The 228,042-nt window shown below is 40.9% G+C and overlaps 3 protein-coding genes across 5 annotated transcripts; all 3 read left to right on the forward strand.

Moving 5' to 3' along the window:
- The first annotated feature begins 33,211 nt into the window (after nucleotides 1-33,211).
- On the forward strand, nucleotides 33,212-199,996 carry LOC310957627 (receptor-type tyrosine-protein phosphatase F). 3 transcript variants are annotated; one of them, XM_083928273.1, is made up of 33 exons: nucleotides 33,212-33,341; nucleotides 91,183-91,357; nucleotides 103,238-103,383; nucleotides 104,269-104,410; nucleotides 127,520-127,708; nucleotides 132,028-132,138; nucleotides 139,232-139,501; nucleotides 140,379-140,960; nucleotides 142,224-142,357; nucleotides 142,842-142,986; nucleotides 147,326-147,631; nucleotides 148,473-148,666; nucleotides 153,696-153,722; nucleotides 156,873-156,990; nucleotides 157,349-157,921; nucleotides 158,695-158,795; nucleotides 159,348-159,595; nucleotides 161,213-161,291; nucleotides 162,503-162,727; nucleotides 168,977-169,131; nucleotides 172,717-172,829; nucleotides 176,703-176,800; nucleotides 180,169-180,292; nucleotides 180,596-180,771; nucleotides 185,247-185,366; nucleotides 186,973-187,127; nucleotides 188,316-188,601; nucleotides 189,720-189,898; nucleotides 193,549-193,675; nucleotides 195,192-195,317; nucleotides 196,388-196,542; nucleotides 197,053-197,188; nucleotides 198,016-199,996. In XM_083928273.1, exons 2-33 carry the CDS (start codon nucleotides 91,258-91,260, stop codon nucleotides 198,082-198,084), a joined length of 5,709 nt encoding a protein of 1,902 aa, XP_083784399.1. In that variant the 5' UTR covers nucleotides 33,212-33,341; nucleotides 91,183-91,257; the 3' UTR covers nucleotides 198,085-199,996. The 3 variants fall into 3 exon arrangements, with proteins under 3 accessions (XP_083784399.1, XP_083784398.1, XP_083784400.1); XM_083928272.1 differs by lacking the exon at nucleotides 33,212-33,341 and adding an exon at nucleotides 72,717-73,001; XM_083928274.1 differs by lacking the exons at nucleotides 33,212-33,341; nucleotides 153,696-153,722 and adding an exon at nucleotides 72,717-73,001.
- Nucleotides 199,997-202,211: 2,215 nt separating this feature from the next.
- Nucleotides 202,212-203,599, forward strand: LOC310957852 (la-related protein 6-like; the record flags this gene model as incomplete). The annotated part of the gene is made up of 3 exons (XM_083928586.1): nucleotides 202,212-202,228; nucleotides 202,310-202,496; nucleotides 202,640-203,599. The coding sequence occupies 3 exons, from the start codon at nucleotides 202,212-202,214 to the stop codon at nucleotides 203,597-203,599; spliced, it is 1,164 nt and encodes a 387-aa protein (XP_083784712.1).
- Nucleotides 203,600-206,692: 3,093 nt separating this feature from the next.
- On the forward strand, nucleotides 206,693-214,551 carry LOC310957637 (uncharacterized protein). Its single transcript, XM_083928291.1, has 3 exons — nucleotides 206,693-206,812; nucleotides 212,567-212,876; nucleotides 214,009-214,551. Exons 2-3 carry the CDS (start codon nucleotides 212,594-212,596, stop codon nucleotides 214,443-214,445), a joined length of 720 nt encoding a protein of 239 aa, XP_083784417.1. The 5' UTR covers nucleotides 206,693-206,812; nucleotides 212,567-212,593; the 3' UTR covers nucleotides 214,446-214,551.
- Nucleotides 214,552-228,042: the final 13,491 nt, after the last annotated feature.

Consider the following 228,042-nt stretch of genomic DNA (forward strand, 5'->3'; position numbering starts at 1 on the left):
TGATATATACTAAAACTGAGATCATGCAAAGTTTATCAACCTTAAGAGGTGAGTGCGGTTTGTTCAATGCATAAAAGGTCGGTCAAGAGAGTTGAGGTGGGTTTACATGTACACCCCTACAACAACAACCCTGCTCTACACATGTGTCAAAGTGTGTATTGGAGGAGACACCAGAGAGCTGGTCAGGTTGTAAGTGCTTTGGTCTGTAGCGTGTGCCATGACCCCTGGCAGGGCCTATTAGAGGAAATGTCTCTGTGGTCTACATGCCTCCAACCTCTCTGGCAGCCACCAAGCAACATCAATTACACCCACAGCAGCTCCAGCCTATAGCTACACTAGTATATTGCCATCACCACAGGGGTAATTGGTCCACTATATACTTCCAATTCCGAGCAAGTCTCAGCCTATTTTTTTCAGTCAGTCACCATTGGTCCATGTTAAAATTGCTATTATAGCCCGCAGCTTCAGGATGAGGTCCTGATATTAAACAAGAAGGGGGGGGGGACGGGGCACGGTTATTGTACCTAGGCTATTGTACCAGTAGTGATCAAAGTGATCATCTGTGAGATATTGATATTTTGGCACATGAACACCTTTTACCACCAGTGAATCTGCACATATAGCAAAGTGAGGTTGAGTAATGAAGAGGTTTTTTTTTTTGATTGCATATTCCTCTGAGATGGATGTACATACATGATGCGCCCCGTGCCCTGCGGCGAGTACGACTTAAATGTCCTCTTCTGCAGTGATGCACACATAAACTGTTGTTGGGATTGGACCTGTGACCTTTTTATTTACAGGACAGTTTGCCTACCCACCAGGCCAACGACGCCGCTTAAAGTGACTGGACAGTTCTGAAACAGACAGGGTGACAACAATAATGAACTCCATTTATTACACAGTCCAGGATAATGTAAATGTCTCATGTCATTTCTGTTTATGAATCCTTAACTTGATTGATATTAGTCATGACAGCAAGAGTGCACATGCACACTCACCACAGACACACACTTGAATGCTTAATGCCAATACACACATGTAGTGAAATTATGCACACTTGGATACACTCTCTTTTTAATTCAATTCATTCAATGACCCTTTATTGGTATGTGAGTTTAATTTAAAAAAAAGATGTTGCCACTGCTTATACATAAAGTAAAACTGCAATGCAATACTGAATATTTTTTCAAGCATAAAAGAACCGATCACACATATACGATAATGCTTCAATGCAAAATTAAAAAACCACCATGTGTCCTCTGCGGATATGTGCGCGTGAATGCTCATTGCGGATTCTGCAGCACATGAAAGGTCAGTGGAAGTACAGCCCGGCCCTAAGCGCTTTATGTGGTATACATTCAAAAAGACAGGGAATGCAAGAGACACACACACACACACACACACACTCACCTTTACACAACCATTCTCACACTTACAAAATAACTCCAGAATGCAGATGTGTACCACACACAAACAGGTGCATACAGAAGGCAAATATAAACACAGAGATGTACCCTACCCCACAGAAAAGACAAAGACAGACACATGCACAAACACACATGGGTGCACGCATACAGAAACACCAGACTCCCTGGCTGAGGCACTGGGGCCAATTAGGATGCCAAGGCCAATGCATCATCTGAGGGAGCCAGCTGTCTGTGGGCTGCCCTGATGTGGCTGTCCTCGCTGTGCTCTGTAAGCCCTCTGTTCCTGGGGGCCTGGACCAGATCTGACACACACAGCCAATCTCTCCCCTCGCTCTTGCTCAAGAAACAGGAGGCATGTAACAGGCAACAGGTAAACCGGTTGGCTCATGCAACCATTTCAATTCCATTCTTCCCATTTGAATCTTCAATTTTGCTGCACTTTGAAACATTAAACTAAACCGCGGTCAACATGACTATCTTATTACTCACTGCAGTAGTGTTGTTTTTCCAAAACTGAGACCTCATTTCTCATGAATAATGTTACTGCTACTTTGAGTAAAACCTCTTTCTTTGTCAGGACTGAACAGGATAAACGTGTCAGAAGTTTCTTGTTCTTGTTTTGCTATCTTTTTTCTCTGACTTTGCTTCATTTCACCATCTGTTGTTGTGAAATCTTGAAATCTTTAGCTCAGTTTCTGCTGGATAAACAGCAACGACCCAGTGACAGCTTCCTTTGGTTTTCGTAATTATATTACCCTAAAGCGTGTCTCAAAGTATATTCATATTCATATTCCCAGCATTACACATACTATATTTAAAACAACAGTGACAAAAAACAATGCTATCATAAAGTACTGTCTTAATTATCCAGTTTTACTCCCAGGAGTGGCATTCATCAGAGAACGACTGTGATTACGTTTTATACTGACTTAATTTTCAAGAGACACAGTTTGATGTTAAGCGGAGTGTAGTTAAGTCCTCGACATTGACCATCTGCTGGGTGGGAGAAGTGCTGAAGTCTCCCAGAGGACAGGCAGAGGTGCTGCTGAGGTTGAAGTTGAAAGCAAAACCAAATGGACAAGACCGAAGGGAAAATGCAATTTGATATTAATGGAGAATTTCCATATTTTTCAACCTGGATCCTATTTTCCCATCTTTTTGTGTCTGACTGACTAATGGGAACAACATTTTTTTTAATTGGTCCAGTATTGAGTGAGAGAGCCCTGCAGTGGGGCAGCCATGAAATGAGCTGCAATGTAATCGCATGGGGCAATTGTCACTGTCAATGTACATCCTTGCCTGATATCAGACAGAGTTGTCGACTAGTTACGCTCCATTTCTATCATCGGTCTAACATTGCCAGAACTCTATCTGTTTTTCATGGGGGAGTGGGATTTGATTTTGCCGAACCAGTCACAAGAGACTTTTGATCTGAGCAGGCTAACTTCTGCAACTCTTATGCAAACTTGAATAGGGGTAAATTAATTCAATCGTACAGCTCTTCTAGACTTTCCAATATGTTTCGGATTCATATTATGAGCTTATCTACCGTTTTACAGCCACAAGAGTAGCAACCATGGACTGTAGAGGGAGCAACTTAGTAGGCAATAGAGTAGACAATCATGGAGCACAACGGAGCCTATGATGTAAGCATGCTTAATTAATGTGTTTGTGATTAGTCCCACCCATGGCTGTGATTGGCTAATTATTAGTGCCCGTACGAGCTCATTTGCTCGTCTGTGTTTTTAACCGAGAGACCGCAGTTTCATGTCATGATGCCAGAGTATGTCCATTAAAAGTGCTTGTTTTTGCCACTAACAGATTTATTTTGTGATTATACGAGTATGACTACATTATGGTGAAGTTTCGTTTTAAAGACAGTGATGTAGTACAGCAAAGACTTCTTATGCATGTTCGATACAGAAGCTCCTGATCAGGAATTAAGACACCGCCATACTTGAAAAATATTGCAGCAATTTAATGTAAAGCTAGCAGATCTCAGTCAATTTGTATTTGAAAAGATCTCTGCCTGATATCTAGGACTCCTTAAAAAGTGCTAGCAAGTTGAGACAGTCACAGTTACATTATTTGAAACCAATTTGATGTTTGATGCTGTGTCTTCATCCTAGTTCTCCCTACATGGCAAATCCCAGCTGTCAGCTACTCCAAGCAGGTTAAAACAAGCACTGAAAACTGTTTGCAAATACTTATTCACCTGGATCCTGAATGAATGATTACTAGAAATGCAATACTGGAGAAAAGCAGAGTTCAATGGCTTAATGAAATCCACTTCTGAAATAATTAGGTTTTTTTTTCTTCGGCCTTGGATAATCGTTCCACATTTGTGAGTTCCTTTCTGGAAACATAAAAACTCTCTTTGTTATGTGCCAACGAGAGAAAAATCCTTGGACATCTGACAATGAATATAGAGTTGCAATGATGCCACCCAGGGTAGCCATGAGTGGATATGAGCACTTTTTTCCTGTTACAGTGAAATGATTTGGGCGTAAAAGCTCAGACAAGCATCATGTGAGCCAAGAAAGTGCAGACAGCAATTAACTGTGAATGGAGAAGCTCCAGGTTGTTATTACAGATCACAATGTTACTTGTCCAGCTTCTTGATTTGTTAGACATTTGTTCATTTTAATTAAGGATTTAACTCCCACACCATGCGACTAGTAAACATGCAATTTTTTTTATAGGTTTTTAAGCAGCAAGAAATCGTTTGAAGGCTTGTTGTTAGGCGACACAATCCCTCAGAGGGTCTGATATATAACAGGTTGTTTATCTGAATCAAATGGCTGTGTGCTTGGACAGAAATGGATTTTAGTCGTGGTACAGCAAAGAGCAGCACGGACAGAACACGCTAGCTACTGTGAGTGCAACACGGGTTTCTCTTGAGGGCAAACACCGCAGAGGCCTGTTGTAGGGGATGATAATTGAATGAAATAGAGATTGGATTGGAAGCTCCTGTCACTGCCAGACATATCGGCAGGTTGATGACTCGTCGCCTCGGGTCTCCAGGGTCTGACTGGTGAGAAAGAAACGGCCTGTTTGGGTGGCTCTGTGCTTTACTTTTGCCTTTCAGCTGTCCCTCACTGAGCAAGCGGGCTATAACTACACATGGACATTCATATTTTCATTCAGCACAAAAACCTGTTAGCAATCCTTTTTCATCACAATTGCAGATACATAGGCTTTCAGTTAAATACAAGTATAAACACACACACTCAAACTCACACACTGAGCAAAAACAAAGGAGGGAATGGGAACCCTTTCAGTTTTAATTAGTCGTTGCTGCTGCGTTTTGGAGGCGGTGCATGGGTCAACAGTAATTGGGTTGTTTTCATATTGAGGCATTCAGAGCAGAACGGAGGGATATGGGTCACAGCGAAGTGATCCCACAATCCAACTTCCTGCTTTCCACCCTCTCTTCATGTCCTCCTCCTCTTCTCCAGCCCCCACCCTACCCACCCTTCCGCCCTGGCACCAGCACCTTAACTGGAAAGACTTGTGGATCCTGGCATGCCTTGCAACTGGAGAAGGGCCACGGCACCACCCTCTCAACACAGCTCCATCAGTTCTCACCAAGACCAAATGGAGGAATCTGAAGAGCTCTGCTGTGCCATGAAAGAACAGGCTTCTGGGAACATGTCTAGGAAAATTGAAGGATGCAAAGACTCAGAATGAGGCGGAGGAATCTAAGTCCCTGGAAGTGATGCCAATATTTTTCTACACCAGCAGAACCAGGAGCGCCAAAGTGTGGAGTGCCAAGCCAAAGCAAGAGAAGCCAGCTTAGGAATAGAGAGAGGGAGACGATACAAATGGTATGAAGAAGGAAATTATTCAGTGGAAGCACTGCTGTGGATAGACACTATCCAGATGGTCAGCTCAGCGGCTTTCAATAAATAATTTATGGACTTCTTTCATTTATGACGCCTGAAGCCTAAAACCTTATCGTTACTTAGTATTCATGGATCAAACGTTCAGAATGACTATACGTATGAACACATATTTGTGGCAATATCATTAAATTAATATGGAGAGTTAGCATAAATTACACACAACTACATAATGATTGTGTATAGGCTCTCCAAGCAGTGAAGTGCCTTTAAGGGGGTAACACAATACAGAAGGGCAGTGGCGTTTTTCCAAGCTGATGACACTAAGCAGGTTGGAGTGTTATCAAAATGATGTGGAAGAACCACTTTTTGACAGACACACAAAAACATGAAATGGCATTGAAGGACTGTAATTGTAAGGCTGGTTATGATAAGTTATAAAACCAAGATGTACAGCAGGGTATTGCATAGGCTTGTCTATTCAAAAAGAGCAGATTGGTAAAAACTGATATCTACCAGGTTTGTATTTCATTATATATAAACAGTGTTGGGTAACCCCGTGTATGGCTCCCTCTGTGACCAGAGCAGATGGAGCCTTAGCAGGTTGGGAGTCCGCCAGCGCCCCGCATCTCACATGTTCTTCCATGGACATGAAAGCAGACTAAATAGAAAACCTTGAGGGTACCTTACCTGACATACTCAGCCATTTCACTGTGTGAAGTAAGTAACGGGTTACTTATTTGAAAATGTAACTAAATAACTGATTACTTGAATTGCAAAACTAACGCATTATGTTACTTGTTACAACAAATAAGTAATCTGAGTACTGTAATTTGTTACTTTGTAACGTGTTATCCCCAACACTATATAATTTAACTGACTCCTACAGTACAAGTTTCTGACCTGTAGCTTTAGCCTCAGTCTACATTGCACGGCGCTGAGTTACCATGATACATAGCCATCTGTTCATAAAATCAATTTTTCAGGTTTCTCATTTTAATACCAGCCAGCTGGAAACAGAGTTTCTAACCAACTCACTGTTGTTGTTCATCAGTCGCTAACTATGTACTAGCTACAGTTGTCTTTGACAGCCAGCAAAGTCGATGGCCACCTGTAAGAAATGTGAAACTGCATATATTTGAGGTCAAGGACCCTTTGTAAATCTGCCATTGTAAATGTAAAAAAAACATATAGTATGTGCAGTGGTGAGTGAAAAGCTTCAGGTGTAGCAACAGTAACTAAGGGGGATGGGTCTGAAAGAAGGGTCAGTTAGCAGCGTAAGTCCTTCAGTGTAAGTTAGAGAAATAAATCTAAACTGCAGAAAGGCCGTGTTGCCGTGGTCTTTATAAAAATCGGATTTTCACGTAATTTTGCGAAATTCTGATGGTTTTCAATCAGAATGACTGATGAATGATTTTCAACCGTCCCTCAATATTCGATATGCTCCATCACACAATGCAATCCTGGATCGGAAAAATGAAAAGATCAAAATGACCAGTTTTCAGAGATTTACTTTTACAACATTTAATGCATGCTGCATCCAATTCCAAGACAGAAAACAGGGTTTGCCATAGCACATCAGTCCTCCTTGCCATCTTGCAGCTGGGAAAACACGCATCGGTCCATGCCAGGGATTTTACATCTTAACATCTTTCTAATTACTGGTCCTTCTCTCTAATTCAAAGCCACTACCACCGCAATATCCTCACATCTCTTAACAGTATTGGCAGTCCCTCTCCTGTCTGCTTTATTTCACTTCCAGCATCCACATCAAATTATTTGAAATAGTATGTCTGCAGAAAGCCAACCAAAGGAAGCCCGTGTTGCAGCATGCCACATTTCAGTTTCAGAGGGGACGGAAAAACTAGAGGAAGAGAAGCGATTTTTGCAGCTCACGCTTTGAATCATCATTAGTGTGATTAATTTTCCCTCCAGTCCTACAATCCTCATTGGTGATTCCCCTCCAACACTTTGGCCACGCTCCACAGAAGTGACAAAGGTGTTCCCATGGAAACAGACCTGTCATGCCATTGTCACCACTGGCCTGTCAAATGAAACCCAGCTTTGCCAGAGAGGAACCAGCTGGTGACCTGACTGATCTCACGTCAGTACAGCAGTGTGACTTTTGACAACCACGTTGCTTTTAAACTGCGTATGAGCTATCGCTGTCATTGTTAGACACATGCACACAACAGTGTCTTTTGCTCTCTCTGTCTCTCAGCCTGCCTTTTCCAGGTTTGTCTCTCGTCATACATCTCTCTTTTCTTTCCCTCCTATGGTTTGTTTTCTACAAAGGCTCAGCACATCCCAGTTTGATGACACCGATCGGTTGAAATACAGCTACCTTAAGGGGAGAAAAAAGTTTTTCTATCCTATTCGGTCAGGAAATTACTTTGCTCACATTGCTCAAAAAAGCTCAGAAAGTCACCCAATGACCAGAGAGAAGTGTAGCAAGGTTATGACACACAGATAAATCTTTCACTTTGCTGGAATTGTCTGACCCCTCTGGGAAAAAAAAGTCATTCCCTTACAAGTGAGTCACTGTGGCAGCCACAGGTATTAATTATAGAGTAGGTGTAATTCATAAAAGCATATACTGTAGTCCACATCTTTTCTTCAGCACATTGTTATGGTTTGTTTTATAGTCACAGCTCTTATCAACCTTGTTTCCTGCAGCGGCAGGCAGCTGTTTCCAGATAAACTTAATGAACATAATGGAGAGATTTAGCAGCTATAGGAAGTTTTTTTTTCCTAGGAGGTGGTGGAGACTAACGCAGAGCTAGAAGACAGTGTAAAGGTGACCAGAAACACGACTCCAAGTAAATGTTTATGGTGATTCTGCTGGATGTGTAAAGATTTAGTTAGCAATGCTGGTATTAGCTTCTTGCACTGCCAAAGAAAATGTGTAGATGCATTTAAGTTTAATGAAAAGTGTTTGGACAACATTTATTCAATGAGTAGAAACGTGACATTCGCATTCTAGAGATACATATCCTTCAAAATAGACTTGACATCAAAATTCTAAAGTTGTCTTCAACATACCACCGGAACAAAAACTTTGCATGAATCTGATACATTCTGAAATTTGCAAATGTATTATTTAAAGTAGATAATCTCAGATCCATCACACTAAATTGGCTGCTTAAAGCAAATACGTACAGACAGAACAAACAAATGAATGTGAGTAAAACAAAGTAAACTCGACCAGCCCATTCACATTCCCAGGGCTTCAATTACAGCTGGTTTGCCCTGAGCTTTCAACTGTCAACCCATCCGCGGTGATGTTACCAGCTCGGGGCAAGTGCTCCAGGATTAAGCGCACAGAACTCCACAGAAGGAGAAAAATGCGGTGGTGGATGGGTAAAACTAACACTTAAAATTTCACTCAGGAGACCGCGGTTCGTGTCGCTTTAGTTATGTTACAAATGCACTTATTTTAACCCCAACTACAATCTTTTCCTAACCATAAGAAAGTGGATTTGTTGCCTAAACCCAACCCCATAGTTTTTTGTGAGTTCACAACATAAACAATGTATTTCCTTTGTGTAAACCCGGGGCATTGACGTGACGTGAAAGGGGCTGATAAAATGGCAGTATGTGATGAGTTGGGATGAGAGTGAATCCAGCCTTAGTGTGTATTAAATGATTCAGACAAGGTTGTTTATACACTCATTCTTGGTAATAATTATGGTGTAATGAAAGCAGCGGTATTAGCGTGGTTTCTGGACAGTTCTATTGTGCAGGTATCAAATTTTGATTTGCCTCAGGTAATGTATTTCCTGACTTTCCCCGAAAACTGAAGAATGCCAGTCGTGATATAAACACCTTTTTCCATATGCTACTGTTTTAATCAGTCTCATTGTGCAGCGTCTGTAGGCTGTTTATCTGCAGCCAACTGAGTCTACCCACAGCTCAGCTCAATGAAGCGCATCCAACATGTCGACCTCACCCCCCTCTCATCTTTATCTAACTCTCAGTGAACATTCCCCTGATTAGACACGGCTCTCAACATACGTGTCTTATGCTTTCACAAGGTGGGAGGAGGCAAATCAATAGTCTCACAAAAAATGTCTCTGGATTTTTAGAAATAAATGCTCCTGTGAGTTGTGTGTGTGTGTGTGTGTGTGTGTGTGTGTGTGTGTGTGTGTGTGTGTGTGTGTGTGTGTGTGTGTGTGTGTGTGTGTGTGTGTGTGTGTGTGTGTGTGTGTGTGTGTGTGTGTGTGTGTGTGTGTGTGTGTGTGTGTGTGTGTGTGTGTGTGTGTGTGTGTGTGTGGGTCAAGTGGCCTTCGTTGTGAAATTCCTTTCCCTCAAAATAAAGTAAGAGCTTGAGAATGCATAAAACAGCTTCACTTTCCATCTTAGCATCTTTCAAAGAGACAAATATTGATGATAGAATTACATAACACTTTTTCTATCCTTTCTTATCTTTTACTCTTTTCCCACAACAGTTCATTAAAAAGTACAAAAGAGGAAGATAGCAATTTCTTCGGCTAAACCGAGGGCTACTGACATTGTTGAAGTCCCACTTTATTTTAATGCCTGAGCTGTATGCACTGGCTTACATCTGCTAGACTTCTGCTCTGCTACGTGATGAATTGATTAGGAATATCTACAATGAATTATTAATGAGACATATTTCGAGGACTGTTCATATCCGAGGTCATAAAGCTCAAGAAGTTGTTTGACAAATAATCATGTGACAAATTCAAATATAACTCCTACATTCAGCTGCAGTATGCAGAGGAAATTCCGGCTGCTGAAATCTTTATACGATCCATAAAATGAGAATAAAAGATATTGCTAGTTATACAGCATAAAGGAATATCTTTCTGGTCTATATTGCCACACGATGATGACCGGTTGAAGGTCGTACTGTAGTTACACTCCATTTTACAACTCCCGCACAACCTGGAAAAGATAGATGCAGAATGAGGGCCAGTGGCTATCAGATCTCTGCCTGTGAACTGCTGTGGACTTGGCTTCAGAGATAGGACTCCGGACATATTGCTTTGGTTAATGACTGGTGACACTTGCAAGATTTGTGATCTTTGAAGGTCGTGCCCCTGCTGAAGTCACACAAGGAGAGGGAATAAGTCGTGGGTTGATCTCTGCTGAAAGCTGCAGGAATGAACCTCGTCGTGATTCATCTCTGTCTCATCGCCCCTGCTGCTGGGAGCTTCCATGGACGGCCACTCTCTGTGACATTTTTTTTCACTGACCGGCTCTCAGCCAGTGACAGGAGCCATGTGCTAAAATGTGTGTAGCTAGTGAGGCACTCTGTCTTTCTCTGTAAAGCTCAGACAAGGGGGCTTTTTTGTAGTTTTGGCCATCATTCCTGTTGGTAATAATAAAAAAATAGTTGTCCTTAATCAAAATCAAATAAAAACATTTGCCTTTCAAACCAAAGCCTGATTTACCCTCTGTGCCATGGATCCCCATCCATGCTGTCTCCAAAGCTGTTCTCTCATTACCATAAAGATGTGTATTGTTGTTTATTTTGACCAAATTGCACATACACAATCTGTAAAAAGTCACCAGAGCAATGTGTACTAATCTGCCACTGAACATATTCCCCTACAGTTGGCCGGTGGCTGAGTGGTTAGAGCCGTCGCCCCACGTAAAGAGGCTGAAGGTCCTTGAACGGCCGCGGGTTTGACTCCGACCTGCGGCCCTTCGCTGCATGTCTCCCCCTCTCTTTATCAACCCATTTCATATCTGTCCTATCTAATAAAAGGCTTGAAAAACTGCCAAAAAAATCTTTAAAAAAAAGATATATACCCCTAACAAATGCATCATTCCAGTTTGCTATAGTTTGCCGAAGTGAAACTAAACAGTATATTTGTGACCAGTTTTCCACAGCTTTAATAGGAACAAATAGGCTTTGTGGAAGCATTGAGAAATAGACAAACACATTGTTATTGGATTTGATCATTTTGATCATTTCATGGGATTTGTTGACAATGAGAAAAGCCTTCTCCTGTGAACAATTAAATCTGGGAGCCTCAGACATCACTAAAAAGAAGTGTGATGCATTACATCCCAAACAAATAAAAAAATGTGCAAAGTTTTAAGGCCTGATTCAATTTTGACATACTTATCGTAGTTGTGTGTGCAACCAGTTTACCTATGCAAAGAGGGATTATTACCAACATTTCAGGTGCACTCGTTCTTGATTCCAAATAAAGTGGTTTAGTTAAATCTAGCTGTATCAGCCTTTTCTGGCTTATTTTACAACGCCTCTGATTGTCCTATTGGCTTGTGTTTCTTGCCCCATCTGGCTTGTTGCAATCTCACCATGTTCCCAGATCACCAGCAATCACTTCGGTCATGAGTACAGTATTATGACTGATATAACATAAGGCTAAAACTATGACAATGAGACCACATTGTAATAAACAGGAATCATCCTTTAATCCTACTTGAGATACAGCATAGAGTAGAAGTCATAATCAATAAGTGACAGCCAGTTCTCCTCTGGAATGTTCCCCCACAGACAAAAAGGACTTTACAGTACTTACTCATACTATGCACGGCGAAAAGATTCACATTCATGCTAGGATTTGGAGGAATTAACAATGGTGGATTTAAACACCCTATCTCATGTGTGCTTTGTCTTCATTAACCCACAGATCAATATGGCTCAATTACAGCAGACATTGATGACATTGAGCCTGTCATTCTATTTGTTCCGAGTCACCTCCTCCCACCCTCAACCCTGCGGTAGGCCGTTCAAATTCTAACTCCAACTTCTGCGTCTCCCACTATCTTGTGTATTAGCGGCTGCAAGACAATTTTCATAATAGTGTTTGTGCAGTAAACAGAGCTTGTTATTATTGTGTTTGCAAGGCTCATGCACATGCCCAGTGGGAGAGGGGTTAGCTAAGAAAGCTTAAAATATGGCAAAAGGAATACCAAAACATCATAACAGTTACCGTGCAAGCCAACACTGCTACAGCTGGACAGATGAGGTCCAGCTATCATGATAACTTAAGCTGATAAATGGGAGCGGTTAGTATTTTCCACAGTCCAACAAATGCTTCTACTAGCACCTTAGTGTAGCATTGCACTGCACAAGTTAACTTTCTACTCGCTTCTGTTTGTACATCCGGTAAGCTGGAATACCCGCACATTGACGTCGTTCTAATTCAAAGCCGTTATGCAAGCAATTTACAGTGTGCACAGAAAAAAAGAGGGTCCTTCAAGGTTAAGTCAGGAAAGTTGGTCATTATAGAACTGGACTCAAAGAAGAAGACTTCTTTAGAAAATAGAGCAAAAGACGAATCACAACAAAGGTCCCACTCAAGGTCCCACATTTTTTAATTTGCTGCTTATTATTATTTTTATTTTTATTTTTCAATGTGGCAGCCCAGCTCTTTAAAGAACCATTTCTTTTTCAATTTCCTCACACAGAATCAGACAGAAAGGCTCTGGTGTACTGTAGAATCACAAAAGTGCAGATTAGTGCTACTTATGAAATACTAGCTTTAGCTCTTCTGTGCTCTTCTGTGCTTGTCTAGTGCGTTCTTTCAATACTCTCCATCTGGGGGGATGACAATACGAGCAAAAATGATTCAGGCTCGTGTGACGGAGATACGGGTCAGCAGAGCCAGTCGTTTCCTGGTCAGAGCCGAGAGGAGCAGGTGTCATGAAGCCGTGTTTAATAGGATCTCCCCAAGCCTCTTAGACATATTCCATGACTCCAGAGCTGTGTCCCAATTTCCGGATTATATTACTCCTCATATCTATAGCCTGTTGGATTTGTTGCTACTGTATGTGATGAACCAGCTAGTCGTTTGCTTTAAACTGTTATATCTGCTACTTCTAACTGCACTGTGATTTTTCATTACCTCTGGGTAGTGCATGTTAGGAAATATTTGACTGTAATGTTATACAGCAATAAAAAAAACAGCCTGTTTATACAATTATTTGGCTCCATTTAAAAAGGAATTTATTCAGTAACCACTTAATGTTTGAAATACATTTAATTTAAGGTCTAGCACTCAAGGCAAACACCTCCCACTCACGCCTGCCGACCTGTTTTTTTCATCTTTCATTTCAAAAATACAAGCAGGGAAAAAGACTGTACCTGACTGACCAGAGCAGGAGCTTAAGAGACTCACAAACATACACAAAGACGCATATGCTTGCCCAGCTCATGACCTGCTCAGACAGCCTGGCACACCGAATCGTCTGTCGATTGTATGGTCAGCTGCTCTTTACAAAGCCTCTTGACAGCTTTTGTCTTTTTTTAGTTCTGTCACCTAGCTGGCTGTGGGTCAGCTCTGGCTTGCAAGAGGGCTTACTTCCTTACTTAGGTTGGCACAGCTTACATCCCTGGAGAGACAAAGGGCCATCATAGGCTTTCTGTCTTCATCACTCACCCGGCTGCATGCTGTTTCTGTGTCTGACTGCTTTGTTGGTGGTTGTGGTGGTGAGACGAAGATCAAGGTTTGGCTGTGGTTAGATTTAGATTTAAAAAGGTGCTGTGTATTTTTCAAAGCACTTCAGAAGGCCAGAGTGGACACTACAAAACATATAAAACATCTCTGGAATGCATTAGCATGAGTTCTGGTTCAGTAGAATTGTATAATAGATTTTAAAGGGATCGCTTGACACTTTGGGACATACACTCATTGGCTTTATTGACAAGTGTTGGATGAGAACATTTATACCACCCTTGTGGCTGTGCATTAAGTAAAGAGTTGGAACCCAGAAGTGAAGCAGGGGGAAACTGCTAGCCTGGCTCTGTCGAAAGTTAAAGAATATGCCTAGTACCACCTCTAGAATTCAGGAATTAAAATGTTGTATGTCTTTTGCTTAATCCGTTCAGCACAGCACAAAGACAATTTGTAGTTAAGGCATGCTAGCTATTTATCCTTGCTTCAAAACCTTAGGCTAAGCTAAGCTAATACTGGCGACCATTAACACACAGACAGGAGAGTGGTGTCAAACTTCTCACCTAGTTATGCTGATGATACACAATTATATTTATCGATCAAACCAGAAGACACTCATCAGTTAGATAAACTTCAAATGTGCATTAAGGAAATTAAGAGCTGGGTGACCTGCAATTTTCTGATGTCAAACTCAGACAAAACTGAAGTCATCGTACTTGGCCCCGAAGGCCAAAAATATTGTTACTCTGGATGATGTTGTGTTGTCCTCCAGCACCACAGTAAGGAATCCAGGATATGTCCTTCGATTCTATCATAAAATTAACAACAAGGACTGCATATTTTCACCTGCGTAATATTGCGAAAATTAGGAACATTGTGTCCCAGAAAGATGCAGAAAAACTAGTCCATGCATTTGTTACTTCTAGGCTGGACTACTGCAACTCCTTATTATCAGGCTGCTCCAATAAGTCAGTTAAGAGTCTCCAGTTGGTCGAAAATGCTGCAACTCGTGTACTAACTAAAACAAACCGAAGAGAACATATTTCTCCTGTACTAGCTTCTTTGCACTGGCTACCTGTAAAGTCAAGAAGATAATTTGAAATCCTTCTCCTTACCTATAAAGCTCTTATTGGTCAGGCTCCGTCGTATCTTAAAGAGCTCGTAGTACCGTATTACCCAACTAGGTCGCTGCGGTCTGAGAATGAAGGGCTACCTGTCGTTCCTAGAGTCTCCAAAAATAAAAGGGGAGGCAGAGCCTTCAGCTACCAAGCTCCCCTCCTGTGGAACCGACTCCCAAGTGTTATTCGGGAGGCAGACACTGTCCCCATATTTAAGAGTAAACTTATAACTTTCCTTTTTTATAAAGCTTACAGCTAGGGCTTACGAGCCCTCAGCTATGTTGTTATTCTTAAAACCGAGTTTGTTTAGCTTAATGGTGCTGCTATAAGCCTAGTCTGCCGGGGGATAATACTTTTCCTAATACGCTGACCTTCTCTCCTCTCTGTCTGTGTCATTCATGTCTCATCAATGCATGTTATTAATTCAACTTCTTCCCCGGAGTTGTTTGTGCTTTGTCGTCTCGCAGGTATCTGCTGATGGTGGTGATGCCTACTGCCGTGGTCCTATGTGTAGGTCTCTGCTGATGGTGGTGGTGCCTGCTACCGTGGTCCTGCATGACGCTTCCTGCTACTTCTATAACTATTAGTCATTTATTCTGTCACTAGTCTTAGAAATTATAAAGTTTCAGTAGTATGTCTTGCTGTATCATAGCTGCTATTGCCCCTACTCATCATTGATCATGTTTGTCATAATTATTATCATTTTAATGTTCTGTCACCTTGGATGTGCGTGTTCCTGCTGTTCTGCTATGCAGACTGCCATAACATGTGGGTCATGTTCACATTACTATAGATATTGTTATAGTTACTGTTACTCGTTGACTGTTTGCATCTCTGGAAGTGTGTCAGTCTCTCTGTCTTTTGTCCGTCTTTGTCTTTCTCTCTTTCTCTCTCCTTTTCTTCCTCCCCAACCGGTTAAGACAGATGGCCGTCCTCCACAGAGCTGGGTCTGTCCGACGTTCCTGCCTGTTATAGGGAAGGTTTTCGTTGCCACCGTACTCTACGGGGGAATTGTTGGGTCTATGCCTATTATGTAAAGTGTCCTGAGATAACTTTTGTTATGATTTGGCACTATAAATAAAATTGAATTGAATTGAATTGAATTAGTTTTTGGGCAGAAAGTGACATTCTCCAAATGTTAAAGTAGTTCTTTAAAATCTATAGAACTGATTAAACAATAATAAAACTACTCTACCCTACTCTCTGACACGTAAATATAATAGTTGTGGTATGCAGTAATGAAATCAGAACGGACATATGGGATACCTATACAGTAGGTATGTAATGTAATAGCTCCATACAGCACTTAGCATAGAAGTGCCTGACCCCTGCATTAACCCCTTGCTCTGCCACCACTGATGCAGGCAATATAGACATTTTCAAGGCAAACACAATTAAATATGTGGGTTGAAATACATCACCAGAGGCGATGTGAGGGAGATGCAAGCATCTGTATCATGACATGTAGTGCAGCTTTCTGCCTCCTCTCAGATAATGCAGCACATTTGTCACCCCCGTTCCCGCCTACACGCTCTGCCGCTGATGTGCAGGAGAGTTCATGCTCTTTGGAGTGGCACCTCACTTTTATAGCAACAAGGTGATGCGGGGCAGACCTGCTCACTGGCAGACGTATTCATTATTCAATAAAAATTTTACATATTTGCAGTTACGAAAGCACATCTATGTCTTGGTGTGATTATCCTTTGTGGCTGTGCGCTTCAGGGGATACACCTCGGCATACCAATGATCAATGGTTCCCGGTAAGGGCAACAATAACGTATTAAGTAGGATTTCACAGAGGGGGGTTTTGAATATTCTGTCAATTCTTTAGAAGTCAGAAAGTTTAGGCAGTTTCTAAATCAATGTATGTTTGACTAAATTAAGTTGATTCGACTAGCTTTGCCTTTGTTTTTGACTTCTTTTTTTACTTTTAAAAATCTTGTTATTGTATACGGCATGTATATAAACGAGGAATGCTAAGAGCATTACATTTTCAAATGTAATATACTTTAGATCAATGCCACTATAATTGCTTGAAAAGGCTCACATGCTGCACAGTGCTGTGGTTGGAATCACAATTAGCGTAGGGGTTGAGGTAAAGGTTAAGGTTAGGCATGTAATGTTGAAGGTTAGGGGTTAAGGAATGGATATACACCCGTAGACAGGTATACCTCACACAGGCTGGCTGTGTGTGTGTGTGTGTGTGTGTGTGTGTGTGTGTGTGTGTGTGTGTGTGTGTGTGTGTGTGTGTGTGTGTGTGTGTGTGTGTGTGTGTGTGTGTGTGTGTGTGTGTGTGTGTGTGTGTGTGTGTGTGTGTGTGTGTGTGTGTGTGTGTGTGTGTGTGTGTGTTTGTGAGCTCACGTTGGTGTTTGTTTTTGTACGTGCGCATCTGTGTCTTTTTCTCCAACGGTGAGCTATATAGAAAAGATAATCTGTGTTTTTGTGCCATTCCTGCCAAAAACAGCAGACTGATAACCTGATTTGTCGGTAACCTTACACTTGGGGGACACTGATGACAAATACCTTCCTGGGAGGCCTTGGCAGCCGCAGCCCATATATTACTGAAGGGTCACCTTGGCCTGGTCCCCATCTCATCACAAAAAAGCGTACAGTACCTTCTCACTGTGGACAAGGCCATACTTCATGCTGCCATATATCTTACCTGCCAGAGCATCTCTAGGTGTATCAGTATAAATAGTAGAAAACTGATAAAGTCGGTGTGGATCCTTGCAGTGTTCTGCAAAAACAATAATATTTGTTACAGCGGTCCAGAGATAAAAACTGCCTGCTCTCTGTTTCACATGAAAGATTGGACTCTGTCTCTGTCACACACACACACACACACACACACACACACACACACACACACACACATGCACACGCAAATATGCATGGAGCCAGGCTTACAAACCAGGACAAAAACAGTCATGCAGAGTATCATCTTAGACAAGTATAATGAAAAATTAAGTATTGATGTGTCACAGCACCATAGCCCGAGGAACTGTATGAAACGGCATCTGTTCTGCGCTAAAGTGACTACAAAAGACATGATTCCAAATGTGGGACAGGCCTTGAAGCAACTGTAAGATGCAGCAACTTAAGACATGCATTAAAAGTAAAAAGCACAATCTAAAAAAAAAAGTAGAGGGACTTGATAAATGCCGGTTACCTAGCAACAAGCAGCTTGGAGAGAACTCAAACAATAGCTCTAAAACGTGTTCTGCGGGCAAGAGTCATATCATTTGTCATGATTAAGCATAGGGTGGCAAGTCAAATTCAGAGTCAAACAATCATGGCGCTGTTAATGGCTCGGCTGTTTCTGCCAAACCATTAGCGGAAGCTAAAACTCTGAGCTATTGTTTTGTGGAACCATTTTCCAAATAGACAGTAATCCAAACTTGCTGCAAATGGGTACAGGTTTGTGGGGTTTGTAAAAATGTAGCCTGTGGCAAAAGATGTCAGCTCCAGAGTGTGGATCTAATGAATAGATATTTTGTCTGATTAGTTTAACACTGATGAATATCGTTGTCTAGCTCTGGTGCTAGTGTGTGTGTGTGTGTGTGTGTGTGTGTGTGTGTGTGTGTGTGTGTGTGTGTGTGTGTGTGTGTGTGTGTGTGTGTGTGTGTGTGTGTGTGTGTGTGTGTGTGTGTGTGTGTGTGTGTGTGTGTGTGTGTGTGTGTGTGTGTGTGTGTGTGTGCATTTGAGAGAGTGTGGTACTGAGTAGGAGGAAAAGTTTGTGGACTTGAATGCCAATAAGAATTTGAGCGTAAACAGTTTTTATGAGAAAACCTGGATTTGTGTGTGTGTGGGAAGAATCTGATAGGTGCTCCCTTACTCCAGTGTTTCACCTCCGATCAATGCCCTGCCACAGGAGACCTCATGACTTCACTCACAAAGAGATTCTGTTACCATTTCCCCCTTGTCTGGGAAACAAGACCCTCCTCAAACAAAAGAGCTTTTTTTTTAAAGCTTTCTCTTTTTGGAGAGCCTCCATGTCATTATCTAGTCTTTTGTATTGCATGCTTATCTGGTTGGATGGCCATACTAATATGTACATACACACAGAAGAAGAGAAAACAAAACCACAGGGAACTGTCTGCTGTTAGATTGTGGGTTAACCTAAATTTCATATTGAAATATGCAGTGTGTTGTCACGTATAAACGCAGTATTCTGGCTGGGGATGCTACCTGTATGCTATTGCGAAATGTTAATTACATTTGTTGCAGTTGAATTGCCATACAATTTCATCACTTCACTAAATTAAATATTCACTTTAGCATTACCTTTCACTGCATACCAACTGCAACAAGGTGATGCTCCATGAAACTGGGCATCTTGTGACGATTAACGTAGGTCCAGACTCATCAAGGAATCATATTTCTCCCCATCTTCATCTTTGATAGCCACCTCAACATTGAGCAGCATGCTAATTCTGTTGTCCAGTCATGTTTCTTCTTTGAAACGTGGAAAGGGTAATTCATGCATTCATTTTATCCTGGTTAGATTACCAATGCACTCTTCTCATAACCTGACGCGCCAGATGGTTTGTTACACGGAACCATCTAAGAAGCCGTCATTGGAAACTGTTTGGAAAAGGGCAGGCGCTTTCAAAACCTACGTAGAAAGTGATAAGATGAGCCATCTGTCTGTCACCGTCTATCATGGCTGCCGAAGTCAGCAAAAACATCTTTTCCATCAACAAAAACCTCCAGTGCCGTTCTTTGCTCTTCTTTCATATACTCTCTAATTCTGATATAACCAATGCTATTGCAATATCTACGCCAAACTCTCTGAGAGCCGTCATTACTTGAAGCCTGGCAAGATGTTTTTCTTTTTGTGTGTGTGTGTGACCCTGTGATTTTTGCGTGGTATTGTGAGAAACCAGCTGCTATGCAAAGTAAGTCTTCTCTTGCCGCAGACAGACTCAGAACCAGGTCTGACAGGAGAGAAAACATCCCAGGGGTTTTAAAATCACCTCCCTGGCTCCCAGTCCACCTTAGAGTTGATTTTAACATTGTAAGGCTTGTAGAGGGTTAGCTCCAGAATATGTATAAAGTTGACCTCCTGACTCTCTACAAGGCTGAATGCAATCATTCCTCAATCAAACCTTAAAACTAAAGGGGACCAGGGGTTTTCTGTCCAGGCAACTCACTTGTGCATTGACCTGTCGGATATGTTCAAGAAGCTAACACATTGTCTTCTTGTAAGTCACTTATAAAAACTCACAATTTTAGACTTGGCTTTATCTATTTTCATTGTGTTTTTAAGTTATTTGTAAATATTTCAACACAATAATCATCGTTATTTCCTGATATGGTCTAAAATCTGTTTCCATTTCTAGGCTCCCAAACAATGTGCATGGTTTGTATGTGCAAGTAAAGAGCAATACAATGCAGTACACAATATTTAAAAATTTAATCTGTATGCTTTACTATAAAAAAATAATATCAGCCTGTAATAGTGTTAGCTGTCAACCCACTGTGAAATAGAAAAACAAACGTGTGTCTTTACAGTTCCAAGGAGCATTAAAGGATAATTACAGTATATTAAAACACTGTCTGTGTCCTTGTAGCTTCTGCTATCACTGTTATCACTTATGGGACACACTGGTTTCACCAAAGTAATTGTAACTGAGATCTGTGAAGACTGCAATATCGCTACAACATTATCTGATGTGACAAGAAACAGAAAGACAATCCGTCAGCCATAACACAATCAGACAAGTTAAACATACCAACAATTTAACCAGATTATCTACAACACTTTGTATGGAGATAAAACTGAAAGTGGGTGCCGTCAAAATGTCAGTTACAATCCATCATAACACAGGAAAAACGGGATTATCCTTTAAATGTTCTGAAACGATCTTTAAAGCCAGTTTGGTTACGGGGACTCAACCAGCTACTCTGTCTTTTTACAAAGTTAAGTCTCATGTTCTTTTCTTTATTTCCATTTCCATGTTAAAACTGTGACTATGGTATAGCAGTCAATAGTTCCAAAACAGTATGCAAAGGGAAAATAAAAAATGAAAGTGACAACATGGTAGAATACCTTGGGAGATTATTTTGGAGAAGGAATGGATTTGCAGGTTGCAGGCCTATGTTTCACCCCTTCAGAGAAGTTTTCAAGCAGGCTCCGAAAACCTAGGGTTGAACAAACTTGCGCTTACGATTGCACTTTCAGAGAAGTCTTGAAGTATCTGCCGAATCATGCAGAAGGAGCAGTTTGACAGAATGATGATTCTCAGCCTCTCAGTGCTAAGTAAATACAGATGGTACAGTATGTCAATTGAGGCTTAAGGATGGAGATACATGAAAAGAGACGGGGAGAGATGCAATGAAACGTGTTCACCCAAATTAAGACACTGAGCGGAGCCGAATGAAAAGAGAGTGTGTCGGAATAAAAGGGGAAGATAATGGCACCGAAAAAAGGGAGAGAGATGAAGAGCAGCAATCGAGGTGGAGTGAGAGAACACAAGGAAGATACAGTGAATGGGCAGAGAGTGGGTTAAGCTGAGAGAAAGAGCGGCTCACCAGAGAGAGGAAGGCAGCGAACGAGAAAGAGACTGGAATAGAAGAGAGATAGATAATCGACGTGGGTGAGAGGGAATGAGAGAGGGGGCAGTCGAGAGTGAAACAGACAGTGACAGAGTGCACAACGGGTAGAGAATAAGATAAAGGTAAACGGGGGGCGGAGGTTGTGAGGGAGAGATTTCAAACAAATGGGCGACAGTTGTAAGGGGGTAAAAAAAAATGTTCCTCCCGGACGCAGTCCTTGAGCCAACCGCAGGGCAGCCAGGACGGATGCGACCCTGGCTGGGGCTGCGGAGGGCATCGGGCAGGGACGAGCACTTTCAATGGGGACATTAACAAAGCGTGAAATTAAAGCTGCCATGCTGTGGGGACCCTGGGCCCTGCCTTAACCGGCCATCATCATCACCCCTCCGAGGCCTGTTCAGAGACTGGAGGGAGGCTGCGGCGGCTGTGGGGCATTGACAGGGTGCTGAGGGGTAATAGAGCCTGCTGTATTACCGTAATGATGTGTGGAGAAAGGACAGAGGAGGGAGATTATAAAAGGAGGCTCTAATCATTCCTGCGTGACAGCACGGCTCTATCTGGTACCACAGGCGATAACGCTGCCTCACACAGGTGCTCATGGAGTGCCAACACTTCTGTGTGTGTGCGAGAGAGAGAGAGAGAAAGAGAGAGAGAATTAAAGAATGCTGATGAGGCATGAGTGTATGTGCACGCATGCTTCCTAATTTGAACAACTGTGCGCCTTGTCACTCACTGTATTACACCTGCATGTCTGTTTCCCGAGTGGAGCTCAGGTGACAAGATGAGGTGACATGGCGGTAAACACACTATTCAGCATTTCGATTTATAGCTGACACCCTGACGTGAAGTGGCAGTGGACATAACCACAGGTTTCCGCTGCAGTTGTCACTTAAGTTTCTATTTATTTTTTTCTTTTGGTGTCTTGGGTAAGCCTGATATGAATAAGATTCACCCTCCTGCAGTATCCCTGCAGGTTACAGCTTTTCCTCTACACTGCATTTTGCACCTGTTGTTGCACATCACAGCAACATCTGTTCAAGAGTGATCGAATTAGGATATTAGCGCTGAAACCATATGAAACTGTAAACAATTTGGTCAATCAAGAAGGGTAATTGCTTAAAGGACCATACCAGTGTTTTTTTTAATGTTTTAGTCACCTCAAATCACATCTACTTCACATTGGAGCTATTTGAGAACCATATAACTTACCATTAGCACTAGCATCCATTAGAAATTCACTGAGGTCCCTGGGCTTTGAGACCGGCATTTTTCACAATTGTCTTGTGTTTTAAACAACAGATGAACCAAAATGTTGTCAAGCTTTTTGAATCACTAAATACAATAGTGTAGAAATGTGGGGCCCCTTTAAAAAACTAAAGCCATTTAGTGCATTTCGGTACAATATTAAAGCATTATATAAGTGCCATATACAAATCCATCATATTGGACTTTTGGTTGCCATATTATCTGCTTTGCTCTCTGGCTGCAGTGAGGCAGAGCAGGGTGAAAGTTGCCAATTTGTCCTTACCTTGTAATGACGTTAAGTGCCTTGTGTCGGGTCCTCTCCATGGAGACTGAATGCTTTCTGCTGAGATGTTGAAGCATTGACGTCAGGCCATTGTGGCAAGATAGACACCGTACTGAGTTTTTCATTTAGTTTCAAATGTTTCCAAACTTTGGACACGTTATATCCTTTTCTCAGGCCCTTGCTTTTTTCTCTCCTTCCTCCATTTTGCCTTCTGCGCCGTGTGTCTTCTTCATGGCATGTGTCCGCCATTGATGCGGTGTCAACAGCGAGCCTGTGCCCGCTGTGCAACTGTTATAATCATCCATGTGGAAACAGTGCGCTGTATATTTACATTAAATCAATTACCGGTAATGAAACAAAGCTTGCATTGCTGATACTCAAGGAATTATTTCATCCTTAGTGTGAATGCGTTGTTGTAATGAGTCTCTTGTCCTTGTGTTCATTTAGATCTTTAAACCTCCTTTGAATCTAAAACTCCATCATCCAGATCCTCCGTCCTATTTTCAACCCATGCTCTCTTCGGAGAAGGGAAGGACTGGAGGACACCGTTTTTATTTTTCCATGTATGTGTCACTGTCAGGGGAGTGCTGGTGCTCTGCAGCAGTGGCAGCCGGTTAATAACCCTGGTGTGAGGTCTGGTGACGGGGCATCATCATCCGACTCTGTGCTGCTGTCAGGAGCCATTTACCCCAAGCAGCTTCTCGCCTAATGGAACATCTGAGTCAATAAAAACAATCATCACTGCCAATCCTACTGAAAGCAAGGAAATTATTTTAGGTGGTCAAGGGAAACATTGCTGAGGTGTTTGAGTCTATCTGTCAAAGCATATGATGATAATGATGATGTGCACAGCCAGTCAATCTATAACAGTCTTCTGTCTGTGTCTTGTGTGAATACATTGATGATCGTAGCAGGGGTTTCTTCAGCAATGTAAAAGCGACCACAGGAGTGCAAGGAACTGGCCATTGTTTGAGCATGCTGTTCCTGTATTTTGATCTCTCTTGGAGGGCTTGGGCGGTTGTTTGATGGGAAACAGAAATCCATGTTTGGCTGTGTTGGAATCGGCCGAAGACCTTATCAACAACTGTGTTTTTCCTCCCACCATGGCTTAATGAACCACTGTCAGTATTCACTCGATATCTTCTCAGTGAGGACCTCCATTGTGCCTCTGAAAGGTCAATAGCTGGACAGTGTGTCTTTGAGAGGCTTTCTGCCTTACTCTAAGACTCTTAATGGTGTTCAATGGAGAGACGCACACAACATTCCCATGGGGTCGTTCCCAGATATCCGCCCGTGATACCTAATCCGGGCCCATTAGCTCTCCTTCCAGCCATGAAAGAGCATGGCTCCCTTGCATCTAAGGAATTAAAAATTAACCAGCTAATATCCATTTGTCTGATGGGATGCTCTGTGTGGTTGAAACAGCAGATTCCCCCAGCGATGGTCTGTGAGGGATGACTTGTGGAACCCAATCTGCTGGAGGGAAAACGCTGACAGAGACGGCAGAAAGTCCATCACATATCACCAATGACTCACGTCTGTAACAGCAGGATACCGCAAGATGACCCCCTTCATAAAACTAAAGTCTATTCCTGAGCTGTCATATGGCAAACATTACCCTGTGCTTTACCCTGTGCAGCACCACATCATGACCTTGCTGTTACTGTCTTTACATGTGCAATAAAACCAGTTAGATAGAGTCGGGGCCGTGCATGACACACCAGGCATGCAACACATCGCATGTTCTGTCATGTCCTGCGGTATATATTTAACATCTCATGAATAATTAGTACGTCGTCACACAAGATGGCATGTCTGTTGCGCTCGGAAGTGTTGCATTGCAAAAGGGAAATACTGTAAATTGTGTCACTGTTTCTCTTTCCTGCAAAAGCGGCTCTGGACACTCCACATCGCAGAATATAAAACAATTTGTGCTGTGTCGCCTTCTATTCCTTCTTAGATCCTTGTGCTCAAGGGCTTCACCAACCTGCTGGCTACCATGCATTTCTCTCCCCTCTATTGCTAAGTGGCTAACTACTCTAACCACATTGGGGGGAAAAGAAAAGAGAAAACACAAAGAAGAGGAGGACAGGCTTGTTTCTCTGCCCCCATCCCTCTGCAGGAATTTTCTGCCTTTGATTTCTTCTTTTTTCAATAACCAAGAGCTCTTTTCACTGTTGCCAACTCAATGAGAGCTTATGTGTCCTTCATCCAAATCCAACCCACTACTCGCTTTCTTTCTTTCTCTCTCTCTCTCTCCCTCTATCTCTATCTCTCTGTGTCTCTCTCCTGCCACTGCTGTCTCTTCCTCTTGTGTATTGTGTGGAAAGGCTGCTGTGTGTTTCTTGTGGCTCTGGTCTTTGAAGGAGCATTTCAGATAATTCATGTCTTTCTCTCTCTCATTGAGAGGTGTACTTGCTGTAAAATGCTGCTTGGTTGATCACACCATATTATCTACAATTAGACTCTTAAAGGGAATTTTCTTAAATCTTTGCATGATGAATCAGTACATAGATATCGGACATGAATAGCTGGTTAGGCTACAGAGAAGAAACTCTAATCTGCATTGTCAATTTAGAGACAAAAACCTTATCTCCTCAAATGATAATGAAGAACAGATTGATTCTTTTTATTCTTTTTTTTGTGATTGTCATGGCTAACATATTAAACATCCCTTATTATTGGTATTAATCTATTATCTATATTATTGGCAACTGCACTGAGGAATATAAATGGTCCTACCATCTGTTACTGTCTCTCTGCTTCACTGGCAATGAAGAGGGTCCAGGATTGCATCAGTTTTCAACACTTTCTTCGTGTCTGGCACTAAGATGGGACTGTTTGTAGCTTGAGCTAATCAAAGATGAAGGACATGAGTGACAAAATAGAGTAAATTGAAACCTTTAATCTGCTAAACAACATAACCATTCAACAGTATTCAGATCACAGAATGTTTGTGCTAGATTTCCATGTTCAGAGTTTTAAGTAAGCACTTTAGGAGTCCTTTTTGCTCATTCATGTGGTATCTCTCTCTCATTTTATGCCTGAAATTGAGACTGGAACCACATTATCATGAACATTTATGACACTGCTGAATGCTGAGAGTGACATTTCCTCTCAAGAAATGCAGCAAGGTGCAGCAGTACCTCAGCGAGGACTTACTTAAAACCAGGTCTTCGTTCTGTCCAGCAGCTAAGATAGAAACCGCAATCATTAACATGTTTGACTGCATGTTGGTTAATGATACAAAGAGCTCTGTGTGTTCTCATCATTAACTTCCATTAACTGTTTTCCTGCCTCATTGAATCCCGCGTTAATTGTGCAACAGTAATACACGAGTCTGTATAAGGTCCCTTGATTATTATGTATCAACCCTATTTTATTTATTTGTGGTTAGCCTTTTGGGCAAAACGCACTTCTGTCAGCTATAATTAATAATAATAATAATAATAATAGATTATGTTCAGTAAAATAACATAGCACTTAAATGTCACAGCGATCCATATTACACATTTTGATTTTGAAAGGGAGCTTCATAGTTATAAAAAGTGCCAGGTACTTGTTGGTAATTCATTTTCTCCGTAAATTAAATCAATTAATAGTACAATTTATCATGAAATTTTGATTTGTAATCTAATTGCAAGTGAGCTGACAAGAACAGGTTGATATTTTTACAGCATACTACATGCTGTGTCTGAGAATGAATTGAGCAGAATAAAATGGGAACATCTCGTGTTTTTCTGATGACATGATGAGCTGTAACACAGTAGCAACTGCAGTCTCATGACAACACAATGTTCTGATAAAAAAAAAAAAATCAGAAAAACGTAATCAAGGAATGAGCAGAATATAACTCGCTTCAATGACGAAAACTAAACGTTGGATTCCAAAATTTGAAGGAGGCAAAAGGGACTTAAGCTATTCTGGGAAAATATCAAACATCTCACTACAAATAATGTGGACAAGGGGGAGAATAACTCAGGGCAACCATTGTTTTCTCCGGGTTCTCCGGCTTCCTCCCACAGTCCAAAGACATGCACATGTCAGGTTAATTGATGACGCTAAATTGCCCCAAGGTGTGAATGTAAGTGTGAGTGATTGTCTGTCTCTGTTTGTCTCTATGTGCCCTGTGATAGACTGGCATCCTGTCCAGGGTGTAGCCCGCTTCACGCCTGATGTCAGCTGGGATCGGCTCCAGCCCTCCGATAAGCACAAGCGGTTGAAGATGGATGGGCGGATGGATAGAACTATTGTACATCCTTTGTTTTAAGAGTTTCTCTCTAGAGTCTGTTCAGGAAGGAATCTAAAATTAACATTGAATGCTAATATCAGTCATTTCCCCCCTGTCTGGTGAAGGACAAGCAAACCAAATTCATTCCTTATTAGCAATTTTTTTTTTTTTAAACGTTGCTTTCTCTATGCCTTTTAGGTGACTGAACACGGACCTTTTGAAAACCTTTTGAAAGGGCGAAGATGTTCAGAAACTCAGTTTTCAGTGTTAACTTGTAGACGGGAAAAACAGAGTTTGGGACTTCTTCGTCCTCTTCTTTGTGTGATTGGTGAGCGTGATTTTAGGGTCACGGTTATATCATGGTTTGGAATGCTCTTGACAACACTTCAGTTGTGATTTAGCATTTTGTGTGGATGGAGATTAATTAAAACAGTTCTTGTGTGAACAGGATTTTTAGAGAACGAAGGAGGAAAACCCCCCTTATTTAAATACCTATGTCCATGTGGACTAGGCATTATTGTGTTTAATAATTGTTGCATAATTATCACTGAACGACTGACAAAAGAGGTGTTGTTTGAGATGAAGGTCCTAGATTTATGTAAACCATTACCCTGTGTCTAGACCACAGGTGTCTCAGAAGTGTTTTTCATCACATGTTATAGAGACACTGTCATTTTAATCAATCCAGGTGTTTGCACCAGCGTGTAACTACGCTTCAGGTCTGTATTTTCGACAATACGCATGTAAATGCAAGGTTGATGCACAATAAAAAGGCTGAATAATTAATTTACATTTTGCAACGTGGGCGGAGCAGAGCATGCTGTGGCTGGAGCCAGAGCCAGAACACTCTGCTCCGATTTAATCCCACAGACTCATCCTTCACTTTTGCCCAGCAGCTGGAAGGCAAGACTCAGGAACACTGAGTAGCTCAGTGTTCACAGGCAAACTCTCCAACGTACACTCTTATTTACTGATAATTTCACCCTCTGTCATTGTCGGCGCGGCTGCTGGACGCTTTGAAATTTGTGGACCAATCGGAACTGGAAACCCGCTTCAGTGTCGGATAAACACTGTAAGGGTGACGCTGATGTGACGTCTGTGGTCAAGACACGCAGTTAGACTGCAATCTCAAGCGGCATAATGCATACAATGTGCCACAGGCTTCAGCTCAGAGGAGTTTCAATTGTATCTCCCATAACACTGTCATGGAGTGGAATAATAAATGTATGCTGATGACATTGCACATTTATGCTAAATCTGGTCATTTTCAAAAGCTGTGAACTTCCTTCTCGAAAAACACATAACACTTGTGTTCAGGGGGGCAAATTTTGACAGTCTGACTACAAATATCATGGTAGAGCTTTAAACACAGAAATTATAAAAAACATCTGGTTCAATATCGCTAATTTTTTGGAAGTGTAAGAGCTGAGTGTCTAAAAATGCAACTAAAGGCTTGATTATACTCTCAAATGGACGCATACACAGATAGCTGCAGACACCACGCAACATACTTCTGTTTATACTATCTACTCAGAGGACTCAGAGTTCCACACATATGCAGTAGGTCATTATGCTAAAACTTGCAGTGCAGTGGTCACAACAACACTGAAATCTGCACAGAGCCAACGCGCACACCCTCTAATGACATTTACGTCATGCAGACCCTCGCACACATGCCAGAATGACTTGGGATCAACCTTTTGAAATGATAATTTAACCGTAAATGCTGAATAAACAAGTCACTATCCATAATCCACAGGTACACAACAGGTTTTTCCTTATGACTAGAATTTAAAGCACAGAACTGGAATCTGTTAAGACCTCCATGGATTGACATAGTGATTGACATGATTGCTGCTTTTTGGCAATGCTGTGAAAGATTTGTTTAGATCGGCAGTTTTTATCATATCTGGAGTTAATACCAATATATTTAGATTTTTTTTTTAAAAATGCACAAAATGCTCTCTGTGCTTAACTGTCTATATGTAATATATTGTTTAGATAATAAGGCCACACATCATCATCACTGCACTAAACACCAGAGTTAATAAGTAGTAAAATAAGCAGTTAGCTCTGGCTGCTGTTTGGTTGTGTATATGTTTCAGTTTTATAGGTGTTTTGGCTCAGAGGGTGGTACTGTATCTTGTATATGCTGTTTATTTTAAACCACCAGGAGGAATAAAATCTTATTAAATTCAGAAAATGGCAACAATTGTTGTTGACAAATCATCAAAACACCCTCAGTCATTTTGGAAATCCATATGTTGTTTTCTTTTTTAAATACACAGTTGTGTATTTGTGTATGTGTTATGTGCTGGTAAAATGTGCTCATGGTCTATTTGTAAAGATTCCTTGCATTATGGATCACGGAAGGAACAGTAACTGTACTAGTATTAAATCAGCCGTCAAACCGTCACTGAGGGGCTCCTTGATATAAATGAATCTCTTTACAAGTAATTTTTCCCAACTAATTTCCCCATAGAGTTCAATTAAAAAAAAGAATAAGGAGGAACAGCTGATAAAGGGATCCATGTATCGGGCCTCCTTCCATTGTTACGGTTAGGGGCTATTTTGGGACGTCAGATACCTTTTGATTTGCAACAATTTAGCCAAGCATTTATTCCAAATTGCCACAATAATTAAGAGCAGGAAGTAGTTTAGAGTGGGAGTTTTGTTCTAATACTGTGATGGATTTAAGTTGATTAATTGACTGAAAAATTGGGTTTAAGATCTTAAATAGCAAGCCTTACTTAATGTAACATTCATGTGTAATACCCTGCAGATTTTCTACATTATATTCAGTAAAAATAGTTTTGTGAAACCTGATTGGATGGAAATAATTTTCTGTATGATTCATAAGGAAACCCCAAGAGGACCGGGAACACGGCATACAAAAATGTGTTGCTCAGCAAGTGTTTGGTGCTGTGGTTACCAAAATATTATTTGGTAATGCTTTTATTCAATATCTGGCAAAGGCAATCATGGATGCCCTTGTAGGACTCTTTAGCACAATAGCTGCAAAAAAATCAAAACCAAAAAAACCCAGCAAAAGACACCTTCTTTGACCTTCACAGGTTGTTTCTAGGTCTGCTCCACTGTTCACATGAGATGTCGAAAGCTGAACACGGGCCTGGTTTTGGCCACCAGAGATACGAAACAACAGCATTATTGAGCACATGCCCCAATTTCTGTGTCTGGCACCTACATATTGATGGTTGTTGTATCAAAACAATGAGTGTGATAGCACTGGCTGGTACTCTTATTTGTCTGACAGGATCCTATTCCTGGATCATTGTACACTGTCCAAGGTAATCATTTGTAATATAGCTATCTGAATGTATTGCAACCGGTTCACTTGTTGTCAGACAATTGAATGGGCCACTGGCAGTTGAGAGGGGAGCATGGGAGCGGGAGGGTGATGATGAGACATGAGCCGACTGCTTGTTCAAAACAACAATGGCGTCTTCTAAAGAGGTTAGCTTAGATGCTGCAATAGCATAAGTTTCAATGAATGTCAAAATCAGGAATGCATTTCTTCATTAAGAGAATAGCATTGAAGGTTTTCCTCAATGGAAAAGATGTTTTTCTCTCTTCTCCTGATTGACTTCGGTGAGAGTTTGGTAGACTGATGGTTCATTCACTCACCTGCCAGGTACGCTTTGAAAGCACCTGCCCTTTCCCAATCAGTTCCCAATGACGCCTTCTCAGACGGTTCTGTGAAACAAGCCATCTGACGAGTCAGGTTACACACATCTACCGTGCGCTGAACCCAGTTCAAACCATTGTGGCATGGCCCAAGCCATGGAAAAAAGGGGTTTCAAAGGGCAGCATCTATCTATCTATCTATCTATCTATCTATCTATCTATCTATCTATCTATCTATCCATCTATCCATCTATCCATCTATCTATCTATCTATCTTTCTATCCGTCTATCTGTCTAAATATCTAAATGTTTATAGACCTTTTCAAAGATGTAAACATAAACATGTAAATGTGCCCAAGTTTATTTCCTGTTGCACTTCATGTGAATGACATAAACTGACAGGAAGTTCACAAGGGCCATGGCTGTTGCCTAGCGATGTAATTCTGTTGAAAAGGTCTGTACGTCTATCTGTCTGTCTGTTACTTTGAAGCTCATTTTGTTAGATGAAGTCAATGTGTATGAGTGCCTGTTGCTCTGTGTGGGGTGAATGGAGCACCCACCTGATTGCCCAATTTCAAGAGACATTAATGGCAAGGTAAAAACTTGTGTAAATGTAATTTGCACCAGTCATTAGGAAGGTGTGGTGGGTAGCTGGGCGGCAGTTCAGCAGGAGTTCTGCCAAGCTAACGATTGATCATGGTAAGGTTAGAAGGCGGAGTAGATAGGATGTCAGAATCCTAAAGATATTCAGGTCCTCATTACTGGGGGTCACAGCATCCATGCCCTGCACGTTCAACCGAGTCGCTTGAGTGCTCATGCACTAACAGCCAAGCTGCACTGTAAGCAGAGCCCTGTCTTAATAACCATTACATTGCTTCACTTATTAATTTTGTAGCTCCCCAAATCTGTTCATAAATGCCAGTTGGTTGTATTGAAATGGACATCCAAATCTAGATTTTAAGTATATTAATACCATCTTAAAATACGGCAATTTCAGTTTAACTGAAAGGACTGTAGATCTTCGATTCCTCTTACAGTTTTTCAGTGACTTTGGCACATTTTTAAAGTTCTCAGCACTTCTCCCAAAACAGCTCATATGTGCAGCAAAATACTGTAGGTAACCTTCAAAAGGCCAAAGGTCTAAATGAAGTTGTTATAATTGTAAACAACAACAATGCTTAGTCATTTGACAAAATACACTAAAATATTAGCAAATGGGAACAAAAAATGACTGTTCCTCTTTCTGTTCTGCACAATTAACAAAATGTTTTGAAGTATTTCACACGTTGTTTTGACAATTTAAACTGCCGTTAGAGAACCGAGCCAAACTAACTGAGAAAAATTATAATATTTTTTCCTAATATTCAAGTGTGAACAAGTTGCAAACTCATTAAAGTATTCCTATTTCTGTCAAAGACAGCTTGTTAACATGCCTGTGTGTCACTGAACCGTGGGGAATGTTTTCTGTAACCCTCTCCAAGGCTGTGTTGAAAAACAGTTTCAAGTGGCGATAGAACCAGAAAGTTGGCCTGCACGTATAAATTATGAATTTCAGACTTGTCCTGAGCCTTCACAAGGTGAGATCAAGGGTGAGGATGGGGAGTGGGGCTGTAGATGCTTTATATTTGCTCTAGAAAATTGGGATAATAGGGCATTATTTATACATTTTCTATTCTCAGTGATGATTCATTACTTAGGTTATTGTGCAGGCTCCCACAATGGGGCCCGGGGACCACCTGGATTAGCTGGAGGGGCTCCCCAGGAAAACGAGGAGTAGTTTATAATGTTATAATGAGTGAATGTACTCTAAGAAGTTTGTATTGCCATGGGTTGTCTCTCCAACCTCCTGTCGTATCTCCTGAATCATAATTTACTTGCAAAACCACCTTAGGCAGAGTTTCCTAGTAGCAAATATAGGTTCATTGTCTCTTTTTAGCAGATGCTTAGTATACAGAGAGAAATAAAATGACAGGTTTGAGATCCCCTTGTGTCTACTGCATGTTTTTGTGAGGCTGCGGGACGTGAGGGGCAGTAATGAATGGACACAGTAGCGAGTGTAGCCGAGTGAATCCGAAAATCCTGCTGACCGACCTGTATGTGTTTTCCCCACAGAGGCAGAGAGAAGCGTGACTGTGAAGGGAGAGACGTAACAACTCCCCACCTTCCGCGGCTCCTTCTGGGGGGGAGACTGTGTACAGACTTGTGCTTACGAATTTACTTGCAAAAATAAGAAATTGACTTGCAAGAGAAGAAATAACATTTGTTTTCGCCTCCTCGGACGCAGGCAGCGACACTCAACACTTAAGCAAAGCTGACGTTAACCCGTTAGCAGCGAGACACGGGAGCTGCCACGAATAGATTCAGTATCCACGACCCCGGTCGGCCGACCGGGATAGGACCTCGTGTTCCTCAGGCAGTGGACTCGTATCTTATCCCTCTCTTATTTTACTCTCCGGGCTGGCTCTGACTCTTGTGTTTTTCGGCTGTTCATTACATGAAGTGGATTTGTGCGTTTGCTACTAACTGAAGACGGGACTAAACGCAGTGGTTGAGAGAAGGAGAGAAATGCCAACGGCGGTGACAAAGAGGAGATTCAGTAAGTGCACCGTTATCTTTTTTTCCAATGTCCCCCATTGAACTTGAGGCGCATCTTTTAGCCTTGTCGTTTGCTCACTTGCTGAAATGCTGGCAATATTATTCAGTCGTCAGTTTGTTTTGCGTGTTTCATAAAGTGGAATTACTTTGGGAATGCTTTTTAAAGGTGCAGCGTTAACGGCACTATACTGGAAGTCGGCTCCGTCTGGCAAAACCGATCTTCGGCTAACCTCAGACAGCCACGCACGCAGTTTGTTGCTGTTTTATTTATGCTAACCCCGAATGTATAGGCTAGCAAACAACTTTTGTTTCGACACCGAATGAGGGGAAATAATAACTAACGCCAGTGTGCTTGAATGAGTCTCAGAAATATTCGAGCTTCATTTTAATCAAATATCCACATGAATTGAGGTGAATGGGGTAAAGAAGCAGCACACTTTTCGTCTCAGTCACTTATCACACAAGTGATTTTCGATACACAACCCTGCGCAGAGTTGGCACTAAACTGAGCGCGAGCACTCTCCGGTGATCAAACTGACGTCGGGATGAACGCTTCAATCAAGCAGAGATTCTGTCAAGAACCGCTAATGAAATGATAAATAGAAGCAGTGGTGGTGGTCTCTGAAGCGTGAGCCTGTCGTCACCCTATTTGTGTCTAACTGCAATGTAACCCTATATTAGAAATGCTTATGGTGCCATGGCTGTCTCCAAACCTGCCTATTCCCTTCATGTGTGCGCGTGCCCGAGTGCGTGACCATGTCAGCAGAGCCTCAGTGCCTCCCAGATGAAATCTTTGCTTTCATTCTTTCTTTCTTTTTCATTGCCAAAGACAGGTATTTGAGTTCTTGTTTGTTTGTTGCAGCAAAATCACTGTTGCTGCAACAACGGCTGGAGAGACAGGTTTAGTTTTAATTAATCTTCTTTTTGCAATTGAGGCAAAAAAAAAAAAACAACATAAATTTAAATCATCCTCCATTCGATAATTGAATTGTAAAGCATTCTTTGTTACAGCTGGTGCGCTACTTCATCCGATAACCAGGTCTTGAATAGATCTGAAATAGGGTGCTTTTTACTCGGTAGATATACAGAAAGATCCTCAGCATTGTGTTCAGCCCCGCAGCCCTGTTTGATTTATTTAAGAAAGGATTGGGAGCAAGAGTGGCATGCTGAAGTCGCCTCATGGCCATCCTTTATCAATACATGAATCCGATTATAGCTGTCACAGACACAATGAAGGGACCTAACCATGAGCCAAACTGTAACAGGATAATAAAGGGTGGGTTAGTTTCTTGAAATTGCATCAGAGGCTTTCTGCAACTAAAGCCTAGACCTTGCTGCATGTTTGGGGTTTTTAACCTTCAGCTCCTGCTCACTGAAAAGAAAGTGACAGTGTATTTTTCTACTCTAGATTCGGTAGAATTTGATAATAAATCGTGTGATGTGCTATTGTGCAGCAGAGGCCTCAGTGGGCCAGCCTAAAATATCATGGCTTTTACATGTGGGCTGGAGAACACTGGAGAATACTTGCAATACAAATAATACCTTTCTTTCATAATGCACTCTTTGTGTTGCTGTTTGGATCTAGGATTCAGAATGACCTGTTTTATCATTTAAACCTGTCTTGACAGTGCAGTTAGGTGCCATGCTGCTGAAGCATTAAGGTTTTCTTCGATCATGTTGGATCGATGTAGTAGGGAAGCTGCAGGGTTTCTTTACTGTGCTTATCCTGATTTCTTTTCCTGTTTATTCTCTCCTTTTGTTGGCTCCGAAAGCCATTATACAATCAATGAACTTTTGGCATTTTCCGTAAATTATGTTAATATGTTCTACCATGGTTTGAGCACTGGTGTGCATTAGTTGAATACTGACACATTACTGCAAGCTATTAGGCCTACTTAATACTCCAACTGCTTCAAACCAAAAATGATTCAAGAGAAGATATATGACCTTTTTGACCCAATCCTCGTGACTCCAGGGAAGGATTACAAGGTGGTCCACAATGGATCACCCCAGTGGTTTTTTCTTTTGTTTCTTGCCAGAAGAGTCGACAGTTCATTTGGTGTCTGTTGGGATTTTTTGAAAGAAGAAAATATCCTAGGCCTTTAGCTAGTGACGTCATATGCTAGGCATACATATTGTCAGAAGCTAGGCTACATAGTAGGGCTGCTCAATATCGTAAAAAACTGACATTGCAATATCTTTTTTTTCGCTCACCATGAAAAAATAGCATACAGGAATTTTCACCCTCTATGGGGGTCCAGGGGCATGCTCTCCCAGAAGAAAATGTTGTACTTTTTAAAGTTATATGCATCAATCTGGCTTGCTTTGAGGGGATAATTAAGAACCTAGACCAAAACCTTGTGCTCTAGTAAACAATTTAATCATAAACACATAGGTATTATCCTGTCCAAGTGCAACTATCCTTCATAGGCATATCTGTAAAGGCTAAGTGAAAGGTATAGTGTAAATGTACTGTATTTTATTTTCTCTTATTCTTCTTCTCTTGTTTAATTTTTACACTCAATTACCTTTTCCTTTGCTTCTTTGACTCTTTTGAGCTGCTGTAACAAGTGAATTTCCCCTGTGTGGGATCATTAAAGTTCCAATCTTATGTTATGTTGGTGATGAAACAGCAAAAACGTCAAACCCACAAGACAGAGTCTGTATTTCAAGGCAGGACAGGTGACATTGCAGCGGCCCCCTGATTCACTTGACAATCTGCCCCTTGGACAGTCGCTTCCCACAGGGAGAGGACACGTCATGGCCCTGGAAAGCACCCTGAGTCTTTACAAGCCAACCTAGAACCGCACTGTCATGGAGGAAATGTGCCCAACGATGCAGAGCCAGGGAGACGAAGGGATCCTCCCCTTGGCCGTGAGCCATGTTGAATCCCCTGTGCAGACTGCACGGAACCCACCCTTTGAAAAAGTGTAAAAGTATTTTTGGTTCATTATGAAACTGTGGTGGGTCGAGCTACACTGTGGGTAATTAATAAGAAACACTCAGTCACACAGTCATGGAAAATGAGTGTTTCCCTTTTCTATAAAACAGCAAAAAAGTTGCAGCATGAAGAGTTTGCATTCATTAGACATTGCACATCCTTCGATGTGACTATTGTGCATGGGCACATCACAATGTGGAAACTGAAACAATATATTGTGCAGCTCTACTACGTAAAACCATTAGCAAACATCAGCTTGCTACCCCTTTTTTCAGATCTTGAATGACAAATTATGTCTTCACATGAATTTACTCACATTTTTATCCTGTATCTGTTGTGTTTGTTGTCATGCGTAAATCTCTGGCCTGCGTGGGCACATAGTTGTATTGGGTATTTCCTAGCAGTCCTGGTCTGGGGCTAGTAGCCAGAGCATCTGCCTCAGCTTCCTCACATGCCGGTGCCCCTTGGCAGGGGCTGCGCTGAATGGCACTGTTAAAGAAAACCAGCTCCTCTGTGGCCACACACTGAAAAACCACTCGGCACAACCCTCTCCCAACTGATGCTTTCTCATGCTTTCCATATGGGTAAAATCCTGGTAATTTCAGGGCCCTGGAGTTATAATGAGAGGTTTTGCCCAGAGTGTGTTGGTCTGTGGTGGGTGGGATCAGCATTTCTCAGGTTTATAGAGGATTATAAGTGCTCTGAGATGCCTCACTGGCCTACTGTCAGGGCGTTGGCACAGAGAAACCAAGAACTCTTATAGGCAAACTGGTTCAAACTGGTTGTAATGGGGCTCTTTGGCACTGGGGTTACAGGAGCCAGACTACTATATAACCTAAAGTTTAAGGCTGTAAATCATGCCAGTTATTACAGGTTTCAAGATTCAGATTCAGCTACAGATACTAAGTGTGCTGCTTTTCTGCTTAGACATCAGGATGTTTTACTCTTGCGTCTATAGGGACACTGCAAGCAACCACCATTGTCCTGTTTAGCATCCCATCCCCACATAAAGAGAGGCTGCTCTTAGTAGCACGCTTGGTGGATTTTTAACAATGCTTGTTCCTTAACGTCAGCAGCATAAAGGCAAAGAGTGATTTACTGCTCTGTCTGCAAGGGTAATGTAGGAGCAATTTGACTGCTGATTGAAACCAGGTCTCCTATTTCAGAGTCCACTGGTGGCATTATAAACCATTTACACTGATGTTTTACAGGGCACCCCTGCAATGAGGAAAGTGGAAACAGACACATAGCCTAAAAATGGCTCGTGCTACCATGAGAGGCCTATTTTTATCCATTCCTTGTGTGATGTGTTGTCTTTACTTCAAAGTATGTTAGTGCAGCTGAGTCAAGTAGTGAATGTGGATGACATTGAAAGGTCAAATGTTAATCAGTCCTGTTTTTCATTTAGGCAGGACCTCCTAGATATAGGGGGTCCATCTGCTTTGTATTACGCAGCCTTTTCTGTAAGCGGTAGAGCTTTTTTTCTCCAGCCATTAAGTGTGAATCGGAACTACAGTCCAGATTCTGTGAAAATTGGCTCAGGCAATTTGCTGTGTCAAAAGACCTGCTGTGTCAAGACCTTATGACTTCTTTGTACTTGTTCTGGAACAACATTTGCTAGTAAGGTAGCCATTACTTAAATGGACCAAGCAGACTTAATTACATTTTTACCACCTAAGCATTAAAAAACACACAACTCATTACAGAGTCAAAGTGCTGCTGAAAAGCAAGAGGAGGAGGAAGTGCAAAGACTAACGATGAAGGATGTTGAAATTTGATTGCTGAATCTTTAGGATGTCAGTATTCTGTTAATGGCTAAAGCTCGACATTAGCTGCAGCTGCTTCACAGTAAAAGCTTTCCAGCAAAGTCAATTGAATATGGCTTTACTGTGAAGCATCTACAGTCTGTGTTCTGATCATTAATGGTGCCATACCTTCATTTTTATCAAAAATAGGTTAAAGGTGATTTAAATCTGCGTTTGTATGTTGTTTGTATGCATGTATGCATGTATGTATCATCATTAAAAATTAAGTGAAGATAATACCATTATCACAACCACAGTCACGGCATAAAGCTGCATTCACAACAAACGTGATAGACATGAATACGCTTTTATCACGCCGCTTGATCGCATTTGTCACATTTTTGATCATCACTGCATTGCTTCAATCACAGGTAGCAGCTAAGGAGGCTCGCTCAGTAAAGCTAACCCTCGGCTCAGCCTTCTTTGCTGTTGTGCTAAATGTGAAGTCATGCTAGTGCTAACCAGGGATCTGAATGCTTTTAAAAGAACAGAAATTAGCTCTCAGATGATGTGTGTGGCTCTTAAAAGAGCCGTTTTTTTGTAGTGAGATCAGTCCGTCAGTGATTTAGCCTCTGAAGCCGTACCGTGTGCTGCCCAGTCTCCGGTAGATCGGACCGGGATACGCTTCACTTTGCACTGACGGCTTTCTTCTTCTTCTGGATTTCCAGCAGACTAGATGCCTAAAGGCACCTCGCTGCCATCCACAGGTCATAGTTATCCATAGGAATAGTCTGATTTCCCCCAAAGACTGCAATAGCGGCTTCGGTGAGCCCCTGGATGTGTCACAGCAAACTTTGATGACACTTACTGCAATCTCAAAGCTGATTTTATGTTGCGGCGCGATGCCGCCTGAAAAGTTCAAAATTTTCAACTTTATTCACATCGCTTCAGACGCACCATTCGCACCACCTCTGTCTGAATTGCGTGTCATCGCACCATTTACACTGATTTTCAATGTAGTGTTGCCGCTCAATTCGTGTCTATCACGTTTTTTGTGAACGCAGCTTTAGAGTTTCCTGTTCATTCCATATTTTCCAGGGAAGAGGTTGTAAAGTAACTTAAAAATGAGAACTTCCCGACATCCTTGGTTGCCTATAACAGCCCTTTGGACTGTGGAAAATTTACCCACGCACCTCAACAAAGTTCCGTAGAAAACACTTAGCGTAAGGATGATCCCAGACAGCCATAAATCCGACTCTCTTCCAGATCAGTAAACTACTTGCTGCTGTTACCCAGGACAGCCGCCAACCTTAAGTCCATCTCCTGGCTGCTGCTGCTAAATGTATGATGGAAACACAGCATGTGTGGACTCTGTTGAGGTTGCCACTTGCTGACGTTAGCGGACTCTGTTTCTAAGATAACCTTAGCTAATGTTTCACACTACTGGCTGTAGGAGAGCTGAAAAGGCAAGGGACTTGGGGGTGTGCAAAATATCACATACTTTGGATTTTCCCAGAAAATTTGTCTCGCATTCTTTACATAGAGGTCAGTCCACAGGCTCTCATAGGCAACCGAGAAAGTTGGAGACGGTCTCATTATTTAAGGTATGCTACAAATCTTAAAATGCATGTTAAAAGTTACACACAGGTCATTGATTGGAACAAACAAACCAGAGATCACAGATCAAAGATCACAAACATTTACAATTTACATGTCAAAGATAAGAAGAAGGTTAGTGCTTGCTGAGATCTCAAAAATATCATTGCTCTTTTTGTAGATTAACTGGTGTGACAAATGGTACTTTCAGAAAATTGTGGAATATCATAATCACAGTGTGCAGTTGGCATGCATAACAATGTCTGTAGTGAGGCGTAGAAACTGTTGCTATTCATCTGCTGTCCCTGTGATCTCAGATGGTCCCAGATGGCTTTGCATTCTCACCACACAGGCCATCCAATTAAAACTTTTAACCATCATAATAGTGGATTGTGTACAGGTGTTGTAATTCTTTTGTTATTCATCATTGTTTCTCATATTAGGATAGTAGTTGCTTACTTTTCTTCTCTCCACTGACATTTAAGAGTAATAATTGTGTGAAGCAGCTGTAAGTGGTTGAGATGTTGATAAGATACAAACAGATCATTTTTTAAGTTTATGTAACAGTGTGTTATATACTGTATAACAAACTTGTCTTAATGTCAATGGCATTACTAGTCCAATCACATGAAAATACATGGTTGTTTTCGTCCAAACAACATACTGTATATACAGGGTTTTTTGTGCCTAATGAGTTGAGTGCTTTCTCATGACATGTCTGCTGGTAGTGTGGGAAAACGTTTTGTTCAGTATTCGTGCAGTATCTGCAGTGCAAGACCTTACTGTTTTTGTAATAAAAAACAAACATTCTAGATCTGAAATAATTACCCTTTCATTAATTGATCTTTAAGCTAAAATGCCAAATGTTTGCTGTTTCCCACTTCTTGAATGTGAGCATTTGTTGCTTATCTAAATTATACTGTATATAATTTTGAATATATCTGGGTACAGCTGGGCAATATGAGAATATATATGTTAAAACAATTAACAAAACTTGTTATATATATATATATATGTTTATATTTCAAGGCTGAAAAATCAGCAGACTGCTTTACAACAATTCCATGACACTTCACATTCTGATCCTTTCATGTTAGGTTCATTTTGCATTTAAGTTCTTAATAAAATAAGAAAATACTCAGAACGTTACTTTTTTAGTATTACAGAAATATGCTTTCCATATGGTTATTACATATAGGAAATGTATTTCTTGAATTTCCAGAAAACATGCTATATCTTGATACATATTGATAGGAAATGACCTATGTCGGAATAGAATATTTTGGCCATATCGTCCAACCCTATTTCTGGATTTTGGAGTTCCCCTTGCGCTTGCAGCACTTGTTTACCAAAGCCTCATATATTAATCTAGTGGTCATGCCATACAGTAAGTTTCATGAGTAATAAATAGTATTGATGCTCTGTGTAGTGTTTTGACAGCATAAGTTTTTGGGGGTATAACAACACTTTGTATCATTTAGTATTACTCAATGCAGTGTGCTTCATCCGATGCATGGGATGAATCAAACAATTGACCATGTAATTTACTCTATTTGTCAAACAATACAGTGATGTGGTTGTTCAGCTCAAGTGATGTCTTCTGTTTTGATACCACATGCTGTTTTTGTTGCATTGTAAAGCACTGGTTTTGTTTTGCATCATCCTGCTGATGAACCACACAAAATGGGACAAAACTCTATTGTTTAATTTTGCTCTCTGAAAGATTGTACTTTCATAAAGTTGAGTGTCATAGTAATTTGAAATATGAGACTCATTCTCAGATTGTGCTTATTCCTGCAGTGTTGAGAATATATACTGTGACATATATTGTGATGCCACTGTCATGCGTCACATCCAACTGTGAATTTTTTGGATCATTTCAGCCCGAATAGATCCGTGTTCTACAGTTGCCAGTTTCGGGTTATTACATCTTTTGTTTTAGATCTTAACATAGATTCTGTATGGAGTCTCATCCCGTGTTATGGCACAGTAGACTGTTTTATCACATCTTTTGTAATAGTTTATGTACCAGGGAGTTGACAGGAACATGCGACAGGCGCAGTGCCTTGGCTTTAGCCAGTCAGCAGAAGTGCACAGATGACGCACTGTTTCATTTCAGACAAGCGCTCGATGCAGACAAATGGAGCAACGGCTCACCAACTGGTGTCATTCTTTTTGCTTGTCATTGCCAACCTATTCTTTTCAGGTTCACATCTAATTAGAACTCTCTCTCTCTCTCTCTCTCAATCTCTCTCTCTCTCTCTCTCTCTCTAACTCACTCACACACACACACACACACACACACACACACACACACACACACACACACACACACACACACACACACACACACACACAGGCTGTACCAGAATTGATGCAGAACATTACATGAAGGTCAAACATTCAGCTGTCTTATCAGGCTGGACTTAAATGGCACATAACTCGATGCTTCAAAAATAGAAGAAATGTGACAAATTCACGTAGCTTATGTAGATTAAATATTGAATGCAAATGAACAATGAGCCAGTTCTCACACTGGGCTTAGCCTGGATTCAGAAACAGTACTTTATATCAGCAGTGCAGGCAAGAAAACCTATCCTTTAGGAGATAGAAAACATTTCCTTCCAGTCGTGCATTTACTTGGATATTCACTATTTACACTTAACATGCTGTAGCACTGTTGCAGACTGTGATTGGTGATGGGATGGAAATATGTGTCATTTGACAGTTGTAAAGCTCTTCTTTATTTATGTTTTTAGAGAACCAATTGTGACTTTGCGTGTTTTAGCTTGCACTTTTTCTTTCACGGGAAGGTTGTCAGCACATCATAGCATATTCCCTGTGTTTTTTTTCCCCTAAAAGCTTCTTCCCTCAAGGGAATCTCAGTCCAAGCCATTACCAGTATAGTGAGAATACAGTTATGAAAGCACATGGACAGTCAGAGATGTTGTGTGCACTTTCAGGTGCAAAAATCATGCTGACTGTTAGAAAGGATTAGAAATCACAATCAAGTCACTTTGTCAGGCCACTCCAGCAGGTTGTTTTTACCTTATGAAAGGGGTATAGACAGTTAACAACTGGCAGTTGGAACCATAACATTTTTTTAAGGCTGACTTTATGGCAGTTGTGTCAAGGCCATTTTTTGCTTCCAGAAACAAAAATTCAGAAGCTGACCATGTGTTGATTGTAGCAGTGAAGACTCTAACACAGGAACCCTTATTGCCAATAGCTGGGCGTGTTAAAGCACAACAGTGAATGGTGGAAAAGTGCATGCCTTGCATTTCGTCTGCCCTGCTGATATGGCAGATGGATAGGATTTTAGGGAGTGGGGGTGGGGTACTTTGGACAGTGAGGGACAGATATGACAGCTCTTCGTCTGTGGAGGGCTACCAAGGGCCTTGGCTATGAGCACCTAGTGTGTCCTCCTGACAGAGCCTTGATGCCATCATAGACTATTAACGTTGACAGAATGTCATCATGTCACACTGGAGATCATGGTCAAACAATGAATAAGTAAGAACAGAATATAAAGATGGCACACATCTAACAAATAAACAGGATTTATATAATACCAGACTGAAGATTTCTTCCCTCTTATTTACATCACTTTTACATAAAATTTCTTCTGAGTTTAAATATAGGCTATACAGATGATTCGACATTTGCAATAATTCCCCTGCTGTCCTGTCTTGTTCTCTGGCTTTTGCTTTGTGTTGTCTAGAGAGCCTTAACCGCTAATGTTGGAGATATTTTTCAGGGGGCTGTTATTTGATTAAACTTGAATGTATGACACAAGTGAAGACAAGTGACTCTAATAAAGCCCTTTAATGCAATAATTCAGTGACTGAATTAAGGAGGCAAGGCTTAAAAGAGTGCTGTTCTCACAACTAGAAAACATTTAAAGACTTAAGTATGAGCCTACTTACTATAAATTATTTACTCTCAGGGCTCTAGCTTGTGCTTGTGAAATTCTGAAATACGGGGACAATGTTTCATATGGTCAGACTGTACAGAAACCATCATATATGTTTAAGGTCTGTGCTGTTAGCAAGTGAGATGTTTAGTCAACGAAATCCAAATTTCTACAAGCATGCGAGTGTTTATTCTCTACTACGATATGAATCAAGCTTTTGAAAATTTCAAGGATTTTATTAAAGTAAAACATAAAAAGATGTAGCGCTTTATTAATACTAAAAGCTGATATTGAAATAATATTGCAATCTGTATTACTATTTTTTCAATTTATCATTATTAGTCGTGTACCGTAAAAACACTCTTGACATTTTCCAATATACCTTTTTCAATATTAAACACATAATCATATTTGCTTACCATGCTTGTTATATAAGTCAAAATATATACTATTGAAGAAAACTCCCAATAGATGAGGCTGAAATTTTTAATATTTTCCATGACAGGCATGGCTTTACTCTCTCTCTCTCTCATATCTGTGAACAAGTAAATGAAGTAACAGGGAATGAAGGATGACTGGGCCTTTTGAACTTGCTTTTAATGGAATGTCCGCGCAGTGACCGAAATGATAAGTTGTTTCCTGTATCCTGTATATAAATATGGGCTATGATAATATAAATGACCCAATATGTAGTTGCACATTACCAGCATTCATCAGACTCACACTAAGTATGTTTCAAGGTTACACACTGTAGTGCAGAGCTGTCAAATTTTCCTAACTGTAGTCAGAAAGTAATGGGATATCAAAGCATGAGGATACAGAATGGTTTAGGTGGTGGAGGGAGGGGAACTCATTCGGTCAATCTGTAATACATGGAATTTATTGTATATTTAATGTTTATGAACACCAGATAAAAAGGCTGCTTTCCATTTCAACAAGGTATACAGGTTATTTTCCACTGCAGCACATCAATGGGTGTGGTAGATCCTTTATATCAATAAATATTTTTATGTTTTATATTTATAAGGACAGCTATACAAGCAAAGAACAAGCCTCAAACACTACATATCATAACATTTACAGCCTGAGCTAATTTGCAATATTTATCGCTAGATGGGGTTCTATTAGAAGAAAAACAGTACCACATATGCCATTACACAAGACACAAACATAAATATTAAGTACACGTTGATATAAATGTGCTATAAATTGACATAAAATCCTAAAGGATGGCACCTGATCTCCAATAACTACATGCCTGATCAGATTCAGATACTTGGATTTAAAGTGATCCTAGTTTTGATCCATTGTAAGTTATGTGGATAAGGCGAAGGTAGAAAGCGGCCTGTCCAAAGGAGATTTTATGAAAGAACATTTTACAATTGCCCATAGATCAACCCAGAATACGTGAGCCAGAGATGTTTAACTGTGTCGCTGAGCACCTTAGGAAATCCTTGCATATATATGTTTGCATTTATAAATTTAAAGATGTTAAACCTTGCATAAAAATCTTTTTCTTTTTAGATCATGGCAATAGTGAGATATCTCCAACTCCCAATCCCAATTTTTTATTGCATGGTTATGTATCTCATCTTAATAAGCTATGTACAGCTTTTTTTGGGCAAAAAAATCTTACAATCCTATAGTCTAACATAAAAGCTCTGCCGCCCAAACATAAGGGTGATGGCTCCAAGCAAAACCATACAAATAATAATTATTTCCAAGATTTAGGTAAGGGAAGATTTGAATACGGGCATTGTTTGACCGGAGAAGGTACTGCGTTATTTTGGTCAATAGCTTTCCCAGCCCTACCAACCAACACTTGATTTTTGAAGCCCATAGCAATATCAATATATCAAAAAATGATATGCCAGTGTTTCTTCCCTTCAGCATCATACCAGCACCAGCGCAGGCCACAGCGCCTACCTCTACCTTTCCGTGAAGGCTATCTTGCTGAACTGCTATGTCTCACACGTTTGATGTCCACACAAACAGCATTGCCGCTGTCGCACTGCCTGCCAGCCCTATCTTTCTATATTGACTTTGCCTTTGATAATGACCATCAATAATAAAATGTTTCATTCAATGCATATGCCATTTATATTTATTTTACACAGAAAGAGGTTAAGAAATGTGTGCAAGTGTTTCACAATAAAAGTGGTAACAAATGAAATGATTCCATCCACAGAAATGCTAGAGGCCTTTTATTTTGAAACATAAACTGTTGAGTTAAATAAATACATATAAATAAATAATGACATTCTAGAGATAAAGATTTTGAAACTGCAGTTGTAGAGAGTGAAATATTGACAATTGACAATGTTGACGATTCATTATACTTTCTCATCTCTTAATTTTAATACATACACTTTACAATGTTGTTAAATAACGCTACACGAAAAAAGCTTAAAAAAGACATTGTGATCGGTGATTGGTATGAGCTGATACTGCTTATAGTGATCAACCCCAAAACCGTAATCGGACCACGCTTACTGTTTGCAATATTGTTACACAAAGTATTAGGGCAGGGAAAGATGGAAAAACTACAGCAGTAGTTGATTTATTGTTTTATTTTTATAACTTCCATTACTGTGTTCTGTCTGTAAAGTGGGATTTGGTAATGGCATTAATTCATCAATTCAAGGAATGATCATTGTACTCTCTTAATAAAATCCCCTCATTCTCTGGCACTTAATGAACCTGGCACACTAATTCAAACTCCTTACGTACTATGGATGCAGTTGTTTAGTGCTTTGAATTACACAACTCATGTTTTAGGTTTTTGGCAATATTGTATTCCTAGGGATCAAACTAACAGTCTACTGTAGAGGTGTCACTGCCATGTTCATCTCCTAAATCCGGTTGTTGTCAGCGCTAAGTCATAACTTTCTGCTTTTAGAACTCCTTGGTCATAGTTGAAACATTTTCCTTCACTGCCACCCTTTGTTTCTGCCTACCAGGAAGAGTCAAGAGAACCCTATGGGCATAGCAAGGTGAGATTCATGCTGTAGCTCCTCTAAAAGGGCAATGATTCATGAGGCTGGCGCTCCTGTCCCTGGGGCTGGAAGGAATAGCTGGCATTATCTTGTGCAAATGGGTTTGAAAATGCTCTTGGCTAGGTTGACCAGGGCACTGATTTATAGCTCAAGATGCGCTGAGCAGTTAGGCAGTCTTTTCCAGCATAGGTATGAGCCCATACCACCACTGCATGCAGGAACACGCACACCTCACACCTCCTCACTTCAGTGTTCACAATCTGTGCATCTTCAGTGTATGTTAACTCTGGCCATGTATTGAGAAGAGAAAAAGAAAGAGAAAACAGAATTGTGGAGTGAAAGAAATAGGCAATTGTTCTTAATACGTCAACCACAAAGATAAGCAGTTTTTCCACCTATATCTTTCTTTGTCAAGACCTATATATAGATATGAACCTTATCAATGACATAAAGTAGAAACCACTGTCACAGAAATAGAAATTGCCTCCTGAAAATCGTTACTTTTAAACTTGAATCTAAAGATAAAATTCTTCTCTCTCATAGTGTGAAATACTGTTGTTAGGCCCTTCTGGATTTTTGAGTCTTAAAGGCTGCTGATTGCTTTATGTGTCTTCCTACCTAATAAGCTATATATCCATTACTGAGCATTGGAGCCTCCCAGCAGTTTGTAATTTCTACTTTCAGCCAAGTAATGTTGCCTTCAATATTTGAGATTAATAACTGAGAGGGTTAAAATTGTGCAGATTTATTTAAAGCCTTCAATTGTCACAAAGCAATTAACGTGGCAAACAACTTCACTGAGCCCCTCAGAAGAGTTATGAATTTTGTAGTCCTTTATAAGTCTGACAAACTCCTGTCTGATTCCCACGCTGGTTCCTCATTACACATAGGTGGCTTAACACGCAAGCAGGTATCAGTCTGTTTTCACATCAAGCATGCCCTTTCCTGTGATTGTGTTTAGCCTTTTCTCATCAGGATAGCAAGGCCTGGTGGAACCAGGGGGCGGGAAAGTCAGACTGCAAACAAGGGTTGCACAAACCGGATTTGACTTGCTTTGTGAAGCGTTTGAAATGCAAACTGACAGGGAATGTTTTAGCCAACATCACCTGCTTCTAGTGTTACAGTCCGCCCCATTAGAAAATTCCCAGTCCTGTCTCCCCATAGTTACATAAGATCTACACAAAGTCAGGGAGGGAGCTCAAGTCTCTTCTCTCCAAAGAGTCACTGGAACTCCCAGAGGATCTGTAACAGTTGCATTGGGTTTTTAATGAGTGACATCTAAAGTCTGTATGTCTCGGAGGTCTCCACATGGTGTCTGTCCAAGCCACCATCCATCTTCTAAACTTCCTTCTCCCTCACCCTCTCCATCAGAAAATCACCTTTTCCAAGCTGTATGCTAATGTTTCTAAATGGTGTACTTACGAGTGGATTATTTAAAAGGCTACGTGTCAGACAGATCTTTATCTTGCGGCCTGGCAGCTTGACTCGGACTCACTCGGCTTCCTGTCTCTGCATGTTGATTAGCTTGTTTTTCTTTCCCTTCCTTGCTTTGCTGTGTAGCCTTCTGTGCTAACTAACCTCATGTGATTTGGGCCAAGTTAGAGAACTTCCAGGGCATGGTTAGTTATTGTTCTCTTCTTGTCTTTTACAGGAGTGAATGGAACATACAAAATACTACTTATATGTTTTGTGCACAAAATAGACAATATGATGGTCGTGTAGGTAGGATGAGGATTTGGATTACTTTTAGGCTGACGATATACCATGCACTACATACTCAATATGTATACTGTTGTTCATCAGACTTTTATGTGAATAAACAGTAGTATGTATCTTTGGAAGCACTGAGCTGTAGTTACCACCTCACTTCCTGAGAGCCTCGTTGCGGGTTGGAGACTTGTAACCATGGTTACCCGTACCAACCTCAGCTCTACCGGCATCCCCAGATAATGCTTAAATTACTGGAAAAGGTAAGCACCTAGTCCAGTAAAATCCGTCTGATCCTAATTTGCATTGAGGGGATTTGTGCTTGCATATTGTCCAGTGTTTGCATACTGCACTAGTTCACCAGAAATAGTATGCAATTCACATACTATTGGTATCATACTAAGGTCTCACACATACTAAAAAATCTAAAATACTGTTTTAGCCTACTACATAGCATGTCACTATGGCATTTCGAACACAAACTCAACCTTTTGATCAGCTTACTGTTCATGGCAAAATATTGCTGGTACATAACTTTTCCCTTGATTATGGTGCTTTGGATATGAGGCAAAGCAAGGTAATAATTATTGAAGTGAATTTATTCAGGTATTAAAATTTAGAAGAAATATCACATCAAGGTGAAAATGGAAATGTGAATTATCCATAATTACTTTTCAAATATCAAACTCGAAATTACAGAAGATGTGAAGACATGCCCACCTAAACAAAGCTTATGAGATACTGCATGCATTATTACAGCAGCCATTACGACTCTTTTCTAGGATTTTAGTGATTTTCAGGACATTATGCCTTGTTTTATATTTAGCTCTTTGTTCTAAAAACTGATAAAAAAACAAGGCTAATGCAAGTACAATTAACAAGAATATGCAGCAGCATGGTTAAATAAAGGTATTTCTCACTTTTCCTTTGCAACAACTGGTATCTATGCTTTTGTACCTGCAGGAAGCAGTCAGGCACTTTGATCCGATCTGAAAGTAATGTGCAGACATGCTTTATCTGCCAAAGGAAGCATTGCAAACAAACAAACAAACAAACATCAAAGTAAAGTCCAGCAAGTTGAGAAATGAGTAAGATTATTGTAATTAAAAAAATAATTACATTTCTAATAGAAGTAAACCATTGGATGATATCTCTTAGGAAGCAGGGAACACTGTAAGACACTAAGGAGGCATACTAAAAGTGTAAAGACTGTTAACTTAATTTGTTGTTTTTTTAAATGGATGTAATACAACAACCTACCGAACGAAGTCCCCAGAAAAGTAGTTCATGAGTGGGGTTGGAAGTTTTGATGACAGATGATCGAAGGCTATGCTTCAGATCTACTACCAATAGGCTACCTTTTATTTGTATCAGTCCACTAGTCCTTTGATGTTGGGTTGAGTCCGGTTTGATATATAGCATGTCTCAGACGATACAGCTCCAGAGTGCACACATTCAACTTAAAGTGAGTCTTATGTAAGATCAGTAAAACATGTTAAATATAATTGACAGCTGCATAGCTCTGCAATAACAGCCATCATTACTGCTTTCCTTTGATGGTTTCATATTCTATTTCATATACAGCATATGGTTATATATACTGTGAAGTTCAATAAGTAAAGAGCATCAGTTTCCTGTGGCATCACTTCCTAACTGCTGTGGTAGAAGGTTTTGGACAGGATTTGACTGTCTTCTTAGCTAGCATTACCAAAATTAAGTTTATGTTACAGAAAGGACAAAATCAAAGTAGAACAAAGAAACCCCCTCCACCCCCATACCCCAACTCTGCTAACCAATGAATGCCAATAATTATTAGTAGTTGATTGTAACCGTGGGCTTCTCACTTACATTGGGTAATGGTTCCAGTGTTTTAATGGACATTCTTGACTAGAGCTGCAAGGATTAAAAAACAACAACTAATTCACTAAATAAATTAATAATCCTACACATCAGAATTTGGCTAAAGTGGTTACAACTATGTTTGTAGCTGTTCACTTTTAATAAGATCACCCAAGCAAATAGGGGACAAGGTTATAAACGCAGGGACTTTCCATGCCTTGGGGTTAAAGGTGTTAAGGTCCCTGGTTTTGATTGAGGAACAACAATCTTGAGTCCTCCAAAGAAATGTGAGTGCGAACAAACAAAAAATGATTTAGGTGACGGGCAAAAATAATTTGTGGTTGTCTGCATATTCATTGCTGTTTTTTTCCTATTATGCAGAGGTTAATTTACATTTTAAGCAGCATATCATGGTCAAGGACTCTGTGTACTTCCTCCCATGAGCCTCTGGAGCATTCCAATGAGGAAAGAGATGAGGCTATTGATTAGAGACTGACCTGTGGAGGTAGCAGATGAGCAGTCACTCAGTTCTAAAGCTTCAAAGGGAGGCACAGCAGTGATTGACCTTGTTCAAACTAAATTAATACAACAAAAAACGTTTATTTTGTAATAATCAATTAATAACTTAATTGGGTTTGTCAGATCAATGGAATTATTTTACTGTGAAGTTGTTAAGGAAAGGCATGCCTTTCAACTTCCAATTTGCCATGATGTCTTGCCAATTAGCTCACTCCCTCAGGCTTTCATCTGCAGGATTTCTTTTATCAAATATGTTAAGTTCAAGTAAATACTTGTCAAAATACGTCAGTCCATCTGGGTTAATAAATAGCATGTGTTTCTTTGGATATGTGACAATCTAAATCAGCAACAAGTGTTACTGTTACTGTCATACATGTGAAATGTTTTAATAATTGGTTGTGAGATTCACACCTTCATTGGTTCTTAGATAAGTAAAAATTGTGTAGATGTAGTGACTTACTAAAATCCTTTTATCTCTAAAAAGCCACATTTTCAAGTCTACAGAACTGATGTGTTAGAGATGTGTTGGACATCTATATGTTATGACAAGGAGGGCACAAGAGTGATAAATTATCCACTGGTAAATTGGAAAATGTAATTACCAGCCTATTATTTTTCCAATAATGGAATTTCAGCAGGTAATTACAACCAATATTAGATACTGGAGTGTTCAGTAGGATATTGTGTTTTTCCACATATGTTGAGCAATTTCCGTGAATGAGAAAACACTTATTGTAATTTCACTGGGATGTGCAGAAGTGAATATATAATTTTTCTGTGAGTGCATCCCACTCTGGTGCTGCTAGGCACCCTAGGCTACAGAATGATGAATTCATTGTTGCTCCTTATTCATCGGTGCATCTTTTTTTTAAAAGATTGTTTTATGGCCGTTTTTTGCCCTTATTATAGAACAGGGGAGATAGGAAATGGGTGCGAGAGGGAGTGTTCGACATGCAGCAAAGGTCCGCTGCGTCAAGGACTTTTAGCCTGTGTATATTGGCCCCATTGGTGCGTCTTTTTATTATGTTTAAAGACCACACCGGTGTTTTTGCATGTTGAGCCCATTCTGGAAAGTGCTTGTGCTGTGCTATGTAGCAGCTCCAAAGCAGCTGGACTCAGTTTCATTCAACACTCTGCAGGTGCTGGCACTTAAGGCATGGTATGTGGTGCGTTGGTGTACTCATGGGAAAAAGGAACACATGACACTTTGGAAAACTTTTGTTGCTGTCAAAATCAACCAAATTCAACAATCAACAAGCAAAGTATTTGGTATTGGTTAGCCTACTGCATGTTTTTGCCCTTTTGGGCTTTCTGTTTAATGCACTTTGTGGAAAAATTATGAACATGAGGTAGACAGTCTGGAAAATAGACATCAGCTGATATTTAAAGTAATTTTCATTTCAGTCTCAACTGAATGTTATATTTGAGGAATTCATCTTTACAATCTTTTGGGGCCTCATTGCAAGTGAAGTGTGGATTATAGTCCAATTAGCATAGTGTCAAACGGTACAGTTAATTTGTATTAGCTGTAGCATTGCATCACTAGTTTTGAATCAAAAAGCCTCACCACAGAGAGTTAAGCTCACCATTATATTGCATGCTTTGCTCAAAAGTAAAAATTGCAAAGTTGGCTATAGACAACACATTTTCAGCAGTAAAACATAATCATTAAAGTATATTCGTACAATCATAGAGTGCAGCATTAACAATAAGCTATTTACCAAATCACAACACCCTGTGCAATGGCTGTATCAATGTGGGGTGTAATTCAGAAGTTATAATAGTCAAGAAAATTGTAGTGCAGGCTGCAATTCATCATAATATATTCAAATATGAACTGAATACAAATCTTGTAAAGCCTGACAAATTGCCCATATCTAAATCAGAGATGGAAAGCTGTGAAATTAAACAGTTCTTCTGTGTGATACATTTCAAGGTTATCTCCGTCATTAAACGATGGGAGAGACTGACACTTCAGGGTTTATGCTGGATCTTAAAGAGTGCTGCGGCAGCCACAGGACCACATCTCAGTAGGTGTCGGTCCTGAGGCTCTTCTCCCCTCTGGTGCACTGCTCTAATGTGAGCATGTGCTGCTTCACATTAGCAGGAGCAACAGTGCAGCTGCCATTTGACTAAGCTGTTTAACAGGCCAACGCAATGTTTGTGTGTGATGCTGACACAAGACGAGCAGTGAGAGCCTGTGCAGAAGACTGGATACTCTAGCACATGTCAATAAACAACCAGGAAGATGAGGATTATATTGCTCTTGTCAATCTAGACAGTCAGTAAATGGCAGGTTTGCCTCAGGACTACTCTAAATAATGCAGTATATTGGCTGTTGTTGTATAGGTTATTAATCTTCATAATAAGGATTAGACCCACTAGCAGGGTTTGATAATAACAATTGCCCTGTCGCTCAGGGCTAGTTGCTCTAAAAAAGATTTTAGTCTAATATTTCCCATTGATTGAGTCTGTTATCGTTGTCTCTCTGCTCTGTCCACTCCACTTGTTTTGTCCCCTTTTGTACCAGTGAGATTGCACATAAGATCCATTTGTAGCATATTGTCTGTAAAATGGGAATTTACTATGAATTGAATTGAATGTATTAGGTTAAAGTGCTTTCTCATATATTTGAAAATGAAGTGGTGCTGATGTCATCTGTCCATTGTTGCTCTCTGGAATAATTGTGAATCCATTTTGTTTTCATTCATTCATTCATCTTCAACCGCTTGTCCCTGTCGGGGTCTCGGGGGGCTGGAGCCGATCATTTAAATCAATTATTGACTATTGATAAGAGTTTGCAAAGCTTTTCCACACCGGCCTACCCTTAAACAAATAAAACAATTATTTTTCCCCTAGGTTTATTAAATAATTACTCTAAATGGATAGATATGCAATTCAGTATACTGTTGAGTTTTTTGACATGATCAAAATGTTTGAAGATCTACTGGCTTATTTCATCAAATAAATGAAAATATAATATCTATCTTGATGAAATAAAATTATAGAGGTTTTTCATTTTGTGGATGAACCCACGCAAGCTGCTTTGGACATGTGCCACTTAATTAGTGATTCATTAAGTCAAGAAACAATGAATGTTTACCATGTTATAAATAGTAGAGTTCATTCTATACACTCTGCCTCTCATTGTTCATTCATCTTGAAAGGTTTGAGTTGATATTTGCGTTTCACAAGGGAATCAAACTCTTTGATAGGAACAGGCTGTAAGATTGTGAGAGAGAATAGGAGCCCATTTGAATATTAAAATTTGTTCTGACAGCCTTTCTGGTGGATGCCACCTCAGAGTTAGTCAGAGTGGCACTTGGACCAAATATGACATCGTGTCATTTAGTAACTCTGACAAACAAAGAAATGTTGCATGTTGTTTGTTTCATTGTGTAACCACTACCAAGGTTGAAAATTATGGACATCATACCATGTATAGGCAGACGATTACTGTGTATAGCAGATGTATCTGGCTGACTTTAGAAAATGACTGCAAACAGACTAAATGGCCATGCTGTAAGCAAAGGCGGCAGCATCTAGTATATGTTGGCTCACTCCCACATCAGGTCCCATTAACATGAGCAGCCATTCTCTGTGATTTTGAATGTAAGTGCTGATTACAGTTGCAGAAATGATGATCCTATCTGTTAGGTAATAGGGCTAACTTGTGAATACAAAATGTGCAGCAAGGCCCAATTAATATTATGGAGTTGTTAAAAATAATATATTTTAAATTATTCAGAGTCAGTTAAAGGAACACTAAGGGATTTCCCAAGGATTTCCCCTACAGGCTCTGACTTGCCTTGTAAAACAGCCAGTATAACAGCATAATAATTCATGGAAAGATTAATCTAGTTCTTGAAAAATGATTAATTCAGTTTGTTGCCTGTCTAACTAAAAATATCAGCCTCAATTAAAACTCCTTTGTCTGTTTTATGCGCTCTCCATCTTGAAAAAGCCACATAGTTCTTTTTTCTGTTTTTGCAAGTCTTTCTGTTATTGTTCCTTTAGGCCTAACTTTCTCAGACTCACCTATTCTGTCAACCAGCAATGGTCTTTGAGTGCAGACGCAGTAGTCAGCTAACACACTGAAAATAGTTTAATCCCCCACTTGACAATCAAAAAGTTTTCCTTTTTTCTAACTTAAAATCCTTGTTTGTTGCTAGATTGTGCACTCATCTCAAGGTGTTTCTGCATTTCTATAAGAGAATGAGAATGCTTTGCAGCATTAAACAGTAGAAAATGCGGGTTAACCCCTGGGGACAAATGCAACTGAAACCTAATGGGCTTCTTATGGTTGAATGGCAAAAATACCCTCTTAGCTAAATGTATTTTTTGACAACATAAATGCAGAGCAACAAACATTAAGGTTAAAGGCCTTTTTTCAAGTGCTTTATGACATCAAAGATTTTTTATTGTATGTTCGTCTCGATATGGGATGCCTCGTGAACCACCCCAAGATACGTCTCATCAATCTACTACGAGAGAGTGGGCTTCTTCACCGGCTGTCTGACATTCTTTTATTCTGGCCCTGTTGGGAATGGTGATTGGATCCCAGTCAACCAGCAATAGATGGATTGGCCCTCAACCAGGATGATTGAGTGGCGCTGCTGTCTATGCACGTGTATATAGCTCTGTGTGTAGTGGTGTGTGGTTGTGCATGCTTACCCTGTATGCACTCTGCTCCCTCCGAACAACGGCACATCTGTGTCACTCCATCTCCTCTCCCTCATTTGAATTTGGAGTTCTCTTAATCATCCTCAGCAGTGCTGTGCTCTTTCGCAGGCTTGTGGGCTGCAGAGTGGGAAAATATTCTTGTGAATGAGTATTCTTGATTTAGCCATCAAATTATTACCAAGACACAGCTGAATGTAATCCCAGTGGAAATGAGCAAACAAGATGACTCTTTAAGAGCGTCTGTAGTGTAAGATGAGGAAGTACGAGATGTGAAAAAACGGGAAAACGTTATTTAACATTCATGAAACAACTGATATCAATTCATCTAAACTACATCCATGCTAGATTACTCAAAAATATAATCTTATGAGTTCCACAGAACACACAACAATTTTTATTTTTTAGAAATCACACAGGCTGATCTCAAGGCATGTCACTCATTCTTGTGTGCTGCATGCTGTATTAGTCTATTCCTTTTTCTAATGACTTGGTAATTGCTTTGTCCCTGGTTATTGAGATGACTGCCATGCACTATTACACCAGTTTAATGGTGTGTAACTATTCCCCTTAACAAAGCCATCAATCACAGGTGTTACTATGGTAACAGCATTAGCAATTATGCAGATGTTGTAATCAAATGTATGCCACACCTTGTGAGGTAGTGCAAGTACCACATTCAACTTCCAGAACATGAAGAAGTAGACTTTTTGAGTTTTATGAAGAAAAAAGGGCAACTTTACAAAGGCTGTGAATGTTCTCCTTTTTCAGAGATTATTTTATTGGCTTTTTGCCTTTATTTTAGTACAGCTGAAGATTGATACAAAATGGGGAGAGAGAGAGGATAACATGCAGCAAAGGGCTGCAGGTCGGAGTCAAACCCACGGCCGCTGCACTGAGGACTTTCAGCCTCTGTATATGACGCCTGCTCCAATCACTGAGTCACCGGGCGCCCCGATGTTATCCTTTTTATGGATGCTATTCATAGTTTAATTGAAATGAGGCCTCAAAATTGTCATCCAGGTTTTTTTTTTTCCTCCGTGCTTGAGCTGCGCTTTATGAAAATTTGCATGGTCTGCAGAGCAATCAGCAGGAATTCAATAATCTGTTTTTGTGTAGAAGATTAGAAAATAGTTTGTCAACTTTTGTGAAGTAAAAAGGTGGTAATTTGTCTTTGGCTTGCATGTTGAGAATCTGCAATTAAAAATGGCACATTAAAACACACAGTATTGCATCCGGACAGTTGTTTTATAGTTGGTAGAAAGGAGTACCTTGTAAAAAGGGTTACAGTGCTTGTGAACAATAGCTGGTGTAACCCCGTGCACACAACAGTTAAAAAAGCATCTCTCACCCTAATATAACAACTGTTAGCCATGAATCTCCATCCATGTTATTTGCCAAGGGAGTTGTCATGTGCCATCTTTGTTTATGTTTATATCCCACCATCAGCTGCCGCGAGAGAAACTACAGACTCAACACAACAATGCTTTAAGTGAAATTTCGCTTGGATTGAGTCTTTGCATCAGTCTGTTGATCCATCTACTGATCCTCAATCTTTAGTGTAATGTGAAATCCATTTTTAAGTTCATCTACATCGGTATTCTTTAGTGTTCTTGAAGTGTTCTTGTAGTGTAGTTTTTGTGTACAGTTTTTGTAGCATATTTTTCCCCACATTTTTTCTGTGGGAGTGCAACTTTTAAAGTGCTGTCTACAACTACTTCACTGTTTCTCCACCTTATTAGCAGAATGCCTCTGTGAAATGTTATTGCAAAGCAAACATCCTGGCTTTAAAATATGTTTATGGTTATTTATGTGTGTTCAGACGGCCTTCAGGTCTGAAACTGTGGTTGGGAATGTGTTGGCAAAGTTAAACAATCAAAATTCAAGATAATTTGGGAATTCGTTACCCGATAAATGTCTTTAGCAGGACTTTAGCAATGTTCCTTCATATTTTACCATTGTGGCTGCCCTTTACAAATGAGCAATCTGGCTCTCGGCTCTCCCCCACCAATGGATGGACCTTCAGGGCCATTTATCTGTCTGAAACATGGGAATGAAGGGAGTCTTGACTGAGTATGAGCATAAACGGTTGAACTGAATGTGAAAAGCTTAAATTGCACCGCTGGCTCAAATGCACATTTAAGGAGCAGTACTCGAAATACTGAAAAAAAGTAGACTGGGATTGCCTCCACACGGTTCTCACAGACCGTTCGCCAATACTTGAATTACCAACATTTTTTCACGGCTACATGTACTATAATGCACGCAAACCCGGACCGGCTATCAAAACAAAGGAGAGAGAAACTCGGATTACGACACACAAAGGGAGAGTGACTTAATTATCTGCGCAGTACACCACTACTATATATCTTTACATAGCAAATATTTATTTGCTTCTTTATTAATGCTCTGAGTGTCGAGTTCAGCTCCATTAAATATAAATACCCAGCACTGTCACTTACAAGTACACTTCTATGGCCAATGAGCCACTGTTTAATACCTATTGGGACATGCACATGTATTCCACTTATTTATTATTGTGCCATGCCATTGGTATTCTGGCTACTTTGTAATAAAGTCTTTAGGTATGACATTGTGACAGTCTTTGCTTTGCCCCACTTACTACCCAGCCCCCACCCCTTGACCTCTTCATTAGATAAATAGGGCAGTCTATTCTCTGGCTTTCACTTGTGACGGACAGCATCTGGCCGTTTCCGATACCCACCGTGAGAAATGTGGAAACAAAAGCCTCCCTTTCCTTCACTTTCTCACAGTTTCTTCCCTTTTCTCGCTCCCTTGTTTACGTCTCTCAAAAACTGGGCATTGTATGATATCATATGTTTTTCAATGATCCGCAGATATAACAGGGTGGGACATCGCAGGTGCTGATTTTCCCCACTTGTGGTGTTGTTTTTCAGGAAGAAATGTAATTGATTGGTCACACTTTGCACAAAGACTGTGGTAATACATCCTCCTATGGCAACAATGCAGTACTGGATGCCATTTTCCTCGCACATCTTCATGCATTCCTGTGTGGATTTAGATACATTAGGGGAATTATTTTCCGTGTTATGTCAATGACCCAATACCAGCTCCTCAGCTGATGTTCTCACCACATCCTGTGAAACTGCTGTATCGCTTCTCCTCAGTTTTGATTCAAGTCTGACTAAAAGTGCAACTGCCAACTGAGAGGATGAATAATTCTTCGGCAGGGAAAGAACTTAAAAGGAACAAGCTGTATGGTGTATCATCCACCATGTTGGAGAGCCAAGTTGTTAAAACTTTTTCAGAATGGCTGCACTTACAGATAGAGTAAGAAGGATGGTTATAAGCCAGAAGTAGTCGGTGTCTTGTTTATTTTTTCCTATTGGTGATGGGTTGCACAAGAATATTAGTCTATAAATCTTTTTTTACAATACATTTGTTTAGCAGACCTTCAGACTAAATCTCTATTGTGGGTATATTCTGGCCTTTAACACACAAGAAGAAGAAGAAATAAACACAGACATGCCTAATTCATTTAGAAACTTTGAATTTTCCGTAGGAAAAATAACATTATTGATACTGTTGACTTGCTGAAATGTCATGGAAACTGACAACCTAGGGCTGTCTGTTATGATGTGTCTGAAAGCTAAGCAAAAAACATTTAATCAGCACTTCTGTCTCCTTACTGTTTGTGCACTAGTACAGGCAGACAGGCAATCCATCAGAAAGCAAATATAGTGTCACTTAGAAAAGTACTTCAGCAGCAGAGTTGGTGCCACACACATCCATATTTTTAATGTCCATATGTGATGTCTGGTCTGCTTGGCTTGAAATTCAAAACCCTGGGTCTCCCCCCAAGCATAACATGTCATTTGGGGAAAGCTTTCTATGCTCCAAAGCATTCCGCTGTTACTGCATGCATTTTCTATTTATATTTTTTGGAAAATGTTTTATGGGGGGAACTATACCTATTATGATACATGAGACCGTAATTGCTAATTGCTTCTAGGATTCTATTTTCCTCTGGAATGTGTCACATTCTTCACAGTAGGATGAGAATTTACAGAGGGTGGCATCTGAAAAAAAACTGAATTGATTTTTCCATATTCAACCAGCTTCACTAAGATGGCACATAACCAAATGAGGCTTATGCATATTGTTAGATTAGAAGTGCTTTCAGAAAGAATGTTTGTGCCCTCCTCCTTTGCAGCTCATATGGTGTAGGGCAGGCTGACAGTTTTGAAAGAACAGGCCTAGGGGAATGCAGTGCGCACGTCTGATGTCGTCGTATCTCCTTGGTCCAGCACTTGTTCCTTTGGAGCTCTGCTGAACCAATCCTGCTCCTTGTACTTAGCGGACCCTCAGGCCCCACTTTGATCTCCCTTAACAACCAGGACAGCAGTTCAAGCATCTTGTTATATTTGACTGTTTAATCCATCAAATGTGTTTGTCTCAGCAATAGGCTAATGAACATCTCTATCTAGGCCTTGCCGCTGTTGAATAACCCCTGTGATAACAAGCGTATGTAGGATAGACTGGTGTGAAATTATAATAGGGTAATAGCTTGTTTTTGCAAATCGCTAGTGTCCCTATATTGTTAAGTCTGACGCTATACACCTTCACTAAAATACCGTGACTTTGTATGAAGGATAGCAAATGCCTACCATCACAGCAAGCAATTCTAATACAGTGGACTCTGCTCTTAGTTTTTTGGCAGTGTTTTACACAATGTTAGTAGAGCACAGGATTTAGACTCCTGAATCAGCCATTTAGTTTGTGTCCTTCTGCTAGCATGTCCAATACAATCTCCTGTATCAGCCCCCCTGTGGCTAAAATGCCAAGCCACTAAGCAGAATGTCTCAACTAATTAGGAGCTTTAGAGCAAAGCTGTAGAAATGCATCATATGAATAACTTTTTTTTTCTTTCCCTCCTTTATTTCAGACCTACTGTATTGGTTTTTTATTTTGACTTTTTCCACATAAAAACCAAGGCAATTAACAGTCAGACTGACCGATAGAAGATCTAAGTTAAGCCTTCAATTATTGAATTCTTACATCCTAATTAAACTACAATCCTAAAGCTTTCCATAAGACGTTTATGTTTTATGGGAAACTTCTTTAATTGGATGATCCATGCTGATCCGTACTGTATTTGGATGAATTAGAATTTGAAATGAATGTGGCTGTTTGCACCTATGTTGAATGATTGGCAGCTATTTAGAACAAGGCTTTCATCTGAAATGCTGCTGGGTTTTGCAAAGAAAAATGTTAGAATATCTGCAGGGGAAGACTATCTTGAATTAATGTGTTTGAACTAAGGGGAGCTAATACCCCACATGTGTTTGCCCAGATATCTGTTATTATTTAATTGTCTATACTTAAAATTACCTGCTTTTTTAACTACACAAATGTATGTTTTAAAAACTCTGACCTTTGCTACCATCCATATGAATCTGTTTCTAATCACTAAGACATTTTCAACTTTTAAAATTTTAGATTTTTTTATGAATTAACATCACATGGATGGGTGGTTAAGTTTACTTAATAAGCTGTTGGAGGTAATGACATCAACAATGTCTTTTAAAATGTGTTGTGAAAAATCTCATGCAAACTTGATTCTTTGTACAGTTAAATGCATTTCTAACACATCTTTGCTCTTTCCCACACTTATGTAATGAAATCCCACTGGGAGCCATATATTGTTGCAACTAATACAATTTCTACATTCTTCCAGCTCTGTTTCAACTCCTGACAGACATTTTACTAGTTCACATTCTCAGTGCTGCTGCTCCCAGATGCTCAGTTCATCTGATTTGTATTTTCATAGCCATTTGCACCGCACAGTCACTGTCACTTGATGTTCATTTCTTTCAAATTTTGCAAAGAACCTTCCATTAAACCCAAACTATTTTTATAATTTTGGGGTGGCGCTTCTTTCGTCTTGGTGTCATCTTTTGTAGAGGAAAACAAAGCCACCTGGAATCTGTGTTAAATTCATAGGGAGTGGACAGAGTAGACAAGGCTATATCCTCTTCATGAGGATGTATGGACTATCACAAGGATTGTCAGTTCTCATTTGTTTATTTCACGGCATGCGTTCTGGCGACGTAAACTGACTGGCTCTCCTTGAGAGTATCTTGTGCATGTCAGTCTGTATTATTGATGCAGAGAACCATGTAGGAAGGAGAGGCCTTAAGGAAGTCTGTCTCTGTAAGTAGGAAAAACCTCTTTTGCCCCTATTTTCTAACCTTGCGGAACCCATCAAAGATTCCCAGACATGTACACACATTTTCAGCAAAGTCCCATATTTATGTCATGTGTTCCAAACATAAATCTGCAAGTGAGGATCTTGATGCCAATTCTGACATCTGAATCAGACTCAAAGTACTAGTATGATACCAGTTCTTACTTTTTCAGTTGAAATATGTTGGTGGATATTTGCTGGTTGGAAACATTCTTTTTAACACAAGCTTTAACTACTCACTTACAACCTAATTATAAGTGAAGACAATCATTCAACAAAATTCTTTTAAGGCTTTTTAGGACTTGAGCTAACAATTATTTCCACAGTTGATGAATGTGTCTTTTCTGTTTGTCTAAATTTAAATGATTACTTGTTCATTAAAATGATTGATAATAATACAGTGTTAACCACATTTACTAAGAAATAGAATTGAATGAGGATTGGTCTTGTATGACTTCTACTCGATCCCCTTAATTAAGTTGTGTCTGCGCTCATCCAGTAGCATCAGGACTTGCCATTGTAGATTTTCCACAGTGGACCAGTGATCACTTCAGATGGAACTATTGAAGGTTAAATGCCATTCTTCTGCCTGTAGACTTTCCAAGCTGGCATACAAACCAGGCTTGGCTAATGTTGCCCTCTAATATACATTATATATTACCTCAGTTAGCAGCTTTCCTTCTGCGTCAAGTGCCTATTAAATTTAGGGCTGGCACTAAGCTGGCTGAGGCTGGTTTGCATACATATAATACTGCTACTTAAATTTTAATGTCAATGCTTCTATGTTATGCTTCACACTGTCCTAAATTATGTTATGATATTTAATATTTCAAGTTAGAATAGAACATCAAGAGATCAAAGCTAGGTGAGCATGCATATTTTGATACTCTGGATTTTCCAGAAAATTAAGTAAAGACACCTCTATCTTTTGTAGTCTCCTTGCATGACTGTGATCATTTTCCCTTTCCCAACTTTTGCAGTTTGCATAGAAGTTTGATAAACCTGACAACTGGAGATGGATTTCCCAGCCAACCTAGCTCTAAAGTAATGGGAATCCAGAGCGTAACAAATGGTGGTGCCAGTACAGAGCTGGCTCCGCTGGGTGTGCAGGTGGTCTACCATTCCCCTTGTCAAACCCCCCACTGCTTCCCAAAAGTGGCCATAGAGACTTGAGCAAGATTATTTTGGAGTTCAGGTTACAGACCAGTTCTTTCACTACCCATTAGTCACACCTCAATTTCTGTGATGTTTTTTTTGCACTGTCCCCTCACAATTTGTTAATGTATACACAGCCTTTCTCCTCCAGTCTTGAAAGGTCACAGCATGTTTCTGTAGTTTCTTGTCTGCTCTGATTATTTTCATTTTAACTGTGGCGCTGTGCCTGTGGAAAGCTGATGTCATATAGGCTTTATAATCAGAAAACATAGTGTGGTCGCGTTTTGACATAGATGATGAATAAACGGTTTGCAGTAGAGTTAACAGGAAATGTTCATTTAGATTTCAAAGGATTTTGTGTGAATTCTCTGTTTTCTTACAAATCCTAACCCTCACTGAGCCAATAAAGTGCATTGATTGGATTTTTCGTGTCTGCATATTAGAAAGGATACTGTGTTTTTAAGTCACTCAGCTATATAAGAATAATAAAAAATGTGCACAGAAGAAAATACACACATTTAAGCTATTAGCACCCATAACTAATTCTACTGAAACATTGGCAATATTATGTATGTATGTATATGATTGCTGCCAAATACCAGACAAAAAGGTCTCTTTACTCTTTAAATAAGTATATTAAACTAATGTGACACATCAGACAGTTTTAATTGTTAAGATTTGATGTGGCTGACCAACTTGCTACTTTACATTTTAGTCTAGTCATATTTAGACCCAGAGACTATTTTCATTCCCCCACTTGTATTATTTAGTTACTGTTTAGCTACTTGATTTAAATTGCCAATTAGGTTTAGGGCATTTGACATGTAGAATAATTTACATAGTCACTTAAGGGACACAGGGTTACTTTAATTCAGCAGTAAACATATTTTGCTGCCATGGCGGCTTGTCCGCCCACATGTATTGGCCATCTGGTGACACATTTCTAAACGTATCCCAGAGAAAATTCTGCATAGGGTTTCCAGAAGAGTTATTTTCCCCAGGACTACATTGTTATCACCACATTAATAAATGGAGGATGAAAATAATAACAAACACCTGTACAGTGTAATGGAATCAGTGTCAAATGTGCATCAGCACATCAGCATCAGCGTGGTCATATTTTTACCTTTACTACATACAAACACAAAGGTCATATTGAAAAGACAAGTGTAATTGACAAATAGTGACAGAAAGGTGGTATTTGTCCACTGCAGTGCTATTCTTAATATTGTCAAAGATATAACCGGAGTGGCAAAATTCATTACAGAGATCAGAAGTGATCTAAACATTTTCCTAGCAAGGAGTCTCTTCATACATGAATACCAGGCAAAAGATATTAGGAGATGCTGGAGGAAATTACATCACGGTTCACTTACCATTTCAGTTTGGGGCTGTCCGATGGGATCAGCTGCATGGCTCTGAGCCGAGAGATCGACTTGTGGAATGAGCAGGGACTATACCTTTTTTGACAGTGTAATTTTAAACCATGCAGCACCTCTTAAAGTCTGATCTGTGATCATGATGGCATGCTGTGTTTACTGGGTAGCAATACCCACAATGTGACCTTCAGTATGGTTTTGACTTCAGCTTGACATATTTTATTACGGCAGGAAGGGGCAATTGTTCCAGGGTGCTTCAGTGTTACCCACATGGTGGCCCTGTTAAAGTCACACTGGCGGGTCAGACAGTAGGGAGCCCAAATGGAATTTAGTAACTCTTGGAATGCTTATCCCTTAACCGCACCCAGTGTAAACACTCGGTGGTACAGAACACATGACAAGAACAAATCGAATTTAATTTTAGATGTAGTATTTTAACTTTTACTGAAGATCATCAATAAAAAAACGTAAAATAGTGTCTTTTGTGGTGCACTTGAACAACATTTTAGTCCTCAGGAGTTAAATGAGCTATTGATTGTGGATTCTCTTTATTCAAATGCAGCTACTGTTTCTATATTATACTCCGAGTTGAAAGTTGCTCGTGTAACGGCTATTATTGGAAACAAGAAGTCACTACCCTCACACAATCCACTGGTGTCTAAAAGTGACCTGACAGTTGTCTTGACTTGACTGTCAAAGCACCAGAGGTCTTTAGTTTAGACATTGTGCTCTAGGCAAGGGAAGGCCAAGGTATAAGGAGGGCATAAAACCTATGAAATGCTAGGGCATGGAAATGTCAAAGATGGGCGGTTAGAATTCTTATTGGTGTCTGAAGTAGGGTTGAAATGTGTAGGTATTCTCCCTAGTTTCCACAGACATGTCTTTCCCTGAGGTACAGTTTTTGTCTATTTTTTGTTCCCGCCTCAAAGAGCACTGCACTTTAGCACTTGTACATTTAGGAAAACCTCCCCATCAAGAGGTAAAATGGCACAGAGCTATGGACTGTTTGAAAAATGGCACTTTCCCCCTGGTGCACTTAAACTCAGATCTTTGTCATTATTAGCTTGCTCTCTTAGCCTCAGATTATTCTTTTATAACGACAGAGACCAAGGCCCTGGACCCAGTTTGGCTGCTCCGCCATGCAGCAGAAATCATGGGGATAAGTATTAGAAGGTGTAACTCTTAGAAGGCTAAATGAAGTTGAATGGGAGGAAAGGGAAATTACTGACTTTCTTCCCCATTAGCACTCAAATTAATCCACTCATTTCTTCTCTATAAATTTATGAAGCGCTGATGCTATAATAAGAAGCTTTATGTTGAATATTTAATATCCTTAATTATTTTGAGCTAGCTTTCTAGTCATTCACTTGAAGTCCATTTGTTACTTTCCACTATGAATGGTTAATGAAGAGGAAAGCACTGAGATTTCCTTTAAAACTGTGGTAGGCTGAGATTACCATTTAGCTTTGGTCATTTATTAAGTTATTTATTAGGCTTGAGTGTATTCAAAAACACAATGTATTCCATTTGCAGGACAATCAAAACAATATGCTTATTGTTTGATATCTCTTAAATATAGAGGATCCGGTTTTATCATGGAAGGAATACCTAACCAGCAAAATGACCATTTCCACAAGATGCCATACCATTTTTCTTTTTACTTTTGTGTCGACTGTTATGGTCAACAGAGGGCCCTTATCTTTCCCTGTCAGTCAAGCCATTGTTGAAGAGAGGGACCTTACAAATGCAAAATGGCACATGTGATGGATTGCTCTTTTATTTGGCAGGCTTTTCATCTGTTGTGTGTGTCTGTGCATGCAGGTTCACTAATGTGTTTGAGACAAATGGGAGAATTGTTATGTGTAGCATATTTTTATATTTTCTTTTACACATTTGTAAGAACATAAATGGAGATTCTGCAAAAAAAAATGTCTTCATTTGTGAACATGAAGTGTTAAAAATCAACTTAACTGCAGTTCAACTCAGATTTCCAAAATCTCAATGTCTGTTGGTTATATTTAAACTTTCAAATATTTAGTTAGTAATGGGGAAGGAAAATATTTGGCACTTCCTACACATGAAAGTAAGTCTCGTTGTTATCATTTGATTTCAAATATGTTAGTCTAATCGTGCAACAATTTAGATGTATTTTCAAGCTATTAAAATATTTCTTTACATAGCCTCAGCGATAAGTACTTAGACCATCATCAGTTACTCATGCAAGAAGCTAACTCATAATTTGTGGTTTATTTCTTTTTAGCAGTGGAAGCAGCCATCTGCAACCAAGGGAATCATTTCATATCCCCCTCCTTTTGATCCCTGCAAAGTGATGCACTCGGGTGCAAGCTTGGGGAGGTTTGCTAATGAGAGCTATTAACAATGCTGAAGTTGATTTGTGTTTCTGAATGCATCTCTTTGTGTCCGAGTTGTTTATCCTGCATGCCAATGGGAAATTATTATTTCTCTGGAAGGCAATTGCAGAGAAACGTGAGAATTACTACACAGAATCGTATGTGCCCGTTTTTGTGCGGCTGAACATCCACAAAGCATAGTGTATTTGAAAAGCATTTGACACTTTTCACTGTAGCCAGTCAGGCCACTTGTCTTCTTGAGGGCTAGCACCTTATCCTCTGTGTGAGGTAGACATTTATTGTGGGAAAGCATCTAGAAGGCTGTCTTGTCAGAGACAAAGTGTAGCTTCCTCAGGTTGGCAGAGACTGCTCTGTGGGGCTTTTATTAGGGACCTCTCGCTGAAAGTTTTTCAGATTTATCAAAGTCTTCTTAGTAGACAGCATGCTTACTCCATCTGAGGTACTGTGGAAAGCAGTGGCCCCTGTTTATATCCTTTCCCTATTCTTTTGTATATGGCATGCTTGTGTTTAAGTCTTCTTCTTGTTTTGATGCAAGGCTGTAACATCTTCCTTGATTTGCTCAAAAGGGTGTCTGCTTTAGAGAAAAAAATGGTAATCTCTGTAGCCTACACATTTGACGTTTGGTAGTGTTTTACCTTATTCTCTTGAATGACTGGCCAAATGTACATGAATTATGAACTGCCATGCAAAAATGATAGTACTTTGTAGCACACCATTTTAAACCTGCGATAATAATGAGGTTTCCAGGTAAAACTATACCATAACAAATGCAGAGATTTCAGTTTCTCCAACAATAACATCGCAAAACAGGATGCATTGTAGAAACAGCTTGCATCTTTGCGTATGTGTTGACAGTAGCCTGTGAAATGTAACACTGCTGAACAGCTGGTCACAGCACACCACAGCATTGCTCTTTTGCCACACTGACTTTTCCTTGTTTAGAGAATTAACTATAGGCTGTTTTTGCTATCTCTTTCTCCACCTACACAATTCGTGAGACATCTCAAGATATCCTGGTCCCGTAACCTTTTAGTAAACTTGAAGATAGTTAGTACTGAGGTGGCCAAAAAAAGCATGTGACGCTAATCTCAGTGGAATGATCATGGATCAAAAAGACAAATAGAGGTCTGAAAATTAGACCAGTGGGAGACATATTCAGGTGATAAAAGAAGGGAATTGAACCATGTGGGCTTTAGAGTAGGGAGTGGATGACATTGAAGGTCACCCACTTAGACACGTTTGGATAAATGGAGCCAACATCCATATCATCGATTGCCAACATACAGTACTCTTTGAAGGTGCACAGTTGCATTGAGTCCCTTGTCTTGCATGCTGTTCTTGACTCTGCTATTAATGCCTTGCCACCCATTTGGGACCTACTGAGTGCAAGAGCTACGAAAAAAATTAGGCATGAAACAATAATGCTATGTCTCACAAACACATAAGCACCCCCCATAGTGCAGATTTCACCTCAAAGCGACTTTTCTGAGCCACCCGTTTCTCTGTTGTCATTGCCACCCTCACACCCCTCACTGAGTGTAGTATGCAAGAAGTCAGTCTCTGGAGAGGTTCAGAGAGTGCAGGGGGCCAGAGGGTGGAGAGGGGGGCACCATGCTGTAAAGAGCCTCAATGTCGCTTCATTTCCCCATTTTAATTGGGCTATCTAAATGCACCCCCGGTTTGTCAATACCCGCCAGGGTCCCCGATAAAAATGATTTGTCTCATGCATTCAGCGGCATGCTCCGCTGTTCCCCCGTGCCACAGCAGTTGTCAGCAGCAGGGTGTAAAAGAGAACGCTCGTTGTATTTTCAACAAGTAGCAGGAAATTATGTGCCTTCCTCTCTCAGTTCTACCTCTCGTGTCTTTGTCTTATTCCTTTTTTCCCTACTCTCATTCTGTCTGTAACAAACAGGTCAATATAGGCATGCAGCCACCTCTAAGGACACATACAGACACATGCACAAATTCACATACTCTACTCACATAGACACATCTGAACAGGCACGTACACACACGGGCACTCACTGAAGGTCAGCACTGTGAAGCCAATCTTATCTGTGTGTTTGTGCTCTGTTTCCCACTGTCCTTGTCTTTTTCACACCTTCTGTCACCATGTACCATCACCTTACCTCTCAGCGCTGGAGCCAGTGTTATCTGCAGTCCTGAGAAAGATTCAGGGCCAAAGTGTGCCCTTGGTGTTTGGACTGTTGAGCAGAGGTATGATGCTCACACGATGTTTGACTTTTTCATTGAGTTTTGTGTGACTTAGATAGGAAGTAGAAATTGTATTGTGGAGAAATCCTTAGACTAACACGCATACAAGTTGGTCAACTAATTGATTAATTTATCTATTTGTCAGATCTGTAAAACTCAGTTTTTTTCACAAAGAATCATGCAGAAGCACCACTTCAAATATTGTTTAGAAAAATAAGCTTAAGCTTCTTGGAGGTCATTCAGCATGAAAAAAGCATTAAAATGACTAATAGACTAAAGAAATTTCAATCGACTAAGACCAAAATTACTTATTAATCAACTAATCCACAAACAATCTATCTACGCTGTCCAAATGTTGCTCTTTAACTGGTTGATGATAAAAAACAATGTAGTGGCTTGCATAAAGACACAAAATGACATAGTGTGATTAGATTTGTCGCTTTCACATGCTTCCTGTGTGGCTTAAGCTGTCCCTGTAATTTATATTGGCCTAGATCATGGGCTGAGGTTAAATGATAATTTTCAAGTACCCTTAACCAGTGTCTGTAAATTATAATATGTATGTGATATAGATACCACCTGATTGCAATCTGGAGGTAAATTAGCTACAAATAGACAACGACAGTAGCCAAGCCTCGGTAAATTGTGAATTGGGCTGGGAATTCTAAGCCAGCAGGTGTTGCCCAGCTGTGCTTTTGGACATGATGACATAGTGCTAGTCTTAAGAGCCCATCAGCAGCAGCACACTGACTTTCACAGCTCAGTGTTTATGACACAGGTCAGCATTTTTTCACTGGCATGCAGCCAGAATTTTGTTCATCAGTGACCCTGCTCAATGGGGATATAAAGCACATTTATTTGTATGCCATTTACAGGATGTTTTTGAACAGTTATTACTTTAGATAATAATGTGTTGAAATGTGTTTTCAGTGTTTTTTCAGTGTTTCAAAATGCAGATAATACCGTACCCTCTTGTAAAGATACACATCATTTATTCAGTCAACGTGTGCTCTCCTAACCCTATACCAGGCAACTTATTTTCTTACCTTGAAGCTGAACCTTGTTAAAATGTTTTGGCAGACTTGTTAGGTGGTGCAGACAGTTCTATTGATAAAGCCCAGGGCCAATGTGATTTATTCCATCCTACAGCACCCAGCGTAGTTTCCCATCAGATGATGACTGTAGCTACCACAGAGGAGCTGAGGTGTCTGGCTTGATCCAGGTGCTATTCACCTGCAGATAACCCTGGAGCTGCACAACAGATTTTATACATACAATAACTCACAAAATGAAACCAGAAAAAAACATTTTTCTGCTAGAAAGTATTAAATGGCACTGGGTACAGTTATTGGTACCTGGAGGAGGACCACATGTAGGCGGGATATTCAGCTGATTCATCGGCAACCAAACAGAGCAACATCTGTCAATTGTAGGGCGTAGTGTTCAGCGTATTTTTTTAAGTGGAGTGAATGAAAAAAATTGTGGTTGCTATTGGCGTTAGCTTGGCTATTTAAAAATATTCAGGTTTGTGCGGGACGTCCCTTGTCATGCTAATGGCGTTCTCTGACCAATCAGTACGCCAGATTCAGTGAGTGAAAATGATGTCACAGCAGTTTACTGCAGCCTCACTATGGAAATCAGCTGAGAATCCCGTCTACATGTAGGGGTAATATTCGCAGTAGATCACTTTGTAGTCTTTACAGTTTTTAGCTCCAGCTTTTAGTATCGGCTCAGCTCGCTTGGAACCCAGACCGAGATGGTTCCAAGAAAAGTACCAGGTACCAGGTTCTGTCCACAACTCTTTGTAATAGAAATGTGAAATTAACAGTTCTAATGTGTGACCAACTGAACTGAACTGGACTACTTGGTGGAAAAGTGGCCTTAGCACACTGGCTCACGTCAGGGGGAGGCCGGCTCCCTCAAATTGAAGAGGTTGTCAACCTTTTTTCAGTCTAATGAAATGAGCGGGGGATGGGTGGTTGTCACAATGTTATAAATTCTCAGTCTTGGTGAGGGGTGTTGCTGACTCCATTCAGGCTCTTGGGGGGTGGGGCAAAAGATAAGTCCTAAAACTGCCTGAGCGACTCACTTGGGACAACAGTTTTAATCTTGTATAGAGGGTTACTGCTCCAGTCCATCTGTGTTTTGAGTTTTACATTGTGCTGAAATGAGATTACACTACAGATGAAATGGCTCATGTTGTACAACTGACACACTACACTACATTACTGTAGCTCACAATTAATTTTCTCTCCCATTCTGCTCTTAAGACCACCAGCCAATAATCTTTACAGCTACCTTTTACCACTATGTGTTTCGTTCAGCGATTTGATCTCTGGTGAATGCGACATTTGAGTTGGCACTTTCTCTCTTTACACACACAAAAATACCTTTTTTCCTCTCCTCAGGGGTGTGTGGGTGTAATGATTATTCTCCAGAAGGTTCTCCCACGCTCTCATGAGTTTGCAAGGAATGAGAGGTTTCCAAAATATCCAGATTGGTTGTTCTCCTTTTTGCAGATAGTTGTGATTTGAATTTAAGAAAGCTCTCGTAAATGTTGCATGCTTCACATCCCATTTTTGGTTCGCAACTATATATTTAAAACTGTATGCATGCCATACAAACTGAATTACTTCAGAATCAGATGACCCACATCCCATTTTTTCACGACTAGAAGGAAAGTTAAGGATAAAACAGTTCTTTCCCTTGCTGGCAACTCAGTAGTATGCACAGATCTGCAGCCTCCAGTAAAAAAAAGACTGTCTGCCATTGTTAACAACAAAGAGAAATGTTGAACACATTGCAATTCGCCATTTCCTTCAGCAGAGTTAAAGCCTAGAAGACATTCAACATTGCCGCTCTGTGGAAACCTCACAAGTGCTTTTTAGAATCTCTGAATGTAATTCTTTATTTCTTTTGTTTCTATTACTATAGTTTTTTTTTCATATTATTAAGAATTACACTAGCCAATAGTAGGACAATTCTTCAGGTTTATTTTCGCTTTCAGAAAGAGTTCAACTATTATTAAGTAGTAGTAATGTATAATTTAATTATTAATGCAACATGAAATTATATCATCTGAAAACACTTGTCTAGGACTAGATCATGGCTTGCAGCATCAGCAATGCCACATATATATAGAAAAACCCATCATTATGTCCAGGGCAAAATATTGTTGAAGCATTGCTGGATGAGTCAAGTTACAGTCCACACAGTATTATTGGGATAAATGAGCGAACCTCTCCCCAAGGTCCCGAGGCCCTGTGATCTATTAAGGCGCCGTCGTCTCAGATGGTGAATCTCAGAGAGCGAGGGAATTTTGGGGGAAGAGAATGGTTGTGCTGACATCCTCTCTCAGTGCAATCTCTTGTCCTTGTAGGACGGAAGAGAAAAAAACAGCACCAGAGGCTGACTTGGCTGTTCCTCTGAGCTCTGTCATAAATCCAACTGAACATTTCTGAACATCTGTTGTGGATGATTAGCTCCACGGCTAGCAGAGTTTGACCGGAGGGAGTGAGAACCAGTGTGTTTGGGAGTTGTGTGTGTACTCAATGCCTTGCTGATTTAAGAATGGGGATTTTACATATTTATTTCCTTCCTTTTTTCTTTTCTTTTTAGCAAGAGAGAAAGTCAAACAAGTTAATTATCCACAAATCATGTTACTGGACATGTTATATTGGCACAGACTCATGGGAATGTTTGTATGTTTCAAGGTCACACTTTGTTAACTCCTTAGTTTCAGTGAAAATTAAATTGATTTTGAAACCTATGCAGGAGTTCCATGCAAAAGTAGAACTGGGGATGGTGTACATGCCAGAAAGCCTGCCTTTTTAGTGGACAATAGATGAAACATGATGGAGTCTCTCTGCTGCAGGGATACATAACATCACGTGTACTCGTACCTAAAAGATTTTTTTCTACATGCAGGTGCACTCCAAAATTGTTTCTCATTGGTCAAGGTTAAAAAAAAAAAAGGTAAGGCCCTGCAGCCTCCTCCCTCTTAATACTGAAATTTGACACCAGTGACATCACATGGTGGGTTTGGCTTCTCCCAGGCAGTCCCTGAACACCCGCTCAGTGTGTGAACAAGCTCTGCCTCAGAAGGATCTCTCCCCTTAGCCACATTTCTCCATAGCCACAGCTGGAAACGTATTGCTGGAGAGCCAAAAGACAGTTCCTCTGGTTTAATGAAACGCTGTGAATGGAATAACTGAGCACTTTTTCACACTTTTTCAGAAGACATCGTTCTGGGATAATCTTTCGTGGATACTGCTGGATTTTCTTAGGATTTGGATACTCTCTCTTTCTCACACTCTCTCTCTGGAATAAGGAATAAAACACATTTATTTACAAGTGGACCATATTGAGATGCATTGGTAAGTGTGAATTTTGTACCACAGACTGGTTGAAACTTGTCAGTGAAGAATACAACTTACTTATTAAAAGTAGATGAGGCACAGGTGCATTTTTGTAACTGACTGGACTTTATTTGTCTATCTATCCCTGTTCCGTGTTCTTTTTCATCTTGGGGTATACCTCTCATAAGTTGCTTCTGATAATAAAAGTAACAAAATAAGTTGATGAGTTACACTTCAATGGTCAGGTATTTTCTTACCATTCTTTTGTCCTCTTTTCTTTTGTCCTTGCTCACTCTTGCTTGTTAAGCCAAAACAATAGTTTAACCTCGTCTTGGCTTAGCTCTATTGGCTGGCTCTTTGGCAAATTGCCCTGTCTGGTGCGAGCCCTCCCCTACATATTCAGAGAACTTTGAATAGAAGGGCCATAGAATGTCCCCTAGCTACCGCTGCTAAGGTGAGGCACCCTGCCGTTCTACTGCATTAGGCCTACACGGAGGCCAAACAACCTGTTTTTCCAGTTGTCCTTATCTCCCTGGGCAATCTGGAGGGTAAAGTTTCAGCAACAAGAATTCCAGTTAGAAGGAGACACTGAAACACTTTGAAATCAAAGATAATTATAGAGGAGAACTTTTGGAAGGAGCAAATCATGATTTTTGGAAAATGTTATGGCCTTGCTTTCGTCGTAGTTTAACCTGTAATACATGTGTGTTCAAGTGTAATTTAAAGATTTGCAGTTTGGTTTTCGCTAACTGTGATGATCAGCTCTACCTTTTGTTGAAATACATTTCAGCGCAAGACTTCACTGAAGAAGCTTGAAAACCCTTTGTACCTTCATTTCAACAAAGTATAACCAGCTCTAAATGCCCGCCTCAGCTGTTACAATGTCTTTATTTCTTTTCCAATTACAACATTAATGTTTTATACGCTTGTGTGAGAAACTTTTGGATTAAGTTCATCTTTGTTCTTGATCACAATACATGGGGAAGTTGTTGCATAATACTGTAAATGTGTTGCTCAACAGAAGAAGCCTGGTGTCAGTGGGAAAAATATTCTTTTATTGCAACTTGCTCTTTTCCATCAAAGCTGTCTTAAGCTTTCAAAGAACATAGTGTAGACAACATGTCTGTCTTGTTTTGTTTGGCCTTTGAAACAGCTAGACTTCCCCTTGGGTCTGTCTCACTGCAATGGGAACTTGTGAATGTGTTTTCTTTCTTAGTTGAGCTTTATTTATTCATTTGTATTTTTCTTTTTTTAGTTAATGCTTCAGAACTGCAACCCAGACTCTACAACTCATCTCACTTTATTTCGTCTTGGAGTGGCAACTCAGACATGATTAAAAAATGGCCTTGAGGCGAAACTCAAGATGGATACTTTGTTTAAATGTCTGTTCAGCTGCTCAGTAGCATAAACAAACAAGACAAAAAACTGTCAAGCCATGGTCATTTGTTCAACGATACCCAACCCCTGTCCACAATGAATGACCTGTAGGTCGCCCTCCTTCACCTCCACCATGCAGGCCACTGACCCTTCATTCCAATTTTACGACTTTGCTTCACTTTGTCACAAGTAATGTTCCAGAGAAACATTAAGTGAGGTCTAGGAAGTGACCTTTTTTATACCACTGCTCCTTAGATTCTGTGACTAAACATACAAAATATCCCTCAAATGACTACCTCGGCTGAAGTCTTTCCTTTTGAATAAATATCTTAGTGTAGAACAGTCAATCATTCAATCTCTCTCCCCATCGAATTCCTCAAAAGTAATTATGGTCTGAGCATATGGATTTTTCCATATAACTTGATTTCTAATCATCGTTGAATTGGGTGATGTGTAATGGCCTGTTAACGCATGATGGATCTGCCTAATCACTCTCCTCCCAGTTGGGACATGAAAGAGGTTCCTTGCAATCACAGATCAATGTCTGCGAAAGCAGTTGTGTCAGTGGAGCTCAGCATTTGTCTATGATGCATACTGTAAGTGGACAAAAAAATCTACTAGCTTTTGTTGGGTTATTACAGTTCAAAGCTTTCATGCTGTACCTGAAGTATAGACATATTTATGATTAGGTCTCTAGGCTTTAAATCAGAATCAGAATCAGAAATACTTTAATAATCCCAGGGGGAAATTATTTTTGCTACAAAACTCCAAATATACAAACAACAAATATTATACAGATGAAAACATGCATTAGATGCAGATTAGATGCATGCATTTTGTGTAAGGAATTGTTGCCTGATGGTGAAATGGGTGGTTGTTTTATGACAAGGCCTAATGCTCAATCCTCTGTTCTGTACTAAATAGCATATTTATGCTAGGGGTGAATGTGCCAGATATATCCTGCATAATGTGCAATGTCAATCAGAGGCCACCGCCTGTGTGATGTGTTAGCTGTGCTGATAGTCAGTCTTTTGTCTCAGTTGTGACACTTCTTTCTTGCAGACAGTTGCTCATTCATTGTGACAGGCGCTGAGGAGAAGGGTTAGAAAAAAGTGCTTCTTTAACACTAAAATCAGCAGTGTTTTGACAAGAACACTTTTCCTCAGTTGCCCCAGCAGAGAACTCATTTGATTGAACTAGGTCTATGATGCTTTGACATCTACACAGGCTTTCTAAACACATGTTCAGGTTGACATAAGATCCTATCCAATTGAGCTGGCAGGTTTATTTTAGAGGAGGTAATGGTATTTTTGTTGCTAATAACTGAAGACTAGAGCGTGTTGTGTAAAAACCCACTGAATCTGTGGCTGTGTAGCTCTAGTTCAGGGGTGCCCAATCCTGCTCCTGGAGAGAAGGGAGAAACCTAAAACATGCAGGGCAGTAGCTCTCCAGGAGCAGGGTTGGGCACCCTTGCTCTAGGTCATTGCCTCTTTAAAGTAATTTCAAGTGGATCATAATGCTCTGGCTTAGATGATATTCAGCTCTTTTCTTACCATCTGTACTTTTCTGTTCTCTTTACAATATATATTTTATTCTGCATTTAAAATGCATATATCTACATTTTACGACCAGTTATAGCTAGCCATCAGAGGTCTATTTTGTGCTCATAGCCTTGAACCTTGCATTTAAATCTCAGCTCTATGCATTACAGCCATGGGTTTCTCAATGGAAACACAAATCCGCTTTGTCAGAGAGGACATTTCCCTCCTTGCACAAAACTCATTTCAATTCCACATCATCCCATTACGCCTCCACATTGATTGAAACAGCTTCAATTTTCAGGGGCAGCTGCAGTTTTCGAACTCTGTATATATGACAAGGCTAAAGCTTATGCTTTTGTATGTGAAATGTTCAGACATGCATGTTGGAGACATACATTGGCCGTGGCAAATGTAAATTATAGCATCCATTTTTTTTTTCCCTGCAGAGGGAGATGGTCAGATTAAAGGTCAACAGAAAACTAATGCTTAACTTCAGTAAAGAAAATACAATTGAATGTAGGTTTGATTTATTTGTAGGGCTGGACCCCCAATATTCGACTGTCCAGATATTCATTCGTTGGGTTTGAATTTGTTTTTTTTTTTAATTTTGGGATTTAGATATTCATTTTTTTAATGGTCCAAACTGGAGAATAACAGAATCCTTCAAAAATAATGTCCTTAATTAAACCGAAAAACACATATTGCAGCACAGTGTCTCCATTTCAGTGGCGGCTGATGGTCTTTCAAGGAGGGGAAGCTAAGTTTTCCGGCCTTCATCATAAATGTGTTTGTTTATTAATATGTAAATTCTACCCTTCGTTCCTATTCAAGAAAAAGATCTGTGACCTTGTCGTACAAACTAGACATCTTTTCCAGGAACTTGATCAGTGTCCTCTCAATGGCCAGCAGAGCTAGGCTGCTTAAACGGCCTTGGCCCAGCTGGAGCTGGACTCTGCGCGTCCGATGGGCGGGACAAAGCCCAGCATTTATCCAATGAGCATCTAGTTTCGTTGCAGTGGAACAACCTGCTCTACTTGTCCCCACTGAAGTCAGTAGAAGCTGAGCATCCGACTTTGTAAAGCGCTGTGGCGCTGTTGGGATGAATAAGAAGGAAGTTGCGCTGGTTACCTGTGATAAGTAGCTGATTCTGAACAAAAGATGAAAGCTTTCTAGTGCATTTTAAGTCAATGAAATGTACACACAGCAGAACATATCTCACCACTTTTTATGGGAGACATTTTAGGGGAAGCTGAGCTTCCCTTGCAGTCTTGGAGCAATCGCCACTGCTCCATTTCAGCTCAGTGTGAGAGTCTATACTGCATTTTGCCATCATTTACATTCATCATTGAGCTGCAAGAGCAACTCAATAGTCTGTGACCTAGTTGCTCTCGATACCAATATTAGCTGCTCTGTTTAAACAATTTTAAGCTTAAAAAAGTGCATGCAGTCTGAAATTCACCATAGTGTTCTGAGCTAGCCGCTAATTTATACTGTAGTGTAAACACTGAAACACTACAGTACTGTGCCGTCCCTCTCAGCTAAGAATGGAGAAATGTCTGGCTGAATCGGGTAACCAAACAGTCTGATCTGTGTAGAGGACTGTGTGCTTATACTGTTACAGCCTAGTGTCGTTTTCAGGCGATTTAATGAAGATAAACACAGTTGACGACCGCGCTGCCAATGCGCTCTGGCGTGGCGCTGGCTCCTTACCAACCCCCCCCCCCCACACACACACCCCTATTTATCTGGTACTTGGTTCTTGGAGTATAGTCATGTGGCTGATTTATCCCTCCCTCTCTACCACTGCCCTTGTTTGCTCAGCTTTCCAATTTCTACAAATGCCTGGCTTAGACTTGACATTCTGCTTGATTACTTTATCAGCTCTCCTGTTGCTTCCTCTAAAGTTCTGTGTTCTTTTTCTTTTTACGTAGGTAGGAAATGGAGGAGAGAGAGAGAGAGAGAGAGAGAGAGAGAGAGAGAGAGAGAGAGAGAGAGAGAGAGAGAGAGAGAGAGAGAGAGAGAGAGAGAGAGAGAGAGAGAGAGAGAGAGAGAGAGAGAGAGAGAGAGAGAGAGAGAGAGAGAGAGAGAGAGAGAGAGAGAGAGAGAGAGAGAGAGAGAGAGAGAGAGAGAGAGAGAGAGAGAGACAGACCTGCAGAAAAATGCCGCAGATCAGAGTCAAATCTGGGTTGCTGTAGCAAGGACTTAGCCTCTGTACATGGTATGCTCTTCCCAGGTAAGCTACTGGGAGCCCCATGACTTGCTTTTCAACAGTCCACTGCTGTTGATCACATAAAGCAGTAAGTAGGACTGGCCTTTCACTATCAATACGATGTCAAATAATAAGTCTTTGCAGTCTTGGCTACCCAATCCTGTGCTCATGCTACTAGTAAGAGTATGGCCTGTGCGTTGCATGGTTTAGAGTGGGATATATTCCGCATCAGTATAACATTTGGCTTTTGTTCATCTTATGGTTCATCCTCAAACGCAGGCAATGACTCTTCTTCCTGCAGCACTCTGAGGTCCCTTGCTTGTTTTGGGAAGATGGATGGAGATTCATTTGGTTTCATTATAAGGCCTGACTTATTTATAGCCTGCCTGTGCAGCGCCTCTTGGCCCACTGTGGCCCTGTAAGGATGCTAGGGGCTGAGGCGTTGATGAAACATTCTTGTGTCCAGGGGGTATTCTCTGAGGAGAGCACTGCTTGTTTAAGGGAGGGCAGCAAGGGTGACAATGCAAGAGCCATGGGCAAGGCCACTGGAATCTAATTCCACAAGCCCTGCCTAGCTACAGCATGCCTGTTTCAGAGCTTTCACCGACCAAAAGTCTTGCACTGCGGGGGTGTTGGGCTATGTAATAATACCACATAGCCTAACAACATGGGAGAGTCCATATAATGTGATCTTGGCCTATAAAAATACTAACCACAAAAGAAGGATAGGGGAAACTTAAAAAATAGCTTCCATGAAACAGTTTTTCATATTTAACTTATGTACAGTTTGGAGTTCCAAAGCACCAATCCCAAACCTTTATCTGGATCTCCCCCTTCAGCCTCAGAGATTACTGCTTCACAACCCTGGAGCAGGGGTGCTGTCTGCCTGGTAATTTGATGGCTAATCCCCTGCCTCTTCCCTACAAATCTCTTCCCTGATAAAGGGGTTGCTTCTACATTAGTAAACATGGGAGACTTGGCTGCTTAGGCTGACAGTTAGACTAGAGGACTGGTTGAGAAAAAGGGAAGTATAGGGATAACTGGTTCCCTCTTTATAGTTTATAGGAAAGCCCCTTGCTTATCATCCTTGGAAACTCAATTTAAGATGAACATTCAAACCATTGAAATTCCATTCAGCTTGCTGGGAAGGTGATCTAATTTTATGTATGAGGTTAATAATGCATAGTACATATTTGCAGATGTTGGTCAATGCATGAAAAAAAAACCTTTTTGAGTATCTAATGAGAACAATGAGTTGATGGTTAGCTGTGAATGTGTTACTTTACAAAGAGTTCTAGTCCATTGTTAATGCACATTCATTACCTTTTGACCCAAATATGTTATCCTAATGATCACTCTGCTACTGCCAAGGCTAGACACGATGGCTCACTTAAAAGGAATTAATTTCCTCAGATCTTCCTTCACAGGCTTGCACTGTGCTGCACGGACTGACTACGTGACTAAGCATTGCTAGATTGCAGGTTCTAATCCTCATAACAGTTTTATCAGGGCATGTCAGCCTATGGACATGGTTTCTGTTTTCTAGAGGGTTTCTCCTGTGATGGTGCATCAACAAAGCACTAAGCCTGGGAATCAAAACTGACGCCTAGTGCCTAAACATGCTCAACAAAGTTTAACAGGACTTGGCAAGAATGCATTTAACCAGTCTTTGGAATGACTTCAGCTTGATGATTGCAACATTGGATGGGATGGCTTTTCATTTGCTGACCTGACAGAAGCACTTTAGGTGTCAAGGTGGATCTGGTGGGGTGAGTGACATGTCTTGTCCCTGCATTTCTTTCTGTATGTGTAACGGCCTGGTGTTCAGTCAAATCGTTGTCAGTGAGTGAGATGACATGTCAGGAACAATTTGCTATATTTCTGTTTTCAGCACATCACAGACCAATCAAATATCATAACTATACAAATGGACTGCAGTGAGGGTTTCAAGTTTTGGTTCTTGTGCTTTTTTTCCTTTGACTTTGTAATCATTTGCAAGTTTTCATCATTTTCAATCACTTTTACCCACACATCTTTGAAAAACAGTCACGCTTTTTTGTGGGTTCTACTGATTTTTAACCCCTGCTTCCGCTTTTTAACCCTTACTCCCGCTATGCCCCATAATGGCAATTTCTCCCAATAATCCCCCGATTTCATAGTGATATACAAATCAAATGGGTGTTATTGTGTGGGATGTGTGTTGCCAGATCAGAATTGAGGACAGTATGAGCTTGAGAACTTGTGTTTTTGATATTGTTATCGGTGTGTTCGGTGGCACGGAGGTCCAGAGCATTGAGGGTAGGCCATTTGCCAGTAGGCTAGAAAATCTCCCCCTTTTTCACAGCCTAACAACAACAACATGTCTAATTCTAGTGATCTAACTTTTTAAGTTTTACTGATTTTTCCATAATTGGTACTAGTCAATTCTCTGAAGTTGGAATCTCAGGCATCGCCACTCATAATTTCTGCTATCTTTCAAAGAACACTTGGTCTCAATACCAGTTGACTTGATTGAATGTATCCATGCTCTTGTCTAGCTCTTTTAAGAAATGGATTAAGTAGCAAACTAGTTGATTAGTCAGTAAAATCCTGTGACACGCAGTAAATTTAGAAATTCCCTAACTGGATGTGTCTGAGAGAGATGTGTGTGTGTGTGTGTGTGTGTGTGTATGTCTGAGAGATATGTTTGTGTGTGTGTGTGTGTGTGTGTCTGTATGTCTTGTTAGCCAGGCTGCAGAACAGTGACTCTACACTGTTGGTAATTGATAGTCTGGAAGCTGTCTCAGCTGCAGGTAAATCCTATCTGCAGCTGTACTGTGAGAGAGGGGTGGAGTAGGGGAGAGAGTATAAATAAGTCTTCCAAGGACTAAGGATTTCAGAATAACTAGAGGGGATGTTGGAGGGAAAGAGAACTAGGAGAGCAGGTTGCACAGAAAGACATGGTGATAGTGGGAGAAATGTTTAATACGGCAGAGATTTTCCCTCGCAGGCAGTTAACATTTCTTCAAGATTGCACAGGCTTAAAGGTACATTAAGGCTACATTTTTCTCAAGAACATTGCTCTGAAGAACAGTGTATTACCCCATGTCATCTTTGTTCTGTATCTTTTGCTTGCCTAGTACATGAAGCTAAGACTAAGGCTTAAGAGTGGCGTTTGCCTCTTTTTAAAATGTCTCCAAAAGATTGCCAGAGAGAAATCCAGTCCTATGCTTTGCCAAGGGAGATTTACTGTAGAGAGAAAGCAAGAGAGAGCAAGAAGGGTTAGAGCACGAGAGAGATTGGTCCCAGTGAGAGATTTTTAGGTAGTAATGAGGGCGTTGGTGGAGTGCAAGTCGTCGTGTTGTGGCTCCGGCCTGTCAGTATAATGGACCTTGCTAGTCAGCTGGCTATCGATTGTACTGCTCACGACCTCGTCTGCCTGTTGTTCTTCACTCTTCCTGTCTGTCATCCTGCCACCCAGAGATGGAGAACGAAGCGGGATCTTTTCACAGACGACAGATACACTGTCCAGATAGTTTCTAATTACCTGAAAGGTGGCCTGAGGTGAGGTGTAGAGGAAGGCAGGTCTGACTCCACATTTGGGGCTAATTTTAACTTAAAGAGAAAGCATCAGGAGAAACTTCTAATGTCATTTGTCTTTAAATGGTAACTGTCAGCTTGTAGTGAGATGCAACTAATGTTTTGTGTTTATCATTGAAGAATCTGTCAATTTTTTTGTAGGAAATGTGATTTGAATGCCAGAGCTAAAGGTTCGTTTTAAAAGGTTCTATTTTTCTATTTGACCAAAAGTCTGAGCCTATATATAGTGAAATTATGGTGATGTATAACAAAGAAATGTTGGATTACACACTGCATATGGATAGACATGCAAGGTTCGTGGTGGGTTTAGAGGCTTTTAGAAGTACTGTACTTGTTTGATGAACATGGTCTAAGCAGAGAGTCCCTGCTTCTCTTGCCCTTTATCTACTTGGCCCTGCATATACTGCATTCATCTCTTTTACATTTTAAATCCCCAGGCCTCCGGAGAGCAATGGGGATATATGGTTCCATCTGCTCCAACAGACTGGCTCGTGGCTCAGACAGAGACAGAGAGAGAGAGAGAGAGAGAGAGAGAGAGAGAGAGAGAGAGAGAGAGAGAGAGAGAGAGAGAGAGAGAGAGAGAGAGAGAGAGAGAGAGAGAGAGAGAGAGAGAGAGAGAGAGAGAGAGAGAGAGAGAGAGAGAGAGAGAGAGAGAGAGAGAGAGAGAGAGAGAGAGAGAGAGAGAGAGAACAAACTGACAGAAAGACAGAATGGCGTATTAGAATCTGCCTCTTTTCACTAGTTAAACAGGGGCTGAGAGGATGGCTGTCTGGAATAAAAGGCAGAAAAGAAGTTGGATTAGGATTTAGGGGTCCTCTTTGTTTCCACATTTGCACCAAACCCATGTTAAATCTCTTCGGTTTGAACTGTTTCAGGTACATCAATAGTCTTGGTTTTACATTGTGTAACACAGGTTTTTGTTTCAAGATAGGTCCCAGAATATCATACATTTTGTGTGGCTTTTAGATTCATTCAAACATATTTCTTACCAAGGGGTTCTCCTTTTTTAATAGAACCGTATACTTCGTTCCAGACACCATTAGGTCCAATGTTTCTGTTTCCCACCACCAATGCTTTGTTATATACAGTAGAAATTGCTTTCCCCAGCCTTCGCTGAATTAATCTAACCCTTCCCTGTGTCAACACTGGGCTTGTTCCTCTGTACCTTGGACCACAGAGGCTTGTTTCCACTGTGTCTTTTACATGCTCAATTGTAGGGTGAAATAATAAAATCATTGTGTCAATATACAGTTGAATCTGCTTATTTCAGTACTGACTGCAGTCAGACAAGCCCCAAACCATCCAGTATAAAACAATTGTGGAAAATCTGTGTCATGAAATCAATGTAGGCTACAATTGCATGTGTTCACCATTGTGTTTAGTGGTGGTACGTTAGAGGAATATTGTTGCTGACATAACAGTTCCTCAGAATTAGATTAGCATAAAAGGATGTAGTGAGATAAGGTGCTGCTTTCGTGCTTGCAGTTGGACAAGCACAGACCATCCACCAAAGTACCCATGAGCCAGTGAATGGCCACTTTTTTTTCTAATAGTAAATGCAGTCCATAGCAGTATGGCTTATCCTTCCACAGTCAATTTTAATTTTTCTAGTATGAGTAGGCAAATTAAAATGACTGTAAAACTGTAAATGTGTGTAAGAAGTTGAGATGTGCAATATGGATACACTCATATAGATAAAACAACCTCTAGAAATGTTTTAGGTTTTAGGAAAGGTTTTTTTCTGTGCAAATTAAATACCTGATAAATCAAGGAATTTGATCCCATTGATGAAAAAATTCTGAAAATCCAGTATTGCCCTAAAGTGGTTCTGCTCATTGTTTTGCACTAGAAATTTTTGTATTTTTTTTGTGCAAATTAAATACCTGATAAATCAAGGCATTTGATCCCATTGATGAAAAAATTCTGAGAATCCAGTATTGCCCTAAAGTGATTCTGCTCATTGTTTGGCATCATTTAGTCCATTGACCAGACATACTGTATTAAAAGGATGGAAAGAGTATAGCCAATGCTCTGCCTGTCTCACAGTACACACTCTCACACTTTTATAACCCAACTGTAGTACAAAGTATTGTGGCAAACAATTTACCATAGCTGTTCTATCACTGAACACTGAGGCCACAGCTTGGTTCCCATGTAGGCCTTTGGAGGATCACTGTTGGCCAAAGAGCTTCACTCACAGCCCGTTACAGTCACTAATGTGGCCTGACACCAAGCTGATTTACAATACCCCCTACCCTTAGAACTGACTCACTAGAGGTAATTGATTTAGAACAGTGCAGACACCTGCTGAATAGTATGAAGCCCTCAAAAGCCCAGCCCTACCATCTTACACAAAGTTGGGCCAAATATTCTCACCTCAGTGCCACCTGTAGAAAATAAATACACTTAAACCTTTGTTAAATATCTAGAGAGAAAACCTGCTTAAACAGTGTGTTTTCAGTTTGTATTGCATTCCATGTTCTAAAGTAATTCTACAATACTTAATTTTTCTAATATTCCAAAGATCCAGCCATGATATATCTGTGGATTGAGCTGAGCTTTAACTGCCTCTGTTTGTCCATCTTATGATCTATAGAGCTCTATTTTTGCCTGTCTTTATGCTCACATGCCTTCACTCTGTTTGTCTTTTACTGGAGGAGACTAGGCTTTCTGCCCAGGGGGTGGTGGGGGTTGGGGAGTTGAAGTCATGGTGTTCGGAGGGGGGTCCATGCCTTCTGTGCTGCCTGCCTAGCCATTTTATGGCACCATCTGTCCACAAGCAAACCGTCAAGTGGTGACGTCTTTCCCATCTTTCTTGCTTGACAGTGTGAATTTCCTTTTGATATATATGCACATCTGCCGTTGAGAATTTTTCTCTGTTTCTATTGCTAATTTAATGTTTGGCCATAGCACATAATTATTCTTAATTATGCACTATTTCATTTGCAGAACTCTAAATTGTAAACAAATAGAAGTATTAAAACTTTTTTCTGTCTTTGAACTAGGGCAAGGCCAGTGGCTGTGAACATTTTTAGATACCATCAATTAAATACAGAACTTTGTTATTTTATAATTCTCCGTTAGTTTTATTTAGGTTCTACCTTTGAGGTTGTCCTTAACTATAGTATGTTTATTTGTTTATATACCACTTTTCAAACGGTGGTGCCTCACAGTCAGATAAAAAGCAAATAACATTTCAAGAGATATAAAAGGAGAAATAGTAATGAATGATTTCTAAGCAGTATTATAATTGTAATGCGATAACGAGGATACTAAATGCAAATGTCAAAAAGTGGCAACAACTGCGTCTGCTGCAAAGCAACCCTAACGAAGGAAGACAGAGGTATAAAAAGACACTTCAAGAGAGTCAAACAATAAACCTAATGAAGCAATCCGAGATGGAGAGAAAATGTTGCTAGTTTAGCCTTCTGCTAACAGTAGCCAAAGGCTCATGGCTATGTCAAGTCCTTTTTATGTAGCGAATGTTCTCTCAGAGGGCTTTACAGGCCCTGCAGAGAAAACATACTCGTACCATAGACTTCATATAAAGGATGACGCAGCTCCACGTCCTATCACTGTACAAAAGTGAAGCCAGAATATCTCAGATACAGGCGCCAGCATGTTGTAATTTTGCAACCAAACTGTCAATCCCGACGTTTCACCCTATTTTAATAGCATAAAATAACTAATTAAAACCAAACGTGTCAGGAAAATGAACTTTTGAACAAACAGCAGTGTGATTAAAAACGACCTAAATTGACAGAAACCATGTTTGGAGACAGCTACCCGCTAGTGGTTATCAAGATGTCAGGACTTCACTTTCTACAGTCTATGACTACTACATAAATACAGAGTAGACCTTATACTGTATGCAGCATGTTCATATGCCCATGCTTGTCTGGTGGGAGTGGCTTAGGACAGATGGGGAGAGCTGTGGGGGGAGGGCTGTATTTTCACATTGTGGTGGCGTTGTTTTTTTGCCTTTTCCAGAAAACTGCCAACCCCGGCTTTAACTGCTTTTTATTCTGTTTATATGGGCCCTAGGGTTGATGCTACTTTAGAGAAAGCTGTTTTATCCACTCAATTGTTCGAGCTATGCACAGCATTGCTTTTATTTGATGAATGTCTGTTTTACATTGAGCCTGCTTTTTGATTTATTGCAGGCCCTTTGCCCAGCACTTTGTAGTGCAAGCCATTTTCTCCTTGCTCTGCAGCTTGACAACGCCAATAATCACTCTCCAATAAATTCAAATGGAAGTGGCACTCGGGTATGTCTCTTCTACTCCGCGTAATACATATCAGTGTAATACATATCACCTTTCATTTCAAGATTGATTTGCAGCTGAAAAGATTGGTAGCCCCCCAGAGGTGATTGTAAATCCCCACTTCAATGGCAATTTATGGAGGTGCTTGAGTTTTGTTAAATGTTCACTCAACCAGACTAAATGCCAATCGACATTGTATCATATGGGTGAAGCCAATATGCAATTGTCTTTGCATTCTGTTGAGAGGCAAGTTCATGCCTCAGGACATTATCAGGAATCTAGTCCAACCCTCATGCGTCACAGATTACATGACAATGCGTCATGAAGCCTTTGTGTCCTACGTTGTAAATGTCTTCATACGGTTCACATATATGTAGTATTACCATAAGTAATTATTGAATTATTGAATATTTTTCTGAGTCATCCACACAAGCAGACACTTAACCTGTGTCATTTAATTCACAAGTGCTTTCATTATTGGTCAGTATAATCATAATTCCTTACTTTTTATTGCTTAAGTTAAGGAAGTGCATTCATCTGCTAAAGGCGTCTTTCCGTCTGTCGATCTTCTGTTTGGCAGTAAGGTGTTAAAAATTAACTTTGCGGACTCAGCATATAAACAAAAGTGCTGTAAAACTTGATAGGTCACAGGACATTACCTTTTGTTAGATGAATTTAAATGCAGGGCCTTGTTGCAGCCTTGTAAAAAAAAGGCATGCACCATCAAGTCTGTATATACAGAAAGAGTTTCAGAGGTTACCAGAGTTGGAGGGAATACTTCATTTTGTTACTTTAAACTTCGTTTTACAATACGGGGCTCCTCGGCTTGCAGTAATTCTCCTGGGATCTTGTGGAGCATGTTCACCGCTGAGGTAAAGAAGGAGCACAGACATGTGAGGGTTAGCCTTCTAGGGCATGGAAAACTAATCAGGGGCCAAAACACTGCTGTCGAAATGCAGCTTGTAACTGTGTTTATGGAGCCGTTGCAGGCTGCGCCAACACAAACCTCTCTGGCCTTGGTTTATCACCTCCAGAGACGGCCATGATTAGCTCCCCACACTGCTAGCCATATATCTCAGCTGCCCCCAGTGCTCAGGATGACCCATTAAACAGAGACGGAGTAAAAGAGAGAACATGAGTAGAAGCAATGGAAATGATGATGAGCATAGGTGCTACCTGTAGTTAGTGTAATAGTTGTGTTTACTCAGTCTCTGCACGCTCTCCGTGCAGCTGTGCCTTGTTTCGTCTCGTCATTGTCTGTTTGTAGACCACCAGTTCTGTATGAGGGGCCACTCCCTTGCCACACACATACACACACACACTGGGGGTAATGACTTGAATGACAGGCACCTGATGCGGGTGGCAAACAAGCAAACAAAAAAGGTGTGTATTTATTTTGTTATATTCCCCTCCTCACTGAACTCACTCAAAAGCTCTTTTGTCCTCCACAGTTTTCTGTTTGAGATGTTCCCATCCCATTGTCCGCTTGTTAATTACTTCACTAAACCTCTTAGCCGTCTGCCTATAATACAGGGTGTATATATATATAAAGACAGTATACAGTATGTCACGCTCTGCATTACTGAGAATTCCCCAGACACTCAAGACTCCAAAGCCTCTTCCTAAAGAGTGGATGCCCTGAAGAGTGGAAAATTGTGTTTTTTTTTTATTATCAATTTAATGACCTTCTGTTCTCTTTCATGGTTTCTGTGTGTTTAGATAAAATGCTGCCATCATAGTATTCTCTATCTTGATGTATCGATCTTTATATCATCTTGACATGTTGACAAATTGGACACAAGACCCAGTGCTGCACCAATCACCACCTACATATCCAATGTTTTTGAGTGATTCAAAACATGTTGAGCCTTAATGAACAGCTGTTCCTAAACATTAACAAATCAGTCTAGAAAGCTTTGAAGAGACCAACAGGTAGGCAGTAGAAGTAGTTATTAATGCTACAAGTGTTGCTGGAGTTGCTGGACCTTTTTAAATGCAAGCACTCTCTGCCCTGACTGTGCTTCTGTGTTCTTTTTTTAAAATGAAAATAAAATCAATAAATCGAGACGACCTCAGACTATTTCCCTTCTTCCTGCACCATGGAAATAAGTTGTGCCAGAAATCTCTGCTACTTCAACAAGAAGGCAATGCCATGTCAGTGCATGAATTGGGTGGTAACTAAATTTATTATAAATTTTGTTACTAAAACTGCCATAATTTTACCATTCACAATATAAAAAAATATGTAGAACTTTAGTATACATTCTGGCGTACTGGTGTATGAAACATAAGTTTAGCATCCATTTAAAAATATTTTAGCTGTAAAACAATTTTGCTCCTGAATTCATCCTGACTAATCAATGTGATTATTAGTTAGTATCTCAATTGTTGGAGAAACAATCTGGATGATCATTTTAGCCTCAGTTATGCAGCGTTAACTCTTTCTGTCTCAAACACATTTCCTCTCTTGTTCTCACACACTAATCAGGCTTCCAAATTAGATTGTTACCAAGACAGAAGGATTCACATACAATCTCACAAGGGCAGACATCCTCTTCTACATGCTCTTATTGTTTTTCTCTCACTCTCCCACATAGTTGTAAATATTGTGTTTCTGTGGGCTGAGCCACTTGCACAGATTTTAGATTGCACTGCACCATTTCCATGTTGGTGCCCTGTCCTCTCAGTAGCACGACCACCACAGCACAAATGCACACAGTTGCAAGTGTTGTCCCATAGTATTTGTGTGCAGCTGGGAGGCACCAAGCTGCACTGGGATAAATAAGTAGCTATATAAATAAAGAATAAACCTCGCTCTAGGAATTTGTCTCATTGAAGATGAAAAGCATCTGCCTCTCTCTGGCATCTGCTGTAAAAGATATCCCTCCACCGCCAAGGGTTTGGAGCACGGCGAGTAGCCAACTCTATCAGCCTTACTCACTCTCTACCCACTGACATGAACCAACGCAATGCTGGCGTACATAAAAATCAGTGTCAAAACAATTTTGTCAGCCAACAAACTTAATGTGAGTTACACTCATTTTGCAGAAATTTGGTTAGTAAGTTGAATTGAAAATGGGCCCTAAATGTCTGTAATTCTGTTTGCAGAGTGGGGGTGTGATCCAGTTCTTTGGCACCCTGGGCAGTGTATTTGTGTATCTTTTCTTCTCCAGACTGCTGCAGCTTTACATAGCAATAATGAGCTGCTTTCTAATTAGCAGTGAAGGTGAAGACACAATAGATACCCCCCTTTCCAAAGGTGTTAAATTGTTTAAGCTGCACTTGTGGGTATTTCTCAAATATCCACATGCAGGGAGGAGTATAATACAGCTTGATACGATCACAGCTTGAACTTTCACTGACGATAGATGATCTTTGCTGCACACAGTGTTTGTAAATTCCTTTGACGCAAGCTGTGTTTCATCAGAAATTAGTTTAGTAGACATGAAAGCCTAGAGGCACATACCTGTCAGTGACAAACAGTGATGAAGAGCTAGCCATCAATGATACCTGTCTACAGTGGTGCCAAGGTGAGGCACCGGCGCCGTGACTCACTCAAAGCATTCCTCCACATCATTTTACTCAGCCAAGCCTGTCTTTTCATTTGCCAAGTGACTTGTCAAAAGAGGTTAAAGCACAGCTCAGACAAACAAAGAGGAAATGCACAAAATTTTGCTTTCCTAAGATTCTAACTTTTCCTTAGTCATGTTTCACAAAGAGGGTGGTTAAAGAGGTGCCTGGTGTGGTTCCTTTTTTTTCAGTGTTTCCACACGTTGAAATAGCCACATGAGTAATGAGCCGCTCAACACCTCCACAGGCTTAAGAATGGAAATGTATTTTTCCACAAGATACTAGAGGCATTGTGTTCCTGACACTCTAACTTATTTAACTGAACTGAATAGACTAAAGCTGACCGGCCACCCAGCAAGCCTCAAGATATTCTAGATTGAGAGCGCCTCTCTTTCTCTTTTCGCAAATATCGCAATTGTTTGGATGCCACTATAAACTCGGCAGTGAGACTGAACAGACGGGCTAAGAAGGTTTTCAATTCAACTCCAATAGGCCTCTTGTAAAAGCTTTATACAGAATCATTATCAGGGAGCCCTTGAAGACAAAAAATAGGCTTACTTTTCAAACTTTTCTCATTTTGTTCATTTTTATCTGAAGTCCTCTAGAGATACTGCTTTGTTTCCATCAAAAGAGAGATATCTATCCTTAACATATTGTGGTCTGCTTTACAGCATTGGGATTACTCATCACAGATGGCCACGGGCAAGAGTGTAGGGATAAGAAATTTAGTTAGCTCAATATATGGGGATACACAGTTACTTTGTGTATAATAGCATTAGACATTGAAACTGCAGGCTACAACAAACTTTAGGTCATATATCAGAATCTTATCAGCTGGCTTAGTCATTTCCTATGTCAAATCTAATTCCTTAAAAGACAAAGAGTCAATGCTTGTGCAGTTTAATTTGAGGGACAGCTTTTGTTTTTTTTGTCTCCATACACTACGTAGGACAATGGAGCAATGCTCTTTGTTTTATTGTCTGGTTAATTATGGTTAATTTGTGGTCCACCTGCTGCTGCTTTGTTGGCCAATCATCCTCCCCCTGTGTGTTGTATGTTAAATGTTTATGTATGCATACATGTTGTCATATTATGAGATCATGGCACTTTGTGTGATTTGAACCCATCTGGAAGACACACTTTCAATTTCTTAATGGGGAACATTAAGTGGGCAGCGTTCCTTAGGGAGTACTATTCAGGAGGTCCCCTGGGTTTTTAACTGATCCCCATTGTGAGAGGATAGCTGAGGAGCTTAATCCTGTGTGCTGGCCCCCCCCCCTTTGTTCTTGTTATTTCTTTCCATCATTTCTCTCTGTTTCGCTGTACTGCATTTGTTTCCTAACTCTTCTGCTGATGGAGTTTGCATGTTACATTCGCTTCACTTGTATTTTCTTTTGCCCCCAAGCAGGATCTTGTTGTGGGTATAGGGTGCTTTGTTGATCACGACCAAAGATATCCAATGTTGTGTACTTTTGTTTTCTTACAAGTGTAAGGTTAGGCTTTCTTACAAGTATACAACATTTCCGAATCCTTTGGTTCTGCTCTGCGACTTGCTTTTGATATTTCTGCTTTACTGTGTTATGATGCTTATTCAAATATATGCAAATATACAGTGGGGTTGAATACTGATGTTTCTGCCCTCCTGTTTTCTCTCCCAGGTGTTAGTCTTTGATCCTGTCAGAGTGGGACGTGTCTAGCAGGGGACTGAGGAGGGAGCAGGGCCAACTTGGAACATGGTGCCTCATACTCACCTGGCAGTGCCCCTCCTGCCCAGGGGGGCTTTGCTGTTCCTGCTTCTACTCAGCTGCATGGTGCTCTTCTCTCAGGCAGACAGTAAGTAACCTCATTCACCTGTGAAGTCCTGCCTTGTGTCCTGTACATCTAATACTTCTTTAAGCTTCACAAGTATTTTGACAGTAAGAGCTTATAAACCCCTCATTTCCTTCACACTTGGTGAAAAATACACACAATGGGAGATTAAAAAGCAAGTTATTTTAAAGTAATTTAATCTATAGATAAGCTGCACAAATGCAGACCTTTTGTAGATGTTCTCCTTGTTTTAAAGACTGAGGATCAAATTTACAAAGAATGAATTGTGGCCACTGATAGTGCCATAATTTCAGCATGACTTGCAGCTGTTATGGGCCTGTGATGTGGTTACAGACTTTCAAAGAAGCTGTAATGATTTAAAGCGGAGGTCACCCTTCTTTGAAGACTGTTTTTGCAAGGAGGTACATTTTCATAAGAAGGAGACAATCTTGCACCAAATCTATGTATTTCACCCTTTGCTAGTTATTTGAGAATTGCATGGTTTCCTTATGGTCTCATTTACGCAGGTTTATTAGCTGAAAAAAGCCGGACAAACCATGTGAATTTCTATTTTTAAAATAGAATATAGATTTAATTTACATTTTGTATCGTTGGTGGATACCAACAAACAGAAGTACCCTGTCGAATGTGTGTCCTAAAGTATAGAGAGCTTTAGCATTTGCACTATAAATAAACGTACAGTGCAAAAAGTAATCTCCATCGGCCTATGTGCCTGGCTGTCAGTCTGAGTGACGGTTTTGGCAGGAAGAAGACACTCAGAAAGACGTGTCACTGTTGTTGCGCCTTTGGGTCTCAGGGGCAGCCAAGAAGCACTGCCCTGCCAAAGACGGGGTCAGGGACAGAATTAATTCAGCAAGTGACATGACCCAAAGTGCTGTCATAGGGTCACTGTAATTCAATTATACCCCAATTCCTCCCATTACCCCACCCGACCAAGCCGACTGCCCTGTGCTTTCATAGATGGGTCCAATAGGATTTGTTTTTCTGTACCCTTTGCCTTGTCTCACTCAGCCCTGTGTTATCATCTTTGTCTCTTGCGGTGTGTCTAGAATTTAGCACAGCATCATTGTGAACTTGACCTTGCAGAAAAGTTTTGCACTCCTGTCATTTTTCTTTTGGTTTGGCAAGACTGTCTCTGCTCTGCCTGTAATGTGATCAGACCAAATCAAACCTTGACTGGAGCAGTAATTCTCAAGAAAGACTTAAAAGATGTGGCCCACTGAACTGAATCCATCCCCAGACTTAATCACAGTGACCGGTATTTGACTCAAGTCCATTTGTGCTGCTTTTCCTATGCAACCAAAGCTATTACAATATTTCAATACGTCTGGTCCCTCCATTGCATCCTGATATAAAATAACAAACTCTGAATAATAACAGCTACTTAAGAATTTAAATACAGTATGAACAGTGTTCTATGAATAATTGCGTTGACACTCTTCATTCGTTTATTATCATGTTATGAAGTGTACCTGTGCTCTTCTATGCTGGCAATTTAATTAGCACCAAGGGGATAAACATAATTGATTGAAATTCATCATAAAGAAAAAAAGTAATGTCAGGGGAACCAAAGGTGCCAAGATATTATTTACATGTCCTGAGCCTGTCAGATGCCAAGTCCAGGCTATTGAGTTTCGATGGGGGCCTGATTATTTTTATATATATATATATTATGCAGATGTTTAAACAAAAGAGAATATTAAGACAATATGCAGTATTGCTAAAGCTATTTACAACTTATAGTACATATTATGGTTATTGTATGCCTTGAGGGCATGTTGGCCATCTTCAGTTGACATTTTTCCAGACAATGAAATTGCATTTAAAAAAATCACACACATCTAGACAAAGTTAACTAGCTTGTGTTTTACTGTGTTCAATTCTGTAAACAATGGCTTAATCTGGATAGTGTTCAACAGTATCTATACTTTTTAAAATCTAATATTTGCACTCTGCCTCTCTGTGTCCATGAGAGCAAGATAGGACTGGTCCCTAATTTTGTTAATCAGATCATTTACAGATAAAAAAAACCAACCCAGAGCCAAGTATTTCAATTAACAGAGATACTCTGCTCTGACAAGCTAGCACATATGTTTTAAAAAAAAAAAAAATTAATCGAAGATACACCTAAACACTCATGAATGAGGAACTTGAGAAAAGATGGATAGAACAAGAAAAGAAAAGAAAGACAAAACAAAGTTATATAGACTTATAGAAAAGCCCAGCTCTGGTCCGAGGTTAACCTATAGTTGTAGTTTAATGTTAGCACACATGGGAAAAGGCTTAGACATGCTATTACCCAGACTGTAAAACAAACAGACATAGAATTAAAATAAGACAGTTGGGGGGCAAAAATAACACCTACCACTAATGGCAGGGTTGTGTGCATTTGATGCCTTTAATTTGTATACAACTTAGTTATGTGAACTTGATAGTTCTGGTTTGGATTTCCTGTATTACAGGGCAGACACCAGACAGATATTATGGGTGTGGTGCCTGGAAAGTTTCTGATGACATGGGTTCTGTCTGGTGTCCTGCTCTCTCCCTTGAAAAAGTTCAACAGGCAAAGCAACCACAGGTAGCAAACATGTAAGCAGTGTTAGGCCTTCTCCACAGAAATATGTAGGTTATTCCATTAACAGTGCATTGTTTGCTGGTTTAGGATGGATACATGTCAAAGGTTGTTGTCATACTGTTGTTTGTTTTTAATACTTCAGTAGTATGTACTTCTGTTTACGCAAAGGTCGTCAGTTGAGTAGGCGGTCCTTCCCTCTGGCCATGACACATTCATGTACACACAGCTAAACAAATGTGGCCATATGCGGCTCAGGCCACATCTGAATGTGGTCTGAGTGATCAGATCTCATTGCGTCCTCAATGCGTCTTGGGTGCATTTACACCTGTACTTAGCTGTCCACTTTGATTGGATCACACAAGCATGTTAATGCCAGGTTTGAACAGAGCCTTAGAAGCACAAATAAGAACAAGAAATTCTCCAACATCACTATCAATGTTATAGCCCTGTGACATCATTCATCTTATATTGTCATTGAGTAGAAACACAATACAGTGTGATTACTCTGAGTGCTGATCGCAGACGTCCCATCGATCCCCGGGGAGCTCAGCCTAATCAACCAGCTCTCCATACAGCCTCTTGGTACACAATAGGCCACTGGCCCACAAGGTCAGCCTCAAAGTCAAACATACCCAGCACTTAAATGTAATGGTTATCTTTTTGTAGTGCTGTCATTGTGAGTTATTTCACTGGCTTTAATAAGCTTTTGATGTATGTTTCTCTTCTTGTGCCTCTCATGTTGTAATCCTGGGTGGCTTTTCATGTGATGTGCGGCAAGACCACCAAGGCCTTTGTACCTGAGCCTGCTCTCTTCACTCCCAGTGGCAGAAGGATAACAATGGGACCATAATTAACTTAATAAGTTTAAAGTGACTTTTTACATTAAAGCACTGTGCCATGCCACAACCTTTTAGTGTCTTATTTATGCCCTAATAGGTTTCCTATGGGGCTGCTACGCTAAATATACAGGTTTCCCAAATTTCCCAAAGTATTAAGTGTTATAGCATATCTTTAAACGATTAACCCATAAGACATGCCCAATAGATGGATTTGGCCATTTCTAAATCGCCTACAAAGGTCTGATGTGATTGAAGTGCCTAAGTGATTTGGATAGGGGTCGCCAGACGGGGGGCTGTGTGGCTGGAAATTGGATTGTATTTTTAGTGTCCATATGGTCACCTAGTTTAAAAACAGACATGGATAGAAATTGATTCTTTTATAATTAAAAGTAACCTTATCCACCTTAGAGAGCCACTTGGAGAGTAATACAGTTAGCACACAGCTGGGGTCCACGCTCATCATACAGACAGGCACACGGTGGGAGGCTATGGTGGAAGGAGGACCAAACAACAGAAAATGCATTCTGAGAGGAAGTAGGGGAACAACAGTATACACGAGAAAAACATCTGCAAGATAAAAGTGTTGGAGGAACCTAATTTAGAGATTGGGGAGATTTGATGGGAAGTTGTTTTCATAAGCCAATGTCAGAATGGAGAGAGGAAAGGGTCATCGGAAGTTAATGATGTGAGATTAATAGTTTAATTAGGGAGCTCAATAGCAGGGCCAGAGGCACTCACCCAAACCTTCTGCTGTGTCCCGGATTCGGCAATGCCACAGGACGACAAGAACCGCCAGTGTCCTTCCAGAAAAGGGCAGATGGAGAAAGACATTTACATTCTGTGTAAATAGTGATGGCTTTATTGACAAAAGATACTCACTTAATCTTTGGCTATGTTGAATTCAAATAATCCAATATTACCAGCGATTCTAAGGGGTCGATGTGGATTTAATTTGTGTTGAGGGATATAATGCAGAAAGTATTAGAAGCAGTAAAGGATGCCTGCTCAGATGTTTTTGTCACATTCTGAACAGTGAGCAGACTGTGTTGTGATTAGAGAAATTCGCTGGCATAGGACATAATCAAGTAATAGATAGGCACATTACCATACACCCACGTATCGTTTACTCTTGGAGCATCCTCCAAGGTGCATTTTAAAAGCTAACTCAACCCAAACAGCATGTGGACATGTCACAGCATAAAGCATGGTGGGTTCTCAAGTGAGAAGAAATTCATGGGTAAATGGTCACCTTAGCTTTTCGAAGATGCTAAATCATTAGGGAAGCAACATGCCACTTGGTGTAAAGCCAGAATGTATTTGTTGTTCCGTGTCCCTACAATAACATAATTTAATTTCTCCCTCAATTTTGGCTAGTGGAGAGTTGAATTACTTAAGACCTCCGGGCTGCAGGGGTGAGAAGATGAGAACAATGCTATGGGCTCTTTGTGGTCTCTGAGGGAGGGCTAATCTCGGGGAGGCAAATTAATGAGGTTAGTGGGGTTGCACAGGGATGTGTGGTGATGGATGGTGAGCTAACCCTAAAATGGGATCTCTGAAGACACTAGGCGGTGGAGTCCCAACCCACCCCCTCCCGGGATCACTTAACACACTTAACATTTTCTCCACACGGGTCTATTAATGTCAGGGTCCAAGCCAAGGTGACTATTGGACTTTACCCAGCAACATTAACAAAGTCCCCCCCATCATTTACCCTGGATCTTTCGTACTCCCAAAGCAACTTTACAGAGTAGTTTGGATTTCCATTACAAAGAAGTCACGCTATATACTTGATTACATATTCAGGCTGCATTTAAAATGTACTCTTCCTTCTTTGCATTTTGTTTTGCATGCAAGTGTCCCCAGGTTGACACTCACCCACCCACGCATGCCTTCTGAATGCAGCAGTCAGTCGTCCTTCATAGTTTCAGGAGAGAAAAAACATTCAGTTTCATGACAGGGCCAATGAGAACATCCCATCAAGTGAACTAAATGAACATCGGAGGTGATGTCACCCCAGGGTTAAGCAGATGAGCTGTGCAGTTCAGCCGAGACATTAGCAGGCTTGTCTTGTAGGTTAGGGTCACATACTTATAAAGAGCCCGTTAATTGGAGACAGGAAGGGATTTTGCATTTTACATTTACATTGTCCACACTGTATGGCAGACTGTCCATCATTCTTTTTCAGATAATGATATGGTGCAGCAAGAAAGCTTGGGTGATAGCATTGAGAAAAGGAACCATAAAACATGTAATATAGTTTGCCCTCATTTTGTAACTATAGTTTTCATTAAAACAACATATTTTCCTTCTTTGCTCTTAAGAAAGTATAACAATGAAATGAGTGATTGCCTTTGTTTAATGTCTGTTTAAAAAAATCCCTTAAGGAATCAGGTGGGTTGAAAAAAAAGGTAGTGAATCATCTTGACTAGATTTAGGTTGGGCTCTAGTTTAAATACCACAGGTAATCTAAAACCTCAGACTCCCAATGGTGTGATAACAGAAACACCCACATCCTCACCAGCAAAAAGCACACAATGCAGCATTTATCCTTGCATGTTATTAAACAGTTGTTTTTAAATGCCCACTCCAGGCATTGGTCACCAAAGCATTTTTGTGTTTTTTCTCTCTCAAATGTCATATATTGAGTGACAGACAAGAAGACAGAGAGAGAACAGACTTGAGAGATGCCTCTGTCGTTCATTATCAGCTTGAGAAGATGAAAGCCATTATATTAATGTTGCTCACACGGGGAAAGAGGAGTGAAGGGTAATTGCACTTAGAGTTCTTGTTCTTCTCCGCCGTCTTGAATAATTCACTGAAGGCTGGAAGGCCTGATAGAAAGACTGTCTTCATGGTCCAAGGGGGTATAGAAAGTTTGATGTTTTTCTTTTTTTTCCTCTCTTCTATAGGTTTAGACATTTTGTTTTAAGTACAGTATCTCAAAGATGATGGATGACATTGCTTTCTCGATTTCACTGAAGTTCTGATAAAGCTTTAGAAGCTCCATCAATCTTTGGCCACTTCACTATCGTTTTCCAAAAATGAAGCAAAAACAATTCTTTGGTTTCTGTTTTATCACAAGGGAATGCAGCAACTGACTGTCAATGAGTGGGAGTGGATAGTGCAACGAAACCAGACCATCCAGCAGAAACCTGTTCCAAGGTGGAGAAATATAAGCAGACTCCACCCTTATAGATCCTAGTTTGAAACCAGGATGTTCTCCTGTGTGATAGAGATGCACAGATTGGCTCTGATGCCCAATCAAATAAGTTATTTTTCTCTGCTTTAGAAGCCTCTAACCTTATGGTCACCCCCCACCACCAGTCCCGATGTGAGTGTTTTCTGCTCTGCGGAGCAGAATACGTCAGCTTCGCAGAGCACTACGTGCAATAGTGTTAAAGGAAACAACGTTCATCTGTTAATGTAACGGTTCACGTTCATCTCTGTAATACTACTACTAGCGAGCTGATTGGAGAAGAAACAACCAATCTGAATTGAGCTTTTCAATGTCTCTGATTGGTTGATATTGTGGCACATTTGTAACGCCAAGTTGAGCGAGCCTAAAGGCACAGTTGAGCGCGCATGCAGCGACCTGCAGAGTTTTGAGAGAGCATGAGTGAAACTGAGTGAGAGGGCTTATTATTGCACGTTAAAATGAATAAGAGCAAACATGCAAATACATTTGTTGAGCACAGAATACTATTTTGCATGCTCAACTGAGAATATGTGCTGTGCTGAAAATCTCACTTCTGTCTATCTCACTAATGTGGCACAAATATAACGCCATAGTGTTCCTGGTGCGTTAATATGCACACACCGTCTCTCTTAATGGGGACACCGACACAAACACATGACGAAAAATGATCAACTGTCTGCTCCAGCAGTGGACTGCAGCTCTGCTATATTTTCAGAATGTAATAAATATTTTTCTTAATGATGTATTATTTCACAAACCACTCAACAAAAATTTGAACGTGTCATGTGTACATGTGTCATTTGGGGGAAAAATAACACAATGCTCCTTGGTGATCAGCTGTAAAACAGAAGTGCAGATAGCAAACATTATGTTTATTGGTTTAAACAAACAGCCTGAAGTGCAGTTGACTTTATCGGGGTAAATAACTTGCAGGGGAGGCAGCTTTATATGGAATTAATTGCAAACAAGTTGCCTGCTAATGGCCCGAAAAGGCCTTAATGGAAGTGTTCCATTAAAACAACCAGTGCTGATGCCATCAGACAAATTCCCACTAAGTGTTGCCTCATGAAAATGATAACTTGCTAATCCATTATTAATAAGAATTAATGGTTTTCTCTCTCCTGTGTGTGTATCGATCCCTGATACTCTACACCACAGAGTAGCTCTCATTGGACACTGGCAGACTTGGGAATACACTAATTGTTAGCCACACAAGTGCCATTTACGCGACTCTTCCTGCTGTCTCTGCATTTATTACAAGTCTTGCTCTGAGGCCCCGGACAAGGATAAAAGAGAGAACTGTAGACTACTGAAGAAAGTGACACTGCGTTGAGTGGTTCAGAACAGCCAAATACTATGTATGAATAAACATTTTAGTACAGCACTTCCCATTTCATCCAGTGTCTTAAAAGCTTACCTTTTTGTGCTAAAATATGACCCATATTCATTAGTTTAAGTCCCAATTTATTGTGCTGTGATTGACAAAGTCATTTCATATCTGTTGCACATTGACAGGTGTTCCTAATTACCAATCCCAACACCTCAGGATCTATTTAAAGAAAAATAAAACATCTGTAGTAATACTGGAGTTGGGAACCCCCACATCTTTCATCTCTCTGATGACCTCAGACCCTACAAATGCTGCTGCAGGCATTAAATTTACAGAGAGAAGCTGTTTAATCCCCCCAAGCAGCCTCTAGTGCTGTCTAAACCTGGGATCTATGCTGATATGTCAATAGCCTGCCCTCACATTTAGTCAAGTCAACAGGGGAAAAATATGCATGATTGTGATTTTAAACGAGGACACACCTTTTTCTGTACACACTACAACATTATTGCTAAATATAATGAAGTTATGAAGTTACTACTAATAACTACTGCTAGATTAAGCTTGTAGTTTGTATAGCTTTTTGAACATTAGGCATTAAAAGAGTTTACATTGATTACCATAATAACCCTATGAATTGTTCAATAATAAGGCTAATGTCTTTTAGAATGTGTGGTAGCATACAAGAAACACCTTATTAGTGTCAGGAAATAAGAGAACAGAAAGACTTTTGACTTGTGTATATTGTTTTTTTTTCCGTTGATTAATTTATTCCATTCATTAGTTGTAACATGAAAGACTTTTTGCTGTACTAACAACCAATGAGTGTTTTTTTTTCTCCAACACCACCAGTCATGCTGCTCTGTGTGCAGAAGCACAGTTTTGCATTTCAGATCACTTTTTGATCTTTCTGATGCATTAATTTGCTAATTATAACCAAAAGGTTGAAAGATTGAGTAATATATATATATATATATATATGCTTTGATTTTGATAACCCACTTTAGGTATTTACATGATAGCATCAGTAATTAGAGCAGTGCCTCAATCTTGTTAGTGCGAGTGAACAAAATGTGGTAAATATGACGCATTCATCAGTCGATAACCCCAACCCTTGGCCCCTTGCAACCAATAAAGGGCCTGACAGTTGTGGCAGCACTTCCTACACAATGGAAGTGAGAAGAGAGCATGCGTTAAAGTCTTAAGTGTCAAGATAGGAGTTTATAATGTGATGTATCAAAGCTTTAAAAAACTGCAGCCCAAAGCTTGCAGTCACTGGCTGAAAGAAGGATTTGCATAGGTGGGCTTATGTGTTTTCCACCTCGTCCCTGCCATTGTTTTCATGTGACAACTGCCTGACAGCCAGGAAAATGGGACAGAGGCAGAGAAAAAAAGGGTTGAGTCTGAATTTTGTCTTTCTAAGAAAATAACTGACAAACCCAACAGTTTGATATCCTCTCCAGTGGTGGCAAAATGATGGAGGAACCGTCAGAGTCCAAAACTAAATGCTTCTGCCCTTTCATTGGAGTGTTTTAGGACCACTATTAACCCGTTCCATAAATCAGGGGCTGAGGATCACCACAGACCTTTTTGAGATTTTTTGATTGAATGCTTGGTGAGATCTGGATTAACGATGGACAGCTCCGAATTCGCCATAGTTTCTCCCTCAAGTCAAAGGTTAACTATCAAAAATAGGGAAGCTTTTTAAGAGGATTACCAGTTTACCCTTTTCTCCCACTTATCCCTAGAAATCCTTATGATTTCTAAGATCCAGCGGTCCCTCACTTAAATGTTTGTGGCAACACATGAGCTTACATCCTTTAATTTTGAAGCATGCACCGAGAGCTGCCTGATCCTCCATCTTAGCAGCACCGTGGAAAGCCCTCACATCAACTTAAATGGAACTGCTGTGGACAGATGTGAGCAGGAACTCTTGGAAGTCAGAATGGTGATAATCATTTCTAGAGGATTCCAGCTCACCAGCCGAGCACGCACAGATGCTTGCTCAGGCATACACTCTCAAGAGCTTATCAGGCCCAACTGCGTGTGCGTGTGTCAGAGTCACATTCTGACGCTATTGAAAATGATTTAGTACTGTGCTTTTTCAGTCTGAATCTTGTCCTCAGGAAGACCAAAATATCACTCAAATGTCAGGTGGGTTTAGGTACTATGAAGGGGTCACAGGGTACAGATGGAGTGATGTATGTATGTGTTGGATTGCTGTGTATCACCAAGCACACATACGTAACTGCCTACTTACACAGCACTCACTGCACTACAGCACACTTCAGCCTCAGTGTGAAATGCTGTGGATTTGATTGGGTTTTTGACATTTTTAGCTTGCCTGATTGTTTTTTTTAAACAAAGGACCATGTTAGCTTTAATGTCTTCTGACAGTTACTTCACAGTGACTCCAAGAAACACTGGTTATAACATTATAACATCAAACATTCACACACGCACGCACGCATCCACGCTTGCACACGCACACACACGCACACACACGCACACACACACACACACACACATTGTCCTGCATGGACTGTATTGTCCTGCATGGACAGTATGCACACACACATTAAGCATCTCATATTTCTGCTAGTACCTCTGTCCCCCCATCCAGTTGCATATGAATATGTATTATCATCTCATATTAAAGTGTTAGGTATGCACGCACACTTCTCTGCCTGTTTTCTTTAAGTATCTATTTTATTATATACTGCTGTATTGCTTGAAGAGAGATGCTAGGCAGAAATGTCCTCGAGCAAGGACAGACAGCACCACCCCTCTCTTTAGCTAAGTGAATGCACGAGTTGACGATATAACAGGCAGACCTGGAGAATATGCTCACTGAAGGCCTAATCCATACCCTTCTCCCACCAATGTTATATTAGAACACATAAAAGAGACAAGAATGGAGGCAGTCACTGCTGAATTTCCCCAGTGAGTGCTAAGAGAAGGAAGGCTGGTGTCTCCATTGTGTATACAGCATAATGATTCACCCATGGGGCGGTCTGCTATTCACCACTGTGGTTTAGGTGTTCCCCACCTCTCTCTTTAATGACCCTGGAGATGAAACATGAGCTGATGGAGCTGGTAATAAGGCCATTGTCATGTTGTTGATGCCAGATACGTATTATGCATGTCTGAAGCTGTAAATAAAGCATAAAGCATGGCGTCTATAGCATGGAGCTAAGGTGCGCCCATTGTAGCATCACGACAACTTAGACGGGTGCTTGAACACACACTCCATTGTCCTACGCACAATGAAGTTGGGTGTGGTGCTCGGTAAAAAACACCCTGAAGGCAAACAGGGGAACCACGTCAGGAGGTGTTCTCGAAGGTAGTCCACTGTGTTGTTATAAACACACATAATCTAGGAAGCCACAAAGAGGTTATAGAGGTCCCAACACAGTAGTAGCCTTGTTTGGATTTTAAAACAAGCTAACCAGTTGTATTGCCTTTTATTGCCATTGGTTGAAATGCTAAATAACCTGATTAACCCCCAAGTGTCTATTTTACCAGCACCGTGCTCTTCTTTCTCTGTGTGTCCACTTATTTCGTTTGATCTATTGGATCTAATGAAGTCCCTGGTGTTAAAGAGATAGAACTGCAACTTCATTGTCTGTGGGAGACAAACTTTGCTGTTTCAAATGGTGTGTTAAATTCAACATGATACAGTGACAGACAGGCACATAAAGGCTGGATGCTTCTCCCATGACTGAGCTGCAGGTGTGCACAGCAACAATGCCAGTGTGGGTTTTGTCATTGTTGCCTTTGTGAGGAGAAAGTGATACCCATAGATAACCAAGTTTCACGTGCTGACGTGACTGGCAGCAGGCACTAACCTTCATCTCTCCCTCTCCCTTCTGCCCTGGCTTTTTCCCCCCTCCCTCTTTTTATCACTTTTCACCTCCCTCTTCCCCCCCTGCTCCAATTTCCCCAGGCGTGCCAAGTTTCGTCAAATCCCCAGAAGACCAGACCGGCATCTCAGGGGGAGTTGCGTCTTTTGTGTGCCAGGCCACCGGGGAGCCCAAACCCAGGATCACCTGGATGAAGAAAGGCAAGAAAGTCAGCTCCCAGCGCTTTGAGGCGAGTACTCATACGTGACTCTCAGATCTTTGAACACTCACATACACACCCACATGTACGCACACAAATACAAGCAGGCACTAAAACAACACATGTGAGAAAACATTACAGGCAGGGGCTCCAAAGTAGACTGCGTCTATAACCCTCTCTCATTATCACAGACACACCCACACATGCGTGCACACTCACAGTGTTCACACAACACACACATTGAATTGCCCTGTTATTGAGCATCACACCAACTCTTCTCTTCTCCAGGCGAGACCAGACAGGCTTCCCTTCTCTTTAATCTCTTTCCATCTTGATTTATATAGTCCTCTTCATCTCTTTCAGTCTTTTCACACCCTCATCCTTTCCTTTCTGTTCCTCAGTTCCACCGTTGCTAGCCATACATTCCCTTGATAAACTACTTGATGTACTTCCCCTCCCTCTTTTGAACCCATATGATCAGAAGGAAGTGCCCTAGGTGGGAACTCACACTGTGTCTGACCAGCCTGTAACATAATGTAGTGGTGGTGGCTGGGGGTGCGTATGGGTTATGCTCTACGTTGTTTTTCCTTGACACCTGTTGAGGTTTTGCTGTCGATCACGGTAATCATTCACTCTAAACATTATTTTGGCTTCTTGTTGTTGTTAGCCATTTTTAGTGAGAACAACAGATTTATATGCTACTTCTGAAAAGTCTTTATTTTGCACCAGTACATGAAAATAGGCTTTTGAGAAATTGGTAAAGCTACACGAATGGCAAATGTTCCAATTTTCTTCTCTCCGATCAGAAAAACAGGGAAATCGTCTAAAGAAACACTATTTGTATGTTACAATAAAGTAATATCCTTGGTTCGAAAATAACATTCCTGTCCTTTTACTTTGCTCTGGTTCTCTTAGGTGATTGAGTTTGATGACGGCTCAGGCTCCGTTCTGCGGATCCAGCCACTGCGCACACACAGAGACGAAGCCATTTACGAGTGCACAGCCACCAACAGCGCCGGCGAGATCAACACCAGTGCCAAGCTTACAGTGCTTGAAGGTAAGATAAGTATTTTTTTCCTGCTTGGTTTCTTTCTCCATCTTGCTTTCAGTCGCACTCTTTTCCTGTTACTTCTGCTGTTTTTTTGAAGCTTTTATTCCAATAAATCCGAAAACAAATATGACTGTTTACCTTGATAATTCATACATAAACATCTGCAAACGCTGAAGATTCCTGGTATTGGCAGTGTCATGGAGGAGAAAATCTATCTCAATGTTAACTCCACAAGGTGGAAAATAAATGCAAGGAATGCGTTTTTAAATAAGATAGCATACAGTTCAGCAATTCAGCAAACTCAGCAAATGTATGGCTGTATTCCAGTTATATTGTAAGAAATATTTGCATTTTATGGCTATTATATTATGTTTATTTTGTCTCCCTCTCTCAATGAGTCAGTCTGCCTATCAACAAATGAATCCCATGATCAGTTGTAAAATAATAAACTGCTACACTGACACTGAAATATACAATATGAATAAATGACTCCCTGCTTACCCAGAGAACTTTAAGAAAAATGCTCCAAAAGAATATACAAGATTTTTGTAGCATGTTTGCGCATATAGGACTATCCTCCATGCCTACAGGCTAACTGAACCTCTTCTGTGTTCCCCCTCTCACCCATAGAGGTAGTGTATGTGATTTATGTGGACAGAGGTTCTGTCCCTGAGTCACTATGTCACTGAGAGACAATTTCTTCCTTAATTTACTGTAATTTTGTCATGTAAGTGCTAGTCACGGCCCGAGTTGATTTCAGAAACTTTTCAAGAAAAAAAGCTCCAGAGCTCGCAAACATGAGGATTTAGGCTGTCCATAGCCATAACACTGGCGTTAAAGCAGATCCCCTCTCATTCAAATACAGCCTTTTTCTCCCCTGTTTGAATCCAATCTTTCTTACACCCACCCTTCCTTTTTTCTCTCTCCCCGCTGATTTGATGATATCATCGGCTGGGCTTGCGTAATCTTCCCAAAGGGACTTTTCTCCTGCGCAAAGAAAGCATTTCTTTCTACCCCTCCTTTGCACTGTATTATGAGGAATGCCTGCACAAACAAACAGCACGAACATGTCGTGAAGCACACAGGAATGAGATGAGATCAATCAAAGTGTTGTGGGGCAAAATAGGACACAGGGTTTGGATCCCCTCACTTAGCGCAACAGAAAGATGGACAACAGTCTTACTCAACAGTGAGCAACTGTTCTCACCAGCAGACGTGCTTTGCATGAAGCCATCCTCTCTCTGTGATCCTGTGCTCAGTGTGCTAACCCCACAGTCGAGTACCATACAGACACATGCCATGTGATGGATGCTTTATCTATAGTGCTTTACCAACACACACATTCACTGCATACATTTTCAGCACAGGGACCCAACCTTTAAGCACGATAGTGTTACCAACACTCTCTGTGCTTTGGCTTAAAGTCAGAATATTTTGAAAAGTTTTATATTTAGTATATCTATATATATATATATATATATATATATATATATATATATATATAATTTACAATGTATATATAATTTACAATGCTTACTATTTTCTTATTCATAATATACACATAGTTCTGCCTGCTTCAATAGAAACTCCATGTTCTTCAACTTTTACTTACTTAACTTACTTAAAGTGTTCTTCTGATTAAAAAAAACAATTAAAACATAGCAACAAAACATTTACATGGGAAAATAACTAGCATACACTCAAAAACTAGGCACCATTGCTTCAAGTAACTACAATGGAGCATGCATAGGTAGCCTGATCCATTTTTTAACCAATCAGAAGCCAGAGCTGCAGTCACGACTGGATCTTATTTAGCACACTATTGTAATACTAGCTGCACATCTTCAGCAAATCAAGCACACACAATGTTAGTTATGCAGTTATCATTTCAGTTATCTCTCCTGTACAAATGCAACACAAACCAGTTCTATTAAATTGAGTGATGGCAATATGAAATAGTTGCTCACGTTGATGATCCCATCAAAAATCAACACCTATGCAGAGGTGAGCCACTATAAGCTCATTGTTTTGGTCTGACAAACCAAAATAATGTAGGTTCATTAAAAACTGTGGACAGCTGCTCTGAGCCTACAAGCTAAAACAGGCCAGTTCTACGCTACCTGTTCAGAGTGAAATGGCAGACAGCCAAAGTAAACAAACGGCTGGTGAAGTTGAAGTCTTTGTTGAACATTTATCAAGGCAAAGAGAGACAGATATTTATTTCCAAACCAGGACTTTAGTAGTATGTTTCCAAGTTGTTTTGTATTTGCTGATAGTGAACAATCTCTGTCCAAAACTGAAAATAACATTGTGAACCGAAATACTGTTAAACTGATATTGTCTTAATACAGATGTTTTTACTTCAAATAATTGTCATTCTTAAATGAAATTAATCAGTGAGACATATGCATAGTTTCCATTATAGTCAAAATATTGATGTGATTTATTAACATACATCAAATTACAAACTGAGGAAAATGTTTGAATGTTATCAATGAATATAATCCCGAAATAGGTGGCTTGGCTTTTGTAAGATTTCTGATAACCTTGCAAATAGTCATTTTTCTTTTCAAAGGAGAACTCACTAGTGTTCCCACTGAGGCTGGTAGAGAATAGAGCCACACATCATATTTGATCAAAATAACTCCTCTGCTCGTCCAGAACCCTGAGGATGTGCGCCTGTTCATACATGCACACACGCACACAAACGTACAAACCATACACACATGCTTACTCACTAACAAAAACAAACTTGGTACAACCACACACACTCTTGGAACAATGTTGTCAGCTCGGCACTATTTTTAGACTATTGTTTGTAGCCTAGCGATACATCAAGTTCATATCAGCAGCACTACACAAGAAAACACTAGGGCAGCACCAAACAGATGGAGACTAATGATCCTCTTTCTTAATGGGGCGGTGGTAGCCTGAAGGTTTGAGAAGTAGGTGTCACCTCACAATGTTACTGTTTTGAATCAAATGATAAAAATCTGGAGAAAGTGACTACAAAACCTTCTGGTTTATGTAAACGGAATTCATTGTGGTGCCCTTGAGCAAGGCACAGAACCAGTGAAGCTGCTCAGTGACCAATAATAGAAGACAGTTGAGCATTGCCTAAAAACATGTCACGACTCAGTCAACCTTACCGGAATAAAGGTTGAGAAAAGTGCCTTCATAAGCAGAAACTTCCTGTTTTTGCATTCCAAAAGAAAAGCCTCACACTTCTCGCATGACTTTGCATCCACATGAAGTTGTCATAATACATTGTGCACCCCCATCCAGAGAGGCAGTGAAGTCATTATACCACTAAGTCGATCTGGATTATAGGTTTTAGCAGAGCAAAGGAAGGTCGAGCATTAATTATGAGTATTCCATATACTGGCTCTTTATTTTGTTGTGCCAATCTTGCAAACTATGGATTATAACAGTCATATCGGTGTGGCTTTACACATGCTTCCACTGTGCTTGACGGTAGGCTGAGGTGTATAAAGGAAAATACTAGGGTTCAAAAGTGGATAATAGTCACTTGCTTGTGATTTTGAGCCTAATTCAGTGGGTGTCAGTTAATATTGTGTCAGTACTGCCAACTTCTTACTGTATGTAACACCAGCGGACTTCAAGGGATTTCTTTTTGCATAGAAAGTGTTGTGTCAAAATAGTGTCAAAATAATTTATCACACTTAATATTTTAGTTGACTTCACTGGCAGTTACCTCACTTTTTGAGTCAGTGGCTGGTTCAGAGCCTGTCAAATAATACCTGACTCAGGTGTGTATAGAAATGAATATGCATGTCAAACTAGACCGGAGTATTGTCCACAGACGATGTTATGTCTGACGTTGACTAATGGTTCCTGTCTTTTTCTTAATCTGAGCAGATGATTGGAGTTGGGGTTGTGACTGTATAGTTTAGCGTGCCACGTCACCTGTTGGGAGTTGCAAAGACATATTTTCACACCAAAGCTAAGTTGGGCTTTAGCACTTTTGCAGTCATGAGTCTCAAGTCACTCTGTAATTCTGTCACGCTGTAACAGCCCTGCTCTTTGTTCATGGCGGTTCTCACGCCCTCGCCTGAGAGGTCACACCACTGAGACTTACATGCACGCACAAAGTCAGCCCCACCATCTCTCATTGTGTGTGTGTATGGTGTGTGTGTGTGTGTGTGTGTGTGTGTGTGTGTGTGTGTGTGTGCGCGTGTGCGTGTGTGTGTGAGTACATACAGCGGTAGAATGGAAAAACAGTTGTATTGCTTTATTGTTTTCAAGCCGTCATAAGTCAAAATCTGAGGACTATTGGCTATAATCATCCTTTTCTCTCTGTGATGTTTTGAATAATGGTCTACATGCTAAATTACTGCTAAATGTACAAGACTGTGCGTGCGTAAAACTGTGCGTGCGTAAAAGAGTCAGTCAGCTGTGTGCAGGTCTGACCTGTATGGGTAAATAATGATGAGACTAGAGGGGCAGATGTGATTGAGAAATATTGTTGCTGTCAGTCTTTCATGACCCTTTCTCTTCCCCTCTTTCATTTCTGTTTCTGCCCTTTTGTCGCTGTAACTTTTGTTCTTGTGTATCTACTCCTTTCTCTGTTCCATCTCTCCGTCTCCCTCTGTGTTAAATATAGTAGACAGTGTGGCTTTGGCGTTGTAGGGCAGTATAAAGTGATGACCAGAGGGAACAATGACTCATTACTTGGGTAACGATGCCAATGTTTTGACCTTGAGCGCCCCTCTTGAATTGAACTGCCTCAGTAAATGTTCAGGTAAATGGTCCTTGTCTCAGTGATATATGAAATAAACTACTGCCGGCCAGGAAAGACATCTCAGCTCACAACATCAGTCTTAAATGCAGTGTGCTGCCACTTCTCCATGTCAAGGCAATATTTCATATTTTCATCGCTGTTAACATTTGATGAGCATGTGAAATGTAAAATGCAATGACTCAGATCAAGAAATGACTAAGGTGGTGTCAAAACCATGTCACGACACTAATGGTGATGATAAAACTGATGAGGCTCTGTGGTGCAATGAATAGAGTGACTGTTTTCACAATTGGAAGCTGAATTTAAATTCTAATGGAACTACCTTGATCAAAATCCTTAACGGTACATGGTTTTAATCAGCTTCTATCTGCAGCCTTGATACTGCAATATTGACAAGTCCCGGGAAATGCCTACAGTGACCGACTTTTAAATACTATATAATAATAATATATGTTTTCTAAGGGTGCATCGATTCGTTGGCCGAACATCCGTATTGGCAAATATTACCCTTTCTGAATATTACCCTTTTTGAAAGATGATATTCACTGATGGCAGTGGACAGTGTTTATCTGCTGTCTTGCATCAATGTTGTGCAAGCTGAATGTTGTGTTTAAAAGTTGAGAAGGCTTTTGAAGCAGTTATTTGTTTTTTAAAAATAATCTTTTTCATGTGAAAGGAGGTTATATTAAAGGTTGTTTGTATAATTGGATTTGTGCTCCTCCAAAGATTCAAAGATATTGTAATGAATGACTTTAATAGAGTTATTTTTCAGTTAGATTTTTTTCAAAAATCAAGAGTTCTTTGTTTCCCTGGCACCAAATTGTACAAACAACAAAAACACATCTGTATTGGCATCGGCTGTGAACATTGGTAGCAGGCCAGAATTTAACAGTCTACTGTAGGTATTCCATAAGATAACACAAATATCGAATTGTGGGTTGCATATCACAGAGAAAAAACACCGTACAAACATTAATGCCGCCTTTATCTCTGTTAATAGCATGAGAATGAAATAGCTCACAATGCTGTTTGCTCTTTATTAGTTCTTTGTTTCTCCAACCAAAGTGGTTGTAGTCAACAATCGAACCTCAAAGGACAACTGTTCACACATGGCCCGGGTGACCCCAACGACTGTCGTTCAGGCTCAATAGAGCACTAACGAAGTCGAAACCAACTGCCCACCAACGACTGTCACTCTAACGACGGGCGTGGGCACTTGGAGCACAAAGGGTGTCAGTGACATCATCGGCCTTGTGAGAGGTTAAATACCTGGATCTTCACACCAGTTAGTTGGACCAGTCCCAGCCTGGTCAGATGCGTACATGAACTGATGAAGCCTCTTGGATGAGACGTGAAACGTCTTCCTAGACAAATAACCAGTCCAGTTGTTTTTGACTGAAATTGCTTTGCGGACATTTGTATTAAGGTTCTACCAAACCCCGGGAAAGTGAAAATCATAACCCATAACTGCTTACTGAGTGTAACTTTTAATAATTTCAGCAGAAATCCTTACTTCCTACTCCTTCCTTAAACTAAAATACAAAATAAAAATGTCAAGTTGATATCTGCAGTGCTGCCTGTGACTTGAGAATATAGCTGAAGTATGAGCAGAAACTCGGATATATTTTGTCACTTTTCTCCTGTGCCAGAGAACATCCTCTCGTCCTTTGGGAGACAGCGGACCTGTCTCCAGAAAAAAGGAATGTCATCTAATGGTGCCGGATCAAAAGCCACATCATTACTGGAATCCTCCACTGTCAGAACATGAATTAGAAAGGTTCTCCTTCAAACCAGCTGCACACCTTTTTTTGAAGTTTCCATGGCAACTCATTTCTGAACATGTAATTTCGAGAAAGAAATGTAAGTTTTTTGGAAAGGTCAAATGAGTGACACGCAAGGACTGAGAGCTTTTGCAGCGTAGAAAAAAACCCTTTTACATGGTGAAGACATGTCAAGCATCACACTCTGGAGTGATACAGCTCCTTGTAATATTAATAATGTTCCGCCCTGTGAGTCCATGTTACGCCTCTCCAATGTTAAGATTGGAATTGAGGTCATAATTAAACAGCAGTGTTGAAACCTCATTAGTTTTTGCACATAGTAAAAAAAAAAAATTCAAAATAGAATTCAGCTTTACTTTGTTGACAGTATTTAGTGACCCTGTGTCTGGTGGCAGTAAACAAATTATGGCCTCATCGGTTAGAAAAGGCCTTTATTTGCTTGGCATGCATTATAGTCCCTGGTGTAGCGGCAAAAAAATGACTGCGACACAATGGCAGTAATAAATATCTCAGGAGCCAGGCAAGTGCGGACAACAAACCTGACTGGATAAACAGCAGAGAAATCACATTGCGCCTCCTCCCAGGCAAGATAAATACATACAGAAGCTATATCGGAATGATTTAATACCGAGCACTGCTCCTCCGACAACTTAATCCTCTCCTTTCCTTTGCACTATTCAAATCATCCACAATGACCAAAATAAGGTGTGTTGTGTAACTGCTATTCTCCCACATTACTTTTCCCCTCGCTCTGATTCTCTTTTTGAATGCTGGTGGGTTTCTGTAATGTTCATGCTTCAATTTTAATAGTTGTTCCCTCATGTTGTTGAAGAAAGTAAGAGGTCACTTTATGTTTACCATTACACAAGGTAGGTTGTTTATGAAAATGATCTAGGGTGTGTACGTTTGCATTTGCTTTAAGTAGAACAGGTTTGGCTTCAGTCTTGGGGCCAGGGCTGTTATTTGTCATAACAGGCTGTTGGAATACAGAAGTACTAGCTTGCACGCAAACAAAACCATACAGGGACACGCAAACTCTTTCACACACATGCACACACACAGGCACACACACGTACACACACGCACGCACACGCACACGCACACACACGAACACTCACCAAACTACAGGTGTACCCCCCCTACTGTATTTCTGAGCTCTATTGTGTCTGTCTGAGATTTAATTTCTCCCACCATCTGCTGGCTGGAGGCCCAGCGTCGTAGATCATATCCAGCCTGACAGTTACAAACTGCATCTGTCTATGCATGCTTCTCCCAAGGACTCACACAATATGGCGGGGTGGAATCACCCTCCTGGCCACCCAATCTGCATCCTTACATCCTTACTTCCAAGGACTTGGGCATTGTAAGGGGGACAGATAGCCTTTTAGGTTTGCCCAGGGCTGTAGCACCTCGGACGTATGTTATAGTCCCCAATTACCCCACCAAAATGCACAAACCAACTACAAACAGGAACTAGTTTTCAGTGTTTGAAAATCAATCTAAAAATGATAAAATTCCTTTTACTTTGCTTTTTGTGTTATCTTTGAGCTGGCCTGATACGTTGGTGGATACTCTTCACTCTTCACCAATCAAGCATTTGTTCTATACACAGAAATACGGATGAGCGGTCTGTTTAACGGTTTGACATGGGTGGCTATAATTAGCAGCAGCCACCTTGCTAAAGTGTGCTTGAGCAAAACACAAAATCCTCAAGAATCCCTAATCTTCAGCTCTATTCTTTGTGTTAATCAATAATTTGTTATAAATAAAATTAACCAGGGAAGCAGATTTTCAAAACATTAATATATCCTTATAAGGTTATTATCAGTTGACTTTAAATAATTTAGGAAGAATGTGGCATGATCGATAGATAACTTCAAATTTTCAGTTACCAGTCAAAATTACCCTGATTAATTGATCGGTACCATGAGATTTGCTCGACACCATACAACATTTTTCATGTTTTCATGTAAACACGATGGAGTCATTCTTGCTTTAGGGCAACATTTTACTATCTGTATTTCTGCATCGATTGCTTCATGCTTTTGGCAAGCTGTATCTGTAAAGACTGCAATGCAATGTCTGGTATGTCTGCGCCATCAGTGTTGATCATGTCTATGGCCTGGGGGGGGGGGGGTAATGAGTAAAAAAACAACATTTAAAAAGTGGTAGATAGATTGTAAGTAACCAAGAGTCAGTCAGACTTTTAATTGTATAATGAGGGATTACTCCAAAATTTGAGAGGCTTTTTGTTTACTTTAACACTGGTGGTAAACTAGACTGGCTCTTCACTTAATCATTACAGCTTTGACTGCTTCCCATAACTTTCTCAATTGTTGAAAGCATTAAAACCTCAAAACACATCTGCAGCCTGTCCTAAGGACCCAAGAGCAAATTTACATTTCTCTAATTTATACCATAACTTCAACCACTTTGGAGAAAACTCAACACCCTGAAAGCTGTTAATGAAAGGCTAATGCTGGGATGTATTTATCCCATTTAAATGGGCCAGTGTTTTTTTCATAGTCACACAGTTTTAACTTGTCCAAGCGTTTCACTTTCTCCCAAAGAAACGTAAACATAAACTGGTTATGCATATTTAAAGTTAACTTTGTCGTGTCTTGTCACTTACGTAGGGTGGACACCAATAGTGATGACTCTACAGTAACAGTCATGCAATAACAACAATAATAAATACTGCTATTGTGAGAAAATCACAGTGGGGAAAAACAGGAACACCTCACCTAGCATTGCATGATTGTTCCTGTTGATGTGTCCACACTGGATGCTTCAGAGGGCTGCGATGCGATTCTAAAACGATTATTGATGCATCTTGATGCATCATTTTTTTCCATACAGTACTTTTTTTTCACACTGTGAATACTAAATACTTTTTTAGCAAAGTATTAGTACTGGTCTAAAAGAAATTTACATCCAATATATTTTATTGATAAAACGTGTCAGCATTTTTAATTAAGATTCTGTGACATGTCCATGCATCATATGTTAAAGCATCCTACCCGCTTTCTATAGTGATTCCATGACTCCTGCTTTCTGCGAGATTGGGCGTTGTAGCACGGATGCAGAACCTTCACAATAAAAGTTGTATAGAGTTAGTCATTTGCTTCGCCTTTACCGAGTGAGGTGGAAGTGCTTCTACACACTACTATGTGCAAAAACTGTACGGGCACTCCACTTCCGCATTCCCGAGTTCCACCTTTTGCATTCCGTGAACAATAATTTATCAATAAACATTTAGATAACCGATTTTTGACATTTGTGAATCGATTCAGAATCTTCCACCTCCGCATCCTGATGCATTTAAGGATCGATTTCCCCCCCACCCCTAGATGCTACATGGCTACGCAAGACATTGTTGCTTCTGCTGTCATACATTTATTAAGCAGAGCTGTAGCCTGTCACTTTTTTAAACTTGAAGTTATGGCCGCTGTTGATCGTCAGAACATATTGAACTCCTTATCTGGATGTTGTGTCTTGGTTTCATAAGTTATTGGAAATGTGACAAGACATGCACATCCCTTCATATCTGCGCATTGTCTGGAACAGACAGGGATATCCGCAAATTGACATCTGCTATCAAATATCTGCCAAACAGCTGCAACAGGCTTTCATTATCCGATTACAGATTTTCCTGAAGACTTGTTTGTGAGAGCATGACCGATGTGATTATCAATAGTGTTTTACTATGTGTGTATACAGAGTGACACACCGTTAGTGCTAAGAAAAGTAACCAGTCAATTTATACATTCTTAGATAGTCCCTATGTTTGAAAAATCTTGCTTGTGTTTCATTCTAAGCCAGGCGAGAAGCCAGCAGGAATAGTCAGGCATCTAAATGTAAAGATCCAATATTATTTTTCCAGTAATATAAGTGGCCTCACTGAATATAAACACACAGGGTGATGCATGCTGTCACTCAAAAATGATGATCAAATTGATATTTGAAGGGTCAAATGCAAGTCAAACTCTCACTTGCACCTGAGCACCCTGACCCCTACAGACAGTTCCAGTATAATTCTGTATCAAATCAATATGTTCATGGCTTCATGCTGTTTTCATTACTTCATTTAAAAAATGCTTTATGCTAAGCCATGGTTCAACCTTGTTGTCGTTTGGAATTTTTTAACTCAACTGTTAACAGGAGGTCTTTTACATTTAATTCCCTCTCCATGGCCGTGGAAAACCATTGTGAATCAGAAGTTGGCCGAGATAACTAATAAAATATGCAAAACAGTTGTTGATTAAAGCAAATGTTATATTTTAAAAATTCAGAACAACAAAATCAACACAAGAAATTATTTTTGTGATAGACCTAAGAGTAAAATAACTTTTGATTTCATAGATTTCTAAAAGTTGCCTTATAATATAAGCTCTAGTTCATAATGTGTTGCACATTGTATTGGTTGGTTTATTATAGATCATTCATTCATTCATTCATCTTCAACCGCTTGTCCCTGTCGGGGTCGCAGGGGACTGGAGCCGATCCCAGCTGACATCGGGCGTGAGGCGGGGTCCACCCTGGACAGGATGCCAGTCTATCACAGGACACATAGAGACAAACAGAGACAGACAACCATTAACACCTACGGGCAATTTAGAGTCATCAATGAACCTAACACGTGCATGTCTTTGGACTGTGGGAGGAAACCGGAGAACCCGGAGAGAACCCACGCAGACACGGGGAGAACATGCAAACTCCCCACAGAAGGACCCTAGCCGGGATTTGAACCAGGAACCCTCTTGCTGTGAGGCGACAGTCCTAACCACCACCGTGTTGCCTGTCGGGTTTATTATAGATGAAAAAGTTAATAAAAGCATGCACATCCAGACGATAAATACAAGGTGCTGGACAAAAGAACATGTAAAAGATGGAGAAATAGAGTCTGCACACTAATGCGTCCATGGACATATAATTATTTAATTTAAGTGTGTGGACTCTTTTGTATAGAGTCCTGTCTCTGTCTGTCTCTGATGATTAGAAAACACACATAGAGACAACACGCCACAAAAACCCTGAACAATGAAAGACAATTACCAATCCTTTATATGAAAGCCCTGTGAATTGATTTATGACTATGGTAACTTTTAGGCAACAGCTGTTGTCATGTTGAAGCATATTAACTATAAATAGTGTTTCTAATTTATTTTGTTTAGTAGAACATACCACCTTAAAAATTACCAAATTAACACATCACTGATTAAAACTTAATAAACTAAACTTAAACTTAATTGCAACCCTTTTTATTATAGCACATTTGCTACATCATATTGATGGCACATTTCCATCTCTGTAAAAAAATAATAAGGTATAAATAACATATAGCGCACAAAAACCCCCCACCTGCCATTCGTTTCTTTGTTAGTAATAAGGTCCTTAGCCTGTACCCCAACAGGTAAAGAGCAAGGTCCACCTTAAAGCACTGCAGGCCAATGAGTCAACGGCTCCCCAGGCCCTGACTGGCTATGGATGGATGGGCCCGCTGCATGTCAGGGGGCTTCTAATACCTACACTCAATGAGCTGGCTAATGGGAGTCCTTTCACCCTGACCCCTTTTTTCTCACACATTTACACACCAAGCCCTCTTGGCTTACCCACTGGGCCATAGAATGCCGGAGAACGGCTTGACTCACTATCAGCCTTATAGCTTGGCCTTAAGCTTGACATTTTTCTCATGTTTAAGGGGCATAGTCCCATTTTCTCTAAGCTGCTAAGCTGTGTTTTTCAAGGTTGTAGTTGATCGGTCTGCTTACAGCTGTCAAAGGCACTGTTGATTTTGCATGCATTACATCCGCATCAATATTTGTAACCTGTTTTGTAAGGGGAGGTTGACTGTGTAAGCATGCTTAAATGCAGGTCTGCCCTGCTTAACACTCACTGTGTAAGGGCATGATCACCAAGTAGTTCGAAGCACTTATTTGTTTCTTTCTTATTTGTAAGATAAGAACAATACCTCACCCAATTACTGACTGTGACTGTCAGGAAAGCAGGTGTATATCATCTCCAGATGAAATTGTGTAGAGGTTACAGCCAAGATTGTATCAACTACAGAAAACTAAAAAATGAAATGCTCAGTGGAATATTAGCCTTAGATATAGTTAGTTGAATCTGATCTGGTTTTGCTGTAAACATGATAATATATAGATATAATCACCCCTTAAAACATGTGTAGCTACCAGCTAATTCACTATAACCGAAGAATAGTACCAGCCATCGAGCAATTTGTGGTCGAAGGTCATGTTTCAAAGTTCCATCATGGTGATATTTCTCTGTCCTCTGCTGCTGTTGACTAGCAATGATGAAATCATTGCATTTGCCTCTTTCGAGGCGAGCATTTAATAGGTCATGTCACAGTGTGATATTTGTGTACACCCATCACTTCTGCAAACCACTACAAGTTGGAGGCTGCCAACATTGACTCAGGGGCAAGCTCATGAAAAGATTGCACAGTTTTTGATGCTAAACCTGCACAAATAAGACAAAAATAAACTATAATTCTCAAAGCACCCTCAAATGGTGAAATGCACCCGTAACTGAACTGCTAAACAAATGCTATTTGCACATATTTAAATAAATTTGTCCGCTTTCTATGCAAATTATCCTAATTGCAAAAACAGTCCAATTCACGTAGATCAGCACTAATAGCCACATGACACGTATTAGTATCTCCAAGGTGCTGGTGGTAACTGAGGGCGCACTCACACTGTCCATCCGTACCGTGCCCCGTGCTTTAGGGTACTTGTCCCCCCCTCCTTCTCCCCCAGCGGCCCAGGCCTGTTTGTACTCACACTACCTGCCTATACGTCATCACGCCGTAACATGTCACACACATTGATTGACGTCATAGCGATGCGTCACTTTGTTGTTTGATCTTTTGGCCACATAATGGAAAGCAGCGCAGAAAACATGGTAACGTTTTTGGCTTTGTGTTTTTTTTGGACTCATTGTGATGCGGCACGACCCCATTTAGTCGATGTTGCAAGGCGACAACTTGTTTTAAATGTCTGCGCATGGTCCGTCCTTTTTTTTCTATGTCCGAACAGGCGCACATAAAATGACGCCAGAAGCGCCGTAGGCCTCGTGCTTGTACACCTGCGCACGCTCGTGCTCGTACAAAAGCCCACCTCTCCCAAACGCGCCGTGGCCGGCACTCACATTGGTCAAATAAACTAGACTTTAGCCGTGAAACGTGCTTGGGCACGGTACGGATGGACAGTGTGAGTGCATCCTGAAGCACATTTAAAAGGGTTGTCCTCCGCTTCAAATCATGCCATCTTCTTGTACAGTCTCAAGGTTTGCATTTGAAACACCAACAGCACTGACAGACTGGGATTTAATATCCCTGCATACATGCCCAAACGTTATGGGCATGTTTGAGCTGTAATATCATACTTGGCAGACAGCAGTTGTAAGAGATGCACAGTTCATGGTGCTATCAGTGGCCACAATCCTTTTTTTGTGAATTCACCTGTCTGTGTATTATTCATTATCTTTGACTGAGGGAATAAGTAAAGGCTGTCACAGGAGCCCAGTCAGTGAGGATTTAATTAACAGAACCTGCCACATTCAGAACTCATAAAAGCCACCCCTATCTGCTGTAATTACACTAAACATGTCACAATAAAGCTCTGCCAATGATTAATTTGAGTTGTGGAAAAGATCAATTAATTCATTTATTTGCAAACCACCGCTCTGCTTCCTTTTGTAGACCAATTTCATTAACCGTCACACTTCCTGATTTTTGGTCTTGTCCTTGTTCTTTTTCCCGAGACACGTGGAGGAATAGCCTGTCTTATTAGCCACATCGTATTACCACAGAAATGTACCATGAACCTCTAGGTTTTTCCATCTTCGAGGTAGTTACATTAAAAATCAGTAGTAGACCACAAACCATGTACTCCGTAATACTATAATCTCAAGGGTCTTCAATCAAACTCCTGTTGGTGGGAAGTAGAGCTGTAATCTCAAAATGAAAGCCTACAGCTGTGCTACTCATATAGTATAGTTAATGGAGGATGTGATTCTGTGCAGCAGTGCTTGTCCCACAAGGTGACTCGGTCAGCATAACATGTGAATTCAGAAGACCACCCTTGGGTTGCAGTAATGGTCGGAGGCCACGGTTATGTACTAACTGGTGCACCGCAGCATAAATAACAGGCGCAGGGCATCTGGCAGGGCCGTAGATCATACTGACGACAGTGGAAGTATGCTATCAGATAGGAGAAAAAGGGAGTAGAGAGGAATAGGAAAGTGGAGAGAAGGAGATGATAAAAAGAAAGGGAGGGATGTAAGGAAAGAAGGGAGTTGGGGGGGAATTGGATGAATGTTATTGATTATCTGCCTGTAGGCGAGGAAGTAAGGCCAAATGTTCTGCTCTGCCAGACAAAAAAAGTGTATTATTTCAAAGGTCATGGCATGCATTACAGTCTTTTTACTCCAGGTACACTTCGATAAACAGCAGAATAACAGCGCTGGGATATGACCACCAGTATGTAGCACTGAGTGTACCGACAAAAACACTGTTACTACCGTAGCCATTAAGTTTCTGTTATGACTATGTTTTTGTCACGGTCTGTTGCCTGCAGGTGTGTCTGTGTGTGCAGTTCATCTATCCTGAGCATAGTTTGTTTGATGCACTACTATTTCCATAGCAACTGCCGTAACACCTGGCCTGAGAGACAATGTGCCAGGGATAGCCGGCTCGACAGGATGTTAAGACGTATTCCAATGCAAATTTCAATGCATATTGTACATTTCCCTCCATTTCCACAGAGATTTTCACAATTTTCATTATAACAGTACCACATCAATGGCCACCTTGCCGGGTCTTTGATGTCGGGTGTGCTGTGTCATCCCTGTTGAGGAGACCTCTGCAGTGGGAGCTCTGCCAACTAGTATTTCTCAGGAGAGCAGGAGGGTCCTGCTCACATGTGCTGCATGGAAGCCTTGCCCTGTGATGTTTTGCAAGTCAAAGGGCGCAGCTACATGAACATAGGTCTGTCTGCCTTTCAGTGGGGCTTATTAGTTGCTGCCTGAATGTCACAGAATTCAAGAAACAGCAGCAAGCTTAACTATCAAACACATACACGGTGTAAGTTGACTTAACCACAGGAAATGTTAATAAGTAATAGCTATAACAATGTAGGCTATTGGTAGTGTAACTGGAAACACTGTTATCTCTCTGTTCCTTGAGGGTGGCAGGGGGCTGGAGCTGATACCAGCTGGCTAGGGGCAAGAGGCGGGGTACACCCTGGGACAGGTTGCTAGACAATCAAAGGGCTGACAAAGAGACAGACACTCCTACGGGCAACTTACTGCCCGTAAATCCTGTGCAGTTGAACATTTTCCAAGTGAACTTCCTGACTGTTTTACACACCATCAGCCATCAAAGTATTCATGAAGCTCTTTTCTAGTTAGAGTTGGCTTTCTGTGCTGCCACTGCTGACACATCTCACACAGTTCCTAATCTCAGGCAGATGCAAATGTCTGTCTCGACGATGTTCTTGGCTAGAAACAGCCACAGGCCATTTGCTTTGTTTCTGCAGACGGCTCGTCAGCTTTTTACTGCCAGATTGACTCGAGACCAGTTGAGACATAGACAAGACTATATTTAGTTTCCCTCACAGGTTGGGCTAGCAGAAAGGTGAATAATTAAAAGGCTTTATCGGATAAGAAAGGGAAACACTGAGACTGCAACCCTTGTTGTTTTTTTTTGTTTTTTAACAAATGCAACCGCTATTAAAGATTTAGTCATCAGTTAAGAGCTAAATGCCGCATGTCCTCACCGGGCCAAAAGAAATACCTGAAGCCCCTACATAACCTCTAGAAGTACATAAACCCTTTTTACCTATAAAGACAGTCACAGTGCACTGATGTATGTTTTAAAGAGTAGATTTTAGAGCAGTAATATTTCATGAGACAAGTGACTGTGTGGTTGTCACTGTGGTCCTTTGGTTCGCACTATCAAAGGAGACATCACCTTTAATTGTTGTCATCCATCACTTGGCAACAGGCACACGTCGAGATCATAAGGCCTTTTATTTCTTGCTTGAAATGAGATCAGCTCCGATGTATAAGGAAGGCTTACACTCACTCTATCACCTTAATTTTTGATGGCACATGTTGATGCTGAATTAGATTAACTATTAATACAGAATGAAGCAAGATGGTGTGGCCAGCTTGCAAGCATGCACACAACTCCTGTTTCATATTGTAGCAATGTTTTTACATCAATATTCCTGAACATATGCTTCCTGACTGCATGTTTTCTCTGAAGGGACCTTTGGCTGGCGTAAGAATAAGTATAATAAGGACGGCTATATGAGGACATACTGAAATGGAAATGAAGCAGGCATTTTTTTTTTAAATGCAAAACTTCTGTGTTTTGTGCCACTGTGTCAGCGCTCCCCTGTTATGAAGGAACTGGGGTGTCTGGAGTGTTTCCCCCTATCGAGATAAGTGTGTTTGAGTTGAGGGAAAAACGCTGGCTGACGTTAGTGTGGGATTGAGCTCCAGAAGCCTCCCAGTGGGAAAGGAGGACAGGGACGAGTCTCTTTCAGCAGGGCTCTGATTAGACCCATCGCCCTAGCTGCCACGCTCCACTCACACTGGTAATTGGAGCTGGCAGGAGGTTGGCATGCACCCCTCCCCTATCCTCTCCTCTTCTCCTCCCTTCCCCTCTCCTTCATACTTTTCCCCTCTCTTCTCTCATCTAAACCTTACCTCACCTGCCTGTGGCTGTTACAGCAGAGACACACCTCCTTGATACAATGGGTTATGATTACTGTATCATGTTTTCTTAATTTCACTAATTACCATATTATTGCCTTTTCTCTTTACAAATGATGTTGCCCGTGGTTCCCCATGCCTTTTGCCAATGCCCCCACTGCTATCATAATTAAGTAGTTAAACCACAAAAACACTGCTGTAACCACTGTAAACACGTTCATCTGCTAAACTACTCATATTGCAGTATGACTGTGTGCGTGACAAATGAATGTTAGGAGAACAATGGTCCTTATTTTTCACAGCATGGAGGAACCAGTTCATGCTTACCTAGCTTTAGGTCTGACGCCTTTCTGCCTCTGGCCTACTCATTTGCAAAGCCAGGGCGTTTCTACTACTTTCTGTTATGACAACTGCATCGCAAGATGAAGCACTTTACAAATAAATCCCATTAAACAAAATTCTAAGACGGATAGACTCCTCTGTATGAGACATCTACGACACTATATTACAGTAGATCAGCAGCAGTACAACGCTTTCAACAATTTCAGACTGTTAAGTCTGCATACATTCAAAATAAATGACCAGTTTGGTAGTTACAAGTGTTACACACAATATAGGTGTTTTTTATTTTTTGCAGCATTGTTCATCTTAGTAATAAATCGCCTGTGGGACATTAGCGCAGGACTTTTGCCATTTTTTTCCTGCATGGACTAGACAGAGAAGGGGGGCTTTTTTGATTAATTATACTTCAGCACAAGAGGGCGTTTTTATTAACAAAGACAAGCATCAACCTGCATTGGCTTTCATTGGAGTCTCTCCAAATTTCCCCATTCCTTTTCTTTCCCCTTCAAATTAAAGATAACTGAACAAAGGCATGTTTTTGCTTTCCCGGGGTGACAAGTTGGCAGACAAGGCCAGCCGCAAGAGATGCAGTAAAAGGGCTCAACTACAGGCTTGAAATTATAGTTCAGCTTGACAAGACCTTTGATAAGTATAGAGTATAGAGATAACTTTAAGTTATTATTGTTTTTTTTAACCTAAATATACTTATATTAGATGTTGGCTGCATGATTTTGCAATTATTGGAGAGATTGTACCTTATCATACTGATCATTATGTTAACACTCTGACAAAAAATAAATACATTAAATAATTAACCATAACCAATTAAATAATGAACCATTAAACCTTTTAAAGAGTTTTTTTTTATAGGTTTAAAGGGTAAATCATTAAAACTAAGTCTTGCACAAAAATCACAAGATTGAACATTGTAAAAGAATGTAATGGTTCCCACAGGTCCTAGAAATTCTTGAGGTTTGTGAAGATTAAAAATATCAAGGCTTTGAAAGTTTAAAAAAAAAAACAGACATAAAAAAGACATGGGGGTCATGGGTCATTGAAAGTGCTTGAATTTTAATTGAATTTTGTGCCAGCCTGCGAGTTCTTATAAAAATGATCCATGTATCAAACTATGTTGAGTCCTTGAATTTGTAGGAATTGGGCCTGCAAAGGTCTTCAAAAATCCTTAACTTTAATATTTAGACACGGAAAATTCTGGAATGTGCTTTTAAGGAGTTGAATCACAGGGACTGTGCAAGCCTAGGCTCCTTCGACAGGGTGTTGAAATGTGAGGGGTCTGCATGTCAAAGACTCCGCTTCAGTCTGTGGCCTGGCCCTTGAGAGAACAATGGCACATTGGGACACATACTGGAGCTGGAAATACTGAAAAATAAGTGAAGACTTTCTCCTTCTTCTTCTTCTTCTTCCTCTTCTTCTTCTTTTTCTTCTTCTTCTTCTTCTTCTTCTTCTTCTTCTTCTTCTTCTTCTTCTTCTTCTTCTTCTTCTTCTTCTTCTTCTTCTTCTTCTTCTTCTTCTTCTTCTTCCTGCTCAAATCTTAACATCTAATATCTTTTCATTTTAACTTGGCTTAAACAGGCTGTGGGAGGTTTTGTAGTCCCAATTAAATCTTCTTCTTTTTTTTTTCTTTTTCTTTTTTTACTAAAGAAATGTAACTGTTTTTTTCTGTATTCTTTCTGGTTATGTTGCTCCAAAAATAACTACCGGTACACATGTATATATCATGTTCCCCTAAGAGTACACACTATAGAAATAACATTGAAGCTAAGTAATGCTCTCTCCTCCATATGTATACAATTTACCATCTTGGCAAAAATCGACACACCAATGGTGCACTCATCATACATACTGTGAAGAAAAATGTCTGGCAGTAGTAATGACACCTGCAATGTTCACCTGCAATGCCAACATTAAATAAAAGCTAGACATTCATGTAAAGCTTTGCAGCAGCAGTTTGCCATTTAAGGTATTCCCTGTTTTTGCTTCCTGATATGACAGAGCCGCTGACTCGTGTAATAACTTCTCTGGAGTCTTTCACCCAGTTTTACCAATGCTTTGCATTTTTTACAGCCCAGGGACTTTTGCCAATAATCTTAAGCATAAATATTTTTTAGGGAGCAATACAAGAGGTTTTGGTGGAACATAACCCATAACAGTTTCTTCAGTGAAAGGCATAGTTCCACAAAAACTAAATAACTTTTCCTTACCCATGATAAGGCAAGACACTGTGAGTACCAGTATGTTACAAATCTTGAGGAAGATTTTGATGAAATAAAGCATGACAGACTTCTCAATCCTCCTCAGTACAATCCCTGGGGTAAGTGACAAGATGTGATTGGTTGGTGTCATGCTTCATTGAATCGATTGGTGTCCACTATATAGATACTTTATACTAGACCTACTGTAGGAGGCGTCACCAATTTCTGTCTATGAGGTAAAGTGATTTGGGGAGCCCAACCACGTGTTAGGTGTACAATATGAATACATGGAAATAAACATTTGGAATCAGCAGAGGAATTGTAGATAGACTTTAATGTACAGACACTTGATTAAAGATCAGTCACCATCTTTTGGCAATATAAAGAGATTTTTGAGATGTCTCTTTATCAATGGAACACAAGGTTTTTGTACTTGTTCTTACTCAGTTTCATCATTTGAGTAACAGACTTGCAGATGTGCAAAGATAAGGTCGTTAAACATTTTAATTATCCATAAAAATGTCTTCTGAACATTAAAACTAACAATTTTACTAAAATTAAATCATTAAATACTGTATGTAATGTATACAAAAATCTATGATAAGCATTTTTAACTGGATTTTCTACCTGAACCCATGCCAACTGTGCTTCCCACTCCAGTGAATGTCTACATAAGAAAATCGGGTCCATGTCAGCAGGCACAAAGCGAGCACCTCTCAGGTGATCTGTGGCCATTATGAACATGTTCTAAGTGAACTGTAAGTAGGTGAGACTTGAGTTCAGCTCTCTGTAGGTTTGCTATAATTAATTAAATTTCCACCAAGTTTCTGGACCTTCAACATTGCATAGGGTGTTTTTCTACTAGATCTAGATCTCTCTCACCTTTTCCTTTCTCTTTTTCTTTGAAGGTTAGAGAGATCAAACCACAGAGGAACACAGAGCACTACTGTTACGATTATTCATATAATTTCAAATTGTACAGTATTACTTCATTGTGCGGTAGTAGAGGTATCCTGGTTTCAGGTGGGATGTCGGACACAAATCCTATATCATCAGACAGGAAGTAAGGCTCGCCAAAAAGATAAGAGGCCGTGCAGAGATCTGTCAACTACATCTGAATATGAGACGACCCGGGCTACAAGCCAAACACAAGGGTGAAAGCAGGAACAACTGATCTTCTGGGGATCAGAACAAAGTACAATACCCATGCACCTATTCATGCTCCAACCATATTTGTTTACATATAGATTTTTGATTCAGACAAGCCAAGTGAAGAGGAAAAATCATATCCATTGCATCCCTTAGGTTCCATCTTAAGTTAGGCAGCCTTCTTGCTGATGTAATTTGAGACACTAAAAACAAAACGTAGGTCAACATTATTAACGTTTGCTTAAGAAACTTGCATAAAAAATGCATGAGTAGAACAAAGATAGTCAGCAACAAATGAGTCAGAAGTACGTTTTAAAGGCGCATTTGTTGGGACTTTGTGCCACCACATGCTTATAATTCAGGTATTCCTTCATACAACATACTACTGTGTATTGTTCTTTTCATAGATGATGACTGATGTGAGGCAACCTTGTATCACTTGTTACACAGCTCACAATGGACACTGTAACAGAATATACTGTATTTGTTTCGTGTCTGATGAGTGAACAACTTAAATAATTAGGGTAATTTGCAGAGAATGCTGGCTCTCTCAATGCACACTGTTCCAATCCCAGCCCTACACTGTTGACCAGTCCATGGTGGCAGCTTGAGGTTAAATATTGTACGGCAACACACCTTATTTTTGTTCTCCTCACCTATCATGATACACCTTCTCTTGAATACACTGTAATCATTAGTTCACTTTAAGTGCATTGTTCAGTTTCACTTTTGTGACAGTCTAATCCCACTACTTCCTCAACTTTCCTAAAAATACAAATCTTTGTCTTAAATTCATTTTGTTCATCCCTGGAGACCAACTATCATTCTTTTTTTGCAAACCTGCAGTTATTTTCTCATGGTAAACCAAAGACAGGAGTTACAATCATTAGCACTGTTCCATGGATTTCGTCTTAGCACTTTGTCCCCAGGGACACATCTACATATGAGAACAGAGATAAAAGAGATTATAAGTTTAAGAGCAAGCTGATAATAAGATCTCTCAAGGGCCATTTGTGTTTCCTCTTTATTAAGGACGGATGGGAGGTAGGTCTGATTTACAGCACAGTTAGGCCTTGTCAATTACAGTTTTTGTGATAAATGCAACTTAATTGACCAAAACGAGGACCAAGGTGTTCAGTGTTTTTTGGATTTGCAATTGACATTTGGTCTCTTTAATCAAAGTTTATTAAGTCCCCTTCTAGACACTCTTTAAAGAATGAAAAAATACTGATCAGTATTTTGTTTAACATTTCACTCATGATATGTAATGTAGCTTATAAGAAACACTGTGTATACCTGTTAACCTGTTTACAAATGTGATTTTTTTTAATCAGAGATAAGAATTCTGTTACTGTTTTTGCCACCAACAAGCATTCTCAAACTTAACAAAGTTAGATTGTTTATTCTGAATAGCAGGGAGAACTCAGACTAAACAGTTTGTTCCTAGCTTGTTTACCTTTGTAAGGTAGTTATTTACGCTCATGGCTATAATGCAAGTGTTCCACAAAAGAAACACAACCTCTAAGCATTAAATGTCAATGATAGACATTGTTCATACTTACTAATCTTATGATATGATGTCACTATATATTTGAGAAAAACCTTTCACCTTCGAATACCAACATTTTCTTTAAGGGTTTAACTTAATGTGTTGTCATAGATATGCTGGTGCATTCATAATGATGAGTTGGATTATTCAAATAGGTTTGTTTAGCTTGCTAAGCCTAAGGCGACTCGTTTATGCATGGGCACCCAGAGACAGATTGCAATCCTTCCTCTGTCTAAATCTGGGACTCCCTGTGCTGGGTAATAAGCCTGCTATGACAATCAATGAGAGAATTTTTTCAAACCAAGTTTGAAATCCAACTCATACCAGATCTTCCATTCCCATCTATCATATTCTGCTCTTGCACTATTTTTGTGTGTTCCTGAAAACTGTGTGGCCTGTAGCACCTGAAAAGTACATGCTCTCTTTCTTCCTCACCTCTGTCCTTGCAAGCACAACAGCTTTCATGCACTCAATGCCTCTTGCAGCAATTGAGAGCCTATTCTGTCAGTATTCTTGTCACTCCACACCCTGTGTGGCTCATGTAACTCAAAATCTGCCCTCCCAAATTTTCAGAGAACCAGATTCCCCATGGCTTCCCCACCATCGATATGGGTCCTCAGCTGAAAGTGGTTGAAAGGACCAGAACTGCCACCATGCTGTGTGCCGCCAGTGGAAACCCGGACCCAGAGATATCCTGGTTCAAGGACATGCTTCCTGTGGACATCAGCAGCAGCAACGGGCGCATTAAACAGCTTCGTTCAGGTACAATTTGATTTGATCTGATTCAATTTCTTGAAGGCGTTCCTCTACATGACACACTGATAAATGTAAATATAGCAAAGGCAAGTTGCAGAATACAATATGCCCTCAAATACCAACAGACAGGAGACATTCTAGACATGAGGATGATGTGAAAACACAGAAGGCCTTTGTTGTCATGTATGACTTTATGTATTCTCTTTCATCACAAAGGGCATGAAAGTTTGATTCAAAGTTTTTCACATCGATTAGTTAGCTGAGTTTTGACAGAATTTTATTCCTCGCAGCTGAAGCCACTTATAAAGTTACACAGAAACTGGAATAAAGTTATTTCTGCATTCTTGCAATCTTTGACAGTGATGCATGAGCTTGTAGCCATCCAAAGTACAGAAATATTTTTTTCACCATATTAAATCATCTTTAATCCCCTCTTAAGCATGCAGCTGGGTGACAATGAGGCCAGGCAATGATGCATTAGCTGGGATTCAACCTTGCAAAAAATAAATTATTATGCTCTTTGTTCACAGTAGCAGACCACTTGATAAATAAACAGTGTTCGTCTGACATGGATCAGATTAAAGGTGCAAGGTGAAAAGATTAGTGACTTTTTAGAAGATTCACTCTTGTGACTCTTTACTAAATCTACCTCACTTAGAGAGTGTGAGGCCATGCTGCAGGTCTGAGGCCCCAAAGATTAAAGATGAGAGCTACTCCAGAGAAAGCCTGGCACTAGAGCTTACCAGCAGAAGCTGAATACAGGTCACTGGAGCATGTTCACTTGGACTGCCCATGTTCTTGCAAGCACAAACCAAATTAGGTACAGATTTCTCATAAATTAGATAATAACACATCTGCTAAATTGCTTGATAATGTTTTTCATAACAAGAATAAACCTGTGCCTAAAACTGTGATTTTTTAAATTTATTTTTTACTTCCAGCAACAAACTTTTAATTAGTTTTCTTTCTTGCAAATAGTGAGAATGCCTGAAATCCTCCACCCTTTTCTTGACATCTGCTGCCGTATCAGAATTTACATTACTGCACATGACCTGAAATGAGGCCAAGTTTGCTATGGCAGAAAAAATAATATTAATTTGCTGCCACAGTTTAACAGAAAGAGCAGACCCAGTTCTTCTTATTGCATCACATTTGCTCGATTTTTAGTGAGCACACAGACACTTTTGGTCTATCTTTTCACACCACCCAAATCATTCATTCTGTAGAGATACTAACTTCTTTTTAAGTCAATAACTGACCTGATTTCTTGTTGCTGTGCATCATTCTATTTACTGTGTTTGACTTTCATTCATTTCTTTCCCATTCTACTAACTTCTTTCTGCACAAATGCAGTCCGTACAAAGAGTAAGGTCATTTTAAACAACAAAGAGTTTCATAAAGAAATCTGCTTAAGTGAAATGCTATTTTGATGCTACTATGAAGCAAGCACAGACTGTGGCTGTAGTTGTTGTCTACAAAAACAAAAGTAGCAGCATCATATATCAAAGTGTTAGTCTGACAGAAGGGATCGTTCTCAAAGGCCGAGTTTTCTCGGTCATTTACAGACAACATGTACAGACTAGAATATATGCTCGCTTCATAGCATTGATACAGTACACTGAAGTACACTGAACTTTGTCACATTGAATTGAAGTGGCTTCTACTCTGTATCAGTGTTTTTTTTTCCTTTTTATCTGTGGTCTGTCAGAAGCCATGTTTTTCTCTCCCACCGATATAAGTGGATTACTAACTAATCTCTCAACCCTGTTTGCATCAAAATTACTCCCACCTAGGTGGTACACCAATTAGAGGTAAGGATGATAAAGTGTGTTGGAAAATATCACGTCCACACCATTCCCCCACGTCCACATCAGACCCTTGCATTCCCCACCAAACGCCACATCACCAGGTTCATCCTCGCCTCTAGCGCCGACCCATCTTCCACTTCCCCCTTTGTCTCTTCCTAACATGTCCTATCTGCTGTCTGCTACCTGACAAACAAATGATCACCAACCCTGGTGCCAGGAGAATGGAAATGCAAAACCAAGTCCAAGGTGTTATCTTGCAAATTAACTCTTTTTATGAGCCACGTTTATGAAAGCGCAATACACAAACATTCACGCAGAAGCATCTTTTGCCTTTTCAGTGAAAAGGGTCGAGGAGTTGCCACTCGATGAGTGTCCTTGAGCAAGACACTGAACCGTGGCTCACTGCTCATAATGGTTAAGATGGAGCAGGTTAAATGCAGGGATAGAATTTCCCTACATTGTACCGTACGTATTTGATGAGGAAAAAAAAAAATCTTTCAAGTTTTTTTCTAAAGGCCACTGTGGCCACAAGAGGATCTACCTGTCTCCTCCATGCAGCCTGTAATGTAAACTGAAATGGCTACATTTGCATACAGCCTATGCAGCATTGCCCCCCAGCATGGGAACAGGATGCCTGGTTGAGATTGTTAAGGTGGAAACTTCAACATTTTTTATGGTAATCATGTGCTATTCCCCTGAGTGAAAGCATGATTTCCGTTCAACTGCAGTGAGGTAGATACTGGACGTCTGGGGCAAGCTGAATACATTTGGAGCAACCAACTGTCTGTCTCACTGACCCTAAGTCCATGGCTCCTAATACAGTCCCTATTCAACTGGATGTTTAACTCCTTAAGTTAAGTTAGTTTAGCTTCTGTGCTCCTTATGTAATTCCTGCACTCATAAACAGTGAAATGAGGTCATAGAAGAGTAGTTTGGTAGTAATTGAAGTGGTTTGGTATTGCCGCTCTGACAACTGCCATAGCAGTAACCTTCTACATCCCTGTAGTACTCTCACTGTTTTCTCCCATGGGAGGAGGGTTCGAATTGACACATTGGTGACACCAGCATTACTATGCAGGTGCATGTCAGCGCTGAATCAGACAACGATGAGCTCAGCATGCAGAGCAAACACCTCGGGGAAATATGTTGTCATGAGATCTGAGGTGATACTATCACATGTTACTGCCCCGCCCTGTTTTAGCTTCTCTTCTTTGGTCTTGTCTTGATTCGAGTCCCCTTTGGTTGGTGGTGAACCTGTTTGTTGCATTCATCTCATACTGCATGATGTGGAAAAAAATGTATCCTGACATCATTTTATGCTGAGTATTTTTGTCATTTTCAAACTGCATGGTGGTGGCTGGCTGCCTTTCATGCTAGTACCATGCTGTTTTGGAGATGTGATAAATGTGACAGGTCGTTTTGTTATTAAACATTTATTTTTATTATTGTTTGGTGCAGGTAAGTTTTCTGTTTTCTCGTCTCATGTCAGCCATTTACAATTCACTACCAATGATTATATAATGGTTATGGACACGGAGTGTCAAAGTGACCACACAAAGACAGGCCTCCTGGGCTTTCATGCTTTGTTAGAAACAACATGTAAGCCTTCTGTCTGATGACTACAGCTCCTTGGGATTGTGAATACTAATCTAAGCCATCTGGCAGAGGAGCGTTTCCCCTGAGGGCTTCGGTGAGACATGGTGAAATATTTGGTAATGAAAGAACACTCGTATGACCTAACTGCCAAATGAGTACTCAGCAATGTTTGAGGAAAACATAACAACATTGGCACCAGCTTTTCAGCAAAATCTTACATCAAGAAAATAATGGCTTAGACGAACAGTTCAGTCGTCAGTTTAGCCTTTACTCAATCATTTTGGTTAAATATGGTTGAATTTCAATTTCAACAATTAGGATATCTGGAAACATTATTTACTCTCAGTTCGAACCTCAGAATACTTAGTCAGAGTAGCATTCCTCTTGAGCCCATAATTCTGCGAAACACAGATTGCAGTTATTGATATTAGGCAGCTGGTTGATTCGTCCTTTAGATATTATCCATTCTTCTGCTTTTGTTTTCATTATTCTGCAGTATAGCTTAGCCTTGTCCAAGTATCTGAGCTGAGATGGATAACCGTCCATGACACAAACACTTTGGTTTGTCATTTTATTTTCGTAAGCAGTGCGCCTTATCAGACTTTGATGATTGTGACATGTTTTTCAGATGACTAATTGACCCTCAGTTATGGTCTTTTTTCTCCCAAACACAACTAGGCAAATATTCTGTTAGCAGTTTCATTAAACTTGCCAAATCAGCTAAATGCTTATGTTGCCATAAGCATTTTCTTGACAAAACTGCATGTCAGAGACACTTAATTACACATGAATTGGGTTAGATAAGTTGACTACAGGCTCTCTGGCGAGTCACTGTACAGATATCTGCTATGGTTTAATGCCAAATTACATCTCATATTGCACAACTGTCAAGACAGCTAAATTTGTTAATCCTCTACACAGGAGCTCTGCAAATTGAGAACAGTGAGGAGTCCGACCAAGGGAAATACGAATGTGTTGCCATGAACAGCGCTGGGACCCGTTACTCCGCTCCTGCAAATCTCTACGTACGAGGTAAAGTGTCTCTCTCAATTCTTGAATTCATCCATCAGTTCAGTTGTCTCAAGCATTTGCAAACCACAAATAACCATGCAACCCTTTAAAACATCTTGTATGTTTCATTCTGAATGCTGTTCACTCAATAATGTCCACATAGTTGATTTCAGTTATTTTGGTTGATTTGAACTCTTCTCAGGAGTGTGAGCAGGCTGTTTAATTGAGATCTTTCTCACTAATTGCACCTGTGTGATTTCTATTAGTGCATGGAGTATTTTACAGCATGCTATAGCCCCGCCCACTTTTAACCTGAGCAGAGTTCTAATTAGGTATTAAGCAAAAACAGCTGTCCAAAACTCAGGGCATTGGATTGTAATTTCCACATTTGATGACCCCATTTATACCACTATTTCTCTCCCTTACTCTCCTTCAACCAGTTCTCTAACCATTATCATTGCCTTGCCATTCTTCCCATACCAATGAGTTGAACTAATCGCAACCTCCTGTTTGGCTGCAAATTCAGCCAGGTGCGGCCTCTGTGAAAACAGCTGCCTTGGAATTTTTTCCTCCACTGCCACTGAAAGCCATGCCAGGCCTTCTTTCTTTTGCTTTTTTTTATTATTATTTTGACTGTATCGAAAGGCTCCATTATTCCCCCTGCACAACCCAGAGCTCCTAAAGGCTTGAAGGGGTCTTGGGTTTCAGGGTTTGTTTTTGTTGTGGTGTCTCCGTGAGCAGACTAATGCAGGGCAAGGGCAGCATTGTACCCATCTAGAAAAAGCTGGTATAGAAGAGAGAGTAGTCTAGGTCAGCCCCTGCGGATAACACCACCATGTCTGATGTACATGAAACAGAATAGCGGCTCCTGTTGTTAGTGTGGGTGGAGGAGGAAGGGGGGGGGGGGGGTTGAAAGTGTCAGGGTAAGAAAGAGACACACACTCCTATCACTTCATAATTTTGTTAAAAGCATATACAGTAGTGTAGTGTACATGCTATTTGATGGATCAGTGATTCCATTGTCTTGTTTCATCCATCAAGATAAAATAATTAAATTAGTGTCCAGTGTTTCCCATAAACCAAAAGAATTACAAACCACTGCTTAGGAAATGACCCATTAAATTTCTATTTTTTAAAACAAATGTTTCTCTCACTATGAACGCTACTTAATTTTAGAAACGTATTTTTCTTAAAGGAAGGTATCCAAGAAAAAATGTTCTTCCTAAAGACAGATAACCTCCTCCTAGATCAGAGGAATCTGAGTTAAAATCATCCTCAAGGACCACAGCGGCATCAAATTTACAGATTAAACACTGTGGGCTCCGGAAGGTTTAGATCTTAAATCTTGACAAGATGAGGTAGTCAGCCAAACAGCAAAGGCGAGGAAGGGATATAAGTCCCATCTATTAATCAGGGCATGTCTGTCACAGGTGCAAACGCAGCTTTTTTCCCCCCTCAGAGGTAATTACAGTAGTTGTGTGGCATGGCGCCAGCAGGGGCCCCAGGCCCAGCTAGTCTGTAACACCCACCCAGGTAGCTGTCAACCCGTTGGCCCCAACACCAACATTTCCGCCAACCTCGCCACACCAGTGGAGAGATAGAAATCAAACCAACCGTAACCTTTTAAAAATGTACTTGTCTGGAATGGAGAACAAAGGCTCTAGCCTTGTTTTCACTCTGTCTTTGTTACTGCTGCGAGAATGAGGAGACAAGACCTGGGGCTGTGCTATCACAGGGCTGCTTGATTGGGTTTAAAACATGAGGGGCTCGAGATAAGTGGCCTTTGACATGCTCTCACTCTCTTCCTTTCCTGTTGTAATATGTTTTTTGTTTTTTTGTTTTGTTTTTTTTATTCCAAGACACCAGAGGGGAGATTTAGGGGCTTACAACATCTGCTTTCAAACTTGTAAACATAAGTCCTGGAAGCAAACTGCCATCATTTTACAACTGTTAAATTTTACAGTTCTGGTGTGTAGCAGCAGCTTGGTTGATTTCAATCTTCAAGCACAAAATTAAAACGATGCTCGGCCTGTGGAGAAATAAATACAATAATGTCACAATTCTTAATGCATTGTGATGTTTAAAATATTACAATTTTGTTTGATTACATTATAAGGATCTATCACTTGATTAAAATATTTACTTATTATAATAAGAATTTCCTCTCAATGGTTCGAACACTAATTTATAGTCTTGAAATGTCAATACTCATAGCACTACTTGAAGGCAACATGAAAAGATTACAAATTGTGGTATTATTCTCCATCAACCCCCCTTCTAACACCCACCCACACACACACACACACCTGTCAGACTTGCATTACAGTAAATGGCTTGTTATGGGTTGGTGTTTTGTTTCTGCGAATGTGTTTCTGTTTTTTTTTTTCCCACTCACCATAGCTACACTGATCCAATTCCTGTCTGCAGGTACACAAATACACTGCCAGCACCACCGTGACCACCCTTGTCTTGACATTTTAGAGCCACCAGAGAATGATGTCCTCATATTTCTGTTTGGGAGGGGGGTGTCTGAGACTGCAATCACCGATTGTTTTTCCTTTCCTGTCCATGTATCTATTTGTGTCCTTCCACTTCTTATCTATTAAGAGTGTGTGTTTTTGTAGGTGATCAGGTGCGTGCGCTCTTTTCTTTTGGTGACCGTCCTCTAAAGGGGGACTCCATCAGCGTGGGCAGAATCACAAGCGTCCTGTGATTGTGCATGAGCGCTCATTTGTCAACTGCTTATCCCACAACGGAGGAGGGATGTCAGCTTCTGTCTGCTGGCACTCCTTCATATATCCATGTGACATGTCAATATGTCACAGAGGATAAAGTGCTGCAGTCAGGCTTTTCTCTGACCAAAATATCTTCATTCTGTTCTATGTGTTTGTGTGTGTCAGGGAGGGAAACAAAATATAATAAATTCAGGACATTTTTATGACAAAAAAGAGTGGGTACAGAAGCACATCTAGCATCCTTTACATCAACAAGTACTCTTGGTATGAGAAATGCCCTTTTAGCCCATCCTTAATGATAAAAACTTAAACAGATGTAACTACACAGTCACAGAATGATGCAGTAAGTGTGTGTTTGAGTTTTATTTGATAATATAGATATAGACAATGTTATTTGTAAATTGCAATACCAATTGAAAAAGATGCCAATGAAAAATGATACTACATAATTTGTAAAAGTGAGTCTCCCTCCCTGGTACTGTATGTATGCATTACTTTGCCTGTCTGTGCCATGCCACTAACCTCCACTGTGTCTACGGAAACACTGTTCTGTTTCACTGTTTTGTCTTTCCTTCCACTTTGTATCTTTTCATTCCATCGCTCACCTCCATCAAATCACTTCATCCGCAAACAGATCAGCGTGAAGGTTGGTTATTTTCACTTTTAATCCACCCATTCAATTTGATGAAGATTTTAGGTGCGGTCAACCATTCTTCCCAGACACTCTGATGGAGACACTGATATCCCTACCCTGACAAACAAAACAAAAAAACCCTTATCTGTCATAGTGTAAATGTGTCGTGTTTTGCATGTATCCCTAAATAGTTCATGCATGCCTTCCAATGCCACTCCCTCAAACTGTGTTTCGATTAGCCTTGCCAAGACACACAAGGACTCCCTGTGAAGTTTGCTTAAGTCATTATGAGATCTCTGTTGTGTTATGTAGCTGTGCATTCTTCCCAACTACACCCATGCTTGTCATTGTCAACCACATCCACCAAAAACGTTGGCTCCTTTCACCCTCAGACTTTCCATCCTCCTCTGTAGGCCCATCAGAGGTGTGTGATGGATTACTCTGGTATTCAGGTGGCAACCAGATTTGTCAGGTATTTAGGCATCTCTCCCACTGAGAGGCATGGCTATCAAAACTGACAAAACGTTCTTAAGGGATTAGATCTGTTTTATCGCCATGGGCATCCTCTATCCAGAGACTTAAAGATGTGATAGGGACTTGTAAGTGTAACAGGAAGACAAACATCTGTGTGTGGTGTTGCAGCAGAAGGCCCTGTAGAAAATACACTTTTAATATGTTTATTATATTGTGTTTTGAGAGATTTGAAAAAAAATACATCTAATTTACTGTGTAAGAGCTAATCATTAAAACATTAAGGAAGCAGTTAGTCAATACCAGGAGATTTGGACCTTTATCCACACATTTATATACTGAAACTCTGTTTTAGAGTTAATCTTATAGAGTTAATGACACTGACATTGTCCAACAGAGAGCTAATGTTTTGGAAATTATCCTTCACTTGTAGCTTCTGAAATACACTGCTGCTCAAAGAGCTGACCTATAGAATATTTAAGAATGAGCTGGCAGTGTGCTGACGGGGGGGATGATCAGCCATCATGGCAGCAGCATTAGCCCAGCACTGCTGCCAGGAAGCCCGAGAGCCCGCTGACTCTGTGCCAGTTTGCTCAGATATTGATTGACTGGACAGGTTCTGCTATCCTTGGGCACTTTGTCAAGGCAGTTAAATTTATAGGTATCCAGCAAGCAGCATGCAGAGTGGAGACAGGGCTTATTTTGTGGTTTTGATAGAGTCCCGGAGCCCCTCTCTCCACGCCACTCTCAACAGGAGAGAGGCTTCGGGGGAATCGATAACAATTACCTGCCCTCTAGTCATTTTGTTCCACAGCACCTCTCCAAACTTAACCGCACGGCATGAATTATTCACAACATTAAGTGTTCAATATACAAAGGCACCATTGACTGACTGCTCTTAGCACTGTTTAGTCTATGGAATCATGAAAGAATAACAGATACTTTGAGCTTAATAGTCTTACATTAGGGCCAGACCTCTCAGGTTTCTCTTTTTCATTAGCATATGTTGTGAAAAATAGCAGAACTCGATTATGTTACAGTTGTGTGAGAAGACATAGGTGTTCACCGGCGTAAGTGGAATACTAATGATTTCTTTCTCGACATACTCAAAGAAAGTCTGTTGTGCTTTAGTCATACTGGAAATCAGATGTTCAGTCATTTCCTGAATATGAGAAAATTTGATCAAGCTCCTCCTTTATCTTCCTTTTCCAGCATACTCCCATCTCCTATCTCTCCTCAGCTCCCATGCATGCCGTGCTTGAGAATGCCATCCCTGTGCTGTTCCCAGGCTGGTAACACGACTCGGCCTGTCCAGTGTTTTAATTTAAAAATCACCCATATGCCTGTGAACCTCAGAAAGCAGATTTCATGGCTGATGTTAATCTCTCTGGACTGTTAATATGTGTCACATTTCTCCTGCATGAGACCTTCTTTTATAATTTAGAAACTCATCAAAGTTGGGAGTTCATTGAGTCATTTTGCAAGCTTTAGGCCTGTGAATATTCTCACTTGTCCAGGTCATCGTTATCCCCAAAGCAATTTCAGTCAAAAGCAACTGGACTTGGCAACCATAGCTTTGCATTATTATTAATATTAAACGGTTGTCATTACTCTGTCCTAAACCTTTGCTGACCTCTTAACTGGTCCCAGTGTTAAATTGATTTTTGTTTTGTTTCTGATCAGCAATGCAGTGCTTCTTTCTTCCATTGTAAACTGATTTTTTGTGTGTTTCCCACACACCCTCTGAAAAGGTAATTCTTAAAAACAAACTGCTCAGTTCTGATTTATGTGGGTAATTGTGTGAAACAAACAAAAGCCCAAATTCCAAAACATGCATGATTCAGCGTGTTTTGTGCTCAGACTTGGGTTATTAATATTTTTTATGAGATATCGAGCCAAGTACTTTAATCCCACATGGTTGTATTGATTTAAAAAAAAAAAAAAAAAAAGGAGCAGGTCTATGTACAACACCTCAATTATTTTGGAAGAATTCAGATGAGTGGGAACCAGGTCCCTCTTATTATGGTCCAGTCCAGAGAAAAAGACTTCTCCTGACTGGAATCTCAAAAGGTGCTTTTGTGTTTTTTCCATTTCACCACATAATGAGGGGAATAACAAGCATGGCTATAACAACGTTCTGGTTCAAATTAGATCGGGGAGGGAGGAGAGAAAGGATTGGGGGTGGAAGGAGACTTACATTTGAAAATCCATTTTCATGGAGACCGGTGCAAAAGAGCAATTACAGTCAAGGGCTTTTTTTTCCAGGGAGACACAGAGATGTTGTAGTGCATTAGGGGAAACAAGCAGTATAAATTCTGCAGGGATAGTTCCATGGCGTAATGTTTTGAATGCATACAACCAGCAGTCGTTGGATAGCAATAAAGAGTCCTCACCAGGGAGCTAAATGCTTGGCTTGGCTTCACTTTCTCCATAATCAAGGTTAAAGAAGTGAGAGCTCCTCCTTCTTACATTCAGCACTTACTATTAAAATGTTCAGCATATCATACATTTAACAGGTCTGACACTGATTGGTGTTCGCAAAGCACTGTCAAGTAATGTTTTCTTTGCCATGACAAGCAGATAAGTTCGTCATGGTTGCCAAAAGTTGCCATAAAAAGATCTGAAGTGTGTAAATATAGCAGGCATTTCTTGTGTATCTTTATTTAGACAGAAAACAAGTCATATGCAAATGCTAGCTGCCTGTTTATTCTGGGCCAGCTTTTCAGTATTGCATGGAGCATCTGCATCGGTGTTTGCCTTGTCCCTGGCGACGTCAACAGGCCCTTCTTGTCTCCATGGGAACCCTTTTTAATGTCAGCCTATCTGCATATCAGAACTGCACAAAGAGAGGGAGGGAGAAAGACAGGCTCAGCAGAAGGAGCCAAAGAGAGAGGGAGCGGGAGGAGAAATCAAACAATGCCATCTCCACAGGGTCTCTCAATGATGCAACTCTCGCTACTATTTGACACTGACAAAGCGACCAGACAGTCTCCAGAAAAACTGGGCTACTTTTTGTATACACCCCTTTTGTAGGCAAGAGGATAAAACACCCCCTCAAAGTTTTCTGGGGAATTTCCAGAGCCATTTTGTGACAGTCCTATTATTCCCATTGTACTTGCCTGCACATTAGGACAAAAGCGATCAGCCCTCCGTTGGTTGGCTTTTCTGAGTTAGCTTTTAACCTTGTGGTGGGGCAAGACAATACTAACCATCATATTCACCTGACATATCCTACCTATTCACTATCTTCTCCTGCCTCTCTTCAATCCCTTAGTGCGAAGAGTCCCACCCAGATTCTCCATTCCACCCACCAACCAAGAGGTGATGCCAGGTGGCAGCGTCAACCTGACATGTGTGGCAGTGGGCTCGCCCATGCCCTATGTCAAGTGGACGATGGGCCAGCTGGAGCTGACCAAGGAGGAAGAGATGCCATTGGGGCGCAACGTGCTGGAGGTCACCAACATCCGCGAGTCGGCCAACTACACCTGCGTGGCCATCTCCTCTCTAGGCATGATAGAAGCCACCGCTCAGGTCACAGTCAAAGGTGAGGGCTGTACTTGTACAGTTTAGACTTGTTCTGTCTATCCATAGTATGTGGGAGGCTCTTACTGTGACGATGTGAACTTTCCTGTTGATGTGAGTCACCCACCGATCTGATAATGAAATGTTATAAAACAGAAGAAAGCAGTTTCAAAAGGCTTCTGAATCATCTTGCAAGTAATATAGTCATTCCAGCCGTTGGTTGGCCTGTGGGTTTTTTTTACACTGAGAGGCAAAGACTGTTGCTATTTGCAGTCTCCTTGTCAATGAGCTTCATTGTATTGATGTTTGTTGAGTCCCTTTTTTCTGTATAAAAGTGTTTGTGTGAATGGGTTTCTACCCACCTGTGTGTATGTGACTGTGAGAGTGTGCTGTCCACCCATCGCAGCCTCACTTATAAGTTGTTGTCTGTATTGAACCCACTTTCCACTAAACTGATCGATACACAGTCATTTAGAGGGACCACAGAAATACAGACCCCCTTCATCAAGGAAGCCATAATGAAGCCCCTCTGTTTTGTTTGTATTTGTTGTAAAGTCACAACAAACAACATTTTTCTTGTATTGTCAGTAATGACCAGGCTGGTTATTAAACACAAAATTGGGCTTCAGTCTAGCTTTTCCATTCATTTAGGACTAGTGGCTGCTGACAGCACTATAAGGATTAGCTTATGAAACAATCATTTCAGTGCTGTGAGCTACAGAATGGAGAATCACATGACCAGCCATGTCAAGCCAAGAGCTGATTTTAGCTGTATTGGGCCTACATTTTGAGAATTACGGAATCAAATGCATCAGACATCCAATTTTTCTCAAATTAGCCACAAGTTGAAAAAGTCCACTTTTGATATCAAAGCTAATACTCTGCTTCTCTCTCCTCAGCTTTGCCAAAGCCACCCACCTCCCTCATTGTGACTGAGACCACAGCCACCAGTGTAACTCTCACCTGGGACTCTGGAAACCCTGAACCTGTCTCATACTACATGATCCAGTACAGAGCCAAGTCCTCAGACAATGGCTTCCAAGAAGTAGAGGGTGTGGCCACTACCCGTTATAGCATTGGTGGTCTTAGCCCCTACTCTGAGTATGAGTTTCGTGTCATGGCTGTCAACAACATTGGCCGCGGGCCGCCCAGCGACCCCGTGGAGACACGCACCGGTGAACAGGCCCCCTCCTCGCCACCTCTGCACGTCCAAGCACGCATGCTGAGTGCCAGCACAATGCTGGTACAGTGGGAATCGCCCGAAGAACCCAACGGGCAAATCAGAGGCTACCGTGTCTACTATAGCTCGGACTTGACGGCTCCGCTCAGCGCCTGGCAGAAACACAACACTGATGACAGCAGTCTGACTACCATCTCCGGCCTGACTCCTGATATCACCTACAGCCTCAGGGTGCTGGGCTTTACCTCTGTAGGCGATGGGCCACCTTCTGACATCCTGCAAGTCAAAACCCAGCAGGGAGGTAAGCAGCTGAGCACCGTCTGAGAATCTGTGTGTTAATGTGTGTATTTTGATGTGCACATGTACAATTTTTCATATAGCCCGTGTCAGTTGTGTAACCAACTCTAATTATGCTAACATATAATGTCAGGCAAGGTAACAGCTTACGTTAGGCATGTAGGTGAAGTATTTGAATTAGTCCATGTTAGATGCATTGTATGTATCTACAGCATGTGTGACAAGCTTATAAGGCTACTTCTGTATTTGCTTGTCTCTGCCTGCAAATGCCTTTCCATTGTGATATACATCTGGAAATAAAGAGTTGTACACTGAACTCGTCTTTTGGTTGGTTCAATGATCTTTTGCAAAAGGGTCAGACATACAGTAGTGTTCTGCTCGGAATGACCAGGAGCTAGGGAAGTAACGTTACACTGAACTCATGATTTGATACGATTCATGATACTGAGTTCATGATACTATTTTAGCTTTTTTTAAAACAAAATGACATTGAAGACAAAATTATGAGTGAAACGATCCCTTTATTAAAATCTACAAAATATAAATTATCTTTAGGGCTGCTACTAACGACTATTTATTTATCAATCATTCTATTGACTATTTTATTGATTAATTGATTTATCTAAACAATACTTTTTCATTTGGGCTATGTTCATTTTATTTTGACAAACTGTACGGCATGGCATTGTAAAATTCAACTAAAGCCAAAATAAATTAAAAAAAAGAAACAAGCTAAAATAAAAAAGAGGGCTTATTTAATTTCGGTGAACCAGGCCTAACCCATTCTACTACCACACCAAACTCTCTTCTCTAATATAACGATTTAAGTTTCTTTAAATATTTTAGTTATCAGTTAAAAGAAAAGACATGTCTTCTTCTAAAAACAATCAGGACTCGTAATTAGATAGATAGATAATGGACGTCTGTATTGTGTAATTCTACCAGGAGCACAGACATTCGGTTCGTTAAGTGCGTCTCAAGGTTTTCACAACATGTTGAAGCTGCATCAGGACGGCTTTTGCTACCAGTAACCAGGGTTGTTTTCCATATCATAGTCACAACAGAACATTTAGTGTAGTTCTTGCAGGAAAACAGAGGACGATGAACGTTGAATACAGCGTAATAATAGTTTTCCATTACACCATGCAGTCAGTTTTTGGGAAGTGGTTATTGCTGCTGACACTGTAGACAACATTTAGCTTTAGTTATGTGCTTTTTTTGCTCCTTTCATTCTCTAACTTCTTTTCTTTTGCCCCTCTGTACCAAGTCCCTGCCCAACCATCCAGCTTTGAGGCGGAAGCCGAGCTGGACAGCCGCATCATGCTAACATGGCTGTGGCCCGTACAGGACCCCATCACTAAGTATGAGCTGCAGTACTGGGAGGCCGGCTCAGAGAACAAGGTAAGAATAACAACATGAGGTTATAACTATTGTATGACCTAGTTTTCTTCTCTCTCTCAATTTGCAGACAAATGAATCGTGCTCTTTATGATGCAATGTCTCTGAATGAGAAGCCTCTGCTGCAGCATGTCATTGTAGTAAAGCAGTCTACTCCCCAGCTGATGAAAAAGATTTACTGTAGTAACAGACAGTAAAATTGTTATTTTGTGTCTCAGTGTTGTGGCCCTTGGTTCAAATGGGCTGTACCAATGTGCCAGTTGTAAACTAGAGGACATTTTGTTTTTGGAACAAGTTGCTCTCCCATTTGACTGCATTCTCTACTTCATCAGTTAAGCTTTCGGATTTAATTTGAAGATTAATTGCCTCATGTCAAAACAATGCAAAAAAACTACTAAGCCTAAGGCTCAACATGTGGAAAAACATGTTTAACTGTCTTGATTTTCTAATTCAGTGGCATTTTCCTGTCTAATATGTAACCCTACAGATACATGTGCCCTTCAACCCAGCTGGCTCCTATGCTGTGGACGGTCTAAAGCCTGATACCTTGTACTATTTCTCGCTGGCAGCCCGTTCTGAGATGGGTTTAGGTGTCTACACCCAGCCCATCGAGGCTCGCACCGCCCAGTCCAGTAAGTCCACCATTTTTCTCTCCTTTCTTATCTTCTTCTTGCCCACTAACTAACCACTCATTTTTTAGACCAACAGTCCCCACAGCTGACAGGACAGTTTCACAGAGCTTAAATCAGACAGTGTTGGCAATTTGAATGTCAAGTCAATTTCAGCACAACATAAAATGCTGACAGTGCAACCATCCCGGTCAGCCTCACGCTTTCACAAGCTCCCCTCTGTCACCAACACTAACCCTCCTGTCCATCTATCTGAGGGTAGGCCCTGTGTTCAGTGTCAAAGGTATGTTCAGTGTGTCTTTCTCCCACATTTGTGAGTTGTGCTGTGTTATTTTCGCCTCATATCATTATGTGGTTTTTCAGTGCCAGCACTCAAAATGTCACTCTCTGATGCTGACTGCGTTTTTTATTAGCCCTGGAGGCTTATATTAGTACATTTGTGCATTGCACATTGCTTTGCCATGTTCAGAACTACATGTTGACAAGAAATAAAAGGTTCTTATGAATAGTTGTACCTTTTTAATGTGTACATTAGTTATATCTATCATATGAATAAACCTCAATTCTTCTCTTAAGAACAAGACCCCAATGATATTACATGTATAGAAAAAGGTTAAACAAAAAAATTAAAGGTTAGACTGGGAGAATGCGACTCCTGGAACTGTCGTGATCCGACACATCCCTTTATTGGAGTTGTTGGAACTACAGAAACACTTGGGGTTGTTTTAGAGATGTTACAAAGTGACGCTTCTGCCCTTACAAAAAATCTTTAAATACAAACAGCTTGCAGAGAGCAAATAAACCAGACAACAGAAACATTTAATTTCCGCTTACCATCAAGTTGCTCGTGGAATTAATGGTAATTAGTCACAGCTGATTTGTGGGCACTTGCACTGATGCGCACATTCACACACTCACTTTGTCACTTGCATATGCAAAATGCTGCACTTCAGAGCCCTGTGGTGATAGCAGGCTGTGGTGGACAAAACACTGTGGCAAACAGTATAGAAAGGATCTGAGTTTGATCAACTCTATTTTGTATATCGATACATCACATTTTACTTCTTTAAAAAGGGAAAATAATAGAATAGACTAGACAGAAGGTATGGATATCTGTTTTTGAAATCTTTCCACATTAGGACAGACAAAATCATCAACACCTCTGACAACCGCAGGGTTAGATAATGGTCAATTGAGATCACGATTCATGATGAGTCTGTGTCCTTGGGCCTCTTGACAGCAGGAGTCACAAGGACACATAATTTGGAGAACAGAATTTGGATTTCATGCGGCAGAGAGGATGGTGTGCATGAAATAAGCAGCAACCTTGGCAAGGGTCTGAGGCAAATAGGCAGTGGGAAAGTGTGACATTTTCTAGTGCTGCATTTAAATGGTTAGAATTTTTTCTTTTTTAAGATTCGGAGCAATGAACATAACTCAGCTCTTTATGAAACCCTACAACTCTGCTAAGGACTAGACAGTCTGTCATAGTTGCGTAATGCTCTACCTAAAATGGAACAGGAAATTATATCAGTAAGAGTGGTTAAGATAATTGAAACTCAGTCCCTTAGATTTTAAACACAAGGTTATCTCCAGTGCCAACAAGACAGCAGTAAAACAGTTCTATATTTGTATTACATATTAGTCTTTATCATTTGGAGGAAGGGTGGGTAGAAAGAGGTATTTTATCTTCTTCATCTATATTTTTATCTCTATTTTAAGCCCACTATTTGTCTGCCTCCAAGGCGTATTTATTTCTTGTGGAATTGTCCTCCCCTCATTGAATTTGACTTTGATCAAGCAGGTTTTTCCCCAGGACCTCAACATCACAATCTATGCTGCAAATCAGCAATATTTTCCGTCTGGCACCTTTTTGTAACACATGTGGTGCTGTCAGGTCTTTGTACTCTCTTGTGTATTAGGGACCACCTGAGGAGAAAGGTGTAGTTTTGTGTTCTGACATTGCTTCATTGGATTCCTAGTTGAGCTGTTGAACTGTTCATTGCTCTGCTTATTAAAAATTAATTTCATGGGCATGCTTTATAGGAACACCTTGGTTTGAATTTTTTTTTTTGGTTCATTTTATTCTCTTTTTAAGCATATTTTCTTTTGTAGAGTTGAGTTTGTTCGTAATTGAGTTAGAGGTATGGAATGTATTGTGTTTGTTCTCCGTGTTGTCCTTGTTCCCTATTGTAAAACTGTTCATTTTCTGTTTTTACCTCTGGACTTGAGAGTTTACATATATTTTATAGTATGGCTGTTAAAAATAATCTTATTTAGTAAAGTAATCTTATTATTCCAGACTAACTCTATCCTTTATGTTATTTGTGTTTTTACACATACTAGGACATGGTAGAGGAATTTGTGATTATAGAAATTAGCAGGGTGAGGTAGACAGAAATTTATATAATTGAATCAGGTATGTTGATATTATACCTAGAATTTTTTTTTATATATATCATGTCGATGTCCTGTTGGACAGTAGTTTTAGGACCAAAAGCATTTCTACAACATTGCCAATTTGATCGCAGTCATTTTATATTTAAAGGGTTAATGACAGAACAGAATGTTGTTGTAAATTTTTAACATTTATCGTCTGCATTGAGTCCAACAAACACTCTTATGAAGAGCGTCCGCATCAATGTGTACACCAGTCAACACTGTTGAGCTCTTGTTCACATTCTTGCACATCTACAGTATAACGCTCAATCGACATACTGTGAGAGGCAACAAAAAGGCCAATTAGGGACAAATTATAACTTTTATAAAAACCTAGCTTTGTAAAATGTTGGTACATTTTATATTCGGTTCAGCCCACCCTGTAGTTTAATGGCATCTAACATAAACGCAGTGCCAAACACAGCAGAAGCAGAAGCTTGGTAATGTGTTTTTATCAGCCAATCTCTCAGTCTGGAGGCAGCATCCTGCTTAGTACGAAAGCTTTTTGTATTCAGTATAAAATGAAAATGTAATATTCAAACTTCCAATTTGATAAATGTATCACCTACAGTATGAGAACAAATGATTTGTGAACCTCAACAGCTAAGAAAGTGTCTTTTATTCCAAGGTACAGTGCTGTGCATCCTTACAGATTTCTTCTGTTCATGGTTTTTTTGTCACATTTACATGCTTCATATCATCAAACGACTTTTAATATCAGACAAAGATAACCTGAGTAAATAAAAAATGCAGTCTTTAAAGTATGATTCCATTTATTAAGGGAAAAAACTACCCAAACCAATCTGGCCCTATGTGAAAGAGTAATTGCTCCCTAAACCGTATAATTGGGTGTGCCACCCTTGGCGGCAACAACTACAATCAAGCATTTGCGATAACTGACAATGAGTCTTTCACATTTTTGGCCCACACTTTAGGCAGAATTGTTTTAATTCAGCCACATCAGAGGGTTTTGGAGCATCGGCCTGTTTAAGGTCATGTCACAGAATCTCACTCAGATTTAAGTCTGGACTTTGACTAAGCCACTGTGCCTTGGATCATTGTCCTGCTGAATAACCCAAGTGTGCTTGAGCTTTAGCTTCTTTTGTGACCTCCCCGATGAGTCGTTGTTAAGCTCTGTAGTCATTTTGGTCGGCCATCCACTCCTGGGAAAGTTCACCACTGTTCCATGTTTTCTCCATTTTTGGATCATGGCCCTCACTGTGGTTCACTCGAGTCTCGAGCCTTTAAAGGCTCTGTAAACCTTTCCAGACTTATAGATGTCAATGACTTTGTTTATCACAGTTAATTCATGATTTAACAAGGGGGGGGGGGGCAATCACTTTTTCACATAGGGCCAGGTTGGTTTGGATAGCTTTTGTCCCTTCATAAAAGATATCATCATTTAAAAAATTGCATTTTGTATTTACACAGGTTATCTTTGTTTGATATTAAAATGTGTTTGATGATCTTAAACATATATGTGTGACAAAAAAGCAAGAACAGAAGTAATCTGTAAGGGGGAAAAAAGAAATTTCACAACACAGTAGACGACACATGCAACATTGAATAGGTTAGCTGAAGCCAGCTTTGTTTCCTTATAGTTCACACAAGCATGAACATTAGGGTCATACATAAACATTACATTTTCACTGAAAAGGCTAATGCCAATCACCACACTTTTTAAATATCAAGCTTAATGTGTAATCAGGGGGGGGGGGGGAGTATAAAAAAGTACTACACTAACATTTAGAATATTTAATTTTAAATTTTCATATTGACTGCCGTACAAAAAGCTTTCACAGTTTTGCCTACGTTTGCCTGTGTTTTCTTTATTTTTGTGTTTATTTTTTGTTTGCTTGATCCGTGCCCCCGTCCATGTGGTTGTGCTCCCCTTCCCCTGCAGCCCCATCCGCTCCCCCTCAGGATGTACATCTGGTCAGCCTAAGCTCCACCAGCCTCAAGGTGAGTTGGGTGGCACCGCCCGCCGCTAGCCGCCACGGCGCCATTGTGCGCTACACAGTCAGCTACCAGGCCCTGGCTGGAGAGGACACGGAGCGGCATGAGGTGACCGGCATCGGTGCAGACGCCACCAGCTATGTGCTGGAGGGCCTGGAGAAGTGGACTGAGTATCAGGTGTGGGTGAGGGCACACACTGACGTGGGCCCGGGCCCTGAGAGTGCCCCAGTGAGGATAAGAACCAAAGAGGATGGTAGGTTGACTACTCCCCTTGAGCAGAGAGTCTTTTGCTTGGGGCTGCCTGTCACTATTTTCCTTCACTCTCTTCAACTTCTACTACACATTTCTCTGTGTCCTGTTGATCAATTTTGAGTTAATGAGGCGATGGTAGTAGTGGAGGTGGTGGCCTTCTCTTTTTATCTCCTTCCTGCTCGCTCTCTGTAGCTTTAACACTTTACATCTATGGCAGGTTAAGGCTCATCACCCCCGGGCCCCAGCTCTGCACCACTTTCCTCTGCTTTCACAGTTTAAATGCCTTCTTGTTGTCTTTCTTCTGTTCTGAGGAATAGAAGTGGAGCAGAACTCCCCCTCTCCGTTCTTTCGCTCTTGCTTCTTTTTCTCACTCGTCTCTCATTTTGTTTGCAGTGTGATAGAGAGCGGCTGCTCCTAAGAGAGAGTCGTCTATAATTAATGTGTTTGAAGTTTGCAGCAACACAGCTAATTTCATACTGAAATTAAGGGCATTACAGACATCGCTAGACCACATGCTGTCCTGCGTAGGGTGTTTTGGGGACTTGGTAGACATAGAAGGTCTAAACTGAGTAGAGATGATTTTGATTCATAGCTGAATCTAATATCGCTTCCTTCTACAGGGCACACAGGTCCATAAAAAAAAAAATCAGGAGACATTATTTTGATAGTTTTTGGCTCCTCATCACAAAACACAGTGAAGTGAGGAAAATCACCAACTCAGCATATTTTGACTCTTTCCTCCCTCCCTCCTTCCCTCTCTCTCTCTCTCTGTCTCTCTCACTGTCTGTCTTACTCTTGTGTTCTTTCCCTTCTTCTGTCCCCCCCTCTTTTCTGGTTTCCAGTGCCAGGAGCACCCCCCAGGAAGCTGGAGGTTGAAGCCATAAACTCCACGGCAATCCGGGTTACCTGGAAGCCGCCCCTACAGGGGAAGCAGCACGGCCAAATCCGTGGCTACCAGGTCATCTTCTCTCGACTTGAAAACGGTGAACCGCGAGGCCAGCCTAACATCATGGATGTTGCTTTGCCAGAGGCACAGGTACTGGATGATGTCTTACTCTTGTCCAGTCTTTCTCTGTCTCTCTTCCACTGTCTATAGCTGTCTTATGTTCATTTCCCATTATTTTCATTCTCCACTGCTCCCGTATTCCCTTCCACACTTCATTTCCCCCATACCGGGTGACACACATGGAATTTTCTTTTCGACTGCAGTATCCCACCCCCTCTTTTTTCATCTTTCTCCACATGTGACATTTGGCTCTAAATTGGTACCCTCTCCCACAGCTTTGGATTAGCTGTCGTAACAAGATCCATTCTAATTCTACAGTAATAGCTATTAAATATTTTATACGTGTTACATCAGGATGGGGCTTAGTGGAATCAATGCACCTCTCTTTGCGGGTTTTAGCAGTAATACATATGCACTGCCTTGTTACCATGTTTATAAATTTGAGTTATTTTTCTAACACCGCCCTATACACATTAATGCAGGCTGCTCTGAATCGCCCCAAGCTATGTGACACCATGAGATGGATGAGAGATTGTAATCCTTAAGAGGGATTCAGAGATTCATGAATATCTTTAAACCAAAAACCCCTTCTCACTTTTTCCCTCTCTTTGGGAGAGGAGAGAACAGCTTAAGAGCCTCCTTCTGATTGTTTGCCGGCAGTAACACTTGCGCAAACACGCATTGACTCAGACCATGGATAGCCTCGCACAAAAACATCTAATTTGAACAAGTAAGTGCTCCCTGGCCGCAGGAACACCACAAAAAAAATCAAAATAGCCGTGCATGTGTCTCTGAGCAGCGTTTGCTGATAAATTCTTTGTAGCAGCATTTAGGGAGACCAACAGGTTGCTGGTTCAGTTCCCAGGCAGTGTATACTGCTATACCCTTGAGTGGAGCTATTATCCCTCACTTGCTTTGGCAAACACCACGCTGCCTTAAGTCTTATCATTACAGAAGAGGAAACACTGTCAAAGTCACCTTGAAATGATGTGGCGGTTGTGCTACATCCAAGTGACACTAAGTAAAAGCTTATAGTTCCCAGTTGTGTAACCGGCGTTCAGTGATAAATTCACAATGGGTATCACTGCAATCACTGTGAGAGAGGCTCTGGCTGATTTCACCCGTCCATGTCTCTACACCTGGTCAAATGGTCCCCCCACAACTCCCAAACACAGTCCAACACCTTTGTTTTACAGCAGTATTTTCTGGCAGCTGCTGCTGACAGTTCACTGTTATCTGACTGTGTACCATATTGCTTGACAGCCAGGACAGCATTGTTTGGTCTGAAAGAAGACAAAAACATGGTGGCTGCTTGTCTTCCTGGAAGTGTTTTGGACATGTATAGCGTGACTTTGTTTTGCGTTATGAAATCTGAACTGAGCATGACCCTACTTGTTGTGAAAACAATACTCCTTGCCATGACTCATTTGTGCCGGGTTCACACAATAAATGCTAAGACGCACTGCAATTTAGCACTATGTAGAGCTCTCATGTTACGGTCTGGTGTCCGGTGTCCTCAAACTCACCGTCACCTCCCTGGCAAAAAACTGAATTTCTCTACCCTCCTGTGTTTTTTTTCCTTTTGTCCTTCCCTCTTACTCCCCTCCCTTTATGCCATGTCCTCCTTTTGCACCCTTCCTGCCTGAGAGGCCGGTTGAGTAATTACCATAGGCTTGCGTGCAGGTTGGTTACCCTTGATTGAGTCATCTCAACAGATTGTTTTCAATGAGACAGTGCTGAGTAGCCAACCTGCAAGGACCTGCCCGGACGTCATTAAAGACCACACAGTCAGTCGACGCTCCCTTGTCTACGTTCGCCCAACTGGTTTTAGAACAAACCTTTTCTCACACATCTTTCCATTCCCGTACCCCCAACAACAAGTGGAAAAACAGCGCAGATAACATGAGTAGACATGCTCACTGTTAGATCAGCCTTGTAGTAGGCGTTCCAGCTGGCTGAGAAGAGTTCATGACTCATCCTACACTTATGAAAATCCCATAAATGCACACCTGTAATTGATGATGAATAACAGGGGAAAAAACTATTTTCTTCAATCTTGGCACATCAATAATTTGCCTAATGTGTTTAGTTCCGTAATAACCCTTTCACCTGCATTGAATGCACAGTAAGCCTGCCAAAAGGAAAAGAAAAATACAGATTTTCCAGGCCTCTCAAAACATAGCACAACCTCAACTTAGACTTCAATCACAAATCTAAGAAGAGTGATTGGATACTAGATTCTGTCAAAATTGCTATCACCTCTCCCCTTGTCTACATCTTTATGTTTTTGGCTCCTTTTCTCCTCTTCACCCTCTCTCAGGGTGAGCTGAAATGCTGGGAGGAGAGCTAGGAAAGCTTGCCTGTGCGTGGGCGGTTTAAGCACCTTGTTTCTTTTCAAGCAGGAGCCTACACAGCGCCCTCATTTCCCTGCTAAATTTAAACCAGAGGCCATGTTAACAGTGTGATGTTATCGACCCCTTTCCAACAATGTCTCTATTGGGAAAGTGTCCTGAACCTGAGTGGGCAACTCCAAACCACATAGCTTGCTCCATCCCTATGCACTCACATCAACCTCTAGGCTCATGTGTTTCATATAGCTATTGATAAACGTTGTCAGAAAAGGGCATGATTGCGTTTGAAGCCATTCGCCACAGTCCGAGTTTGCCTTTATTCAGCACAACTTTTCCAGGTTCATTTTGTTTGACCACTCATGCGTTTTTTTTGTGCATGTGCGTTTATGTGTGGGAGTGTGCAAGCAATGCAATGCCTCACTGCGCCTATGGCCTTCACTGCCTCAGATTGGAGTTGAATGTGAATTGAGAAAAAAAAGAGAAAAGAAGCACCTCAGCCCGTTTCACTCCATCAATCATGACAGCTCCTTCTCTTCCACATCACTCGTTCCCTCCTCGTTCCCACTTTTATAGCCACACATCTCAGCCCATGTCATCACATTTGCATTCACCCGCCTGCAAATTATACCGCTCCGTTTCCACAAACGACGCTTATCAGCAATGATGTGTTTTCAGCTTGCGTTGGCATTCGAAATATAAATGGGGGATAATTTATAATTCTCCCATGGATTTAAGCAGAAAGCAAAAACAGTTCTGATAGAAAGGGATTAAGCCAAAGATGAGATAGGAACTCTTGCAAACCTTAATGTGTTAGCTGCTCTGTTGACATATTGAGTGGAGTGGTAAACAAAATAAGCAATTAACCATGTTGCAAACTGTTATTCATGGAGTTAAGTAGCAGCTGTTCTTGAATGGTACTCTTTAGTGCCCCCGCTACATCAGGGGACCATGAGGCAGCAGTTTTTGATTCAAGTGTCTTGACCAGTTGCAACTGGGACCAAAGGCCTTACTTATGCTTCAGCTACCCGGTTGAAAAAGACCCATCTACAGGGAAGAGGGCGAAGAAGTTGGGTCTTTTGTCTTTTCATATGCCAACAGTTAATGGAGGATGACAAACATGTCTCTCCATTGCACAATGAATCAGCAGTGTGTGAGGTTCACTCCCTTTGTTTGTGAAAGTCTGGAGCGGCAAGAAAGGAAATATGAGAAAGCATGAAGGCAAGCACCACTGCCAATTTTACTTCTGAAGGCATGTGTCTACTGTAGAAACTTCATGTTCTTCCTCTTGAAGTACTATTTCACCTAAACTACAAAAATAGATGTTCTCAATTACCTCTGATGGTATCTAGATGCTATCTAAAAGATATATGTTTGGTTTTATTTGCTTAAGTTTTGAAATATGTATCTGCCTCAAGGGCTGGACAATTAGATTTAAATATCTAATTGCAATTTAGCAAGGCTTTCTACAAGAAAAAAAAGGTTGTAAATTGATGCAGTTGTTTGTTTTAGCTTGTTATTTAGGGCCTCCCATGGTCCTCTTCTAAACTGCAGAAAGGTTGCCTGATATTAGAGTGGACCCAGGCAAGCAGAAAAGTCAACTTACAAATAAACTTAGTGAACAACAATATTCTGTAATTATATAAAACTAATCGTAACATTCAAAAGAAGTGTTGTATGATAAAAGATGCATAATTCCACACTTATGGTAATAACACCATGTAGGTTTTTTTGTGATTTACATAGGTGAACCATACATTTAACTAGAACTCTTGATGGTTCCTTTGCCTCCTTCCCTAATCCCCTCATGTCCCAGCAAAGTAGCTTGCCAGTCTCCTCAATCTTTGCCAGTGTTCCCCACTCCACCATCAGCTCATGCTGTTGATATGGACCCTAATGTCCAAATGCAATTGCTTGCTGCCGCCACCCTCACCCCCCTTTCTTCCTCAGCCCCCCTTCCTCCTGTGTTCTCCATTTTGTCCCACATCAGTGTCACCAGTGTCATCTCTTCTGCCCCTTGTCAGCCATGCCACCCATCAGTGAACTCCTCTGCAGTATCTGAACTGTGGAGCGCGTTGCTGGTAAACACCAGCAGTTGCGTTCTGCATCGATGGGGTTTGATGTCACAGGGCTAGCATAGCAGCACCGGTAATAGGATTTCACGCTCGGCACCGACGGAGCCCTGCGGCACGAAATGGGCTTTCACTTCCCCAGGGAATCACTTGGCCAAGCACAGTGAGCAAGGAGAACATTTTGAAAACATATTGAAATATAATGAATAAAAGTCCCTCCCTCCATTTCTGAAGAGAGGAAAGAGGAAATGCTTCAGAGATTCTGCATATTTTATGCTTTATGTCCACAGTGAAATAGTTATCATACTGAATAGAGGTGTTCTGTGATTAAGGAAGAGAAAGGTTTTTATTGGATTCATAGGCAAATGAGAAACAAGGCAGTGCATCATAAACAATAATGAATTTCACAACAATTGCTCAACTTGGCTACACAATTTGCTATCTCAAATTGTCTTCAGGTCTATTTTCCCCCCTCCCTCACTTCCATCACACTTGCTCTCTCTGTGTTTTTTCTCCTGCATGACACCTACATTCATCTGTCTTTTGAGTGGAAAAAAAGACAAGAGCTTTTTTTCCTTTAGTGTTGTCTCTGACTCATTTCTCTCCCCATCCTGTGTCCTGTGTCTTCTCTCCCATCAGTGGAATATTGACGAGTCCACCGAGCATGTGAGTAACCCTCATGTGTGCTGCTGGGTTGTCTTGCAGGGCAGGCTCTTCTCCCCTCTGCAATTTGGGGTTGTGTGTGTGTGTGTGTGTGTGTGTGTGTGTGTGTGTGTGTGTGTGTGTGTGTGTGTGTGTGTGTGTGTGTGTGTGTGTGTGTGTGTGTGTGTGTGTGTGTGTGTGTGTGTGTGTGTGTGTGTGTGTGTGTGTGTGTGTGTGTGTGTGTGTGTGTGTGTGTGTGTGTGTGTGCGTGCGTGCCTGTATAAGCCATGCTTGAAATCCACTCGGTGTGAATCCTCATGAAAGATCATAACCCCATCATAACCACAGCAAGAGATGCGTGATGATTCTGGGTTTTCATATTTGTGTGTTTGTGCGTGTGTGTACTGCAACCACAAAGCATGAGAATGAGAATTATTTCAACCGATGATTGCGTACATGTCTAATATTCCGACATTTTACCATAAGACAAACTCGTAGTAACAGCTGGGCATTCACTTGGATCTGAGGCACTTACTGCAGCAAGCATGCAGCATTTTCCCCCGTCATTGAGCGTACAGTGCAGTCAAAGGCTGCGTGTCACTTTCCCAGTGTGATTCTGACATTAATCAGGCTTGCCTAACCTGCTGTCTCCCCAACTGTTCCAGATGACATGTCTATCTGAGGGGAGGAGCTGTGTGTTTTATCAGCTCTACACATCTCCAAGATTGCCACTAGCCTTTCATGTTCTTTTCATTTGCCTAGATGGCAGCTCACTGTTCCATGGCTGTCACACAGCCCTTTGTTATGGCCTAGGCATCATTGCACTAGCATAAATGCAGAGCCAATTAGTGTTCCTAGTCAGAAATTCAATAGAAACCTGTGAGAATAACAAATACTGTCATAATTCAAACATGAAGGGCAAATTAGTTGCTTAAAAACGGTTTATTGCCTATAAGAAATTAACTTCAGCAATGTTGTTTACTAGTTTCCTTTCTCGCAGAAAACTTAGAAAACGGGTTAATCAATCCTGGGACTATCTGCTGATTGATGGATGCTGGGTTTATTTGTAATGTGTCTATATATCAACACTGGATATTTTCTTTCTTTACAAAAGCCAGTGGGATGTGCACAGATCATTTTATGTATTTTATAACAGCCAGTTAAACAGAAATCTATTTGCCAAATTCATTCAGCGACACCCACACGGCATCCGTCAGGCTTGCCTCCTCTCTCTCTCTTTTTAATGTGTTGATTAACACCTGACAGACACAGAGCAAGGCACTGTCAGAGAAAGACATCTGTTCACACATCTTTATTATTTCTTTCGCAGCCATGTTTAGGCGATAGCAGTGCCTAGTAACTAGTATGTCTAGCCACCGACAGATGTCAACAGCAAAAACAATAGCATTTCTTGTCGACCCATGGTATTTTCACCAGTTTATTATGGTATTTTAATGCACATCAATGCAAATAGAACACAAATTTAAATACTGCACTTTAGTCAATAAACTGTATATATTTATTTTAGAAATGCTGTCCATTTTCCCCTGATATTTTCTTTTCTAGTGAGGATAGTGGTGTAGGGGGCTTGTAGAGAAGAATCCATTTCTATAACTAGTTGACTTGATAATCTCTGTAATGCCCTTTGGTGCTGCTCAAAGCATTTGCTCTGAAGGAATCTTTGAAGCCTTGCCTTTTCTATTTCTGCTGAGTTTCAAAAGTGTTACTAGACCCGATTTGACCTTGCAAGAATAGGGGGGAAAAAAGATATCTGCGGCTGCCACTGCCGAGACTGTTAAAGCCATTTTGTATGATTAAAGTAATGAGACTTCCTCCATAAAGTTAAAATGGTTTTATGATACAGTAATTTAGAAACCCCCCCCACCCTCCACGCTCTTTAAGGCTAGTATGGGAGCACCAAATGTCCCTTAAAGAGAGGGGCCGTAAAAAAACATTGTCAAACAGAGCTGGCTTATATAGACTATTAAATGTTCTTCTATGGTTAGAAAATTAAAACTTCATTAGTTAGAGAAACAGCGTTTGAGCAAAGCCGTATAATATTCCAAGAGTATGAGAAGTTTGCGAGGAGTTCCGTCAGGCAAGCTTGTAGGCATTGGCGTAATCGTCCTCTCAGTGGCCCCAGTCAGGAGCAGACAACTCCAGCATGTGTGCTCAAGCCGCAGGCATTAATTTGTTCCTGGTATCGAGTGTGTGCTCATGTCTGTATGTATCATTGTATGCGTTGTCTGTACGTGTATGCATACTTAAATGTATGTTTATATACAGCATAGGTGAGTATGTGCATTCACATATGTGTGTGTATGTTTGTTTACATATGGGCTTTGTTCAAGCTCAGAGAGTGATTAATTCCAGCGTGTGTGGGTGTATTTTTATTCAGACTGATGCAGTCTGGTGAAGTGAGTGCCAGCACTGCAGCAGGTTACCAATAACAGTGTTTTACCTCAGTGATTTGTTGTTTTTCTGCTGTCTGTTTGTTCCTTACTGTTGAGTTACTGATTTGTTCAACCACCTTAGTGTGTCTGTGTTTTGGAGACTGTTCAAGCCAACTTGCATGGAAATGCAGAGGACATATAAATACCAAAAAACCTAACTTAATTTAAAAAAAAAAAAGGAAAAAAAAGAAACCTCTGTCTGATGAGAGTCTATTAAGAGTGATTACAATATGCCCAGCAGTCAGAATTACACTTTTGGTGTCTGTGGCTTTAATAGAATACAGCGTAGTCATGAGTAATGCCTCCTCTGGGTATAATGTCATGCTTTTCCATGCAGCAGGCATGAACACCGATACACTGGTGACATTCTTGTTCATTTGGTTGGTTTGTTGGTTATTGGGTTCAGAGTGTGCCTTGCTGTTGGGCCCAGGAGTTTTTCTTGACTAAGAAAAGTTCCTGGTCCTGGTTGTGTTCCTTCAAAAATCTTTCTCTGTTAAATGCTTCAAATGTTTTTTTTCCTATTATAGGCAAATTGATCAAGAAACTACAAGTGGATGGAACGGGGGGTTTAGTCTCATTATGGTTTCTTTTGGGGCTGTGTGTTTTGTGAGGGGAAAGGAGCTTGTGTGTGGGGTGTTTTTTTTTTTTTGTCGCGAGGCGGTCCCGCTCAGACGCACTGATTCCTTTTGAACACTGACCTCTCCATTTTTCCATTTTGTAGGAGGCCATTATTGCTGGACTGCACTCTGAAACCACCTACTCTGTCACTGTAGCAGCGTACACCACCAAGGGAGACGGAGCTCGTAGCAAAGCTAAAGTCATCACCACGACTGGAGCAGGTCAGAGTTGGTTTTATCAGGGTTATCATGTTAAACATAGTGTATGTTTGTGGTGAATATTTGAATGTTTGCAGTACATGTGTGAAAGGAGCTCAACAGACTAATTACTACAACTAGCTACTGTGGAAGTGTATGAGCAAGACATGTGACCTTCATATTTACACATCGACTTAATTAATGAGCTTTAGAGGTGCTGGTCGGCAGATTTTTAAAAAATTTTATAGAGCCAGACTAGCTGTTTACGGTCTTTGTGCTAAGCTGAGCTAGCTGGCTGCTGGTTCTATCCTTATATTTAACAGATATGAGAATGTTTATCAATTATCATATTATTTTCTTTTGATTTCACTATTGTTTTCAGTGCCAGGCAAGCCCACTATGATGATCAGCACCACCATGGGCAACACAGCACTGATCCAGTGGCAGCCACCCAAGGAAATGGTGGGTGAGCTGATGGGCTACCAGTTGCAGTACAAGCGCACTGACGAGGAAACCTTCACCTCACGCGAGCTGAGAAAAACTGACGACCATTACACTGTCACTGGGCTGCACAGAGGCGCCACCTACATCTTTCGACTCAGCGCCCGTAACCGTGCAGGCATCGGCGAGGCCTATGTTAAGGAGATCAGCACCCCAGAAGACGTGCCCTCAGGATTCCCATTCAACCTTCAAGTCACAGGGCTGACCCAGGCCAGCACCCAGCTGACCTGGGAGCCCCCGCTGCTTGCCGAAAGGAATGGGAAGATCATATACTATATGGTTGTGTACAGGGACATCAATAGTCAGCAGAACAGCACCAACCGCACGGCAGACACGCACATGACAATCCAGGGCCTTAATCCTGACACCACCTATGACATCCGGGTCCAGGCGTTCACCAGTAAGGGCGGGGGACCCCTCAGCCCAAGCATTCAGAGCAGGACCATGTCCAATGGTAGGTCACATTGACATTTGTACATAAACATGCTTGAGGTGTTTGATGCGAAAACATAGAATCAGGGTTTAATACATGCACACGCCAAGCATCTACACACAAAACCCACAACATAGGTGAGCATATCCATTAACACCATATCACCTGCTTCTATTTTGAACACTAGCTGGATTCTTCTTTGCTTTTATCAGTACCACGTCTTTCCCATCAAACACTCAGTACAGTACAACACTGTGTTTATTGATTTATAGAGTACTAATCTCATTACACGCTACAGTCACATTACCATGCCTCCTCATCCTCCCTCCCATTAGACACAAATCTGAAGTATACCCAGCATGTACCTCCTCATGCATTTTTAATCTTATAAATGTAAGACTTCTTATTTTAAACCAGTTGTGCGTGATGCCTATTTTAAGGCACATGTTGCCACTCCCACTGTCATACACAGTTCCTGGTAATCACAGAGATCTCTGCCTGCTCCGTATGTCTTGTTGGGAAAGAGTGTAATAAATGGGACAGGCTTAGGGAGATGAAGGCTATTTTTATGTCATCTATAACAAAGCGTGAATGAGATTGTTGATGTTTGTTGTACCCCCCTGTGGCTTGTCAAGTGTGGTCATAAGGTATCGCAGTGGAACATGTTCACATTGTTTACTGAGGGGGTTACTTGCTGTACAGTAGTGTGAAATTTTATTATGCACAGAGATTAAATTTTATGTTGTACAAGATGTCTTACTTGCGATATTAATCAAAGGAATTTCCCACCCTAGATTTTCCCACCCTGAACTTTGGTGTCAAAGCTGTCATGAAAACATCTGTCCTCCTCACCTGGGATTTGCCGCCAAACTACAAATCCCAAGCGCCTTTCAAGGTGAGTGCCAAAATATCAGCAATCCTTAAAAATCTTGGTTTCATAAACTATAATAGTTTGTATTAAATCATTGTAAAATCTCAACCACCAAAATGAGATACAACAATACTAACAGGATTGTGTTTTTTTCTAGGAAGCTATTACTGTCATTGTTACCTACAACACAACACGCATTACTGTACATATATTTAAACATGATTGTGTTTCAGCGCCACACTATTCACTATCCACTTTGATAAGATTGTGATGTAGTGATTAGTTCTGAGAAATTTGAAAAAAAACAGATTCATGCTCATTTTAGGTGCAATTTGTTGTCAGAATTTTATTATATCAATTTCCACCCTATGCTAATGAAGCAAAGACAATTTGAAGTGTAAAGAAATGAGTGTGACACTCAAGCAAATAAGATGAGGTGTCCCTTAGGGTCTATACTGTTTTTGTCTACGTGTGTTCATGTGTGTTGGAGGGACTGAGAGGAGAGAATATTGCATTTTTTATCTACATTTTTTGTATGTAATAAAACTTAAACCATAACTCCTTGTATGCTCACAGATCCTGTACAACCAGCAAAGCGTGGAAGTGCAGGGACACCTGAAGAGGAAGCTGATCGCACAGCTGCAGCCAGACACAGACTATTCTTTTGTGTTGACAAGCAGGGGCAACATTGCTGGGGGTCTGCAGCAGCAGGTGTCAATCCGCACTGCCCCAGACCTGATCAAGACTAAGCCCAGCACACATCAGGCTCAGGGTGGCAAGATGACCATCAACCTGCCTAAGGTCCAGACCACTACACGTGTCAGGTCAGTGTTGAGACACATAGGACCATGGGATGAATCCACTAATAAATGATAATTGATGTAGGCCAGTAGACGTAGTTTTATAGAATCAGCAAAAGGATAATATAGCTTTATTTTACTTTGAAGCTTCCATCAGGGATCAGTTAAGTGTCTTATGTAGCCCTTTTTATTAAGAGGGATCCACGTATATATTGTTGGCAGTTAGTACCGAATGTGTTATCTCTCAAACACTGCACTGTGGCATTAAGAAAAGGGCGACATTTAAATCAGGCAACACTGCATTACAAACATTTGTGCAAATGTTCTGAACAACAGCAGTCATTCAATTATTGACTGTTGATAAAAAGTGCATTTGCAATTTCATTTTATGGAAAGTTCAAATTTATAAAAACTACAGAAAACAAGACAAGATATGAACAACAGAATTTGTACCTGAAGTTTGTGCTAGGGGCTTGTTTGTGACTCTGCGCCCCAAAATAACCACTTAGTTGTTGCTGTTATTCAGCTGCAGCTCTGAACAGCCTTTCTTACAGCAACAGCAGCACAAGACTCACACATGTATCTAATCAATACTGAACCTGTTTGAAACTTAAAACTTCAACTTTTAATCTCAGCCAACTTTATGACAAAGCGGCTGATGATAATCGAGGCTCTCATCATCAGGTCGAACTGTATTATCTTTTGACTCAAATTGTTAAGAGCAGAATTGTGCCTGACCCCAACGAGTAAAGCGTTTCCTTCAGATACACACTTACAGACACATCTGAGTAGGGGAGTGCACAGGGTTGATTGGTAAAAAGATTACAGGGCTGTCAGGGCTGGCCAAGCTCCAGCTCAGATTGACAGGCAAAGAGCACACGTGATTGGAGATGGGAGAGACGTGTGCATGTGTATAGGTGAGAGAGGGGGGTTGAGGAGTCTTGTTATACATGTCTTCTCCCACTCCCAGACTTAACTGTCTGTTGAATCACAGAGTCGAGGCCTGGAGAGAAAAGGAGAGAAGCAGCTGCTTTCACTGTCAGCAGCAGCTGATTTTTACAAGTGGCTGAATGCCGCAGTGGGGGAAAAACTTTGAGCCGAGAGAAGACAGACTGGAGGGGAAGAAGAGAACAGCGAGAGAGAACCAGAACATATATTAACGCAGTCACAGATGTTTGCACGTCATGTACTCATGAGCACAGGACTCCATTCATTACCTTTTCCCTTAGTATGACCCAAAACTCCTAAATGTCTTTCTGATGTATTTCTTCTCTTTCTATTTTTGTAGTACGTAGTTTTGAAGTAAAACAACACACACACACACACACACACACACACGAGTAGTCACATAGCTGGTCCTATTAACCTAAAGAATCCTGTGGGGATCTCACTGGGATACTGTTTGTCCCAATCTACATGGCAGATGTTCTTAGTGATTAGCCATTAATTGGAGAATCCAGTGCCAATCTGCTGGTGGTCAATCTTGTGTACCGCTCAGGGTTTGAATTCAGCCCAGCAAACCTCACAGTGAAAGTATGTCTTACTAAATGTTTTGACTGTGTCAACAATGGCCCACTTTGATCTAGGCGTGTATGTGCTACAGTCAGTCTGTCTTAACACAGGCTTTATTTTTCTTGGCAGGTGGTACTACATCGTGGTGGTGCCGGTGTCCCAATCAACACAGCGGTGGAAGAATCCAGACGAGATGGACCTGGACGAGGTGAGTGCCAGCTGGAGGCTGATATGCTAATGTGCCAGGTCAGGGGTCACCAATAGCATCTCTCGTTCCAACTGGGTAGGAAGTCACTGCTTGTAGCTAATTAGCTCTACCCTCCTGGCCTGAGGGAGGGGGGGTGGCACGGCATAGAGATTTCAAACAATGAGTCATTCGAGCACGTGGGGAATGTCCGGATTGGATGCCAGGTCTGCCGACAGTGCCCATCTGTTGAATTCAACAGTATGAGCACACAGAGAATTAAACTAATATAGCTATTGGTGTAAATGTTAATCACTTTTCAAACTAATTCAAACAAAGTACTTTTTCTTTATAGTCTGGATTTGACACCTCAAAACAAAGTTTAACTTTAAGTATTCAAATTAGGATAAAGATGTATGCCTGCTTTATCATTATACTGACTAAAGGTCTGCCTTGTCCACTAGAGAATTGAAGCTAAATGACATGCCTGAATATTAATAGCATCATTTTAAAGTAAACTGCGAGGCTTGTTGGTTTGGATCGCTATTGTTCAAACTCCCTGAAGAAATAGCAGAAGAGACCAAGAGAGGGAGAGAGATGGGACTCCCTAGGTCATTAAACATTGAGCAGGCCATTGTCTCCTCCCTCCGACATAATGATTTAATAAAGCTACATCTGGAGCAGCACATGAGACATCATTGACAGAAAACAAAATGCTGCTGGAAACACAATGCTGCAGGTCTGTGCGCTCCTGCTCATTTATTAAGCAGGCTGGCAGTAATGCTGAGATTGTGTGTGCTGGAGCAAGCACTAATTGCTTACTTCGTAACTCAGCTGCATTGTTTTCAAAGTTATATCACTGAGCAAAGGGCATTTTAGCTGTGTGGAATCATTATCTGGAGGCGTAGTAAGAACCAGACCTGGACATATAGTGTGAAAGCAACATTTCGTTTCTTTTTTGAGATTTGACAGGAGTTAATGGAAGTTGTTTAATGCAAATAAATTAATCAGGATTTTTTTTTTTCACAAACAACCCACAGATATTTTCTTTCCCAATATATTGTTTTTAGGATTGACCTTTATGTTACAGTATGATGCAGTAAATTTAGATTATTGGACAAATTTATTATTAAAAATGTTTTTCTCTGAAAGGATATCAGAGATCAGGGTCTTCTTCACTTTGACACTTTGTTGCCGAACTCGACCATTATCTTTGCTCTCTATGTTTTCCACAGCTGCTCAAGTCAAGTGAAGGCCCTGCCCTGAGGCGCCGACGTCACCTGGATTCCTCTAAGCCTTACATTGCTGCCAAATTGGCCTCATTGCCGACAACATTCACCGTGGGTGATGAGAAGAGGTACAACGGCTTCTACAACAAGCCCCTGACCAGTCCGCAGGAGTATCTCTGCTTTGTCCTGGCTGTACTTCGATATGAGGGGACAGACAGCACTGCTAATTATGTAAGAGACACACACGCACACATTAATTAAAATTTCCATTTACTAATTAAAGACAGAAAATCATTAAGTAAAGCCCCTTCCTGGATTTGTTAGATTAATACTGATTTTACCCGAGCCAGTTCTGTTTTTTTGTTTTTTTTCTTTGCATGTTACTATTTCTTTTTTCGGACAAACAATTTAAGTTTATTACCCATCCTCAGACTCACACCACGCTGTCCCTCCAGCGTTTCTAAAATGGCAGCTGCGGAATTGATGTTGTTTTTTCTGCCACTTACCCTTTAATACGGCCGCTTCTAAAAGTCATTGTAGCTTGTCTTGATAACTCTCTTATCAGTCAACAATGACATCAGTGATCCAGCTTTGCCATTTCAGCTGCAAGCAGGGCGCTGCGCAGATCTCTTTACAATGCTTATACAAGACTCTTGGCTTTTTAAGTGGAGGCCCCATGCACTCGTCAAACAGCACTAACACAGAGGCCCAGCTCTCCATGGGATGGTTTGCACTTCACGGCAGGAAGAATGAGAGTCTGCGATTGCTCTGGGCTCTTCCACTTCCCGGACATGCATATTCAGTAGCTGGGCCGTGGGCAACCACAGAGGAAGAGAGAGCAAGTGCTTCATGTCCGAAACCAAATCCCAGACTTTTTACCTATTTCTTTTTCTTCCCTCTGCCCTCTCAGTTCTTTTCCTTCCGTATACTCTCTGCTTCTCATGTCTCTCTCCCTCTCCCCATCTTCCTAAACCGTGAAGACAGCAGAGGAGATTGATTAGTGTGGCTGGAGTTAAGAGGGAGACGAGGGCCTGGTCGCAGGGCCTCAGGAGTCTGTAAAGCAGGCCTGATTCCCTTGAAATGCTGCTTAAAATGTCCCTAAAGCACCCCCCACCCCACCCCGCACCCACACCCACAGTAATCCCCCACTTCTTCTCTCTGAGAAGGGGAGAGAGGTGCAGAGGACGCTGCAGTGGGCAACCATGATACACTTGACTTCAAAGAAGATGCTCAAACCCCATTGCTGCATAACACTCTCACTGCACCTGCCAGACACACCAGGTTGGATCAGTGGTGTTCATGATTTGTCTTTACTGTGTACTCCCCCTCCTTAAACTGTGTAGCATCCTCCCACCTTCAAACTATAATGCTTGGATTAATCAGGTTTCCCAAATTCTGAACTGGGGTAAAGGTTTACAGAAACTCAGGCTGCATCCACACCGCCCTGTTTTTGTTTAAAAACACGTATGTTTTGCTACGTTTACACCTCGCGTCCACACTACTCTGGCATTTCTGAGCCCTTATAACATGACATTTGGAAACAGTGTTTGGCCCGTTCTAGTTTGAAAACTCTGGGATTCCGATGACGATGACGCCCGTCCGTCGGTTTTATCAGTTTGGTAAAACTGACTAACTTTTATGATCAAATCTTTCCTCTGTGGGTGCTTCTTTCCCTTTGCTGTGGATTCCTCAAGTGATGCATAATGCTCCTGTTACCATTTTGATACATTTAATAACTCCTAATCTGTGTCTTACGTTATCATCATATATGTATTTGCTACTTCCAGTAACAGTTTCAACTCGTCATCAGTCCATGCAAATAAATCTCTGGTCTTATTTTTCATCATAGCCATATTTTCTGTATTTTCTACTCTGTGTTCACACCAGCATGCCCATGCCCATTGTACGGGAATGGTCATGTGATATGCATTTTCAGGCATGCTAATATGGACAGAGATTATTTCTGATTCTGAGCTAAAACGCTTGTGGACAGAGATTGCTTTTTTAGAAACGCTATTAGAATGAAAACATAGTAGTGTAGATGTAGCCTTAGTGACCAGGGCTACATTGCTGGAGAAACTTTTCATTGACCATGTATGAACTATAGTTAAACTCAATATGAGCACAGTGGACATTAGACAGAGAAGGTGTCACTCTGACAGGGATTAAGGGAAACGATTATTACTCGTTGTAGTGAAACCTTCTACCCAAAATAATTACATCCAAAGTCAGACTGAGACTGAAAAAAGAAGTCTGAGTAAGTTGACATCCACAGCTGAACAGTAGACTTTTTGTTAAATAAAAAAAAAATCTGACATGCATAGAAAGGTTTTAGCATCATATTGTGTCACAAATTGCCATTCACAAACTGATATTATGCTACACATGGTTCAAAAATACAGTAAGTGATATGGAAAGAAATCCAACAACTGACCTGCTCCATATAGTAAACACAGGATTTACAGTAACAAGATTACTGCAGTGCATGTATACACCTTGATTTTCTCATTTCTCCCAGTAACCTGGTTTCTTGTGTGCATGAAAACATTTTGAATTCTGAGGTGGTGACTACAGGCAGGCTGTCATTGATTGCCGCACAAATCCCCTAACCGCACTCTTTGGGAAACTCAGATACCACAGCAGTGTTTGTTTTTGTCACCCCCAACGCGGCACTTGCAAACATTTATTACCAAACACAAACGGGTACAGGAAGTAAAGCGTGCAGTGAGATCGAGCAGTTGGCAGAAGCTGCCTCGAGCAGGATCTTCACCAGACCCAGGAGAATAAGACAACAACTACTGGAGTAAATGACTTGTGTCTTTACTACACTTCCTCGCCACCACCCAAACTCCCTCAGCATAGATCAAACAGGACCGCCAGGCCTTAATAAGCCCTCGTATATCAATGGCCACAAGCAGCCAGCAGTGGTTGAAGGGAAGAAGAGAAGGAAGGAAGGCAATGGGGGATGAGAGAGAGAAGGAAGAAGAGAATGTGCCTTCATGTCTCCCCAGCACCCAAGGCAGATAAACAAGCCAGGGGAAGTGTGAAATGGGATGATAGATGCTGGGTGTGTATAAACAGTATCATTTAATGCGAGAAGAGAGTGAGGGAGGGAGGTAGCATGAAATATTGTGTGATGGAAGACAGAGAGGAGGGGTGGTGTTGGAGAGAGGAAAAGAGGAAAGCAACATTTATGCCTTGTGTCCCATCCAGCCTGTGAAGCTTGAATGAGAGAAAGTGAACTGGCAGAAGAGGTGGGGATTGCACTAATGTGTGCTTTTCTCTTGATAAGGGAGAGGTAAAGTTATGGCGTTGAGAGAAACTGAGTGTTCACATTTGTTTGCCACAGTTTTCGGTTTGGTATCAAGGCATTTATATTCCACTCGCTATCAACAAGAATTGGCTTTGTAACAATTCTGTTGGTGCTGGGCTCTAAACATTCTTAACATGGAAGACCGGCTGTCTATCTTAATTTAAAAGGCTTTGACAAACAATATCAAAACAAGAACTATAAGCATATTCAGACCCAACCTTCCTCCAGTGAGGGTAGGAGTATAGACAATGGGATAGCATTCTCTGTTCAGCTGTACTACGTCACTTACTCTCCTAGAGGCGTCTAGCAATCCCTCAAAATGCTCAATATTCGTACAGTTTCTGGTGCTGAATGGGAAAGAGGGCATGTAAAGAAAAAATGGAGTTGAGGATAAAAAAGTATGAAAAGAGAACTACAGTAAGAAATAGAAGGGTCACTCTACAGGGTAGGCTAGACCCCGCAGTCACACTGCTCTTCATAGATAAAGGCATACTCACACGCTATCATCTTTCCCTCTCACTTTTTTTTGTACCTCCATTCTTTCTCTTGCCTTCCTTCTCCCTCCCTCTAGCTGTCTTTCTCAGTGTCATGCAACAATGAGGAGAGTATGAGCTCCTCAGCCTCCCCGGGGAGGCAGCGAGAGGCGCAGATACGTAATGGTCATGTTTGCATGTTTGTTTGTTTGTCTGGCACACACCCCTGCGGCCCATTTAAGCCACTTTTGGAGAGACATGGAGCTAGTGGGGTCAATGGCGAGTTGAAACAAATATGCCTCTGCTGCGCCGAGTGGATTCTGCACTCAGGGGATGGTGGAGCAGCAGCTGATGCTGATGCTGTGTAGCCCACGGGCCTGATAGCAGCCTTGATATATTGCTACTACCTTAACACCTCTGCGTCAGTCTCTCTTTCTCTTTCTCTGTCTCTTTGCTTTCTGCCATCGCTCATCACCCACTCTCTTTTTCTCATACTGTCTCAGACAAGCACTTGCAATCATACACACACACACATATACACACACACACACACACACCCACACACACACACACACACACAAAAACACACTCAGTGGTTGCTACCTAGACAAACACGTTTGTGGAGGCTCTGGGGAGATTGAGAAAAGGCTCAGAAAAACTCTTGTTAGCTTACACACACTCTTACACACATTTGTTTACAGTCTTTAAAAACAACGACCAACATTTTATCTCACTGACAGATATACACATGTACTGTGGTGTAAATTTCTTATTTAATTAAGGTTATTTAGCTGAGACATTTCAATCAACCAAAGTGTCGGTCATATGGCCAAGTCTACCTCTCACGTACACAAACCCACCCTTATCCATACTGTACACATACATACACACTGATTCAGAGTGGTAAGAGATACTTTTATTTCTCTCATTGTCTCACTCACTCTGACTCACACATTACTTCACTGCACTATCGCTCCATTGTTCCATTGTGATACCACTCTGCAAAGCATTAGGAGCCGTGTGACTGAGCTTTTATCAAATATTAGGGCCGTTCAGATGGCTGATGTCAGCACTTTGCCGTGACCAGCAGACAAAAAGCCCTCTCTTTTTTTGTTGTTTTCCCCTCTCCTCTCTTCCTCACTTACACTTCTCTGAAAGCACAGCTGCAGTCATTTGTTACACCAATGAAAAAAAGGAAAGTTTTTTCCCAGGATTCCCTGCAGGGCTATATCCTACAGCCTTTTTGGGCCCTCCCAATGGAACAGGAAGCCTTGTGGTGTTGTCACATCACTGTTGTCATTTCTCTTTGTTATTAGATAATAGGTTCCTCCCAAAGGCACGCAGAATGGGAGAGGACCGGTCTCATGTGTCTTGTGTGTGTAGTGCGTGCGAAGACAAAGACAGATGGAAACATTGCTGCTGTAAACTTCTGCTGTAGTATGAAAAAGTGAATCTACTTTCCTACTTGAGTTACATTGTTCCTGTGCCTAATAGCAGAGCGCATGGTTAGCACATACGCGGCTGAGACATGCTGGAACACTCACACCCATGCTGTACATTTTTCCAGCAGTTGCCCAAGAGTATGAGAGATAACAGAACTATATGACAGAGCGCAGGACTCTTTGAGCTCATCTGAGCTTATCTTTCCAATTAATATCTGCCTGTGTGCCGAAGAGCAGGCTGCTGTGCGGCTAATGATCCGGATTACTGCTGCCTGCCACCCCGCCACTCCTGCTGCATGCTGGGAGCACAATTCCCTTCGAGGGCAGCGATCTGTCACCCATGCCCCTCCGCACATCCCCTCCTCCCCTTCAGGACCTGTGTCTCCCATCGTTGTTCAATAGGAGGCACGCTGAGCTCTAATGACAGATGCCTCACACCTCCCTCTTTCTCTTTCTCATCTGTCGCCTTGCTCTCCTGCAGTTGGGCTCCCTCCTCTTTCTGAAACTTTTTTAAACACACTACTGCATCACCAGACACACACTCTCACACACACACACACACACACACACACACACATACTCACTCACACCTCCATTCCTCCCTTCCCTCCTCCCCTCTATCATTTGAAGACGAAGGAGCATGGAGATGTCTCATTTACAACCAAGGTGGAAACGCACCCTCACCGTCACCTCCTCCTCCTCTTCCGTCACGGTGTGAACACTAATGAAGAAGAGATGAGTCCTCTCCTGTGCCCCCATTTATCTCAGCGGCCAAGGGACATGCACACTCATCCTTTCCTCTCTGTCTCTGCCTAGCTCACTCTCCTGTCTTACACTTGCTCTATCATCATCTTTAACGTGATGCAATGCTTTAATAGTAACATAATAATAACTTCATTAGCTAAGATGGTTATTGTTTTTTGGGAAGTATCATTTGAGTTAGGTCAATAGCTTTATGGCTTGCTCTGCTGCATCATCAAACTTTGGCCTATTATTAACATGAAATAGGTTGGTTCTCAGGGTGCCAGAAATCTGCTATCAGATATATTGAGTCTCTTTCCTTATCAAGGTATTCATAACTAACATTTTATATGTTCATATACCTGTATTTATACCATTTGTGGACTATTTTTGGTTTTAAGGAAGTGTAGAGACTTATACATTTAGATAAGAATTGAAACCTTTCATGTTCATCTTATAGCTCCAAAGTAATGTGGCTCCTGCACTTTTCCTCTTTTCTTTTCCCTTACAGATGACATTTTCAGCCAGTCCCTACTCCGACCCAGTCCAGGTTACAACAAGCATGGCTCAGGGGATGGAGCAACCCGAAATGTTGTGGGTTATGGGTCCAGTGCTGGCTGTGGTCCTCATCATCATCATCGTCATTGCCATTCTGCTCTTTAAAAAGTAAGAGGCTACTCTCCTCTGTGTTTGTGTGAGCTTTAACTGCAGTGACTCTTGTGATTGTAAGTTTCTTTTGGTTGCATCAGGAATGGTAATGAGACATGCTCCCCTCTGCCACTTGCACCAGGCTGCTCTCACCACACCAAACTGTAACATTCAATTTCCTTAGTTAAATATACAGTGTGACGGGAAAAGAACCAAAGGCGGATCGATTTGTCTTTCAGAAAATCCTCATTTCTCCCCTAAAGATTTTGGCGCAGTTGGTCTTTTTTAATAGTACTATGTGAAGTGTCAGATGAAATGGCAGCTGACATCGCCTCCCTAATAAAAAACACAGCTTGGCTGTCAAAAACCTTAGTTAGAGTGAGAAATGTGTTTTGGCCAACACCACTGGTCATTTCAAATAAGAAACAGAAGGCTTTAACACAGGGCTTAACTAAAAGCTCAGTCAATAGCTCTTAAAAGCACTTCAGCTGCCACCATTCAGCACATCGTGGATATATGCAGGCCAACAACTACTGCTGAAACGATTAGTGTATTTGTTTTATTTATTACGTAAAAAATACAGCCAAACATTTGCTGTCTTCTACTACGGGTACTACTAATATGTAGGGATTCGCTGCTTTTCTATTTATTTTTTTATTTTTTTAAATTGGGTATCGTTGGATTTCAGACTGGTCAACAATGGGCTCTAGGAAACAGTAATAGGCATGTTTCCTCATTTCATTATTTAATATATGTGATGATTTATTCAATTTAAATACAGTAGTTGTTGATTCATTTTCAACTCTCTACTTACTGTTGCAGCTCTATAATAAACATTAGGGTACAGCCTTTGCCCTGTCTTTAGACTATCTAGATTGAATTTACTTGATTGACTGATTGCATCCCACCTCTATCTAGTATTCTGATGACTCCATTACAAATTTTCCATTTCCCATTATACCTATTCTCCAGCGTGCCATCCACAGCCTTGCAGACTGCTGTGTGGCTGCCATCTCTGCCAGACTTAAAAAAGGGACTGGTTAATAATAGGCCTTGAGACAGCTCACTGCTGAGTAGCGCACCCTCTGTCTGGAAGCTCTTTCTCCATGTAGACACAGATCGACAGGAGGGACTGTGGGGAGGTGGCTGTGTGCCCTTTTCACTGTGGACTGGCAGTAAATGTGCAAAGCGATAATTACACTCTTGTTCAGGTTGTTATTGCTACCTGCATATTCGCAAAGACCAATATGAGCAATGATGAAGTTATTCTCAAAAGTCTCAAGCAAGTGTTAAGATTAGAATGTTAAGACTTTTTTACACTGTACTTCCAAGGTGGGCTTTGCATTTTTTGGAAGATCTGGATTTAGCTTTCTGAAAATAGTAAATAGAACAAACTTTGAGTAAATAAGTTATAGGTCCATATGGATAACAACTACCTATTAACCCCCCTCCCTCTCTTTTTGCCCTCCATGAAAGCAGCAAACAGGAAAGGTGGGTACTGTCACTGTCCACTGTATCAGTCGCAACTTCATCTCCACCACCCAGGTCCCTTTCATTTGTGTTGTGAAATGATGGTATTCATCAGCACTTTAGGGTTGAAGGGTCAGCTTCCTCTCAGCTCCGGCATTGCACAAAAAATTCCATTAAAAAAGAAATAAGAGGAAATATCTTTAATCTGATTTGTCCCGTTTTACAAGACATGAGAAGCAGCTGACTCTGCAGCACTTTATAAGTGGGGTCAAAGGAGCCCCCAGGTCACGTCCGTGTACCAGTGCATGTTCCACATCTAGTGCCAGTGATCCTCCTCAGATCATCCTGTCTACCGTGGTTTGTCTTCGTGCTGTGTTTCATTATCCAGTCAGTGTCAGTGCGCCCCTTCAGGACCAGCTCCGTCTGAATATGCCAAGGCATCACCTGCTGCTGAATGGGCCATTGTGAAGTAAATGCCAGATGGAGAAACTGCAGAAAAAGAAATGTTCCCATGTTTGAAGCTGACATTTTCCACCGAGACCCATTCCTCCACTTTTAGCCTTTTCTCCCCCTCTCCCTGCATCCTCCTGGCAGGAGTCTCAACAAAGGGCCCTGTTCTACCCTCATTAAGCACACCCTGTACTGCACACACACTCATACACTCACACTGTGTGTGTGTGTGTGTGTGTGTGTGTGTGTGTGTGTGTGTGTGTGTGTGTGTGTGTGTGTGTGTGTGTGTGTGTGTGTGTACTTACATTCTCACACGTCTAAACCCTCACTTTTAGCCTAGGATGAATAACCCCATTGAGATTGCTGCCATGTTTACTTTAACTCAGCACTAAAGTGTGATGTAGATTGGCATCTGTTTGGGTCAGAGGGAGAGATGAGGGGTGTTGAGAACAGATCGCAGATGCCCAACCCTTCCACCCCCTCCCCCAGACCAGCAGCAGCAGTGATCTCTGGGAATACCGGATACGGTCTGGCTCAGCTCTTGGCTGGAGAGGAAAAGATGCTTGTCATAGATTAGCCGTCACGCTGCTAGCATTAGCTTAAGCCCCTGCAGCATAAGATAACAGGTGGCAGTGAGGCCCAAGCCCCAGCGGCTGAGGTGGACTGGGTTAAGGCTGTGTGTGCACCACCAGCTTTATGTATTCTCACCACGCCTGGCTTCAACAGAAGGCACTGCTCCTGCCTAAAACCCATACTCGCCACTTGCAAATGGAGTGCAATGAGATGTGAAATTTCCACAGGGCGCCTTGATGCTTCCTTCCGCCCATTTCCATTTGCAGTCAGAAAGCTTGTGAATCTGCAGCTGTATCTGTGTGAGAGAGGTGGGAAAGCATACATCTGTGTGCCTATTTGTGTGTGTATGTCAACAGATGCTGGCTGTCTGAACATTTGAATACAGGCAGGCTGCTTTTTCTGTTACTCTCTCCACCTGATGGACAAAGCTACGGTTGACTGAGCTGAGCCAGTCCGAGCTGTGCGGTTCTGCTCTGTGCTGTGCTAGACTCAGCTAGTCCGGGCCTGGCAGCGCAGGTGCTGCCGAACTGGTCTAATTACTCAGTGTTGTGCCACCCAGCTGATGAGCTAATTACAGCATCCGCCTGTTTTCCTCTCAATCTGGAAAGCCAGTAAACACAATGTGTTGTTAGCACACACACACAGCGGCAAAAATCACACATCTAAATCTTTGCTACGCACGCTCATGTACACATACCCACACAGCAGCTGTCATCCATCCAGCAGCAAACAAACCCAACCTAGCCCACTCCAGGAAAATTATGGCGTTTCTTTTAAACACATTAAACTCCAGTTGGAAAAGTAATAGGGGTAATGCCCTTGTACCTAGTGTCTCTTGAACTGCTGGTCCTCAGAACTAGTTTTGAGAACCATTAACTATTCTATTAACCTCATTAAATGGGCAACACAGTGAACATGTGTGCATTTCCTTCACTCTTCCTTCCTTTAGTAAACATAAAGAGGAAGTATTGATGTCATTCTTAATTATACTGTCATTTTCATTTAGTTATCCTAAAGAATTGATGGCTTAGTAATAGCTCTTGTATCAGGCATGTAGGTGGTGTTGGAATGATGTAGTTAACATCTTACTGTCTCTTTCTGACACCTCAGGAAGAGGGCGTCACCCTTACCCAAAGATGAGCACTCAGGTGGGGTAAAAGACTCCCTGCTGGCAAACTCCTCTGACCCTGTGGAGATGAGACGACTCAACTACCAGACCCCAGGTAATTAGCAAAGGTCTTACAATCATCCATTTAGCTTCATATGGTAGAATTTGCTCTGCTTTCCCTCAGAAACTGCCCTAAAATGAATTTCTATGTTCGTGTCATATGGGATGGGTGGTAGTGATGGAAAGATTCAGTTTTTGACAACTTGATGGTTTTATACTAACAGAAGTTTCAAGTCATTTATTATCAAAATGCACAACAATTATTTAACAAGTCAATGAAAATCTTGGGGCTTAGGCTCCCTCCAACAGTGCTAATTAAAATGATTAAATTGGAGTTAATTAAAGTTGGTTGTGTGGTGATTAAAATACAGTGCAATGTCAACATTATACCATCCATCATAATTACGCCTTGAGTGTTGGCATGAACGTTATTTACAAGTTGGAAACATAATCCCTATATGACATGAACACGTAGTCACATTGTATTGTGTGGATGTCTATACAGTACTAAGCCTGGCATTTTAATCAGGTGTGCAGGTGTGTTGAGTCAGTGTTTCTTTCATTAAAAAAAAGAATGAAAAGTGTATTCAGCCTTTGTGACTTAGGATTTGAAAGGCCTTCATTCCAAAATGAAAATCCTCCCTGAAATGTATCAGATGATCTTATCTTCTACACTGAAAGGAAACATCTAAAGGTGACTCATACCTTTTAATAGTGTTTCTTAATATCTTGTATACTTTCAAATGGTAGATATTGCATTTTGGAATGACTTTTCTTTTTTCCAACCAAGCAATCTACCCCTGCCACGAACACCTGCCTTTTCTTTTGATGGATCTCTTGTTTATTAGTGTTTTGTAGCAGGTGTTGCTGTATGAAATACATGTGTCCTGCTTATTTTGTAATTTATCCTCAGGCTGTAAATCTGACCACTTCTAAAAAAAGAAAAAAAAAAAATAGATCAATAAGAGAAAATAAACAAATCATGCTCACCATCATACTGGATGGTATCACTGGAGTCAGACTGAGTGAATTGAGATTCCATCCATGCACGGTGGTGAAGTGGGGGTGGGGGGTGGGGCATCAGCCTTCTTCCCTTTTCTTCCTGATCGGCCCCCAATCCTCGCTCCTCCTCCCTCTGTGAGCTCCTTTCATTCCCCCTAGCTGGTAATGAGTCTTGCTGCCTCTGATGTCAAGGTGAGCCAGGCGGAGGGAACAATGGAGCTGAGAGAAAATGTCAACCCTGGCGCGCACACATTTGTGTGTTTTCTGTGTGTGTGTATGTGTGTGTCCCTTCTCATGGGTTATTAAAGATCCCATTCGACGTACACGCAGACACACACACACTGACATAGACACACACACACACACACACACACACACACACACACACATTCAGCCCCTTTGAACCCCTGCAGAGGAATTAAGCCGTGCTGCCTCTCTAAAAGAGCCCTGTTCTCCCGTCCTCCCACTCCACCTCTTTCCTCTTTTGTCTTCCATTTCTCCCTTTAGGGTAATCTCTCTCTCTTTCTCTCACTCTCTGCCCCCCCCCCTTCTCTCTGCGTCAACATTTCTCTCCTTCTTTCTCTCCCTTTCCACCTCACTGTTTTGCTTCAAGAGTGGCGATTTTTAAATAGCACCAAGGCTATGTCTAGCGCGTGAAAATGTGTGAGATTCCAAGGCTGAGCTGAGCGAATATTGAGCAGTCCATTCCTTTGTCCCCTAGCTCTTTCTTTCTTTGATTTACCTCTGGAAGATGAATATTCCTGCTCTGATTCTGATTAGTGTTAAGTGGTCTAGCCGATTGCAGCTCATGTCTCCAGCATATTGGTTTGTTAAAGAGACCTTGGCTGAACCTTTTGGCACTTCAGCAACTGGCTTGTGGTTTGAACAGTGAACCAGATTAAACCTGGTTTATCCTTGCCATGTCTTGTTCACATAGTATTTGCAAATACCTAACAGATATCACTTGTGTTTGACACTCAAGCTAAAGCTTTAAGTGCCATTTAAAGAGTGCAATTTACAGTAAGCAGTCACAGAGGAGTATTTTAATGTGCAATGAGGGGATATTAGCGCAGTCACTGGTGCATGCACTTTTATTTTACCTCAACATAAAGTGGTTTAGATCACCTGGCAAAACTTGTTAACAACCTGTCCATTAGTAATACTAATTAGTACTTTGACAATTATAATGATGTCATAACTGATTTCCATCAAAATGGTGGGCAAAACAATGAAAACACTCCTAAGTTGTAATAAAGTGAAAATGCACTTAAACACTGAACCTGCAGTGCCCTGTACTCAGTAGTGCAGCTCACGCTGAGCAGTCACAGGGGAGTGTTTTAAAGTCAGGCTTTGTTTGCACTTCTGTTTAACAGCCTAGACTACACTACTTGAATTGTCCTGAGAGGGCAAACGCCACCAGCTGCGCACTTCCAACTAACTTGAAAGGCTATTTGCAGATACTGTTTGGCCGTGGTCTGATCCTGAGCCTTCCCCATTGATTGAGTGTTCTTCTTCCTCCCTCCTTCACTCTCCTCTCTCCACAGGTCCCAGCTCTCATCGCTGCCCCAACACTCCAAGTTAGTCTGCTCTCTCACCTACTGTGTACTTCCCACACATGTATTCTCTCCTCCTCTCTCACTTGATCCTGATCCCATTTCCCCGTTGCAATCCTGACAGACATCACAAGCCCACAAGCTTGTAGCCTGTGGTGCTCCAAGGATGCAGCAATGTCCTTTCTTTGGCTTTGAACCTCCCACAACAACTTTTTGGTGCGGAAGCAGTGGATTAGATGGTTTCATGGATAGTTGAGCAGTGCAGAGAGTCACTCTTGCTGTATTAGCCTTGTTATCAACGGCTTCACTCTCCATTTATCCAACAACATGGTTGTAAAAGAGCTGGGTGAACACACACAAACACATACACACTGATGTTAATGTACTCATAGGTCCCTTGGTTCGATAGTATTAAATTAGTGTAATTGGTCAGGTCTCATCTTGTGCAGTGGCCATAGTTGCCAGCCATTAGCATTACATCAATGAGCTTGTAGTAGTCACTCATTTGAAAGCATTGGCCCATGAGCACAAATGTTAATATACCGTATATACCTAAGTGTGTGATCTCTGTGTGTAACTATGAGACTATAGTTTATATGTTAGGTTAATGATGTTCAGGTTATAACTTTAGAGCCTCTTCATGCATCGCATACAGTTAACTTTTAACATATAATGCAAGTTCCCAGCAATCCGTTTAAGTACTGAGCCTTGCCAAGTTCAGAGGCACAGGGGGAATTTGTGTCGGTAGATTAGCAATAAATCATCCAATAACTCGACGATGAGAAATCTAGAGTGGCAAGGGGGTTGTTTGAAATTAATCCAGCCCAAGCGCTCCAGGCTGGGCCAAAAGATAGTCTATTGTAGTGAAAGAGATTTTCAAAGAAATTAGTTTTGGCTGGTGACCAGTCAGTTTTTTTCCTCTCCAGAAAGTGACAGTGTGACTGATTTGTAGAGACTCGTGGGTTCTTGCTATGATCCCACCTCTGCCACCAATTGAGCGTTGTGGAGTTAGAGCGATGTCTGCCTCCTGCCTTCCTTCAGGAGCATGCTCACCCAGTCACTCATGTGCATCGCCGTGCCAGCCCCACCTCTGTCTTCCTCACTTAGCATGATGAAATCACCAAATGTCACCAGCCTGTTTCAACTTGTGCGCTCTCTCTCCTCTCTGCTCTCTCTTCTCTCCCTCTCTTCATGCATTGTTGAACAAAGTGCACTCTCACCGTTACACAGCCACCTCATGGTCCCTCTGGCAGACTCACTCACCCTGTGGTCCAAACAGTGTTTGTGTAAGTCGATGTGCATGTCTGATGTAGCAACAGCTAGATCTCACTCTTTTCTTTGTCTCTTCCCTCTTCCTCTTCTCCCTCTCCCAGGAATGAGGGAGCACCCGCCCATTCCTGTCCTTGACCTTGCTGACCACATAGAGCGACTGAAGGCCAACGACGGCCTCCGTTTTTCCCAGGAGTATGAGGTAGGAGCCATGCACTAATGCTGTGACAGTGTTTCCATCTCTTCGAAGCATATGAACGTGTTTCTTTGTTAACGTGTCCAGAAGGAAGTTTTGTGTTTATGCCTCTCTGATCCCATATGCATGTATTCTAATGGATTATGGAAGAGTTCTTTCACAGACATTCTTCAGTCATTTTTACAACTCTATTACCAATCCCACCAGGAAACCAACACTTAACATTGAATGCTGCGAGATGCTTTTTCACAAAACTAGCAGGTGGCGAGTTGCTTAAGCAATCTGTCCGCGTCTTGATGTTTCCCTGAAGAATGATATTTTGCAGGCGGTCTCCCCGATGCAACTCGGTGAGGGATTATCTCTTGTCAGTGTTCTTCCTCAAAAAAAAAGAAGGGGGGAGCGAATTTGCATTTAAAGTGGCACATAGTTGGTTTGGGGACAAAGCGAGGCCAGATGAAGAGGAGAGGCATCCTTGAATGCAAAAAAACAAGCGCTGTCTTTTATTTATTTGCTCTGAATGTTCAATCTGTTTTGTCTAATTTGCTCTATTCCTCACATTGGTGAATTCAACGAGGCTGTTGATAATGACTCTAGATCTTTTTTTTTAACCTTCACCTAATATGTTATGTGATTTCCTTTGTCTACTTGGTGTCTGGAGTCTGGCTTACCGAAAGCTTACCTTCTGTTACTTCCGCTATCTATTATGGAAGGTCACCATTGTAACATCCAGGGCTTAGCGCCACCCAACAGGATTCTGACATGTTGCTAAAGCGTGCAGTTGAATCCTTCATTTAGATTTCATCCATGAGTTTTTCTCAGTTGTACTCTCAGCTGAAACCAATGCATTCTCATATACAGTAACAGCCAGGTTGTAATGCCAAGCTGAAACTGTTTTAAAGTGGTGTTGTTTCAAGTTCATGGTCATTTTGGAGGATCTAGTCAGTATTTCTGGGAGTAGTTTCTCGTATTTTGTCCACCCCCCTCATGTCAGTGAGGGTAGACTACAATAGAATAGTCTTGTAAGAAATCAGGCCAATTCAGTCCAAAGATTCGATGATAGAAGATGGTACACCGTCTCGTTGCATCGGTATAAAGGCTTAAAGGAGCCTTTTTGTATGAAAGTATATTTAAAAAAATGTCATGTGATTCATTAAGAAATTAACAGTTAACTGGGGAGATAATTAGGCCTTGGTAAAAAATATGCACTCAATTAAGTACTTTCTTGTATTGCTCAGTGCCTCTCCAGCACATCACTCTCCCTGACTGTTGAGTTAGTGTAAACGAATCAAGCCAGGGAAGTGGCTTATATGACTGCAGGCAGCCAGACCGGCCCGATTCCCTCTCAGCACTAGTCATTCCTAGCCAGGGAAGACCCCCTCCATGGCCCGGCAGATGGCCGACCATCTCTGTGCCAGCCAAGACCCTGTGGCAGAGCTCACAGCGCTTTGTCACAGTCACGTTCGCCGGCTGCTCCAGTCACGCCTCACCCCAAGGCACAGAATTTGTAGAGCCTTCACCATTTTCTCTCCCTGATGCTTTAGATGGCCTGACCCTTCCTTTATCAGTATCGCCACTCCACATCCGGAATGAGCGCACTGGGTAATGAGCAGAATTTGACAATCAGGCATCCTGCAGCTCCCCCGGACAGTCTTTTTTCTTGAAGGAAGCACTATCATGCTGCAGTCGTCATAGCATCATTATGTTCATTTGAAAGCATTTCCAGTGTGTCAGCGCAAACACCTTGGGTGTTTGCTTCTCACCTCTTTCCACCATCTCTAGCTAACTTGTTTGCTAGTTGTCATCAGTCTAGTGTGCTTGCTGTGTTCACTCAGCTCTGAAATGGATATGACATGTTTTGACTGCAAATGAAATCTTTCTCCTCATACTGGCAGGCACAGAAGGAGGAAATGGCATTCCTGAGCTCATCAGCAGCAGTAGGCCTTTACCCACATGACTCTTAGTGCTGATTTGGAGCTGCAGTGGAAGATTTTGTTGCATATGAGCACTCTACGTTTTTCACATCTTGTTCAGTAACAAAAAGCATGTAAATGGCTTTCTCTGAAAATAGACTTTGAGTCTTAATTAGCTGATGTATTTATGTTCATGCCATATTTATACCTATACCACTCCATAGGACAACAGTGAGAAGCAAATAGAAGCCAATTTGCTGTACCAATGATTTACAAATTAACCGACAGTGTCACGATTGTTATAGTAAGGCAAACCAGGTCAGCCTCTTGTGTGGCTTAGGACCCCAGACAACAACACAACACCAGGAAAAGCTCACCATTTTATCCCCTAATCTCCACTCTCTTCAGGCCTCACCTCGTGCCCTTTATTTTGTCCACTATCCAATAATAAGTATTATTATTATGTTTGAGCTGTCACATTTTGACACAAGATAACGTCTAATTATTAAATGAGTGCTTCAGGCACGTTAAGTAAGTGACGGAATTTCGTAGGTGTCGTTCAGACTCATGCTGGATTTGCGGGGCGAAAGGTCTGGGGAATTAGTGGACGTGGTTCCGATCTGAGCTGAGGGGGATCGATTCAGAATAACAAGAGACTCTGTGACATTATCGAGCCCAGGGATGGGAGGCCATCACATATCTCCCCAAATCAATATGTATGCAGTCTACTGTCGTCTTAACCCAAGAGACAAATGACGTAAGAAGGAAAGGGCCAGAAACAACGATAGGATGAAAGGGAGAGACTGAAACAAAAATACAAGATAGGACAGAGCAACAGAAATAGGAGGTGAGAAAAAAAAGAAAGAGGATGAGAAGAATCATGGTTACTGCAAGAAGTCATGCATGTGACTTCTCAGAATTAGGTAATTCAATTGGACATTCTTAAAGGGAGAGGATAAGTGTTTGTAGTTGGCTGCAAGCTTCTGCAAAACCTTTACTAATTTCTGTCAATAGATCCCGCTAAATCCTACACACTGCTCTTTTAAATCACCAAAAGAGTAAGAGTTAAGATTTCTGCTTCATTAGCATTCAAGGCATCAAATGCCGTGCAAATAATCAACCTGTTAATGCGCCAACAGTAGCTGCAGTGGAGCCAGCAACATGGATAGCTTGAGTCTGCACAATCTCTTACAAAAAACACTTACCTGTAGCCCTCCACTGTGGCTTTTCAAGGAGACATGATGTTGGTTTATGTTCCATTACTGGCTTTGTTGTCTATAGTATACTGTGGTTTAATGGTTGACAGCAGACAGTAGGGCAATTGTGCTCTATATCCTTACTCTCCTGACTCCATTTTATCAATGTAACCCTTTTTTTTCTTTTGTACTTTTCTTTCTTTCTTTTCCTTTTGTCTGTGTCTCTCTGTCCATCTTCCTGTCTGTTATTCCCTGCCCTCTCACACAGTCCATTGATCCAGGCCAGCAGTTTACTTGGGAGAACTCCAACATGGAAGTCAACAAGCCAAAGAATCGCTATGCAAATGTCATCGCCTATGACCACTCTAGAGTTGTGCTCACCTCTGTTGATGGTAAGATCTTATGTAAACACTAAACCCCTCAGATAGCCCTTGACCGAAGCTGACATTGTCTGCGACCTCCTTCACAAGTACCAAGGACATTTTGTATGCCTGCAGCTGCTGATTTAGAAATCCCCAGTTTAATCACAAAATAAATGATGATGTAGATTGGAAAAGCACTGTGCATTTTAACAGATTTATTATCCTTTTTGATTAAAATGATTCAGATCTTAATCTAATCTTTTTCAGAGCAGCATTATTAGATCAAATAAACCATACTGTGAATCAGATCCTTACTTCTTGTCTTTGTTGCAGCCGTTCCAGGCAGTGACTACATCAATTCAAACTACATTGATGGCTACAGGAAGCAGAATGCCTACATTGCCACACAGGGGCCACTGCCAGAGACACTGAGCGACTTCTGGAGGATGGTGTGGGAGCAAAGATCCAACACTATCATCATGATGACCAGACTCGAGGAGAAGTCACGGGTAAGGAGAAACAGTGTTATTTACTCTAAAACACTGACAATCCCTGACTTCATTCCATAACAGTTGATTTTCCTATAATGTAGCAGTTTGAAATACTGCTTTGTGTTTTTTAAGTTTACGTTTTTTTAAGTAGGGTTGTATGAGGTACTTTTCTATAGCCATTGAATTACCTTCTGGAGAAGGTAGGAGTACCGGGACAAATGCTAAGCAATGCACTCCTGTGAACGAGCAACACCTATTTTAGCCACCTTTAAAGGGCCAGTCTAATAAACAGTTTATGTTTGCTATATTTATAATATTTTCGCCGCTTTACCTTGCCTTCAGACAGCCCTTTCTGACTTGCCCTAATTAGTTCCCAAAACAACCAACAGGTGGCCTCTATGAATCTACAGAGTTGCAATACTAGTAGGCAAACAGATTCCTACTAGATCTTGTGTAACTTGAGGCCATTGAAGTCAACAGTATCAAATATATCAGATAGTGTTTGAAAGTTGAAATGTGGCCAGAAATGGAGTTTCCTGACCTATATATGTATATATTTACGTGGCTCGACACCAGGGAAGTAATGTTGCACCCAACAAAGCCTGAAGGCATATAGACACTCGTTCTTACTTTAAAGTAGGATTTGTCAGCCTGATCAAAGTCACAAGCACTTCAAAGGATATTTTGGTTGTCTGTGGACAGCACGGCTTCATGTTGCTCCTCTTCTCCTGAGTCTTCAGCAATCTCTAAAAACTTCTCCTTGGATTTCTTCTAAATCTGTTTGTGAAGTCAAACTGCACAACAGCTTTTTTGCCATTCTCAATTTTCCCTCCTGCTGTTTGTTTGCCACTAACTGGTGAGGTTAGCATGGAAATTATGCATATGATGACAACATGTGCATAGTCTCGACTGAAAATAAATTATGAACATATGCAGTGTAGTTACATTTAGATTTTTAAGGCAGTTCTATTCCATTCGTTATTTAAATACTGAGTTCAATACTTGATTCTACATGTTTATTTTTGCAACACCATAGACATCAAGTTTTTCATTTGTTTTTGCACTTTCTGAATTAAGCTCTCGAAAACTTCTGCATTCTGAAGAAAACTGTGAAGTTTGAGACAAAGAAAGAGGGTTGCCACCCCAACAACAACCATGCACTCCTAGAAATACATTAAAGCGAATAAAAGCAAAAAAAAAAGGAGCATAGGCAACTTGAGATTCAAAATTGGGATGGGTTTATTTAATCACCATCACAAAATCATGCTCAAGAATTCCTTGGAGGAAATATACCTGCATGGAGCCCTGCCAGTATGTGGTGCTTTATTGGTGTATTCATCCGGTGCCCTAATGAAAGAGAGTCCCTAGATGAAGACCTGGAAGTAACAGGGATTGTAAATGAAGGAGTTAATTTCCAAAAGTGCTTCAAAACGTCCCATCATTTGTTTTAATTTTGAGCTATCGAGGCAATCAATCATGTAGGCAAATTGTGGGCACACTATGTCTTTTTGGAACAGAGCTCATTTATTTTTACCTTGGAGAATATCTGCAGTGTTAATATGCTCGAGAAGATGATTTTTATTACACATTCAGTCGATCTTAGCAAGGATAAACACATCCTTACAAATACCTTTCCATATATTTAGTGTGTCTGAGTGGCAATTTCAAAGCTCTGTGATAGATGAACAAGCTCTCCTGCTTTGATCTCGGACTCACGAAATCACCACACCACAACATAAGGAACTTGAAGAGAAATGAAAGAGCCTCTCAGTCTGTCCCCACCTCCTACACACATTTGAGAATCAACTGGCTTGCCAACTCCATGCAGAGAGACGTAGAGAACCAAACCCGCCTTTTACCAATGGGGGTGGAAACATTTTTTTTTGCCCAATTATGTCAGGGTACCTTGAAATCTTTAGTATATCATCATGAAACAGTTTGGAGCTGGAGTTTGCCAACCAGGAGAAGGTGTTTAATTACACTCTTAACAGCTAAAAAGAGCATGTAGAGTTTTAATCTGTATTGCTGACATTTCCACTATTGAAAGAATGTTTTGTGTGAACAGCTTGAAAAACATTATTTTGTTTTTAATTACTCTTTGAACACTTGTATATAAATCACAATTACAACCTCGGCTACACAGAAGTACATTTTGATCTACTTACAATTAGCAGTATGTGTGTGATATTAATGTCTGTCACAATTTTTAAATTACTTTTTACAATACAATATGAGGCATTGAATTAATTGAATTGTTTCCTCATCAGTCAAGAAAATTGAAATGATTTAATGTCTGGAACTGTCCTGAAAAATTGCAGAGACTGCAAACTGTGTCAGACAAACAATGTTTGCAAGTTGATAATGAATAGACATTTAATAAAACAAATCATAACATAAAGCTTTTTTAATTATTTCTGTTATATCCTTTACGTATATATGAATCCTCTACAGTCTTTGTCTATTTTCTCTCACATATGCACACAGACATGCACTATAACTCCGTCCACAGTAGGATTTCTGTCAAAAGCAAATAATTTGTTCCGTCAAAGCATGTTTATTTAATTAATTTGTTGTCACTAATGCTGGTTATTTACTTCAAATTATGTGCCATTATGTGTGTTACTATGCAACTTGTGGTTGGTCAGCATGGATGTATCAATGGTGGTGCGCTTCAGTTGACTCTGCCACTGCAGAGTCCGTTTTTCTCTACAGCAAGCAAAAGAGAGGCATGTTATCCATTGTTCCTGCTTCAAGCGGTTATATGCATTGATACATCTATATTCGTAGGGATGGGTACCGAAACCCAACATTAAACAGGCCTTTGTGATAAATTAATAAAGACAGTGAAATTAAGATAAGCTCCGACGTTACTCTGCAGAATCTCCTCTGCTCACTGGCGTCTGAGCTACTCCAACTACGCTCGTTTGCTACTGTAAGTGCAATAAATACTTATAATCAATACACCTGTTCAACAAGCACAAACATGTAGAAAAGCTATATTTCAATCTCCTCTGCCTGCAGTCTTCAGTCATCCATCGCCGCACAACCTGAACCGCGGTTCAGAGAGACATTATTTCTCACCAGCAACAATGCATATGGTGAGTGGGTGAACCTCATACCAGACAGACAGATTTCTTATGTCAAACAGCAGGCAAAATTGAGCTTCTTCTAGCAGTATCGTTAGCAGTTAAAAAAGCACCCTTAATGGTAGGCAAGGACCCTATAAGGTCAGGACTTGAAGTGAGACCATGTGAGATTTTGTCTGTGTGTGTGTGTTTGGGGGAGAATATGCCACCCAACCTCAGACAACACAGAGATATTCATTACAGTGGTGACTGCTAATCCATATGTTTGTACTGCAAGCGGTTCCCCATTACTCAATTGAGTTTCCCCTGTAAGGTCTACCGCTGCCTTTGAATAAGAGCTGTCACCAGCGGAGGTGAGAAATGTGAGGGGGTGAATTTTAGCGCATTTTGTTTGTCAATTTGTACCAGCTCGCTGAGACAGCCACGGTGCTTCCAAATGTCAACTCGGTACTGCAGTATCAATATGATTATCTTATCCGCGCCACATCTTTTCCTTTCATGTTATCCAAATCAATAGCTGCAAGTCCTTGTCCCTTGTGGTTTGCATTTGCTCAGTTGTATGTAAAAAGGGAGTTGAGCAGACTTTCGGAGAGTCTATGAAATGAAATTCTGCCCACACACAAATTGTTAAGGACTGTTTTAACCAAACAATATTTTAGTCTTTAGTCTTGAAAACGCCATCCGCAGAGAATCGACTGAGCCCAGAAGCAAGACCTATCAGCAGGCTCTGCCGAGCTTTTGGATAATTATGTGACTCATCACTACTAGAAACTTGCAGACGATTGTCCAACTGCATGGCCTACTTTTCCCTCCAAATTATTCAGAATGTGGCAAAGGCCAGTCTGTCATTTTTACAGATACAGAGTAAAGCAAAGCCACTCTGTGTCAGTGTTTGGCCAATCTTTAGCCTCATTCCAAGTAAAGTTTGTTCTGAGCACATACGTACTGTATGGAGCCAGGTGGCTGGACCTGCTTTCCCTTTATAACAGGCAAACTGGCATTTAGACACATCTCCATCCACAATGCAGTGCCCAATCATCACAAATACGCCAAAAGCATACATGACAAAGGCTTGACAACCACCCAACAATTATCTAATTGAAAATGATCACAGACCAGTAAAAGACAAAGTGGGCTTTTTAATGTCCTTTTGAAGCCCGCTTCTAATGCAGACACACATGGATGCACATTCACATGCTCAATTCACTTTCATTTTAAGCAGATACAGGACCTGACTCTGAGTCTTCAGTTTTTTAATTAGGCGATGGATAAAGCCTTTGATCTGACCTCTCTAATGTTCCCTCCTTGTTAATCAGTGTGATCCTACAAGCCTCTCACAAACCTCATAGTGGATGTAAGTGGCAGTTCTCTCCTGACAGTGTGCCCTCTCTCTCTCTGCTTTGCCAGGTGAAGTGTGACCAATACTGGCCGTTGCGGGGAACAGAGACTTATGGAATGATCCAGGTCACCATGCTGGACACTGTGGAGTTGGCCACTTACAGTGTTCGTACTTTTGCCCTCTACAAGGTACAGTAGTACATCTGTACACACCTGGCATTAGAATGAGTCTACACACGCATCCTGAATGACCGCTTTTGATCGGATCTCACTTTACCCACTCTGTATGAAAGTAAACATGTACATAATTTACATTTGCATATACAAAAATACATATGTTTAAAAAAATGTAGTTTGTTTATAGATTTTAGTCGTTGCTCTCACATGATTCAAACATTATTACAGAAACATGTGATGACTAATAACAAAGCGCCGCCTACACTCTGTGTGCCGATGGGCATACTTTTTTCCGCCTGAAGGTGCTTTGTGTATTTAATACGTTCATATTTTAATTCACATTTTATGAACCTGAAAAAAAGGTTAATGCCTACTGGCAGTTCCCAGGGACCTCTGTGCCGTTGACACTGCCGCCTTTTCCAGGCAACCGTGGCACACAGAGCTCCAGGGAGCCAGAGTTAAGAGCAGGCAGGCGTGTGCCAGATCTGTGCAGAGCACCGAAAAAAAAAACAGACACATCCCAGTATGATAATACATCCAAACACACAATTCACTCTCACACTTTTCTGGTTACTGTGACATGAGAAATACTTTTAAAATATTAATGTTTAAAGAAGTGGCCTGAATACAAAGAGCTACCTGTAGCTCAGACGTCATGGACAAAGCCAGTGAATGACTTCTTAGTTCCACTTACAGCTGAGTAAGTGGTCCTTCAGTGTGGCCTGGGACCCATATTTGGACAAACTGCTAAAATATTGTGGCCATATACAGCCCAGACCACCTCCCAATGAGCTTAACGTGTCCTGAGTGCATTAATACCTGGAGCTGTCCACTTGTGATCATATCACTCAGGACAGATGTTAATGCCACATCTGAATGGGACCATAGTGAGCCCTGCTCCTGAAGGAAATATTCACTCTAGGTAATTGCAGTTCATCATTATTGGGGTCACATTTAAAAATGTCATTTTTTTATTTTTCTGAAGACAGATAAAGGCCATTACCACTGGAATCGTTTTTTCACTGCTGTAATTGGTTTTTAACATCCAAGATTGGTCTCTTGTTCTCCAAAAGGCAATAAAATGTTTCGGTTTTTCACTTTGATTCATATACTTCAGTGCCATGATGACTGATGTGTCCTTTATTTCTCCTCTTCTCGTTCTATTTCCATTACTTATAATTTCTTACATTGTTATAACTCCTAATTAAATGCAGCAGTCTCCAGCTGGAGCAGTTTCTATTAGGAATGATGACAATGCCAAGAAACAGTTTTTGAGAAACTGCTGAGTTCAATTCCAAAATTGTACCCTTTATCTATACTAACACATGATCACAGCCATGAAGTAGAACACATTAAATACTGCTATCAAAGTTCTGAGTTAACTCGAGACCTTTGCTTAAAATAGCAACATTTCTGAATAAATCACTCATGCTTTTCAAATTGCAGCTGTAGAATTTCAGCTCTCTTTCATCAAAACAATGTGACCTTAACCTATTCAAAACATTTTTTTTACCAGCATGACAAGTTTATTTGAAAAGAAAAAAAACCCAGTCAATTACAATTTACCACCTAAGCGCAAACCTTTCTACTTTACTGACTCCTCTGACTCTCCATACAGAATGGCTCCAGTGAGAAGAGAGAGGTGAGACAGTTCCAGTTCATGGCCTGGCCAGACCACGGGGTGCCAGAGTACCCCACCCCTATCTTGGCCTTCCTACGGCGGGTAAAGGCCTGCAATCCTCCAGATGCAGGGCCCATGGTGGTCCACTGCAGGTGGGTGTAGACTGGAAAAAGCTCAGGTTATGTGCATACATTAAATGCTAACTGTCACCATCCCATTTATTTATTTGAAATGGCTTGTTTTCTTAATGGATGGAAGGATAAGTTTAGACAGGGTGGTATTCTTTAAGCAAAGGTGAGTGCCAATACACCATGAAGGACATCACACGCAGCAGAGATGTTGAAATCCTGTATTTGGGTTCAACACCTTTTTTCTCTTCCCCATGAATGTGCCCTAATAATTCTGTGTTGGGTATCTTCCAGCCAGTCTAGAAGACTCTCAGGATGCCTCTACAATTGCAAACATTGTGCACAGTCTGCAGCAACAATTTCATGATGGTTCAGTTCATGGGCTCTGGCGTGTAAATCAGCTAATCTGGAAAGCAAAATGTCCAGTTTTAAGGCTTCAAGCACAGAGATCGTAATAGTACTGCAAAACTCATTTTACAGTACACACTTAGACTCATCTCATTCTTTTGATTTCCATGCCTTTTCTGACCACATTTAAATGAACACACATATAATCCCATACCATGTTAAGTTGCATTTTAATACACATGTATAGTGTGTATAACACAATTATGGCATACACAGCAAAAGAGACTATTATACAAATTAGGTTTGTGAAAATTGTGTTCTACAAAGCTAATTTGTATCTCGAATGATAAATACTCTTGCAAGATATATTAAGTTATTACCATAATGATAAGAGAGTTGGTACACTGATAACCTGTTTTAGGACTATTCTTATTTCTTTACATGTCTACCAATGTGTTTTTTTACTTCGTCGATCTTGTTAGAAGAAGAAGAAGAAGAAGAATTGACTTTATTAGTCCCGCAACGGGGAAATTCGATTTTTTTTTCACTCTATTATTATTTTTCATGATACACACACACAGGCCCGAAATACACACACATGCACAAACAGGACCTATATACATGCAATTAATGGAGAGATGTTAGAGCAAGGGGGCTGCCAGTGACCAGCGCCAGCAGATGGGGGTTCGCTGCCTTGCTCAACAGCACCTCGGCAGTGCCCAGTAGATGAACTGGCAAGTCACGGCCAAGTCACCTATGGACTGAGCTACTGCCGCCCCAAAAATAAGGAAAGCTTCACGAATTTGCGTGTAGTTTATAGTAAAACATAAAGTTATTTACAAGTCATCTGTCTCTCTCCATCAGTGCTGGCGTGGGCCGGACTGGCTGTTTCATCGTGATCGATGCCATGCTGGAGCGCATGAAGCACGAGAAGTCTGTAGACATCTACGGCCATGTGACATGCATGCGTGCCCAGAGGAACTACATGGTCCAGACTGAAGACCAGTACATCTTCATCCATGAAGCACTGCTGGAGGCCGCCACCTGCGGCAACACTGAGGTTCCGGCCCGCAACCTGTACGCCCACATCCAGAAACTCACCCAGCCCCCACCTGGCGAGACGGTCACTGCCATGGAGTTGGAGTTCAAGGTGACTTTCTCACACCTCAGACAAGTTTTACCTAAGGCTCTATTTGATAACTTTTTATTGTAATAAAAACTGTTTTACCAGTGCTGCAATTGAGTCCTATAGGATGCAATGAAGCATTTAACTTGAGAAAACACATCTCAGAAGAGCTTTTTCTGATTTATAGTGCACTGGATAGTTTGAAGGGTTGACGTTGTAACACTGTTCAGGAAGTGAGTTTTTATTAATATTAAACGGAAACTAGAAAATTTCTTTCTGCACTCTAATCAGGAAGCATCAGGCTGCAATGCATTAAAAGGGCATCAGACTGCACTTCTGAATTCTGACTTTCTGTCCACGATGTCGCTACTGTGCCGCTGTGATCACATAGAGGCTTAAGCATGTTTAAAATAATTAATTCACCAAATAAACCAATGCGCAGGAATTAGTCTCTGTGACATTGGTGCTGACACATCTTAGCAGCTACAGTAGCACTGATATGAACACACATGTTTCAGGGACAAATGGACCAGAACAAACACACATTAACACACAAACACATCAACACACCTACACTTCGAGAATTACAAAATGACTGACACTAGCACATTTACGCAGCTGGTGTTCAAGGTGACTTGCAATCACACGCACACACACACACACCTTCTGTCAATAGCCATCGACTGTGATGTTATTACACACTTTCCTCCCAGCGCGGCTCGCCCATTAGCCCTCTTATGACCATGATCCATTCTGTTTGAAGTGATAATAGCATCGACACTCCTGCCAGCAATGGAGAATGAAAGAGTGAGAGAATGATTGCGGCGTATGGGGGCCACAGCCTCCATGCCCACACTGTCTGGCCACAACACACACAAAACCTCCCGGAGTACCATGACTGTCCATACACACTCCTGTACTGTCCATCTGTGCTCTGTCCACTGCCAGCACTGAGCTTGTCCTCCAAGCTCTGGGACTCTATCGGAGACAAGTCCACTGCACTTACTTACACCTGCCAGCAGCGTTTTTTATACATCTTTACAGGAAACCGTTTCAGACACCCTTGTTTGTTTACTACAGGTCACTAATTTTTTCTCCCCATCTCTCTCCCTGTCTGATCTCTTCCAACTTTTTATAAACAGAGACTGGCCAACTCCAAAGCCCACACGTCACGCTTCATCAGCGCCAACTTACCTTGCAACAAGTTCAAGAACCGCCTGGTCAACATCATGCCTTTTGAGTCCACCCGTGTCTGCCTGCAGCCCATCCGTGGTGTCGAGGGCTCTGACTACATCAACGCAAGCTGCATTGACGGCTACAGGTCAGCAAAGGACTTTGATAACAAGGATTCAGGTTAAAGTGCTGACTCTGAGCTTTAAAGGACAAGGCTGAATTGTTCTACTTGTATCTTGTCAACAAATCCCATGAAAATACCAAAATCAATTGCTCTTAATGAAGATGTAAATCTTAAAAAAAAAAAAAGAAACAAGCTTGGTAGTTTCCTGAAAACAGCTGGGCACTGTAGTTTTTGGCAAACTTAACTTAAAGTAAATAAAACGTTTGTTGGGGACTATTTTCAGTGACAGATTACAGCAGGACCCAGTGCAACAGTCTGGCTCATTGATATGTTTTTAATACTTTTTGCACAACAAAGGAGAAAAAGCTGCATTAGCCTTAGCATACACAGGCAATACTTGTTGGTGGGATCCATTTATTGTTGTTTTTTTATAGGATTCATTGACTATAAGAAAATATTACCACCACCAGTATTATCTTTTGAGGGTGTTCACATCCATTTTGTGGTAAAATATTAAGGACTTTAGGCCCTTTTTATGCATAATTCCCCAACTGTAGGACAAGGCAGCAGGACAGTGATCTGAACATGCATACAAAGGAACCAGCACCCTTTTTATGGTTACACAGTGAAATAGTCACCTGTCAATCCAACTGAGCAGGTTGGACCCGACTGGGATGATGGGTATCGTATAGTCCTGGCTGGGCATTCAAGGGAAAAAATCAATTGCCTATTTAGTCACAGACTTCAACATAGACATTGAGAAGGACTTGCAACCAAATATTAAGGTTTATGTGAAATGCTTCAGTTACTTTCTGTCTGCTAAAATAGGGCCTTAATCCCACATGGTTCCTCTGATGTGGATGTAAATATCCTTAAATCAAATCTGAGAGTCATCACTTTACCCTCACAGTCATTGTTTTATTTCCAACCTTAATGTCCTGGAGTATAGAGCCAGTTCAACAAAAATTGCATCACTGTCGTAATACCTTCGGGACATCACTGAATGTGTTGGCAGTTGTTTTCTGGCATCACAGATTGTTACAGGTGTGAAAAACACAGTAGGTATTCACAGTGGACAAGATGAAAATGTATGGGAGGGGACTGAAGATGAGTCCGCAGTGAGCAGTATATCCAGTTGCACGAATTACTCCCGCCTCTGTCAATGTGGCTCTCGTCAGCTGAGCCACTACCGCTTTCACATGGAAGTTACTGCATGTCCTTGTGTGCTCTGAGTCCAAATTGCTTCCTAGAGGTAGGAAGATGAAAAGGCAGGTCTCTGTTTTATATCTAAGTACCACAGAAGAGACAGACTGAGGTAACTCCTCTGTGCTTGAAGTACACAGCGAGACGATGGATTTAGCGTGCATGAAATGCCATCACTCAGTATAGGGTTCTGCTTTATACTGGGCCATGATAGATACGACACCTCCTCACTGTCACCCCCCTAACTCCCTTCTCTTTCTCCAGTTCTGTTGTTAATGAGAAGGTGCTCCGCAGAGGCAGGCCCTCTATTGTCGCTGTGTAAATAGCATAATTGCAGCAAGAGAGTATTGTAATGAAGTGTTTCCCAAATCCCGCCCTCTGTTTTTTTCTCTCCTCCATGTTCTCTGCTGTTCTCTATTTTCCTTCCCTTTCCTTCTTTTATTTTTACCCCTTTCTATCTCTGTCTCTCTCCAGTCTTCTTAATCTGTCTCCTTTGCATCTCTTTTCACTATCTCACTCCTCCCCATCAGAATTTTCCATCCAAACATCATGGCAGACATCCGGGTGGGGACCTGTTGTGTGCACCGGCGGCACTGAGTGATTAAACCACTTTTAAAGCCCAGGCATAAATAAAAACTAAACAGGGGCCTCTAGTGCCCTTCACCCCAGCGTCTTCAAGAAAAGCCAATAATATGCTAAGCTAATGAGAGGCGAACCATTGATTCTAGCTATGCTATCAGGGGCGGGAGCCCTGGATATGCTCCGATGCATGCTGGAGTTTTAGCATTGTAATGAGGTTGAAATGAAACGCTATGTCCTCGAGCACTGCAGTCATGTGGGATGATGCAGAGAGTGCTTTGTGCTGTTTGGCAGCGCGCTCATCAGGACACTGTGCAGAAAAGTCAGTATTGTGTGATACGGTTGGAATTGTTTTTGTTGTGGCTAGGGGCTGTATTATGGGGAGGTTAGAGGGGTCCACCCTGTCAATTTGAAATTTAGCATTCATCCCCCGCTCTCAGAAGCGTTGCTTTCCCTCCCTCCTCTCCTCTCCTCTCCTTTTCTCTCCTCTCCTCTCCTCTCTTCTCCTCTCCTTTTCTCTCCTCTCCTCTCCTCTCCCCTCCTCTCCACTCCTCTCCTCTCCTTTCCTCTCCCCTCCTCTCCTCTTACTTTGCACTCTGATGACCAGCTGGAGAGAGTTGGCTCACTCTTTTCATCTCCTCACACTTTCCCTTTTTACATCCTCTGCCTCTGCTTTGTACATCTCCTCTCTTTACTTTTCATTTCTCTTTCCCCCGTTTTCATCTTTTTAATTTGATTCCTTACTCTGTTGCCTTCCCCTCCTCGTATGCCATCTCTCTCTCTCCTCTCAACCAATCTGTTGTTTCTTTATTTGTGGGAGCGAGGCCCTGAGCATATTCTAATCTCCCGGTTCCACATTAGTGCCTTGCCTGCAGCACCTTCATTAGTTGTTCAGCCGTGGCTCAGTGTGTGACTGAGTGCATGCGTGTGTGTAGTAGCGTGTCTGAATATACATGCGACTCTACTGCACTCGTATATCCGTACACCTGAATGCAAACTTACATGTGCTGCAAACATGTGAGAGTGTGTGTGCACGATCCACTTGTGTGTTTTGTGCTGGATTACGCAGCTCACTCTCATTCTGCTCAGTGCGCTGCTGCCACCTGCTGTTTGACAGAAAAACTGCTCAGCTGAACCAAAGTCACGTAGGACACCAGCACAGCTCTGGCTCAGTGGATGAGCTCATCTCCAGTATTCTGAGCATATCAAGTACTCTCTCTCTCTCTCTCTCTCTCTCTCTCTCTCTCTCTCTCTCTCTCTCTCTCTCTCTCTCTTTGCCTTAGAGAGTGGAAGGAAGAAGATGTAGGGGATCTACACAGGCTTAAATAGCTCAATGATGATGCTGGTTGCCAAGGATTATTTGCATGTTCATTAAATGTTTAGGAATTTCCCCTTGTTGGCATTACGATAGAGAAATTTTGACAAGCAGTACAAGAACAATAGGATTGTACATACTGAAGCTGAATGCTTTTAAGCAGCATTGCCTTATGGGTTTTGATTTCCTTTCCTTCAAGTTATGCCATGTAGGTGCTTTGTATAAAACCGTCCACTCAATGGATTGTTTTTTCTTTCATAGAATGAAAATGTGATAATACAGAAAGCTCTTCACAAGCCTTTGAATTTTATTTGAATACATTTAAATCTGACTGTATTTAAGCCCTTTAGGGACACCAGTTTTGCTGCATGCATTATATCTTGTGTGCTATTCAATTTTGGGGTGTGACTTGGTTTAACAGCCTCTACAGCAACAACACTCCTTTATCATTAAATCCATTTCTGGTTATTGCTTTGTGGTGCACTTTGTAATACCAGCTGTAAAATCACCATAAAGGTTATAATTATGATGTGTAATGTTTAATCTCTGCCTCCTCTATGTGGTGTTATATCTTTAGACAGCAGAAGGCCTACCTGGCCACACAGGGCCCCCTGGCAGAGACCACAGAGGACTTCTGGAGGATGCTGTGGGAGCACAACTCCACCATCGTCGTCATGCTCACCAAGCTACGAGAGATGGGACGGGTAATACACAAACACATATTGTACATGCATGCAGCACTGCAATATCACTAGAGCATTTCAGGGAAGGATAATAATGCTTATACACTCCGTCGATTCAGTTAAGCTACTGAATCACACTGCTCAAATATGAATTAATTGCAACCCTGAACAGTAACTTTGGCTGAAAGTTAACGTTCGCATCACCATGACTGAAATACATCTGGGTTGAAACTAGCATGCTACTGTGTCAAATTTGTCAATAATGATTGCTTTACAAGCTTGCTGATAATTCTGTGCATCACACAGACACTTGTTTTGGTATAAAGGGAGCTAAATAGAGATTTAAAAAAAATTGGCTGACCTTTTATAGACATACACTTCTATTTCAACATTTAACACTCCTAGTACTTAAGATAGCTTGAAACTCAAGAAGGTTTACAGTTTAGTTTCAAAATAGCAAACGTAACCTTGAAGAAAATGTGATAATAAGTTAGATGAGAAAATCAATCCCACTCTCACAACTCTTCTTTAAATATAAAGCTAGAGCCAGGAGACAGTTAGCTTAGCTTAGCAAAGCATAAGGACTGGAAAAGGGGGCAACAGATAGCCTGGCTGTGTCAGAAGTAACTTTATTCCATGTCACAATGTGGATTTAAATGTAATATACATTTATAATGCATATGTGATTGTTTTAGTGAACAGAAATGTTATGCAATGTCAACACACTATTTCATTTGTTTTTTGTCTCCTCCATAATGATAATAATAGACAATAGACAATAAAAATGTGGTCACCAAAAAAGTATTGTATTACAGTATCTTGTTGCATGTCATTTAATTAAGGCAAAAATGCCAAAAAAGTACGGTAGGTAGGCTGATTTTTTTTTTGGGAAAGAGCCACACTGGCTATCCTCCCCTGTCCCCAGTTTTTATTACAAGCTATGCTAACCAGCTGCTGGCACCAGCTTCATACATTTGGGACAGATATGTAAGTGGTATCAATCATCTCATCTAACTCTCAGCAAAAGTAAAAACAACCAGTACGCATATCTCCCTTCAAACTAATCCTTTAAGGATAAAAAAAAATGTGTTCCCTCATCTTAGTAGCAGTTTGATTTAATCCATAATATCTTTGACTGAGTTGTTTTTTTTGTGATCATACAAGTGATTCTGACAGCACTCGACTGTATTTCATAGCTTTTATCACCCTCTCATCCACATCCACACTTTATGAAGAAACGCCCTCATGCATATCATCTTTGTAGTTTAGAACAAAAACAAATGATGTCCTTATTTTGACACCTAAAATGAATCAGACAGTATTTCAAAACCACATTTGTCTCTCTGCAGTTTACTTTTGTAAGCAGAAACCTTCTCATGACTCAAAATGACTAATAACTTACAGAAAAACGCACTAATAATACCCTGCGCTTGTGCACTAGGCAGGCATTATGTAAAAGTCTATTTTTTTCCCAGAATGTGGTAAAAGATTCTTCAAAAGTAAGTACTTAAAAATGTGCCTCCCTTTTCTTTTGTAGGAGAAGTGCCATCAGTACTGGCCAGCAGAGCGTTCAGCCAGGTATCAATACTTTGTGGTGGATCCAATGGCTGAGTACAACATGCCCCAGTACATCCTCAGAGAGTTCAAAGTCACAGATGCCAGGGTATGTTGGATTCACTGTGTGTGTGTGTGTGTGTGTGTGTGTGTGTGTGTGTGTGTGTGTGTGTGTGTGTGTGTGTGTGTGTGTGTGTGTGTGTGTGTGTGTGTGTGTGTGTGTGTGTGTGTGTGTGTGTGTGTGTGTGTGTGTGTGTGTGTGTGTGTGTTCGTATGTGTCGATGTCTTGGTGGGAGGGAGGTTGATTGGCATTTTACGCAAATATAAGCATCCAACCCAAATCCATCCTAATTTTAGATCTTCATACAGATGCTAACAGTCGCGCTAAGTGTTACGAATTATAGCGGCTGTGATTTCAAGGTAGAGATGATCACAAAGCATCCCGTGTTATTTCTCCTGACAGGCTTGCATCAAGTGAATGCACTATCAAACATGTTAGCCCAGATTTAGTAACAATATGCGTGCTTTATGGATCGTGCGTGCGTGTTTGTGTGTGTGTTCCGAGTTCACTGTGGAAATACATGAAAAGCATAGCCTGCAATCCCCGAGGGCCAGTACTGCAACTCCCTGTGATGCAGTAGTTTCAATGGGCTATAAATATACTTTACTGTCATCAAAAGGCCCACAGCACAGCACTCTAATCCCACATCCACTCCTTCCACATATATATATATATGTATCTATACATTCAGCATGTGTATTTACAGCGAGGTTGATTTAGAAATGGATTCCTAAGATGCACAACATTTAATTCTTACATGCTGACATCACAGTGCTGTCACGTGTGGGACTCCATGTTGCAGTGAAGTGTCTGTCAGTCCTGGACCTCGAGTGCCACATCCCTGCTGGTTTTCTCTTCTGCCAGGTCCTCAGCTTTAGTCATATTGCGTCCCAGGTGTAAATTAGATGATCCAATGGTTTCTGTGAAAACCAGCAGAGTTAGAGGACATTGACTCAGAAGCTGTGCTGTGGTGTTTTCTTTTTTTGGTTGAGTGTTAATATTACAGTGAAGTCGGCAGAGAGAGATGTATGAAGCACAAACCGCAAAGTACATCTGAGTGTTATTTGCTCATCTCTAACGTTTGCTTATACTTAAACGCCTTATTTGCTGCCCCTCAGGACGGCCAGTCCAGAACAATCCGCCAATTCCAGTTCACCGACTGGCCCGAGCAAGGAGTGCCAAAAACTGGAGAAGGCTTCATTGATTTCATTGGACAAGTGCACAAAACCAAGGAACAGTTTGGACAGGACGGACCAATCACTGTACACTGCAGGTAAGGAGGACATGTGACGCCATCAGTCCGGGTGACTACTTCAAAGCGTTGTACGTTCTGTAATGGTTATTAGGATTCTCTCTGCAGTTTCAAATGGCATAGTACCTCTGTTCAACATGCACACAAGTACAAGCATTCATGAGAATAACTTCAGATCATTTCAGATTTCCTGTTATTCTCTGCAGTTAAATCCTACAACACATTTAAGATCATCATGTGTTACACTCTTTTTCATTTGCTGTATTTTGTTATACTAGAGGTTCGTTCAGTTTTTATTTGTTTTTGACAAAATGCTCTTTGACCTAGGTATGCTATAAGATAAGATGTACGCATAGAGAAAAAAAATAGGTTTTATAATTCATGTTTGACTCTCATCCCAGTACATTTATTCATACAATCACATTCTAGGTGGGCTTTCTTATTCAGATAAATACATTTTGAACTATACAGTCAAAAAGAGTTAGACAGGATATGTTATAAAGACTCCTTGTGTGTGCGTTTGCTTTTCAGTGCCGGGGTGGGCAGAACCGGAGTCTTTATCACCCTCAGCATCGTGCTGGAGAGGATGAGGTACGAAGGAGTGGTCGACCTCTTCCAGACAGTGAAGACACTTCGCACCCAGCGGCCTGCCATGGTGCAGACCGAGGTGAGAACAGACATTGTTTATACTCAAGTGTCCCACAGTGACAGGATGGTATTCCAAAGTCAGTATTGAATATTTTTATGCTGTAAACTTGATGTTATCTGGTAAATGTCCTTTTTTGACTTCTTCAATAGAAGTTTTAGAGTTTCATCTGAAATCCTGTAGCAAACTCAACCTGTTTAATCACAGAGGGCCAGCGTCAAATGTTCCACACTTTCACAATTGATAAATACATGATAATAAGGCAAAGCATCTTAAAACGCTAATTAAAAAGACAATGAGTTCATCAACATTTTAGGATTAAAAAAAGTTAGATTGCTCAAATTTAGATTATCGACACTGAGTAAACACTTCATTAGTGCAAAGTCTAAACTCTAAAGTTGTTTAATTACTTCTAATGTCATAAACTCAGAATTACATAATGGTGGTTAAGCTCACCATGCATCACTTAAGGACATTAGCAAAATTGAACAGAAGTATTGTCTATGTAACAGCAGTGAGAGTCAACAAATCTTTTCCACTGACAAAAAAAACATTACAAGCTTATTGTTGAGAAGCTCCGTGTCACCTGAAAAGCAGGAGGCACTGTGAAAGCATGCACAGAACTGACTAGCTACCCAAAATACATACAGCCCAACATCTCAAATACTGTACGCCCCAAGGGGCTTTACAATCGGTATAGAATACGAGAAGAGAATCCCTCTTTCAGGACAGATGTGCAACAGCTGTCGTGTGTACAGAGCAGACCAGAATAGTAAAATTCCAGGTTTGTATGTGATATTCCAGACATGCATGCAGACTTTCTTACTGAGGCTTCTTCTTCTCTCCAGGACCAGTACCAGTTGTGCTACAGGGCAGCATTGGAGTACCTGGGGAGCTTTGACCACTATGCAACATAACCACTCCCGACGAGCAGCCTCCCTGGTCAAACCTCTCAGGAGTGTGCCAAGTGTCCCATTTCAGCCACCATCCACTCACTTGACCCCTTAAAACCCGACCCCTTGCAGCTACCGAAGGGGAGTAGAAAGGGACGCGCTTGCTGACCCCGTGACGGGTTCAATCAATCAAAGAGATCCACGCCAACTTAACCAACCACATGAGATTTTGCTTTTGAAATAATAACAGAAACATTACAATGACTATGACAAATATGACAACTCTTGTACAGATGTGACAGTGCACACCGGCAACTCGCCTCTCTGCTCTGTCTAAGCCAAACCTCCCTGATTGTCAAAGGCTACTGGTAGCACTAAGAGAGCACTCTCTCTGTTTTCTTGTTAATTTTATTGTCAATATTATGATTCATTATGTCAAATGTTATTGTTTAGTATATTTGTTATTTTTAATAATCATTTTAACATCAGACATTTCTTTTGTCTTAAACTGCCCAGCCTGGGGCGTGCATTTTTTTCATAATTGGTACTTTTTTTATTTTTTATTTTATTTTTGGGTACTTTAGCACAAGGGACATGTATTTTTAACACGTCCCTAGATACTAATACAGGAGGACCACTGTTCTCTGAGCTGCTGTCAGATTTCTTTTATCACATGACATTATTGTTTTATTCATTATATGTGTCATAAACACGGTGTTTGGTCTTACTCAGTTCAATTACTCAAAAAAAATTGCCTTTTCACTTGCCGTTTTGGATTTCTTAAAAAAAATCAGCTATGAGAAAACTGATTTCAGAGCACACACTCGCTAAAGTTTGGCTTGTAAATGTGGTAGCTAATTATAAAACAAGAAGTGAATTAGCTAACAAGCTACTAAATCGGAGCTGTACAGAGACGGAAAGCACATGATTTCTACGTGTTTCTTTTTTGTTTTTCATCAGAAGCCTATGGCATTGAGGCCTTCATGCTCCACAGCGGAGAACTTACCCGAGGAAAACAGACTTTTGTACCCAAAGGCTAGTTGACAGAATATAAACTCCCTGATCTCTGAATAAAGTTGCTCTTCAAGTCCCTCCCATCTCCTCGCTGCCCATTAGCCTGGTCAGGTTGCTGGAGTTGAGCCACACAGACCCAAAGGAGCAGAAGTGGTTCATATGGGCTGCGGAGTAGAGCCATCAACGCTGGCACCTGTACAGAATCAACCATTCCTACCAGAGGGAAAGAGACACGGCCCTTTGGACTGAAACCCGATATTATTTTATACAGAAATAGACCTATAAATATATATATATATATATATATATATATAATTATGATTGATTATATATATGTACAATTACTCATAGATATATACACAGCTTCAAAAGTATATTGTTAAAAAGGAATAAATCTGCTGATCTACCAACTCTAGAGACACTGCAGAGAGCCTGCTGTCCTATGCCACATCTCCACTGCATGGTATGGCACGGCTCGTTTCAACTTGACTCACCCTTTTCTTATTTTTCATTAGCAAAAGTTGTGGATAGTACCTGGTACCTGGTACTGTTTTATGGTACTACCTCGGTTGAGGTTCCAAGTGAGCTGAGCTGAAACTAAAAGGTGGAGTTAAAACACTGCAGACCACTGATCGGTCAGAGAGAATCATCAAAAGCGTGACACAGGACATCCTGCACAAACCCGCCATGTTTTTAAATAGCCAGAGAGTGTGTATTAATGGAAACACTGTTGTATCTACTGTACTACCATAGTAACTTCTACAGCTGGTTGTCCGTCTGAATGAGGAAAAACAGCACAACCCCCACCCCACCCATCTAAATGGAAGACTCCTCACCCGATCGCACCACTCAAGCACACATCTCCCACACGAGCCGCAGGAGGGGAGCGTCTGATTGTGAGAGGCCTAAACATTGTGGCGGTGGCGGCGGTGGTGGTGGGAGGGAGGGGGGACTTGAAAAAGCTGGCTGAAAACTACAATGTTCATTTTTACCTTGTGAATGCTTAGTGCTGTAGGGGTTCAATCTGTTGTACACACAGTCTGTTTTCTATTTGTTGATAAAGAACTGGAATTTAAAAATAAACTGTTGATGAAAAAGAAAAAACATTGATGTTAATAAAGTTACATAATTGGGTTTTTGTACAAATCTTGGCTTCTGACGCTTTGTTTCTTGATCCTGTTTACAAAATGTGAATGCATGTGCGTGCGTGCGTGCGTGCGTGTGCAGGAGTGTAGCTAGGAATTCTGAAGGCTTTCTGCCACATTTCACAGTCTCTAATGGTCATGCTCAGTTGCCATGGAGATAGCTTAGTTGTTGTAACTTATTTTTGAGGTAATTTCAGCGAAGACATTTTTGGTATTTGCACATCACATATTTCTATGGTGCAATCAGAATGCAATTATAATCAAAGTCTTGGACTGTTTGTTTATGTTGCCACGGAAACAGCCGCTAAATAGTACACTGTATTTAATGTAAATTTATGGAACTGTCCAAATTCCTGGTGTGAAATGTATCCACTTTACAGCGCCCTCAAAATGTCCCACAATGGACTTAAAATGTAATATCCACTGCTAACAGGCCCACAATGCAATGCATCTCCTTTTATAGATACAATTAATTAAAGTAATGCGATACTACACTTGTGAGCGAGGTGCAAAATAATAATTTTTTAAAACGTTTGAAATCAAATGGTTGCTCGCTATAGAGTTTAATACTCAGATAGAGGAGGGCTTAGTGTTTAAGGACACTAATGTTGTCATGGAGAAGCCACTGTCAATCAAATCAGATGAAACCGCACCATGCAGAACTGATGAAGCAGATGTGTTTTATAATTAATCATATTAGCCAGATATCAGACAGAACTGTCAACTTGCTACACTGTTTTCATCTCCAGTCTGTCATTGGCTGCACTCTACCTGATGTCCATGGGGGAGAGGATTCAAATTCCCCTAACCAAACCACAAGAGACTTCTGGTCTGAATTGGCTTTTCCGAAAATGTATTTCTAACAGTGAAACGAGTCATTTTGTCCATTATTTATCCAGCGTTTTACAGCCACAACAGTAGCGACCATATACTTTGGTAGCAACACATTAGGCTACAGGGAAGCACACTAAGATGAATAGCATGTCAGTGTGAGGATCTGGACCCGGGCAATAATAATATAATATCTAAAGATGATTTTAGCTCATTTGAACTTAAATGTTATACAAAAACAAAGTTTTTAGGTGCTTTAATTACAATTTTTTCAATGGCTTTTTTTCACTACACCAGTAACTTTCTATAGGTGTGTGTATCCATGCAAGTGTGTGTGCCTAAAGCAAGACTTCATTATCTTTAGTCCCCTCGGTAACTTGCTAGTAACCAAAAAGAAAAGTTGGGATTAATGTATGTGTGGAAAAAGCTGCAGTGTTTGGGTTTTGTATATATATATATATATATATATATATATATATATAGTGTGACATATGGAAGGGATGTTCATTAAAACATGGAGTTAAACAGGTTCCAGATGGATTTGTTGTTGTGGTAATATGCTGAAGAGGATGAATTATTTCCAGACAAAAGCACAAACAGGATACAAAGTTGGATTTAAGGGGTAATTACTGTAGATGGTTTATACTTTAGTGCTGTTGCGTATTATATAGTTTTCCTCTTGATTTGATTGTGTACTTAGCTCTCAACCACGCTGCAGAAAGTCACACCTTTAACGATGCTGTTGCTCTTTTGTGTTATGATAATAATACGGATGCATTGCTGTTCTTTTCTGTTGTGCAGAGTGGGCCTTAATTATAGCAGTCATAATATTTTTATGTTTATGAAAGCTTATGGTTTGGTGACAGTTTTGTTCCTTTTTTAACACGTATCGAACTTTGTTTTATTGCTAATTCTTATCAGTGATAGTGAAGTGTTATTTGTGTAAAATGGAATTTTGCTTGTAGCATTTTACAAAATGTTGTTTTGGATCCCACAGAACCAACTGACATTGTGGCTGTATGAACTCTCTCTGAACTGGATTTTTTTCTCATTCAGTAGTATTAACTATATCTAGCCTGCTGCTTTTCCTTAATTCCCATCTTACTTGACTAAGAAACAGCGCCGCTCAGTGACCTGTTATCAAGATCCTTTGGAGATACCATGAGTAATCCGATTGGGTAAGGAAATTAGAAAACATATGGTTGACTAATCTACATTGCAGTGTATCATGATGCTGAGTTGTGTGTTGTGTCTCATAGAGATGATGCACAATCTGCCCAAGATGAAGAAGACCTCGGAGGTGAGTTGCTCTGCTTGAAGATTAAAGCCCAGTTGGAGGATTTGCTCTCCGACCGCCACCTGGCAGAGGACGGCTTCCTACTGAAACATGTGCAGAAGAACAAGCAGGGCTACGTCAGTCTCAAACTCCTCACTTGTTTGAAAAAGGTAAAAAAAAAAAAACCTCCCACTTTGGTCCTTACAATAGCAAGATTTTGTGTACTCTCTGTGGTCTTTACCAGTTGTTGTTTGAATGAAAACAATCTAGCAAAATGCAAACAAAAAGCTGAAGTTGCTACTGTTTGTCACAGATAAAGGCCCTGACCACCAACTGGTACATGACTCTAGCAGGAGCAGAGTACTCAGAACTTTTGGAGGTGAATGATGAATGCACCAAAGTGAGGCGGATAGAGCCGCTCCCCAAATGGCTCCTGTGTTCCCCCACCACCAAGCTCCTTCTCGTCTGGAACATTTCTGTGGAGAAAACTACTGGAGAAGACGACGCGGCCCTCAAGGAAAGGATCCTCCAAAAGTTCAGCGCTCATGGCAGCATTTCTTCAGTCTGGATCCTGCATCCTGACAAAGAGCTTCCCAAGGAGCTGCAGTGCTACGCCAAGCGTCACAAAGAGCTCGGCCATCATTTGTGTGCAGTGGTGAAGTTCGATCATTTGGAGGAAGTTCGTAAGGCCTACAACGCCCTTAAAGCAGAAGAGAAGAAGTCTTACAGCAAGGGCATGCGTGTGGTACCTTTGGGGTTCCAGTCAATGCATCACATTACCCAGGACGAACCATCAGAGGAAAACAACGAGGACCAACCCGGGGACACACTTTCACAGGAAAATCCACTTGAAACCTCCAAGGATTCAGTCCAGGAGGAACCGTCTGCGCTAGTAAAGGTTTCTGACGAGACTCCAGAGACATCTCAGCCCCAGAAGTGCCCGGATAACTCAATACAAAGAACCTTTGAGCAGTTCTCCACCGGCTGTTACGGCCAGCCCATCTTCGGTTTTCATCAGAGGTTCATTAAGAGGAACTGGTGCTCTGGAGACTGTGACAAAGAGAATTCTCTGAGCCCCTGGGTGCTGAGGCGCAAATTTGAAGCCAGTACATTAAACCCCAAGGTGGCCGGGCACGTGAGTGAGGCCTGCCTGGCGCAAAGCGTTTTGCGTCAGCCCAGAGGCCCTGACGGCACCAAGGGCTTTCAGAGCAGAGGGAAGCTGCTGAAGCTCAAACATTCCCTCGGCAGTATTAACACCACCTGTTCTGATTAACAGGGGCAGATTTGTGAAGCAACAACAAGCTACGAGATTTTATAAGCTGATGAAGGAAATAAAATATTTTTTGCATTAAACAGAAAAAAAGCTGTTTAGGTTTTGCTCTCTCTATTGGGGATAAATAGTTTTTTTTCTGGGTTACATGTAGTTGTAAACCACTGACAGATGGGGGCAGCATTTAGCCGTGTTCACAGCTGTGTTATTTTAGACCCTCACTTTGTCCTTGTCAGACTGTAGTTGCTCAGGAAGTAAATATGCTACAAAGCATGTAAATAGACTACAACACATATTAGCTGGAGGTACAAATTGGTACACAAACTGAGGTGTTTAAGTGCTGAAGTAAAAATGTCTCAGAATCCCTAGGCCTTTCTTTTTTTAGAAACACCATTGGCCTCAGCACTCAGCGCATCTGGTCACAACTGCAAATTGCAATGTATATTGTTCTTGGGCCATGATGGATTTACCTTGTTACCACTTTCTCCAAGAAAGAGGTGTTGTCTTTCAACATGAAACGCTGAAAAAAAGCCCTCATTGTCCCAGTGCATCTTTTTCACAAATGCCTGTTTAGGTTTTGGTTCTCTAAAAAGTACTTTTCCATTCTTTGAGATGACATTTGGCTGAAGGCTACTAGTCCAATCATCGAACCACATCTTGTGCAAGACGAGTGAAGTAGCAACATTTTGTGCCTTATTTCCAGACTTTCTAATGACACCTCAACTGGAATGGTGTGTTTATAGTGTTACTGATTGAGGGCTTCCTTAAAAATCTTGCCCAAACCTAAACAAAATGTGTTTCTTCACTCATCCACGCCCAGTGGAAAAGATTCAGTTCGATGTGTATAGGATTCTATCAGATTCAAATTGGAAACATACTCTGCTGTTTTTTTTCCTCTTGTATATGTATGCTGAATGTCAGACTGTCTTCATGACTGATGTAACCTTAGCTGCTGAGTGAGACTTTGCATTGTATACGGATCAAGTGTTTCACTCATATTGTCTCTGACTTGGTTTAGCAATTAACAGCTGTTGGACTTGTATTTCAGCAAAGGCTGGTCTATGAAAACTTTACACATCTGTGAACAATGTGTATGAAGTAGAAATGTTCCTGCCCGATGTCAGGAAATGTTTCTGTGTTGATAGTTCCTTTTCAAGGCTAGAAAAGCACGATATCCTCTGCGAACTGGAAGCCATTATGCATTTACATAAACTCCTCTAGCCAATAATTGGGGGGTATGTCAAACAAGTTAGTTGTAATAATTCTCGTGTTTTCTCAGTTTTTTGGAGGAGGGATCTGAATGATATTTGCACCTGCTGACCAATATATGTATCCTCAGTGTGAAGAAGGGCACAGATGTTCTTTTGCTTCGTAGCACAGTGTTACCGCTCAGGTCCGCGCTGAAGTGTTCAAGTGAAAAGAAGAGCTTGTGTTGGCTACGCTTGAAACTTCACAAGAAATCTACACTTTTTGTCACCGTGATAACAACCTCGCAATATCCATCCAAATGCATTTTTTCTGGTATAAAAGAGCTTGGGTAAAGATTCCTTTGGTTTTTCCTTTTTCTCTCAGTCAACACGAAAGGAATTTGAAGTCCTAGAAAGTTAGCCCTTGGCCACATCTACGCCTCACTAGCGAGACTTTGCAAAGTGTGATTTGTGTATAATTTGGCCCGAGGATATCAGAATGACTCACGGCATTAGAATGAGATGTTTGTTAGCAAATAATTTGTTTCCTGTTTTGACGCTGACCTCACTACTTTAGCAGAGATAGCGGCTTTATTTCAACATCTTTGGCTGCAGACCCATTTCTGACTATTAGATCAACATTGTACCTGTAGATTTATTTGACTGGGTTTACTCTCCAAAACAGCACATGTTAAGACTCTGTGTGTTTCCCTCGTCTCTTCCACCCTCAAGCATTGCTTCACTTGTCTCCAAACTGGTTGGCCTTTGTTTATATATGACTGACCCCGCACACCTGACGCATTTCCCCCATGGATGGGGTATTTATTTAGATTGCAGTCTGGAGTGCCTGATACCTTCCAAAAGCACAACCATCTGCTCCTCATTTGCCGTGCAAGGCTCAAAGGCTAAAATACTGGTTTGTATTGGAAGGGACGTGAGAATAACAACATCCCTGGTTTTATCTCAACCCAACTGTAGATTGAATCATCATGAAATACCTCTGCTGTGATAATTCCATTTAACTGGGTTTAGCTTTGACTTAGCACCGTTTAAACCAATTGTGAACTTTCTTAATTCCCCCTAAAAGATTGGAAAACACTTGCTTCAGCAGACCCTTCGGATCTGCCCAATTGAAGCTATTACCAATCGTCCACTTAAGATGGCAGACTCTAGCGGCAGAAGGTGAATGTAAGCCCTTGCTCAGGCCAAAGCATCCTTTAGTGCTCCTGGAGCTAGAGCCAGGGAGATTATCATGTCAGGAGTAATCCGACTCGGCCCACAAGCACAACTATGGAGGAGGAGGAGCAACAGTTGAGGGGGGGAGGCAGGAGGCAGAGGCATCAGAGAAGCTCTCTGCTCCACTTACGGTAACCACACTCCCTCCTCACCCTTACCCATCTTCTGAACCTACAGAGTCCCCCTCACTGGAGCTAAAGAGAAGACCTGCTGCTGGGAAAGGGGTAAGGACCTGTGCATTATCTTTCCAACAGCGCTGTTGTATGGAGATAAAATGATCCAAAATGGAAGGACACATGGAATAAAAGTTAAGGCTTCTGTAAGATCTGTTTATTGCATGACACTGTTTTGCTTTCAGGTTCGGGCTTGTGCAAAAACGAGGACCAGAGGTTTTTGTATGGAGAAGCGTGATGACAGAAGAGTACTGAAGTGAACCAGATGCCAAGTCAGGGACTTCTCTAAACACCCAGTTCTCCTCTTTTTGAATGGATCAACCTGAGTGCCATGAAGTGCACGCTTACATTCAGAGGAATTCTGATTTTGATCTTTGCAACCTAACAGGAAATGCGAATATGATGAAAGAATAATAAAGTCTGGACCTGAATCAAGTCAGGACACCTCCCCACTTACTACTGCAGGCGCAAGGAGTTGTGATGATTTTCTGGGGAACAAGCAGGAGTCCAGCCCTCGCTCTTTGCCTGTGATGATGATGGACTTACCCAGCCAGCACTTGCCTGTGGAGGTCAGCTGAAGACGACGCCACACAGCTAAGTCTGGATTAGCCGGCCGAACGGTAAGGACACCATATCTTCTTTTGTTAGTTTAAGCCGGCAGCTTATGGGGAAGGCGTTAGGTGCCACTGACTGGGATGCTTCACCAAGTGCTTGAGTGGCAGAAAACACACGTTGGATTATCTGTATCAACAAGCGGCCCTTGCTGGAACCGCATGTCAATAGTACAGAGCGGCCTGTCACGAAATGTTTGCAAAGCGGTTATCATTGATTACAAAGGGTATGCCACTATATTGGAAAAGAAACGAAATAAAAATAAATTATTATTATTATGAATTTCTTGCAGAATTAGCACAACGATCTCTCACCGCAGACAAGTTTATTTTGTCTGGGAAGAATATTTTCCTTTCCTGTCACTTATCCAACATGGTGGTTCACCTCATTATCATGCGTAATTGCTCTTTAAATACTTTCTGGCTTTCCTCTCCCAAAAGTTGGACCACTGCTTATGAAATATTGATTACAGATCATTATTATTCCCTGAGTTCACCATTTTAGAGATGGACATTTTCTGCAGAGCTGTGCCTTTAATCGTTTCAATAATTAAGAGGCGCTGGATCAAATTGCTCAACTTGGAAAAATAAAATGAAGGTACTCGAGTGATACTCACTACGGGAATTTTACTGAAGATGATCCCCTTCTCACTAAGCCCATATCATACTTAGAGATTATACAGTATCCAGCGGAGCCCCAAGAGGCCACATAGAGGTTAAGCCTGAAGTCAATTGAGCTGCTCAACTGTCATAACCTGCCAAAGCTGGTCATAACAGGAGGAAACTGAAGAGGAAGCTGCGCTCCTGCACCACTCCTCATCGTCTCTTCAGAAACTTTTTTTTTTTCAGATTCCTTGCCAAAATATAAATCGTGCATGCAAATAATTAGTATGTTAGGAGTTTGAAGAGAGCAGAGGCTTATAAAATGTCATCATATTTAAGATATTTGATACTTGCTTGTGCTTGCTCGTCCGGGTCATATTTGGAAGTGGTATTCAGCGTGAGCCAAGCGGCAGTCAGCCTTTTGTAACAGCAACATCAACATGTTTAACATTGGTTTAGAGGCAATGCTGTTGTGTTAATAGAGGATCTGGCATAGACAGATTAGCAGTCAGAATAGCAGCTTATGGACTCTTTTTTAGAAAGTAGCCAAGACAACAATCATTAATCTTACTACCATCTCGCACAAAAATGATGAGGCGAAGGGGGTGTTTTCCTGCCAAGCCTCATGTAACCTCTTTGTCTATCAGAAAGGCTATTTAAATGCATGTCAGAACCATACCTTGACTCAACTCTTCCAGGAATAGCAAAGGGCAGACCAATTGGGGCTGGTGTCAAATGTGTCTATAAGTGTATCTTCTCCTCACATCTCATTAACGCCACGCTAACTGCAACAGGTTTGAGTTGCAAGATTTCGTGCAAGGCTGTTGGGTCACTGGATAAATCCATACAAATCCGTGTGATTTGAGAGTTTCCCCAATAAAAGTAAATCTTTTTAACCACACACCTCCGTCCGGTAGATTCAAAGGATGCAGGAATCTTGTTCAGTATTCACAGAACGTGTGTAAAAATGATCACAGTTTTTCTGTGGCACCCGCAGATGTTTTCCCCATTCTTTCTTCCCAATAATGAACAGCAGCTTTCTCATTAACAAGGAACAGGCTTGTTTTAATTATCCTTTGGTTACCGAGTGACAGAACATGCGCCAACCGAAGCAGTTGCCCAGCGAAATTAAAGCACAGTCTAACCTAAGCCTTTTTCAGTTGCATTAGAACCCGGGCTGGATATAGAACAGCCAATCCTGGCTCAGAACATCCACTTTATTTTACAGCCTTTTGGCCCACCCTGGTGCCAACGCAATAGATCTTTCTAACCAAATTTGTCATTTTTACTATAAATTATTCTGACTGAAAGCAGGACAGGTTGGAGAAGTAAAATGGTGCTCTCTCGGTGGGCCCTGCATGCTCGCCTAACCCCTGAGTTAGAGGTGTCTGATGGATTAACACACACACACACACACACACACGCACACGCACACGCACACGCACACGCACACACACACACACACACATTCAACAAGGCCCTGGCTCCACCACCTACCCTGCAGCCAGGTGTTAACCCACGTGATTGCAGATAAAGCCGGCAGGCATTAGTGATAATCCCGCCCTGATCTTTGGAATATGTCCCTGTTACCTCTCCAAGCACTCTCTAGCTGTCCCCAGGCCTCCTGATGCTCACTTAAGAGGGAAAAGACAAGACAAGGCCTCTCTAGGACTCCCTAAGCACGTTGTTTCCTTGGAACAACACAGTAGGTGCCTTTCCCGCTGTTTGTTATGCTCCTCTGTTATCTTTTTAGTACAGGTATTTATGGGGTGTGTTCAGAGTAGCGCAGAGACATACGGTCACATGGGTGGAGCCGAGCTGAAACACAGCGTGATAATAATGTTCTATAGGTGGAGGCCTTGGGTTGTGAAGTGGCAAACATACAAAAATGGTTAGACCTGTGGACATTTTCTAGATATCAAGGCGCAGCAGTATTATGTAAGATGGATTATATATTGTTATGTGATGGTGCTGCTGGGAGTGTGTGGGCACCCTGGAGGTGAAGTGGGTGTCGGAAGATTGGACTTTGTCTTGATTTCAACACAAGCCCGTGTCATATGATTTGGGGAAAAGTGAAACCACGCAAGTGCTGCCTGTGTGTGTTTATGGTATGTGTGAGTCACAGCGAGGGAGAGTGAGACAGAACAGGCTGTCTTTGGGGAATGTATAGGAGCAAATTCTGGTGGTAGGACATAAAAGTTGGTATCTGCTTTTTTTTTCCTGGCACAAAGGCACTATTCATCATTATTTTTCTGTGATCTTTTCTGGCTGTAATCATGTCACACTGGTCAAGATCCAAGCGAGCTGACAGAGAAGGCACCCCCTGTCTGCTGGCTTCATTCAAAAGTGTTAACCACAGACGCCCCTTATCTCCATTTTGACAGATTCATCTCCCATAGGCTGTGGCATTCTGTTGAGTGTCTCATTCTGGCATGGGAAGGGAGGGGAGGACACGAGTGCCATGCTGCTGTAATTACATTACCGCCAGCTTAGCAGCGCCATCGCCACTGACCCAATTATTTCTTGAAAACATCAATTTTATTGTGTCATTTGAAATAATGCGATCTTTGAGTTACAACAAGAGCTCACTTGAGGGTCGCGGGTCGGGCTCCAACTGCACGATGCATGCATTGGAGAATACATAATGTCTCAGGAATGGCTTTGACAGACTGGGGAATTCTTTGCTGAGCGCTTCACTCTCAAACATCTTAATGATCCTCTGGGACTGTTTTCACTCTGCCGGTAGCTCTTTAGGTGACATAAGGCTGACAGCAAACATCAGGTGTGCCATTTCTTACATACCTCATCTTCACTCTCACTCTCACTGGAAACACAAAATCCTAATGAGAACTTTCATGCGTGCAAACTTTGTTTCTTCTCCTTGTGAATAGATGATTTTTTTTTGTGTGTGTGTGTGTTTGTTTTGGGCCTCACACGTTGGACCGGCCTTATCTCCACACACAGAAGCGTGCATGGGCACATCAGCGCCGATGCTTTGTGAGGGCCAGACGAGTTGCGCCTGTGTGGGAACTGTTTTAGTTGTCTTTGTGATCATCTGCACTTTTATGTCTCAGTTTGAGGATGGCTTTTCCTTCTGCTGGAGAGTCCTCTGGGGTGTTCCACTATATCCTCTGCGTTGTTGCTCTTCTCTGTTTGCTGGAAAACAGCAGCATTTTGGCCTTGCAGGAAGTGGACCACGCATTCATGTCTTTCCGCTGCTCTCCTAAGAAAACACCGGTGCCCCTTCCCCCTATCAATATCTGTATATTTATGTCCATGACAGTGGGGGCCAATGGTAGATATTAAACGTCTGTGCTGATTAATTATCCCCATCCATCTGAACATAACACAGAATGCTCCTTGGCACTTTTATTGGCGCCAATCTATTGCAGATGGGACTAATGTGTTTCTGAGTGGAGTAATTATGACAATCAGGGACATGAGATGGGTGTTTGGTGACCGGGCTTCGTCCAGTGTCAGCGGCTGAGACATTCGGCGGACTCATCTGTTCTTTTCAAGCTAATTGTTTTGTTAAGATGAGCCACAGAGCTAATAGACAATGATGTATCACAGCCGTGTGAAGAAAGCTAACTCCGAGGCTGGGTAATTGTCCCAAACTCACCTATTAATAGCATATGAAAATAATGATTTCATCCTTTTCCATATATCATAACAAACCGGCTCATCATACATTAGAAATGTTTCATATTTAGAGCAGCAAGATTTCTGGTGTTTAGGAGTTGGTGTTAAACACACAGAGACAAAATGAGACTTTCCATAAAGTTTTTTATCTATCATTTCTCTTGATTAAATACAACAGTGAGAAACGAACATCAGACATATAGCACAGAGGAACATTCCGTAGCAGCCGCGGCTCCACATTTGATTTACAGAGACTGTGTGTCAAATGAGGTTGTTAGCTGAAATGTTTGACTTTCAAATGAATACCGTTCTACCCCTTCATTGTGCAGACGCTGCTTACCACGTCAAACCCATATGGAATTATGAGTGATGAGTCAAGCTTTGACTGATAGGACTGGTTATACCTGTTTATACCACTGCAACTCGTGCGTGCAGCGTATTTGTATTTTCCCTCTGTGCAGTCAGAAACAGTCAGACATCTCAGCTTTGCATATAGTTTTTCTTTTGTGTTTTACTTACTTTTTCATGAACTGCTGTGTTTAATGTGATCTCCAGGCGTAACCCACATGCATTTGTTTCAGATTTTTTGTTTCTATACTAAACTAGACAAAGATTTGTGACATTTTGTCCTGCTGTAAACACTCCAACAGCCTGTATATGTACACTACAGAATCCAGTCTGGCAAACCACTTTGCGAGGCCAGTCTGGATTTGCTGTTAGTCACTGCCAGTATACCATTTCCGGCTCTGGGGAAATGTTGTGCTCACTGGTGACATGATACGAAAAATATAAAGGCTGTAAAACATCTGAAATACCTTCAGCATGACAATACAAAGAGGGAAAACGTAAAGTGTAACTCCTGCAAATTGAGTTTTAGTGGCCGCTGTGGTGCAGTGTCTATTGATAGGGAGGGGCGGTAGAAGACAGAGGGATGTGCAAACACACATGTTCACTGAGGCCTCATCATACATTGTAAATAGGTGTGGTTCCTGTCAAGGAAGCAATAGATTTTTTCCCCTTTAAAAAGATGGTTCAGGAACAATTCCCTCTGAAAAAAGTGGGAGGAAGCTTACATTCTCATTCACATCAGGTATTTTTTATATGATACACAAACTTTTAAGAGGTTTCAAGGGGCAAGAGGTTGCAAAACTAATCCAGCCTGCCTTCAGTTCAAATAAAAAAATTGCAGTTATGTTTTTTCCTCTGCAGGCAGTCACGATTAAACACACACTGCATTCTCGTGTGTCAGCAAGAGATGTCAAGCTTGCAGATCATGAACCCACTTAGAGTGAAAATGAGCTGACAGCAGAATCAGAAAAAGTAAACTGACGGTAAAATAAAAGCCCTGGTGAGAGAAGTGGATTCATGGAAAGGTCGAAGAAATGTGATGGCATGGAAGATAACGTTTTGCTTTGTTCTCTGTGCTTTAATGTGACAAGATGAGGTGGTTGTTTACACGATTGAAGGTGTGACTGTTTGAACATGTCTGACGTCTGTCCATTTTGCCTCTCCCAACAGAGTTTCAATGCTCCTCCACGTTCTAAGATGAAGTTATGGAAAGGTGCTACTTTTGCCTTCATGCTCTGTGGCGCAGCCCTGTCCATCCTCCTCGTTAGAAACATGGCCACTGTCGGACAGTTCAAGCCTAAAACCAAATATCTGTACACATCTTCATCCTCGTCGAGGCCGTCTTCATCATCAGAATCAACATCCAAGACCTCACCGCCGTCGCCCTCATCAGCCGAATCAACTGTGTTGTTGGGGCAGATGGGTGGTCCTCATCGGAGAACCCGCTCAGCAGACGAGATGAACTCTCTCCTCTCAGAGTGTAAGATAAACTGTTATTGTCTTCCTTCCTTGTCTGGTCTGAGATAAGGTGTCGTGTGAAAGGGCAGCTGGAGTTCAGACAGGAGACTTAGCACCTGACTGTTGTTTATAGAGCAGGTTTTAATGTCTCACCTGCGGTCAGTTAGCACCTCATAGTTCACTGGCTTAAGACAGGGCTTACGCCTGGTGTTAAGTTAAGTCAGCCATAACTTGGTGTTCTAAGTCAGACCTAATGGTTACACTGATGCTGATTGCACCCTCTATTCTTAGGCCTAATTCTCGCTAGAACTGGGTGTAAATGTTACAACTACTTGGGAGCAGGCCGTTTCATATATCAGCAGCCTGATAGCGTTACACAACACAAGAGCCACAAACTTTGAACAACAACCCATGTTAGCTTTCCATGCTAAAGTCTCCTTTTTATCTATCTAACTCCCAAACATGAACCCACATCTTGTCCTTCCCTTCAGCTTGTTGAACAAGCAGCCAAACAAAGGTTTGATGGTAAAAAGTGCACTGTTGTCAGTTATCAAGCTAGCCAGCTAGCTAATTAGCTGCAGCAGCATATAAATGTAGCTTACCTGCAAATGTCAATTCAGGCCGTTGAGTTGTAAGCTACAGCGTTTGTTTATTTTCTCTCCTTTCACATTACTTGTGTAGCTCCACCTGCCAGTTGCTGTCAATCAAACACAGACAGCTGCAACAGCTCTATTCTTCTTGTATCTCGATGTCCATGAAATCTCCATTTTTTTGTCACTGATCCTCCATAATGACGTTGCCGCAAATGATAAATAATTAGCTACAAATTATATGACAGTGGGAGATTAATGACAATGTACCGCCATAATCACATGGGCATTCACAAGAAGGTGCATCGCTATGAACCTCCGTATTTAAGACTAGGCTTGAGTTTGGTTGGTGCAACTGACACAAAGACCAACTTAGCACAGGTTTCTAATGCTGATTGATGCTGAATGATAATAATAAAACTAGTATGTAGCTGTCATGATCAGATAAAGTCAACTTGTTTTCTTCTGTCTGCACTTTCTTTTCCTTATCCTGCTGCCAACTACAGCATGTTATCTCTGTGACTGTCTAACACCTGTCCATATGATTTCTCTTCTCTCTGCCAGTTTCTATGATGTTCCAGAGCTTCACGGAGGGCGAGCTTCAGCATGTGGTTGGGACTTTGCTCGACAGGAAGAGAAGGAAGAGCCAGCGCCTCATTGAGAACCAGACCCGAAGGACTAAAAGAGCCCGGAGGCCCAAGCCCTGCTCTGTGAGGGAGCTGGAGCTGACAGTGAGTGAACTGGGTCTCGGCTATGAGAGCGACGAGACTGTGCTGCTGCGCTACTGCAGCGGCAAATGCACAGCCCATCGGCATAACTATGACATCACCATGGAGCACATGATGCGGACGGGCTTCAGGAAGAAGGGCCGCAAGGACAAGGTCAACAACGGGCCCTGCTGCAGACCCATCGCTTTCGAAAAGGACTTTTCCTTCCTGGATAATAAGAGCCGCTATCACACGATACAAAATGTGTCGGCGAAGAACTGTGGGTGTGTATGACCCAGAGAAATGGACTTCTTCATGCTGCTCTCAGCCTCTGTAGGAAGAGTTGAACATGAATGCTGTTAAACGACAAACTCTGGAATATAAACTTAAGGGAAAGAGGAAAGGATGGGATATGTTTATGGCTGCTCCTCAGCAGCCTCTCTTTGATAGGCAGACTTGACTTTTTTGGGCGTCTGTCAACACAATTTGGAACAGCAAGTGCTGTGTTTGTGTGTGGATTCCACTTAAAGAGACACAGAAAATGATTGTTAATACCAAAAACCTTTTTATTATCTTTTCTATCTGTCAAGTAACACTGTAAACTGTGGTGCAACAACAATGTAGCAACGTTTGTGATATTACATTTGAGAAGTAGTACATGCAATAGATGAGCTATGAGCCATGAAGGAATAGATTGTTGCTGTTACTACACTTTGTATCCATGGGCGTTTACTTCAGTAAGTCCAAATCATTATAATGGTGACAGTAAATCACCTTTCAGGCAATACAAAAGTGCTCAAAAATCAATTTCAAGGCCATAAATAAACTAAAAATACATATAATGCACCAATGTTTACCTTAGTTCTGTGCAGGGCAGTTTGAATCATTAACCTAAAATGTTGTCTCGTGATCAGCTGTCTCCAGAAAGTATATTGACTTGAGGGCATGTTGAGTTGTTGTTATCAGGGGTCATGACTTTGTGACCTGTTTGCCTGCTTTTATGCATTGCTGTTATTTATTGCAGTGTTAATACCCAGGTTAAAGAACAAGTGTTATTGATAAGAATTTGACGATGGAGAAAATCTTTTTCTATAGCTCCAGGTTTGATACCCACCTTTAATTATTGTGTATATTGATGTTGTGAAGATTAACAATGACGGCCTGTTTCAAAACACATAAATGCTCACTTTATTAATAGAACGTGAAAATGGATCCCATCTGCTCTCCATAGAATAACTCACCATCACACTTAAAGAAAGTGTCATTTTGAGTTTTTTCTTTTTATACTTTTCCCAAATAGCCCATTATTGCAATTACCCATAATCCTCTGGAATTATGTTCCTCAAAGAATTGCCAAAACACACACAAGTCAATTCAACACTCATGACGATTTCACAAACTCAGATTTATAAACACCTCACGTCTCAAGTTCCAGGTGATATAACCTCTCTAATACCATCTCTGGATGTAATTTATGAACGTTTACACTTTTAGCAAATCGGAGGCTCAGGTCTGAAGGAGAAGAATGGTTTTAGTGATCAGTAGTGGCATGTTTTTTTCTTGCTGAAAAAAAGCAATGACGTAGAGTGAGGATCTGGAAATGTGTTTGCACCCATCTTTAAAACCCTACAACTTACTATGATCCAAAGCCCACAGTGCAGCCTTCTATTGGCCCATCTAATGCCTCCTCGTATTGCCTGGTAGAGTTTTAGGGAAAATAAGCTGTTGAAATGATTTATGAAGCATCTTTTTCACCTTCGACAATATTTGGTTTGAACCCATTGCAGCTGTTTGCCTGAAGTACAATAAATTTTGTCTTTGTTTTTTTTTTTCCTGAGGAGGTGCAGTGTGGAGCGCGGATGCGGTGCATCTTTATTGTAGTTTATATTGTATTTATTTGGGAAGTAAATTATGGTTTTGCATATTTATTTAGATTACCACACAGAAACGGGACAGCTTATTATCATTAAGAAACTGTGCCAAAAAATGTTTTATCTAACATTCTATATTGACTGCTGAATAAACATAATTTCAGAGGTATGTATGTTTATCATTTCAATATTTGGGTGTCAAATATTCTGTACTCAGATTGTATTTAAAATAAATAAATACATAAATAAAATAATAAAACTCTTATAATGTGAGATGCAGTTCATGATAAGCTACTATAAGAGGTGGATCCCTGTGGAGAAAGTTAGCGATCACATTACACTAAGTAAACCATATGGCAGATAAAAAAACACAACACCTTTGTTATGCTAATTTATAAATGTTCCTCGATGACGCTGGTTCACTCATTGAGGTTCTCCCTCTGAAATCATCTATTATACAGCAGCTCGACAGCCTATGAGCTGAACGGGAGTGATGACATGAGCTTATGCAACAGGGTTTGTAACCAGACAGTTTCATCCCTGCGGCAGGCAGGACATACAGTATCAGCAGGGATGTGGCTGTGACAGCTACTCATTTTAAATGTGTATTAATCTGCGGCGGAAATCGTCCCCAACGGATGCACTGTTTACTCTTTACCTACTCTGCTTTTGCTAGAAACAGCAGGGCCCAGCTGTTTTGGGAAATTACAGTAAGAACCAATGGGCATGGAGCTTAGGGCCACAGACAGAGTAGTCAGAGAGTAATTGGGATGGGATTTGTTGAGACTGAGACAATATTAAAACTAGAAGGGCACTTGGAGAATGCGGACCGCCTTATCTCACAATGTTACTAAAAATGAAAAATAATTAGTGTACTCGCACTGGGATTCAGATCCAAAATGTAATGGGTTCTTCCTTGGACCATGCTTCATCCTACCACCAAGTTTCATGAAAATCAGGTCAGTAGTTTTTCTGTAATCCTGCTCACAGACAAATAAACCAAACCGGAAACCCACAGAACACACCATAGAAGGAATGCGCACTGTGTGTCTCAGAGATATTAAGAAGACGACCATAAGGGAATGCTTGTTGTAAAATGCATCCCCTTTTGGACCAGAACATTGGGTTTTTAAAAAGTAAACCTTTTAATGGTGAACATAAACAACCTTGTTTTTAGCTTGACCACCATGCAGTTTTGAGTTTAGCCAAAAGGTTTTATGAGGGCTTCCAGAGGCTTCACGAGCTGTAGAACTTTCTAAGCCCCTATAGGACAAACTGCATCTTAGCTTCATACAAATTCAGATTTATAATAATAATATAATCTTCTCTGAGATTATCATCGTACATTTCATAGTTTTTCTCGTAATGTAAAACAATCTTAGAGAATATTCAGTTATTTTTGTGTGTATTACTTTAATCTTTGAAATTCTCTGTTTACCAACAATGGACCCAAAACGGCATCTTACCCCAGTGCATCGAGCCATGCAGAAAGTTTAGGTTATTTATCTAGGTTTTCAGATATCTGCTTCTTAGGTCAGAGGGGAATGGAAGTTTGTTTGTGCCTGTTACAGCACTGAAAAAAAAATGAATAGCAAGTTGTTTTTCCAGAAAAACGTCATTTTCATATGGACTACTTCCTTGGTAGAAAGAAGTTCTAATGAACACTGTTGAAAGTAAAATGGATCATTGCTGCCCAATCAAACTGCCCTTTCTCTTTCACTCCCCGTAGTCTTGTCCGCGTTTTCTGTTTATTTTGCCTCAACTATTCAGTAACAACTGCTGTATTCGTCCTGCCAATGTACAAGCAGAAGCTGTGGTGGCAGTTGCTTGCAGTTAATGTTTTTGTAATGATTGAAAAAAAATATGCGGATTTAATCGATTTTGTGTGATAATTCACACCACCCACAGCTGCCTTGATCTTACTATGTGTCAATTTTTGCATTGATGCCTGTCACCATTTGTCAGTCTGTGGCACAGGAAGGGGATGTCTTCATTCTCCGTCCCACCTCCAAAGCTGTGATTGGCTTGGAGGTTTTTCCAATCAAGGAAACAGTCGTCAAGGAGCACATAAACAAGACTGATTTGATGTGGACTGCAATTTAAAGTTCTCTAAGCACACTTGGGTAGGAGATCATGGAGCAACACCCAAAAACTAAGTTCTATTTTATAATGAATTATCAAGGGCTTATATACAGATGATGGTCAAGTTAATAGAGCAGGAGCAAACAATCACATTACATGTTTGGCTGTAACGTAAAGGCATAACTTTTGACTTTTTTCCAAGGACAACTCTTTTGACGTGCCGTAGCATGTACTGTGAAGCACATGCATTTGATTTAGTTATTTCCAACTGCATTCCTTTCACATGTTTGATCAAGGGCCAAGGTATTTTTCATACTGACTCACTGATATGGCTGCCATCATTAATCTCATTATTCTATTAGTTAAACCGATGATTTTCCTGTCAGGACAAGTCAAAATGTCTGCTGTAAAAAATCTCTGTTATTGCTGTTACCATTTAAATGCTCTTTTGTATATGATTAACTGGGTGGAGGCGGAGAGGGCAGGTTTAGGGGATGTGGTTTACTCGGAAAAGCTAACAACAACAGTTCATGACAACTCCTTCAGTACACTGGAAATAACATTTGATAATATACAACTTAGCTTCAGAACATTAAACACACACATTGGAAACAAAGGGTTCTCTTGTGATGGCAGTATTGTTCTGGAAATCACTTTTTCATATGGAGGTAATTCAAGAACAATGTTTGTTTGAGGTATATGCCAGTCCTGCAGATTCCCGCTCTAACTTGCAGTCACTATGAAGTACAGCATATACTGAAGGTCTAGTGAAAGGTAATGGTGGTATAGCGCTGTGTGTTTGGTGAAGGGTTAGGTTTCCAGCCCACCCATGCTTGAGACCTGGACACTGGATTGCACTTTGGATGTAAGTTATCTTCAATTTAATATGCTACTGTATCACCATATCTTATCTCCCTAGTGTCGATGCAGGATAAGCTCTTCCTGAGTTGTGTTTGCATGAAGACTTTGTGCTTTCCGTGTTTTCTCTGAGGAAATGTCATACAACAGAACTTCCTGCACAGTTCCAGAGGCAACACCACCTCTCAGAGTTTATACCATGGCTGCAGACATTTGGAGGCAACACAGAAGTCAGCTTGAGTTATCTGAGTTTAGAGTCAATCATAGGCAGGTCGCGCACAGTGATGTGGCTGATGGTCTGGGGTGACTGTGTATTTTTGTGAGCAAAGAAAAAAAACCAACATCCCTTTCCTTTGGGTTTTATTTTGCCAAGCGGAGCACATGTTTTAGTTTGACTGCGACTTACTGTATTTACTACAGCTGTGAGGGAGAAATGACTTCAACAGTTTGTATTTTCAACAATTTCATATGTTTTTAAGCCAAGTACAGCAGGAATACCATGAGGTACATGATGCTTACATCAAAGGGTTCAGCCCTGGAATATTGAAATCCAATATATGGAAGAATTTCCCCAGCACTGACAATTTTTACTCCAGTTACAGAGCTAAGAGAAGATTTGGAAAGAGTTTAGCAGCATGTTGTAATCGCATGTCATTCCTTGCTTTTTTTTTTTTAGTTGGAACACCAGAAATATTCTTAAAATGTTTAAAACACCAGTAAAAGTGGAACCACTTTACCTCGTATGTAAACAGATATTTCCGCTACTTGCCACTGCAGTAAATGGCCTTCAACCAAAGCTTTTACACACCCACAGCAAAGGATTATGGGACCTGAGAGAAAGAAAAGATGGGTAATAAAAGCAACATTGGCGACAAAATCAAACGGCATAATAACACATGGCTTCTATTTTGATTACTTAGTATGACTAATGTACAGGAATTCGTACCATGCTTTAACTGTGGTTTGACATTTTCAAAGAAATAATTCAAAGGAATAATCGTTAACAGCGATTTGTTTTTCTTGACATATTTTTCATGGGGTGATAATGATGGTCAGACCTTGGGCCTGTGGGAGTTAATGATCTCAAAATTAAAAGATGCAAAACCCTTTGCCAACTAGGGACCTATTATCCTCTCCTCACCTCCCGTAGCTGCTCAGATTAACGGTTATACGTTTGCGGATTTAAAGGAGAGCCCCTCAATATTCATGTCAACATTGTAGCGTGTTGAAGGATCATAGTGTTGGAGTATACAAGACATCTGTTGTTGGTAACGGGACTGACAAGATCTACAATAAACATGCCAAAGTTTTACAACCCCCTCCCTTGTCCAGCTGCAGCATGTTGGTGAGTTTAGACATCTTTAGCAGGACGGAGGATGCGGCAGTGACTCTGGAGGACGGCCTGAACAACTGCTGCGAGCAGGTGTTTCTCCTCTTCCTGAGCAACTCTGAACTCTCCAAAGATGAATTAACACAATCTGTTCTGGCTGTGTTGTATTGTATTTTTTGCAATGATAAAATGATTACATAAAGACATGGGGCGTCACATTTTTAATTGCATTTTAAGGTTAACAAGATTGGTTGGCCGTTGGAATTGTGAGGTCATGGACGCATCGTCTTGTAATAGATGTACTGTCTTGATTCCTTGCATTCATTCATAATTCATGTGCATTTCGCCGTTCGCATCCATAAATATTTAAAACCTTTAAACCTAAATAACCATTAATAATTCACTGAAATAACATAACTGCTGATTGAAACAGATGACATTGCCTGAATACAATTTGTTTGTCAGAAAAGAAGTGTTCAATGGCCGTGTCGACTCATGATAAATGACTGTAAACACACAGTCTGGAGTAGAGTACGGTGGTCCAGAGGGGCTGCTGTCAGCTTTTCTGATTGGCTGGTTTGACTTTGAGGAGGTTGATACTGGAGGAGTAAAGGCTGCTTGTCTTGGCGGTGTTGTTTCTAAATAGAACTGGGATGGCACCCTCTCTGCTGTTGAAAAGAATGATGGCCGTTCTGTGAGCAGGCTGGCGTGACTTCAGTTGAACAGAGAATCTTCTGTTTGCTGTTTTTTTTCTGATGTCCTTAAGTTTTACTCTTTGCAAACAATCTCACTTGGCTCTCGTTGAAGTGAATGTGGTTGTACTGTAGAGTTGCTGCTGATGGCTGTCCCAGTGGAGAGCTGTTTGGACATTTTGCAGATGGGTACAGTGTTTAACAATCAACATTAATGTTATTGATGGTTCGCAGAGATATGTCAGGCCTTTGTAGAAAGTTCACACAGTTGTCTTTTCCTCAGGGTCCTCCTTTCTTTTGCGTGCTACTCATTGTTGTGCTGTTGTTAGTCATTGTTGTTTTTTGACTATTATGTCATTGGTTCCCATGTGGATCAGAATAATACTCCACACCTTGGAATCTTTGACCTACTCCCTTCTTTTCCCTTTCTTTATATTAGGGCGCCACAGTTCATTGTGTATGGGCAGAAGGGAGTGATTTGAGTTACACCAAAATGCTTTTGATTTGAGTCAGATATAGAAAAATGTCTGCACATGCCAGGGTGTTTATTTTGCAGTGCTTGAAGGTGGGTGAGTGTTTGTAGTACGCCTGAGTGTTTATAGGGGCTTTGGGAGTGGGTGATGATTGGGAGTGGCAGGATTTGACAGAATAGGGGGATTAGAGGACGGGAAAGGAAGAGGTGGTGCAAGGTGTAGAGCTGGATGGACAAAGGAAGTTATGATCCTGCAGATCAATTCACTGGCTCCTTCTCCACCACATGCACTTTATTGTTGAATACTTGCATCAGGCCTGAGTGTATAGAGCCTTCCTGTCTCCATATTTAATGTTGTTGGCGTGGATTCAGGATTTGCATACACCCTGTTTATTTTGCTTGCATCCGGTGCTTAATCTCCCCCAGTTGTAACACATGCTGTGTCACAAACAACAATAACAACTAGCTAACAAATCCCCTTTAAAGTAAGATTATGTTTAATAATAATTTCAAAACTAAATACTATATTGCATATATAAAACATTCTGTCTTGTTGTTTGTGTGATTTCTTTATGTTCGTTGTGCTTAGTGTCTCTTGATTGTCTCTATGTATCTGTGTCTGTAACTTGTAGTCCATCATAGCCAGGACTACCATCCACACTAGCTCAACTTTGTTCTGCATCAAGGCTTACCAAGTTGTGTTCTTTTTAACATGTTGTACTGCTGCATTCACTTGCTATCTGTGCTTGCCTTGAAGGTCTCTGACCAAAAGAGATTTTGGTCACACACATTTGAGAGTGTGCATACTCAGAAAGGTGATTTTTTTTAGCAGTCATAATGGACATGTACTGTGTGAGTGAAATCAGAGACACAAAGAGGTGTAAAAGACATAAGGAATGAAGGAGCGTTAAAGGAGTGATGGAGCTGGCTGTTGATACATTTGTCCCCTCTTTCCCTATTTGGCCTGTCTGATAGTGGATATTACAGAACCCAGTAGGACAGTTAAGGCTGTGATGTGGCGGAAATCATTTTAGTTAGAATTTTGATTTTACTGTCCTCATATAACATTCACAGAATGAAAAAAATCCCCTACAGTTTTATACTTTACTCACATGACAGCGCCCCCTTGTGGAATAACAGAATAGTTAAGAAAACAACCTTCAACCTACATGTTCCTGTAGGTCAAATGTGATGTATGAATATGATGGGCTTAAAAAAATAATGTGCATTTAATTGGAAATTATGTAACACTGAAAAAAGAGCCCTGGACAGTTGCTTGCCTTGCCTGCTAGGAGTTTTTGTAATATGACTAATATTATAATAATGAGTATAATAAAGAAGAAGAAGAAGAATTACTTTCTTTATCCCGCACGGGGAAATTACATTTTTTCACTCTTATTATTATACAGGTTACACACACAGGCCCAAAATACACACACATGCACAAACAGGACCTATACATGCAATTAAGGAGAGATGTTAGAGCGAGGGGGCTGCCAGTGACCAGCGCCCCGAGCAGTTGGGGGTTCGGTGCCTTGCTCAACAACACCTCGGCAGTGCCCAGGAGATGAACTGGCACCTCTCCAGCCACCAGTTCACGCTCCATTCATGGTCCACACAGGGACTTGAACCAGCGACCCTATGGTTCCCAGCCAAGTGACCTATGGACTGAGCTTTTGTTACCTCAATTTGAAACCAATGTAGAATGGAAAGGAAAGATGAGAAGTCTTGTTTCAAACTTTACTTTAAGCTCACAATAACAGCGAAAACAGTTATAATGCAGATACGTAATGAAATGCATTTCAAATAGTTATACTGTATATCCAAGCACTTTTCTCACACCTTTATCTTTCTGTGCATTTTACTTGTTCCCATTATGTTGTCATGAGGCAAATCCCCCCAGGCCATCAGTGTGGAAAAAAGAGGAAACCTTTCTTAATGGTGTCTGTTCGGCGTCCCCCAGACTCCAGTGATAGCGTGCCAGCGACCATATCTGATTGTTGAGTCATTTATTTATATTAGTGCTGAGATTTGGGCTGTTAACGAAAATCCACATCATGCTAACACATTCATTCATGTTAGTAATCATTAGTTAATACAACATCCTCATCCTGGAGGAGGATGCTTCTTGCAAATGCCAGAAGGAATAGTCATGTTGCAGTGATTCTTTTTTTCCCTGCCCTCTTATGAATGCCTCGACTCCTTGTGAGGAGCTGAATGACACAAATAGAGACTCTATTTATGGGAGATCATGTAAATGTTACTCTGATTTTGATGATTGCTTCTTACGTGACAGCTGTTGTTTATCCCAACTGCTGAGAAGGAGGAATATAGTGTGACTTTGATAGATATTTACCTCTGTTGTGATATAAAAACTACTCTATATATACTCATTCTTTTGCATCAGATCATTTCACAAATTCTTATTCATTCTTATTTTTCCGTCACATTCTTTTATCACTTTTACCCTCTGAACTTAATCCACTCTGACAAGATAGTCCTTAAAGCGTTGCCAGAACGTCCCATGTCGACTCGAACGGCATGACTCATTTACAGATTTGCCTTTTCTAAATACGCAGCTCTTGAAAATGTGGTTTCTGAGGCGGTAATTAGAATTTCACTCCCCTTTAATGCTCACTGAGTTATAACACCAGAGCCGACTGTGAAGAAGAGTAATGAGTTTAGTGTTAGCAGGTGTAATTTGTTCTCCGTAAGGAATTCTTAAAAGGAGCTTGTTTGAGTAATGACATAAGAGGTTCATTCCTGGGCTTTTATTCTTTTAACAATGCATATTAGGTCCCTCTCATTCTGACATCATGACATGTATAGGCTTGAAAGTTGTCCAGGTCCACTGAATTTATTTCAGGAGCTGCTGTAACTGAGGGGTATCACTTTACAAAAGTTTCCACCTGGTCTAAAGTCCCTAATGCATTTCTACGGTGTGTTATTTACACCGTCTGAATATTCATTTGATGCAATAACCATGCAAATGAATTCTGTGCAGTTACGGAGGAATTTTATTTGGACAACTACAACAAAGAACTATTCTATCATTCCTTTTTTTGGAGGCAGTAACGCAACAACAAAGGTAGGGAAGAAGAACCCTGTTAAGAAAAATGCACAGTTCCAAATATTCAAAGAAATATGATCTGCAAATGTTTAATGAGGAAGCAAACACATTGTCTGTGATAATGTTAGCCACCAGATCAAAGAGGGGCCCACAGGCCAACAGCAGCCCTCAGAAACATTTTGTGCAATGCACGCGATCCATTTCAATGCTTTCACTTTCATTGGCTGACATTTAATACACTACTCACTACCCACTGTGTCAAACTGTGGTCAGGAATGACAACGTGTAGAAAGCATGGGTTGCATGGCAACTTGTGGCACCTCGTAAGTGTCACTGATATTATGTTCTGTAATCAATGCTAGTGATATAAACTCAAGTTATCGATTCCAGTGGACAACTCTGCAGTTTAATGTGGAAGTAGGATGCAAAAGATGTTTTGTTTTCAGTTTGCGCTTTTCCAGTGCAGCCCTGCCCTCAATCAAATACCAGCTCCCTAAAGTGGCACTCATCCAAACTTTGAGGGTCCCTGGTAGCTATATAGTATGCCTTAAAGAAAATCATATAACATTTCTTTGCATAGTTGGTTATGTGATAAAAAAAAAAAAGTCATGGTACAGCCTGTAATTTAAAAAAATGTGACAATAAAGTCATAGTAAGGTTTGTCGTCAAAGTGTTCTTTGAAGTAAAAAAAAGTCTGAATATAGTTTGCTATAATAACTGTCATCATTTTAAAGTGATGGTACACAAAGAAATGTTATAGAAGTTAAAGAAAGTCATGATTAGTTTTTCTTTGCCATAGCAAAGTATGCCATGATACTGTTTTAAAAGTAAAAAGGAAGTAAAGGAAGGGAGAAAAAGAAAAAAAATGGCATAAAAACAGTAAGAAAATAAATAAAATAATTAAAATCATAGTATTGTATGCCATAAAAATCACATGTATGTCATAAAAAAGTGTTGTAAAATGTCATATTATAGCAATGTATGATTGTAGGTGCCCATAAATAAAATGTATCATTATTATAATCATTATTATTATTATTATTATTATTATTATTATTATTATTATTATTATTATCATTATTATTACTATGCCAATATAACTTTTGCTATGAAAATAGAAACTTCTTTACATTCACCAATATTATTATAAGGCATGATCACTGCATAAAATACTTGATAGTAGGTCAAAGACTGTACATTGTGAAGGGGTTACAGGTTTTGGCAGACTGCATGTTCAGCAGAATGAGTAGGCTACCTTAAGGAGGGGAATTCAGAATAATTTACAGCAATATCCATTTGCAACGGAACTGTGGATTACAGGAACAACATATTGCAATGCTGCATTCAGTTTAATGTTTGTTAAAAGGATAACAATTGTGTTTCTCTTCTGTACTTAATAAATCAATAATTGATAGTGTGTATATGTGTGTTTGCCTGCATGTGTGTGGACCCCTGGAGTAATCGCCCATGCTTATGCTAGTGCTAATGGGGATCCTAATACAGAAAGATACTCAGACAGTATACGAAAAGTTTAGGGATCATTACAATTAAAGGTAATTAGATGATCAATTCAACTTTTTACATTTTTTCTGGGTGGGGCATAAATGTTTGCACCAAATTTCATGGCAATCCATCCAATCGTTGCTGACATATTTCAGTCTGGACCAAAGTGGTGGATGGCCTGACGGACCAACAATTAGACAGGGCGATATCATGTCAGAGAAAAACACACACAAAAAAATAAAAAACACAAAAAAATGTAATAGGAGCCTTTTCGTGACTTCATTTTGATATCCAGTTTTTTCCCTTTTTATAATATGTTGGTAACTACTGCCATATACCATAAATATTTACCATAACGTGCTGCTTACAACACATGGTGACTATGCTGTTACTGTGGGGATTATTATCCCTATATGACCCTGAAAGGCATGAGAAGACATGAAAACAGTTACGTTACTAGGCAACAGGTAAAACCACCATTGAATGTCCAAGTAACTATACTTCTATTTTCCAGTGGATCAGTATTTGTTTTGTTTGGTGTTGAATTCCATACATAAGAAGGTTTTAACGAGAGAATGGCCCTAAGCCCCATAAATCAACAAAGACGACAAGAGGAGAGGAGTCTTTTTCTCCTTTTTCTATGAAGAGAGGAAAACATTAGGAAACCCACACATGTGACACCATCTGGGAAGGTTTAATGACACATTGTAGTGATAATAATGAGTTCAGGACTGACGGGCATGTTATCAGACTAAGATGGTCGTTTCAACTCAAGGTAATTGCTGCAACTATTTTGACATTTTCACATTTTATTGAATTTGAAAAATGACTGTATGGAGTATCTGGTATTTGGTATCCCTTTAAGATGATGTGAGCTCAATGTTGCTGATGCTGGGGGAAATTAACAGTAGATCTAAAAGTTGCAATGGATTACTTACTGTAAATGACCGAGACAAAGATCTTGTTCCTGTACAATTATTGTACTTTACATGAGTTTACTCTATACTACTCTACATCTCAGAGGGAAATTTTATACTTTTTACTCCACTGCATTTATCTGCTAACTTTATACTTTGCTGATTCAGATCAATCATAAAGATACAATCAACAAATAAATTATGATATATCATAATCGATGAAGATAAAACTTTATTGATCTTCGAAGGTAAATCCACAAATTATCTAACAGTATGTGAAGTAATTCAAATCAGCACAATATTTACCAGCTGAAACGTCAAAGTGATGGACTGCATCGATAATTATAATCCAATCATATAGTAAACATTTTTCTCAAATAGGCTAAAATAGTACTTTCAGTATTCAGTACTCAAAAGTCAAAGTGAAGAAATATTTTACTTAAGAGATCAGAGTAGAGCTGCAATGAGTTGTTGACTAGTCTGTATCTTTTCTGATAATATATTAATCATTTAAGTCATTTTAATGCAAAAATATGCTGTTTTCAGCCCCTCAAATATGCGTTCTCTCTTTTATATCATATTAAATTGAATATCTTTTGGTTTTGGACTGATGAAACACACCAGCTTGGATTTACAGAAACTGAAATGGACATTTTTTCACAATGTCACAAGCAGCACTTGTTTAGGAAAGCCCTGTATAAATGAAGTTGGCTTGCTTGGTTGTGCATTTCTCCAGTAGTTGCTCAAAAAAAGTGTTTAAGCTTTTAATTTTAAATGAATTTAAGGTTTGTGAAATCACACAGTGCGGTAAAACAGAAAAACCTGTGTGAAGGATTTCTTATGCAGTTAGATTCTGTATACTGTCCCAACATCTGCCAGAATTAGCATGTTTTGTGACGTCTGCACCACCAGTCATTTATGGGAGACTGTTGAAAAATACTTTCCTACCGAGTCACCACATTAAAGCAGATAAGGAGTTTGGGCAGCAGTTATGTTCCTAGTTTGGATGTACAGGATTGTGTTGGGCGGTCATGATAGGTACATGCATCAAATATTCATGACCTTGCGTGTGATACATACTGTATACAAGTACGTT

This window comes from Echiichthys vipera, assembly GCF_963691815.1.
Source record: "Echiichthys vipera genome assembly, chromosome: 15".
In the NCBI taxonomy this organism is placed as follows: domain Eukaryota; kingdom Metazoa; phylum Chordata; class Actinopteri; order Perciformes; family Trachinidae; genus Echiichthys; species Echiichthys vipera.

Bases quoted from the DNA above. Each gene is read 5' to 3' on its own strand.
- LOC310957627 (XM_083928273.1), top strand. From the start codon at position 91,258: ATGGTGCCTCATACTCACCTGGCAGTGCCCCTCCTGCCCAGGGGGGCT. The intron at 153,723-156,872 runs GTGAGTAACCCT...TCCATTTTGTAG, and splicing joins TTGACGAGTCCACCGAGCAT to GAGGCCATTATTGCTGGACT. The intron at 196,543-197,052 runs GTAAGGAGGACA...TTTGCTTTTCAG, and splicing joins CCAATCACTGTACACTGCAG to TGCCGGGGTGGGCAGAACCG.
- LOC310957637 (XM_083928291.1), top strand. From the start codon at position 212,594: ATGAAGTTATGGAAAGGTGCTACTTTTGCCTTCATGCTCTGTGGCGCA. The intron at 212,877-214,008 runs GTAAGATAAACT...TCTCTCTGCCAG, and splicing joins GAACTCTCTCCTCTCAGAGT to TTTCTATGATGTTCCAGAGC.